We start from the raw sequence: 288,358 nt of genomic DNA, 5'->3' as shown, positions 1-288,358 counted from the left end.
TGTAAAATGACTAAGCTATTTTATGCCCCAAATTGTAGAAATTCTATTTGGTCACAGACAACTGTTGGTGCTTTTTGACATTCTCTAAAATCATGTTTTAACAGATTCCTTTTACTTTTGAAGGAAAATTTGTTTCTAATAATCATTGTTAATTGTGTATTTTGACAAAGTTGCCTGCAAATATTTATCTTTAAAATATTTATGACATAACTTGTCTACTTAAGTAAATATTCTTGATTTTGCCTATCCCAAATTCAGACCTTACAGTCAGAATAATTTTAAAAAAACCTGTTAACGATGTATTTTATGAATAAACTATATTTAGATTTCCTAAAATGGCCATTAGGTAACACAGGCAGATTTTGATGATTAAATGAGAAAATTATGCTGAAAAAGCTACTGAACACTGAACAGTTAGATGAATTTACTTTCTTGTGGTCAGTACATTTCATAGTGACTACATCTGAGACTCCATAATATTTTCTTTGAACTGTGATATTAGTTAACTTAAAGCCTACAGAACATTCTAGCTTAGTCTTTAAGAATTATATAGCTGGTTAATATTCATGTAATATAGTAGTTAATATCCATTTAACTACTCCGTGGGTATTTAGTGGTTGTTTATTTACTTACATATGCCTAGCTTCTGATTTTACCTTTAAAAATGAAATAGCCACCCACAAATATAATTAAGATGAGGCTCAAGACCTTTGCATACGTGGAGATATCCTGCACCATAGGGCCCCACTTCACAGTCATGCAGTAACAAATATTAAGGTTTCTGTAGAGAAAATTAATATAGTGACTGAAATACAGCATTATCCTAATTGCCTCACAGGAAGAAGTTCTTGCAAGAATCGGTGTTCAGGAAGAACTCTCAATAAGATAAAAGTCCATTGCTTAAAAAACAAAAATCCTTTACTTAAGAAAGTGAAGCTACTTTCTACTGATAAAGAAATAGATGTTACATAGTAGTTTATACACTATTTTTATTTTTTCTACTCTTCCTTACCCTATGATTTGAGAGACTTGTTGAGTTCTGAAAATGATCCTAAAGTATGTATAGAGTTAGGTCCCAATGTCTGATCTGGATCTACCAGTCTTCTTTTCTACTTATGTGGAAAAAATGAAGTCCACCCTGTTGCACAACTCCAGGCACACCATTCACGTGGAATACATCTCTCATTTTCCTATCCTTGTACTTTTGCTTATAATGTTTTCTGCACATGAAATACTCTATTGTATATGCTCTTATATTTCTGTTTGTCAAAATCCAAACTTGCAAAGTATGTCTTGATAGTCACCTTCTCTAAGAAACTTTTTCTGATCCCTATTCAAGTGTGAGCTCTCTCATCTTTGAAATATTATAGCACTTGTTTATACTTTTCTGATGGAATATCATTTTTGATTATGATTTTATATGTATTTTATACTCTCAGTAGAATATAAGCTAATTGAGCAAGATTTTATTTCTATGTCCCCACAGTTTTTAACATACAGAAGATTCATAACTGAATGGAACAGAACAGAATCAACTATAATTATATAGTTATAATTTAACTATAAACTGTCAGTAGGTGATGAACCTGAAGTTACCAGTTATTTTTGATATAATTTATATGTAAAATTGATATGAAATAAATGAATGCAACTTTCAGGGAGATAAAAACCTTAAGTTAAAATTTTTAATATTGGTTATACAGCAGAAGCTAACACACACTGTAAAGCAATTATACTCCAATAAAGGTGTTAAAAAATTTTAATATCATCAGATAAACAAATGGCCACTTTCCACAAATAGACTGGCCCTCGGCTAAATTTGAAACATTAGGGACTTCCCTGGTGGTCCAATGGTTAAGAATCTGCCTTCCAATGCAGGTGACATGGATTTGATCCCTGATCAGGGAATTAAGATCCCATGTGCCGCTGGGCAAATAAGCCCGCATGCCACAACTAGAGAGAAGCCCCCGTGCCACAATGAAGAGCCCGCGCACCACAACAAAAGATTACCAAAGTCAGATAAGACAGTAAATCCGTGAAATGTTTCCAAGATATATGCATAGCTTGCCCTGACTTCTGGATGGAGGATCCCAACTATGCATAACATAAAACCCCAAACAGTGAAAAAAAAAAGGTCCAACAATGACCCAAATAATCAGAGAAAGCTCAGCAGAGGCACTATACATAAGAACCCTCTTGTGGGAATACAAATATGCCTGAACCAACCATATGCTCCACAATGAGACAGATGCCATTCTGTACAATAAAGTTCTGTTTCATTTGGACTTTTTCTTCTTGGTGAGACATGTTTACCACAGCATATAGAAAAATGACCAGCCATTTTGTGCTGGAATCACACCTGTGGGTTGAAGAGGGGGAGAAAAATATGCTATTCATAAGATGGTACAAGAAGATGGCAAAAAGAGTTCTTGGCAACTGTTTTATCTCCAAAATATATCTTGACTCTGCCACTTCTCTCCATGTTCACTGCCAAGACCTTTGTCCACGTCACACAGCCCCCCACCTGAACTATTGTACTGTAATAGCCTTCTAACTAGTCTCCCTTCCTTCATTCTTAATTCCTTAAAAATCTGTATCTGCATGTAGTAGCCTGTGTGACTTTTAAAAATTCAAATCATTACATGACTACTCTTCTAAAAACTCTCCATAAAGTTCCCTTTGCATTTGAGATTATATGCACACACTCCTTCCCATGGCCTATACTGGGGCCCAGAGTAGGCCACCCCAAAATATGTCTCAATGGCCTGTTGGTTATTTTGAATTAAAGTTATTTAGAAAATGGCTGATGCAGGAGGAGCACTTTGACCCTCTTCTCTGTCTCCCTGAAAGCAGGAAATAAATCTCTCATGGGAAAGGTTTTCTCCCTGCATCTGAAGGTGGAATCCCTTATCACCAGAGATCAAGGAATTCAGGGCAGAGAAGCCTGTATAAACAAATCTTTTTACTTCTTTACTAATTTGCTACCCAAGCACAAACTTTGCTTAAATTCCTTACTAATTAAGCACTTAAAGCCTAAGTTTCTTTGTTCTCATAAATTCATTGTTTCTTTTTCTAAAACATATAAATGCTGCCTGCTTTGGCCACTTCTTTTGTCCCATTTCTATGAGACCTCTGTGCACTTGATTAAAATTTGTTTCTTGGGCCTCCCTGGTGGCGCAAGTGGTTGAGAGTCCGCCTGCCGATGCAGGGGATACGGGTTCGTGCCCCGGTCTGGGAGGATCCCATATGCCGCGGAGCAGCTGGGCCCGTGAGCCATGGCCGCTGAGCCTGCGCGTCCGGAGCCTGCGCGTCCGGAGCCTGTGCTCCGCAACGGGGGAGGCCACAACAGTGAGAGGCCCGCATACCGCAAAAAAAAAAAAAAAAAAAAAAATTTGTTTCTTTTCTTATTCTTTCTTGTGTCAATTTTATTATCAGTCCTGCCACAAGAACTCAGGAGGGGTAGAGGGGGAAATTTCCACCTCCTTGACACTTGTAAAGCCCTGTATGACCTTATTCCCCACTACCCCATCTTGTATACTGTTTCAGTCACACAGACCTCCTTCCCATTGCTCAGAAAAAGCCATGCTCTGTCCATCTCAGAGATTTTGCATTTCTTGTTCTCTTAGACTAAATGGTCATATCCTAGCAAGGCTAGTTCTTGCTTCTCATTTAGGATTCAATTTTGATGACACCTCTTTATTAATTACTCTATTTAAGGTAAGTCTCCCCTGCTAACTCACTATTACTACTTCCTCTTGGTCATTAAAGCTCTTATAACAATCTGTAATTATTTAATATATTTATTTTGTTGGTTGTCTTTTTACCCCACTGAAAAGTAAGCACCCTAAGGACAGATATTACACCTCTCCTTATTACCATTGATACTACAGGACCTAGTAATAAATAACTGAATAAATATCTCTTGATAAATAATACTAATACCCTCACTTCACATCAAATCTTGTGTTATTTGGCTTGATTTTTCAGCACAGTAAATTTAATCTGAATTTTCCAATATCTGCACATTTTCACCATGCTGTGCTTATATAGACAATGCATATTCATCTCTTTTGATAATGGACTAAAATATTTGTAAAATTGTCCAGAAAACTGATGATACCTGAATACATGAACATTTTAATTTGTACTGAGGCAGGAGGTAGATGGGCCCCTGGGTGAGCAGCTGGAGTCTGTTCCTTATGGACTGATACTCCAAGATGAAGATAGGAGAGGCTGAGACCTGCCCAGATAAGAGATGAGAGAACACATATTCCTCATTCTCGAAGTCAAGGAGACCTTCCCAACTAAAAAGCTCCTTGGGGCCTCCCTGGTGGCGCAGTGGTTGAGAGTCCGCCTGCCGATGCAGGGGATACGGGTTCGTGCCCCGGTCTGGGAGGATCCCATATGCCGCGGAGCGGCTGGGCCCGTGAGCCATGGCCGCTGGGCCTGCGCATCCGGAGCCTGTGCTCCGCAACGGGAGAGGCCACAACAGTGAGAGGCCCGCATACCGCAAAAAAAAAAAAAAAAAAAGCTCCTTGTAGGTCAAAAGGGGAGTGATGTCAACCTACCCATAGGCCTCTTCGCCGGAATCCATCTTGGCTAAGAGATGTGGGCACTCACGGGAGTGTTACCGAGTCCAAGCTCACTCTGCTCACCACACGACAGGCCAGTAAATCAGAGATGAGTTGTTAAGGCAAGGAATACGACTTTATTCGGAAAGACCGAGAAGATGGCAGACTAGTGTCTCAAAGTAACCATCTTACCGGGGTTTGGATGCCAGTTCCATTTATAGCACAGAGAAGGGGAGGAGATGAGGAAGTAAAGTAAAAATATCTGCAAATATCACTTGGAATGGCCAACCTAGGGGATGGGATGTGTTAATTTCTTCTTTCTTGCATCCATCCACAGGTGGACAGAGTCCTGATGTTTCCCTGAAGAAAGCCACTTTGGTTTAACATTCAGGCAGAGGGGCAGGGTCCCCCAAGGAAGGCCATTATGTATAGACAGTATCATTTTAGTGAACAAAAGCAGCAGAAAGCAAAGGTTAAAGTAAAAGAAACAGATCCAATATATAGTCAGATTTGGCTCTTCCCTGTAACAGGAGGGTCCTGAGAGGTACCAAATACGAACTCAGAACCAGGAAAATCAAAATGATTGGCCAAAGGAAACCCGGAAGAAATGCCCCATATAAGTGATTTAAACTACCACGAGGGTGCGACTCTCTCTCTGAGTCTGCCCATGTGTCTATCCACACATACTGTACTCTTTTTACTCCTAATAAACACTTTACTTGTTTCACTAATTTTATATTTGTGGGAATTCTTTTCTGCAAAGCCAAAGGGCCAGGGCCTTGTCACTGACCACTTGTCTAGTGCCTAGGATTTGGAGCTCACATTGCCAGTGTCCGACCTCAATCTCTGGCTAGGAACCAAAACCCTGCTTTAAGCCACTGCAGGCCAAGGCACCTGAGATCAGTACTATTGTCTGATGAGTAATATTATTTTCAGTTTGAACATACAATATGCTTTTAATTTCATGTCCTGTGAAAGTTTACATTTTTAATAATAATACTATGCTATTTACTCATGGTCAGCTTAAATAGTGTTAGAAATCTTTCTTCTTAAACACCATAGTTTTCTATTACAAAGAAAATATCTGTTCATTGTAGAAGCAAATTTAAATACAGATAATTTAGAAGCTTAAACAAAATAACCATAATCTCAACACATAGAGATTATTATTATTAATCTTTATGAATGTTCTAAGTACATATGTAATTTATAAATTTTGAATTGCAGTGTATAAATTTTAGGAAACACAATTTTCACTAACTGTATTATCACATTGTAATGACATTAAATATTTTTCTATAATTCCATGTTAATGATATATACATATTCTATTATGAAGAAATGCCATAATTTATTTAACAGTATTCAAGAAATAGCAATTTGAGCAGGTTTGTGGCAGGCATTCTGATAGGCTCATTGAAAGCCACTGTGAATAAGACGTAATTCTTGTCCTCAAAAAGTTAAAAGTCTAGTGGAGAACACAGACCAAGAGCTAGGTAATTGCTAGACAAGGAGCTAAAACTGTGAAAGAGGTGGGTTTCTTTGTTCCCTATTGATGTTATAACAATAAAAATTTATTCTTTTTCAGTTCTGGAGGCCAGAAGTCCAAAATCAGTTTCACTGGGCTACAGTCAAGTTATCAGCAGAACTGGTTCCTTCTGGAGGTGCTGAGGTGAGAATCAGTTTCCTTTCCGTTTCCAATTCTAGAGCTGTATTCTTTGCATTTCTTGTCATTCTTTGAATTTCCTTCATTCTCCTTCCTCCATTTTAGAGCTAGCAGCATAGCATCTTCAAATCTGTCTCTGCTTCCTTGGTCACATATTCTCTTTCTTCTGTAGTAAAATCTCCCTCTTCTTCCCTATTTAAGGACACTTGTGATTACATTTAAGACCATCTCCAAAATCCAAGATAATCTCCCTACCTCAAGGTCCTCAATGTAATCACGTTTGCAAAGTCCTTTTTGTCATTTGAGGTAACATTCACAGGTTCTAGGTATTACGATCTGGATATCTTTGGCAGTTATTATTCAACAGTGGGTAAAGAGAGCTAGGGGAGCACATGAGAAGAGACTTACACCTAGGGTCAGGGAAAGCTGGGTGCAGTGGTAGATGTCAAAGGTGAGACTTTTCAAAAAAGTCTAGATTAGCCAGTAAAGGGGAACAGAAGAATGTTTTTTTTTTTTAACTCCTTTATTGGAGTATAATTGCTTTAAAATGGTGTGTTAGTTTCCGCTGTATAACAAAGTGAATCAGCTATACATATACATATATCCCCATATCTCCTACCTGCTGCGTCTCCCTCACACCCTCCCTATCCCACCCCTCTAGGTGGTCACAAAGCACTGAGCCTGATATCCCTGTGCCATGTGACTGCTTCCCACTAGCTATCTATTTCACATTTGGTAGTGTAAATATGTCTTATGCCTCCACCATCTTGAAGGACCCCCCAGAATGGTCTTATTAAAGTAAAAAAAATAAGAGAAAGTTGAGGACCAGAGGACAGCTGGCATTTATGGAACTGTTGATAATTTGGGTGGATCAAGTTGAACAAGAAGAATTTGGAGGGATGAGAGGAAGGAAAGGAAAGCAGAAGCCAGAATTTGAAGAGCTTGTATCCTGGGGTAATGGAAAGCCAACAAAGTGTTTTCAAAAGTGGAGGGACAGACCTAACTTGTGCTCTAGAAAGATACCTCTGGTTTCAGCTTGGAAAATGTATTGGGGAAGAAGCAATCATTCATGCATTCAATATTCAACAAATATTTTTTCAAACTACTAGGAGATGGTAGGCCCTAAAATACTTATAAGTCAGACATGGTTCCCACCTAAGCATATGAAATCTATTTAGTGGAGGCAAAGCAAAAGATAATAAATAGTTAAACCAAATGTTTACAGTTTGAGAAATGGTTCAAAAGGAATACATGCGGTGATGTAAGAGAGCCTAACTGGGAACCATATTTTATATATGGTGCTTAGGGAAGGCCTTTCTGAGGAGATGAGAGATGAGCTAAGATTGAAAGAGTGAGAAGATGCCAGAAGATTGCTGTCAAGAAAGGCACTATTTGTGAAAGAAAGAGAAAGGATGCCAGTGAACCCCAGTAGAGCCAGCAAGAAGGCTGTGTTAAATGAGCGCAGAGAGATCAGCAGACTCAGACCTTGTAGATTTTTTTTCTAAGCATAATGAAAAGTCATTGTGTGTTTTAAGTCAGAGGGTGACTTGGATGGGTTTACTTTTTAAATATCAGATGAGTATATAAAGAGATGCATTTGATCTGAAGTATGATAATTAAACGGGGATGGAAAAAGTTGTCAGATTGAAAATATATCTTTGGAAATAGAGTAGACAAGACATGATTAGTTGGATATGAATGATAGGGAATTCAAGAGTAGAGGGAGGAGAAGGCAAGGGAGAGAAGAATAAAGCTTAAGGTGATAGATGGTGGTATTATTTGCTGAGATATGAAACATAAGAAGGAAAGCAAGCTTGGGGTATGTGTTGCAGTGAGGAATGAAAAGATCAGTTTTGGAATGTGGAGTTTTCTGAGGAACATTCAAGTGGGCAGGCCTAGTATGAAGAAAATCTGGAGTTTAGGAGAAAGGGCTGACTTTGGGAGTCATTGAGGTCTAGATGACAATTAAGACCATAGAAGGGGATGAGGTAGAACAGAGAAAGGGTATAGAATAAGAAGATAATAAGGCCCAGACTGAATTGAGTAAGAACTTGACAAGGAGAGGACCAAATGTAGCAGAAAAACTAGGGACATGTGGTGTCACAAAAGGGAAGAGAACCATTCATAAAGGAGAGAATGGTCAGCCACAGCAAATAGGAGAAGGACTGAAAAACTTGCCCTGGATTTAGAAACTCAGAGGATGTGTTAGTGTTTTTTGGCAACAGAAATTTCAGGGGAGTGGTTCAGACAGAAACCAGATTAACTGGGCTGAGGAGTGAATAGAGAATGGCTAGGGAGGTGCAAAAATGAGAATTGCTATAGACAGTTCTTTTAAGAATTCTGGCCATAATTAACTTAAGCTATTGGTGGGAGTGTTAATTGATACAAACTCTTAGGAGCGAATTTGCCAATATTTACTAACACTTAAAATGTTCATATTCTTTGATCCAAATAGTTCAATTTCTGGACATAATATTTACTTATGAAAGTACAAAAGTAAATAAACCTTTTCACATTGTTTCCAAGAGCAGAAAGTTGGAAAAATTAAAATGTCCTTCAATAGGGAATAGAATAAATATTGGTACATTATATAATGGAATATCATATAGTGGTTTAAAATAATGATGTAAATTTATAAGTACTGATATAAAAATGTTTAAGAAGTAAGTTTCAGAACAGGATATGTAGGTTTATGGAAAAACAAAATCTGGAAACCTAATACTAGACTGTGAATTGTGGTTATTTTGGTGGGGGTTAGTGATCATGTGTACTTTCACTTTGTATACTGTATATAACTGTAATTTTTAATTTTTACATTATTACTTTAGAAAACAGAGGGAAAAAAAGGAAATCTGGCTGTAATGGAAAGAGGAAGGAGAAAGAGAGAGGTAGAGGGAAAGAGGTAGATTAAAAAAAATATGAGAAAGTCCTGAGCCGGTTTAGTTACTACTGGAAGGAGCCTGAAGAGGTGAGTGGTTGGAGCGGCATGAGAGGAAAAAAAGCATTCCAACAAGCTGGAGGAGAAATAGAGAAACAAAAAAATTATTCTTAGAAGGAGGAAGTGTCTCTGTTAGCATACTAAGAGAGTAAGAAGACAAAAAAAAAAAGAGAAAAAAAATTGTGGTTTCCATTCAGTAAAGAATTGTGTGAGTTCTTACCTAGTAGCATGGAGGATCATTTAATGATATCCTCTATTATTTGATATTTTTATGTTTCACACTTTTTGTTGTTTTAGGCCAGCATTTCTCAAAGTATGACAATGAGACTCCCTGTGACACTTTCAGGGGATCAGACATATTTTCATTATAATTCTAAGATGTTATTGCATTTCTTACTCTCACAGAGGAGATTTCCAGAAGCTACATGATATGTGATTTTGCAACTGATTGAATACATATATGGGAACCCAACACGTTTCTATTTATCTTCTTTAAACATTAAAACATTTGCAAAAATGTAAAACAATGTCACTCTTCTCATCAATTATTTTTCATTTTGGAAAATATAATTATTTTTCATCAAGAAGTAATGGGCATATTATTGTTATTTTAAAATGATTTTTTCCTCAGTTTTAATTTCCACTATAACAAATACTATGGATAGATATAATGCCATATAAGCAAAAGGTCTTTGACTCCTCAATAATTTTTAGACAAAGCCTCATTGAACATCATTGTGGCTTAATCTTCACACACACCTATGATTATTACCTTAGAGTGATTCTTGGATATTGAATTACTGGATCAAAAAATGCACAAAAGCCTAAGGAGACAGGACTAAGTGTAATGTGTTATTCTGGATGAGATAATGGAGCAGAAAAAAGACATTAGGTAAAAACTAAAGGAATCCGAATCAACTGTAGACTTTAGTTAATATTAATATATCAATGTTGGTTCATTAATTGTAACAAATGTATCATACTAATATCACATGTTAATAATAGGGAAAACTGAGTACATGGTATTTGGGATTCTATATACTATTTTCTCATATTTTCTAGGAATCATAAACTATAGTAAAAAGTAAAGTCTATTTTTTAAAATGGAGTATATTAGGCCCCTAGGGCTGCCACTAACACATTGCCAAAAACTTGGTGGTTTAGGAACAAAACAGAAATTTATTCTTTCATAGGTCTGGAGTCCAGAAGTCCAAAATTATGTTGTCCACAAGACCACATTTCCTCCAAAGGCTATCGGGGAGAATCCTTCTTTGCTTCTCCCACGTTTTGGTGGCTCCTGGCATCCTTGGCTTATGCATACATCACTCCAGTTTCTGCTTCTATCTTCATATAGCCTTCTCCTCTTCCATCTGTGTCTTACCTCATCTTTTATAAGGACACCTTGTCATTGGATTTAGGGTCCATCGAGTCAATCTAGGATGGCCTCATCTCAACTTTCGTAATTTAATGACATCTTCAAAGATCTTTTTTCCAAAAAATGTCACTTGCACAGATTCCAAGGGTTAGGTCTTCAACATATCTTTTTTTTTAAGTCCACCATTTGGCAAAATTCATGAAGCAATAATAATAATAAAAAAGAGCATTCTAGTCAAAAGCTGGGGAATAATACAAAAATAATAATTTTGGTTTTAAAAGGTACAGTCTGGGTCCTTCTTTCTGAATGTACTTTGCCAGCTGGGCTCTTTGCCTCTGAAGACCACTCTGAAATCGAGATCACGCAGTGTGTGATATGCATGTAAAAGATCTGGGAAGGGTGAGTGGGCTGTCAGGGATTAAAAAGACTAAAGAGACTTGTGCGTGTGTCTGTCTTGTTTCCTGATGTACCTATATGCTAAGTCCTTGAACAGTGACTGGCACACAGAGGATTTCAGCAAATTTTGTTTAATGACTCAATGATGTGTCTGCCACCCTTTGGCATATATATCCCTACATTTATCTATCTGTCTATCTATCATCATCATTTTTTACTGTTCTGTATATGTGTATTTTCCTCTACAACTAGAATATAGGTAACTTGAGAACACAGGTCCACATTGTAATTCTTTCTAGGCTGCATAGTCCCAACATATAAATTTCTACACAAGGGGTCCAATAAAGATGGATTAATTCTGATACCACCAATGACTGATTTATCTGTGGGTCTTGCTCATAGTTGGTATTCCCCCTTTTGGTTGGGATGACATTTATTTTAGTGTAAAGTAATACAATGTTGGGTTTCTTTATAGCAGCTGCTCAAATGTGTCATCAAGGATTTTGCAAATAAAAGAAGAAGAATCTATTTAGTAATAGAAAGGGTTCAAGAGCTGATTAAGGAGGTCAGGTGGTTCTGCTGTTTGATTCAGCAGAATTCTTCCTAGAATCTGCAAATTAATATCTGGGTGACCTAGGGAAAATCACTTACACCTCCATAACCTGTCCTAATCTCAGTTTCCTCATCTATATTGTAGGGATAATCGTAGTACTACCTTCCTGGTGTTTTCAGAATTGATGATATTTGCTAAAACATTTGATAATGTAAGCTTTGTACAGAGTAAGCAGTCAAAAAAATTAGCTGCTATGTTATTCTTTTTTTTTTTTTTCTTTTTTTGCGTTACGCGGGCCGCTCACTGCTGTGACCTCTCCCATTGTGGAGCACAGGCTCTGGACACGCAGGCTCAGTGGCCATGGCTCACGGGCCCAGCCGCTCCGTGGCATGTGGGATCTTCCCGGACTGGGGCATGAACCCGTGTCCCCTGCATCGGCGGGTGGACTCTCAACCACTGCGCCACCAGAGAAGCCCTGCTATGTTATTCTTAACCATTCCACTTGAAAAGACCATCTCTCTGCTAATCATCTCTCTCACATTTAAATCTCTGGTCTGGTGCTCTTTCATGATTTCCAGACAACTGCCTACTTGATATCTTCAAATGGCTGTCCAAAGTCTTCTCAAATTTATTATATCTGAAACAGATCTCTTTATTCCATTCCCCCAAACCAAGCATTAACCAAAACCAAATCAAATCAAAACAAAATTTCTTCCTATTCTCTTTCCTATCTACTAAACTACTCAAGTTCAAAACCTAGTAGTAATCCTTTTTTTTTTTTTTTTTTTTTTTGCTGTACGCGGGCCTCTCACTGCTGTGGCCTCTCCCGTTGCGGAGCACAGGCTCCGGACACACAGGCCCCGCGGCCATGGCTCGCGGGCCCAGCCGCTCCGCGGCACGTGGGATCCTCCGGGATCGGGGCACGAACCCGTGTCCCCTGCATCGGCAGGCGGACTCTCAACCACTGCGCCACCAGGGAGGCCCTAGTAGTAATCCTTAATTCTTCCCTTCCCTCATATATAATCCATCACTAAATTGTATTGGTTCTAACTCTAAAATGCATATTGAATCTATTCGTCTCTCTGTCTAAACTGTCCCACTCTAGTCAAGGCCTTCTGAGGGGAGTCTCATTCTTGCCTCTCCCTTCCTCCACAATCTACTCTTCACCGGACCATCAGTGGGCATAAATTTCTCCTTAAAACTCTTCAGCCGTTTTCCATCATGTTTAGAATAAAATTAAACTCCTAAATACACTTCAGGTTCTGGACTGTATTTATCCTCTGACTATCTCATACCACCCTTCTCCATATTGCCCCCAGCTCTTCTTTTTGCCTGCAAAGCTCTTCCTCCACTCATCAGCATGGCTGGCTCATTCTCCTCCATAGTATTGCATTGTGAAGTGCCACTTGCTAAGAGATGTGTTTCCTACCACCCCAAGCAAATTAATTTTTTCCACCTCACACTCAAATTCTTTCTCACGAGACCTTGTTCATTTAATTTTTAACTCTGTTTGTAATCTGTAATTGTCTTTTGTTTGTTTGCTAGATCACTGTTTCACTCAGCCAGGAAAAAGTAATTTTTTTTGAGGTAAAGTCTTCCTCAAAATAACATTATTTGTACATCGTGAAATAAGTAGCCCAGTTTCCTTGCTTTCAAAAATGCCTAATTTTGTTTAATTAGTGTCAGGACAAATACAGATATTTTAAAAAGGCTTAATTCTCCCTGTTGAAGATATTTTCCTCCCCTCATTTTTTTTTTTGACTCAGAACATTTACTTTAGAAAACAGTATTGTAAACATTTTCTCATCTCTTTCGAATGTACATAAATCCTTTTGGAGACTAAATAGGCCTTTGGTAACTATATAACCCAGAAATGTTTTTCTGAAGACCGGGGGACCATCTCTTAGAAATGTAATCATCAAAGAAGACTGTGCCCCATTTCTTAGTTTCTGTGAAAGGGTCAGGGCCTAACTTGGGGGAGGGGAGACACATGGCTCCAAGTTGCAAAACTATCTTGTATCATAAGATATGAAAAGTTTATTCTTCCTCTGGAAATTAGCTAACACAGTTAACAGAGAATTAGCTAACACAGAAGTTCATCCCAATTTGACCAGGTGAGTCTAGGATGAAATATGTATGACAAACAGTGCTGTCAAGTCTTCTTACTTGAGAACTAGTTATTGTTTATCTTGAGGAGGTGCATGAATAGGTTGTATCTGCTTGGCTACATAGAAGGGTAACATTTATTTTTATCTTTTAGTGAGTTGACTGTGATGCCTATCACATTGTAATTTAATGCTTATTCAATAAATAAACTTTTATTTCTCTATTTCTTTTGTGGAAGAGAACTTCTGGGCTGGGAAAATATTTTGTTTTTAATTATATTTCCCCAACATCAGTAGTAAATATACTTCAAGTTTAAAGAAAAATTTAATTGTTAAGTGCTTAACAAAGTAATATCACGATTGGCAAATAAAATTTCTAGTTAACTGATTTTTAAAAATTCTAATTGTCTTTAGTGGTCATACAATACACTCAGGGCAATTTTCAGTGTTCCAACCAATTATCTTTTCTTTTTGCATTCTTTGATGGAAAATGCCTGTGCAGGTCTAGCTCCTTGATTTCATTTGTGAATCATTAAAATAAACAAAAATGATTCATAATATCATTAGCAAAAGTTGCTTTTGAATTAGTGACAAAATAAGCCTTCTAAGGTAGTTCTCTTTAAAGAGCATATTTACTAGTAAATAGATTAATACAGATATAGCTGACACTCTCCACATTTGCTTTCATCACAGAAATATGTTAGACAGTTGGTTTTCTTCATTTAACCCAGTGTAATTCTCTTTACACAATGACTGTGGCAAGAATGATAATATGACTTCTAATGGAGAAAAGGGAAGTAATCTAAAAGAAGTTTTATGTTGATCAATGCTCAGGAAAGAGCATATTTCAGATAGACATTACTTTAGGAATAAAGTAACTGGGTTATCTCACAGTACTTTGAAATACCTTGTAGGGGAGGAAGAACTTTTCCTCGATCTTCTTAGGGTCCCTGGTTGGGCCTGAACATTAAACTGACAAGACAGTTTAACAGGAGAAAAGTATATAAATTCTACTAATTTTTTACATATACACGAGAACCTTCACAAGAGAATGAATAAGTGAGCAAAACAGGGAGGTTTCATACCTTTTAGACAAAAAATAAATTTGTGAAGAAGTGACAACACAAAGGGGTTTGGGCTAGGGGTAGTAAATGATGAAGAGAGATAAGGATTAGTTTAACAATATGTGTTTGTACAGATTTCTTGGCCCCAAATTCCCTGTCTCTGGTGAGAAGCTCTTCCTTCCTCCTGATACAGGGAGGATACATTTAACACGGGAGTTTTATGACCTGTTTTAGCAAAGAAGGGTGAGGAGGCCTTCAGAGTGACCTTCTGCTGTTTTCTCAAACTCCTTCAGCTTAAGATATTTTATATGCCAAGATGCTGTATTTTAGAGTAGTGTGGCCTGTAACCCCATCAGCCTAAATACAGAAGGCTTTGAAGTCTGCATCTCCTGCAGGTTCAGAATCACAAAACTGGTTTTTTCCTCTAAGTACAATACTTCTGGAGCAGAAAATACTCCCTGGAATTATGCTGTCAAAGACTGAGAAGAACCTGTAATAGAGGACATTTCTTCCCCAGCAATTCTGTTTACTCCCCAAACTGTTACCAATATGAAAGATGAAACATTTTTTTCTTCAAGAAGCCTTTTCCCCAATAAACCTGTGTATCAGGAGTGACTTTGTCTATTATGCTTAGGAACAAGATACATCGATTTATGTTTCTAAATTACTTAAACCGACTCAGGCCCCTACCTGATAGGGTTGGTGGGAATTCTGAATCTTACTCTTTCTTCAGGATCCTAAAATTTATGTCCAACCTGGCAGGCAGAATAAGGAGAATGCACATGCTCCAAAGACCATACCTTTAACCTATGGTACTCACTGTCCTTCCACTTGCTCTTTCTGCTATATGCTGGTGCTATTGGGTACTGGTCCTGCCTGACCTGGACAAGCCCAACTATCCATTGCTATCCTCTCTCCTGCCCCAAACCCCCATCCTGGTTCCTCTTGAGTGCTGCACTTGCAAGGGTCCAGTCTTTTCATCCCAAGAAAACTTCTCAAACCACCATCTACCCTCAGAGCATCAGGAAAGCTGCTGCTCAATTAGAGCTGCTTTAGGACTTTCATAGGCTTCTCCATACATAAAAACTATTTTAAAATGTATATTTTACAACTGCTTGCATTAGTTGTTGTTGTATTCATTTTTTTCTCCTAATTTTAAAAGAAATTAAATTTAAAACATTTTCATGGACCTTAGGCTCTGAGCCTTTTTCGCTTAACACATAAGTGGGCCAGGTTCCCAGGACTAGTTTCCACCTTCCTCCCTTAGGGTAGATTCAGCTCCATTGCTCATAATGAGCCTAAAATTCTAAACTGTTAACTCACTTCTGGGAATAGAAGAAATTTAGAATTTTGAGTCATTTAACCTTTGTAGAGGGCCTGGGTGAAATATCTCTCCTTTGTTTGTGATAAGGCTACCTCTCAATAATAGAGACAATTTTTCAACCTTTTATCCCCCTTACCCCTTTAAACTTTGTGCCATTCTACTAAGGGGCAGAGGTGGAAACAAGGGTGGTGGTCATCCTGCCAGTTAGAGCCTTTCTTAGTGAGTGCATCCTTTTTTTCAACACTTTGAGTGTTGTAAACTACTTGGAGAATGCTTCAGAAACAAATATGAGAGAGGGAAGGTAAGGTGAAAGAGCTCAGTGATCTTAGTGAGGGGAAGAGACTTCAAACAGGAAATGAAAAGTACTTGCAGCTATTCTGTTGATAAGTTCCCTCAGGGTTTCTGAATATCTGCAAAATAGAATCAACCAAAGGTGATGGAAGTTGGAACTTTGGACTGGTTATCGACCATAACAAACTACCTAAGTCAGTAGTTGAATAAGAAGTGGTACAGTTTTCAAGAATGAACAGTTTCTGGATTATTATTTTGAGGATCCTAGTTTAAAAATTTTTTAGTTTTTCTATTTCATAGTAAATTCTAGTTTTAAAGATATATCCACTCAAATCTAAGAGTATTATTTATACTTATTTTAAAATTGTCTTCTGTTTAGTCTTTAATTTTCTTAATTTTTTTTAAGATAAATTAAATTAAACTTGGGGATTCTTTATACAATTTGTATCCTTAAACTGTGAGATTTTGGTGGCCATAATGTCTTGCACCTAGATTTTATAAGCAGGGCCTGAGCAATACCATATTGTTTTTATGAAAGGAGAGGAGACATGTCTCTTTTAATATTTTAATGTACTCCTTGCAAAAAAAAAAGTTTGCTTACATTGAAATACACATTTATTTATTTAGTTTTGGCTGCTTTGGGTCTTCATTGTTGTGCACGGGCTTTCTCTAGTTGCGGCGAGCGGGGGTTACTCTTCGTTGCAGTGCGCAGGTTTCTCACTGCGGTGGCTTCTCTTGTTGCAGAGCACAGGCTCTAGGTGTGTGGGCTTCAGTAGTTGTGGTGATCTTGGAGATGCAGCAATAAGTGGTCGCATGAAGTGACATCTTAATTCCCTGCCCTGGAACTGAAACTGGTTAGCCTGGATGAAAACCAGGAGTCCTAGCCACCACACCCCCTGGCTTTTGTCCACAGTGAAAAATGCATTACTCACAGAGGCAAAGCTGTAGAAACAGGTACAAAGTTTATTATTAGAGACATAGCACAACAACAAGTGGGAGAGCACACAAAGAAACTGTTTGTTTAGTTAAGATAGAAGCGAGGCAGAGATGCACACCCAGAGAGAAAGGTTGTGGGCATCCTCCCTAATGAGGAGGCATGCAGTAAACAGGTGGTTAAGTCATTTATATAGGGCAGTTTTTCCCGGTCTTTGTTTACCTTTGGCCAATTATCTGGTTTCTTTTTCCACACCTGACCTACCTTAGGACCCTCCCCAACATGTGTGTACAACTTTTTTCCAAGATGGATTACAACCCAGAGGCGTATGGGACAGCCTTAGCATCACATATTATGGGGTGGTGCCCCCTCCTTTTTGGCCCCCAAGGAAAATTTCTGCACATGTGCAATGTTTCCCTTGCCCCAAGGATGGGAAATGTATGACCTCTTGATCTTTTAACAGCGTTTACCCCCTCTCTGTCCCTGCCATAAAAGTGTCCAATGTCCAGTTATCTACCCTATTTCTGTTGTTGTTTCTTATATCGAAGTGCAGATCTCGAAATATAGACAGGAGTCTGGTCATAAATATGTAGTCTGGAGCCCATTTGTCTCTTTCTTCAGGACATGTAAACAGGGAGCTGGTAATGAATGTCCAGCCTGGAGCTCATCTTCTTCTCACCCCAGGAGGTGTGAACAGGAGGAGGCCAGATGTAAATACCTAGCTTGGAGCCCATCTATCTCTTGCCTCAGTGACATGTGGTCTCAGTAGTTGTGGCTTGCGGGCTCTAGAGTGCAGGCTCAGTAGTTGTGGTGCATGGGCTTAGTTGATCCGTGGCATGTGGGATCTTCCTGGACCAGGGCTTGAACCCGTGTCCCCTCCATTGGCAGGTGGATTCTTAACCACTGCACCACCAGGGAAGTCCCTAAATACACATTTTAGATTGAAAAAACAAGCCAATACTTTAAAACTGACCTGGACATAGAAATTATTTTGATTAAACTTGTAGATTTCATATTCTTTATGATAAATAATATGTAAACACTAAATATATTTCAATTAGGTTCATTAGTGACTAGATGAATGGGTGTACCTAAATAGTGATGATTAATTGAGCTTTGTCAAGTTAATGGGAGGAAGCCTGTGGCATTTTCCAGACTTTGGCCCAGAATCACTCAACATTTTATTTAGTAAAATGAAAAGTTGATGGATAAAATTACCAAGAGCAACTTTGTGAAATTTGTGGATGAAAAGCTGGGAGATTCCAGATTTAGGAATCAAAACTATATTGAATGACTGGAACTAGGGATGAAGTTAGAAAAATTAATTTAAGAGAGATAAAGGCAAATTGTTATATATGGGCCTAAAAACCCAAGCAGAAATAAGGCAAAATAGCATAGATATAAAAAGACAAAGGATTTTTATGTAATATTTAAATATCAATTCAGCAATGAAATGTGACTGCTAAAAATAGGTTTTTAACTATAAGGGAAGAGATATCCTAACCGTGCCGGTAAAACCTAACTAGATTAGGAGCATTGTGTGCAGTTATGGGTACCACACTTTAAGAGGAATAGAGATCATGCCTCTTCTTAAATAGCCATTGAAGGAAAGAGGGATTATGTTGAAGCAGGAAAAAAAAAGTCTTCAGGAACAGGAGTTGCTTGGAAACATATAAAGGGCTGTCATACGGAAGAGAGATTAGATTTATTCCATAATCTTTTTTTTTTTTTTTTTTTTTTTGCGGAACGCGGGCCTCTCACTATTGCGGCCTCTCCCGTTGCAGAGCACAGGCTCCGGACACGCAGGCTCAGCTGCCATGGCTCACGGGCCCCGCCGCTCTGCGGCATGTGGGATCTTCCCGGACCGGGGCACGAACCCGTGTCCCCTACATTGGCAGGCGGACTCTCAACCACTGCGCCACCAGGGAAGCCCCTCCATAATCTTCAATAACAAAATTCAACTGAGTAAATTTTAAAGATCTAATTGGTTTTATTAAATGATTCATAAGTCAGGCAGCATCTCATCTAGTGACTAGAGAGGGGCTCCGAAGGGCTACAGAAAGGGAAAGGTTTTTAAAGGTAGGACAAGGAAGTCATAAACAAACAAACAAAACGATTGTTTTGGGTGAGGTCATTTTCCTTTTGGGAACAAAAAGGGTCTACGTAGCAGATTACCTCACTGGTGCTGAACAGATAATTCCATACTGACCAGTTAAGATTACATTCCTAGAGAAGGCTGAAACTGCAGTTAGTTTAGGTATTAAGCCCCAGTTTGCTGATGTGAGCCTGGGTCAAGTGACTCCATTTTGGGCCTGTGGTTTTCCTTTTAACAATACTGTTCCAAGGTTTGGACCAATAGATACATACAACAGGCAAATAGATTTTTAAAATCAGTGTAGGTGTTGGTGTCATCGAAAAAACAATTAATCAATAGTCAATCTAAGAAAGGAATGGATAACTTTATTCTAGTCAAGCTGAAGATTATAACCTGGGAGACAGTCTTTCAGAAAGCTCTGAGGATTGTTCTGTCCATTAGAGGTGAAAGCACAGTTATATAAGCTTTTGAGACAACAAAGCAACATACTGACAGTTTACATAGTCCAACAAGGCAAAAAGTGGATCATCATGACCCCTTACAGGATTGAGAAAGGAATGTTATCTTCTAAGGATAACATTCCTATCCTTCTAAGGATATCTTCTTTGCTGGCCCCAGGAAGATATTGCTTGTTTTTGGCAAGCAGGCATCCCTGTGTCTTCTAAGGGGATCTAATAAATGTATAATGCAGATGTACAATGCACACTGCAGAGGAGAGAGTAGTGGCTTAAAAAAAGGCAGAGAGAGAATTTTATGTCAAAATTTTCTTGTCCTGCCTTAACAACAATTTTATTTCATATAGGAAAGAACTATCTGATAGAATGGTCTGGAGATGAAATACATTGCCTTGATAGGTAATAAGATCCCCCATCATTAATGAAAGTTTTTATTCATGATACATGTGTACTTAACATCTTCACTGTAGAGGAATTTGAGGCATATCTGAGGCATAATTTTTCCTTTCAACCTTAGAAAATCGTTAATTCTGAAACCAAATTTAAAATGATTAAGGACAAAATTGGTAACAAGAGTAGAGGCACTGTAGAATAATTTTTCAGGAAAAGGATTAGAAAGGAAGAACAGATCAAGTAAAGGAATTTTATTTTTAAAGAAAATCCGGGTTTTGGGAAAAAAAAAAAAAAAAGGTCCAGTGGAGAGTGAGAGAAATGGCAGGAGGTAGTTTGGGAAGTAGGCTCTATGAAAGATGGGAAGTGCAATTTTAGAGAAGAAACACATTTCTGAAACTAATGAGTTGCTTGTGAGAATGGATAAACATGGAAGTTTTCTGATTCTCCTGTTCTCCCAATTGGTCCTAATTTTTCTTCATAAATTAGGAAATTAAGTATTTGACTGAGGGGGCTGAGGGTGGGCAGAGGATTAATGACAAAGGAGGGAAATATAAACCACCCCCTACTGCTTGGTACTGTTGATTCAACAACCTAGTCTTTCATAATTATACCAATTTCTTTAGTATAACTTTCAGCATAATTTAGTCTTGCATTTTGTCTTGTCCCACATCAGCTCTGCTTTTCTGCTGTCATAATTCATTTGTCCTTTCTGAAGTTCTTCCTTAAAGGGCTGAGTTGTAGATTCTAATCCACTGATCTGATTATTATGTTTAACGTGAAGTGATCTTTCCAAAATGCAAAATATAACTAAAATTGTTTTAGGAAGTCAAGTTGGGTGAAAAAGAAAGTAAAAATTTTAAATTAAACCTCAGTTCTGAGATTACATTCTGAAGACAAGTGTGGCAATCAGACATAAGGAAAACAGATCTGTGATCTAAAGAGAAATTATTTTATGCACAATTCTATCCTGTTTCTTCTAAAAATTCCTTTTTATTGAAGTATAGTTGATCTACAATATTGTGTTACTTTCAGGTTTACAGCAAAGTGATTCAGTTATATATATATATATTTATTTGTATTTATATATAAATATAAATATATTTATATATAAATACAAATAAATATATATATATGTTTTTGATTATTTTCCATTATAGTTTATTACAAGATATTGTATATAGTTCCCTGTGTTATACAGTAAATCCTTGTTGTTTATTTTATGTATGGTATTGTGTATCTGTTAATCCCATACTCCTAATTTATCTCTCCTCCGCTTCCCCTTTGGTAACCATAAATTTGTTTTCTATGCCTGTGAGTCTGTTTCTGTTTTGTAAATAAGTTCATTTGCACTATTTTTTAGATTCCACTTATAAGTGATATCATATACTATTATTTACGTTTTTCTGTCTGATTTACTTCACTTAGTATGATAACCTCTAGGTCCATCCATGTTGCTGCAAATGACATTATTTCATTCTTTTTTATGAGTAATATTTCACCATATATATACCACATCTTCTTTATCCACTCATCTGTTGATGGACACTTAAGTTGTTTCCATGTCTTGGCTATTGTAAATAGTGCTGCTATGAACATTGGGGTGCATGTATCTTTTTGATTTAGAGTTCTTGTCTTTTCCAGATATATGACAAGGAGTGGGATCGCTGGATCATATGTACTCTATTTTTAGTTTTTTAAAGAATCTCCATACTGTTTTCCATAGTGGCTACACCAATTTACATTCCCACCAACAGTGTAGGAGGTTTCTCTTTTTTTCCACACCCCCTCCAGCATTTATTATTTGTAGACTTTTTGATGATGGCCATTCTGACCTGTGTGAGGTGGTACCTCATTGTAGTCTTGATTTGCATTTCTTTACTACTTAGTGATATGGTGCTTCTTTTCATGTGCCTGATGGACATCTGTACATCTTCTTTGGTGAAATGTCTATTTAGGTCTTCTGCTCATTTTTTGATTGGGTTGTTTGTTTTTTTTATTGAGTCGTATGAGCTGTTTGCATATATTGGAAATTAAGCCCTTGTCAGTCACAAAATTTACAAATATTTTCTCCCAACCCATAGGCTTTCTCTTCATTTTGTTTATGGTTCCCTTTGCTGTGCAAAAGCTTGTAAGTTTGATTAGGTTCCATTTGTTTGTTTTTGCTTTTATTTCTTTTGCTTTGGGAGACTGACCTAAGAAAATATTGCTAAATTTATGTCAGAGAATGTTTTGCCTATGTTCTCTTCTAGTAGTTTTACAGTGTCATATCTTATATTTAAGTCTTTATACCACTTAGAGTTTATTTTTGTATATGGTTTGAGGGAGTGCTCTTACTTCATTGATTTACATGTGGCTGTCCAGCATTCCCAACACCACTTGCTGCAGAAACTGTCTTTTCTTCATTGTGTATTCTTGCCTCCTTTGTCAAATATTAACTGACTGTAGGTGTGTGTGTTTATTTCTGGGCTCTCTATTCTGCTCCATTGACCCATATGTCTGTTTTTGTGCCAATACCATGCTGTTTTGATTACTGTAGTTTTGTAGTATTGTTTGAAGTCTGGAAAGGTTATGCTTTCAGGTTTGTTCTGTTTTTTTTTTAATTTAAAATCTTATCTTTCATTTTTTAATTTATTTTATTTTATTTATTTTTATTTTTTTTTATTAGTTTCTGCTTTATAACAAAGTGAATCAGTTATACATATACATCGGTTCCCATATCCCTTCCCTTTGGCTTCTTCCTCCCTCCCACCCTCCCTATCGCACCCATCCAGGCGGTCACAAAGCACCGAGCTGATCTCCCTGTACTATGCGGCTGCTTCCCACTAGCTATCTACCTTACATTTGGTAGTGTATATATGTCCATGCCTCTCTCTCGCTTTGTCACAGCTTACCCTTCCCCCTCCCCATATCCTCAAGTCCATTCTCTACTGGGTCTGTGTCTTTATTCCTGTTTTACCCCTAAGTTCTTCATGACATTTTTTTTCTTAAATTCCATATATATGTGTTGGCATATGGTATTTGACTTTCTCTTTCTGACTTACTTCACTCTGTATGACAGACTCTAGGTCTATCCACCTCATTACAAGTAGCTCAATTTCGTTTCTTTTTATGGCTGAGTAATATTCCATTGTATATATGTACCATATCTTCTTTATCGATTCGTCCGATGATGGACACTTAGGTTGTTTCCATCTCCAGGCTATTGTGATTAGAGCTGCAATGAACATTTTGGTACACGTCTCTTTTTGAATTATGGTTTTCTCAGGGTATATGCCTAGTAGTGGGATTGCTAGGTCATAAGGTAGTTCTATTTGTAGTTTTTTAAGGAACCTCCATACTGTTCTCCATAGTGGCTGTACCAATTCACATTCCCACCAGCAGTGCAAGAGTGTTCCCTTTTCTCCACACCCTCTTCAGCATTTACTGTTTCTAGATGTTTTGATGATGGCCATTCTGACTGGTGTGAGATGATATCTCATTGTAGTTTTGACTTGCATTTCTCTAATGATTAATGATGTTGAGTATTTTTTCATGTGTTTGTTGGCAGTCTGTATATCTTCTTTGGAGAAATGTCTAATTAGGGCTTCTGCCCATTTTTGGATTGGGTTGTTTGTTTTTTTGCTATTGAGCTGCATGAGCCGCTTATAAATTTTGGAGATTAATCCTTTGTCAGTTGCTTCATTTGCAAATATGTTCTCCCATTCTGAGGGTTGTCTTTTGGTCTTGTTTATGGTTTCCTTTGCTGTGCAAAAGCTTTGAAGTCTCATTAGGTCCCATTTGTTTATCTTTGTTTTTATTTCCATTTCTCTAGGAGGTGGGTCAAATAGGATCTTGCTGTGATTTATGTCATAGAGTGTTCTGCCTATGCTTTCCTCTAAGAGTTTGATAGTTTCTGGCCTTACATTTAGGTCTTTAATCCATTTTGAGCTTATTTTTGTGTATGGTGTTAGGGAGTGATCTAATCTCATACTTTTACATGTCCCTGTCCAGTTTTCCCAGCACCACTTATTGAAGAGACTGTCCTTTCTCCACTCTACATTCCTGCCTCCTTTATCAAAGATAAGTTGACCATATGTGCGTTGGTTTATCTCTGGGCTTTCTATCCTGTTCCATTGATCTATCTTTCTGTTTTTGTGCCAGTACCACACTGTCTTGATTAATGTAGCTTTGTAGTATAGTCTGAAGTCAGGGAGCCTGATTCCTCTAGCTCCGTTTTTCATTCTCAAGATTGCTTTGGCTATTCGGGGTCTTTTGTTTTTCCAAACAAATTTTGAAATTTTTTGTTCTAGTTCTGTGAAAAATGCCAGTGGTAGTTTGATAGGGATTGCATTGAATCTGTAGATTGCTTTGGGTAGTAGAGTCATTTTCACAATATTGAGTCTTCCAATCCAGGAATATCGTATATCTCGCCATCTATTTGTATCATCTTTAATTTCTTTCATCAGTGTCTTATAATTTTCTGCATACAGGTCTTTTGTCTCCTTAGGTAGGTTTATTCCTAGATATTTTATTCTTTTTGTTGCAATGGTAAATGGGAGTGTTTTCTTGATTTCACTTTCAGATTTTTCATCATTAGTATATAGGAATGTCAGAGATTTCTGTGCATTAGTTTTGTATCCTGCTACTTCACCAAATTCATTGATTAGCTCTAGTAGTTTTCTGGTAGCATCTTTAGGATTCTCTATGTATAGTATCATGTCATCTGCAAACAGTGAAGCTTTACTTCTTCTTTTCCAATTTAGATTCCTTTTATTTCCTTTTCTTCTCTGATTGCTGTGGCTAAAACTTCCAAAACTATGTTGAATAGGAGTGGTGAGAGTGGGCAGCCTTGTCTTCTTCCTGATCTTAGTGGAAAAGGTTTCAGTTTTTCACCATTGAGGATGATGCTGGCTGTGGGTTTCTCATATATGGCCTTTATTATGTTGAGGAAAGTTCCCTCTATGCCTACTTTCTGCAGGGTTTTTATCATAAATGGGTGTTGAATTTTGTTGAAAGCTTTCTCTGCATCTATTGAGATGATCTTATGGTTTTTCCCCTTCAATTTGTTAATATGGTGTATCACGTTGATTGATTTGCTTATATTGAAGAATCCTTATATTTCTGAAATAAACCCCACTTGTTCATGGTGTATGATCCTTTTAATGTGCTGTTGGATTCTGTTTGCTAGTATTTTGTTGAGGATTTTTGCATCTATGTTCATCAGCGATATTGGCCTCTAGATTTCTTTCTTTGTGACATCCTCGTCTGGTTTTGGTATCAAGGTGATGGTGGCCTCGTGGAATGAGTTTGGGAGTGTTCCTCCCTCTGCTATATGTTAGAAGAGCTTGAGAAGGATAGGTGTTAGCTCTTCTCTAAATGTTTGACAGAATTCGCCTGTGAAGCCATCTGGTCCTGGGCTTTTGTTTGTTGGAAGATTTTTAATCACAGTTTCAATTTCAGTGCTTGTGATTGGTCTATTCATATTTTCTATTTCTTCCTGAGTCAGTCTTGGCAGGTTGTGCATTTCTAAGAATTTGTCCATTTCTTCCAGGTTGTCCATTTTCTTGGCATGGAGTTTCTTGTAGTAATCTCTCATAATCTTTTGTATTTCTGCAGTGTCATTTGTTACTTCTCCTTTTTCATTTCTAATTCTGTTGATTTGAGTCTTCTCCCTTTTTTTCTTGATGAGTCTGGCTAATGGTTTATCAATTGTGTTTATCTTCTCAAAGAACCAGCTTTTAGTTTTATTGATCTTTGCTATCGTTTCCTTCATTTCTTTTTCATTTATTTCTGATCTGATCTTTATAATTTCTTCCTTCTTCTAACTTTGGGGGATTTTTGTTCTTCTTTCTCTAATTGCTTTAGGTGCAGGGTCAGGTTGTTTACTTGAGATGTTTCCTGTTTCTTAAGGTGGGATTGTATTGCTATAAACTTCCCCCTTAGAACTGCTCTTGCTGCATCCCATAGGTTTTGGGTCGTCGTGTCTCAATTGTCATTTGTTTCTAGGTATTTTTTGATTTCCTCTTTGATTTCTTCAGTGATCACTTCATTATTAAGTAGTGTATTGTTTAGCCTCCATGTGTTTGTATTTTTTACAGATCTTTTCCTGTAATTGATGTCTAGTCTCATAGCATTGTGGTCAGAAAAGATACTTGATACAATTTCAATTTTCTTAAATTTATGAAGGCTTGATTTGTGACCTAAGATATGATCTATCCTGGAGAATGTTCCATGAACACTTGAGAAAAATGTGTATTCTGTTGTTTTTGGATGGAATGTCCTATAAATATCAATTAAGTCCATATTGCTTAATGTGTCATCTAAAGCTTGTGCTTCCTTATTTATTTTCATTTTGGATGATCTGTCCATTGGTGAAAGTTGGGTGTTAACATCCCCTACTGTGAGTGTGTTACTGTTCATTTCCCCCTTTATGGCTGTTAGTATTTGCCTTATGTATTGGGGTGCTCCTATGTTGGGTGCATAAATATTTACAATAGTTATATCTTTTTCTTGGATTGATCCCTTGATCATTATGTAGTGTCCTTCTTTGTCTCTTGTGATACTCTTTATTTTAAAGTCTATTTTGTCTGATATAAGAATTACTACTCCAGCTTTCTTTTGATTTCCATTTGCATGGAATATCTTTTTCCATTCCCTTACTTCCAATCTGTATGTGTCTCTAGGTCTGAAGTGGGTCTCTTGTAGACAACATATATATGGGTCTTGTTTTTGTATCCATTCAGCCAATCTGTGTCTTTTGGTTGGAGCATTTAGTCCATTTACATTTAAGGTAATTATCGATATGTATGTTCCTATTCCCATTTCCTTAATCGTTTTGGGTTCGTTATTGTAGGTATCTTCCTTCTGTTGTGTTTCTTGCCTAGAGAAGTTCCATTAGTATTTGTTGCAAAGCTGGTTTTGTGATGCTGAACTCTCTCAGCTTTTGCTTGTCTGTAAACATTTTAATTTCTCCATCAAATCTGAATGAGATCCTTGCTGGGTAGAGTAATCTTGGTTGCAGGCTTTTCTCCTTTTCATTTTAAATATGTCCTGCTAGGCCCTTCTGGATTGTAGAGTTTCTGCTGAGAGATCAGCTGTTAACCTGATGGGGATTCCCTTGTGTGTTATTTGTTTTTTTTCCCTTGCTGCTTTTAATATATTTTCTTTGTATTTAATTTTTGACAGTTTAATTAATATGTGTCTTGGCATATTTCTCCTTGGATTTATTCTGTATGGGACTCTCTGTGCCTCCTGGACTTGATTAACTATTTCCTTTCCCATATTAGGGACGTTTTCAACTATAATCCCTTCAAATATTTTCTCAGTACCTTTCTTTTTCTCTTCTTCTTCTGGAACTCCTATAATTCGAATGTTGGTGCAATTTAATGTTGTCCCAGAGGTCTCTGAGACTGTCCTCAGTTCTTTTCATTCTTTTTTCTTTATTCTGCTCTGCAGCAGTTATTTCCACTATTTTATCTTCCACGTCACTTATCCATACTTCTGCCTCAGTTATTCTGCTATTGATCCCACCTAGAGTATTTTTAATTTTATTTATTGTGTTGTTCATCCTTGCTTGTTTCATCTTTAGTTCTTCTAGGTCCTTGTTAACTGTTTCTTTCATTTTGTCTATTCTATTTCCAAGATTTTGGATCATCTTTACTATCATTATTCTGAATTCTTTTTCAGGTAGACTGCCTATTTCCTCTTCATTTTTTACGTCTGGTGGGGTCTTATCTTGCTCCTTTACCTGCTGTGTGTTTTTCTGTCTTCTCATTTTGCTTACCTTACTGTGTTTGGGGTCTCCTTTTTGCATGCTGCAGGTTCGTAGTTCCCATTGTTTTGGGTGTCTGTCCCCAGTGGCTAAGGTTGGTTCAGTGGGTTGTGTAGGCTTCCTGGTGGAGGGGACTAGTGCCTGTGTTCTGGTGGATGAGGCTGGATCTTGTCTTTCTGGTGGACAAGTCCACGTCTGGTGGTGTGTTTTCGGGTGTCTGTGGCCTTATTATGTTTTTAGGCAGCCTCTCTGCTAATGGGTGGGGTTGTGTTCCTGTGTTGCTAGTTGCTTGGCATAGGGTGGCAAGTACTGTAGCTTGCTGGTCGTTGGGTGAAGCTGGGTGCTGCTTTTGAGATGGAGATCTCTGGGAGATTTTCGCCGTTTGATATTAAGTGGAGCTGGGAGGTCTCTTGTGGACCAGTGTTCTGAAGTTGGCTCTCCCTCCTCAGAGGCACAGCACTGACTCTTGGCTGCAGCACCAGAAGCCTTTCATCCACCCGGCTCAGAATAAAAGGGAGACAAAGTAGAAAGGAAGAATTAGTAGAAGAAAGAAAGAAAAGAGGGAGGGAAGGAGAGAGGGAGGGAGGAAAGAAAGAAAGAAAGGAGGGAGGGAGGGGGGTGGGAGGGAGGGAGGAAGGAGGGAAGGTAGGAAAAAGAGAAAGAGAGAAGATAAAGTAAAATAGAATAAAGTATGATAAAATATAATAACATTATTAAAATAAAAAATAATTATTAAAAAAATTAAAAACTAAAAAAAAACCAACGGGCGGATAGAACCCCTAGACAAATGGTGGAAGCAAAGCTATATAGACGAAATCTCACACAGAAGCATACACATACACTTTCACAAAAAGAGAACAAGGGGAAAAATATCGTAAATCTTGCTCTCAAAGTCCACCTCCTCAATTTGGGATAATTCATTGTAAAAAGAGGAAAAGAGGAAAAAATCTTAAATCTTGTTCTCAAAGTCCACCTCCTCAATTTGGGATGATTCGTTGTCTATTCATGTATTCCACAGATGCAGGGTACATCAAGTTGATTGTGGAGCGTTAATCCGCTGCTTCTGAGGCTGCACGGAGAGTTTTCCCTGTCTCTTCTTTGTTCTCACAGCTCCCGGGTCTCAGCTTTGGATTTGGCCCCGCCTCTCCATGTAGGTCGCCGGAGGGCATCTGTTCTTCACTCAGACAGGACGGGGTTAAAGGAGCAGCTGCTTCGGGGGCTCTGGCTTACTCAGGCCATGGGGAGGGAGGGGTACGGATTGCGGGGCGAGCCTGCGGCGGCAGAGGCCGGCGTGACGTTGCACCAGCCCGAGGCGCGCCGTGCGTTCTCTCGGGGAAGTTGTCCCTGGATCCCGGGACCCCGGCAGTGGCCGGCTGCATAGGCTCCCCGGAAAGGGGGCGTGGACAGTGACCTTCGCTCGCACACAGGCCTCTTGGCGGCGGCAACAGCAGCCCCAGCGTCCCACACCCGTCTCTGGGGTCCGCGCTTTTAGCCGCGGCTCACGCCCGTCTCCGCAGCTCCTTTAAGCAGCGCTCTGAATCCCCTCTCCTCGCGCACCAGGAAACAAAGAGGGAAGAAAAAGTCTCCTGCCTCTTCGGCAGCTCCAGACTTCTTCCCAGTCTCCCTCCCGGCTAGCCGTGGTGCACTAACCCCTTCAGGCTCTCTTCCCGCCGCCAACCCCAGTCCTCTCCTTGCGCTCCGACTGAAACCAGAGACTCAGCTCCCAGCCCCGCCTGCCCCGGCGGCCGAGCAGACAAGCCTCTCGGGCTGGTGAGTGCTGGTCGGCACCGATCCTCTGTGCGGGAATCTCTCCGCTTTGCCCTCCACACCCCTGTTGCTGTGCTCTCCTCCGCGGCACCGAAGCTCCGCCCCTCCACCACCCACAGTCTCTGCCCGCGAAGGGGCTTCCTAGTGTGTGGAAACCTTTCCTCCTTCACGGCTCCCTCCCACTGGTGCGGGTCCCATCCCTATCCTTTTGTCTCTGTTTATTCTTGTTTCTTTTGCCCTACCCAGGTACGTGGGGAGTTTCTTGCCTTTTGTGAGGTCTGAGGTCTTCTGCCAGCGTTCAGTAGGTGTTCTGTAGGAGTTGTTCCACGTGTAGATGAATTTCTTGTGTATCTGTGGGGAGGAAGGTGATCTCCGTGTCTTACTCTTATGCCGTCTTCCCCCAGCTCCCAGCTTTGTTCTTTTTCCTCAAAATTACTTTTGCAATTCTGGGTCTTTTGTGGTTCCATATAAATTCTAGTATAATTTGTTCTAGTTCTGTGAAAAATGTCAGGGGTAATTTGATAGGGATCACATTAAATCTGTATATTGCTTTGGGCAGTATAGCCATTTAAACTATATTAATTCTTCCAATCCAAGAACATAGTGTATCTTTCCATTTGCTTGAATCATTTTTAATTTCCTTTATCAATGTTTTATAGTTCTCAGTGTATAAGCCTTTCACCTCCTTGGTTAGGTTTATTCTTAGGTATTTTATTTTTTGATGAATTGCTGAGATTTTCCCCTTTCCTGTAGATTCTTGCTTTTTTCTATTTAGAGAAGACCATTCAATATTTCCTTTAGGATAGGTTTAGTATTGCTTTATTCTTTTAGTTTTTGTCTCTCTGAGAAAGTCTTTATGTCTCCTTCTATCCTAAATGATAATCTTGCTGGATAGAGTACAGTATTTTAGGTTGCAGATTTTTCCCTTTCAAGACTTTGAATATATTTTGCCACTCCCTTCTGGCCCACCAAGTTTCTGTAGAGAAATCAGCTGATAGCCTTATGGGGGCTCCCTTGTAACTGACTCTTTGTTTTTCCATTGCTGCCTTCAGAATCCTCTTTTTCATCTTTAACTTTTGCCATTTTAATTATGATATGTCTTAGAGTACGTCTGTTTGGGTTCATCTTGTTTGGGACCCTCTGTGTTTTCTTTACCTGAATATCTGTTTCCTTTTTTAGGTTTGAGAAGTTTTCAGCCATAATTTCTTCAAATACAGTTTTGACCCCCTTTTCTCTCTGTTCTCCTTCTGGGATTCCTATTATGTGTAGATTGACATGCTTTACTTATCCCATAGATCTCATATGTTGCTTTCATTTTTAAAATGTCTTTCTGTCTGCTGTTCTGATTGGGTGGTTTCCCTTATCCTATCTTCCAGATCACTTACTCATTCTTCTGCATTATTTAGTTTGCTATTTATTGCCTTCAGCTCAGTTTTCATCTCAGCAATTGAGTTGTTTAATTTTGATTAGCTCCTCTTTCATGTTTCTAATTCCTTGTTACAGTGATCTGCATTTCTATTGATAGTCTTTCTTAATTCCTTCAGGATTTTTATTACCTCCTATTTGAACTTGGGGTCTGGTAGACTGGAGAGGTCTGTTTCACTGTTCTTTCAGAGGATTTCTCTTGTTCTTTTAATTGGGAGTAGTTCCTCTGCTTTTTCATTTTACTTATATTGCTCTGACTCTATGAATTTCAGAGATGTTGAAGGGCTGTTTTTATGTGGGAGCAACCTCTGTAGACTGTATGAGTCCAATATTTTGGTGTGAGGGCTGTTTTTAGTGTGGATGCTTGCCACATCTTTCCTCAGGGTGTGCTGGCCCTTGTCCCCTTGATAGAGGGTGTGACTGGTGTCATGGTGACCAGTGCCTGCAATGGATGTTGCGCAGGGCCTCCTCTTTGCTTTGTGGCTGTCACAAACCTGTTGGGGGCAGTGTCTGCTCCCCAGTTGTTGGAGTAGAAGCCTCCAGGTAGAGTTCTAAGCTGTGGTGATGTAGACAGGACTGGAGGGCTCCCTCTGGGAAAGGAGCTGCTGTGTGTTCTCTCCAGGAGCTGTTTGCTAGTAAGTGTGACTCTGTGATGCTGCCTGCCACCTGGTGTGCACACCAACAAAGATCACCATTGCTGGTGCTGCTGTCCGTGGCCACCTCCACTGGGGGAGGGCCAGTAATTGGCTTGGAGGTTCTTTAGGCAGGCGTGTGCACTCACAGAGCCACTGGCATGAAAACCTGCAGAAGCTGGTCCCTGTGTCCACTGTGGGAGTGCCAGTAATCAGCTCAGATTTCAACCTGCCTCCATGTGTTCACACCCACAAAGTTGGCAAAACCTGCTGTGACTGGCACCCCGCTTCACTGTGAGCAAGCTAATGAGGTTGCTATGGTGAACCCATGCCCCACCCCTCCCTTCCTGTGTTGACAATGGGGCTTCTATAGCAGACCTATGCTCTGTCCTGTGCACAACCCAGGTTGCAGCTGGGCCACACTCCAGGCCCTTAGGCTGTTTCTGTGCAGCCAAACTGAGTCCCCTCCCTGGGTCTGTCTGCTGAAGCCTGAATATCAGCACTGAGTAGCTGTGCATGCCAGCAGGTGTGCCTCTGGGGCAGGGAAGTGTGGCGATGTGTCACGGACTGTCTGTGCTGGTCTCTCTTTATCTTGCAGCGCTGTAAGCCAACTTCTACACTCTCCTCCTGAGCTTCTGAAGCTCCCTGTCTGTCCTACCAGACTTCCCAGCCAGTGAAGGAGGTTCCCAGGGTGAGGGAATCTTTCTTCTTTCACAGTTCCCTCCCAGGTCTCATCCTGATTCCTCTTCCTCTCCCTTTTCCCTTCATTCTGCCTGGTTATGTGGCAGTCTTACTTGTAGCTTAGGTTGTATGAGATTTTCTGCAAGCTTTCAGTAGGTATTCTGTGAGAATTGTTCCACATGTAGATGTATTTTTGAGGTATTTGTGGGAGGAGGCAAGTTCCATATCACTCTACTCTGCCATCTTGATCCCCTCCTCTATGTGTTTCTTAAAACAAACTATAGCATGCATAATGGCCTGGAGAGTTTGTTAAAACAGATTCCTGGACTCACTACCAGAGATTGATTCAAAAGGTCTGTTAGGGGCCATGAGTTTGCATTTCTAACAAGCTCCAGGTGATGCTAACGCAGCTGCTCTGTGTACTACTCCTCTGGGTAGCACTGCCTTAACATACAGTGCAAAGAATGCATTAGCATTACCTATTACTATCTAGTTAAAAAGTAGATTATTATAAAATTTTAGGCCCCTTCTTAGAGTGATTGAATCTTAGTCATTTTCTTATTAATTCTATTGTTCGCATTCATGTATACCACCTATAATTTAGTACTTCATATTGTCTTTTTATTTGAATATTATAAAATGAAAATTTTATATAAGTAGAAAACCAGTACCACTTGTTATATGTAATTTTCAAATGAAATATTTTAAAAATTATAAAAATTCCTACTATTTTTCCTGAAGCCTAGTCTCTTTTTCTTAACAATAAAGGATGGTAGCACAACTGTAACATTCTGTTTACTTAACTAGATGACTCGATAAAGAATTACAAAGAACTTCCTTTGTGACTCAAATGTTAATTTAGTGCTGTTTGTCTGGATACTACCTAAAACAATCCCATCTATTACCAGTTGTATTCACATTACATCCTGGGAAATGTGATTTCAAGGAAACATCTTCCTCCTCCCTTCTCCAGCTTTCATTCCACTGAACCATTCATTAAAGAGATATTTAGAAACTGTCTACGCCAGGCCCTGTTCTATACAGACAGGTCATACTCAGAATACCTTGTTGCACCTTCCCCTAAACATCACTGTGTTATCAATTACTGGTATAATGAACATTGGTTGCTGAGACTGTAACAATTCTACTAATGGCTGAGAGCTCATTGTAGATTCATCTTGATCCTTGTCATCATCTTCTTCATTGTACATTGTTGTTATTTGTGCAGAAAAATTTTGCAGAGCTGCAATGACGGATGACTGCACCTGTGCCTCCCTAAGTTATGGAAGAAAGTGGCTGGTATGCATGGAGCCATAAGCATACAGACTGATTGGTAATCTTGAGTTTTTAGATCTATGCAGAAAATGAAAAAAAAAGGGCAAAGTTCACTTTATCAATCTAGATACCACATCATCAAATGATAAAAGTCAATTTCAAACCATCAAGATTCAAAACATTTAAAAAATTGTATAGAGAAATGGGTAAAGCCTTCAAAAGATTTTTCCTCCCATTTCCCAAATTAAATCTTTATCCAAACACTTTAAAAAATAAGACATAATAAAAGATAACTCACAAGCTTAGTTTCCAACTTTCCCTAGAAATTTCCATATTTCTCAGAGACACAGTAATGAGGCACCACAAGTCCAGCTCCAAAATGGAGATTAAAATACTTATTTTAATAAAATATTTAATTGCCTGAATGCCATCTAGTAATTTTACTAATTTTTTCTTTTTTCAAACTGTGGGTCATACTGTATATCCCAACTTGAAAACTTGTACTTTCAAATTTATCTTGTATCACACTTTTTGCTGACACTGCTAATAAACATTTTCAGAAAAGGGCTATTATTATTTATAAGTTTTCACATTAGTGACATAACACACTAAACAAATAAAGAACTCACACTGTATATTATTGGTGTGAAAGAGTTAAGAAAATGAAAAAAAAGCATCTCTGATAATATTATGTGGCAATTAAAATGAATGAGTTAAGCTTATATGTGATCTAGAAGGCTGCACATGATGTACTATTAAGCGCAAAAATCAGGTTGCAGTATGATGTGTTATAAGGATGATAATATTAAGAAAAGATCCATCCCCAAATGGGCATATATTTATTTATTTATTTTTAACCTTAATTTTTTTTAATTGAACTATAGTTGATTTACAATGTTGTGTTCATTTCTGCTGCACAGCAAAGTGACTCAGTCATACATATATATACATTCTCTTTTTTAAATATTCTTTTCCATTATGGTTTATCATAGGATACGTTTTTTTTTCTTTTTAACATCTTTATTGGAGTATAATTGTACAATGGTGTGTTATTTTCTGCTGTATAACAAAGTGAATCATCTATATATACAATTATCCGGATTTCTCCTCCCACTTGTGTCTCCTTCCCACTCTCCCTATCTCACCCCTCTAGGTGGTCACAAAACACCGAGCTGATCTCCCTGTGCCATGTGGCTGCTTCCCACTACCTATTTATTTTACATTTGTGAGTATATATAAGTCCATGCCACTCTCACTTTGTCCTAGCTTACCCTTCACCCTCCTGTGTCCTCAAGTCCATTCTCTACATCTGTCTCTTTATTCCTGTCTTCCCCTAGATGTTTTAGAACCCCTGATTTTTTTTTTTTTTAGAATTCATATATATGTGTTGGCATATGGTATTTGTTTTTCTCTTTCTGACTTACTTCACTCTGTATGTCAGTCTCTAGGTCCACCCACCACACTGCAAATAACTCAATTTCGTTTCTTTTTATGGGTGAGTAATATTCCATTGTATATATGTGCCACATCTTTTTTATCCATTCATCTGTCGATGGACACTTAGGTTGCTTCCATGTCCTGGCTACTGTATATAGTGATGCAATAAACATTGTGGTACATGACTCTTTTTGAATGATGGTTTTCTCAGGGCTTATACCCAGTAGTGGGATTGCTGGGTCATATGGTAGTTCTATTTTTAGTTTTTAAAGGAACCTCCATACTGCTCTCCATCATGGCTGTATGAATTTACATTCCCACCAACAGTACAAGAGGGTTCCCATTTCTCCACACCCTCTCCAGCATTTACTGTTTGTAGATTTTTTGATGATGGCCATTCTGATTGGTGTGAGGTGATACCTCATTATAGTTTTGATTTGCATGTCTCTAATGATTAGTGATGTTCAGCATCCTTTCATGTGTTTGTTGGCAATCTGTATATCTTCTTTGGAGAAATGTCTATTTAGGTCTTCTGCCCATTTTTGGACTGGGTTATTTGTTTTTTTGATATTGAACTGCAGGAGCTGCGTGTATATTTTGGAGATTAACCCTTTGTCAGTTGCTTCGCTTGCAAATATTTTTTCCCATTCTGAGAGTTTTCTTTTTGTCTTGTTTATGGTTTTATTTGCTGTGCTAAATCTTTCAAGTTTCATTAGGTTCCATTTATTTTTGTTTTTATTTCCATTTCTCTAAGACGTGGGTCAAAAAGGATCTTGCTGTGCTTTATGTCATAGAGTGTTCTGCCTATGTTTTCCTCTAAGAGTTTTTTAGTGTCTGGCCTTACATTTACATCTTTAATCCATTTTGAGTTTATATTTATGTATGGTGTTAGGAAGTGTTCTAATTTCATTCTTTTACATGTAGCTGTTCAGTTTTCCCAGCACCACTTACTGAAGAGGCTGTCTTTTCTCCATTGTATATTCTTGCCTCCTTAATCAAAGATAAGGTGACCATATGTGTGTGGGTTTATTTCTGGGCTTTCTATCATGTTCCATTGATCTATCTTTCTGTTTTTGTGCCAGCAGTACCATATTGCCTTGATTAGTGTAGCTTTGTAATATAGTCTGAAGTCAGGGAGCCTGATTCCTCCAGCTCCGTTTTTTTTTCTCAAGATTGCTTTGGCTGTTCGGGGTCTTTAGTGTTTCCATACAAATTGTGATTTTTTTTGTTCTATTTCTGTGAAAAATGCCAGTGTTAGTTTGATAAGGATTGCACTGAATCTGTAGATTGCTTTGGGTAGTATAGTCATTTTCACAATGTTGGTTCTTCCAGTCCAAGAACATGGTATATCTCTGCATCTGTTTGTATCTTTAATTTCTTTCATCAGTGTATTATAGTTTTCTGCATGCAGGTCTTTTGCCTCCCTAGGTACGTTTATTCATAAGTATTTTAATTCTTTTCTTGCAATGGTAAAAGGGAGTGTTTCCTTAATTCCTCTTTGAGATTTTTCATCATTAGTGAATAGGAATGTAAGAGATTTCTGTGCATTAATTTTGTATCCTGCAACTTTATCAAATTCATTGATTAGCTCTAGTAGTTTTCTGGTAGCATCTTTAGGATTCTCTATATATAGTATCATGTCATCTGCAAACAGTGACAGTTTTACTACTTCTTTTCCCATTTGGATTCCTTTTATCTCTTTTTCTTCTCTGATTGCTGTGGCTAAAACCTCCAAAACTATGTGGAATAATAGTGTTGAGAGTGGGCCACCCGCCTTGCTCCTGATCTTAGAGGAAACGGTTTCAGTTTTTCACCATTGAGAACGATGCTGGCTGTGGGTTTGTCATATATGGCCTTTATTATATTAAGGTGAATTCCCTCTATGCGTACATTCTGGAGGGTTTTTATCATAAATGGGTGTCGAATTTTGTTGAAAGCTTTTTCTGCGATTGATATCATCATATGGTTTTTATCCTTCAGTTTGTTAACATGCTGTATAACATTGATTGATTTGCATATATTGAAGAATCCTTGCATTTCTGGGATAAACCCCATTGATCATGGTGTATGATCCCTGTAATGTGCTGTTGGATTCTGTTTGCTAGTATTAGGTTGAGGATTTTTGTATCTATGTTCATCAGTGATATTGGCCTGTAGTTTTCTTCTGATTTGACATGTTTGTCTGGTTTTGGTATCAGGCTGATGCTGGCCTTGTAGAATGAGTTTGGGACTGTTCCTCCCTCTGCTATATTTTGGAAGAGTTTGAGAAGGATACGTGCTAGCTCTTCTGTAAATCTTTGATAGAATTTGCCTGTGAATCCATCTGGTCCTGGGCTTTTGTATGTTGGAAGATTTCTTCTTTTTTTTCTTTTGCAGTACGCAGGCCTCTCAACTGCTGTGGCCTCTCCCATTGTGGAGCACAAGCTCCGGACGCACAGGCTCAGCGGCCATGGCTCACAGGCCCAGACGCTCCATGGCATGTGGGATCTTCCCAGACCGGGGCACGAACCTGTGTCCCCTGCATCGGCAGGCGGACTCTCAACCACTGCGCCACCAGGGAAGCCGTGTTCGAAGATTTTTAATCACAGTCTCAATTTCAGTGCTTGTGATTGTTCTCTTTATATTTTCTATTTCTTCCTGGCTTAGTCTCGGAAGGTTGTGCTTTTCTAAGAATTTGTCCATTTCTTCCAGGCTGCCCATTTTATTGGCAGGTAGTTGCTTGTAGTAATCTCTCACGATTCTTTGTATTTCTGCAGTGTCAATTGTCACTTCTCCTTTTTCATTTCTAATTCTGTTGATTTGAGTCTTCTCCCTTTTCCTCTTGATGAGTCTGGCTAATGGTTTATCAATTTTGTTTTTCTTCTCAAAGAACCAGCTTTAAGATTTAATGATCTTTGCTATCGCTTCCTTCATTTTGTATTCATTTCTTTTTTTTTCATTCTTCTTTGTCTACTTGCTTTAGGTGTAAGGTTAGGTTGTTAATTTTAGATTTTTCTTGTTTCTTGAGGTACGATTATATTGCTATAAACTCCCCTCTTAGAACTGCTTTGGCTGCATCCCATAGGTTTTGGGTCACCATGTTTTCATTATTTGTTTCTAGGTATCTTTTGATTTCCTCATTGATTTCTTCAGTGACCTCTTGGTTATTTAGTAGTGTATTGTTTTGCCTCCATGTGTTTGTATTTTGTACAGATTTTCTTCCTGTAGTTCATATCTAGCCTCATAGCATTGTGGTCGGAAAAGATACTTGATATGATTTCAATTTTCTTAAATTTACCAAGGCTTGATTTGTGACCCAAGATATGATCTATCCCGGAGAATGAGCACTTGAGAAGAAAGTGTATTCTGTTGTTTATGGATAGAATGTCCTATAAAAGTCAATTCAGTCCATGTTGTTTAATGTATCATTTAAAGCTTGTGTTTCCTTATTTAGTTTCATTTTGGATGATCTGTACATTGGTGAAAGTGGGGTGTTAAAGTCCCCTACTATGACTGTGTTACTGTCTATTTCCCCTTTTATGGTTAGCATTTGCCTTATGTATTGAGGTGCTCCTATGTTGGGTACATAAATATTCACAATTGTTATATCTTCTTCTTGGATTGATCCCTTGGTCATTATGTAGGGTCCTTCGTTGTCTCTTGTGATACTCTTTATTTTAAAGTCTATTATGTCTGATGTGAGAATTGCTACTCCAGCTTTCTTTTGATTTCCACTTGCATGGAATACCTTTTTCCATCCCCTCACTTTCACTCTGTATGTGTCCCTAGATCTGAAGTGGGTCTCTTGTAGATAGCCTATATATGGGTCTTCTTTTTGTATACATTCAGCCAGTCTATGTCTTTTGGTGGGAGCATTTAATTCATTTACATTTAAGGTAGATATTGATATGTATGTTCCTATAACCATTTTCTTAATTGCTTTGGGTTTGTTATTGTAGGTCTTTTCCTTCTCTTGTGTTTCCTGCCTAGAGAAGTTCCTTTAGCATTTGTTGTAAAGCTGGTTCCGTGGTGCTGAATTCTCTTAGCTTTTACCTCTCTGTAAAGGTGTTAATTTCTCTGTTGAATCAGAATGAGATCCTTGCTCGGTAATCTTGGTTGTAGGTTTTTCCCTTTCATCACTTTAATTATGTCCTGCCACTCCCTTCTGGCTTGCAGAGATTCTGCTGAAAGATAAGCTGTTAACCTTATGGGGATTCTCTTGTATGTTATTTGTTGCTTTTCCCTTGCTGCTTTTAATATTTGTCCTTTATATTTAGTTTTTGATAGTTTGATTATTATGTGTCTTGGAGTGTTTCTCCTTGGATTTATCCTGTATGGGACTCACTGTGCATTCTGGACTTGATTGACTATTTCATTTCCCACATTAGGGAAGTTTTCAACTATAATCTCTTCAAATATTTTCTAAATCCCTTTTTAAAATCTTTTTCTTCTTCTGGGATCCCTATAATTCGAATGTTAGTGCGTCTAATGTTGTCCGAGACGTCTCTGAGACTGTCCTCAATTCTTTTTATTCTTTATTCTTTATTCTGCTCTGTGGTACTTATTTCCACTATTTTATCTTCCAGGTCACTTATCTGTTCTTCTGCCTCAGTTATTCTGCTATTAATTCCTTCTAGAGAATTGTTAATTTTATTTATTTTTGTTCATCAGTGTTTGTTTGCTCTTTAGTTCTTCTAAGTCCTTGTTAAGTGTTTCTTGTATTTTCTCCATTCTATTTCCAAGATTTTGGATCACCTTTACTATCATTACTCTGAATTGTTTTTCGAGTAGGCTGCCTGTTTCCTCTTCAGTTATTTGGTCTGGTGCGTTTTTACCTTGCTCCTTCATCTGCTGTGTATTTCTCTGTCTTCTCATTTTGCTTAACTTACTGTGTTTGGGGTCTCCTTTTCGCAGGCTGAAGGTTTGTAGTTCCCGTTGCTTTTGTTTCTTCTCCCAGTGGCTAAGGTTGGTTCAGTGGGTTGTGTAGGCTTCCTGCTGGAGGCGACTAGTGCCTGTGTTCTGGTGGATGAGACTGGATCTTGTCTTTGGTGGGCAGGACCGCGTCCAGTGGTGTGTTTTGGAATGTCTGTGAACTATGATTTTAGGCAGCCTCTCTGCTAATGGGTGGGCTTGTGTTCTTGTCTTGCTAGTTGTTTGGCATAGGGTGTGCAGCACTGTAGCTTGCTGGTTGTTGAGTGGAGCTGGGTCTTAGCATTGCGATGGAGATCTCTGTGAGAGCTTTTGCCGTTTGGTATGACGTGGGGCTGGGAGGCCTCTGGTGGGCCAATGTCCTGAACTCGGCTCTCCCACCTCAGAGGTTCAGGCCTGACACCCGGCCAGAGGACCAAGACCCTGTCAGCCACTTGACTCAGGAGAAAAGGGAGAATAAAAAATAAAGAAAGAAAGAAAAAAATAAAATAAAGTAAAATTAAAAAATTAGAAAAAATTTAAAAAAATTCAAATAAAAAAGTAATTTAAAAAAACAGACAACCAAACCAAAAAACAAATCCACCAATGATAAAAGCTGTAAAAACTATTCAAAAACAAAACAAAACAAAAAAACCAAAAAAATGGACAGACAGAACCCTAGGACAAATGGTAAAAGTAAAGGTATACAGACAAAATCACACAAAGAAGCATACACATACACACTCACAAAAAGAGAAAAAGGAAAAAATATATATATATATATATAAAGGAAGAGAACCAAATCAATAAACAAATCTACCAATGATAATAAGCTCTAACTACTAAACTAAAATAAACATAAAACCAGAAACAAATTAGAGGCAGAAAGCAAACACCATGTCTACAGTTGCTCCCAAAGTCCACTGCCTCAATTTTGGGATGATTTGTTGTCTGTTGAGGTATTCCACAGATGCAGGGTACATCAAGTTGATTGTGGAGATTTAATCCACTGCTCCTGAGGCTGCTGGGACAGAGTTCCCTTTCTCTTCTTTGTTTGCATGGCTCCTGAGGTTCAGCTTTGGATTTGGCCCCGCCTCTGCATGTAGGTCACCTGAGGGCATCTGTTCCCCGCCCAGACAGGGAGGGGTTAAAGGAGCAGCTGATCAGGGGGCTCTGGCTCACTCAGGCTGGGAGGGAGGGATAGGTATAGAATGCGGGGCGAGCCTGACTGGCACAGGCTGGTGTGACATTGCAACAGCCTGAGGTGCGCCGTGTGTTCTCCCAGGGAAGTTGTCCCTGGATCACAGGACCCTGTCAGTGGCGGGCTGCACAGGCTCCAGGAGGGGAGGTATGTATAGTGACCTGTGCTTGCACACAGGCTTCTTGGTGGCTGCAGCAGCAACCTTAGTGTCTCATGCCCGCCTTTGGTGTACACACTGATAGCCGTGGCTTGCGCCTGTCTCTGGAGCTCGTTTAGATGGTGCTCTGAATACCCTCTCCTTGTGCACCCTGAAACAATGGTCTCTTGCCTCTTAGGCAGGTCCATACTTTTTCCTGGACTCCCTCCCAGATAGTTGTGGATCACTAGCCCCCCTCAGGCTGTGTTCACATAAGCAACCCCAGTCCTCTCCCTGGGATCTGACCTCTGAAGCCTAAGCCTCAGTTCCCAGCCCCCACCCACCCCGGCAGGTGAGCAGACAAGCCTCTCTGGCTGGTGAGTGCTGGTAGGCAACAATCCTCTGTGTGGGAATATCTCCACTTTGCCCTCTACACTCCTGCTGCTGTGCTCTCTTCCATGGCCCTGAAGCTTCCCCACTGCCCACCCCATCTCCACCAGTGAAGGGGCTTCCTAGTATGTGGAAACTTTTCCTCCTTCACAGCTCCCTCCCAGAGGGGCAGGTCCTGTCCCTATTCTTTTGTCTCTGTTTTTCCTTTTTCCCTACCCACGTACGTGGGGAGTTTCTTGCCTTTTGGGAAGTGCGAGGTCTTCCGCCAGTGTTCAGTAGGTGTTCTGCAGGAGTTGTTCCACGTGTAGATGTATTTTTGATGTATTTGTGGGGAGGAAGGTGATCTCCACATCTTACTCCTCTGCCATCTTGAAGGTCCCCCCCGGGCATATACTTTAAATATGAGCAGGAAGAAAGGGATAGAATGATACACATCATGCTGTTAACTTTGACTGTTACCTTGGTTGTTACTTGAGGCTAGAAATAGAAGTAGAAACACATGCTGAAGGATTAATTTTTTCTTTATACACTTTGTATTGCTTATCTTTGAAACAATTTTCTAAAGAACTCAATAAATAACATTTAAAAGTTTCTTTAAGTCTTCAGAAAGTCAAGCATCTTAAACAAGTAATAAATAATCCACAAAGAAAGTATATGTGAAAATAGTTCCCATGAGAAACACATGAAACCTGAAGACACTGTTTTGTACAATAAAAATATAATTATTACATTGAAAAAATAGTTTCAATTAACCAAAGAGACAAAAAGAACTATGCAGCAAAAATCAAACTTTCTACTGTATTAATTTTAAAAATACTGTAATGTCATGGAAGGAGACTTTTATCTGAAGAAGAAACTTCATTAAAGTTTCTAATATTCATATGAATCTCATAAAAACAACATTATCAAGGCAAAAGAAATATAAAATACCCTTTTATGAACTGACTTTTCTTCTTGCAAAATAGTTACTTATAGGTTTTTATTGTGAAATAAATTTAAAGATGGAGATTGAGAAACCACAAGTATTTCTGGGTAAGGTTGAAGACCCATTTGCTTGTTATCTTTCAATTTTTGTACTATAACTTTGGCAAATTCTTCTCCTTGGATGTCACTAGTATCCAATAATTGTCTGACTTTTGAGGTCCTTGTAGGTTTGGTACTAATGAGTTCATAGTCCTCCTTCATGATCAAATCCCTGGATAGGAGGGCATCTAGAGATTGGTTAAGGCAGGCTTCAGTCATTTGGTTCACAATATCTTCCCTTTTACTCTGGATCCACTGTTGGGTTATACCAGGCTGAAATTGCTCTGTAGAAAAGCAAGGGATGACAAGTAAGAAGGTGGGGACAGATTTATAGCTATGAGTAAAATTAGATGAAAAACAAAATAATAAGGCATAAAGCCTAATTTTACTATGATTGTGCTCATATGGAACACCTGTATTTTGAGGGATGCTATTTATTTTCAGGAAACATTCAGATATTTGGGTTATCTCTTCCCTTTCCCTGCAAGAAAAAGCAGTGCATTTTTTTTTGCGGTACACGGGCCTCTCACTGTTGTGGCCTCTCCCGTTGCGGTGCACAGGCTCCGGACGCGCAGGCTCAGCGGCCACGGCTCACGGGCCCAGCCGCTCCGCGGCATATGGGATCTTCCCGGACTGGGGCACGAAAATGTGTCCCCTGCATCGGCAGGTGGACGCTCAACCACTGCGCCACCAGGGAAGCCCAAAGCACTGCATTTTTATACACTATAAATCATGGGGGCAAATGTCACTTTTTCTCAGGTTTTTTTTTAAACATAAAGAATACCTGCATATTTGATAAACAAAAATATATTTACCTTTAGTAACATATTAAGTCACACTTCCTCTTAGCAATCCCTCCCTAGATAGATGTTCATGGAATACCATTTTGGCCTATTATTACATATCAACACTCATGTCTTCAGGGATTGGAAGTGCTTTCCTACTTATGGTATGTATATATCATACTGAAGAAATAAAGACAAATAAAACATCATATAGCAAATCTACTGAACATATGGTTGTGAGATAAATGGCATCATTTACAAAGTGTCTCATAGTACATATTTACCTGAATTTCCCTCCACTGAGAGTGGATTTATTATTGCTAAAGAGCATGGAGCAGCCCTGTGATCACAGGATATTGCTCTTTGAGCCACAGAAATGTTACTGTCACAACTCTGATTTACTGGACATTGACGCATCACAGAAAAGTCTTGAGTTTTTCCTATAAAACACAACATCTTCATTAGGGGTAGAATATTCCTTAGCTATTCCTATTAGCTAAAATATGAACATTCGGTGTCTCTTAATTTTTCACTGCATAAGCTGGTTCATAAGCCTAATTCCACAAGTAAATATTTTTTAGAAAAAAAAGGTTTATGCTTAATGTTTTTACCATATTTCTGTCTGTCCTATGTAAATTATAAATCATAGAATTTTACTTCTTCATGTGGTACCATATTTTTTCTTCTGTGTCATCTTCCTCCTTCTGCACTTCAAATGTGTCCTCTAAATTTACATATGATGTTCTACACTCTCCTTTGGTAAACTTATTCAACCTCAGGGCCTCAGTTGTCACCTCCCTTCCCAAATCCATGTAATTAAATTTTCTGTCTTCAGTGAACCTCACATTTTCAACAGCTCAAATTAAAAAGAAATTAAAAACTTAATTATTAATCTTAACTTTAAAACCTGTTTCAACTCCTATTTCTGTTAATAGCACCAATGTTCTTCCAGCTAAACTTGTTCAGCTTTAGCTTTTTTTCTCTCTTCCTTCCTGCAAGTGAAAAGTGTGTCCTCTGTAACATCTCTCACACTATTCTCTCCTTCACACTCTGGAGCAGGTCTCATAATCTCCCACCTGTAGTACAATAATAGACCAATAGTCTCCTAACTGGTCTCCCCACCTTGAATCTCCTTTTCCCTTCCAAAATATCCTACATATTCCAGCCAGGATAAATATTCCTAAAGCAAAAAATTTTATCATGTCACACTCTTGTTCAAAAATTTGCAGTAATTGTTCCCTACCCAAGCAAAAGAACCTGAATGGCTTAGCCTAGTATTAGAATTCATCATGATATGAGCCTGAATGGCTTAGCCTAGTATTAGAATTCATCATGATATGACTCCACCCTCCTGATCTTTTATTACCTTTCATTCACCCTCTTCACCAGCTAAACCCAACTACTCACTGTTCTCTGTTTTCTTGCTTCTTTGCCTCTATGCTGTTCCTTTTGCCTGGAATTCCCATCCTTTTTAACTATAGGTCCAACCTTCAGCCAGAAATAATTTCTTCATGATGATAACATGGTGTAGTTGTGACATGAAAATATTTATCAAAAAGACCTGGCTTCGAATCTTGATTTGCCATCTACTAACTATGTGATCCAGAAGTCTTGATCTTAAGAATCTGTAAAATGAGGAATATCTCCCTCACAAGGTTGTTGTGACAGTGTTTTGTAAAAAATGTTACTCTTCCACTATACTACCATAGTTCTACATCCCTATATCTTTTACAATGCATTGCTCTTTGTCTAATATTATGGTGACTTAGAAACATTTCTCCTCCTTACAAGAGATTTTTAAAAATATCTTTCTGTAGTGTCTAACATAATGCTTTTAATACTTAAATATATTTGTTTAACATCCCACTACTATTTTCACATCTTTAGACTGTCACTTTTAAAAAATGAGTTATAAATGCAAATGAAAGACATGTTCCATACAAACCATGACTGCTTGCAAGAATATGATCTTGAAAGAAAATTGAAAACTTGCAAGTAATACTGACTGAAAAATTTACATACTAGATAAAAAATTGTCTTGAGGAGCTGACAGGGACCTTGAGGTTCCAGGAGAAACACTAGTTTTATAGAGCTGAGAGGATCCACACGATTCCTAAAATAAATAGAAGATAAATGATTTAGGTTAATGAAAAATCATTTTAAAAGTTATACAGCTTTAATTTCTAAACAGTTCCTGCTTTTGGCTTATTATAAACAAAGAATCAAAACTAATACAAATTACACTTTACAAAATTAAACACATATGTGAAGTAACAAAAAAGTGAACTTGATTTCTTTATCAGGTCAATTGGATGGGTGGGGCAATAGTTAAATATATTAGAAATCTTTTTTTTTTTTTTTTTTTTTTTTGCGGTATGCGGGCCTCTCACTGTTGTGGCCTCTCCTGTTGTGGAGCACAGGCTCCGGACGCACAGCCTCAGCGGCCATGGCTCACAGGCCATGGCTCCGCGGCATGTGGGATCCTCCCGGACCGGGGCATGAACCCATGTCCCCTGCATCGGCAGGCGGACTCTCAACCACTGCGCCACCAGGGAAGCCCCAGAAATCATTATTTTTGCAATATTTTGTACAAAATCTCAGAGACTCTGTCCAGCTCATGAGAAATTTGAGATCTGCAGCTCTGATTACCTACTGATTTAGAGCACATGCCTATTCTCAATGCCTCAGGTTCCTTCAACATGGAGGAGTGGGAATACATGGAAAAAGTAATATAGAAGTTGGATCCAATCCTAGCTCTGTCACAGAATTATTACCTGAACTTCAACAAGGCATTTAAATAATTTGGCTCTCAGGTTCTTTTTCTGTGTATTTATCTAAAAATGAGCATGTATGGGCTCAAAGATCCAATGATGAGATAGTGAATATAAAGGTGATTCAAAGACTACATACTGTGTTTTAAGATTCATTTTGAAGGTATTATTACTTTTCTGAATCTGTAAAGAGAACATATCTTATATATTCTTAAAAGAAATCATTAATATGAAATAATTCTGAATGAATGCTACTAAAGAAATCCTTCTTTTTGGATAGTCACACAAATGGCATTTTTTAAAATTAATCATTGTAAGAGGTTAAGAACAAGGCAGGTATTATAGCTTTTTTACATTTGAATAAGAAGGTATAAATATAGTGGCAGAAGTGTACCAATGATTTGTCTATGTACTACCCTGGAACACCATCCATTACATAAAACAAGGACAGGGACAGAAGTCAATGCCCAAGAAAGAAAGGACTGTTGATTTGATGAGATGAACAATGAACTAAGAATCAGAAGAGCTGGATTTCAAATTAGAGATTCCCATTCTAAAATCCTAAAACCTCCCTGGACTTTAGCTTCCCATCTATAAAAGAGTGAGATAGACTAAATGATTTCTCATATTCTTCTCACATTTTGAGTTTAATCAATGTAGTTATTTTTACCTCCTGTGGACAATAATTTACAGGTATGTTCGGAGATAACTCCATTTTCTTCTTGTCACATAAGTGAACGGCACTTAAAGCACTCTGTAATAAGAATGAATATATGTACTTGAATTAGAGATAAGTAGAAAATTATATGAGTAAAATATAATCTACTTAACATATTTTATATGTTTATACAAAATCAATAGAAAGAAAATCTCAATCAGTTGAGAATATAATATCTAACTTAAAGGTAGAGATAGTGTAGAATAGGGGAAATAACTTTAGAGACACAGGCTTTGAATCCTGCCTCATATTAACTGGTTACCTTGAGCAAATTCATCCTTTAAAATGGAATAATATCTACATGCAGGATCATTCTAGAGATTGAGATAATGAATATAAAGTATCTGGTTCAAACTAGGTACTTAATATATTTCAATTTGTGTGTGTATCTATCTATCCATAATTATTAAGCATTTACTATAATTTAGGCACCATGATTCTAAATACTATTATTATTTTTATTTTATAGATAAGAAATTGAGGGCTGGACTAAGTAAAGGAGGCAGAGTGCCCTAATGGAATGATGGGGGCCAATGAGATCTGGTTTAGATCCCAGGATACCTGTTTGACTTTAGGCATGAGACTTAAACTTAGTTTACTTATCTGTAAAGTGGAGATGAGAATACCTATTTTGCAGGATTACTGTAAGAAGGATTAGAAGTAATATATGCAGAGGCCCTAAGATTACTTTGTAAGCATTCAATAAATGGTAGCTATTAAACAGATGATTTATTTAAACACTATGCCTTTGTACTAAAATTGTTTAGTGATCCACTCCTGTCTCTTTAAGCCAGACTTGGATTAGCTGCCATCACTATTGAGTGATTTAAAAGCAAAACCATTAGTCTGCTTTTCTTCCCCAAACCAACATAACATCAAATGCTATACAGAACTTTAGAAATTGGTGGGATCCACACCCAGCCCTTCATTATTCATACTTAACAACTTCTGCTCCATAACATGTCTAAGAAGTTTTAGGAGAAAAAAACTACTATTCATCTATGTATATAATCTATGGGGCATAGTACTTTACACACAGCAGTCCAGTGAACATTTGTTAAATACATTTTTATATGAACCTTTAAAATTCATCTTTGGATCCATTTCTGTTATGTAAATTGCTTTTGTTCTTTTAAATTTATTAAAATATTTCTTGTTATACAGTATCATTAATTACTAACATCACTTTTCATAACCGATCAGTTAATGATAATTCAAATTATTTATGAACTAGTGAGTCAGTCCCTAGAAAGAAATAAAACGACATATCAAAGAAAACTTTTTTTGATTCAGTTTTTACTGCTCAAGACATAAGCGATACTATCTGTGAAAACAGGAATTATAGGAGCCAGTTCAAAGAACTGAAAAAAATGTAGGAAACTCAAACAAAACAAGTCACCCTAAATTGTGATCTTTGTTTTCAGAAATTTATGAAAAATCTTATTATCTTAATAAATTTGTATTCTACCCTTGGCCCTGCCATTAGTTAGCTGTGTAGAGTGTTATGTGACTTACCCTATACCTCAGTTATCTCATCTATAAAATGGAGATGATATTCTTTCCCTAACAGTTTTACAGAATTAATACAAGGATTTAAAAAAAAAGAAAAAAATAATGACAACTCTGAGTGAAAACAATACAGCAACTTAAAACAGTGACCAAAGAAAGTAATGCTATTAAATGATACTCAAGTATTTAAAAATATACACTAAATTACTTTATTTAAGAAGCAAAAATTTCTCCCCCAAATTAACAGTTTTAAATATAGATCCTAGTATTTAAGTTGGTTGGGGACAAAAAAGGAACTGAATTGGTTCTCTTCCAGTTCAGTTTCTTATAACCAAGAAAACAGACCCTTCTATCCACCTCTGCTTGGCAGAAGAGGAGAAAGTTGTGAAGAGAGAAAAGGGAACTGAAAAGACAAAGCAAAAATAAATGTTAACAGAAGTTTGTATCTACTAAGAAGCAGAGAGATTGGAATGTTCTGAAAAAGACTACCTACTCAGAAGCAGAGAAGTCAATGAAAACTTATCAAAAGATTAAAGCACAGTTCCTCCTTAGTTCCTTAAAAAAACTCAGGTACTAATACTGCCACCATCAATTTTAAGTTTGGTTAAGGGCAGTTGTTTCCTTTATGCACTTCCCTTTTAAACCAAAGATTATGTTAACAGATCCAGCAAACTGCAAGAGGCAAGCAATGTCATTTAGTGATAAATCAATTGTAGATTATGCCTGTTCACAGCCTAAGACATTGGCTAATAAATGATGGTTTTTATTATCATATCTCAAATGCAACTTAATGAAACCCAGAAAGTGTTAAACTAGGCTAACTTTGTCCCTAAAGGACTGTAGTTGCTTTCTAAACAATTTTTCATAGCAGCAAGAAAACCTTGCAGTAATGGGTCCCTTCAATTGTTTTTCTGAGCTACAAGAGCAGAATGAGTAAATAAGACAATTGTTCTAGGTAATTCATATCAACTGCTACTTTGGTCTATGCAACATGGAGTGTTTGAGTGGGAAAACAAAAAGATATAAACAAGCCATAGAAAATACACATTTGGGCCTCAATTATTAATAAAAATTCTACAGCTTAACTTGGCAATAAAGTGCCAATAACCCAGACATCTTTTACTCTCTATATATCAAAACTTTAGAGAAATAAACATAGATTTAAAACAACAACAACAACTGTAGTAATTTAGGGCATTAACTGTATACAACTGGCACGCATTACACGTTTTAAATTTACATTTGCTATATGAGAGGTCTGAAAATCCCTTTGAAATCTGGAGGCAGCTGTTTGAAAGAAATGGAAAAGTTCTTTGGTGGCAGATTCAAGACAGCACTCATACTCTCTGATAACTACTGCCCCAGTACTGTAGCTAGTATCTGTGGAAGGTATGTAGAAAAAAACTAAATTAAACTAAACTAAAACTCTCCATGATTTAACATTCTAATTTCCAGTATTACATTTAATAATTTACCTTTGTTTTCTTTAGTTGAAGAACAGCTTCAAGAAAAGTTATTTCTTCAAATGTTCGCAGAACTGGTTCAAGTTCTATTAAACATTCTAAATAAGAAAAATAAAATGAGTTCAGGTTGCTTATAACCATTAAAATGAAAAACATAAACGCTAATATTTAACTGATAAGACCCTAAGTAAATTTTTCCCCAAACCGATGACATTCAACTGTCTTAAGAGCATTTAGTACAGGCATAAAGATAGACATATCTAAAGATAGATCAATGGAACATAATTCAGAGTCTAAAGCCCTTACAAGTATTGGCAATTGTTTTTTGACAACTTGCTAAGGCAATTCAATGAGGAAAGGATAGTCTTTTCGACAAATGGTACTAGGACAGTTGGATATCCACACAAAAACAGAAAAATTTAGATTCTTACCTCACAACATACATAGAATTAACTTGAAATGGACTATGCACCTAAACGTAAATATAGGTGAAAATCTTCATGACCTTGAGTTGGGCAAATAATTCCTAGATATGGCATCAGAAACAGGATCCATAAAAAATTTTTGATAATGGGACTTCAAAAAAATTGAAACCTTTGGCATTTAAAGAGATGCTATTAAGAAAAACAAAAAGACAAGTACCAGAATAGAACACTTTTACCTATCATGTATCTGCTAAAGAACTTATATCTAGAATATAAAAAGAACTCTAACAACTTAAGACAAACAACCCAATTTAAAAATGGGTAAAAGATTGAATTTCACCAAAGGAGACACACAAATAGCTAAAAAGCACATGAAAATATGCTTAAACGCCTTTAGTCATTAGGAAATGCAAATTAACACTACAATGATGCATCACTCCATACCCACTAAAATAGGTATAATTAAAAAGACAGAAAATAACAAGTATTGACAATGATGTAGAGAAACAGAAAACCTCACACATTGCTGGTGGGAATGTATCATGATGCAGCCACTCTGGAAAACAGCTTCGCAGTTTCTTAAAAATGAAAGATAGGGGCTTCCCTGGTGGCGCAGTGGTTGAGAGTCCGCCTGCCGATGCAGGGGACACGGGTTCGTGCCTCGGTCTGGGAGGATCCCACATGCCGCGGAGCGGCTAGGCCCGTGAGCCATGGCTGCTGGGCCTGCATGTCCAGAGCCTGTGCTCCGCAACGGGAGAGGCCACAGCAGTGAGAAGCCCACGTAATGCAAAAAAAAAAAAAAAAAAAAAAAAAAAAAAGAAAGATAAATTTACCATACGACCAAGCAATTCCACTCAGGTAGTTACCTGAGAGAAATGAAAACATATACGTTCACACACAGACTTGCACATGAACAGTCATAGCATCATGATTCATAATAGTCAACGAGTACAAACAATCATAATTACCACTATTACTACAATAATATATGGACCTGTTGCTTAAGGGAGAGGCCAGGGCTCTAGATATAAAACCGAGCACCACTAACATATAGATGGTATAAAAGCCATGGTCTGGTCTGGATCATCTAGGGGGAAAGTACAGATGGCAAACAGTAAAGGACCCATATTAGAGCTCTGAGGCATTCCAACAGTTAGAAATTGAGCAGAGGAAGAAAAAAAGAGATAGAGGAAGAAAGGATAATAGGGAGTATGGTCTCTTGTGTCTTGGAAGCTATCAGAGGGAAAGTTTCAAGGAGGGAAGAGTCAGCCATATCTAATCTGCTGAGAGGCCAAGTAAGATAAGCAGTATTTTCCAAAATTGCCATCCTTGGTAACTTGAACAAATGCAGCTTTAGTGGAGATATGAAAACAGAAGACTGATGTAAGTTTGTTAAAAACTGAATTAGAGATGAAGAAGTAGAGACAATAAGTATGGGCAATTCCTACAAGGTGTTTAGATCTAAATGGGAGTAGAAAAATGAGGTGGTAGCTGAAGGATGATATGGGGTCAAGAATTTTTTCCTATATAAAGATAGGATATAATAATAGCATAGATCTGTATGACAGATGAACGATCCAGTAGACAGGCAGAGATTGGCAATGCAAGAGCAGAGAGAGAATATAAGGAACAGAATGCTGGAGAGAGTAAGGGAATGGCATCCAGAGCACAAGTAATACTGTTTACAATTGTATAAGAACACTTTTTTCCCTCTGTAAAAGAGATAAAGCAGGAAAGACACGTCAAGTACAACTAAACTTATAGATCTGGTAGTGGAACAATGAGGGAGTTCTCTCTCATGGTTTCTACTTTCTCAATGCTCAAAAGAAATACAGAACATAGGGTGTAGGAGGTTTAAGAAGGGAACATAAGGTACAATATGCATTACCCCTGTCTTCTCTTCCTAAGTTCAGAATCTATTAAGAAAAGCCACACAATAATGATAGATGATGATCAAAACATCACCTTTATTACTGATAAAGCTAATTGGAATATGTCCCTTTTTAGATCTGTAGCATATGGGCTTAGTAATACTTTGTCCCTTCAGTTGACAGTTTTACTCACTCAGCTACAGGCCTCACCTGCTTCCATATGGGGAAGCACAAAATGTGTGCATCCTTTAGACAAGCTTACTGCTAAAAGGAGGAGAAAACTGAGAAGGGACTAGATAAGTACGCTTGCTTTTTCTCTAAAACTAACAAATGAGGAGGAGGAGTGCTTAGGGGCAGATAAGACCTAGAAATGTTCCTCCCATGCTTTCCTTCTTGGGGATTGAAATGGAATTTCATCTTCACTTTGGAAACATGCAGTATGGGACTTACGCATCTCCTACAGTAGTACAAGATGATCATCTAAGTCTGTAATTCTCAAACTTTTGGGTCTCAGAACTCTTCAAAATTATTAAGAGCTTTTGTATATGTTGGTCATATCTATTGATATTTACTACATTAGATTAAAACAGAAAATTTTAACACATCAGAGTATATGAAAACACATTCCATTATCCGTCGGAGCAATGATATCATCATACTTAATTTAGTCTCTGGAAAGATTTTTCCAGAGGATGAGAGTAAAAAGGGAAAATAATACCTTAATATTTATTATTTTGAAAAGTTTTGATTTTGTGAACCCCTTATAAAAGTCTCAGGAACCAACCCCACCTCCAGAGGTCCCTGCACCACAACTTAAGAACAGGTGATCTATGAGGATGGAATAGTAGATGTATTTGAGAAACATAACAAAATTGCTAAGTAGTGTTTAGTGCCTAGTTTTAGCCATTAATTTAAAGAGAAACCAATGAATTCCATTCCTGGCCAAGATGAAGCAACAAGGACCAATTCACCCTCCTGCCTTAAACAACTATTAGCCAGATAAAATGCATGAAACAGTGGTTTTCAAGACACTAGATATCAGGCAACAAAGGACAGTGATCTCTAAGTGATAGGAAACAGCTGAGGTCAGCCTGACTACCCAAGCTTACTGCCTTGGGAGAGTTTCCAGCTATACTACAGGGTAGGGAAGTAAGGCGGGGCCCAGGGGAAGCTCAGAGTTGAATAGACAGGGCTGGGAGTTAGGATAGACAGAGGCACATAGAGTTTATAGGACAGAGCACCAAAGAGGAGAGGTACACAGACAGAGAACTCCAGAGATCCGCAGAGCGCTCCTCTCAAATATTCAGCAGCACTGATCAATGCAGGATGTAGAAGTCAGTAAGCCAAAAGGCATTGCTCTGCAATGAACAATAGGGAAAAACCAGGAAGTTTGTAGAGAAGTACTGCCTAATGGCATGATTTTCAGAAGAGCTAGAGTCTTTAGGGAATGGAGAAGAAATTACAGTTTGGAAGTGGCACTGGGGACAAAGGAGATATATATTGGGTTGGCCAAAAAGGTCGTACAGGTTTTTGTAAGATCTTATAGAAGAAGCCAAACAAACTTTTTGGCCAAGCCAATACATACATACATATATATACATATTTATACACATACACACACACACACACACACACACACACACCCTATTACATGGCTCTGGGAGATAAGAGATAAAATGTTAATCTATTATTATAGCAACTTTTGATTTTTTTAAAATACAATGTTGATGAGCATTAGATATAAGTTTTGAATGGAAAATATATTTGTGTTTTTTTTAGTTGGAAAGAAGGTTCCCAGTCTACAGCTTGTCTTTTCATTTTCTATAGCATCTTTTGAAGTGTAAAATTTTTCAATTTTTTTGAAGTTCAATTATCAAAGAATTTTTTAATAGGTCTTGTTTCTGATGTCATATATAAGAGCTCTTTGCTTAACCCAAGATCATGAAGATTTTCTTCTATGTTTACATTTAGGTGATGATTCATTCTACTTCTGAAATAAATCTTAATTCTATCTGATTTTTCGATCTCCAGGATTGCTCTGGAAATTCTACTCTTGCCCTTCTCCAATGAATTTTATACATAGCAGCGAGTGATATCTCCTAAACTTAAATTTAATCATGTTATTTCCCTGAAAAACTCACTTTAATGGCTTTCCATTGTACTTGGAATACATTTCTAACCTTTTTATGATAGTCAACAGCCTCTCCTTACCACTTCAATCTCACCTCATAAAATAAAAACAACTTTGAATTAGAAAAAAAAACTTTGAGCTTGTCATCTAACTTGTGTAGCTGTTCAAGGAATATTTTATTTACAGAGTATTTGTTATTTTTGTAATTCAAAAGGTCCAGATTAAAACTGTACACTAACTTAAGAAAGACGGTCTTTCATCTGGATTTTGCGCCCATCCACTTTCTATTAGAGAGATCATAAGTGCTCGATGAGGTATATCAAATGGCAAACTTTCTTCATTAGTGTCAGGTCGATGTCCTTGTGACACACTATACATAATCTGCAAAGGATTGGTGACTTCTGTCAAAACAAATATATTTCATTCATTAGAAATATATTATGATTTAATATATTAAATACATTCTAAAGCCAACCAAATGAACATGAGGGAATCTTAAAATCTTAGGAATAATTCATGACTTCCCTTTCTGTCAAAGGAATATTTATATCCCAGCTATTGCCAGACTTGCTGCCTCTCGTGGGAGGAGTTTATATCTTCACCTCTTTTTTTTTTTTTTTTTTTACGCGGGCCTCTCACTGTTGTGGCCTCTCCCGCTGAGGAGCACAGGGTCCGGACGCGCAGGCCCTGCGGCCATGGCTCATGTGCCCAGCCGTTCCGTGGCATGTGGGATCTTCCCGGACCGGGGCACGAACCCGTGTACCCTGCATCGGCAGGCGGACTCTCAACCACTGCGCCACCAGGGAAGCCCTATCTTCACCTCTTTAATTCTGGGCTTGGCCATGCGATTTTATTTGGCCAATGGAGTATGAAGAGAGCAGAGTAAAACAGAGCTCAGCAGAGCCGAGCAGAACCTAGCAGAGTCAAGAAGGGCCACAGCAACTAATAACCCAACGTGAATGAAAAATAAATGTTTAGTTTGTAAACTACTGAGATTTTGAGGTTGTTACATAGCAAACTGACCTAAATGAACCTCAAAATAAAGAGACAATATTATCAGAAAATTTGAAAAGTATTCTTCAGTGTTTTCTGGTCTTTAGAAGAAGCACTAGTTAAATTTTTATACAAACGATTTTATAGCTGGAATGAATCTTAGAAATAAGAATTCAAAATTCTTATTTTGCAGATAAAAAAATGAGGACTGAAGAGATTTAGTGGCTTATAATAGAGTTAATTACTATCAGAACAAGAAGAAGCTACGTTTTTCTGATCCTTAATCCAGTAGTTTCCAACATACAGTGGATTCACATTTATAAATTGTTGTTTTTCTAGTGTGTTTTCCACAAAATGACTGTTAGGCAGATTTAAAATAAGTGATCTTTATTCAGATAGTTCTGAGTATGACTTACCAATATGATGTCACCTAGAATAAGGAAGTCAAAGTACACTTACCTTCAAAAGGCTGTTTTCTAGATAAGACTTCCCATGTGATAACTGCATAGCTGTTTAAGATAAAAATATACATATAGTACTTTATAAACTAACTATTCATAATAAACTAAAATGGTACTGATTTTAAATGCTGACTGTGGAGATACCATTTTTTAAAGTAATAATGTAGTAAAATGCTGCTTAAAGAGTCACTATATAGAACCAAGATGATGAATATTCATATACAGTTTTGTTTTGAAAGGGAATTAATTCAATTTGAAAAATTAGGAAATTACTGTAATAAAAAATTGAAGTTATAGGCAAGGATAACTTGTGGATGATTCTTTAACACCTAGATAAGCTATGCCCTTTAATTACATGATTCTATTATTCACACAAAATAAAAAGCAATAAAAAAGGCTGTCTCATGTAGCCCTATTCTATTGACTCTTTTTCTGGTGTAAGTACTGTCTCTTTTGGTAGTGTTAAATGTTAGTTGCACTGTTTCCCTCCCCCTATCAAGGTCACATATGATAAAAACCCTTGAATATTATAAATTGATAGGACAATAAGGTATGCTTTAATAATTTTTAAGGATGTAAAAGTAGCTTAAGGCAAGGCATCAGGACTTCCCTGGTGGCGCAGTGGTTAAGACTCCATGCTCGCAATGCAGGGGGGTCCGAGTTTGATCCCTGGTCAGAGAACCAGATCCCACATGCATTCTGCAACTAAGGAGCCTTCATGCCGCAACTAAGGAGCCCACCGCCGCAAACAAATAAATAAGTAAATAAATATTAAAAAAAAAAAGCAAGGCATCTTTATTTTCGTATTTTTAACTTTTAGTTTCTTTTTTGGCTGCACCACACAGCTTGTGGGATCTCAGTTCCCTGACCAGGGATTGAACCTGGGCCACGGCAGTGAAAACCAGAATCCTACCCACTAGGCTACCAGGGAACTCCCAAAGCAAGGCATCTTTTATATGAAAAACATTAACCACTGTCTCTAATTTATTTTCACCACACTTATGAGAGAAGCATAAAAATCATACTTTTAAAATGTAGCTTCAAAATTCTGATTGATTAATCTTGTTTTTTAGACAAGGTTAACTCTGAGCAAAAGTAACATGCTGTACCTATATATGTCATGCTTGATAGTAGCCCTTGATTTTTGTCCAGGTTCATAGTTTTCAGGTGGCATATAGATAATTGTCCCTCCTTCCGGTGCAGATTTACTACTTCGTGATTGTGAGAGGGACATCATGCGCCATTTTGATAAACCAAAATCTGCAATCTGGAAGGGAAAAGAGTAATTGAATTTTTTAATTTTCCCTTTAAAAAATTCAAGAATTGATTGGTTTTGTTTATATTTATTATATTTAGACATGAGACCAGAGTAAATGCTATATATATTAATGTTTTATTTCTATAATAGTCTATTAGTTTCTTAACAAATTGGATTCCATAGTGCTGAACCCAACAACTCTAAAAGCAATATAAACTGACTTGAAGCTCAGCATAATATTACAAATTTTAAAAGAGACTAAGTTTTGAAAAATTAAACAGGAGTATTTTTGCCTTTTATTCTGAATGAGTATATACACTTCACTTTTTGTGACTAGTAGCTTTATATCACGTGCTTTCAAAATTTACCTATACCTCACAGAACTGCTAAACTACTCATATCTAATACAATTGTCACTGGGTATTGTTTACAACTCAGGTTTATATGCTCTTATTTATAATGTGCTAAAAATAGTATCCTTAAATTTTGAAATAAGTAAAATTCCAATATAGTATAACTCATTATTATATGATTTATGCCTACCAACCACTAAAAGAATATCTGTTGACAATAGTATAGTTAGCATATAAAACATATTTATGTCCATGACAAGGAGTGCCTAAAGCATTATCAGTGACAAACATTCTGTATTTTTGATATGTCCTTTACAGTTTTACTTCACTTGTAAATTTTGTGCAGATACTATCAATACACAATATCTTATAACTAAGTATCTAAAACGTTCCAATGTTTTTTTTTTTAAAGGGAGACAAAAATGTAAGAACAGAAACAATATTTAGTGAACAAAAGAGTATAGGAAAACTTTGAAGACATTTAATTTAAATCACTTAGACCTTCACATGGCACAATTTAGGAGTCAACAGAGTGGAATGAGCTCTATCCAGCACACCACTTGTGGTTCAATTATTTAACTCTTAAAATGTTTACTAGTTTTAAGAGAAGAAATAATTTATTTAGTTTTAGATGAATTTGAGATTAAAACAAAATTATGGCCCCACTCCAAAAAGGGAGGGGGTAGCCTATATGACTCTTTCATACATTATCATAATAAAAGGGTAAGTCTAAGAAAAAAAATTAGAAAAGACCAAGAGGAAACATGGTGCCACTACATGAAGATAAGTTGGATTGATTTCTAAAAGCAATATAATATGTGTTCTGGAACATGGGTTCTAGAGCCTTGATTACTTAGATTTACATTCCATTTCTACCCCTTAATTAGCTGTGCAACCTTGTACAAGTTTTCTAATTTCTCTGTGCCTCAGGTTACCCATCTTTAAACTGGGGATAATAACATAACACAGGGTTGTACTGAGAAAATTAAACTAGTTATTCTAAGTGAAGCACTCAGAACAGTATCTGACACATAGCAGATGACCCCTGTGTGTTAGTATTATTAATGTTTTGTACATGGGAATAAACCTCTAAAGATTGCTCTTATTCATACAATACTAACAAGCACAGTACATAGTTTCAGGGCCTTTAATACACTTTGAGGTGGTATTAAGACTCTGGGGAACCGTATATCCTACTTACTTCTACTTGCCACTACAAACTCTTATTCCTCCCACTCATTCTCTAAAAGCAAAAACAGTACTCCAGCTGCACATCTGCTAGGATAATAAGCATTACTATGAGAAGCAAAGTTTATTTCTGTGCCACAGTGAGAAATGTTAAAAAAAAAACTGGGATGTGGTCCATCTTATACCTGACCCACAAATTGCAAACTACTGGGCTAAATACTGGTTTGAATACAGTGCTGGAGAAAATGTATTTTGAGCTTGCTTCCTTATGTGCTCCTTTTACTTCACCTAAGGTCTTCATCTATGTTTTCAAATCTCACCTAGAAAACCTAATCAGAATTCCCTTTATCAGCTAATTTAGTTTGGCTTTCACATGGAACCATATTTCTCCCCCTTCTCTATTACAAACACCATATACCAAAGACACAATTCATTAAATCTGGATCTTCCAGAGAAGAAACAAAAGTGAAGAATATGATGAGAGGAATACAAGTTCCATGATTTTTTGAGGGTCCTGATATCATTCAGCAATGAAGACAGAGAACAGGAACTTTTCTATTCTATACAAGATCTTAACATGCATTTCAAAGGTAAAGGTCCTTTTTAGCTAAAAAAGATGATAAAAGCAACAAGAATTTACTGTATTAGCACAGGAAACTATATTTAGTACCTCAAAATAACCTATAAAGGAAAATAATCTGAAAAATATATAAAACGGAATCACTTTGTTGTACACCTGAAACTAACATAATATTGTAAATCAACTATACTTCAATTTAAAAAAAGATTAAAAAACTAGAGGAAATTAAAACACACTATTCATAAAAATCATCCATAATCTTATTACCCTACCGGAATAACTATTTTCATTTATATAATACTATCCATGTCTGTAAAATTATAAAGTTATCAGTAAGAAGCTATGAGGAATAACTTCTAAGTATTCTGGTTTCCACACATAATGGACAGAATAGTTGAGAAATCAAACATGGTGCATATAAATATTTATTTCAAATAAGCCTACCACAGGTTCATTTGTATTTAAGGTGCACTAATTGATACTGACTAGCAGATAAACAAATTGAATGTATTCTTTTTAAAGTAGAAAAGTCCTGGTTGATCTTAATTGGTAGTAAATGTTTTTCTTTTAGATACTATGTTTCTGGTTAGCATTTCAGTATAAAAATTTACTTCAAAAAGCTGTAGCAAGGTGTGTTTCCATTTAATTTCATTAAGTATTTTAAAAGATTTTTTGCACTTCATTTAAAGGCCCTTCCAAGAAGATAGGTAGATCAGGTAACTGTTACTTTTTCATGAGTCACTGATAAACTTTGACTTTTAAGGGACATTTATAAAATAAAAAGTAGAGACACACAGGATGCATATAAAAGAGTGTCATAATTTATAAGAATAGTATTAGAAAGTTCACAGTTTTGTATGTGCTAAAGCTAATAAAAGTTAAAAAACACACACACAAAGCCAAACTATTTTAAATTCTATTTATTTCAAAGAAAGACCATGGGTACCCTACTGATCAATGAAAAAGAGAAAGTAGGGATCATCATCACCTATTACTTTGCTTCTGTTTTCTCTATCAAGAATAGTTTCTGGACTGAGATGAAGAAAATAAAGTCCAAGGAGGTTGAAAAGTACAAGTCTCAGGTCATTTTACATATATTTCAGGTTTAGTTAGAATACTTGCAAATACCTCCCTGGTGATGGAGAGGTATTACAGGATATGAGAAAAGCAAATGTCATTCTGACTTTTAAAAAGGGAAAATAATATTGATTTTGCAAATCTATATATTGGCAGAGACTATCCTTAATCCCAGGTTTAAAAATTTAATGAAAGGGTTACTTTATGAGTAATTGATAAAAGAGCCAGAAAGAACTAATGAAAAATTATATCAGCCCAGTGATCAATTTCAGACCTCATGTGACATATCCCAAGTACTTGGGATGTCTAGCACAACACTGTTGCTCCACAAATACTTAATAAAGGAATGACAGACTTCACTTCCTTTTTTGTCAGTAGTACTACTGTCAAAGAGTAAACGTTAAAACAGTTTGTATATTATAAAACATTCTGAGGTACTTTAATAATATCCTTGACTATTAAATTATCAGGCCTATTGGGTATATATAGAAGATCTGGAATTCATTCATTTGTTCATTCAACAACTACTTATTGAATGCTTCTATACGGCATATGCTAAGCAGGTGGCAGTGAATAAAACAGACTAAATTTTAGTCTTTGTGAAGCTTATTATATTATAATTGGGGGAGACGGTCAATAAACACATTAATAAAAAATGTTTTGTAAGGTGGTGAAAAATACTGTGGAGAAGCATTAGCATTAATCAAGGTATGAGGATACAGAGGAACTAGGTGGGTTGTCAGGGAAAGCCACTCTGATAATGAGGAAGGAAAGGGAGTAAGTCATGAGCATGTAACAAGGAAGAATAAATCTGACTCCATACTGGATCTGTTTCTTTTACTTTAACCTTTGTATTCTATTGCTTTTGCTACAAGTTAAGAATGTTGCCTATAGCCTGAAATCTACAAGACAGCCCATTCTCAAGGCTCTGACCTTTAAGGGTATAACACTTTTCTATTTATACAGAGATAAAAAGTTACAGAACAAACAATTACATTTGTCTTGTTGGAGGTTTACAGGAACATCAATACCTGACCTACATGGACTGCTGCAAGAACAAAGGATTCCAAGAAATTTGCAACAACCAACCACACTCTCTCCCCTTTTAGTCTGAATTCTAGCTTGGGTAAGGTGGTTCTTTGGGACACTAGTCACCATCTTCTTGGTCTACTGGCTTTCTGAATAAAGTTGCTATTCCTTGCCCCAACACCTCGTCTGTTGATTTACTGGCCCTGTCCTGCAGTGAGCAGTATAAACTCGGACTCGGTAACAAGGAAATCAGTCAAGCAAGGACTTTTGTAATATTCTAATGGAAAAAAATGGAGAAATATGGGCTGTATAACAGCTCTTTTAGGAGTATCCCAAACAAAATGAATGCTTATTCTCCAAAAGTCTTAATTATTAAAAGGATTGATATTGACCTGAAGGGAGGTTTTCAGACCATGTTGTGTAGCTCTGATTTGAGCTCTGTACTGCTTAATAGTTAATCATGACTTGAAGATACAAAAAATCAGCTAATTAAATTTGAAGGTGACACAAAGCTGGAGGACAAAGTTAAAAATCCTTGGACTACAGAAAAAACATTCAAAAAGGTCTTAAGAGCTGAAGTTATCACCCAAATCTAACAAGATAAACTTTGATGATGTCCAGAAAATATTCTGTAAAGTACATGACAAGGTGACATGACTTAAGTACCAATACATTAAAAAAAAAAGAAAGAAAACCTCTCAGTGCTTTTTGCTGACACTGAGCCCAATTTGAATGTTGTTATAGGACTGCCCCCCAAAAGACGAATTAGTAAGGAACTATGAATACGAAGTAAAGTATTTAAGATGATTCTACATTTATCACACCACATCAAGGGTGTAACTGAGCAGGACCCTATGAGGCCTTCCTGGGATAGACCTGCCCCCACCCGTATCTTCTGCTTTAGCTCCTCTCTAAAGTACCTAGATAATAGTATCTGATGCATATTTCCTGAGTTTTTCAGATGCTAAAACCACCACCAAATGGAAGAAATTATCTACTTGATGATCATGGGCATGTAACCCCCAGACCTTCTAGCACCTAAGGATTGACCACCATCAACCAATCAGAGAATTTGTGCAAGAGCTGACCACATACCCAAGGTGTGCCCCTTCCTCACCTTGCCTTTAAAAATGCTTTGCTGAAACCATTTGGGTAGTTAGGGTTTTTTCAGCACGAGCTACCTCTTCTCCTTGCTTGGCCCTGCAATAAACCTTTCTCTGCTCCAAACTCTGACATTTTGGTTTGTTTGACCTCACTATGTGTTGGCCACACAAACTTGTGTTAGGTAATATGGGTATTTTGTTTAGTTCTGAGGATCAAAATTTAAGAGAGATTTAAACACAGATGCATCTAGATAGCACCTGGGATTAAAACCTATGTAATAAGGAAATTGGTTGAATAAACTAAAGATGTGTATAAGGGAGAAGTATATGTGAGAAGTAGGGGGATTATAGCTAACTTCAAATCTCAGAAGTGCTGTCAGGTGGAAATAAAATTGGACTTTGAACTCACTTTTTCACTAGGACCGATGAGTGGAAGCAACAGAGAAGGAGTTTTGACTGATCATATAAAAAAAAGTCACAGTCATTCACTTATGGATCTTAAAGACTCTCCTGTCACAGGGTAACTGCCTTGGGAGATGAGGGATTGTTGTAGTGAGGATTCAGGGGACCAGCTGATTAGGGGACTAGAATAAGTCACTTCTACCTGTATGGTTCTATAACTGATGTAATAGATTTGTCTCTCTTTTTTAAGCAGTATTGAGGCAGCAGCTTGCTTCTCTCTTCCTTTTCCTTCCATTTTATTCTAGGGAGAGGAAGTGCCTTCAATAAAGGTTTATTTTTTCACTTAACTTTTCTCATACTTTTTATATTTATTTTTCTATTGTTCCAACTTCCTTATTACTTATTTGAACATTTTTGGATACTTATAATATTCTTCAATTATGTATACTATTTGAAGAAGTGTAGCAAAATACTATGCAAAAATAAAGTGAGTTACATTTAGTATTAATTTCTCAGCAACTACTTTTTATTTGCTGTCATCAGTTACATATAGGGTAACTGAAATCACTACTCCTCTGGTGCCTTTAGGTATCTAAATCTTATGCTTTATGCAAAAAATCAATTCAAAATAGATCACAGATCACAGATTTAAATGTAAAACATAAAGCTATGGAACTTTTAGAAGATAACATAAAAGTAAATCTGCAATACCTGTGGCTTCGTGAAGAGTGCTTAGATATGACAGCAAAAGCATGATCATAAAAGAAAAAAAATTACAACTTTTGCTCTGTGAAAGACCCTGTTAAAAGGATGAAAAGAACAAACTTTGGATTGGCAGAAAATTTTTGCAAACTACATATCTGATGAAGGACTTATATCTAAAAAATATACAAAACCCTTAAAACCCATTAGTATAAAAGCAAAGAATCCAAGTAGAAAATGGTCTTAAGATATGAAGAGATGTTTCACTGAAAAGGATATAGAGATGGCAAATAAATAAATAACAATATTCCACATTATAGGAAAATGAAAATTAAGACCATGGTATATATCACTATACATCTATTAGAATGCTAGAATAAAAAAACTATGATAATACCAAATGGTGGTGAGGGTGCAGAAAAGCTGGGTCTTTCATACATTGCTGGTGGAATAAACAACGGTACAGCCACTGTGGAAAGTAGCTAGGTAGTTTCTTAAAAAGCTAAACATATGCTTACCTTATGACCAAGCAGTTACACTCTTGGGCATTCATCTAGGAGGGATAAAAACTTATGTTTGTTCAAAAAGTTGCACAGGACTGTTCATAGGATCTTTATTTTAATTGCCAAAGACTAAAATTAACCAAAATATCTCTCAATAGGTGAATGGTTAAACAACTTTTGTACACCCATACCATGGAATACTATTCACCAATGAAAAAGAAACCAACTATTGACACAAGGAACAACTTAAATGGATCTCAAAGGCATTATGCTAATTGAACAAAGCAATCTCACAATATCACACACTGTATGATTCCATTCATATAGTATTCTCAAAATGACAAAATTATAGAGATGGAAGACAGGTTAGTGGTTGACAGTAGTTAGGTATGATGGAGGGGAGAAGGTATGACTATAAAGGGGTAGCATAAGTGATATCTTTCTTGTGATAGAGTAGTGCTATATTTTGATTGCTGTGGTGGTTACGCAAATTTATACATGACAAAGTGATACAGAACTATATACATGTATTGTACCAATGCCAAATTCCTGGTCTTGAAATAGTACTATAATTATATGTGATGTAACCACTGGCAGAAACTGGGTGAAGGGTACATAGGACTTCTTTGTATTATCTTTGCAACCATCTATGAATCTATAATAATTTCAAAATAAAAAGTTAACAAAGGTATACTTGACAATTTAAATTAAGAACACAATGGCTGTATTTTGAACCATAATTTTACCAATGTCTGTAGTCTAGGAATAACTAACGCACTGCAGCAGGAAGAAGTGGCACTGAATTAGGGGTTATGGAAAAGGCAGAGATTAAATTGGCAAGATAGAAGAAATAACTAAAAAGTCTTTAAAACTATTAAACACAAGGAGGCAGATAAGCATTTTTTTTTTTAAAAAAGTAACTACCTTAACATGAAATTCATTATCCAATAAGATATTCTGAGTCTTCAGGTCATGATGAAGTAGAGGAGGATTCATATTGTGCAGGTAATTTACACCTAGTGCAATTTCATGCAGAATACGAAATCTTAATGGCCAAGGAACATCAGGATATTCATTTTTCTTCATATATATGGAAAGAAACAAAACTAAAATTAGTGGCCAAATTTATTTCCACTTAGAAAATGAAATATTCCATGAGGAAATATAGTATTAAACTAAATATCTGGTATAACTAAATTCAGGGCAAAAGATACTCATTTTGTTATATAGTATCAATTTGACGTTATTTAACATCCTTGTATCTTACTTTCCTCAATTTTTAGAGAAAATAATGACTTTACAGTACTGATATTTCCTTTTAGTTTATACTGGTAATGCAACTACATGGTATGGGGCCTTTCTTCAGTTGAGACAGTTTTAAATTATTTTTTATCTGTATAATACCCAGACATATATTTATACTCATACCCATCTTCCCATTCTACAGCTTCTATCAAATAACTTGTGCCCATGAATGTGTACACACACACACACAATTTGTTTCTATTCAAAATTTATATTTTAAATTTCCTATTAATATAAAACCATACTTGATTATGGTGATAACCGCTGCATCAATTAAAATTATGACCATAATATATTTACTTACTAAGCATTAATACTTCATATTTTTAAATCATATATTTACTTGCATTTCAGCTTGAAAAATTAGCATTTGGGAGTTTTGCTTTTGTGAAGGAGACAAAAATCATCTTCATTTCTAAGTACATATAACATAGAAACATTAAAAATGTAATGTTTTCTATTTCCTGGTACTTACAAGTGATAGTCATCTGAACTTTCTTAAATGTTTTCTGAACATAAAAGTTAATACAGCTTCCCAGGAGAATGAACATACTCAGAAAAATTAGATAATTTGGGAAAATCCAACAATGAATCATCAGGGACCATGCCACTGGGTACATTTTACTAAATAATATGAAAAAGTATGCTTCCACTGAGCTCAAAACTGTTCTTAAGATTTTTTTTTTTTCTGCAAATGGGTCAGCTTATAGTTCACTGATTAACTTGGCAGGGGAATGGCTCAAAATACTTGTCTTTACATAGTATATTGATTTTTTTCAACAATCTTTTGTGAGGTTGGGGGAAGGTGCTTCAAGGTAAATCCTGACCTAATAATACAGGACACCAAAAGAAACACAAAAGACAAATGTTCACCATTACTTCCTCTTGTATATACAGATTCCCATCCCCGTGAGTAACTGAATCTTTTAATATTTAAAAAGGTAACTTTTTCTGAAAATTATATCGTTTAAAGAAGTAACGAGGCCTCTCTGCAGTATAGTGCTATATGGAAGCTTTTGATCATGGAGAGGAAGGTAGATGAGTGCTCACTATGTATTTTATGATTCCTTCCAGGAGTTAGCAATCCCCCTGTAGCAGGCTCTAGAATTTCTAATGGGCTCCAAATTTGGGTACCAGAGCATCTACTGGGGTGCTGGGGTATGGGAAGACAACACTAGAACTTATGTTTATACTCATTTAACAGAAGGAAACTGTGTTTAATTAGTATTTGTATCTTACTTGCTGTGTTGGTTACACAAATCTTATACACTGACACTAGTTACTTTACTCTGCCCTTGTTTCAGATGGTCCTGTCACAAACAGAATGTGTTGTATCCTGAAATAAAGAGGAAGCCACTCCATGAGTGGTGACAGTGGCACCTATTCTCTCTTGTTTGCTTATAGAACACTGTGATGTGTCAGAATTTAGGAGTGTTCAGTAACTAGATTTTACAGATTATGTTACTACTCAGTTTTAACTAAAGCACCCCTCACAAAATAGACCGAGTTCTTTAAAAATATTTCTTGACAGAAACTGCAGGCTAGAGATAATTTTAGTAATATGAGATCAAGCAAACAACAATAGATGAATACACATATTTTGATAATGAGGACACCCCCGCAGCCGGGCCATGTTTGTTTACCGATGGGATTCACAATTAAAGCCAGATAACTGATACCTTGAGAAAAGGGTACATGGCTCATGCCATTGTCTATTATTGGAAAAGCTCATGTATTTGAAACTCAGATTTATTTGGCCTATTAATTCAGAACTTTATGAACTGGTATTATTAACATTTAATTTGAACCCTAAATTGTCTTTAACATAAAATGAAATCTGGCTTAAACTAACAATAAATTGTATGGTGTGCAGAGTTTATCTTTTCTCTCTCCTGTTCCTCTCCTACATATATATACGTGTGGATATTAGAATTCAGTGTAAACCTCAGGAACAGTAACCTAAGCAAAACAATCTAGGTCACTTAGAATGCAGGGTCTGACTCCAAAGTATTTTTAACAACACAAAAGAAGCCATAAATGGTGAAGTTTTTCATTATTCTTATTTTGATTCATCTATATATCCCCAAATAATCTGATCATTTGTAAAACCAAAGCACTATATAGGTTGAATAACAGAATTATAACCACTGAAAATGTATAATACTTACCCTATGTAGGAGTTCATTTAATGATCCATTTGGCATGTATTCAGTAACTATTCCCAAAAATTCAGGCTCATTGCAAATTCCCAAAATTGGAAGAATGTAACTAAATCTAGCTTTGTGTAAAATTTCAGCTTCTCTTAAGACATCATTTCTTTCACTAAAGAAAGAAAATGTATAATTATTTCAAAGTAATGAAAAATATACAATTATCATGCCCATAAATATTAATTAATCCTGGATTTTTTCATTCATTAGCTTTTGACCTCATGTAAATTATGCAGCGTCTCTTAGTTTCTTCATGTTTAAAGTAGGGATAACATCTACCCTATATATTCCATAGGTCTGTTTAGAGACCAAAATACCTGTATAAGCCACTGACAGAAAAAAAGTGCTACATACAGATTATTATTGTACTCTTCCCAGAAAAGGGAAAGAATACAATGTTTAGGTTTATAAAGTCTATCTATATTAGAATGATAGGTGCTTGAACTAATTACATTAAGTTTATGTTGTATTTAAATGATCAAATTTGATTAGACTGTTATATTAAATTTTATGGTTGCATACCATGTAAAAATTTTCTAAATATCCTGAATATTAAAACACTTAACTGTTGTCAACAGTACTTTAAGGATGGATAGAATTTCAACCATTGGAAAAAGGGCATCCAAGATATGTGGTCCCTCTCCAAGATGGGAGAGATTTTGCCTTTCTTTTTCATCTGTGTATCCCCAGGATCTGGAACAGTACCTGGCACACAGAATTTGTCTAATAGATGTATATCAAATGAATTCAAGGAAGTTAAAGTACAGGATATATCTGGAAAATGTTTAATATGAATCAGGATGTGTAACAGCGTGTGTAAAGGGAGTGAAGGTGAATACAGTAGGGTAGGGCCTCATCTCAGAGCCTTAAAGCCAGGTGAGAGCGTTTACACTTTATTTGGTAGTCACTGAGTTGTGACTACAGGTCATTGAGCACAGGAGTGACATAAGTGGAACAAACTTTTAGGATGATTAACTTGGCAGCAAGGTGTAGGATCAGCAGAAGGAGGTAGAGTTTGAAAGCCAGGTGTTAGAAGATTATAATACTAGTTAAGATGTGAAGCAATGAGAGTCTGAAACTATAAAGGTTGCAGTGGAAATAGAAAGAAAAACACTAACTGAATAGAATAACCAGGCTCTGGTGGCTGACTGATTGACCTGATTCACTAAGGGAGGTATATACATATATATATATATATATGTATATATGTGTGTGTATGTATGTGTGTGTGTACATATATATGAAGGGAACTGGATTTGTCATCAATTTTTACCATGGATGATTTGGTATTGGTAGCAGCAGTAATAGAAAGAGAATTGTCTCTAGGAGAAGCTTATTAGGTAAGCGATGATGATTAGTTAGTGCTTAAACCACCCAAGCTCTTGATGAATGGCTGCTGAAATAAGAAAAGCAACAGACATTCCAGACCAGACTATGAAGCCTCCTTTAAAAACAAACAATAAGCAAAATAAAGCAAAAAAATCTTAGTCATCTATGTTTTGAATAGGTAATATACTTACATGTTTCAAAATTCAAGAATTACAAGAATGCATAAAGAGTTTCTCTCCTTCTCACTGCTCTTCAGCCACTTAATATCCCAACTGTGAGGCAACCAATTATACCAGTTTGTGAGACCTGCTTTAATTAAATTTATATTTCCTAAGCTGAAACAGGTCTGTATTCGCCTCATGAAATGTAGGTCAACAAGACAGTTATTGAGTAGCACCTTTGCCGGGAAGGTTCCTGGATACTCTGAGAAAGAATTATTGGGAGGGCATGCTGGGGAAATCTTAGTGATACTTAATATACTAATTCCTCCTCCCATTAAGAGTATGATGTATTCTTCCTTCTCTTGTGATCCTATTATGTGTTGGCCACTTTACTACAGTTGGTTTCATCATCCCTACTTTATATATGAGAGCACTAAGGCTCACATAAATTAACAATTTCTAATGGTCATGCCAACACTAAGTGGCAGATTTGGAGTCAGATTTGAATTGCACTTGTGGGACTCTAAAGCCTTTGTTTTTTCCACTCACTGCTTAATCAGAGAAGGAAAATTCTTGAAGTCAGATTTCAGGAAGAATGAGTGGGAAAACAGAAAAAGCCAAAACGGTTTAAAAATAGGTTTTTATATTTTAAAAAATAAAAATGTAAAACAGCTTTTATAGACATACTACCAAAATTACCCATAGCAAATTTCAGTTACAAAACAGTTACACTGTTTACACAAGGTATTTGAACAACCTATCAGACTCAACTACTCATAAGGAGTTGGGAGATTGTTGGGGAAGGTCCACTCATTGGGCAGAAGTCAGGTTACAGAGAATAATTCACCAATCACTAAAATAAGAACATGTTACAGCACATAAACTTATTTTTCTTTTGTGATCTCAAAGAACAATGCAAACATTATCCGCACCAGAGCCCAAGAAGTCCATGTATCTGTTATTCCCACGTTATAAGTGAGGACATAAGACACCCTGTGAGTCAACTGCAAAGCCCAGTCCTATGCTCAGACTACATAAACACTGCTAATGTTAACATTCTAGGTAACAAGTGGAAGAAAAAATGTGATGCAGTAAAGCCAGAGTGTTGCACTGGTCCTTATGGCTTCTTTGACGGCAGAGTTAATTTCCTACCCAATTTAGTGAAGAATTTTAGATTATGAAATTGTTAATGAGCACAAAAGGGAACTGTCTTCATTTCTTGGCCCCAAATGGCACAAAACTTAGATAAATTAAAATCTTGAGAAGCAGCATCCAAAATGGGAGGATCCATCTCCTTTAAAATACCTAATGAGTCCATCAGTGCTAGATTTCCATATATTTTAATAGTTGATTCTAAAATACATCTACCCTCTCTAATAAACCATCACCCTTCAAAGTGGACTACATACACATACACATAATTTCTCAGTAATTGCTCCACAGAATTCAACACCCATGGTAAATATACCCTGTATATCACTAAATCAGGATTATGGTACACAAAAAGCGGGAACAATTTCTAGAGGTGTCTCAAACTTACTGTGAGATCTAGCCCATCCAAGCCTGATAGCAAGACAGCAAATAAAAGCCACAGGCAGATGAAAGTCAATAACATTAGCAGGGCTGAAGCTGAGGAATTTATCTGCTGTTGGATACTGACAGCCTCTGGCTAATCAGGCATCTAGCATGATGTATTTTCACTTTAGATATAGGGGGAGGAGAGGAGAATGTTGCAATCATGGATGTCAACACACTAAGAATTGAATGCAGGGCCTAGTTTAATTCCTATTGGAAGGAAAATACACAAGATTAGTGACTAGACTCACTGATTAATATATATGGTTGAAAGGTTTTTCTGGAAACAGGAACTAATCTAGCCTTCCCTTGAAATCTAGACATTGCACTAAAATTGTTCCAGGATGGGAGAGACATTCAAAATTTTTGGTCATTTAACAGCTTTCTGATTTCAGTTTATTCTTAGCAAAAATAATACAAGTTTCCTCTAGAGACAGGCTTCCTTCCCTGTGACGGTAAGAGGAGAAACTAAATTGAGTTTGATATCTAAACTTTCATGCCTACATGTGTAAACCAAAAACAACAAAAAGCCCAAACCAAAACGTCCCAGACTCTAGGGCAGTGCTGTTCAATAAAAATATAATGTGAACCACATATACAATTTGAAATTTTCTAATAGCCACTTTAAAAAAAAAGTAATAGCCACATGTGGCTAAGAGCTACCTATTGGGAAGTGCAGCCCTAGAATTCGACTTCAAAAAAAAAGGGGGGGGGGGGGAACAAAGCAAACAAAACCCAATTTCAATAAAGAGGACGTTTAGAGTTGGGCTGTGATTGCTGATTTGTGGTGTCTGGAGAAAGGAGGCCCAGGAGTAAGAAAAAAAGGAGAGGGCAGTGAAAAGAAGCGTGATTGCTGCATCTCCAGAGAAGCCTGCTCTCCCCACCATGTTAGCCCAAGCGTTGAACGGCTGCCTAGAGGTGACGAGGTGTGCGGCCGATCCCAAGTGGTCACCGTCGCTTGGGCTTCAGAGCCCGCTTGCCCGGGGTTAGAGCCAGTGGGGTGGGGAACGCAGATTTCGGGGCTCCGCGGTGGAGCCGCCGGGGCGCCCTACCTGTCCAGCAGCGGGGTGTGAATGTGCAGGTGTTTCACGGCCACCTGAACGCGCCAGTCTGCGTGGCGGGCAGAAGACACGGTGCCGGACGCGCCGCGGCTCAGGCAGCGCAAGTCGGCGAGCTTGTGGTACGGGATGGTGGGCAGGGCGCTGCAGATGGCCTCCTCGTTCATGGTAGCGGGTGGCGCGGGCACTCAGGCAGCCGGTCGATTCCGGAAGTGCCCGACGCTCCCGCGGCTCCACCCCCTGCGCGAGCCCGGTCGGCAGGCCCTACAGCCTGCAGGACATTAGGTCACGAGGCCGTCCATTCTCCGCGCAACCCACGCCAAGCCGCTGCTTATCCGGAGCCGGAGCGGACTCTTCTCTTCTACAGACTGGTCAACTCTGCGGCGGCGGGGCGCACAAGGGAGGAGCTTCCCCTCTCCGACCTGGCCCTCCCAGGCGCTGCCAGCCACCCAAGCCCGCCTGTCGGAGCTCCTCCCTCCCCAGACTTCTCAGGCGACGTCAGCGGCGGATGCCGAGGCGGGGATGAGGGCCGCTGGCCCGCGATCCTCCCAGCAAAGCTCCGGCCTTGGCCTGAGGCCGAGATCTCCGCCTTCTGGCGCCCAGATGACGTGTGCCACACCGGCGGGGCTCGGGCGGGGGCTTGGGAGTGGGGACGTGAGCCAGGGGCGCTCAATTTGTCTTCTCTCCCCCCAACCCACTAGGTTGGAAAGGTTTTCTTTTGGGGAAATTTCCTCTCCGCAGCCTCACACCCAGTCAGCGGACCCTCCCACCCAGGAGGAATCTCCTCTGGTCCCATAGGCGCGTCTTCCGGGAGTCGCCAAACACCAGAGGTAGCGCGGTGGGTGCGGTAGCTGCCTTTTCCTGACTCCGCGCGGAAAGCCCTTTGAGGGTGTGCGGTGGTGACTTACTAGAGCTCCGCACTTCTCAGCCCGGTGAGTCAGGTAGGGGAGTAGATTCACTTGCTTATCTGGACTCCAATCTAGCCTCACTTCCAACTACTTCAGTCGTGTGGGGGTGGCTGATAAGCCCTGTCAGAGTTTAATCCTGTCTAAAAGTTCAGATGTTTAGTTCCTGTTGAGTGCTTCTCTACTAGGGACGTATTTTTCTGACTTTTTTTTTTTTTTCCTCTCCTGACGTCCATAATTACAGACAGAGATTGAAAAGTAACCTTGAGAGAGTCCCTCCCTTCATTCCAGGTAAGACTGCAAACATTTCTTTCTTATAGATCTGGGAAGAATGCGGTGTTTAATGCCAACCAAAAAAGACTGCAAAGATCTTTTTACCTTAAACAAACACTTTTCTACACCTGAAATGACTCTTTTGCAAAGTGTGGTGCAAATATTATACACAATACCAAGTCCATGCTAGGCATTTAATGAATTCTAAAGCAAAAGTAATAGGGAATGCCTGACTTCAATCAGGGATTTCTGCCTACAGAAAATCAGTGCTTCCTGTATTTTTGTATTGCCTGAAATGAGAGTAGCAGTGTTACATTTTACAATAAATGGAAGCTGTAATGAAAGAGTGTGTTTTAAAATTTGATAATTTAAAATAAAATACTTAGCTTTAAAGATATGGTCTGATAATCTGTGGTTCATTCCTTAATAAGCTTTCTGCTACAAAAAGTGCTCAGAAAACATTTCCCGTTCATTCATTCATCCAGTTAGTTTACAAACTAAGAATTCTAGAGAAAGAGAACAAACATTAAGAAGGGAGGAAATGATCAAAATAATAATTCAAGAATTTTTGCCAGGACCAAAAGACAAAGATCTTCATATTTAAAGGGCCCACCAGCTACCCACAGTGAATGAAAAAGGACCTATGTTACAGTACACCATTAAAAAGATCAGAACACTAAGAATAAAGAGAAGATTCTATAAGTTTTCAGAGGGAAGAAGCAGGAATAAACGGATGGGAATTAGAATGGCCTTGGGTTTCTCAACAATAACACTTTTATGCTAAAACACTACAGTGAAATTTCAAGTTTTGTAAGACAATAACTTCCAACCTAGAATCCTATAGTCAAACTATCCATCAAGTGTAAGAGTAGAATAAAATCATTTTCACATATACAAGGATGAAAACATTTCTTTTCCATCCATCCACTTTTTTTTTTTTTTTTTTTTTTTTTTTAGGGAATCTTACTAGAGGATGTGCTCCAACAAAACATGAGAGCAAGACAAGAAAAAGAAAGACATGGGATCCAGAAAAAAGGACCAGGAGAATGTGAAGGGAAATGCCAGGGTGAAAGATATGTGGCAGAATTAGAGAGCAGTCGTTTTCACTGGAGAAGGAAGATGGCAGACTCCAAGAAGAAAGACTGGTTAGTGTAACTGAATTTATTTAGATTACTAATTTTGAGTATTTGGGTAGTTATATTGATAGAGGTTTGATAGATCTAATGAAATATGTGATAAAATTCGAGAGAGAACTTAAAAAATATAAGCAAGTAAAAAGGGAAGCAATTATTAATTCCATGAAAACTAAAAATTAGACAAGAATGGAAACAGCGTTTCTACAACTGCTCTGTGGTGGTGAAAATTTTAAAACTTTTTAGAGCTTCTGAAATACTAGTATATTATAAATCTCGAAGGAGAGAACATGCAGCATAGAGCACTATAAAATTTATTTATATTTTTAATTACATTACTTTAAAATTTTTAAAAATTAGTATTCACATGGTTCAAAATTTAAAAGTGTAACAGACAGATAATTCAATACAAAATTAGGCAAAAGACCTAGATACTTCACACAACAGTATATCTAAATAGCAAATAGCAAATGAATGTGAAAAGGTTCTCGACATCATCAGTCATTAGAGAACTACAAGTTAAAACCACAGTGCAATATCACTACACAAATATAAGAAAAACTAAAATTAAAAAGACAGAATATAGCAAGTGTGCATGAGGTTTTGTAACATTGTACATTGTAACGTACATTGTAACATTTTGTAACATCTTGTACATTGCTGGTGGGAGTGTCAATTGGTACAATCAATTTTGCAAACTGTATGGCAGTACTATTAAAATTGCAGATTTGCAGATCCTCAGCAATTCCTTGCCTAGGTATATGGACATGCATATGCATATACTAGAAGGTTCATAGTAGTGCTATTTATAATAGCTTCAAACTGGAAATTACCCAAATATCCATAAACAGTAGAATGGGTAAATGATTTGTGGCCCATTTACACAGTGGAATACTAAACAGCAATGATACTGAGCAGTGTACAATATTGATGAATTGCACAAATACAATACTGGATGAAAAAGCTGGACACAGAAGAGTATGCATTTTATGAGTCAATTCCTATTAAGTACAAAAATAAGCAAAACTAGCCTATGCTTTTAGAAATCAGGATAATGTCTACTCTTCTAGAGTGGTCATAGTGACTAGAAGGGACATGATGAGGCCTCTGGGGTGATAGAAATGTTCTGTTTCTTGATCTAGGACCTAGACTCTTGGTGCCAGTTACATTAGTATGTTCAGTTATGAAAATTCTTTGAGGTTACACAGTTTGCACTTTTCTGTATATATATATGTTATACTTCAATAAAAGGTTAATAGGTTGAAATACAAAATAAATAATATATGTGGGTGTATATTATGTCTCTTACTTTTATTTAATTAGTATTACAGTATATACCTGTTCACCTTGCTTGTCTTTCACTTAGTAGTCTATTTCAGATATCTTTCCATACAAATGCATAAAAAGCTTTCTCATCATTTTTTTTAAATGATGGATATGCCATAATTTACCCCTCATTGGTGGACACTTAGCTGGTTTCCACATATTTACTATTACAAATTATGCTGCAATAAGTAATCATTACATATGTCATTTCATACATGTGCAAGTGTATCCATATATATGTCCTAGAAGCTGAACTGCTGGACAACAGAGTTCTGTTCATTTGTAATTTTGGTTTGTATTGTTGAATTGACCTTCACTGAGGTTGTTCCAGTTTTCTTTTTCTGCAGACAAATGAGAGTGCTGTTTCTCCACACACCTTCTTTCATTTCTTTTCGAGATAGATAGTATAATGTTGATCTGCTGATTCCTGTATTTCAGGGCTTCTAAACTCATTTAAATGCTAAGATTCTTTTGATTGCAGACCTTCTAAATATCTGGCTTCAATTTGTTTATCACAACCTCAAAGCTTTAGCTTTCATGATAGTTTCACCATTATACAGCTTAAAATATATGTATTCTTAGTGATATGTACATTGTTTAATTAATGCCCATAATGAATGGCTAATGACAGAAAACCTAAAGAATACTGATGCTAAACTACATCAACTAAATGAGAAACAAAAGAAATGAGAATAATTATGCAAATTAGGCTAAAAAACAAGCCTCACACCTATATGTTGAATTCATCTATTCAAAACTCTGTAGAATCATATTAAGTCATATTTTCTATTTACTGAGAATAAAGGTTATTTATATCTCATGTGCTATTTTAGGGACATGGTAGCTTGAAATGGCATGCTTGAAATCTCTCATAGTCTGTTTTTTGTTTTGTTTTTTTAAGCTTCAATGCCTTTTATTCCTGTAAGTTCTTTTTATTTATTTATTTTTCTAATTTTATTTTTTAAATTAATTTTTATTGGAGTATAGTTGCTTTACAATGTGTGTTATTTTCTACTGTACAGCAAAGTGAATCAGCTATATGTATATATATAATGTCCACCGACAGAGGAATGGATAAAGAAGTTGTAGTATATATATACAATGGAATATTATTCAGCCATAAAAAGGAATGAAATGGGGTCATTTGTAGAGATGTGGATGGAGCCACAGACTGTCATAAAGAGAGAAGTAAGTCAGAAAGAGAAAAACAAATATCATATATTAACGTTTATATGTGGAATCTAGAAAAATGGTATAGATGATCTTATTTGCAAAGCACAAATAGAGACACAGATGTAGAGAACAAACGTATGGACACCAAGGGAGGAAATGGGGGGGTGGGATGAATTGGGAGATTGGGATTGACATATATACACTATTGATACTATGTATAAAATAGATAACTAATGAGGACCTACTGTATATAGCTCAAGGAACTCTACTCAATGCTCTGTGGTGACCTAAATGGGAAGGAAATCCAAAAAAAGGGGATATATCTCATAGTCTTTTAAATTAGAAACAAGACAGAAAAGTTGAAAAATAAACCACTTAAAAAGCACAAATGCAAGAATTAAAAACATCTCATATTCTAACTTTTTCTATTTATTGGTCTAAAAGCATCTGGTAACCATTGGGGGTAAATGGGTAAAGGATATGTGGGACGCTCTGTATTATTTTTACAACTTCCTGTGAGTCTATTATTATCTGCAAATAAAAAGTTTTAAAAAGTTGTACCTGGGTATATTAGTTTCCAGGGACTGCCATAACAAAGAACCACAAGAATTATAAAAAGGTATGTAAATGAGAGGTAAGGCTTCCTGATTCTTCAGATCTCCAGTTCACCTCCCTTAAGACAACAAGTAAATTTAACAAATATTATGTGCCATAATACTAGGTGCTGAAAATACAGGGATAACAAAAGACACATGGTCTCTGTCCTTAAAATGCTTTTAGTGTTCTAAGGGAGATAGAACCTAAGCATACAATTACAGTAGAGTGTGGTAAGTGTTCTGATAGGGAAGTCCAGGGCACACTCAGAAATTAGGGGAAAGAAGCATGCATGGTAATTTAATGAAGAGAGGTAAGGCAAACTGCCCAAAGTCATAGAGTTTTTAAATTACAGAGACATGATTCCTGCACACATCTATTTGACTTAAAGGTCATATTCTTTCCGGGAACTGCTTGCTGTATCACTGGGGTATTACATTTTCAGTTTCACTTTATATGATGTCTCAGGAGAGGAATTTAGTAGCAAGGGGGAATTCCCAGCTACAAAAAGACAACGATGGACAAAAATTTATTAATGGAAATTTCATGGGAAATTCCATTTTCTTTTGACATTTTACTTGGCAGGTTTCCAAGAGTGTGGAAAGATATGTTACCAGTAGTTCAGTCTGCATTTAAAAATTTTAGCTCCTGAATTAAGCAGGATATTTTGCTTTTTCAAATGTCTTCAGAACTCAAAATCATTTTCTCCAGCTGTCACTCCTAGCTTGTAAGCAAAATATACTAAGATATATTTTTTAGGCAATACACACACACACAGAGAAACAAACACACTTTTTTTTTTTCTGCTTTAGGCAGTGACTATATGAAAGAGATTATAAGTTCAGTACCCTTTTTAGTATCCTTTTTTGGGCAAGCATAGACAAAGTTGTGGAAGAAGGCAGAGCTTTTCTTATTGTAGTAGCCAATATAGTCTAGGTCAGGAGTCCCCAACCCCCGGGCCGCAGACTGGTACCGGTCCGCGGCCTGTTAGGAACTGGGCCGCACAGCAGGAGGTGAACGGCGGGCAAGTGAGCGGAGCTTCATCTGCTGCCCATCGCTCCACATCGCTCGCCATCCCCCCCACCGAGTCCGTGGAAAAACTGTCTTTCACAAAACCGGTCCCTGGTGCCAAAAAGGTTGGGGACCACTGGTCTAGGTCATAACAGCGCCGGCTGGTGCAATTTGGAATCGGAAACATGACTGAAGCAGGGATCCAAAGTCAGCAGCTGAACAGGTTGCCAGAGAGAACTCTAAGGTTTATTGGGAACTAAGGAACACTCAGGAAGCTTCTTTGACTTAATTTTTATAATTGTAAAAAGGAATAGAAATGTCTGCCCTGCCAGGGAAACCTTGTTGCACAACTCCTGCCAAGGATGCTATTCACACTGGGGAGGTGCCATTCACGTGGAATACGTTATGAATGGGCCCCCTAGAGTTGTGCGATGTGGAGGCTCTATAGCCTGCCTTTCTCCCAGGATTGTTCTGAGAGACTCAAGTTATACGATGAATATAAGAGAACTTTATAAGTTATAAACCTGTCAGTCTATGTAAATAATAATAATAATAGTTATTTTCCTGGCCAGCTCTGCCCTTCAAGCAAAACATTCTTACCTCGTTTAAGAAAGAGAAAAGCAGCCCTTATTATCTGGGAGATGGCCTGCACTCCCAATGACTCTGTGGCATTCTCCTGTTCAATATAAACACTTTCATAGAACACCAACCTCAGACAGGACTATTTTGTCACTGTAGTGGAGCAAGAAAAAATGAGACCACTTCATTATCATGTTTGAACAGAGAGAGGTAAAACATTGCTCAAACCACAAAAATGAGCAAACACTGCCCTTTCCTGGCTAATAATGAGTGCCTGCTTTTTCTTTACCAATTATAGCTTTATCTGAATTTCATTATGCTCACTGTCTAGATATAAATTATTAAGATACATGATCAGAGAATCACTCCTGCTTCCAGACAGCATCCAATGTAAGGAAGATACTCGTTTCCTTGAATGCTCCTCAGAATCACCTACAAGAAGTCCAAATCCTATAATAAATTATTTCTAACATCCTGTTACTGAGTTGTCCTGATTCCTCATGGTACACATAACTCCTGCTTGCAATGAGTCAGTAAACCCAGATTTATAGAACTGCAGATGTGTTCCTGGTGGTCTTTGGATAGAGGACATTGGCAGATTCATAGAGCAGTTATTACCCAGCTTGGAGCCCTCACTGTCTGCATTTCAGTTAAAGAACTGGCTCCTCTAACTTCTCTAGGGACTTATCTATGGTGTAGCTTGTTTTTCGTAGCCCAGAACTCCTGAGGAAGAGATTCTGGTTGGCCATAATATCACCCTTCAGGTCCTTTGTTGATTATGGGGATATGGACATGAGGTACTGAATTTCTAAAACAGCAACAACAACAACAATATCAACAACAGCAATAATAACTAAGACTTATAGGTTAAGAATCTGCCTGCGAATGCAGGGGGCACGGGTTCAAGCCCTGGTGCGGAAGATCCCGTATGCTGCAGAGCAACTAAGCTCGTGCACTACAACTACTGAGCCAGCTCTCTAGAGCCTGCAGGCCACAACTACTGAGCCTGCATCCCACAACTACTGCAGCCCACGTGCCTAGACCCTCTGCTCCACAGCAAAGAGAAGCCACAGCAATGAGAAGCCCACACACCTCAACAAAGAGTAGCCCCCGCTCGCTGCAACTAGAGAAAGACCGCGCACAGCAACGAAGACACAATGCAGCCAATAAATAAATAAAATAATTAATTTAAAAAAAACCCTAACACTTATATAATGCTTGCTACGTGTCAGGGACTCTTCTAAGCAATTTCCATAGAGTAACTCACTTAGTACACCAACACCATGCAATAGATGCTATTATCACTCTAACTTTGCAGATGTAGAAACTGAGGCACAGAGATGTTAATTACTTGTGTAAGGTCCCACAGCGATTAAGAAGCATAGGCAGCAATTGAACACAGGAAATTATATTGCTGTATTCTGAATCAGTTCAACTGTTCTCATGAAGTAATAGAGTACTGAGAGATGGAGTGTGAATGATTTGGCACCACTCAACACACTTTTATATGAAGAGTTATTTTATATGTGAGCAAGGATATCTTTTAAAGAAGTTCAGTCTAGCAATCTTAAAGTGTTGATGTGTCTCTTTAATAATAGTGTCTGTTACGAATAATTTAAACTTTAAGGAACTAATTCCATTGGCTATAATTTTCTTTTTCTTTTACATATGAACATTTAAATTTGGCATTTATTGACTGTCTATGATGTGAATGGCTCTTTGGGTAGTATGGGACACAAGCTCTACATTGCTACCTACAGAATAAATAAGCTCTACACTGCTATCTACAAAAGTGATGACTAAAGTCTTTATATACATCATAATGATTTAAGTCTTTATATACATCAATTTTATCGTTTAGAAATCTTCCTTATTGTAATAACAACTTGGAATTGGAATATAATTGGCATTAACTGATCTGATTCTAGCAGAAAAATATGGGGCTTTGGCACCCAATGGAGTTAAAAGTCTCCTTCTTCATTAATCTATGTGCATGACCTCTTCGGTATTTTGTAATCTCAGTGAGTCTCATTTCCTTCATCTATTAAATAGTGAAAATAATACTTTTCTTAAGGGTGTTAGGAGAATTAAATAGGATAATGTGCATAAGATTATACCTAATAAGTATTAGTTTTCTTTCTCAAAGTAAAATATTTGGGCCTTGCCAATTTTAGTCTAAGTGAGAATTATCAACTTTATGATTGTCAAGACTGGCTTATGAATTAGTGAAAAATGACTTTAAAACTGTGTAGCCATGCTGTTGTTTCAAATGTGCTCTCTATGCAGACGTGGGCCATATCTGTTTTGTTCAACAGTGCCTAGGACAATGAAAGTGATAATAATCCACCTACTATCACCTTAGGCTGTGGAAGGATGTTATGGCCAGTAGAAGACTGCAATTCTTGGGTGAAAAGCATGCAGAATTTTCTAGTGTGCTCACTTCAAGTTTTTGTTTTTTCAAAGTTACAAGTTCATTATAGTTCACAAAGGTAAAATTATGACAAAAGTACCAGATTTTAAAAAATCTTTGCAGCCAATATTCTGATAACTCTCTGAATCTAAACTGTATCTCTAAACTCTTAGACTGTAGTCTAAGTAGCAGTAGTATTTTCTTTCACCTATTTAGAAGATTAAAATGTTATTAAAGAAACCATGTATAACTGAATATGTTGGATGGAAGATATTTTATTTCAAGCATAATTAGGTATTAACTTAAGTTTATTCCTTTTAGTAGATTTAGTGAAAACTTAGTCATCTGATTGAATGAATATATCAATCTTCTTTAAAAACTTATTATGAAATAAGTAGATGAAAGAAGTATTAAAATTGAAATACTAACTTCTCACACATAAAAATGTTTAACATTCTACCAAATACAATATCATTAAGACAAGCTTGTGTTGTAACTATTATCCCTATTGAGATATCATGGGGCTAATAAATGATATTATAAAGGCAGGACGATTCCAAAGAGAAAGGGAAGAAAAAAAGATGAGCTACTATGTTACCAAACCTACAAGTCAGGTAAGATACTCCTCTTCCCCTAGGAAGGAGTACTGGCCTGATGAGGGAAGGGGAATGGATGGTACAGCGAGAGCCTGGGTATGTTATTCCAGTGAAAGAACTCCTCCTGGAAGAAAATACCTGGAATGAGGGGATGGTGGTAAGTGTTCTCCCCAACAATTCCCATTTTAAAGATAGGAAAACTAAGTCTAAGGGTAGATTGACTAGCTTCAAGTTTTACAAGTAAAAGGTGATAGAACTGGGAGTAAACCAGATGGTTCATTTCAGGTTTATCAGAGGGCCCTTATTAATGAGGTACACAATATAGTATCCTAGAATCACAGTAAAACCAGGACCTATACACGTAAAAGTCAGAGCCGAATATCATAAATTTGCAGCTTTCTTTATATTTGCTTTGTGATGAGGTAATGAACTTATTAGAATAAAAGCATTGTATATATTTTTATTTGGTGAGTACTCAAATGGTGCATACATCTGAATTAAATGCCTGAAATACCTCAGGTATTAAGAAGCTATCATTGGAGACGTAGCAGAGTGTACATATGTTTATGCACACAAATATTTAACAGAAACACTGTAAAGAGGTTCAATTATATTCATGCTGAATTATGGAGGTTACCAGAGAGTTAGTGAATGAGGAATTGAATCACTATTATTTTGTAGAGTGTAAATGATTGAGAAAAACTTACAGAAAGAGGTGATCTGAAGGTCAGTTCAAAGGACAGAATCATTTTTAGCTGTTTCCAGAGAGTTTTTGGTACATTTTAGAGAGGGCTACAAAATCCAAGAATGAGAACCATGTCCCACCAGGACAACTGGTGGGTCTGCATGTTGCAAAGAAGCAATAGCATGGTGAATGAAGTCTGTACCTCACTACACTCTGGGGCAATAAAATGTTTTAAGAGTCAGGTTCCATAATATGAGTTTGTAACATCTTATCTATAATTTGTGGGTATATGGGCAAAGGCTTGGCCTTAATCGCACATATAAAAACACATTAACAAGATCATGTTTGGTTTTAACCCCAGTCTCTATTTTAGTACCTGCATTGCTTATCCTTACTGAAACTTGCTTTCCTCATCCGTAAGGGAAGTACTTTATGAACTGTGACATATTAATTAATTTTAGTTTTGAATCATGGCTCTTCTTTAAGGTTTTCTTTGTTCTAGTTTAGTGTCATTTGAGGGTGAACACTGGACAAGGCACATATAGAAAAACACAGGGTATTTCCTGCTTTCCAGGGGTTTTAGGAAAAGAGAGAACAGTTTTTAGAGGCTTAGCACTTATTCCACCCTTGGATGTTTCCCTACTAACATGGTTTCTAAAGTTACTCATCTGTGTGGAGCTCAATAAATATTTCTCCACTGACTAACATAAGACAGGCAGATCAAATAATTAGATGTAACACTTTCATTCATACAATATAGCATGTTATCTTACACATGAAAATTGGCAAAATGTTCAAAGAGTAACCAGACTGGCTTTTAGGATCTAGCTGTGTCAGTCAGTTTTGGTTTATTATCTCTCTCCTCTGCCTGCTGTAACTTGTATTTATTTATGTAATCTTCATATATAACTTCTAAACTGTAAGAGCTAGACACTATGGCTTTGAATGGAATGAAGTCACAGTATGATTAAGGAATTGTTTTCTAATGCAACTCTCCCTAAACCTCAAAACATTTGAATAATTCTATAGTCCTCCATTTGTCTCAGTTACTGCTCAGAGCACTCATGCTGCAGGTTGTGTGCCTAGGCATTATGGGGCACTTGCTTTCACTGTTGAGCTTTCTGACACTACCAATAAAACATAGATTATTCAGAAAGTACAAAGGTTCAGAATCTTCCCAGAAAAACGTTGATGAAGTTATTTCATTAATTAGCTCTTAATAACAAAACAACTGATAACAACAGGATACCTACTGATTTATGAGATAAAAAATTTCCTTTGAAAAGATAAATATTGATGCCAATACAGTGGTGATGAAGTGGAGCCTAGGGTGTGGGGATGAGGCCAGCTAGCAGGCATTGTCTGAGTCAGGACCTTGAGCTGGGTCAGGAGGTATAGACCTTTTAACTCTATTATTGATCATTGATCCTGGGGGTGAATGACAGCATCCTGTGAGATTTCTGAGTCAGTTCTGAAGTAGGTTCTCATTCAAGTTGGGCAAACATGTAAGAGCAATATATAATTGCTTGGGCACCAGCCCAACCTGGAGTTGATGCTTAGGATGAGGTAGGTAGACAGAGACTAAAGGATCAATTTTTTAAACCAATGAGAAAATTGCTGAAGTTGCTCTACTCGGGGCAGGCGTTGCGGGGTGCAGAGTACAACTGAGGAGTGGTTTATCCTTAATTCTTAAGTGTGCTAAAAGTAGATGTGTAGTTTTATTATATGGTATTTTGGGTCAGTAATGATAGTCTTACATACATGTATGCTTCTATATGTTACTTATACATTATATATATATTACATATATGTATCTATATATTACATTAGTTCATACATGTACATTGTATAAAATTTAGAAGAATCAAAAGGGGTATAGTGAAAAGTTAGTCTCTACCCCTTTCTATGCTTCCCAGCCACCAATTTCCCTCCTGGAAGGTGAATTACAATTGCCAGTCCCTCACTTCCTCCTTTCATGCTCTTCGTTCTAGCCGATTAATCTCCCCAAGCCCAAGGGCTCCTGCTCAGAAAATTTCCAGCTTCTGCATTTTCCTGTCTGGTTAAACTTAACTTTATTTACCTATTTTTCAAAGCCTCAATGCTTTGTTTTTTCTCCTTTAATTTCTTTTTTCCAGATCTCCTAACAAGCTCCCTATGTCTCATTCCTACATGTACTTGTTCTCACTTCTCATTCATGATCTTCTCTCTTCTCTAGTCTATCTGAAATTTCTGCTTCTTTGAGACTGAAGTCAGACCCTATTTCTTCTGACTGCTCCACCCACCCTCATTGATTTCCTTCTTCTCTGAACTCCTAGGCATCTACAAAGTGGGTTATGCTTCAGTATCCCAAAATGATGCCAAAATATGTTAAATAAAATATTAAGTTACATTATTTGGCTGGAACTATATAAATCCAAAGAGGCAAAGAGGTTAGCTCAAAGCTATCAACTGTTACAATTATCTTTGATTAATGAAAAAAATTAACATACAGAAGTTTTCAAAATATGGTTCTTGGGGGGAAAGAGAAAAAGGAGTACTTGCTGGGGAGAAGCTGCAAACCACTAAATGTACACACATCTAGTACTTAACTATGTAGGCAAGTGGTTGAGCGCATGATCTTTGAAGTCAGGCACACCTAGGTTTGACACTCTCTGATCTTTTGGAGCCTTGGTTTCTCAACAAGGAAATGAGTTAGCAAGTAAAGCACTCAGCACAATGCCTACTGTACAGTAAATGTTCAATAAATGTTCTGTGTTATTGCTGTTGTTGTTAAATCTTATTTGCTATTCTTTAAGGTTTGTCTCCTGTGTTGGGCAGAATAGTTGACCCTCTTCCCCCTCCAAATGTCCACATCCTAATCACCAGAGCCTCTGAATGTTACCTTACATGGCAAAAGGGACTTTGCAGATGTGATTAAATCAAAGATATTAAAATAGGGAACTTATTCTGGATTATCAGGTAGATCCAGTATAATCACAAGGATCCTTTATAGATGGAAGATGAAGGCAGAAGATTCAGGGAAGAAGAATCAGTGTCAGAGTCACAGTGATTTGATGTGAGAAGGAGTCAACCTGCTGTTGTAGGCTTTGAAGATGGAAGAAGAGCCAAGGAATACTGGCATCTAAAAAGAAGCTGGAAAACATAAAGAAAGGGATTGTCTCCCAGAGCCACCAGAAAGGCTTTTAGCCCAGTAAGATCTGGTTCAGATTTGTGACCTCTAGAATTGTAAGATAATAAGTTTGTGTTGTTTTACGCCACTAAGTTAGTGGTAATTAATAAAGCATCCGTAGGAAATGAGTGTACTTCCCCAGCTGAAGACCAATTTCGTAAAGCTCATAGTGTCCAGAGAGTAGTGTGGGATGGGAACATAAATGAATAAATTGTGTTTACTGAGGGTTCCAGCAGAGAGGCATAGCAACTTGTAAATTGCCCTTTATAGTGAAGAAGAGGAAATCAGAGTTAGCTACAAGCCAGGTCTCTTTCTTTCTTTCTTTCTTTCTTTTTTTCCCCTGGAAGGACAGTTTATTATCTATGACAGATTTCTTATTTAAACTTTTCAAAACATTCTGAACCTCAGCTTCAATCATCACAATTTGGTATATGTTGGAATGGCAGCAGAGGATAGTACTTACAAGGCAAGAGAGAGCATTATCATCACACTGGGAGGGGGCAGATAGTGTTAATTGGAGGGGTGTGGTCAAAAAAAAGCCACATTCCCAAAGACTCCTGGTAGCCTGGGTGAAAAGAATCTACTGGTTTTGTCAGTTAGGAGATGACTCATGGCATACATTAATGAAAGCAGCTTCATTCCTGTGATTGGACAGAACTCTATGGTGGACAGAGGAAGTGAGGAAGTCCTTTTCCTTTCTTTTCTTTCTTTTTTTTTTTGAAAGTATTTTGTCTAATGGAGTGATAGCTAGATGAGGTATTTTATAGGAGGGCTGCTTTTCTATTATAGAATAAAACAGTGTTATTGACCAACTCGGAAGAAGTTCGAGTAGGAGATACTGCAAATAGCGTGAAGAGACAGAAACAATAGATGGAGCCTGATTCTAGCCAGCTGTGAATGACTGAGCAAAAAACAATATTTGTACCCACATAAACCTCTTAATGCGTTCATTTTAAATGTTTTGGGGGGACATTTGAGTTTCCCCCTGAAGAAATGAAAAAGTGTTGGGTCTCACCCCCGCAGCCACTTCCGCCAGCCAATAAGTACCTGCTGTGAGGGCATTTCTGTTGCTCTGAAATCTTGAAATAGATAAGGAAAGAAATTGTATCAAGTGTTCACATGGAGAGGTGACACGCAGTGGGCGCCAGAACCCTGTCAGGCGGGGCATCAGGGCTCCAGAGAGTCTCGCGAGACGTCGCCAGGACGACGCGAGGGCTCGTGGCTGCGGTCGATCGCCAGCGGGACGCAGTTGCTGCGCCGAGTCCCGCCTGGGCAGAGGGGCTGCGAGGCCGCCTCTAATCTGTCCTGTAAGTTGTCTGGGGCTGGGACGCCTTCCTTCAGGCCTTTGTGCTTATGTATCTCTGCGTGACCTGGCCGGGGCTGCCGGTGTGGTGGAAGGGGTCCGCGGGCAGGGTCAGCGGGGGTCAGACACGCACAGGGCCTGGCGGCCGGTGTGGACCTCAGGTTGAAGGTGAAGCCAAAGGCTTCGCGGTTGGGACTTCATGACAAATATGAGGGTGCCGGCCACCGGAGCCTCCTCTAAGACATGGCCCCGCTACCTGTTCAGGACCTGGTAGATGCCACCCGGCCCGCAGTGCAGACACAGACCTCCACAAGGAGATGGGCGCTCGGGGCAGGGCTGGTGGCTGGCGTGGCGTAGAGATAGCGCCCTGGCGTGGGGACGCTCAGGATGGATCCGTGCGGAGTCAGGTCTCTTTGTAAGTGTGGATTTCCATTACAATATAAATTTAAAATACTGGGGAAATTCCCTATCTCACTGCCCGGGAAAGATCCCAACAGGCAATAACTTCATCTGTACTCCAGTCAGGTTTTCCCCCTAAGTGTCCTTGCCTCCCTTACTTCCTGCCAATTTACAAGATCAGTAATAATCACTATCATGCACTGGGTGCACAGTCTGTGTCAGGCATTGTGCTAAATGTTTGTAGACATTATCATATTTAATCCTCACAAAATTCTCATGGTGGTAAAAAGAAATGTAGTACCTTGTTTTTCAAAGTTCAGGTCATGAGTCTCAGTGGAAATTGAAATCAGTTTGGTGAGGATTGACAAGCAATTTTAAACAATAAAATACGGTAGAAAAATACCAGTGTACTGCATGAAATGAATAAGTATATTTTCATAAAATTTGGTTTCAATTATACATATAAGAAAGACTCAAGTTATAGGTGAGTCTTACTTGATAAAATATATATGTATTGGGTTGTGTTGTAGAACATACTTTTTTTTTTTGTGGTACGCGGGCGTCTCATTGTTGTGGCCTCTCCCGTTGCGGAGCACAGGCTCCGAACGTGCAGGCTCAGCGGCCCTGGCGCACGGGCCCAGCCGCTTCGCGGCATGTGGGATCTTCCCGGACCGGGGCACGAACCCGAGTCCCCTGCATCAGCAGGCGGACTCTCAACCACTGCGCCACCAGGGAAGCCCTGTAGAACATATTTCTTACTATCGTTCATAGTAAAAATATTTCTTATAGTGGGTTACATTTAAACATTTTTAAACGCACGAGTAAAGTGGTTATGAGTACAGGCTCTGGCAAAAAGGTTACCTGGGTTTAATCCTAGTTCTTTGTCTTACCAGCTCTGTGATCTTGAGTGGGTTACTTGTTCTCTCACTCTGTTACCTTGTCTCCTTGGGTCTCACCTCAAAGGGTCTTTTTGAGGATTAAATGGATGAATGTAAGTAAAGCAGTTTGAACGGTGCTTTAGTAGCAAACACTCAGTTATTGTTACTTTCCCAATGTTACCTGGTTAGCAAGTGGCAGAACTGGGCAGTTTCCTGTTCTGTCTGATAAAGTTTAGTCTTGAGTTTGAAATCAAAGGTAATTTCAAGCTAACTTAGGTGTCTCCTCAAAACAAAGAACAAAATAAGTCTCCCTTTACAAGAAGTTACCAGCAAATTAAAAATATGGGAACCCTCATCTTCTCAGAAAGTTGGCCTATGTTGGCAGAGTCTTGTCTCTGAGAGTACAGGTTTCCTGTCTTGTTCTGCTCTGAGTTACAGGAGAAGAATATGTGGAAGGCACTAGGTTGTTTGACATATAGAACAAACAGGTGACTCACATAAAACTTTACCATAGGATCACCGTATAAATTATTACATCTAAAAGGAATCAAGTAAAGGAGGAAATCCTGCAAGAATCTGGAGGGAGGCCTTCAGTCTAAAAGTTTGTGAGATGACTGGTTTTGTTATTGGTTGTATTTGTCTTTTGGTTTTTTCTGCTCTGTTTCCTCCCTCTGCTCCAGCAGGCAGCTGAGGCATTTTATCAATTTCTTAAAAAGTTTTCTGATGCTACCTGGTGTTACGTGCCTTGAGTGTTGGTTGAAATATAGAGCCAGGCTATACTGCTTTTATAGGCTCAGAAAACTTAAGAATTTAAGAAGGTTATGAGTTTCTTAAGTTATGTGTAAGCCTTAGTTGCTGAAAATTATTCTGGGCCTTTAAACTGCTGATTTTTATATTCAGCCAACAGCCAATTTAAAAATGAATTCCATACTACTTCCAATTTGCTTGATTGTAGAGTAATTTTAAGGTTTTGTTGGAATATGTCTTTCTAGATTTTACGATTTGGGAAGTGTGTGAATCCAACCTCTCTACCAGGATCTGGCAGGGAATTAGCAGTGTTTTGAACCATCAGGGAAAGGAAGTAGATACATTCAGCACCCTGCCCCATCTCAACACATTCATTTTCTCATCTTAGTAGTGGTAATCTTTCATTTGTTATTTTGGTTTGAACGTTGTTTGTAGCATATGGCCCTAATGCCTTAGAGCTCTAAGTAGAAGGGAAAGTAGTGCTAATAATTCCCTGACGGAGACGTACCCCTTCTTTCTCCACTTCTTTGTTCTTGAAGGATATGATTTCTCTTTTATTATTTATTTATACTTTTTAAAAGAGCAGTTTGAGGTTCACAGCAAAATTGTGGGGAAGGTACAGGAATTTCCCTTACACTCACTGCCCATGCACATGTATACCCTCCACTATTATCAGCATCCCCCGACCAGAGTGGTTCATTTCTTACAACTGTTTAACCTACATTGACACGTCATAATCACTCAGAGTCCATAGTTTACAATAGTTTACATTACATAGTTTACATTACCGTTCATTCTTGGTATTGCACATCTCACACCAGTCAGAATGGCCATCATCAAGAAATCTAGAAACAGTAAACGCTGGAGAGGGTGTGGAGAAAAGGGAACGCTCTTGCACTTCTGGTGAGAATGTGAATTAGTACAGCCACTATGGAGAACAGTATGGAGGTTCCTTAAAAAATTACAAATAGAACTACCATATGACCCAGCAATCCCACTCCTGGGCATATACCCTGAGAAAACCATTATTCAAAAGGAGTCATGTACCAAAATGTTCATTGCAGCTCTATTTACAGTAGCCAGGAGATGGAAACAACCTAAGTGTCCATCATTGGATGAATGGATAAAGAAGATGTGGCACATATATACCATGGAATATTACTCAGCCATAAAAAGAAATGAAAGTGAGCTCTTTGTAATGAGGTGGATGGACCTAGAGTCTGTCATATAGAGTGAAGTAAGTCAGAAAGAGAAAGACAAATACCGTATGCTAACACATATATATGGAATTTAAGAAAAAAAAATGTCATGAAGAACCTTGGGGTAAGACAGAAATAAAGACACAGACCTACTAGAGAATGGACTTGAGGGTATGGGGAGGGGGAAGGGTAAGCCATGACAAAGTGAGAGAGTGGCATGGACATATATACACTACCAAACGTAAAATAGATAGCTAGTGGGAAGCAGCCACATAGCACAGGGAGATAAGCTGTGTGCTTTGTGACCACCTAGAGGGGTGGGATAGGGAGGGTGGGAGGGAGGGAGACGCAAGAGTGAAGAGATATGGGAACATATGTATATGTATAACTGATTCACTTTGGTATAAAGCAGAAACTAACACCCCATTGTGAAGCAATTATGCTCCCATAAAGATGTAAAAAAAAACACTTGAACACTTGTGGGGGTTTTTTTATGTTTTAGTTTAAATTTTATTTCCTGCCCCCAAACATCCATTAAGCCCCCAGGAGAAGGAAAAGGGGATGTGACTAGCAATGGAGAGAAACTTTCTTCACAGCAATAGCCATGGCAAGCTTAGGCACTTTTGGTGAAATCTCTCTGGGAAGTACTGGCAGAGGAATAAAAGGCAAACTGACACAGAAGTATTGCTTGGTGTGCATATACAGGCTCTGCCTTCTTTCTCATCTCTTGGTGGCAGGTGGAGGAAGAGGAGAAAAGGTTAAACTTTTTTATAAACCGGCCAAATAAGCTTATAAAATCCTCTCACTATCTCTGCATAGGTTCTAGTCTCTGCAGCACTACATAAGCTTTGCCCAAAGTAATGAACAGTTGAAAGTCAAATGTAATACTTCAGCAAACAACTTAAAAATGCTTGCACACTGGAAAGGATTCCGTTGTAGAGAACACAAATGGACCCAGAGCAACTTTTGCCAAAAGAGAATATTGTGCTAAATGTACAGCCATAGCTCTTTTCCACATGAAGAAACAGTCAGAAGGATAAAAGAACTTGGTCAAAATCACACAAGTAAGTAGGACAGAATCTGGTCTGTCTGTCGTAAGGGTTGTGTTCTTTAACGACCAGGCTAGCTTTTCTCAAATCTGATTCATGCATAGAATAACTATACACCTCTGTTTGCCTTGAATATTCCCTGTTTATACGTATGCCTGCTGCAATTTTCAATATTGCCCACTTTGACTCCCAAAACCAACCGAGAATACACAATAATTTGGTCACTCTATCCATGGACCACTGTGGTGGGACTGCCCAGGAAGCTTAAAAGTGCAGCCTCCTGAGCCCTACTCCAGATCTAGATAAGTTTTCTTAGGGTTGGCTCAAGAATCCAGGTACAAGTCTTTTTAATGCTTTTGTCAGTCTCTTGCTCTCGTAAGTTAATAAACCATTTATTCTGCCTTCCCCAGATGCCCAGCCAGGTCCTGTTAAGGTAGGAGTCCCCCCACTACATCAGAGGGATGCTCCCAGCCAAGTAATCTCTGGAGCCTTGGAGAATCTGAATGGTCTCATGCTGGCCCACCTGCCATGACAAACCTCCTCCAGAGCATTCCGCTTCACATTTTACATTCTACCACTCCCAAAGGCAGTCTGCTCCAATGAGGCCTGACTTCCTATGTCCTAAGGAGCACCCGCTGATTCAAGCAGTTTAGGAATAGAAGGTGCTGTGGTTCTCAACCAGGGTGGTCCAACTTCTAAAACGCTAGTCTAAGGAGTCTCTATCTCCTGGGCACATCGCCTCTGCAACAGTCCCATTAAACGAATCTCCCATCTTTGCGTTCTCAAGTTCGGCAACAGGGAGTCCCCTCCTAAAGAAGGTTCTCTCTCATTGGCACAGTATCAAAGGCTGCCCCAGGTGTGGTTCCTTCCTGTGGGCCTGATCAGGCTAAGGGCAGAGTTGTCTCTTTCCTTCTCTGAGTCGGACCAACTCGTCTTCGGAACACCTCTTCACCCTGTTGACCATGTTTCTCACGGGGGCTGCTGCTGAGCCTTTATCTCATCCTTTCATGGTGGAGAGCGAGAGCATTGTAATGATTTTTACTTCTCGGGGAGAGGGGAGTGTAGTGATTAGGTTGTCCTTTTGTATTATGTCCTGTTGTCATGAATTGGTTTTCAATTTCATGTTCAAATGGGCCCACCATTCCCACTTGGTGAGGTCAGTCAGCACCCTCGTTTTGCACCTTTAACTTCTCTCTCAGTATCACTTGGAAATGTTTGAAATGGCGTGAGCTTGTCCTCACATTCCTATCAGCTGTAAATCCGGAGCCCCGACATGAACCTAACCATTGAGCAGAACACCTCTCCACCACCTGTGTAACACTGGGTAGGCCCCCTAACGTCTTGTATTTTTAAGTCCTCAATTGTAAAAGTGTGAGGGGGTTATGAATTTATATTTGGGACGGGGCAAGGTCGAGACGATGGTGTCTTTTCTCTTATTCGTCCAAACTGGAATGTCTTCCCTGTCTTCCCCGTGGGTCCAAATCTCACTTGTCCTTCAGGCCCACCGCCAAGAAGCCTTCCCTGATTCCCCCGTCCACACAAATCTCTGCCTCTTAGGATCAGTGCCCTACAACCTAGCTGCCTCTTCTGTTAATCTTGCCTGTCAAGAAAATCTCAGAATGTGTGTCCCTCTTGCCCACCTGGTGCCCCTGGGGCTGGGCCAGCACACCGGCCCGCCACACGTGCGGTGTCTATTAGACTAGGGCATGGGCTGGAAGGCCCATGTGTGAGGGGCCGTGCAGAGTACCTCCGCCCCTACACTGTACTCCTCCACAAAACTGCCCCTCCTCCTGAAGCCTGCCCCTCAAGTCCCAGGTTCTTTACATGACCTCACTGTGTAGTGATGCCCTTACAGGCCTTCTCACAGTTCCATGGCAGGGTGACTATTGAAATGCGCTGCTCTCAGAGAAACTTCCCTACCAGTTCTCCACCAGATACCAATCTGTTTGGTTTTCTGAGAGAGAATTTCTCAGCGGATAGTGGATATGTACTCTAATCTGTGTTCTGTTCCCTGGGTGGACAGTGCAGCACGTGCACCCAGACCGGGCATCTCTACAGGAGGTATGGTGTACACACAACCTCAGCGGGCTGGCACATGTTCCTGTGGGGCTTGCCCACCACATACACCTGAGCACTTTCCCAGCTCTAAGTAATGCCAGTGACCTGGGACACCTTCAGTGACCCCCAGTGCTCACTGCTGAGGACAAGTCAAAGGTCATCCCTGGACAAATGTGCAGGAGAGTTCTGAGCTTTATAAATGTAGCCTTCCCCTTTGGGCTACAGGATGCTTCCATTCAGACCCTTTCGTGATTGGCCTCTTAGCTAAAGACGAGTACATTTTTATTGGCAAATGGTAAACGGAGCAGTTTGAGGTAGAGGGCCACTCTTGAACCGCTCCTGCAAACCCAGGCACCTGTGTGTTGTTACGTAGACGTCTATATCGGTCCCTTCAGACACATCCCGTACTGAGTTGCTGAGTACTAGGGGAGAGGGTGGTGCCATGTTGATGGAAAGACGGGAAGAACGGAGGGGGAGTGATGAAGTGCTAATGAGACTGGAGGGCTGAGGAGATGGTGTCCCAGGAGGCTGGGTTGATGTGAGCCTAGACTTGGTACCCAGAACCCGGTTCTGAGTCTCCTGATCACTCTGCCTCCGTATGTGGCCTTGTTCTAATCTACATAAAAGTATCAGAAGGCTAGAGTTCGTTGTGGTAGCGTCAGGCAGTATAAATGGGGCCAAAGAGGGGATGCCAAGGTGGGCAGGGTTCTTATCCAATTTATATTGGATTATGTTTTTCCAAAACTTGAAAGACATTTCTATTAAAGGGTCAGAAGTGACAGACTGCAAGAAATGTTTTGTCTGTTGTGGAAGGGAGAGATGGAGAGGATCATGAATGCAATTACGTTCGGGTTCTACTGTTTTCCCTGGAAACGGTGAAGAGACTTCCTCCTCTGCTGCAGCCATAGGCTCTAGGGATTGCTTTTGCAGCCAGTGTCCCTTCTCTAGGGACTCACAGAGGTGATGGGCCAAGGCTGTGTTCTGCATGTCAGGTAGATTAAAGGTTTTCTTCAGCCAGAAACTGGGAGAGACATGAGAGAGGGAAATTCTGGCAGGAGAGTGTGCACAGCAGAAGTGACGGACCATTTCTGATTTTCTTTGCAGCAGCCGTGGCTACCGTTTCGCCTCCTATACCTGGTCACTACCATGTCCTCTACCGAGTGTGTGGAGAAAGGCAGTTGGGCCGGCATGGGGAGACATACTGCTCCGTTGGTGGCTACTGGGCCTACGGGGCTGTTCCTTTGGCCACGCCAGCAAAGGTGGAAGCAGAGAAGCCAGTCCGCAGACGTACTCCCAAGACAAAGCGGACTCCGGAATGGGCGGAGAAAGACCTGGGTTGCTCCAGACTCCAAATCCAGTGATTGCAGCATTCAAGCAGCTCAGGAATACAAGGTGCTTTGATTCCCAAGCAGGGTGGCCCAACCTCTGGGCACATCCCCTCTGCAGCAGCCCCAGTAAAAACGAATGTCCCATCTTTGGTGTTTCAAGGTCGGCAACAGGGAGTCCCCTCCTAAAGAAGGTTCTCTCTCATTGGCACAGTATCAAAGGCTGCCCCAGGTGTGGTTCCTTCCTGTGGGCCTGATCAGGCTAAGGGCAGAGTTGTCTCTTTCCTTCTCTGAGTCGGACCAACTCGTCTTAGGAACACCTCTTCACCCTGTTGACCATGTTTCTCACGGGGGCTGCTGCTGAGCCTTTATCTCATCCTTTCATGGTGGAGAGCGAGAGCATTGTAATGATTTTTACTTCTCGGGGAGAGGGGAGTGTAGTGATTAGGTTGTCCTTTTGTATTATATCCTTTTGTCATGAATTTGTTTTCAATTTCATGTTCAAATGGGCCCACCATTCCCACTTGGTGAGGTCAGTCAGCACCCTCGTTTTGCACCTTTAACTTCTCTCTCAGTATCACTTGGAAATGTTTGAAATGGCGTGAGCTTGTCCTCACATTCCTATCAGCTGTAAATCCGGAGCCCCGACATGAACCTAACCATTGAGCAGAACACCTCTCCACCACCTGTGTAACACTGGGTAGGCCCCCTAACGTCTTGTATTTTTAAGTCCTCAATTGTAAAAGTGTGAGGGGGTTATGAATTTATATTTGGGACGGGGCAAGATCGAGACGATGGTGTCTTTTCTCTTATTCGTCCAAACTGGAATGTCTTCCCTGTCTTCCCCGTGGGTCCAAATCTCACTTGTCCTTCAGGCCCACCGCCAAGAAGCCTTCCCTGATTCCCCCGTCCACACAAATCTCTGCCTCTTAGGATCAGTGCCCTACAACCTAGCTGCCTCTTCTGTTAATCTTGCCTGTCAAGAAAATCTCAGAATGTGTGTCCCTCTTGCCCACCTGGTGCCCCTGGGGCTGGGCCAGCACACCGGCCCGCCACACGTGCGGTGTCTATTAGACTAGGGCATGGGCTGGAAGGCCCATGTGTGAGGGGCCGTGCAGAGTACCTCCGCCCCTACACTGTACTCCTCCACAAAACTGCCCCTCCTCCTGAAGCCTGCCCCTCAAGTCCCAGGTTCTTTACATGACCTCACTGTGTAGTGATGCCCTTACAGGCCTTCTCACAGTTCCATGGCAGGGTGACTATTGAAATGCGCTGCTCTCAGAGAAACTTCCCTACCAGTTCTCCACCAGATACCAATCTGTTTGGTTTTCTGAGAGAGAATTTCTCAGCGGATAGTGGATATGTACTCTAATCTGTGTTCTGTTCCCTGGGTGGACAGTGCAGCACGTGCACCCAGACCGGGCATCTCTACAGGAGGTATGGTGTACACACAACCTCAGCGGGCTGGCACATGTTCCTGTGGGGCTTGCCCACCACATACACCTGAGCACTTTCCCAGCTCTAAGTAATGCCAGTGACCTGGGACACCTTCAGTGACCCCCAGTGCTCACTGCTGAGGACAAGTCAAAGGTCATCCCTGGACAAATGTGCAGGAGAGTTCTGAGCTTTATAAATGTAGCCTTCCCCTTTGGGCTACAGGATGCTTCCATTCAGACCCTTTCGTGATTGGCCTCTTAGCTAAAGACGAGTACATTTTTATTGGCAAATGGTAAACGGAGCAGTTTGAGGTAGAGGGCCACTCTTGAACCGCTCCTGCAAACCCAGGCACCTGTGTGTTGTTACGTAGACGTCTATATCGGTCCCTTCAGACACATCCCGTACTGAGTTGCTGAGTACTAGGGGAGAGGGTGGTGCCATGTTGATGGAAAGACGGGAAGAACGGAGGGGGAGTGATGAAGTGCTAATGAGACTGGAGGGCTGAGGAGATGGTGTCCCAGGAGGCTGGGTTGATGTGAGCCTAGACTTGGTACCCAGAACCCGGTTCTGAGTCTCCTGATCACTCTGCCTCCGTATGTGGCCTTGTTCTAATCTACATAAAAGTATCAGAAGGCTAGAGTTCGTTGTGGTAGCGTCAGGCAGTATAAATGGGGCCAAAGAGGGGATGCCAAGGTGGGCAGGGTTCTTATCCAATTTATATTGGATTATGTTTTTCCAAAACTTGAAAGACATTTCTATTAAAGGGTCAGAAGTGACAGACTGCAAGAAATGTTTTGTCTGTTGTGGAAGGGAGAGATGGAGAGGATCATGAATGCAATTACGTTCGGGTTCTACTGTTTTCCCTGGAAACGGTGAAGAGACTTCCTCCTCTGCTGCAGCCATAGGCTCTAGGGATTGCTTTTGCAGCCAGTGTCCCTTCTCTAGGGACTCATAGAGGTGATGGGCCAAGGCTGTGTTCTGCATGTCAGGTAGATTAAAGGTTTTCTTCAGCCAGAAACTGGGAGAGACATGAGAGAGGGAAATTCTGGCAGGAGAGTGTGCACAGCAGAAGTGACGGACCATTTCTGATTTTCTTTGCAGCAGCAGTGGCTACCGTTTCGCCTCCTATACCTGGTCACTACCATGTCCTCTACCGAGTGTGTGGAGAAAGGCAGTTGGGCCGGCATGGGGAGACATACTGCTCCGTTGGTGGCTACTGGGCCTACGGGGCTGTTCCTTTGGCCACGCCAGCAAAGGTGGAAGCAGAGAAGCCAGTCCGCAGACGTACTCCCAAGACAAAGCGGACTCCGGAATGGGCGGAGAAAGACCTGGGTTGCTCCAGACTCCAAATCCGGCGATTGCAGCATTCAAGCAGCTCAGGAATACAAGGTGCTTTGATTCCCAAGCAGGGTGGCCCAACCTCTGGGCACATCCCCTCTGCAGCAGCCCCAGTAAAAACGAATGTCCCATCTTTGGTGTTTCAAGGTCGGCAACAGGGAGTCCCCTCCTAAAGAAGGTTCTCTCTCATTGGCACAGTATCAAAGGCTGCCCCAGGTGTGGTTCCTTCCTGTGGGCCTGATCAGGCTAAGGGCAGAGTTGTCTCTTTCCTTCTCTGAGTCGGACCAACTCGTCTTCGGAACACCTCTTCACCCTGTTGACCATGTTTCTCACGGGGGCTCCTGCTGAGCCTTTATCTCATCCTTTCATGGTGGAGAGTGAGAAGATTCTAATGATTTTTACTTCTAAGGGGAAGTGTAGTGTAGTGATTAGGTTGTCATTTTGTATTATGACCTTTTGTCATGCATTTGTTTTCAATTTCATGTTCAAAGTGGCCCACGATTCCCACATTGTTAGGTCAATCAGCACCCTCATTTTGCACCTTTAACATGCTCTCAGTATCACTTGGAAATGTTTGAAATGGCATGAGCTTATCCTCATACACCTATCAGCTGTAAATCAGGAGCTCTGACATGAACCTAACCATTGAGCCGGACACCTCTCCACTACCTGTGTAACACTGGGTAGGCCCCCTAATGTCTTGTATTTTTAAGTCCTCAGTTGTAACAATGGGAAGGTGCTATGAATTTATATTTGGGGCAGGACAAGGTCAAGACGAGGGTGTCTTTTCTCTTATTCTTCCAACTGGAATGTCTTCCCTGTCTTCCCCGTGGGTCCAAATCTCACTTGTCCTTCAGTCCCACTGCCACGGAGCCTTCTCTGATTCCCCAGTCCACACAAATCTCTGCCTCTTAGGGTCAGTGCCCTAAAACATAGCTGTGTTTTACATTAATCTTGCCTCTCAAGCCAATCTCAGAATGTGGGTCTCTCTTGCCCATCTCATGCACCTGGGGCTGGGCCAGCACACTGGCACCGACATGTGGGGTGTCTAGTAGATGAAGGCATGGGCTGGAAGGCCCATGTGTGAGGGGCCAGGCAGAGTACCTCTGCCTGTACCCTGTACTCCTCCACAAAACTTCCCCTTCTCCTGAAACCTGCCCCTCACGTCACAGGTTCCTTATATGACCTCACAGGGTAGTGATGCCCTCACAGGCCTTCTCACAGTTTCCATTGCAGGGTGACTATGGAAACGTGCTCCTCTCAGAGAAACTTCCCGCCCCTGCAGGGTAGTTCTTTCCTTGGTTAAAATTCTCCACCAGATACCAATTTCTTTGGTTGTCTGAGAGAGAATGTCTGAGCAGATCTCCTATATTTACTGTAACCTGTCCTCTGTTCTGTGGGAGGGCATTGCAACACGTACACCAATACGAGGCATTTTACAAGATTCATGGTGTACACACAACCTCACGTGGCTGACACATGTTCCTGTGGTTTTTGCCCACCACATACACCTGAGCACTTTCCCAGCTCTAAGTAATACCAGTGACCTGGGACACCTTCAGTGATGCACAGTGCTCACTGCTGAGGACAAGTGAAAGGTCATCCCTGGACAAGTGTGCAGGACGGTTCTGAGCTTTATAAATGTAGACTTCCCCTTTGAGCTACAGGATGCTTCAATTCAGACCCTTTCCTGATTGGCCTCTTAGCAAAAGACAAGTGCATTTTTGTTGGCAAATGGTAAATGGAGCAGTTTGAGGGAGAGGGCCACTCTTGAACTGCACTTTCAAACCCAGGCACCTGTGTGTTGTTATGTAGACGTCTATATCGGTCCCTTCAGGCACATCCCATAGTGAGTTGCTGAGTACTAGGGGAGAGGGTGGTGCCATATTGATGGAAAGATGGGAAGAATGAAGGGGGAGTGATGAAGTGCTAATGAGACTGGAGGGCTGAGGAGATGGTGTCCCAGGAGGCTGGGTTGATGTGAGCCTAGACTTGGTACCCACAGCCCCGTTCTGCGTCTCCTGATCACTCTGCCTCTGTATTTACCCTTGTTCTAATCTACATAAATGTATTTGTGGCTAGAGTTCAGTGTGGTTGCAACAGGCAATATAAGTGGGGCCCAAGAGTGGTTGCCAAGGTGGGTGGGGTTCTTTACCAATTTATATTAGATTATTTTTTTCCAAAACTTGAAAGACATTTCCATTAAAGCATCAGAAGTGACAGACTGCCAGAAATGTTTTCTCTGTTGTGGAAGGGAGAGATGGAGAGGATCATGAATGCAATTACTTTCGGGTTCTCCTGTTTTCCCTGGAAACGGTGAAGACACTTCCTCATCTGCTGCAGCCGTACGCTCTAGGGATTGCTTTTGCTGACAGTGTCCCTTCTCTAGGGACTCATAGAGGTGATGGGCCAAGGCTGTGTTTTGCATGTCAAGTAGATTAAAGTTCTTCAGCCAGAAACTGGGAGAGACATGAGAGAGGGAAATTCTGGCAGGAGAGTGTGCACAGCAGAAGTGACGGACCATTTCTGATTTTCTTTGCAGCAGCAGTGGCTCCCATTTGTCCTCCTACAACTGGTCACTACCATGTCCTCTACCAAGGGTGTGGAGGAACGCAGTTGGGCCGGCATGGGGAGACATACTGCTCCGTTGGTGGCTACTGGGCCTACGGGGCTGTTCCTTTGGTCCCGCCAGCAATGGTGGAAGCCGAGAAGCCAGTCCCCAGATGTGCTCCCAAGAGAAAGCACTCTTCGAAATGTCCAGCAAAGACCTGGTTAGCCCCAGATCCAAAATACGGCGATTGTAGCATGGTGCCAGGTGGTGGACCACACAGTGTCTTGCAGGTGGTCCATCCTGAAGAGAGGACAACGGTTTAACTGCCTAAGGCAACGAATGCCTCTTCCTGCAATGACCCCGCCCCCCAACTGCCAACTGCCACAGATTAGAACTTGAGTCGTTCTCTGTGGGCGTTTCCCAGCCAGGAACCTCTTTCTACACTAAGTGGCCATAAGCCAGGAGCTTCAGAAAGTGAGGTTTTAATGTGCGTATGTCCTGAACATCCCAGGGCTGAAGCTGGCCTGGAAGAAAACCTGACGTTCCTCTGCTCAATCCTCAGGTGCCCCTTTGTGAGCTGAAGAAAGAAAAGTCTACGCTCTGTGAGCCAAGGAGGATGCAGCAGCAGAGACAGGGTGCAGAGAAGCCATAGCAAACTACACATGGGCTCCTGCTCTGAGCCATTGTCAGCGGCCACCACCACAAACCAGGGGGAAGCTGGGCTTTTTGAAATGGAAAGCAGCAATCTGTGGCTTCCCAAAGAGCCTCCTGCCTGCGGTCTCAGGAGGCAGGATAGAGAGACCCAGGTAGACCTGCTCCCTGAAGCAAGAACAGGATAGAGAGTCAAGCAGCTCGCACCCTGCCCCGCGGTTCACATGCTCCTTTATTGCCAGCCCTTTCTGTCCCCAGTGGGGTCCCTTACTGCTCAATAAAATGTTTTTGTGTAACAGACTTCTAGGGTCGCCAGTGTTCAGACTTAGGTCAGTACCCCTGTGCTAGGCACTCCTGCCACCCGGGAAATGTTCCAAAGGTGGAACAGCTCCAGGGGGTGCCAGGGATCAGAGCAAAAACTTGAGAGGCTGGGGATGAAGGAGTTTGGGCACAGTCCCTAAAGCATCTCAGTGGTTGAGCTTCTGTGAGAAGGCACTTCCCCAGTGTGTGTGTGTGTGTGTGTGTGTGTGTGTGTTGCGGGGAGGTGGTCCCTAGAGTTGGCAGCTAGCGGGAGGGCCTGAGGCTGGCAATGGGGAATGGCGTGCGGCCTCTGAGCAAGCACAGGCACTTAGCCCTTGAGGTGTCTGGGAAAGCTAGAGCCACAAGGGCCACGAGATAAGGCACGTGTAGCAGCAGAACCCAGGTGCCAGGTCTTTCCTCAGAACTTATCCTTCTCCACGAGGCCGGGCCTTCCACACTGAGGTAGGAGGGATCCTGGCCAGAAGGTCAGCCAGCAGCTCTGGGAGGAAGGTTGCTGCGGTGGGGGCTCTGCTGCCATGGAAATGACTTCATTTCCTTCCACTCAAACAGCCTGCTGACTGGGTTCCTGCTCTGTTGAGTAAAAGGGTCGTTGACTCTCCCCAGAAGGTTGTTCAGTTCACATCCCAAGGGTCCCTCTATTCAGGCCCTGGGGAGGTGTAGCGATCCTGAGGGCGCTCTTTCCTGAGGCTGCTGCCAGAAGTGGGGGAGGTTCCTCATAGTTCCCAGGCGCTGGTTGAAGTCCCCAGAGAATGGTCCTGTAGGCTGGGGAGTCAAGTAGGTGGAGAGAGCAGGTCGGGGGCAGAGGGCCCCTTCCTGAATCCAGAGCTCACAAGGTTACCCCCCCATTTCCAGAAACTCTCTCTTCCCCCACACCAGCCCCCATGGCCCAGTCCCGGGAAACCGGGAGCCCAGAGCACTTGTGGCCACAGAGGCGCTGGCAGGCAGCCCTCGGGGTGGGCGGGGCCGGCTGCAGGCAGATGGGGAGGAGGTGCGCTCCCGGGAGGCCTCGGGCTGAAGGTGGCCCTCTGAGAGAAGCACCCCAGCTTGGACAGGAAGGTTAGAGGCGGGGGAGAGCAACCTAGGGCGCCCCCTCGGAGCAGTGGGAGCGGGAAGAGGGGCAGGGGCGGCGGGAACCCGCGACGGGAGGCGAGTGGGCTCTCCGCAGAGGCCAGCTTAGCCCGCGGGAGCTGCCTCCGAGCAGGGGGCGGGAGGGCAGTGCCGCCCTGTGGCTGCCTGGCTTCGCGGAACGCGGCTTTCCGCACACGGGTCGCAGGGTTCTGTGACTCTGTATCCCCTCCGTCAACCCGTACCCCTCACGAGGCCGCGCTGCTGTGTGTCCTGTGTCGACGGACGGAACCCCATCGCCCGCCCCTCTCAGACCCGCCTCTGCCCGCCTGCCTGGCCCTGCGCAGCTTGCGGCCAGGGGGCCTCGAAGGTCCCCGCGCACTCAGCCAGTGGCCTCTGCTGTGTCTGCTGCTCCTGCTGGGTCTGCTGCTGTGAACCGTAACCCATGCAGACCACGCCGGGCACCTCCAGCACCCCAAGTCCGCGGGAGCACACTAGGGCCTCGATGCAGGACTTCCCACTTGTGGACGGGTGGCTGCAGTGTGTGCGGGCTGCTGGGGACCTGTGGGGTCCTAGCCTGGCCCTGGGCAGGGGAGGAGGTTCGGAGCATGCAGCGCTAGTGGGGAGGCTCCCTCACACCACCCCTGGGTGTCCTCTCCATCATCTAGGGATGACCTTTCCCTTCTCTGTCATCCCTTCCCTGGTGGGAACCCCTCAGCCCAGGCCTCAGCTGCTCCTAGTATAGTCTGTGTGACAGTGTGAGGTGGGGAACCCCCAGGCGGGCCCAGGCCAGGCAATGTGTCCTGCCTGATCCCAAGACCTAAGGAGCCCACCCAGTTGCCTTGACCTCCCTCCAGCCACAACGACATGCCCCTGGTCCCGAGGCAGTTTTACCACCACGGGCTACAGGATGTTAATCTGCGCAATTTCAGCCATGGCCAGACCAGCTTGGACAGGCTGAAAGCTGGTCTCGTGGTTGCCCAGGTACCAAAGTGCCACCATGGCTGCTGGGGAATGTGGGGTAGTTTGGGGGTCTCAGAGACCACAGGTTAGTCACATTGGAACTAAGTTACCATAGTGACCTAGAAAGTGCCATGCCATGGATGCTGGGGCCTACAGGGGTCACAGTGAGCCAACCTGACAGGCATCCAAGCACCACAGAAAAAGCAACGCATTACATGTGACTTCTGGGCACAGTGAGTGCTGTGCCAGCTGAGGAGGCTATGAGAAGCCCAAGGAGCTCCAAAGCCCAAACTAAGCCCTGGTCTTCTCTCAGTTCTGGTCAGCCTACATCCCATGCCAGACCCACGAACGGGATGCTGTGCGCCTCACCCTGGAGCAAGTTCACTTCATCTGCCTCATGTGGGCCTCCTATTCTGAGCTGGAGCTTGTGACCTCAGTTAAAGGTAGACGGGGGACTTCCCTGGCAGTCCAGAGGTTAAGACTCCACGCTTCCCCTGCAGGGGGCTCGGGTTTGATCCCCGGTTGGGGGACTAAGACCCTCATATTGCGCGGCACGGCCAAGAAAACAAAAATGGTAAACAGACTGGTGGTGGTATGTGTTAGGGACTTCAGTAAGCTACCCCTGCCTCTGAAAATGGTCATCTGACCTACCTGCCCCCAGCTCTCAACAATACCCGGATGTTGGCTTGTCTCACTGGTGTGGAGGGCGGCCACTCACTCGACAGTAGCCTCTTTATCTTGCGTACCTTCTATGCGCTGGGTGTGTGCTACGTGTCACTCACCCACACCTGCAACACGCCCTGGTGAGCACAGTGCAGATGGTAAGGGCCCAGTGAGGCAGGGATCTGCCCAAGATCACGCTGGGGCCCAGAGCAAGTTTACGCCTGGGATCTGGCCCTGAACCTGGGGTGGGGAGGGGAATGGAGGATTGCAGAACAAGACTGAATCCCCAGAAGGGCCCTCCTACTGCCAGGCACAACCCAGTTTGGGTCCCTCCTCTTGCACCAGGGAGTTGCAGTTGTAGACGGTTCGACAGAACCTCTTTCTAGGCTCTTGTAGCCAAGTCACGGCCACCAGTCAGAATGCCTCCTGGCCATCCTGCAGTGCGCAGAGCTCAGCAAAGGGTATCCACCCCTTCTACAGCAATGTCAGTCGGCTGACCAGCTTTGGCGAGGTAAGGACCCGGCTTCCATACCCCGCCCCACATGAATGTACAGCCCCACCTGTTCCCTACAGATAAATGCACACAAGATAAATGCAGCCCTCATGCCCTCTCCCCATCCTGTCCCTGCAGAAGGTGGTTGCAGAAATGAACCGCCTCGGCATGATGGTGGACTTGTCCCATGTCTCGGATGCTGTGGCACGGTGAGCCCTAGAATTCTCACAGGCACCTGTCATCTTCTCCCATTCAGCTTCCCGGGGTATGTGCAAGAACACTCGGAATGTTCCTGATGATATCCTGCAGTATCTGGTGAGAGACTGCCCTGGCCATCAAACCTAAAGCAAGAGGTTCAAACCAGGAGCCCTTGAACCTGAGCCTCTTCTCTCTCAATTTCCTCAAATGCCAGGTTAAATATTTTCTGCTCCCAAAACCCACAGTCCACAGCCCCTGAACATTTGAGCACTAGGTGAGGGTCTAGTGGTAAGATACTCCTCCAAACCCGGAAATCCAGGGCCAAGACACCACCCAGACCAGGGCTGCGGCTCCTCCATTCACACAAACCCAGAGAAGAGATGACTCTGATCTCAAAGCCAGGGCTGAATACCTTCCTCACAGGGACCGAGAGAGTGAACAGGCCGGAGGCTGTGCTGGGGGCCAAGCTGACTGTCCACCGGTCCGCCCCTGCAGAAGAAGAATGGTGGCACCGTGATGGTGTCCTTGTCCGTGCGGGTGCTGCAGCGCAACCCGTTAGCCAACGTGTCTACTGTGGCAGGTGAGCCTCACCCTGTGCTCTCTGAAAACTCTGATTTGGAGCTAAAGCTGGGTCCAAACTTGGGGAGGACTTCAGAAGAGCCCCAGTGGTTTGACCCACCTGTTGACAATAGGTACAGCTCCCCAAAACCAAAGAATGGACAGTACACATCACATTGGTGCCAGGTGGAACTGGAGCCACAGGATCAAACTGCAATACTGATGGGTATCAGGGAGGTTGTCAGACATTGCTTTATGTCAAAAACATAAAGAAAATGTCCACTATGAGAACTGGTGTTTGACTGACTTTTTTTCACATCTTTCTGACAAAATTCGTGAAGTTGTGAGTACCACAAGCGTCATTACACTTCTGTTCAAGACGTAATCTCTGGCTCACAATCATTATTTAGCTTCTGTATATTGCAGTGTACATGAAGGTCTGTATTAGTCTGGTTGGGCTGTTATAGTGAAATACTCTAGACTGAATGACTTAAACAGCAGAAATTTATTTTCTCACAGTTCTGGAGGGTGGAAGTCCAAGATTAAGATATTGAATACCATAAGAATTGGTTTCTGTTGAGAACAATCTTCCTGGTTTGCTGATGCCTGTCTTCTTGCGGTGTCCTCACCGGGCCTTTCCTCTATGAGCATAGGGAGAAAGATCTCTGTAATCTATTCCTCTTCTTATAAGGACACCATCAGTCCCTGTCAGATTATTTCCCCACCCTTATGACTTCAGTTAACTTCAGTTACCTCCCTAAAGGACTTAACTCCATCTTCTACAGTAAAATTGAGAGGGGTTTCAACATATAATTTTTGGGGGGACAAAATTCAGTCCATAACAACAACTTAAGATAACTTTCTCTGATTTTCAGTCTCTCACTAATACCTTCCTCTTTGTCTACGACTTATTCAAGTTTCCTTAATTAAATTTTGTTTTTAATTTTCTTACATTATCCCTTTCCTTTAAATGCTCTCTTCATATCTTAGTTGGTAATTCTTGGAAATGAAGGCACCTTTCCTCACAACATATTGATTACTCTCCCCACTGTAACACAGCGTCTTCTCCCATGACTTTCCTGAAATGGTTCCATTTTTGTTCATAAAAGTTTAGTCATCAAATCAGATGGTTTATTTTCAGTTCCCATAGGATTTTACCTTTGGGAAACAACTGACTCCATTAAATGGTGCTTCTTTTAAATCTACCTTCCTTTGTGTTTTATAGCTATCTTATGATTTCTGTTGGCATACCACCTAGCTTCTTTCTGATCATTTTTTAAATTTTATTTTTTTCAGTTGTTTCTCTCCTCACTCCTTAGCACTAGATACTACATACATTTGGTCTTCTTCTCATTTCTTATATACTCTCTCTTACTCCAGCAGCTTTGTTTACCATTTAATATATTATCTGCCAGGCACCTTCCATCTGTTACCAACATCTCTCCCTCTGTCTTTGTCATTTCAGCCTTCGCTATGTTCTCTGTGCTCTCACAGGGAGATCTATTTAACACAGGAATCTCAGTGGAAAATACGAGTAACTTATTTCTCTACTAAGTAAAGCCCTTACAGATCATATGCTCCAGATCCATCTTGCAGCCACGTCATCTGGACTATGTGACCTCCAATGTCACAACAGCAGAGGACCAGACAAGAGGGACGTTGTCTCCTAATGACCTCAGCTCAGAAGTGATACACTTTATTCTGCTTCTTTGCCACTGGCCACAACTAATCAAAGGAAAACAGTCTAACTACAAAGGGGGATAAAAACTGTAGATAAGCACATAGGATATTTGATGAGCGCTATCTCGAGGGGACATCACCTACCATCAAACTTTTATTTCACAGAGAAAACACAGACTATAAAGCAAAAACACCACTAACTAACTTTTTCTCTTTACGTACAAGGATGGCTTTTCTACATAGTTTATAAATACTTATTCTCACTTCCTCAGTATCTTCCATTCATTTTCCCATCTCATTGGTATTGTTAAGGTTTTCCTCTTTAGCGACTTTATTTTGGCCCCCTCCCATTAAAAAGCTGCCCCCTTCCCATTAACAATTATTCTTGCTTGATGGCAAGTAATTCTCTAGCTACCTTTTCTCTCTTCCTAATTTCACAGTACACTTTATCAAAAATTGTATTTATTCTCATTGTCTGTATTTTCTTATCTTTATGTACCTCGTGACTCACACAATTTTGCTATTTTCTTTTTACTTATCTGCACTGGAATTGCATCCACCAACATTTAATTTGTGATTAAATTGAATGAATATTGTTTGGTCATTATGTCACGTTTCAGCAATATTTGATTTTGTTGATCAAACTTGTCATCTCAGAAAAATCTTTCACCTTATCAACAGTAGCATCTTAACCTGCTACTTCTTCCTCCTGCCTCTGGACATCCTTATCTTTTTCATTGGGCACTCTCACTTTGCCCTCTGCCAAGAGATGTGTATTTCTCAGAAGCTCTCTTCTGCCCTTGATAGATGGTCTCATCTACTCTTGTGATTCCAGCCACCATATATATCACAGATCTTGACCTAAAACTTACATATCTCCCTCCTGAGTCTCTTACAAACCTAAATAATTGCCAACTGAAAAACTCTGCCCAAATGTAACATGGACACTTAAAATTAATTATGTGATTTTACTGAACGATTAATTTTACCTTCAATACTTACTTCCACTATTCATCTCTCTACATCATTTATACCACCACTATTTGTACAGTTGTCCAAGTTGGATACTGGGGAAACACTGAAGACTCTGGACTCTGACAACCCTCAGAATGGGAGAAAATATTTGCAAACGAGGGCAACTGACAAGGGATTAATCTCCAAAATATGTAAACATAAATAAAATTGTAAAATACATAAGCAACTCATGCAGATCAATATCAAAAAAAAACCCAATGAAAAAGTGGACGGAAGACCTAAATAGACGTTTCTCCAAAGATGGCCAACAAACACATGAAAAGATGCTCAACCTCACTAATTATGAGAGAAATGAAAATCAAAACTACAAGGAGGTATCACCTCACACCGGTCAGAATGTCCATCATCAAAAACTCTACAAACAATAAATGCTGGAGAGCATGTGGAGAAAACGGAACCCTCCTACACTGCTGGTGGGTATGTAAATTGGTACAGCCACTATGGAGAACAGTATGGAGGTTCCTTAAAAAACTAAACATAGAACTACCATGTAACCCAGCAATCTCACTCCTGGGCATATACCTGGAGAAAAGCAGAATTCAAAAAGATGCATGCATCCTAATATTCATTGCAGTACTATTTACAATAGCCAGGACATTGAAGCAACCTAAATGTTCGTCAACAGAGAAATGAATAAAGAAAATGTGGTACATATATACAGTGGAATATTACTCAGCCATAATAAGGAATGAAATAGTGCAATTTGCAGAGACATGGTTGGACCTAGAGACTGTCATACAGAGTGAAGTAAGTCAGAAAGAGAAAAACAAATATCGTATAATATCACTTATATTTGGAATCTAGAAAACTGGTACAGATGAACTTATTTGCAAAGCAGAAATAGAGACAGATGTAGAGAACAAACACATGGATACCAAGGGGGGGAGGGGGGTGGGATGAATTGGGAGATTTGGATTGACATATATACACCACTGTGTATAAAATAGATAACTAATGAGAAACTATGGTATAGCACAGGGAACTCTACTCAATACTCTCTGGTGACCTAAATGGGTAGAAATATAGAAAAGAGGGAATATGTGTATAGGTATAACTGATTCACTTTGCTGTACAGCAGAAACTAACACAACATTGTAAAGCAACTATACTCTAATAAAAATTAATTTAAAAAAATAATAAAACCCTGGACTCTGTATAATCATCCCTCACCTTCACAATTAATTCAGTAACCAAGTACTGTCTAACCTAAATTCCATCTATCTCTCAATATTGTCTGCTTTTATTCAAGCCTCTTGCCACTACTTGGTTCTGAGCTACATTTTCTCTTATTTATGGAACATATACAGTCTCTTAACTTTTAACAGAATAAATCTTTTAACAGTATAAATATTCATTGAGTACCTACAACACTGGTAAGTAAGGACATCGTTTACATGGAGTTTACAATGTAGTAGGGGAAATGAACTATAAAATGTAACTATACCTCTCATAGGTAACTTGACAGCCAAGTTTTATAAGAACACATAGGGAATTTAATCTCTAATGGAAGTCATGAAAAGCCAGATATTCGATGTTTATTTGGAAACTTATATGATGAGAGTGCATTCACCAAGGATTGAATGAGTAAAGAATGATGCAAATTGATGACATAACCTGGAGAAAGTTCAGCATTAAGAGAAGTCTAACCCTGAAGTCTATTGAGTATTGCTGAAAATTTATGGAAGAAGGAGATGCTAAGTAAGGAGAGAGAAACCAGATAAGGGTAGACAAGTAGGCAAGAGCACAGTGCTTGAAGCCTTTTCCCCAAAATTAAAGAGAAGCTATCAAAGAGCTCTAAGCCGTTGAGTGAAATTTAGGTTGCAATGCAGAGAATAAACAAGACAGAAATAATACTGGAGTCAGGGAAAAAGTGAACTGGGATGTTACATCCGAGTAAAAAATGTAAAATATATGACAATGGACATAGAGAAGAATGGACATATATGTGTGTGTGTGTGTGTGTGTGTGTGTGTATACAGTATAATTATGACAACTCTTAGGGATTGTTCCAGAGTTTAAGGGAGGGGAGAAGAGTAAAGAATGACTCTCAGTTTCTTGCTTGGTTAATTGGGGTTAAAAGAGTTTGCAATAAAAAAGAATTAGCTTAAGTCATTTCATCATTTTAAGTGCATTCTGAATCCTATACAAATAAGTTTGAGAAATTTAAGAAAATTGTGTTTCCTTAAGTTTTGCATATCTTTTGTTATGCCATGTAAATTCCCTTCTTTTTCATATGATTAAAGAAAAGTTATGAAAAAAATAAGAGAGATGAGAGAAAATAAAATCATATGAAAAATTATGAATGATCTTTATCTGTTTTTGTGCTTACTGTAATTTCTTATTGTTTACCTCTCTATATACATATTCTGAGGTATCTTCTCAGACCTGCTGAATCAATCTGTGAGGATTAAGTTTAACTAATCGCTCAGATGAACCTAAAATTTGTTCATCTACAGGAATAACCAACATAAGAGAGCAGTTATGGTTGTCTCAAAATTAGGGAAGACTTCCCAATTATTCCCATTATGTCAAAGAGAGAACATGAGCAGGTACTTCAAGTTTCCGAACTTCATATGATTAGATTCTGTCAACGCATTTTAAATAGAAAAAATACATAGAAGAAAGGTTAAGACAAAATATCCCCTGGATAAAATGGATCCCATATTTTCACCAGATGCCTTTACTTAGGAAAAAGAAATGTTAAAGAATTGTAACAGTATTCAACCTGGAAAACAAAATACAGAAATTTTAACGGCTAAGCCTGAGCTCAGTACAACTCTGATTTAGTGTTTTTTCAAGCCTTACACAGCAGTCTCTATTTTAAAAATATTTATAAGTAACCCATTTTGTAGGAAATCACCTATCTTTCATCATAAGAATTATTACACTTTATACTTTTATTCCAGCCTAACTTTTATACTCCATTTTCTACCATTTGGCAACTTATAACCTACACTCTAGTCCAAAAAAAATCTCATTTACAATCACCTAAATATACTGTGTTGGTTCTCAAGTCCAGGATGTTCCTTCTGCCTGGTATGCCCCTGACCTCCTCTCCACGTGGAAAATTCCTACTGACAATCAAAACCTAATTCCAAGACCCCCTCATTGTTGGCATCCTCTTCAATATCCCCTAACAGGGTTATTGACTCCAAGTTCTGTTTTACAAAGTTACATTTTTATGATCTATTTATTTAATAGCCTATCCCTATTCGATTGTAATGAGTTGTTTATGCATCTCTCACACTCTCTTTTGAGTTCCTCTGGCCTTTATTTTTTCTTTTATCCCTTACCCATAAGCACAGTGCTTGCCCCATAGTACGTGCTCAACGTGTTGGCTGAGTGAAAAAAGACACCTTTCAGCTCTAATCATTTGTGAAATTTCATTTAAAATGACATCAGATTACCCTTTGTTTCCTAACTTAATTTCTAGTACTATAGAATGTACACTCAGAACACCATCAGTGGCCTACAGAAACAGTGTTCTCATTGGACTTCATGCATATAGTCAACCCCTTATAACTTTCTCTGGCATACAACTGCCAGACATGTTCTTAAAAAAAAAAAAAAAGTACCAACCCCTCACCTATTGGAAAACTTCCAGAAGCTCTCCATTCCTTATTGTATCTTTTCTACTTGATTTTTCAAATACCTCTGTCTTACTTCATCTATTCAGAACTGCCTTTTCTACCTTTGGCTTTTATTTTCAATTTCATTCATATCATTATCTGCACTTACCCATAGAACCTAAGCATATTTCAGTTTCTTATGCAAATTTCCTCACTAGAGGTCAAAGGGGCAAGGACTATTGTGATAAAATATTAAATAAATAGACGATAGGACTTTGTTCTATTGGTCTGGGAAAATTACTACCTGAAACATATAATTCTGGAAACTGAAGGGATCAGACCAGTCAACTTTGTTTACTTCAGACTCAAATCAATGTATTGTCTTTACCTGAGCTCTGGTTACATTTAGAAAAAAGTACTGTAAATACAGTGAATGAGCAAGACCACTATCTGAGATGTGTCTGGGTCCCTAGTATAGTAATTGGGGGAATGGTAAGTGTTGGTCAATGTTTGCTGATTGATGACTCAATAGATCTGGTTAAGCCTCACCATCAGAATTCCAGATTTTTTAACAAGCTTCTCAGTCTTTTCATTCCAAGGAAGAAACTAAAGAAAACCGGATGACAAGAATTTCAAATTGTAAAATATCCTGGTTGTCAAATTTAAATAGGGGTATCCTGTGCAATGGAGAGGCTGGCTGGTGCCAATTTCACATTTTGTTCTCTAGTGTCTGTGTGAAGCCTGCTCTTCCAGTGAACTGACAGGTCGAGAGTACTCCAGCTTCCACAGACACCCGAGAACTTTCTATTTTTCATGGTGTTCCTCCCTTATCTAAGAGAAGGACTATATTCACAATGAAAAGAGTTATGATTAATCGCCAGTAGAGAGATTCTTCCACTTTCTGGGTGCCCACGTTAAGAGTCTGGTATAGTCAACACTCCCTCTAACATAGATCATGCATTGAAATGAGAACACTCTCACCTAATATGGCCAGAGAGATTAAGGGAGTTGGCCCAGCTGAGCCCAGGAGACACCTCTAATTCAAAACCTCAACCATTAACATAGTGATTGTGATCAAGGAGACTTGCAGCACATAAGAGATTCAAAAAGCATATTAATCCACCTCCGGCAACACTGCCAGTTTAAAAGAGTGATTAAACTTCTCTCCCACTTGATTCAACCTAGCTATGTATTATACCACTCTAAATGCCAGCAGACTCTATGCTTATGACTTCCATGAGGTAGCACTTAGTATACACGAAAATTTTTGTCAAGAAGAAATTACTTTTGAAACCATAAACATTTCAGTTGGGAAAAGAGAAAAAGAAAGGAGGTGCAAGTAAAGGGAACTAGGAAAAAATAAGAAAATACCCTCAGATATAAACATGTTGATTCAAAAAATAACTTAAAGGGGATTTAAATGATACTAGGTGAGCATTTATTCTGTTTCTGCTTTAAATAAAGCATTCTGTTCTATTTCTTAGGTGTTGTACTTGTTTATTATCTAATGATATCTGTTAAAAACCTCTTGAAAGATATGCATTCATTCTGGTATCCTAAGCACCTATCTGGATGAACAGCACAAGTAGTGGGAAGTCATGGGGCATAAAGGACCTTGCAAAGGCTCTGGAATCCATCTCTTACTTATGGTCTTTGAGACTCAGGCTCCTCCTCTATGTAGTGTTCATAAAACTTAGTGGAGATAGGACACTAGGGACACAGAAGGTCAAAGTAGGTATTTACTACTACTTTTCAAATATCTTCCTTTAGGAAAACAAATATATTTTATTTGCAATGAGGCTTTCTTGTGAATTTTATTCTTCTAAAGAAGAATATTTTTAGTGAACAATTGATTCGTTTGCCTCCCTGTGCTACTTTATTGACAATACTCAGGTAGGGGTGGTTTTCTCTCAAGCAGTTACCTCCATGTGATTTGTATCTCAGACCTTCCTAAAAGCATGTTTTCCTGCTCTTTCTTTCCACCCCATCCCAACTCTACATAAAATATGAAAATGCACAGTACCCTGGGAAAATAAGGAGAAGCAAAATGTTTGTCACTGCCAGCTCTAGTATGCATATATCAGAGGCTAAATTATAACTGATGAAGACAGAAATGGGACCCATATCTGTCTGACATCAGAAATCAGAAGTGTAGCTACTACAAGCTGATGAATTGGAACTCAGATCAAGGCCTAGAGTGGAGAGGAGTCTTCTGATCAGAAGGGGAAAGTAAACAAAGGGCAGCGTTTAATTATTTAATAATAAATAAGAGAATGACTATGGTGTTTTTACAGAACAGGATATAATATTGAAATAAAACCCCCCAAAGTGACACAGAAATATAATGCAATCCTCTTAAGCTACAACCCTTCCTAAACCAAACCGTACCATTCTCTTCACACAGCCTGGAAAGTCAAAAGAAACGGGATACTGATCTGCATCACACTGGCATTAGAAGCAGATCTAGTTTTAATGACGTTTTATTTCATGGACTGAAGCTTCCCCACAAAAAAGGGTAAGCTTTCTTCTCAAGAAACATCACTGTGTAATAATCAAGGAGCCAGGGATGGTGGTATTAATTGCTCTAAGTACAGGGATTTGTTTTGAAGAAAGAAGTACCAATCAGAAAGAGAATTGACCAATAATTACTTAACAAAACTGCTTCAGAAGTAGATTTCTAAATCTACTTTTAGATTAATTGATAGAAAAATCTTACTAAGTTTATTCATTTAGAGGAAATCTGTGCAAGCCTCTGAAACCAAGAGGTATTGTATCAAAAGAGATAAGGTCACTAGACACTTATGTAAGAGCCACTTCTCCTCAAATGGCCACTATATAGTCATTTCTGACTATTACATTACCAAGAAGTAACAGTGCATCTTTAGGAAACTAGTATGAAAGAAAAACATAATAAAATTTTTTGCAGGTGACTCTTTGATCTCATAGGTGTGTGTTAATTTTCCAAAGTTGGGACTGGATCTTGCCTTTAGAAAATGCTCCTTGAAATATATTGAAAATCTTCTCTTTTACTCCTTATTGTAAACACTGTATATGTTTTTAAGAAGACCAAAAAAAGTATGGACTATGGGGTTTCCTGGTGGCGCAGTGGTTGAGAGTCCGCCTGCTGATGCAGGGGACACGGGTTCGTGCCCCGGTCCGGGAAGATCCCACATGCCGCGGAGTGGCTGGGCCCGTGAGCCATGGCCGCTGAGCCTGCACGTGCAGAGCCTGTGTCCGCAACGGGAGAGGCCACAGCAGTGAGAGGCCCACGTGCCGCAGAAAAAAAAAAAAAAAATATATATATATATATATATAGAGAGAGAGAGAGAGAGAGAGAGAGAGACTATGAAATTATTTTTCCAGTAGTGAAATTGTGGAGAATACAACTTGCATTTCTACTGTATTCCCGCAAAAAGAGGAAGTTCTTTTCCACAAAGACTCTCATCAATGTTAACTCTGGGAGAGGAGTATTTGTAGTTGTCTCATGCTTTGTGGTGAGACACTCGCACTTTTTCCCCTGTCTTTATTGTGGGAAACAGGGCACACTTTGGGCTGAGAATTCATGCTGTGGTTGGAAAAGAAAGAAACGAAAAATACCCTCATTCACACTGCTCTTTAACAAGTTCAGCGAATGGGCTTCAGGCATTCTAAACAGCAGCGATTAAAAAATAACTTTAGATTTCCTACATTTCTTCCAGTAGGATGAAAAACTGAGGTATGTTAACTTTAATCTTATGGTTTGGGTGAATACAGAGTTCGATTACTCCCTGTCAAAGCAGAAATCAGCCTCTTACAGGGAATAAGTGCTAATTAAGAAAAACAGAGTAAGCATGTTATATGAAGTATATTTGTTTCTTTCCTGTGCACTTTGGCTGCACAAGCTCTAACCACAGTTTTCGGAGCAACCATCAGTGCTCCCTAAGAATGCCGATGCAGTGTTCCGTCCAGTTAGTGGGGTGCAGAGACCAGTCAGAATGCTAATGCTTTCCACAAAGGAGATGGGGCTAGGGAGGCAAATGCAATCATGGAATATTATATCTGTCTTGTGTGCCTGCTACAAAACAGTGTCCTCTCAAGACTACTCTATCCCTTCTTTGCTTTAAACGTGTAAGTTTGTATATGTAAGCTTTACAAGTGTCTAATAAGAGAAAACTGAAAATGCCCAGGAAAAAGACAAAATTGCTTCAACAGAGAAAGGTCTCTCTGTTCCCGTTGAAGAGGATATAGAGTTAATAACAGGAAATATCCATCCCCTGAAATTGTATGAAACATGGATGCTTCGAAAATTTACTCAAGGTCTCACTGACCAGGCTATAAGTAATTTTAATTATTATTTCTTATGATTATGGTAGATAAAAAGTCTCAGTAGTATGCTAAAAATCTTTAACGCTCGTTGACCTTTTTTGTTGATAGCTTTCCTCCTCCCAGGCTCCAACCAACAATAGCAGTAACAGATATCCAGATCTTAAGAGGATAGAAGTATAATGGTGCACTGAATATGGAAAGGAAGAACCAGTAAATGTTCCTATATATTCATAACGCGAATCAGCATCAAACTAAGGAATAAGCTTCCCCAAGAAGAAGTTGACAGCAAATAGTTTCTCCTCTTAATGAATTGAGGAACCAACTTTGAAGTTATCCATAGCCACCGCTTCTGAAGCAACCAATAGCTTTGTAACTATTAGTTTACTTGTATTAGATTAATTTATATTAGAGTTTATTTAATGCAATTGCTCACAAATTTTAAACCATTTTGTAGAGTAGTGTTCTGTATCTGTTTAAATGAAATGCTTTCCTAAGCTCAAGATCAGTCTTTTTATGTTGTGTAAATTATGAAATTACTGTGGAATATCTGGTAAACTTGATAGGAAACCCCAGATGTCAGCACTTTGCTGGGCAAGATTTAAAGTGGCCCACACCATTACCCTTCACCAGGAGAAGTAGCAGTGCACTAAGTCATAAGGGCATGCCCATCCATTACATTCACCCAGGATAATGTGAGAGAGAATCAAAGGGCAGTCAGACAGGGACCTCTACGCTCAGATTCCACTGCCAAGAAATGGCTTAAGTCAGCTCTTGTTGTTGAAGAAAATAACCCTTTAGGAATCAGACTGAATCCTATTTTAAGTTTTAGAGGAGGAAGGATACTATTTAAACATTGATGAAATGTGCCTCTTTTTTTGTAAATCAGCATAGAAATTTATTTGAATTCAAAATAATATGGTTATATTTAGCATAGTGTAATAATTATCTAAAGCACATATCATCGTTGGCTCTGGAGCAGTTCTAAAGATGTCATTCTTTTGAAGTCAAAAAAATATGCAGTAAAAAATGTACAAGGAAGCAAAAATATAAATAAAACAAGTTTGCTGAGTATGGGAAGTTGTTACAAGAGGGGCACACCAAGATAATGTAACAGAGTCCAAATTACATAACATGCAGCAAGGAGTTAGTTCTCTTGCTTTAACAACTCCTAGAAAAGAAACCAGTAATCTCAATGCAAGAATATCACCACTGGATTAACAGGACAAATTTTCTGAGGGACACAGGTTGTAATTCACTATACTTCCCCTTTCTCTCATACCTTTTCTCACACCAATTTCTTTTCTTTCCTTGAGGATAGATTTTATCCTGTTGAAAAAAGTTTTAGTTTTATTTGTAAAGTGGAGTAAATAATATCCTGAGTGAAGTAGGCAGCATTTTAGCTGAAGATACTCAGGAATGAAACTTTTGAAAAAGGTCAATCAGCTAGCTAGCTAGCAGTTACCATCAGTGGCTTGCAGAAAAAAAAAATTACAGATGATATGTTTGCTAAATCGATAAAAAGAATAAGCAGTTTAAAATGGGTGAAAAATCCCAGGATTTATTGTGACCTAGACCAGAGGTCCCTAAACATTTTGGAACCAGGGACCGTTTTCCTGGAAGCAAATTTTTCCAGGGATGGGGGGTGGGGTGTGTGAGGTTCAGGTGATAATGTGAGCCATAGGGAGCTGCAGATGAAGCTTAGCTGGCTTGCTTGGGACTCACCTCCTGCTGTGCAGCCCGGTTCCTAAGAGGTTGCGGACTGGTACCCGTCCAAGGTCAAGGGGTTGGGGACCCCTGACCTAGAAACTCAAAAGTAGACAGTTGACCTTTGATTAAGCCCATTTTCCTGTGGAGTGAGCCATAAGGGGCTCCAAGACACAGTTTGGTTTCAACAGTGTTCACAACCAGAGGGCAAACTCAGAATGTCTCCTCCTCTTGCAGAAACTGGGCCACGGATGAGAAGTCTTTTTTTGAGTAGCCCTTCCCGCACATCATCCCTGCAGATCTGATGGGCTTGACTGTCCAGAAGGACTGGGCTCTTCGTGCTGGTAGCAGAGCCTCATGCTAATCCCAGATCCTTAGCCATGAGTGTTGCTCCGAATCCGCCCTGATAGTAATTAGCCGAGGGAACTCCATCCATCACCCCAGGTACAGGATTATAAGTGTCACTTGACCAACATCGTCCTGAGCTCGTATTTAGGATTTTAGCCAAGAGTTTTGGGTCAAGACCTAACCTGAGTCCCAGATTCATAGCTTCAGCAGTTCCAATCCTACTAATTTCTAACAGCAAGTTTTGCAGATCTTTGAAGGCAGACCAGTCCCAACAGCTCCATGATGCACTACATGGGAGCCCATGCACCACAGCAGCTCAACCCCTCCCATCCTAAATGTGAGGTTGCCAGACAGAGCCGTTCCCACACCACCAGAAACAGGGGCATCCGTGAAAACTGCTCCCATTTTCTCAACTTCTTTGGCCAATTCTCTCAAAACCATAGGATCAACAGTACTGGAATCTATTAATAGTGAGTCTTTCTTCACTTTTTTTTGAATTCCATTTGCTACAGAAGAGGCTTCTAGCGCATTGATGCATTGTAATAATTCTGCCAACTTTTTCGGCTACATCTGCTGCGGAAGACACTACCGGGTTCACCTGCATCTAGAAGCTCTTTGCATGCATCAGGGAACACATCATCAATAATGAGTGGCTAGCCATGTTTCATGAGCTATTTTGCCATTGGATTCCCCACGTTGCCTACTCCAATGAATCCAACTGGAGTCTTAGAAGCTATTGACCTAGAACACAGCGCTGCAAGGCGGGCCACCGCCGGCTGCTGCGGACGACTCCTGTACCATAGGCCAGAGGTGGCTCCACGGAGGCGGAAGGAGGCTGCCACGCTGCCCGCACCCCTCTTTCCCACGGTGACCTCCTCGACTCCTGGCTCACCCACTGGCTGCTATACGGTGTGTGGTGCGGAGGGCCGGCTCGGCTGTGGCGATTCTTAATACCTCTTTGTTACTAGGCTGCACATACAATTTCACCTAGTGAGCGATTTAACAGAAGGAATTTTTTTCTACGGCATTTTTGTGGCACAGCAGATAGAAGCGAGGTCACTATTTCTTTGAAAAACTAAATTAAAAATTTATAGAAAGTCATGATTCATTCTAAAAATATGCTGAGTCAAAGAAACGTGAAAATTGATGTGATGGAGGAAGAGCGTTAGACTTCCCTGATGCTCAAATGGGACCTTTCTTCTGGTGACAGAATATGGTTGTGTAACTCCTTTAATCCCAGTGGATTTTCCAAAAATTCCAGAATCTTCAGATTTTGGTAGCCTCTGTTTACTGCCTTTGCCCCCCCCACACACATGTCAAACCCCACTCCCACTCCACACACATTTATTTTTTACCAGTTGTCTTCCAGGGTGTTTTTCTTTATATAGCTATTGCAACAGTTTGTTAGACTATTGACCCCCAGTGCAAATGCCCCTCTCCCCCCGTTTTCTCACCCTGTGTAAATTTGTTCCACCTTGACCTGGGCTTGGTCACGTGACTTGCTTTGGTCCAATGGCATATCAAGAGCTGAAGCTTGGAGGGTACTCGTGCTTTAGGCCTTGTCCTCATGGAAACCTGACAAGTTAGGAAGCCTGGCTAACCTAGTGGAGACTAGGCACAGGCCACAGCCACACCAATGGCCAGACATGTGAAAGCAACCAGTCCCGGTCCAGCAACCAGATGATGGCAGCCTCAGTAGTCACCTCAGGTGAAAGCAAGATAGTTCTACCCAGGAGATCGTAGCCCATTCTGCTGATTCACAAATTGTGAGGAGATAAAGTGCCTGCTGTTTTAAACCACCAAGCTTAGGAGTAGTTCATCACACAGGAAGAGATATAACTATCTTCACTGTTAGATTATTTTTCCATTTTATACCATGTTTCCCCTCAAACAATTGTTCCTTTATCCAAGATTCTAGAAAAGAAATAACAACTGATGAGGCTGATAGAGCCTTAACATATTTTAAAAGTTTTATAAACTTTTAAAATAACTATGTTAATAAAATCAATATTTATTTTATCACAAAATTATTTTCTTCAGTTACCTTAAGAAGTAATGCAGAATTGTACTAAGTTTATAAATTTGGGGGCTCTAAAAATGTGTTATTCCTTGGATTCAAGTCCTAGTGTACTTTATGTGGGCATTCACGTTTGCAAAATGATTCCAGGAAATTTGCAATTTCATTTTACAACTTTGGCCTCAGGAGTCTTATGATATTTTACCTGAGAAAAATAATACATTAATTCCACTTTCAGCTATTAAACCCATGGCTTCCTGTATTTTCTAAATTCCCTATCAGTAAAGAAGACTATGTATAGCGTACAAGACTGTCATGATTAGGAGGAAGGTAATACAGAAAGAGCCCGTCAAATTAGGCATTGCCCAGTCACGTCAGTATACTAACGTAGGGAGCCACAGGCAGCTTGAAGCCTGGAAAAGAGACAGATACAATGTAATGATTATCCTAAGGATCCGGATAATGATTCCTATGATTTTGTTTTAAATATTAATGGCAGAGGATTCTGGGGAAATGATGGTGGCTACAGAGAAGATTTTTATCCCTGAATATGCCACCCCTCCCCTAAATACACAACCCCCCAACCCCCCAAAAAAGAAAGAAAAGCATCTAGGATAGCAAGATCAAAAACCTACAGGCAACATGTACAACAAGGTGTCCACATGAAATGCAACATACAGCCAGGTAGGAACAAATCAACAACAGGAAAAAGACCTACATATGTGTATCCCAAGGTGTGTGGGAGGAAGATGAGGGAAGGACTCTCTCTCTCTTTCAGGAGAGCCAAAGGTTACTATGGTTCAAGAACTCCCTGAGATTGAAAAACTCACTGAGAACAGTGGCAGAAACCGGGAGTGAACGTTGCAGGCTCCACTTTGCAGCTGAGTGCAAGAATTTTGAAATGTTCTGAGGATGCCAAGTGTTCTGGGGTCTGTGAAACCTTGACACCTATCAAACCAAAGCACCATTCCAGAACAAATCCCCATACTCGACAAGGACAGCAAAGAGGAGGCCTGGGTTCATGGGAATAGGAGGGCCGAGGAGGAAGATTTTAGAAATTTTAAGGTCATTTTTAAAATTATGTTGTGAAAATAATAGAAGATAGTGAGCCCTGGAGTTCTGAAGCTAGAAATTATATTCTGATCTATGTTTCCCTCCTAAAGTGGAAACTTAGTTCATTTAAAAATGAGTGACAGAAGAGTATTCCATTCACATCCTGTAGAAAATCAGTGAGGAAAAAAAGGAAAAAATAAGGGTGAAAAGAAAGTTCCAGCAAATCCTGAAATAGTGACAGAAGATTATTCCATTCACATCCTGTAGAAAATCAGTGAGGAAAAAAAAGAAAAAATAAGGGTGAAAAGAAAGTTCCAGCAAATCCTGAAATTGTGACAGAAAGACACGTCCACAGAACAAATCAGAACAACTGAAATTTATTGCCTGACATTGCAGAAAAGTAAAAGAAATTTTAAAAGGAGTAGAAACTGTTTTTAAGAAAAACATAAAAGAAATTAGAAAAATTCAGAAATGAAGTGATTGGAGAATAGCAAGATTTGAAAAGGTGAAAGAATTCAGTAAGTAATTTGTTTAAAAAAAATCATGTCTCGAGAGAAGGTTAAACTAGAAGGAACACAAGTTTGAATAAACACAGTGGATAATGTCTCCTTGGAGAAATAGCTGATTTCAAATCCAGCATGAGAAACGAACAAGATGTTCCTGTTACATCTTGTGATACAAGAGAGCTGGGAAGACTTCAAGGACTACTGTGGTTGTGTGGAAAGACTCAGGAGCTAACTTGAACAGGTTCCGTGAACCTAAGAGTGGACAATCTCTGCATCGATATTTATAATAACCTCACTGAAAACACCAACAAAGAAAGAAAATACCTCATTAGTCATCTTCGGAAGCTACTTTGGAGTCAACCTCTCTCTCTCTCTCTTTTTTTTTTTTTTTTTTTTTGTAAAACTGGTAAATAAACTAAAAGAAGGATTTATTCTTCCTTTCCTAAGTAAACTGTAACTCAGGGCAACCAAATAGTTGATGAAATAATATTCTAGCTAGTAAATGAATAATAATCTAATTAGTAGAATATCACCATTTGGTACCCTTAATAAATTAGAGGATCTAGACATTGATCATTAACGGCTGCAACGTCACAGTAAGACAGACACTTTATAGTTCCTTTTGGAATTAATCAATATTATCTATGAAGTTAACTTGCCAAAAAATCACACCTGAATTATGTCAGTGCTCTAGATCTATCTACCAACTGACAGTAAATACATGGGCCAAAGGAGCATAATAAATATATAAGCATAAAGGGGATGCAATCAGCATAATCCAGACAGTTGGGAACCCTACTGGATGAAGGCATTGAATTCAATGACAAATACTTGCAAGAAAAATGAGCAAATTGAGTTCTTGTAAACCTATACTTTAAAAGAAATTATGTTTGGATCAGCAATCAAATAAATAATGGTTATTAACATAAAAATACATTTATAGGACAATCAAAGAAACATGAACTGACTGGCTATTTGTTGATATTAAGGAATTATTATTATTTGGGGATGTGTGATAATGACATACTTGAGCTTAAAAAGGACAGTTCTTGCATTTTAGAAATATGTATACTGACATTTTCACTGAGAAAAAGAAATCTGGAATTTGCTTTAAAATTGCTGGGGATTATGGTGGTAGTATTAAGAGAGGGTATAGAGAAAATATATTGGCCTGAAATTGATATTTGATGAGAATAATTGATGAAAGTTTCTACTTCTTTCTTTTTACTTCTGTAGATGTTTGAAATTTTCCATACTAAAACATGTTTTATAAATGTAGATGGCTTGCAATTTGCTCTTCTGAGCTCTCAGGAGGCAAAAAGCCATTCTTAAATTAGGAGCTTTCTTCTCTAGCCAAGAATTCTAATGATAATTTTGTCCCAACTGGCCAGAGCACTCAGATTGCTCTGAGATCTGTTGGTGGAAAAAAAACAGCACAAACAGTAAAGAGGCTCTTTAGTCTTAGAAGAAAACAACAAAGAGTAAAGGCTGGTGCTAGGTCTAGGGCAATACTGTAATATCAGTATAAGACAAAATACTAGTTTCTTCCAAAATCCACTTGTTACTACTGTGTATACTTTTGCAGCAAAATATCTTTTCTGCATTGTCAGCATTAAAGTAAATTTACTATTTAGGTAGCATTTAAATTATCATATACTCAAAGCCTAGAAATAATCCCCTAGGCTGAAATGACATTAACTCTTATTTTGGCCATTGTAGTGTATTCTCCAGTCCTACTTGCTTTGTCTATAACTGTCCTAAAAAGGTGTGAGGAGATCTGCCAATATTAATGCCAGGATTCAAAATGAGTTCTTTGTAGCTTGCTTCCTTCAGGATCTTCTGCCCTCAGACCCATGTATTTACTTAATGCCTCAGATTATTGTATATGTCACATCTTTCCAACTAGAAGACAAGCTCCTTTAAGGGCAGTGACTAGTCCCATCAACATCAAATTTACCCCAACACCAGTGCTTTCAAAATGTGTGTTGCTTAGTATATGTTTGACCGTAAGAAGTTATAGAAACAATTCTATTCTAACTAAATAATAATGATACTACTACTACTATTTCTACTACTACTGCTAATAAAATGTATGAAATAGAGTATAAATAGGAAAATAAAGATAACGCTGGAAATCCCAGACTATAAAATGAATTTTCCCAAAGCCACTGGCCAATTCATCGACTGTAAACAGTTACTTGTGAATTGGTCAACATTTAAATGCATAATTGAGAGAAGGGTTCAAACATTTTATTACCAAAAAACAAAATTTTTATAGCTCCAATTTTTGAGCTCAACTAACCTGTAGTTTTAACAGAAATAGGTGAGATTCAAAGTATTCATTCAGGTTCCTAAATGACCCATTCCTGATCTTTCCTTATGAAACAATCAATTATAACTCTAATAATTTGTCAAGGACTCACCAATCTCTACTTCTTTTATTTTCCAAGGTTTGGTATCATTACAAAATCAAGTCCTTTGGTGGAATTTAATAGTTTCAAAGTCCCTCATCAATATTATTCACTGGGATAAAATAATATGAAAATTTAAAAAACACTGGCTATGTGCTGAGAAATGATCCTTCAGTGATTCACTCAAGGTGGACTAGCACTCAGGCTACACCTGAGGTAGAACTTGAATTCCAAACACAGCTCATCTTCTCTTTTTAAAACCATTAGAAATAAGCCTGTTGCTTGACCTTTGAGATTCTGCAAAGAGACTATATTTAGATCTTTTGTCTCTTTTAACTTCCCTAGTCCCCTTCTCTACTTTCAGAATAGTGATTCCCAGATAAGTACAACGAGTTCAAACAGTGTGGCTAAAGGGGTAGTTAGTCTGCTCTGCAGCCAAGTTACTCACAGAATAAATAAGTTGGCTTTCACAGTTGTTAGTTTCTTCATGGGCTTTGCTTAGAGGGGTCTCAGCTCAAGCAAGCAGCCTGTCAGCAGCCTGAAATAACTCTGTGGAAATCTAATGGCATATATGTAAAATATGTCTATGAAACCTTTTATTCAATCTTAGATGCATAATTTTACTACTTCTTTAGGCCTGGAAAAGTATATTCAGCTACAAAAGGACGGAAAAGAAAATGTGTATAATACCTCATGCCTTCCTCACACCCTAGAACCTTATTTTACCCCTGTTTCATCAGAAAATGATGTATACTGTAAGAAACATTTTTTAACTTATTTGATCAAATATTTAAGTGCACTAAGTCTCTGTATTTATTAAAGCAAATATAGTTACCTTTCTGTCCCTTTCTAAAAGAAAGCAAAAGATACAGTTCTTTTTTCTTAAGACTCAGGGTTTATGGATATTAATTATTACACTATATTGACACCCAGACATGTTTATAGGAGGCTTTTGAGACATACAGAGCTATTTATTCCCATACCAAATGGCACTTCTTTTTCCTCTGCCTTCTGCTTGTATTTTTTCTGTTGCGATTATATCCTACTGAGGCTGCTACATGTCTTTGTTTGATTTGAGGTTCTAAAGGTAAGACTGTATATTCTCCTTTTTACAGAATAATAATGGGTTTTATGACTGTTTGCCTTCAGAAGCCTCCTTTTCCACTCATTCTCATTTCATATCTATGGTGAGGTGTCTAAAACAGATGAGTTAGTTCTGAACTGGTGATATATAAATCAATTATTATTTGATTCATATTCAAAGCAGCTCCTCCTAAAATAGTCGCCTTCCTGCCTGTGGGATGTATGGATGTATATCCATGCCACTCTCTCACTTTGTCACAACTTACCCTTCCCCCTCCCCATATCGTCAAGTACATTCTCTAGTAGGTCTGTGTCTTTATTCCCATCTTACCCCTAGGTTCTTCATGGCCCTTTTTTTTTTTTCTTAGATTCCATATATATGTGTCAGCATATGGTATTTGTTTTTCTCTTTCTGACTTACTTCACTCTGTATGACCAACTCTAGGTCCATCCACCTACTACAAATAACTCAATTTCGTTTCTTTTTAATGGCTGTGTAATATTCCATTGTATATATGTGCCACATCTTCTTTATCCATTCATCCAAAGATGGACATTTAGGTTGTATCTTGAGGCTTTTTCAGATTCCTATTTGTCCTCTCTGATAGGCACATAACACTTCTCCTAGCACAGAGAATTCGTAATGCTTAGCATTTGCACAAAGCTGTTGCTTGAATGAATGTCTTGAAATTCAACAATGTAGTGATAATATTTGAATCTGCATTAGTTTCTCACTGTCTACCTACATTTAATATTTCTGTTACTGGGAATATCAATACCTATTTTAACAGGGGTATTAGAACCTCAAAATTGCTGGCTATTTAAAACAGGCTTTTTCATAATTTTTTTGATAATGATGGTGATTATGATGATGTTGATGAAAATGATGATCATTATCAACAATTTCATCATCACCACCACCATCTAATAAGGTACTACTGATTCAAACTGAGGGGTAAAAAAACACCACAAGAAGAAAAGAGTGGATCATAATTACAAGGACTAATAAAAGAGAATCATACATATATTATATACTGAGGTGAAAGAACATGAGATTTACCTTCTGAAGATCAGGATGCCTATTTCTGCTACTTAATGGATAAGTGATCTTGGCTCTGTAATTTAGTCTCTTTAAGTTTGTTTCATTATCTTTAAAATGGGGAAAATAATAATTTCCACCTCTATTCTAAGGATCAAACCAGACACTCTTTTTGAAAGAGTTTTGTAATCTGCATTCAATATACAAATGTCAGCTAATTCTATTACTGAAATTCCTGAAATTCCTTGTCTAAATGCATCCGTAAATATAATTTAATTGCTAGTTCTCTGGAAGCCCCATCTCTTTCGCTAATCGAGGTCAATTTTCTTTTAATATCTCATTAAACCGATTGAGAGTTAATTCCTAGTATGATGTGGACCACTTAGTACCACATGTTCTCCAAGAGATTATATTTATTCTTGGCATGTCTCACTCTGATTTCCTGCTTCTGATGAATTCACAGTCTTTGACGTTGACTAGTTTCCTATATCTCTATGCATCGTGTAAACATCTTTACCCTCCAGGACCCCTCACCTTGCTTCATCTCATAAAGCAACAGTAGCATAAGGCTCTTCTGTTAAACAGATTTCTGACGATGATTTGGAGTGGAATTTTAGAACACACGTTAGGTCGAAACTTTAAAATTGAATATCGATCATTACTATTCTTAAAGAAAGAACAGTCGTTAACCTTTCCTTACCCTGATGGATTTTTGGCTGTTCCCGTCTTCTTTAGCGCCCTCTGCTGTCTTCTCCCATCCTTCTCTCCACAGAGATTTTTTTCCTTCAGTTCTGACTCCTCTGCCAGTCCTCTTCTCCTGACCCTCCTGGGGAAGAAGCGCTGTACTTGTTAAACTGCTCTGTAAAGTGAATGAACTCTTTTGTCAGAACCTATTTAACCAGACTCCACACAGAAGACATTTGCTTTTCAAAACCATGTGAGCCAATTCATGTTTTTGCTTTCAGCTTTTGTCTAAAAGGTAAAAAACTTCTGTCTCGAAATAGATTGTGGCTTTTCTCTTATGTGAACTTGTACAACCTGAAGACAGCTTTTAAACTAATATTTTCATACTTCTTTGCCTGTTTATGTGTTAAATATTTAAGACAAAAAGTACAAATGAGCCTTTCCTTCCTATTCCATAGAGCTTAATTTTGCCTTACTTTTGAAAACATAATACGAGTCAAGATTTATAATAATGTTTTAATTTATTTACTCTTTATTAAGCACTTACTCTGTTCTCTGCTGGCACTGTCGAATAGAATTCTAATGAGGAAGAGCTATGTAATTTTTCAGTGTGTAGTATCCATGTTAAAAGAATCATAAAAGTAATTTTAATAATATTTTAATTCAATATATCCAAGATTTTATCATTTAAACATGTAATCACTATAAAACAATAATGAAACATTTGACATCCTGTTTTTTGTATTACATCTTTATAATCTCTTGTGTATTTATCACCAAATGTCTCAGTTACTTTTATAGCCAGCAATAGCTGTGTGTTGCTGGTGTCTACGCTGTAGCCCAACACTATTTCTAGCACAGGTGACCGCTGCATGTCGTATCTTGTATGATTCTCACAACGGTCTGATTATTGAGGCCATTGACAGATAAGGGAAAGGAAACCCAGAGAAGTTAATTAAGATGTTAAGATGTTAAGAAGTTAATTAAGATTTCTCTGCCTCTGCTGTGAGCAATATTTGAAACCTTAACCACAGCATTTCTTTTCTGGCTTTCATTTTGGTTTCTCCCATCCACCTTATGGTCAGTTTTCAGTTTTTTGTTCATAGTAATTACACTTTCATTTCTCCGTTTTTAATCTTCATATTTAGAAGAATCACTTGCACTACTACCTTTTCTAATTTCTTTTTTTTTCAGCAACAACACTGTTTTTACACTTGTCACACAAGACTTTCCTGGGTCGTAGTTTAATAGCATTCATTATTGAAGTAGGTTCTTCCCTGTACATTTTTCGTTTGGGTCGCTTAATTTTCCGAGGAGGTGGCTGAGGTATTGATTGGTTATATGTGTCCCTGATAAACAAAGGGGGAGGATAAGGTGCTCCTTCATGGAAGAGAGGTGGTGGTTTGGAAGTCCACAGGCTTTCGGCCAAGCTCAGCTCAGGAGGCGGGACAGGAGAAGGGTCTCGGGCACAGCACCATTCACTTCACGCTTGACATCGGTCCCTTCTTGGAATGTACTATTTTGGAGCTGCATGGCTTCAGGTTTATCCTTATATTCCCTTCTGGGAAATACTGTCACAGGGATCCCATGGGGCCCAAACTATATGTTAGTCTTTAAATTCTTTACCAATTCAATCATCCAGCACTTAATGCTGATCTCGTGCTCAACAAGATTCAAATCTGACGTTTTGTGATTCCTCCCACGATGAAGTGGACTCCCCTGTTGCCAGGCCAGGCCAACCAAGGCAAAACATTTAAGACCACTACTCACTGCTTCACCAGAATGGCTGTATATTTTTCCCACCAAAAGTAGGGCTATTGCACCATACGTTTCATGATCTCTTTTGGACAGATCCATGAGGACCCCGGAGAAGAGCTTCTCCCCGAGGCGGAACGACAGGACGAGCGCGTCCTCAATGATGTGGTCCAGCGTGACCCGCACCTCCGAGCCGGGGATCAGTTGCAACACCGCGGAGTCCCCGCCCGCCGGCGGCACGAGCGCCGGGGCTGAGGGCTGGGGCAGCGGCGGTTCCTGGCGCTCCTCGGGAGCCGCGGGCTCCGCGGGCGGCGATGCAGGGGAAGGTGAAAGGCCAGGCCCTTCCGATGGCGCGGCTGCCGCCGGCTCCACCACCCGGGCGGGCAGCTTCTCCTCAGGCTGCAGCTCCGGCCCTGACGGCTCCGGGCTGCGGGCTAGCTCCCGCGGCGGCGGCGGCGGCAACAGTGGCTCGTCGACTGCTGCCCGTCGGCCTCGCCGTCCGGCACAGATGCTTCAGTGGCCGTGACTGGGAGGGGGTCAGTGCCGGCCTCGCTGCCGGGAATGGGCTCCATCTCCGTCTCAGCCTCGCCGGCGCCCCCCTCCCTGGGGGACGCTGCCGTCGCTGCCGCCTCTGCAGCCACGGCCGCCACTTTCTTCCTGGCTTCTCCCTCCTCCGACTCAGTCTGCGGCGTTGGCGGCGGCGGCGGCGTTGGCGTTGGCGGCGGCGTTGGCGTTGGCGGCGTTGGCGTTGGCGTTGGCGGCGGCGGCGGCGTTGGCGGCGGCGGCGGCGGCGCTGGCGCTGCCTGGTTCTCTCAGATCACGTAGCTTTATTTGCAGTCACTTTTTTGCATATAAGGTGTCAAGAATATTTCAAACAGAAACCTCATACATTTTTACTAGCATTCTATTGAAGTGACTATCATGGAGAACCTTCTCCCCAGGCTACAAATGAGAAGTGGAGGCTGTGTGATGTTCCCCATGTTGGAGGCTCTTGATGGTGGAACTGATGGAGAACTTCAACTGGGTTCGATCAGTGGTCATTGCCTAAGCAGCCCTTTTCTAGTAAACTGTTCTCTCTGGATTTCCTGGAGTTCATTTAGTTGCATCATGCCCATGGATATGTTGTGCACCTTTGTATATTTTCAGCGTAACACTGGGAGAGATGCTGAAAGTCAGGGTGACAGTCATACATCTCTTGCACTGACTGCCCGCATGAGGGATGTAGCAGAAAGAAAGTCCTGTGTAGTTTACAGAAGATGGAGTAAGTTCCATATGTTCCTTACGCAGGCAGTCTTTGTGTACACAGTCAGAGCTTTCCCAGTGCCTATATTTAATTTCCACACAAAGTATGGGCTTTTCTAAAACCCTCACCACATTTTACTGTGTGCATAATTCAGAATATTTTCCTTTATGAATCACACATTGAGAAAAAGTGTTCTACCCACATGAACTATTAATTTTTTTATTTACTGAGGACCAATTGTTTTTTCTTTTTTCATTCTTCTTTACTTTCTTTTTTTCTTTTTTCTTTTTTTTTAACAAATTCACATTCAAGTTTCAGCTTAAACCAATCAATAAAAAGAGTAGATTGATTCTGCCACTGCCTTCCCTCTGTCACTAGCCTCCCAACCTTGACATTCTTCTTTTGTCTGGGACTGCCACTCAACTAGTGGTAGGGGGATCCTATGTTATCTGTAGGTAACAAATATCTCTCAGGTCTCAGTGGCCCAACTCTAGAAACCCAAGAAAGTAAGATTGCCCAAATCTTCTTCTTTGGCCAGGCTTACCAGTCTAGAAATTGGTTGCATACAAATCGAGTACCCAGTACACACCCCGATCTGATGAGCTTTGGCTAAGGGGCAATTTTGTACAAGGAGTCAGGGTGAAGATGCAGACAGTTGACCTCAGACAGTGGCAGCTGGTGGACAGATACGGTTCCTGGTCTCTCTCTTTCAAACCTATAATTTGATTTATCTTCTCTCTCTGTCTCTTCCCACACAGTGAACGTAACTTGTAATTTGTTCAGCAATGGCATTGCTTTAGACCTTTTCCACTGCTTGTTTTGCAAACCCTCTAAATCCCTGTGTTAAATTTAAGTAATAATAACAGTTATGAAGAAAAGTCTGAACATGCCCACTGTCCTGGTGACCTTCACATTGTAGATATGTGAAAAGTAAGATAATTAAGTCATAATGAATTAGTTCTTTTACAGAGAAAGGAATTACACTTATTGAGAATAATATCTATCCCAAGTATTTGCATGTAATCTCCCTTAATCCTCACCTGAAGCCACTAAGGAAGGTATTATTCATCTTTGTCTTACATTTGATTAAACAGGCTCGGAAACAAGTTACTCTGATTACAATCAAGCTGCTAGTAACAGGCAACAGGATAATTTGAGGTCAGGTCTTTCTGTTACTGCAACTCCTGCTTTTTCTGCTACATTCCTCTGTGATGTAAGCAGAAACTCAATCTACTTGAGAAACTAAGCAGACTCTCCTTTTTGCTCAATTTAAATTTATTTGCGAACATTATTCATAACCAGAGAGTCACTGGAGAGAATATACCTCTCCTTGCACCTCAATTCCCTAAAGAGAGAGAAAAAAAATCTGGATTAAAGTGGAGGGGGCGTGGTTTAACAGAATAATTGCACAGCCCTTCTCTACTAACAATTTCCTAAAGAGTTCATTAATGTGCTGCTAAGAAAAGAGAGTGACCTTCTCTAAAAATGATCTTCCATAATAATAATGATAACATTCTTTTTTTTTATCATGATGTGTCTATAATGGAAGTGGTGGAACTATTCTTTCCCTTAAAAATATGGTAAATAAATAGTCACAGGAAAGGCAATAAATTCATTATTGGTGTTAGCAACCCTTTCGAATTTTCAAATATTTCTATAATAGAGATCTTTTGCTTATAATTCTTTTTTTAAATTTTTTGAATTTTATTTTATTATTTTTTATGCAGCAGGTTCTTATTAGTTATCTATTTTATACATATTAGTGTGTGTACGTCAATCCCAATCTCCCAATTCATCCCACCCCGCTTACTCCCCTTGGTGTCCATACGTTTGTTCTCTACATCTGTGTCTCTATTTCTGCCTTGCAAACCGGTTCAATGAAAAAATTCTTTATGGAAGGTTTTCTTGCCCACACAATGGATATTTTTGCCTTTTGATATTATTTTCCTTATCTATAATGCATACAAATATAAATCAGTTATCAATATTAACATAACTTTATTTCCTAAAATACGAATGTAGTTATGTCAAATTGTCCGTTTGTATCCCAGTGTGATTTCTCCTTTTTCTCCTTTTTCTTTGCTTATCACTACTGAAAAAAAAAAAAGCATTATCAAGATCCTCTTATCAGTTTCATTGATATCACTGTTTATCATTATCCTATGACTTTAAGTTTACAAAGATTTTTTAACCTTTTTTTTTTTTTGCATTTAGCATTATATTATACAAAGCCTGTTTTGCTTTCACTTTCCATATCTTCCCCTATAAACATTTCTCCTATTTCTGTAATCACCTTAAGGGAATTTGGCAAGAAATAGTATAAAAGATATATGAATCACTTCCTAACCTCCAATTAACACATGAAGAGAGAATTTAGTGAAAACAGTAATTCCTCAGGCATATGTGGTTTTGTTTTTAAGCCAACATAGTTTCCCTCTGAGTTCATCAGCTGCCATTTTGTAAATGAATCTTTTGCCTGCAAGAATCTACTTTAAGTGTTTTAGCAAATTAAAAGTCATGCTACTCTTATCATTTAATTTAAAGGTACACTCTGCACCTGATCTGCAGGATTTTTAAAGAATCACCCTCACTGGGAAAAGTCCCAGGAAATCACTATGAAACCAGTCCTCTGCAAAAAGCAATCTTTTAATGCTTGCTATATGAATATATATATATTAATATATGTATATAAATATATATATATATAATATATATAGTTATCAGTATTTTATAACCATACCAAAAATGAGTTCTAAATTCCACTAAGTCTGCGATTTTCAGAATTATAGGTAGGCCACTATTTAATGGGTTAGGATATCAGTTTATTAATAGTTGGTAGTGGTGACCATTGAGAAAACAATATCAGTGTGCATTGTATATAATATAGGTAAGCATTGTAAGTTGGTCACAGTAAGCATCAAATTTAAAAATATTAGTATTGATTGCTCAAAGTAAAATTAAGCACCCCATTGTGAAACTTTTTTTTCAACTGTATATACATATGTCAGTTTATATATGGATGTGTGTGTGTATTAGGTCATTGTGTAAAATACATTTCACTGTAAAAACATTTAAAGGTCACAGAAATACATCAGCATACATTTTAAGTATAAGTAGCTTTTTCATTTTTTCTCTGTTGTTTCAGAGATTGGGGTAGTAAATGAAGACTCTGGCCAAATGTAATCAAAGGTTAGAGACTGGCAATCTTAGACGTCATATACTTGCTTAGATCTTTGATAACTGTGTTTTTAAACCATTAGTGAAAAAAAGTTTTCTTTCTGATTTTGTGTTACTGAAAAATTCCTCCTGCAACACTTTTAATATTCTTTTGAAAAAATAAGTACAACAGTTTATAGAAAACCAAAGGATACAAATAAATCAAAATTGTACTACAGTGAGTCTGGTATGTATGGTAGATATATGTAAATGTGTGCGTGTGCATATACATATATGTATAAATGTGTGAACACATACATACACGCACATGCACACATGCTGTCAAAGAAAAATTGCACTGATGGAGTTAAACACTTGGATGAGCTACTAGAAAAGTAGCAGAGAACGTTAGAGGAGAGATTGCTCAACGTGATTAGGGTTTGCTCATGGCTCCTATCTAAGTTAGGCTTCTACCCTCCCACTGAAAGTAGGAGACAGGGGCTCTCTCTTTCCTGATGTGTCCCTGTTGCCCAGGTCCGTGAGAAATATAGTCCTGGAATAAAACTGGCCAGAGTTTTTTAAGGAACCTCCATACTGTTCTCCATAGTGGCTGTATCAATTTACATTCCCACCAACAGTGCAAGAGGGTTCCCTTTTCTCCACACCCTCTCCAGCATTTATTGTTTCTAGGTTTTTTGATGATGGCCATTCTGACCGGTGTGAGATGATATCTCATTGTAGTTTTGATTTGCATTTCTCTGATGATTAATGATGTTGAGTCTTCTTTCATGTGTTTGTTGGCAATCTGTATATCTACTTTGGATAAATGTCTATTTATGTCTTCTGCCCATTTTTGGACTGGGTTGTTTTTTTTGTTTGTTTGTTTTTGAGCTGCATGAGCTGCTTGTAAAATTTGGAGATGAATCATTTGTCAGTTGCTTCATTTGCAAATATTTTCTCCCATTCTGAGGTTTGTCTTTTGGTCTTGTTTATGGTTTCCTTTGCTGTGCAAAAGCGTTGAAGTTTCATTAGGTAACATTTGTTTACTTTTGTTTTTATTTCCATTACGACCCAGCAATCCCACTATTGGACCTATACCCTGAGAAAACCGTAATTCAAAAAGAGTCATGTACCAAAATGTTCATTGCAGCTCTATTTACAATAGCCAGGACATGGAAGCAACCTAAGTGTCCATCATCGGATGAATTGATAAAGAAGATGTGGCACATACTTACAATGGAATATCACTCAGCCATAAGAAGAAATGAAATTGAGTTATTTGTAGTGAGGTGATAGACCTAGAGTCTGTCATACAGAGTGAAGTAAGTCAGAAAGAGAAAGACAAATACCGTATGCTAACACATATATATGGAATCTAAGAAAAAAAAAGTCATGAAGAACCTAGGGGTAAGATGGGAATAAAGACACAGACCTACTAGAGCATGGACTTGAGAATATGGGGAGGGGGAAGGGTAAGCTATGACAAAGTGAGAGAGTGGCATGGACATATATACACTATGAAACATAAAATAGATAGCTAGTGGGAAGCAGCCACATAGAACAGGGAGATCAGCTGGGTGCTTTGTGACCACCTAGAGGGGTGGGATAGGGAGGGTGGGAGGGAGGGAGATGCAAGAGGGAAGAGATATGGGAACAGATGTATAACTGATTCACTTTGTTATAAAGCAGAAACTAACACACCACTGTAAACCTATTATACTCCAATAAAGATGTTAAAAAAAAAAAAAAGCCGGCCAGAGGCTGGGATAAAATTTACATCTGAAAGGGACAAAGAATTAACAATTGCAAGTTTTCTAAAGGAAATGTTCTAAGAAAAGGGAGGTTAGGGGGTATACAGTCAGGAAAAAACCTGTCTAAATTTAATCAAGCTGAGGGGAATATTGAGGCCTTCTTGGTCAATACACACCCACACACAAACACACACGCATACAGGATATGGGATTAAATTTTTCAACAGGCAAGAATTTATTTAAATAATAATGAATTATCATTTTAAGGTATGTATATGATCATATAAGGTATATATATATATATGATAATATAATAATATATATATTGATATATATTGATCCATATAATATTGCAATGATAATATAATGTATATGTAATATTGATACATATAATAGTACAATGATAATATCAGGCATATATATATATATATATCCGGCATTTTATCTTGATGTAACTTAAGTATTTCTATATATTATTCCCACATTTGGGAACAGAAATGTTGACGTTATATCAAGATAAGAAGTTATTTATTAACAGCAATGCTTTTTCAAGAATCTATCAGGCAGCATTTGGAGGAAGAATAACCTTACACTGTTACAGTCTCCACAAATATTGCACACAATGATTTAAACGTTAAAGCCCTCATATAAGAAGAGTGGTATTCGTATTTCCATTTACAGCTTGCAAACAATATAAAAGTTGCTTTTTCTGGAAAAATGTGTGGGCCATCAAAATTCTATTCTCCCAGAAGATCTCAGGGATGATCATAGTGAAAATATAAGCACCTGGAAAGAATATTAATAAAGAGTGGTTAGCAAGATTTCAATGAGACGTAGAAAAAGGTTAAGTTAAAAAAAAAAAAAACCTAAGGGGCTTCCCTGGTGGCGCAGGGGTTGAGAGTCCGCCTGCTGATGCAGGGGACACGGGTTCGTGAATCGGTCTGGGAAGATCCCACATGCCGCGGAGCGGCTGGGCCCGTGGGCCATGGCCGCTGAGCCTGCTCGTCCGGAGCCTGTGCTCAGCAACGGGAGAGGCCACAACAGTGAGAGGCCCGCGTACCGCAAAAAACAAACAAACAACAACAACAAAAAAAACTAGGTAAATGGGGAAATATTAGTAGACATTGTGAAGTTATTGGAGAAAATACCAACTCTCTAGAAATCAGTTTATGGGAACTCTCATTTATGATCTTAACTTTTTTTTAACATATAAAGTAGAAACATCTCTCTTTTCCATTGAAACAAACAATAAACCTAAAAAAGGATCTGGGAGGAGAATAAAGAAGAGAAAATTAAGGAGGTGACTGTTAGAGAGATGATGAATATGGCAAGGATGCAGCTCTAGTTCTTGTACATGAATTATTAGCAATCATTATCAAATGCTCCATATATTGTATATAGCCTGTCACATAGAAAAAGCTGTTATGATAATATAGAATATAGTGTGATTTTTTATGATATTGATTAAGTTATTCTTAATGGATATTTTTATATTTTTCCATCAAGTCCTGTGTTTTAAAAATTCCTTTCAAATATAAGGATTTCCAACTGACAATTCTAGTCAACATTCTGGTTTTCATAATGAGCAAGACTTAGTAAGAAGCATACACAAAATATTTTCCTTCTTTACAGTTACTATTCAAAATGAAACTACAGGAAGGTGTATAAGCCACTCTACTGTAAGAATCATTGCAATGATTGATTCCTAAAAATTATTAATAAAATATTTTACATTTTTACATTTCTTTTTTTATACCAAATCTTTGAAATTAAGAGAAAACAAAGTCTAACCACAGTAAACTGAGATTCACTTACTTATGGGATAATATCAAGAGGTAAATCATGCAGGTATTTGAAAAAATGTCAAACTTTTAAAATAATAAACTTTATTTTTTTAGAGAAGTTTTATATTCATGGCAAAATTGAGTAAAAAGAATGAGAGTTCCCGTATACTCCCAGTTTCCACAACCTCCTCCACTATTAATATCCCAGACTAGATGGTACATTTGTTACAATCCATGAACCTACACTGATACATCATCATCACCCAAAGTTCACAGTTTACATTTATGCTTACTGTTGTACATTCTATGGATTTTGACAAATGTATAATGATATGTATCCTCCATTGTAGTATCTTACAGAATAGTTTTACTGTCCTAAAATCCTCTGTGCTCTGCCTACTCATCCATTTCTTTCTCCTCCTTGGCAACCACTAATCTTTTTTACTATCTCCACAGTTCTGCTTTTTCCAGAATGTCATTTAGTTGGAATCATACAGTTTGTAGCCTTTTAGATTGGTTTCTTTCTCTTAGTAAGATGCACTTAAAGTTCGTCCATGTGTCTTCATGGCTTGAAAGTTCATTTCTTATTAGCATTGAATAATATTCCACAGTCTGGATGTACCACAGTTTATTTATCCACTCACCTATCAAAGGGCCTCTTGATTGTTTCCAAGTTTTGCTAATTATCAATAAAGCTGTTGTAAACAGTGTGCAGGCTTTTGTGTGGACATATGTTCTCAATTCATTTGGGTAAACACCAAAGACATGATTGCTGGATCATTTGGAAATAACATGTTTAGTTTTGTAAGAAACTCTCAAACTGATTTCCAAAGTGACTGTACCATACTGTATTGCCACTAGCAAGGAATAAGAATTCCCTTATATGTGGAATCTAAAAAATACAACACACTAGAGAATATAACAAAAAAGAAGAAGACTCACAGATATAGAGAAAAAACTAGTGATTGTCAGTGGGGAGAGGGAAAAGTTGAGGCAGTATAGTAGGGGATTAAGAGATACAAAGTATTATGTATAAAATAAGCTACAGTGATATATTGTACTGCACAGGGAATAGAGACAATATTTTATAACTATAAATGGAGTATAACCTTTAAAAATTATGAATCTCTATATTGTACATCAATTATACTTCAGTAAAAAAAAAAAAGAGTTCCCGTTGCTTCACATTCTCATCAGCATCTGGTGTTGTAAGTGTTCTAGATTCTGGTCATTCTGATAGATGTGAAGTGGTATCTCATTGTTATTTTAATTTGCAATTCCTTAATGACATATAATGTTGAATATCTTTTCATATGCTTACTTGTCACCTGTAGATCTTCTATGGTGAGAAAAAAGGTCAAATTTGATGAAAACTATTTAACAATAGATAAATGCCAATGAATCTCATGAAACACCACTACCATCATAATTAAATTGTTGAAAACAGCCATAAAGAGAATATCTTAGGAGCAACCAGAGAAAAAATGACATGTTATGTATATGGAAATACAGGTATGAGTTATGCAGACTTGTCAGAAGATTTGTACGCCAAAATAATATAAAATGGCATTTTTAAAGTACCGGAAAGAAACTCCCAACCTTGGATGCCACAATCTGATCCTGTCCATTAAGGATTAGAGACTTCTGCCCTTCTTTAGCAACTAGAAAACTGAAAAATGCATTCATCACATGTTTGTAGAAATTAACAACAGGCATCTAAGGACTGTGATCCCTAAGAGAAGGGAAGCAGAATTTGCACACATCTTTGCAACGTATGAAGCCCGACAGCAAAGACATCATTCTAGGTGCTGTCTAATCCTGTGTAGATTGCCACCTCCCTTGTTCTGGTCGATATGCTCCTATTCATAAAGTTTATCACTGTATTTTATACTATTTTATTTTTCTTTTTCTAAAATCATTGTTATCCTCCAGTGGTTTAGATGCCACATCTCATACGTAACTTTGCCTTTTTGCTTCTCTCTTAGTTGCTCCCTCTCAGATTTAACAGACAATTTACACTTTTACTTTGTGGTATACCTTTTATAACCACTATAGTTTGTTTTTCATTGAACTTTATTCTTCATTTCACTAATATTTTTATATTGAATATGTATTGAAATAATATTATTTTGTAATATGAGGTAATATAAATTATATATTAAAATTATTTTTATGCCTTTATTCTTACAGTTTCAATGTGGCTACTATGAGATAAAAAATTACATGTGCTTCATATTATATTTCTGTTGGATAGCACTGCTTTTGAGGAATAAGAGAACAATTGGATATCTATACAGACAAAAATAACCATGACCTTTATATGAAATAATCAAAAAAATAACTCTAATTAAATCATAGATCTAAGCATGATACCCAAATTATAACACATCTAGAAGAAAACAAAGGGAAACACATGGCCTAAAGACAAGAAAACAATTTTTAGATAATACAAAAAATTATGAAATATAAAATAAAATATTGACAATTTAGTATGTATCAAAATTTTAAAATTTTTCTGCTGTATAAAAATTAAGAAAATCAACAGGAAAGATCAAACTTGGAAAATGTTTGCAATATCAATATCTGGCAAAGAGCTTATATACAGATTAAAGAATTTTTACACTTCAAAAATAAAAAGACAATCCAATGGGAGAAAATGGCAAAAATATATTTATGGATATGTTATATATATAAATGTAAAGTATATGTATCTATGAATATATACTTACTGGCTATTTGCATATCTTCCTTTTATTTTTAAGTGCCTAATTATATTTTATATATATATACACACTATTACATATAAAATAGATAACTAATAAGAACCTACTGTATAGCGCAGGGAACTCTATTCAGTACTCTGTAATGACCTATATGGGAATAGAATCTAAAAAGCAGTGGATATATGTATCTGTATAACAGACTCACATTGCTGTACAGCAGAAACTAACACAATACTGTAAATCAACTATACTCCAAAAAAAATTAATTAAAATACTTACATATATTGTATATAACATATATATTAAGTGTATATAATTTATATATATTTAGAGATTGCTCCATCAAAGATGTAGAAATTACAATTATAATGCGATACCACTATATACCACTATAGTGTCTAAAATATTAAAAACTGTTAATATCAAGTTTTGGTGTGGACTTGGAGAAACATGAATACATTGTTAATGGGCTTGTAGCATGAAAGCTTTAAAGTTAAATATACATTTACATATGACCAAGCAATTACCTAATAGTTCATACTTATCCAAGAGATATGAAGTCTTATGTCACACAAATTAGCTCACAAAAATTTCTAACACCATTATTCATAATAGGTAAAACTGGATATGACTGAAATATCCAACAAGATTTTTTTTTAACATCTTTATTGGAGTATAATTGCTTTACAGTGGTGTGTTAGTTTCTGCTTTATACCAAAGTGAATCAGTTATACATATACATATGTTCCCATATCTCTTCCCTCTTGCATCTCCCTCCCTCCCACCCTCCCTATCCCACCCCTCTAGGTGGTCACAAAGCACCCAGCTGATCTCCCTGTGCTATGCGGCTGCTTCCCACTAGCTATCTATTTTAAGTTTGGTAGTGTATATATGTCCATGTCACTCTCTCACTTTGTCACAGCTTACCCTTCCCCCTCCGCATATCTTCAAGTCCATTCTCTAGTAGGTCTGTGTCTTTATTCCCATCTTACCCCTAGGTTCTTCATGACCTTTTTTTTCTTTCTTAGATTCCATATATATGTGTTAGCATACGGTATTTGTCTTTCTCTTTCTGACTTACTTCACTTTGTATGACGGACTCTAGGTCGATCCACCTCACTACAAATATCTCAATTTCATTTCTTTTTATGGCTGAGTAATATTCCATTGTATATATGTGCCACATCTTCCTTATCCATTCATCTGATGAAGGACACTTAGGTTGCTTCCATGTCCTGGCTATTGTAAATAGAGCTGCAATGAATATTTTGGTACATGACTCTTTTTGAATTATGATTTTCTCAGGGTATAGGCCCAGTAGTGGGATTGCTGGGTCGTATGGTAGTTCTATTTTTAGTTTTTTAAGGAACCTCCATACTGTTGTCCATAGTGGCTGTATCAATCTACATTCCCACCGACAGTGCAAGAGGGTTCCATTTTCTCCACGCCCTCTCCAGCATTTCTTGTATGGTACTGGCACAAAAAGGGAAATATAGATCAATGGAAAAGGATAGAAAGCCCAGAGATAAACCCACGCACATATGGTCACCTTATCTTTGATAAAGGAGGCAAGAACATACAGTGGAGAAAAGACAGCCTCTTCAATAAGTGGTGCTGGGAATACTGGACAGCTACATGTAAAAGTATGAAAATAGAACACTCCCTAACACCATATACAAAAATAAACTCAAAATGGCTTAAAGACCTAAATGTAAAGCCAGACACTATCAAACTCTTAGAGGAAAACATAGGCAGAACACTCTATGACATAAATCACAGCAAGATCCTTTTTGACACACCTCCTAGAGAAATGGAAATAAAAACAAAAATAAACAAATGGCACCTAATGAAACTTAAAAGCTTTTGCACAGCAAACGAAACCATAAACAAGACCAAAAGACAAACCTCAGAATGGGACAATATATTTGCAAATGAAGCAACTGACAAAGGATTAATCTCCAAAATTTACAAGCAGTTCATGCAGCTCAATATCAAAGAAACAAACAACCCAATCCAAAAATGGGCAGAAGACCTAAATAGACATTTCTCCAAAGAAGATATACAGATTGCCAACAAACACATGAAAGAATGCTCAACATCACTAATCATTAGAGAAATGCAAATCAAAACTACACTGAGATATCACCTCACACTGGTCAGAATGGCCATCATCAGAAAATCTCCAACAAGATTTATATGGGTGAACCAGTTGTGGTATATCCATACAATGTCATATCATACAGCAGTAGAAGGATAGAAATATTAGGAATGTAACAAAGATGAATCTCAGAAACATTATGCTGAGAAAAAAGCTAGACACACAAGAGTATGTACTTTATGTTTCTGTTTATATGACTTTCTAGAAAAGGAAAAATGAATCTATGGTGACAGAAAACATATTAGCAGTTGCCTGTATCAAATATGGAGTAGAGAGTGACTGCAAAGAGGAAAGGGAAAATTGCAAAGGGGGGTAATAGGAAAACTGCCTACCTTGATGTAAACAGAAGTTACAAAATATTCACATTTGTCAAAATTCATTAAAGTGTACATTCAAGTTAGTATATTTTTATATTATACCACAATATATTTCTTTTAATAAAAATAATTATGAAGAGTAGGTAAGGGGGCAAAAGACCTGAAAGCCAACTTTAGCTATGTTAAAGCTGTAAAATCAAAAAAAGATCAAGTTGCCCCTAATTTAAAAAACAAGGGCTTCCCTGGTGGCGCAGTGGTTGAGAGTCCACCTGCCGATGCAGGAGACACGGGTTCGTGTCCTGGTCTGGGAAGATCCCACATGCCGCGGAGCGGCTGGGCCCGTGAGCCATGGCCACTGAGCCTGCGCGTCCGGAGCCTGTGCTCCTCAATGGGAGAGGCCACAGCAGTGAGAGGCCTGCATACTGCAAAATAAATAAATAAATAAATAAAAATAAAAATAAATAAAAAATAAAAAACAAGAAAATGCATACAAGTTGAGGAATAGAGATTTTAACTTATTTTAAGAGTGAGCTTCCTAAAAATGAAATAAACTTATCTTGAGCTGGCAATTTCTTTCAGTGAGGACATTCAAGTACAAAATGACGATCATTTTTCAGGTATGTTGTAGAAGTGCCTTAGAGATTGAAATTTGCATTAAGCAATATTTAAGATGATTCAATAACATCAGAAAATATGCTATATTTATATACGCTCTTTTATGGTAGAGTTCTGTCTATAATGTTTTCTAAAATATCCTTTGAATTCGTATTTCAATAGTAGTCTCCAGTACTGCAATTGTAGGCCAGAAAGTTAGATCTGTGCACAGTCTATTTTTTAAGAAGCTTGTAATCTGGACGAGAAGATAGACAAAAGTGCTGTAGCAAAATGCAGTAAGTTTCATAATAGAGATATCCTCATGCTCTTATATGACATGGAAGCAGTGTCACATTCTTAATATGTCATCTTTTTCTGAAATACTTCAGTATTAATTTCTAACAATTATAATAATTAATTAAGGCATGAATTATTTACAGAGAGATTCTAGTTATTCCCAAAATATTTGGAGATTGTTTTAACATGAAGGTATTTCTTAGAATACCTCCAGTAAAGTTCTAAAACATGTCTTTCAAAGCCTAAATGTGTTTGTACAATCCTGGAAAACCTCAAGGAAATATGTGAATGTTGCTGATTATCCACCATTTAAAGTTTTCTAGGCTCTGGCATTTTTCTGTAAGTATAAATAATTGACTATGAACTATGCAAAGAGTTGTTTTACCTGAATTTCTTTGAGATCCATCAGATGTGGCCATTAAAATGAGCCAATCTCCTCCATTACAACTACTCACTGTGCAGCCTTCTAGTCAAGCATTGGTGGAGATAGCGCAACTCAATTTAAATTTAAAATTCAAGGTAATGTAAATAAACAAGTTAGTCCTATCCTTTTCCCCTTACTTTCCCTTAGAGAGTTTTTGAAGTTAGGGATTCGTAAAATGAAAATATTAAACCAAATTTAATAGCAAAATGTCATTGATATCATTAGTGAAACCAAGCCCAGTTTCCATTTACCCCAAAGTATAAATTGCCTACCTGAGAAGCAGTTCAACTTTAAGTCATGTCAGATTGGTGGTCTTTCTGAGTTTCAGTTTGGAACTCTTATTTGAAGTCATTGTTTCATTCAAGGGCATCTCAATATCAATAGCCGGTTTTCTACTTCAGCAAAAGCCTTGATGTACATCAGTGCCATTGGGTCCAGAGGATAACCTCTTTGTACGTTTTTTCTCCCAGTCTCACTGCAATGTTAAAGTCACATATCACAGAGCACATTTCTAATCCTAACTATATGCCCTAATTTTGGCAGAAATCCACTCCTCCACTTTTATGCTATGTATTAACAACCAGAAATTTAATTGTATTTGTTGAGACTGTAATATCAATGTGAAGCATTCCTTTTTTGAAGCTCAAATTCTTAATATTTGCTTTCCCCTTTGCAAGAAATATTTACTCCTTTACTCCCTTGTCCCCTTAGGCTACCTACCTCATACATCAGTTAAGAAGACATTTCACAAGGGATGCCTTTCCTCATCCTTCTAGATGAGAAAAGCTCCCTGTTCCATGGCTCATAGTACCCTGTCTGTATTTACTACTACTATAATTACTACAGTTAGTAATTATTCTTTAGACCGCAGGCTCTAAGAAATATGGACAATGCTTGCTTTCCCCCACCTTGTATTACCAGCACCTAATGCAGTGCCTGGGACATAGTAGAAGTTCTATAAATATGTAATGATTGATGAATGAATGAATGAATGAATGTGTTAGCAACAAGATAAATGCATAAATCGTATTTGTGAAGCACGATACAAAGTAACTTCATTAGTATTCACCCACTTATTTGTACCTTTATACCCTTCTCTTCATTTATATATCTTAGAATTACTTTTAATTTTATCAGCAGGGATACAGGATTTAATGACTAAATTTTGATGAAATGTATTAGAAATATTTGTGAGTGAGTAAGCACTATGCCATGGTGAGAGAGAGAAAAGAGTAAAAGCTATTGCTATATTCTTGACTCAAGTCATACTCAATATTATTTGTTACATATTATATTACACACACAAATGCATTCTCACTAGCATGGTATCACCTACATTATTATAATTTCCATTTCCTTTCCAATCCCTTTAAAGCCCATATGTGACCCTTAGACTTACTAAATTGCATTGTTTTAAACCACTTCTCCAATTTGTCAAGGTCATATTATGGTCATGTTGAATTTTGATCTTGACAAAGTATTAATCAGTCTTATCAACTAAAGAGAACTGTAAATTACTAAATCCACATGCTTTTCTATCATCCTAGTCTTGATGAAAATATTAAATAGCCTCTGGCCCAGGACCTCTACATATAAAACTTCTGTCCACTTTGGTTGCGAAGGAACTATAAATGAGTTTAATTGTTCTACCTACTTTGTTTCCAATAAATAGGTCTCTGGTGCTGATCTAGTTTTATAAATTTGTGAATGAATTCAATTAGTAATATTTTTATAATATTAATACTTAATGTCTGATTTCAAGTCTTGAATGAAAAAATGCGAACATCAATGAAAACTACTACTTGCCCAAATAGATTAATAATAGTAAGAACAATTAAAGTAGATTTTAAATCTATTGTCATGTTTATTTACTTTCCTGAATTGTTCCCACTGTGCCACTTCCTTACTTTCTGAATATGACAGGTTCATGCATGATGTCCTCCTCTAGATGCTGTGCCATTAAGAAATCTCTCTGATTATAATAGGTGATCATCTATGATGGATAATAAGATAAAGATGCTTGTGCATTTTCAATCACAAATCCATGTCTTGCACAATGAAATGATTTTACTTGTTGCTTGATCATGGGGACTTCTTCCTCTGAATAAATAAGACTTGACTTTGCCTCTTTATGCAGTCATCTGTTCACAGTTCTGCCTCTCTCCAGTAGACTGTGTCTCCTTAAAGACAAATGAATATTCATTCATCTTTGATCCCCATTGCTTAGCATGCATAGTAATTGTTCAACAAATATTTGTTTAATAAGTTAAACACCAATATGCCATGAAGGAGGAAAATCTGGAGATGTGAGTGGTCAAGTTGGGGGCTGTGATTAAAGGACCTCTCTGAATTCTAAGAACAACATACTTAGGATGGAATGCATTAGTAATCAAAGGGGCTGACTACTTGACAACTAGTAAGTATTCAATTTTCAAATTCTATATTATAAGCATCACTGAGTGTAATTTGAAATGGATAGACAGGAATTTTTATTTTATTTTTTCTAGTGAGGTAGCAGTGTACTTCTCTATTCTCATGGCCTCTGTTGCTTCCTATGAATACTTCTCCAATATCTTGACATAATCATTTTCAGGAAGCCAAGAGAGTCCAAAAGAAAATGACAAACAACAGAACTTCCTTTCATTTTCTAGTGTTTGGAAAAACATAAAAATATGTTTAAGTTTTACAACCGTACTTAGATTTCATGAGATTTTATTTGGTTTATAATCACTATGATAAGATGCATATATATATATATATATATATATATATATATATATATATATACATAGAATCATCATTCATTTTAAGTTGGAAATAATGTGTATTCCCATGGCTGATTTGCAAACTGTCAATAAGAACCAAGCTTATGTCTCCTAAGTCTTTTGTAGCCCCATTTTAACACATTTTCTGAAAGTTATTTCACTTCAACCACTCTAGATACTTTCTAAAAAAACAATAGATGACTTTTTAAATTTTTCATTTCAAAATGAAAATATTAAAATATGCTAAAAATTGGTGCAATAATGGAAGCTACCACTTACCATGTAAGTTTGTTTGTAATTGAGCAAAATATGTTCCAATAATTTTTGCATTGTATTCGCCTTTCTCTCTGTAATTACTATCCCTTTTTCTTTCACTATGGAATTTGAATTTTGATTTCTCATCTCCAAATTTGCCTTAAATACATTTCTACCCTTATTTTTCTTCCATCTGGAAGCTAAGTTTTCAAGAGAAAATTTGTTTCCACAAATATTGAATGTCTTCATATTAGGAATAATTCTAATGCAACTACTTTGTATTTGGAAATGTGCCACTGTGTTTAAGAAGGCTAAACACATACTTTTGGGTAAGTTCAAAAAAGATTACTCCAATGATTCAACCAAATATATTCCAAGCATATTGATAAGAATTTTCAAACTAATTGTGTGTGATAGCCATCAATTAAAGATGTAAAATGAATGCCTGCTATTTTAAAACATAATTAAGCCAAGGAAAAGCTGTGCATAACTAGCATTTCTGTAAAGATAATTGGCTCATTAACTAAATTCTAACAGCCCATACACATTTCTAGATTTTAATTGAAGAATGGATGGAAATAGTAAGGTGAGCTCATTGTCCAATACACATAAGCATGTGACAATTTTAGTTTCTGCAGAGATGCCCATATTGTATGAAATCTTATTAATATTGTGATGGAATACCGTGAATCATGCTGTGAAAGAAGCACATATTTGACTGTTGTACATGTGTTCACACACACACAAACACACAGATACACACACACTTTTTCTCTCCTCTCTATTCTCATTTCAGTCCCATTTTTCCTTTTCTTAGATAACTGGTATCATGAATTTAATATAAATACTTTGAATCCATGCTTGAATTTTTTACTATATTCAAATGAATCCATGAAAAATACATGATTGCTTTGAGTTTTAAAAATTTTTATACATGTCATCATGCCAAAGATGTAATCTTGAAAATCATTTATCACGTATATAATTAATTATTTCGAGTGAAGTATGGCACTGAATCTTAAAAATAGTTTATATATGTCTTTTGTACGCAGCATACACTGGAATTTTAAATTTTATTTTTATTGTCTCTGTGATCAAATGTATTGTGATTATTGATCTGTTTCTCCTTTATTTTTCCATGTTTTATCACTTCCTGTACTAACCTCGTTTAAACACATTTTTCATTCTCTTTTTATGGTTTGCCTTTTTATGAATCATATATGAAGTATTCATTTTTAGTGGTTTATGAAAAATTCAACATATATTTCTAACTTTAAAAAGTCTAAAACTAATTATCTCATCTTCCTCCTAAGCGGTTCATGGACCCCTCAAATTTTAAATCTGATCTCCAGTATTTCAGTATATTATCTAGTGTTTTAGTTTTACTTTGTACATACCCCCATTGGCTATTATTTTTTACACTCAACAGTTATTCAGATTCATTCCAACATTACAAATTTCTTTGCTGGTCACTGTTCAGTGCACCCTCCTACTTCTTTTTATGCTTATTTTCTCTCTTACTGAAGAACATTCTTTGTACAATGGTCTCCAATCTTGCCTAAAACACATGAGAATTATGTGAGAAGTTTTTAAAGCTCTCATTATTGAAACACCAGCTAGATTACTTTGGTTAAAAAAAAAATTGGAACTGAGATTTTATATCTCTGATCTCAACTGTATAAATATTTGTTTAGACTGACTATCAACATAGAACACAGACATTCTCTTCTGATGTATGGATGATAGAATAGTTCTTAACTGGGCCCCTATGGATGGGGCAGGCACAAACTAACAGAGGGCAATGAGGTAAATTTTCAATGAACTCAGATTTTATATTTTCCTTTAGGTAAAAGAGTGGTTGCTTCTATACCAAAAAACTATTTCTTATAATTTGGGTTACATTAAAAATATCTCATATATACAGCCATTTATCTGAATCTATAATAATGACTTGGTTTTCTCAAATATATTATACATGGAGTCCTTTAGACTGGAATTAAATTAATCATGGTTGTTTTTTTTTTTTTTTTTTCTATTGACTCCCCAGCTATTTTCCCCTAGGAAAACTCTCTTAAATAATCAAGAGAAATATTTTAGGCAACATTATGTAAATCATCACCCTTATTAGATGAATTAATATTCTTGAAGTTATAGCTCATTTCATGGAAATCAGATTAACCTGATGTTATGGGCATTGTCATTTATCAGTAAGTTATTTGTTAATATGCTCAGTATGTGACACAAAATATGTAACTTTAATAAGAGAATGGATCACCTCAAATAATTTAGCAAATCTTGAAAATGATAACGATTAAAATTGTGGATGGATAAAGGACACAGAAGCTTGGAGAACTTTAAAACCATCTACTTCTATCCTGTTTCCCTCAGACAAGGAAGTGAAGACTGACACTTTAGCATGGTTTGGAAATCCTTCTAAAAATTATCTGACTTTCTGTTAGAATTAACAAGTAACTTAAAGTTTTGAGAACTGCAGAAGTGATCACATTAATTACCATAATTTAGTCAACAATTTTTTTGAATACCCACCTTTTGACAAACATTGTACATATATGTACCAGGCTGTAGAGATGAATAAAATCATCCTTAGTCTCAAATAACTGAAAGAAAAATCCCCCAATATTAGTGAATACTGAGGAATTAAGGAAGATGTTATGAGAAAATTTTTATAATGTGAAATTTATTAAGTGAAATAAAATATTTTGCTTTTGAGATTAGAATGCCTTGTTTTTGTTCTAATGATACTGATGATAGATGGTGGTTGTATTTTGCAGAAGTTTTATGGGAGCAAAATAAAAATTTGCTAATGTGATATAAATTTGGTCCCCCAAGGTGATTTTTATTGTTATTTCTATTGGTGTTGTTAATGAGAGAAATTTCTGTGAGCTATTAGAAAAAAAATGCGGATATCAGTATGCAATCAAAAAGAAGGACAAAATAATGGATAATTAGAGAATATATATAACCAGTAAATTAAAAATATACTCACATGCTAAGGAAGCACAGTGGTGGAAGTTTTGCTCATCATAAAGCTTTAACAGTGAGTAGAAGTTATCTTGCTGTCTTGGGAGTGGGAAGATATGCTAACAACCAGTGATAGATCCGTTGTAAAATTTGGAACTGTTTCTTTGGTATTAAATTTCACTTAAGACCTCTGCTTCTGGACAGGATGGAGTAATAGGAACTGGATTTACTCTCCTGGCTTAAACAGCTAAAAGTAAAAATATATATATATTAAACAATAATTTTAGACATTGAACAACAAACAGCACAAGACAACGGTTGTATAAAGCTGTTCATTATAATGATAACCCATAAAAACCAATGGCATAATGTTTTGTGTAATACAGTTAAATGTTGGTGTTTGAACAAGTCCCTGGTCACCTGTAAAAAATAAAGGTGGATTCTCTTTTCATATTTAGTCACAAAATGAATTTCAAAGGGATGCAGTATTTAAATATGTTAAAATACTACAATTACTAGAAGAAAATATTTTTGTTTTATTTAATAAAAGTTAATTTTTAAATTATTTTATATTTTTCTGTGTTGCATTTATTGCTTTAAGATTATACAAAAAAGTTTTGTTATAATTTAATACATGCAGCATCAACTAGAGTATTCAATACACAGAGTATTCAATGGGTATAGTCTTAGCAGTGGGACCAAATTAGCCCTAGACTAAATTGTTTCAGTTGCAGCCTAATAAGAGTTACAAGGAAGCCTCAAAATGATCAAACTATTTCTTAACTACCTCTTTGAGCAAAGTTACAAATATTAAAAAAAAATACAAAAACGCCCTGCAACCAGTAAAGTAAAATTCACAATATCTGACATGCAATCTAGAATTACCAGGGATGCAAAGACAAAGGAAAATATAACCCATAACAAGGAGAAAAATTAATTAATGAAAACAGACTGAAAAATGGTACAATCAGTAAACAAAGACATTCAAACAGTTATTATAACTAATTTTCATAGGTTCAAAAAGGTTAAAGGAAAGCATCAACATCTTAAATAGACATATAGAGGATATAAAAATAACCCAAATTGAGTTCCTAGAGATGAAAAATATAGTTTCTGAGATGAAAAATAAACTGGATGGGATTAAAAGAGATGAGGCAATGCAGAAGCAAAGACTGACCTCCCTGCAAAAGCAAAATTTTGTTATTATAATATAATCTGTCCCATTGAGTAGTCCAAATATAAAGTCTGAAATGAAAAATGCCAGCTTGGTCATTTTTTTCATTTCAAATTTGCTTTACCCTTTCTGGTTTGTGCTTCCAAAAATAATTAAAGTATAAAATTATGAAAATTGTATTCAATGGTATTCAAATTAAGCATCTATCCATTTTATGGATTGTCCTGCATAAGGCAAATATCTAAAATCTAAATATTATGTGTATATATACATATATGTATATATGTATCTCACTAGCAGAATTTAAAGAAAATATGAAAGTACAACACAGGTTGTGGAGGAATATAGTAAAGGAAAGTAAATTTATAGTATTTATTTTTTAGATATAGTTGCTCTACGCAGTAGAAAAATGATATACAGATTAGCATATTTTATTTTCTGAGAAGCATGAATCAATTTAAAAGGCGAATGGGCAGATGAATTTAAAGAATGATTAATTTAAATACATTATCAGTCTTCAATTTTTTTGTTACTGACAACATCCCCTTTAAGATTTTCAAAATGCTGAAAGGTGGGATTCCAAGATCTTTAGTTGCTATAGAAGCAATCATTAGCAAATACTTTCTTCTAATCTCATTACAGAAAATAATGCCCTTTGTGCCCAGAGAACTCCCATTAGAACAGATAGCTAGTGGGAAGCAGCTGCATAGCACAGGGAGATCAGCTAGGTGCTTTGTGACCACCTAGAGGGGTGGGATAGGGAGGGTGGGAGGGAGGGAGACGCAAGAGGGAACTGATATGGGAACATGTGTATATGTATAACTGATTCACTTTGTTATAAAGCAGAAACTAACACACCACTCTAAAGCAATTATACTCCAATAAAGATGTTAAAAAAAAAAAAAAGGAACTGCATTTCGGAGCAGCTCAGAACATAGGGTGTACCACTCTGGAGCTATCCCACATTTCCTGTGTCTTATTAAATATTGTGTATATATGCTATGTATTTATATCTCCATATAAATATACATCTATATCTCCTAAAATACTGTCTTACATATAATGAAGTCACAGTTCCCAGATAGTTGTTCTTATAGTCATTAGACAAAATATAGTCTCATTTACTTAAAAAATGTGAAATGAGAGAAGTGTACGAAAAACTTGATCCATCTTCTGACTGAATTTGTGGTATTAGTACCTTCAGAAGAGGAAATAATTAATTTATTGTAAATTATTTTATTCCTCATTTATTAGAGAGGAAATTTATAAATTGAATCTGTTAGGGCTTAAAGGGTTTTCTCCAGAAGATAATATCTGTGGTTCTGACCTTACACTGAGCAGTATATCACTAGTGAACAATCAGACAAATATGTACATTATTAAAATAAGTTATTTTATTTTAACCTGGCTTTTTAATACTATCATCTGATATACATCATATTAATTGACACTGCAATTTCTTCCTTGATTTGTATACTTTTTTCTACAAACACTTTGCATTCCAACTTCCACGTATCTGATTTACTCATCCATGTGATGGTCTTCACCTTCAGACATCTTGCTGTCTGGGCTGTTCAACCCTATGGCAGTAAAAGCACACTCACTAGGGACTAAGAGTTTGAGAAGGACTTAGAAAATTGACACCTGAATAAAATGGCTCCAGAGTATGAAAAAAAAATCTGCAAAATTGACATAAAAACTTGTGTAATTAATATTTTCAACCAATATTACTACAACAGCAATGTTACTAAGCTTTCATATATAGTTATCTATAAATTATATTGGATATGTGACTTGGGCACATTTTAATGCATTTGATAACATTTAGGGTAAAGCTTCTAAAAGGGCAATTGCCTAGGACTGAGGAAGGTTTAAAAATGGCCCTGCACAGAATGAACTAGAAGTGACTTCAATGGGAGGCTGAGGCAGAGATGCTGGACCCGGAGAGTGACAGAGCAGGCGTACACTGGAGAGAGCTTTCCTATACAGGAGAGCCAAGAATTTGTTACTTATTGAGTGGGGAGCATGAAGGTAGTGGACCCTATAATGAGAATCCTAGGATTGCTTTTAGATTTCTAACTTGGATAAATGACAGGATGGTACTCTTTGGTGAATACTAAAGGAACAGCAACAGCAGCAGAGGTCTAAGAATGGAACTTTAACATATCACAATGCCACCTTTAAAGTAAATTTGGCATTCTTCTCCTTTTTGAATGAATGAAAATGCAGTAATTAAAGACATACACATTCACACACCTGCTAATATCTGCTCTTCTGCCATCATGTGTTTTCTGTATAGTGTCTAAATATCTATTCCAGTTGAAGTAGTGCTTAAACACTTCAATATGCCTCTTTTCAGCCAAAAAGAAAAACTGTCTAGGACTGTTTCAACATATTTTAAATATATGTATAATCATTGCCAACTTATCTGCTTTGCAGATACTAGTTTCCTATACAATATTTAATATCTCCCTTTATTGAAAATGTCATTGCTCAGTATTATGATTAATGTTTTTCATTTTTATGATATGTCTGAATGTTAGAATTATTGATTAATCTCTTTATTAATGGAATGATCTTCAGCACAATGTTAAATACTCTTCTTCTCTACCATTATTATATGTTATTTTAAAGATTTTCCATACAGTTACTTTAAATGGGATTTTCAGATTTTTCAGGCTTTTTGAAGTCAGTAGGATAGGCTCCAGTGAGTAAAAGAAATGCTGAAGAACAACAATATGAATTAAACAAATTTAAGTAGTTAAGAAAGCACTAATCTAGCCATTGAGAAATATATACTAATATTTACATAGTATGTATATATAAATCAATAGTTTCAAAATGAGATAATCTACTGAACAAATTATCTTAAAATGTGAATTAAAAGATGTTGTAAAATCTCTATATGATTAAAATACAAAAATTTTTATAAGCTTGGAATATAAATAATAAGTGCATTTTTGTCTGGGTAACAAGTTGTTATCTGGGAAACCTCAAAACATTTTGTAGATTATCGAAATCACTTTACTATCAATATTGGGCATTTCTCCTATCAACTCTATAATTAGTATTGGAAATTAGCATTATGACTCTATTTCACTATCAGGAACATTGAAGAAATTATTTAAAGTGCTAAACATTGGTTTTAACAAATAAAAAACAATTCATCTGAAGAAGATGTTACAATGAACTGAGGAATTAAAAGATCTCAAAGTAGAGAAATTTCACTGACTACAGTATAAACAACTTGAGGGTAGAGAGTTTCTGTTTTTCCTGTTTGCCCTCCAAATTTTGGAACAGTGTTATATGCACGGTGCAGGGTAATAAGCAAATATTTAACAAATGAAAAGTACTGAATTCATTACCTTGTGGTACAAATTAGGATTTCTTTTGTACTGTAACTAGAAGATTTTAATTTCAGCATTATGAATTATTAATGTCTTTATCTGGTTCCCAGTTCTGTGTCAACCAAACTTATTTGAGTGATAATTAGAGGACTTCATGTTTATCCTATCTTCTAGTATTTCACTTTTGCATATCTGTTAATTCATAATTTTGATATTTTTAGAGCACAACCAAAGACTATAAAAACACATAGAGCAAGCACTTGACAAAGAACTCTAAATAAAACAGGTCTCAGATATGAAATTAGAGCCATGCTTGGTTATACTTCTAAGTGCTTCATCTAAAGAGAGACCTGCAACACTGCTGCATGAATTAATCACCTAGGGTGACTTTTAAACCTACCAACAACTGGCCCCTCTATCATATTTGATTTTATTCAATAGTCTAAATGATAATAATTTTTTGATCAAGAACTTTATTTTACTGGTTGTAAAGGTGCACGCGCACACAATCCCCAGTGCTTTTAAAAACTGTGGGACAGAATTAATCATAACTATTGAGTTTAAATGTCATTTATCAACTCATTAAAGTGTAAGCATGCAGGGAAAATAAGCTAAAGACAAGACTTTCGTTTTTCAATTTATTTTTAAGAAGTCTTGTAGAAATCTTTATGAAATTAACACAAAATGGTGGTACCAAAAATCTTTTTGCTTTGTTCATTCCCTAGTCTGTGGCAATGTAAACAGTGGAAGTTAACCCGGAATTTAAGTTAAGGAAAGCTATATTGTATTAAGTTTAGCCAAACATTGTCTAACTTGCCATCATGTTTTTTCAAATAAATAAAATTTCTATCCTCTTCCCTCTCTCCTCATCTCCCTTAAGGTATGTCAACTCTAACCCCGCCCCCCCCATACACACACCTTGTTGCCTCTGACATTATCTCCTCTACTAGACGCACTTTTGTACTTATTGCTACACAATAGTTCAACAATAAAATGTGATAAATGCCGGCAAAGGTGTTTCAAGAAAGAAGGTAAATGTCCTTACACATTTTCAACATAGAAACAGAATTTTTCAAAAATGAGTTAAAAAACAGCAAAATTTAAAAAAAAAAATTAGTTTTAGATAAAGTTTGCAGATAATGTTGTCATCCCTCTTAAAAGAAGAGTGATAAGGCACAGAAGAAAATAAGCAGTTATTGCAATCTATTTATGCTGCATTCAATGGATTTAGAAGACAGAGGCTTGAGTGCTGTCATTATTACTTGTTTGCCATTTGATGGTGGGCAAAACATTTAATTTCATTGGGTTTCTCTTTCTATGCCTCTAAAATGTGGATTCCAAGGCTAAGAAAATATTTCAAATCTTTTCTAGGTCTAAAAGTCACAGACCTTAGTGTCTGTGTACCTTTTATAAAGGCCACATTTTTACAAAAGATAGCATTCTTGTAAAACACCTTTATAGAAAGAAAAAGCTATATTTAGAAAGTCCACTCAGTGTCCAGGGTTTTCTGAAGTCGTACTGCTGTTTATAACCAGGTGTAGGCCAGTAGGACAACACATTTGCTTTAACTAGTAACTGTCCATATTTCTTGGAGTTAAGATAAGTTTTTCATTATTCTAAGTGTTGACCTAAGAAATTATTGAAAATAAGAATTGTTCTAATTTACATCTTGAATTGCCCAGTTCTTACATGGCCTGACATGAAAGGTGATTTAAAATATTGCATTTAAGTTTGGACATATAGCCTTCATCCTGCTGTTTCATCACAGACCTCTTACGGGATAAACACGTGCAACCATTTTGAGTTTCTGAATGGGGAGTGCTCCTTATAGTATTTTCCCCTGATAAATTTCTTGCCAACTTACTCCAATTTGAATGCAGGTAGAAATTTATAAATTTCTCCAAGAACTTATTTTTATTTTTATGAATCTTACTGATTTTGTTTTAATACCGAGGACTTTATCAAATTCATAGACATTTGATAGAATAAAAAGCAAAAGCATAATTAGGAAAAATCCAAAAACCTCAAATAGAAAATAAGATGCTATGTTGTTAGTAACAGAAGTTAGCACAAATAGACTGAAAAACTGACCACCATTGTAAACTGAGCTTTTAACTATGGGAGTCGCCGGGAAAAGGAGGATTACCTGACTCAGAGGTCTTCTCTTCTTTCTTTGCCTTCTTTTAACAATCTCGAAAATTAAAGAAAGGTTGAAATGACAGTAAAAATAATTTATTTCCCAAACCATTTGAGAGTAGTTGCCAACACAATGCAATGTCTCCCCCAAATCCTCTAGTATTTCCTACAAACACATATCCAAATATAATCATGAAAATCAGGAAATTAACACTGACACATGACTACAGAGCTACTAATCCTCAGACCCCTTTCAAGTTTTGTCAATTATCCCAATCATGTCCTTCAAAATAAAAGGATCAGCCCAGCGTCACATGTTGCATTTAGTTGTCCTGTCTCTTTAGTTTTTTAATCTGGAAAATTTTCTCAGGCTTCCCTTGAATTTCATGAACTAGAAAATTTTAAAGAATATGGATCAGTTACTTTGTAGGATTTAGCTGTTTGTATGTGTCTCATGATTATTCAGGATACGTGTAGTTGGCAGGAATAACGCAGTGGGGAAGCTCTGTTCTTCTCACTGCTTCCTATCAAACAATTTCGGCAAACTTTTAAGTTGTAACCTTACTGGAATATTATTTTACTCATTTGATTAAGGTGTATCACCCAGTCTTCTCCATTGTAAAGTTATTTTTTTTCTCTTTCATTATTAATAATATTTGTGGTAAGGCACTTGTAATTATGTAAATATCCTGTTCCTCATCAAACATAATTTATTCAATTTAATTATTTAAATCAGTATGAACTCATAGATTCCTATTTTATTCAATTGACTATAATATGTTTCTACCATTAATTATTTTGAGGCTTAGATTGTTCAAGATTTGTCCAGTGGAAACCCCTTCAGTTTGGCTTCTATATCCTTTGATGTTTCCCAATTATTCTTTGATATCTCCCTTCTTTTTTTTTTTTAACATCTTTATTGGAGTATAATTGCTTTACAATGGTGCGTTAGTTTCTGCTTTATAACAAAGTGAATCAGCTATACATATACATACATCCCCAGATCTCCTCCCTCTTGTGTCTCCCTCCTTCCCACCCCCCCACCTCACCCCTCTAGGTGTTCACAAAGCACCAAGCTGATCTCTCTGTGCTATGCGGCTGCTTCCCACTAGCTATCGGTTTTATATTTGGTAGTGTATATATGTCCATGCCACTCTCTCACAGCGTCCAGTTTACCATTCCCCCTCCCCGTGTCCTCAAGTCCATTCTCTACATCTCTGTCTTTATTCCTGTCTTGCCCCTAGGTTCTTCAGAACCATTTTTTTTCTTTAGATTCCATATATATGTGTTAGCATACGGTATTTGTTTTTCTCTTTCTGACTTACTTCACTCTGTATGACAGACTCTAGGTCCATCCACCTCACTACAAATAACTCAATTTCATTTCTTTTTATGGCTGATCCCTTACTTCTTGAAACAATAATATGTTCTAGGGTCATCTTATATTTTCCCTGTAGTAACTCTAGAATCAGCCATTTCTCCAAAGAGCTTTAGTTCCTTCAGTTGGAGAGCTGTATTTAGAAACCAAGATCTGGACACTAGGTGTATTCATTGCTCTTGGGAAGTAGTGGTCCCAGGTACTCTCAATAGGCAGAGCTAGAGGATTTATGTACATATATACATACACACATATGAAAACACATATTCATAACCATTTACACATATTCATAAACACATATTCACAAACATAAGCATACATATTGTCTATGTTTATTTCTATAATGTCTCTATATTGAAAATCATGTGTTCACATTAACATCCTCCATTCTCTTTCAACACCCTTTCATTCTAGTTTTGGCCCTTTTCATATTTTAACTCCCTCCACAAATATTAAAATAACACTGATTACCATATCCTTAATATCCTTACTTATTTGATCAATCTTCCTGTATTTAAGTAAATTCTTGTAGCTGTCACTTTCCCATCCACACATTTTCTCCACCTGGCACGGGTTATGACTATCTATACAGAGTGGTTGCCAAGGCCCCTTCCTCATGTGGATGCCCTTTCACACGAATCAGACTTCAGCAGTCAACTCCAGGTTCTCTTATGCAGACATCTTCTCCCCTTTCTCAGACTCTGAGACCCAATGTCAAGTCATGTGGTTCCTTGAATGCCCACCTCCCCCATGCTGACAAAGGGTTATTTTACCTCATTTAATGGACTAACTTGTTCAAGAAGGGAAGGGATCACAACACTGTAAAGCAATTATACTCCAATAAAGATATAAGAAAAAGAAAAAGAAGAGAAGGGACAAGGAAGGGGATGAAGAAAGGGAGGTGGACAGGGATGAACAGGTATCTTTTTTTTTCTAAACAATATTTGAAGAGGTCCTTCATTTAGAAGTTACAAAGACATTATGAAATATCAGCTGAAGAACTGAAACAATGACATACATTTACCCATCTATATCCCTATATCTATGACACACAATGTACACCTAATTTTATAGCAACCAAAATATAACTTAACAAAACTTATGATGCTTAGCCATACACTTTAATATTCAGCAACTTAAAAAAATATGCAGTGCCATTTGGCTGTTAACTATCAGTCCATTTATATGAATGGATTTGTAAAACTCCTAGCCAAGAGTGCTTGGGATGGCATCTCTACTGGTCCTTACTGGATCCTCTTCTTCTTTTGTCACTCTTTTCAGTCATTTGTTGATTCTCGATTGTATCTCATTGGTGACTTGCATGACCATTGGTAATCATATCTGTGCAAACACCACAGCTTGGTGTCTCTCAAAGGGCTGACTGAAAACCATTTGCAACAGAATCAACTGAGGTACTTGATAAAATTCAGGTCCACAGGCCCTGTTCTGATTTCCTGCTCAGAAGCTCTTTAGAGAGTAATGAGTATTTGGAAAATATCTTAGCTAATTCTCACACATTAACACTGAAACCATGGTGTAGTCTGCATGTCTACAATTCCTCAAAGTTCACGGTTTAAAACACATAGGTCTCATCAACTGCAGTTCTTTTATTTTAGCTTCATCAATTCACATTTGTTATTTAACCAACTTGGAAATTGATAGATGTGTGAATAGCCGCCATAGTAAAATGTATCTATCTTTTGCAAAAATGTCTTCTACCAAATGTCTCTACAAAATGAAATGTAAATACCTTCTAATATCTTGCTTGGAGGAATCTTACAGATTTTTAAAATCTTCCAGGTTTTAGGGAATAGCAAGTGCAAAGGCCCTGATGTTGGGAAAGCCACTGCAGAAAGAAAATCTGGATGTGTGTGTGAGAGAATTGTAGTAGTAAACGAGTTTAGAGAGTAGGGCAGAAGAAATATTGAATAAAACATGTAGGACAGGTAAAAAGTTTAATTTTATTCTAAAGTGATGGGAACGGGTTTTGAGAAATAATGTGACATGATTTATGGTTTTTTTTAAAGATTATTCTGGCTATTGTATTGGTTATAGACTAAGGATTGGGGCAAGAAGGGAAGAAGCAAGGAGGTTGTAGAAGAGGCTGCCTATTGCATTAGATGAGGCAAGCAATGATGGCTTAGAGTAAGTAAAGATGGCAAGAGTAAGGTGAGAGGTAGGTGGATTCAGAATGTATTTTCAAGTTAGAGCTGGCAAGATTTTCTGATGGACTGGACATAGGAATTGTGAGAAAGTGAGAGTTTAAGGATGAATCTAACATTTTTGGCCTGAGCAACTGGATGAGTTATGGAGCCAGGAAAAACTGGAGTGCAATGGATAGATCAAAGCAAAATATTTAGTTTTATTTGCTAAGTTTGAAATGTTTATTATGCATAGATTGGAGATATTTAGTGGGAAATTGGAATCTGGAGGTTAGGTGAGTGGTTAGGGCTAGAAGTATGAATTGGGGAGTCATAAGTCATCTCTCCATTAAAGTAATGGGACTAGATTAAAACTCATGAGTAGTTAAGGTAGGTGGAGAGTGAAGGGGGCCAGGAATGAGCCTTAGGGCATTCTAACAGACGTTGAGGGATGGGAGGCATCACCAAGGGAGACTGCCAAGGAATGGTGAGTGAGGAGGGAAGAAATCTAGGAGAGGATGGTGTCCTGGTAGCCAGTGGAACAAAATATTCATTCTGGAAACTATGAAGTTCATTTTCCAAAGTTTCTTGAATTGATGATAATTTGAAACTTGGTATTTTAAAAAGAGCTTTAGCAAACAGAAAAGAGAATAATTTTCTATCATGAGTGATTGGCTGCAGTAGCATGGGGAATGGAAAAGTTGTGAAAAGGGAATAAAGAATTTATGTAAAAGACAATTTTAAACAAAAGTATTCATTTAAAAAACAAGTACACAATATTTAGACATTATATTTTGTCTTTGTGTCAACAGCAGCTACAGCATGCTGTAAGTGAAAGATGAAGGATTACAGTTTAATATCAAATCAGGGAAAAAGGTGAAATACTTGAATTCTTTGTAGATTTTTAATAGATTTCAAACCTTTATTGGTTTTGAATAATGTCATATTTCAAACAATTTTCTAAATAATCATAACAATTTTAGAATCGGAATAAACCTTATATAACCTTATATAAACCTTATTTAAATGCACATATAGTTCATTTTTATGGATAAAACTAGGACTCTGGTCTTCTGATTACCAGTACTATTTCTTATTGCAACACACTGTTTAAATGTATAGATGCTTGAAAAAAAAGAGCATACCAGTGATCTCTTAAATGTTTTACAAAATATTAAGTAATTAAAATTAGGGGAAATAAAGCTCATGAGGATTAAATTACAGAAAGAGTTTATAAGAGGGCGAAGAAGTAGGAGATGTATTTCCACACGGATAAATATGAGATTTTAGGAGAAAATGACCAAAACTGCATTTATAAGGTCATGATACTAGCTAAATGAAATAAAGACAACCATCATGTGAATAACATATAATTTCGAAGGTGAATTTTGAATATGGAGACTGATACAGATTAACATCTGATTATAATAAAAATCAGATAGGCAGGGTAACAAGGTCTTCATCTAATCACAGCTTATCAGGAATAAGGGAACCTCTTGATACTTTGGTATGTGCCATTTTAGGACAATGAACTTGCTACAAAGTGAACACTTGATGCAAGAAATAGTTTAGAAACATAAATATGATTCAAGAAATCATGGATGGTGAAAGCTATGTTGGATTGTTTCAAAAAGTTAGGGATGACTAGGTTAAGTAACTTCTCTTTTTAATAATAGAATAACTGTCACATGAAAGATCTCACTATGCCATTGACAAAGATAAAATCCCGGGATGCCATGGCTTCACGGTCTAATAGTCTAGAGATACAATGTCCAGTATAGTGTCCATTAGTCACAAGTGGCTATTAAATACTTGAAATGTGGGCAAGTTTGACTTAGGAACTGAAATTTTCATTTTATTGAATTTTACTGAACTTACATTTAAAAATTTAAAAACACATGTGACTAATGGCTATAGTTTTTGACAGCACTAAGAACATTTCCATTATCATGGAAAGTTCTATTGGCCAGAGATGACCCATAACATTTTTATTTAATTTTACATTTATTCCTCTTTGCTAAGAAAATCCTCTCTCTTACTAAAAAACAATATTAGCAAGATGGCTAGATATAAGCTCAAGATGCAAAAATCTATTGGATTTCTATAATCCAGGAAAAAAGAGAGCACTTAAAAATTATTTAAAATGGAAGAATAACTACCTAGGAATAAATCTAAATAAAAATGTGCAAGACATTTATGGAGAAAATAAAACCTTATTGAAAGATATTAAAGAAGTCTTAAATAAATGCAGAGATACCTCTTGTTTATGGATAGAAAAGACTCATCAAAATGATGTAAATTTTCCCCAACTTAATTTATATAGTCAATACAATTACAATAAAAATACTTAATAGAGGTTTTACAGGATTGCCAATTCTGAAATTTATGTGAATGGTCAAGAACAGCTCAGGAGAACACCTACTGAACGCTGGCAGAAGACCCCAGACCTCCCAAAAGGCAAGACACTCCCCACATACCTGGGTAGGGCAAAGCAGAGAGATTCCCGCACAGAGGAGCGGTGCCGAGCGGCACTCACCAGCCCGAGAGGCTTGTCTGCTCCCCCGCCGGGGCGGGCGGCGCTGGAGCTGAGGCTCGGGCTTCGGTCAGAGCGCAGGGAGAGGACTGGGGCTGGCGGTGAGAACTCAGCCTGAAGGGGGCTAATGTGCCACAGCTAGCCGGGAGGGAGTCCGGGAAAACTCTGGAGCTGCCGAAGAGGCAGGAGACTTTTTCTTCCCTCTTGGTTTCCTGGTGCGCGAGGAGAGGGGATTAAGAGCGCCGCGTAAAGGAGCTCCAGAGACGGGCGCGAGTCGCGGCTGAAAGCGCGGAGCCCAGAGACGGGCGTGGGACGCTGGGGCTGCTGCTGCCGCCGCCAAGAAGCCTGTGTGCGAGCGCAGGTCACTGTCCACACCGCCCTTCCGGGAGCCTGTGCAGCCTGCCACTGCCGGGGTCCCGGGATCCAGGGGCGGCTTCCCTGGGAGAACGCACGGCGCGCCTCAGGCTGGTGCAACGTCACGCCGACCTCTGCCGCTGCAGGCTCGCCCCGCACTCCGTGCCCCTCCCTCCCGCCCGGCCTGAGTGAGCCAGAGTCCCCGAAGAGGCTGCTCCTTTAACCCTGTCCTGTCTGAGCGAAGAACAGACGCCCTCCGGCGACCTACACGCAGAGGCGGGGCCAAATCCAAAGCTGAGACCCAGGAGCTGTGAGAACAAAGAAGAGAAAGGGAAACCTCTCCCAGCAGCCTCAGAAGCAGCGGATTTAAGCTCCACAATCAACTTGATGTACCCTGCATCTGTGGAATACATGAATAGACAACAAATCATCCCAAATTGAGGAGCCAGGAGTCAGTGCTGTGCCTCTGAGGTGGGAGAGCGAACTTCAGGACACTGGTCCACAAGAGACCTCCCAGCTCCACATAATATCAAACGGCGAAAATCTTCCAGAGATCTCCATCTCAACACCAGCACCCAGCTTCACTCAACGACCAGCAAGCTACAGTGCTGGACACCCTATGCCAAACAACTAGCAAGACAGGAACACAACGCCACCCATTAGCAGAGAGGCTGCCTCAAATCATAAAAAGTCCGCAAACACCCCAAAACACACCACCAGACGTGGACCTGCCCACCAGAAAGACAAGATCCAGCCTCATCCACCAGAACACAGGCAGTAGTCCCCTCCACCAAGAAGCCTACACAACCCACTAAACCAACCTTAGCCACTGGGGACAGACACCAAAAACAACGGGAACTACAAACCTGCAGCCTGCAAAAAGGAGACCCCAAACACAGTAACATAAGCAAAATGAGAAGACAGAAAAACACACAGCAGGAGAAGGAGCAAGATAAAAACCCACCAGACCTAACAAACGAAGAGGTAATAGGCAGTCTATCTGAAAAAGAATTCAGAATAATGATGGTAAAGATGATCCAAAATCTTGGAAATAGAATAGACAAAATGCAAGAAACAATTAACAAGGACCTAGAAGAACTAAAGACGAATCAAGCATCGATTAAAAACACAATAAATGAAATAAAAAATACTCTAGATGGGATCAATAGCAGAATAACTGAGGCAGAAGAACGGATAAGTGAGGTGGAAGATAAAATAGTGGAAATAACAGCTGCACAGCAAAATAAAGAAAAAAGAATGAAAAGAACAGAGGACAGTCTCAGAGACCTCTGGGACAACATTAAATGCACCAACATTCGAATTATAGGGGTTCCAGAAGAAGAAGAGAAAAAGAAAGGGACTGAGAAAATATTTGAAGAGATTATAGTTGAAAACTTCCCTAATATGGGAAAGGAAATAGTTAATCAAGTCCAGGAGGCACAGAGAGTCCCATACAGAATAAATCCAAGGAGAAATACACCAAGACACATATTAATCAAACTGTCAAAAATTAAACACAAAGAAATCATATTAAAAGCAGCAAGGCAAAAACAACAAATAACACACAAGGGAATCCCCATCAGGATAACAGCTGATCTCTCAGCAGAAACTCTACAAGCCAGAAGGGAGTGGCAGGACATACTTAAAGTGATGAAGGAGAAAAACCTGCAACCCAGATTACTCTACCCAGCAAGGATCTCATTCAGATTTGATGGAGAAATTAAAACCTTTACAGACAAGCAAAAGCTGAGAGAGTTCAGCACCACCAAACCAGCTTTACAACAAATGCTAAAGGAACTTCTCTAGGCAAGAAACACAACAGAAGGAAAAGAACTACAATAACGAACCCAAAACAATTAAGAAAATGGGAATAGGAACATACATATCAATAATTACCTTAAATGTAAATGGACTAAATGCTCCCACCAAAAGACACAGACTGGCTGAATGGATACAAAAACAAGACCCATATATATGCTGTCTACAAGAGACCCACTTCAGACCTAGAGACACATACAGACTGAAAGTAAGGGGATGGAAAAAGATATTCCATGCAAATGGAAACCAAAAGAAAGCTGGAGTAGCAATTCTCATATCAGACAAAATAGACTTTAAAATAAAGACTACTAGAAGAGACAAAGAAGGACACTACATAATGATCAAGGGATCAATCCAAGAAGAAGATATAACAATTGTAAATATTTATGCACCAAACATAGGAGCACCTCAATACATAAGGGAAATATTAACAGCCATAAAAGGAGAAATCGACAGTAACACAATCATAGTAGGGGACTTTAACACCCCACTTTCACCAATGGACAGGTCATCCAAAATGAAAATAAATAAGGAAACACAAGCTTTAAACGATACATTAAACAAGATGGACTTAATTGATATTTATAGGACATTCCATCCAAAAACAACAGAATACACATTTTTCTCAAGTGCTCATGGAACATTCTCCAGGATAGATCATATCTTGGGTCACAAATCAAGCCTTGGTAAATTTAAGAAAATTGAAATTGTATCAAGTATCTTTTCCGACCACAATGCTATGAGACTAGATATCAATTACAGGAAAAGAGCTGTAAAACATACAAACACATGGAGGCTAAACAATACACTACTTAATAACGAAGTGATCACTGAAGAAATCAAAGAGGAAATTAAAAAATACCTAGAAACAAATGACAATGGAGACACGACGACCCAAAACCTATGGGATGCAGCAAAAGCAGTTCTAAGAGGGAAGTTTATGGCAATACAATCCCACCTTAAGAAACAGGAAATATCTCGAATAAACAACCTAACCTTGCACCTAAAGCAATTAGAGAAAGAAGAACAAAAACATCCCAAAGTTAACAGAAGGAAAGAAATCATAAAAATCAGATCAGAAATAAATGAAAAAGAAATGAAGGAAACGATAGCAAAGATCAATAAAACTAAAAGCTGGTTCTTTGAGAAGATAAACAAAATTGATAAACCATTAGCCAGACTCATCAAGAAAAAAAGGGAGAAGACTCAAATCAATAGAATTAGAAATGAAAAAGGAGAAGTAACAACTGACACTGCAGAAATACAAAAGATCATGAGAGATTACTATAAGCAACTCTATGCCAATAAAATGGACAACCTGGAAGAAATGGACAAATTCTTAGAAATGCACAACCTGCCAAGACTGAATCAGGAAGAAATAGAAAATATGAACAGACCAATCACAAGCACTGAAATTGAAACTGTGATTAAAAATCTTCCAACAAACAAAAGCCCAGGACCAGATGGCTTCACAGGTGAATTCTATCAAGCATTTAGAGAAGAGCTAACACCTATCCTTCTCAAACTCTTCCAAAATATAGCAGAGGGGGGAACACTCCCAAACTCATTCTACGAGACCACCATCACCTTGATACCAAAACCAGACAAGGATGTCACAAAGAAAGAAAACTACAGGCCAATATCACTGATGAACATAGATGCAAAAATCCTCAACAAAATACTAGCAAGCAGAATCCAACAGCACATTAAAAGGATCATACACCATGATCAAGTGGGGTTTATTCCAGGAATGCAAGGATTCTTCAATATACGCAAATCAATCAATGTGATACACCATATTAACAAACTGAAGGAGAAAAACCATATGATCATCTCAATAGATGCAGAGAAAGCTTTTGACAAAATTCAACACCCATTTATGATAAAAACCCTGCAGAAAGTAGGCATAGAGGGAACTTTCCTCAACATAATAAAGGCCATATATGACAAACCCACAGCCAGCATCGTCCTCAATGGTGAAAAACTGAAACCATTTCCACTAAGATCAGGAACAAGACAAGGTTGCCCACTCTCACCACTCTTATTCAACATAGTTTTGGAAGTTTTAGCCACAGCAATCAGAGAAGAAAAGGAAATAAAAGGAATCCAAATGGGAAAAGAAGAAGTAAAGCTGTCACTGTTTGCAGATGACATGATACTATACATAGAGAATCCTAAAGATGCTACCAGAAAACTACTAGAGCTAATCAATGAATTTGGTAAAGTTGCAGGATACAAAATTAATGCACAGAAATCTCTGGCATTCCTATATACTAATGATGAAAAATCTGAAAGTGAAATCAAGGAAACACTCCCATTTACCATTGCAACAAAAAGAATAAAATATCTAGGAATAAACCTACCTAAGGAGACAAAAGACCTGTATGCAGAAAATTATAAGACACTGATGAAAGAAATTAAAGATGATACAAATAGATGGAGAGATGTACCATGTTCTTGGATTGGAAGAATCAACATTGTGAAAATGACTCTACTACCCAAAGCAATCTACAGATTCAATGCAATACCTATCAAACTACCAATGGCATTTTTCACAGAACTAGAACAAAAAATTTCACAATTTGTATGGAAACACAAAAGACCCCGAATAGCCAAAGCAATCTTGAGAACCAAAAACGGAGCTGGAGGAATCAGGCTCCCTGACTTCAGACTATACTACAAAGCTACAGTAATCAAGACAGTATGGTACTGGCACAAAAACAGAAAGATAGATCAATGGAACAGGATAGAAAGCCCAGAGATAAACCCACGGACATATGGTCACCTTATCTTTGATAAAGGAGGCAGGAATGTACAGTGGAGAAAGGACAGTCTCTTCAATAAGTGGTGCTGGGAAAACTGGACAAGGACATGTAAAAGTATGAGATTAGATCACTCCCTAACACCATACACAAAAATTAGCTCAAAATGGATTAAAGACCTAAATGTAAGGCCAGACACTATCAAACTCCTAGAGGAAAACATAGGCAGAACACTCTATGACATAAATCACAGCAAGATCCTTTTTGACCCACCTCCTAGAGAAATGGAAATAAAGACAAAAATAAACACATGGGACCTAATGAAACTTCAAAGCTTTTGCACAGCAAAGGAAACCATAAACAAGACCAAAAGACAACCCTCAGAATGGGAGAAAATATTTGCAAATGAAGCAACTGACAAAGGATTAATCTCCAAAATTTATAAGCAGCTCATGCAGCTCAATAGCAAAAAAACAAACAACCCAATCCAAAAATGGGCAGAAGACCTAAATAGACATTTCTCCACAGAAGATATACAGACAGCCAACAAACACATGAAAGGATGCTCAACATCTTTACTCATTAGAGAAATGCAAATCAAAACTACAATGAGATATCATCTCACACCAGTCAGAATGGCCATCATCAAAAAATCTAGAAATAATAAATGCTGGAGAGGGTGTGGAAAAAAGGGAACACTCTTGCACTGCTGGTGGGAATGTGAATTGGTACAGCCACTATGGAGAATGGTATGGAGGTTCCTTAAAAAACTACAAATAGAACTACCATATGACCCAGCAATCCCACTACTGGGCATATACCCTGAGAAAACCATAATTCAAAAAGAGACATGTACCAAAATGTTCATAGCAGCCCTATTTACAATAGCCCGGAGTTGGAAACAACCTCAGTGTCCATCATCGGATGAATGGATAAAGAAGATGTGGCACATATATACAATGGAATATTACTCAGCCATAAAAAGAAATGAAATTGAGCTATTTGTAATGAGGTGGATGGACCTAGAGTCTGTCATACAGAGTGAAGTAAGTCAGAAAGAGAAAGACAAATACTGTATGCTGACACATATATATGGAATTTAAGAAAAAAATGTCATCAAGAACATAGGGGTAAGACAGGAATAAAGACACAGACCTACTAGAGCATGGACTTGAGGATATGGGGAGGGGGAAGGGTAAGCTGTGACAAAGTGAAAGAGCGGCATGGACATATATACACTACCAAACGTAAGGTAGATAGCTAGTGGGAAGCAGCCGCATAGCACAGGGAGATCAGCTCGGTTCTTTGTGACTGCCTGGAGGGGTGGGATAGGGAGGGTGGGAGGGAGACGCAAAAGGGAGGGGATATGGGAACATATGTATATGTATAACTGATTAAATTTGTAAAATAAAATTAAAAAAAAAAAAAAGAACAGCTCAGACACACCTAAAAAAATCCATTCATTCCAAAATGGTCCTGGAAAACTTAATTATTCATAAGAAATCAAAGAAATTGGATAATACAGACAAGTCGATTGTAAGTGCATTAATGGCTTGAATATAAAACAAAGATACACTAGAACTTTCAGAAGAAAATATACTATATCTGGGTGGCATTAAACTAGGGAAGGACATTTTAAGTAGAACAAAAAGACACTAAGCTAAAAGATAAATTTGATTTCATTAAAATTGAGAGCTGCTATTTATCACAAGACAACATTAAAAAAGTGAGAAGGCATGAAATAACTTACTTGTGTTATATATAGCTGACCAAGGATTATTTGCTTGTATTTAAAGAACAATAGAAATAAGTAAGAAAAAGATAAACAGTAGAAAAATGGACAAAAGATATTCTCTGGACTTTCACAGAATAGGAAACATAGGCAACTATTAAACAAATGAAAGGATTCTCAACCTATCGGTAATTAGGGAAATACAAATTAAAATTGTTATGGACTGAATTGTGTTCCCTAAAATTCGTTATGTTGATGCCCCATCTCCCAATGTGGCTGTTTGGAGACAGGGACTTTAAAAACATAATTATGGTTAAATGAGGTCATAATGGTGGGGCCCTAACTGATATGACTGGTGTCCTTGTAGAAGAGGAGGAGATACGAGGCATGTATACACACAGAGAAAAGGCCACGTGAGGACATAGCAAGAAAGCAGTGGTCATCTGCAAGTCAAGGAAAGAGGCCTCAGGAGGACCCAAAACTGCCAACATCTTGATCCTGGACTTCCAGCCTCCAGAACTGGGAGAAGATAAATCTCCTGTTTTTTAAGCCACTGAATCTGAGGTAGTTTGTTAGGACAACCTGAGCAGACCAATACAAGGAACAAAAGACTAGACTGGCCATTCTAACTGGTGAAGCTATAGAGCAAAAGGACTGAAAATTGATTCCATAACTTTGGAAAACATTTTGACATGAATTTTTAAAGTTGAATATTTGAATTCCCTACAACTCAGCAATTCTACTCTTAGTATGTCTACTCTTTTACTTATGTTAAATCTTGCACATGTGTACCAGGAAACATTAAAATAAATGTTCATGGAAGTACTGTCCGTAATAGGCCCAAAACAATCCAAATATCATTAATAGAATAATAAACACATTTTCTTGTATTTATACAATAAAATATTATACAGTAGTCAAAATGAATGAACACTAGTTAAAGCAAAGTGGATGAACCTTAGAAACATAATGTTGAGTAAAAAAAGCAAGCACAGAGACTAAAGTATGATATCAATTTTATAAATCTCAATAATAAGCAAAATCAGATAAAAATTATGAGGATGTTGAACATAAAGCCAAGATCAGAGTGATTTCTTTGGTGAAAGCAGGAAGGTGGGATCAGGGTAGAGAACAGAGAGAAGACTCAGCAGTTTTGATTCTAGTTCTTAGTTTTAGTGGTGTGTTTGCAGGAGTTTTTATTATTTATCATAACACATACAATTAAATATATTCTTTTGTATATTATCTAAAATATTTAAAAAATCAAAATCCACTGTATACCAAAGATAATCCGTAGACATTAATTATAGAGAGTCCACTTTGAACAACATACATAGTTACTCATAAATCTTCTGTAGTTGAAAGCTTTTAGCTATGAAATTCTTCCCCCTTCATATGAGGACTTTATGTTGCATAATGAAGGAAAATTGTTCCTACTTTGGGACAATTTGCCTTCTTTATTTAAGTGATACTAGTCCTTTGGCTGCCTAGAAATTTTAAAAACAACTGATAACTGCATCTACAGCCTGCAAGAGAATAAAGGAAAAGGAGCATAGGAGGCAATCTCATACATTATTGATAAGCACATACAAAGACAATATTGGTACAAAGCTATTTCTCCATATAGCAACTCTGAATTTTATTAATAAATACATATATATGTATATATATCAAACATTAATAAGAGAATAAAATTATCCAATATGAGTACATTTGCTCTTTTTTTGCAATTAGTTCCAGGATTCTATTTTATATTATTACTTCATACCTGCGAGAGTTGGGTGTGTGTTTGTGTGTTTGGTTTTGTGGAAGCTGCATTGTGCTAAATTTTACATTTCTTTCTTGAATTAAATGGCTTTTGTTATCCCTTGGGAATACTGAAGACAGCAACAGCAGATTACTACCTACTGGTGGAAAAGTATAAATAACAATTTTAGCTGCTAGTGATTCTGAAATTGCCCTTAACTTTGTCCTTCTAAAAATGCTCCAAGAATTACGTTTTGCAAATCCACAGATTTACTATCCATATTCAAGTCATTTACGTGGACAAAGAATGTAGCCTGCCCTATCAGTAACAAAGGATGTTACAGCCATCAAGCCATCAGCCACTGAAGCCACCCCCAAAGCTGCACCCTGAGGGGATTCAGGATGGAGAAAACAGGATACTGGCCCTAGATAATTAAAGTGCATATCAAGGGAATGATTTCCATGAGACCAGATCCTTGCATCTCACCATATATAGAAAAGTGCTAAATTTATTAACTTAAGATGTGTAGGTTCTTTAATTAACAGTAATCTTTGTTCCAACTACCTGTTTTTTTCTTTGCAAGAACCCCTAAATATCCTGTGCCCTCCCTTACCTCTTCAGAGCAGTCCCTCAGAGCTATCTGAGAGGCTGTCTCCTGACTTAAGTCCTCAGTATGTCCTCCAAATAAAACATAATTCTCAACTTTTAGCTTGTGCAATTTTTTCAGTCAACATTTAATTGTATGGCTCATGTAGGCACTACGCCTAAATGTAATGGGATGAGCTGTAACTTATTAAAACTAGATAACTTCTGTCAGCGCTACCACTAGCTGAGATCAGGCTTTCATCTCTGGATACTTCTGTCATAGACCTTGGCAGATATGGGGTCTGTGTTGGTCTTAAAATTATTCTTAGAATTGTGGGGACTCCTTTCAACAAATTTTATTGCTTATATTCTATGTGGCAGTTACACTGCTGGGTCTTGAAATACAGAAGTCAACACAGGAAAATACAAGGATAAAACACATTTTCTACCATATTAACTTTTTTCATTCATTAATTCATCCCTAAGTCATTCAACACGCATCTTCTAATTGAATACTGATGAGGTGTCAAATGCTATGCTAAACACTGAGTATATAACTGCAAATGAGATGGATAGGCCCTGATTCTGATGTCACTACTATCTTTTGTCCTGCCATACAATGGGACAGCTTCATTATTCCCTTTACCCTAAGTTTTTTTTTTTTTTTTTTTTTTTTTGCAGTACGCGGGCCTCTCACTGTTTGGCCTCTCCCGCTGCGGAGCACAGGCTCCTGACGCGCAGGCTCAGCGGCCATGGCTCACGGGCCCAGCTGCTCCGTGGCATGTGGGATCTTCCAGGACCGGGGCACGAACCCGTGTCCCCTGCATCGGCAGGCGGACTCTCAACCACTGCACCACCAGGGAAGCCCTACCCTAAGTTTTTATCACAAACAGCTAATGAAAATAAAACTGTTAGTGGAGTTTCAACATGCATAGGTAAATGAGAACACAGAACTCCCCTTTTGCATGCCCCATTCTCCTCCTTGTAACTCCCTATGTGAACTCACTTTGTCCCAAGACCAAAAAGATGTGTCCCAAGAAGAACCAACCTGATTTCCTCACACTGACTGGGGCTATTGCTCACTTAGAAGACTTGATGCTTAATTTTGATAAGCAACTAGAAGACTATGGAGACAACCTATAAAAATGATTTGTCTTCAGAGAAAATACTAAAAAGGGTTAATGTGCTGTTCCACATGTCTAACCTCCTGGGATTAAACCACAGGCACCAAGATCACCAAGTGTACTTGGCAACAATGAGCTAAAAATGAAAAAAAAAAAAAGCATCATACTGTTATTGTATTCATTTTCACCCAAGGCACTCTCTGGTAAACACCACAACCTCTAAGGGAATTGAGAACAGCTTCCTTGTGGGGTAGGTTATATATGCATCTTTTCCCAAGCAGTTAAATCATATCCAGCTATCAGCACACTTTACTTAAGGTAATTGTAATGTATGAGATTAAATGTTCCTACCTGATTGGAAACCTTCTTGTCCTCAGTTCATTGGCTATACTGGATTTTTTTTCTTGGGTCAGACCTTCAGACTTCTACCGGAAATCATTCCTTTGGGGAAACCAGGCCTTCCCAGAAACTCAGGAAACTGAAATGGAGGTAGCAAGAGAGAAGGAAATTATTTGGACATATAGACCTCAGTTGTTTAGTTTTAAGTAAACGTCCAAGCAAACATCTTCTAAATGGTATAATAACTTTAGGGAAATTCACGGTTTATAAGTTTGTGTACTCATAAACTGAACATATTATGATAAGAGTACAGGTTGCATTTTGTGTCTTCAACTCAAGCAAAGACTTCAAAAAAGGCCCAGTTATCCTTTGTTCATTAAGACAGAAAGAGAGGGCAAAAAGGGCAAGTTTCTGAGTCTTTTTCTTTAAAATTTACTGCCTTTCTTCAGTCTTCATCAAGTAAATTAACTTTACTAAAGTTAATTATTCATAAAATAAACATAGGAACCTGCAGAAGACTATTTCACAGAGACCTGTAATGTACAATATCCATTGCATACATGCACCATGAGCTTGTCTTTTCTAGCGCTGGCATACACAAAACTCTGTGTGTGTGTGTGTGTGTGTGTGTGCACATGTGTGTCTTTTTTTGTGATGGAGCCATAGGGAGAAAATAAATCTATTGGCTGCAATTCAGTGATGTAGAAAGATTTAAGGGTAAAGGAAAAGGTTACATCAAGTGAAGCAATAAAGTCATGAGGTTGTGGTTCCATAATAATAACAATAGCAGTCTTCTGTAACCAAGGGAGCAGGCTCTTCAAATTATAGTCACACCTGTTAGACCATCTGCTCATAAATTTCACACTATCATTAATGGAAAACAAATGGCAATGTCTCTCCTTCCCTTTATCCATTGGCCATTCTCATATAAACTATTTTTCTCTTCAAGGTCATGCTCTTTCCTATCTGTTTAAAAATATTAGGATTTAGGAGGAGTGATACATAATGTGCCATGCCTTGGTACTTGTACCAGTGATGGCTCTGTAAGGAGCACTGGATTGTTAGGAGGCTATAAATTGAATTCCCCTAGAAGCAGAACCTGAGGCAATAATTTGAATGCAAACTGTTCATCTGGGAGGTGCTTCCAGAAAACTCAGAAGTGGAGTGGGAATTGAGAATGGAGGCATGGAAGGAAGCCAACAGAGGTGCATTACTGAATAAATTACTCCTGCAGGGAACTGCTGCCAGTACTTCAGGGGAGTTCTGTGAAACTCTATAGAACATGTCTCAGAGTTATCCCAAGAATCGCTGAGAAACTTGAAGTACTTATCTTCCAGTTCCCTCTGTCCTTGGTTGAAAGCTACACCCAGATACATTAACTCCTGTACACTTCTGACCTGCCCTAAGGTGTATAATTGCAGGTGGTAGCATGATTCTATCAGCATATACTGGAATGATGAGTGCTGGGGAGATATGAGTGGAGCATTGAAACCATCTAATACAGTCAGGGCAGGAGACATTAATTATTGGCTTGCAAGTCCAAATGGATAACCTTAAATTCCTGGGTTAATGGTTTTACTTTGAGGTATTTAAGCATGATGTATGAGTAAAAATTTCCTCTATTAAATCAAGTTGAAGATCCTAAGTCCCTAATCTTCTGGAAAACTGTGGGTATCTTGTTAACAGATTTTTGAAAAGTAACATGATTAAGATTTCAAATTGACCATTCATTCATTCACTCATTCAACAAACATTTATTGAACACCTAAAGTATGTCATGGGTTAAACTAGGCACCAGTGTTACTGTTACTAAAATCATTATCGTGCCACCTAGAAGTCAATGTATTGTGACACTCAAATAAGAAAATCCATAGTTACTGTAAAAATTATTACAGAGTGTTACAGGAAGACACAGTAAGACCTTAATTCATGCTGTGGACAGAGTATATGGGGGATATCAGTAGGGCTTCCTGTAGAAAGCAATTGAAATGGATATGTAACATGAAGGAAGGGTGAATTTTTGAGGAAAAGAGAAGATAAATTCATGGTTGCCAGAAAATGAATGGTTAAGGATCAGTCCAGAAAGGAGTTCCATTCATAATCAGTATAAGAAATGCTCACTAGGGCTTCCCTGGTGGCGGAGTGGTTGAGAGTCCGCCTGCGGATGCAGGAGACACAGGTTCGTGCCCCGGTCTTGGAAGATCCCACATGCCGCGGAGCGGCTGGGCCCGTGAGCCATGGCCGCTGAGCCTGCGCGTCTGGAGCCTGTGCTCTGCAACGTGAGAGGTCACAACAGTGAGAGGCCTGCATACCGCAAAAAAAAAAAAAAAAAAAAAAAAAAAAGAATGCTCACTGGAGTGTAAGAAAAGAAGACAATGGAGAGGGTGGTAGAAGCCAGATCATGAATTGTCCATGTATGTATAGTAAGTGCTATGGTCTAGTCTTTGTGGTCCCCTCCAAATTCATACGTTGAAATCTTAATTTCCGGATGTGATAGTATTAGCAGGTGGGGCCTTTGGGAAATGACTATGGTATTAGTGCTCTTATAAAAGAGACCCCACAGAGCTCCCTAAGCTCTTCTGCCGTGTGAGGATACAATGAGAAGTCTGTGACTCAGAAGGGGGCCCTCATCTGACCATACTGGCACCCTATTCTTGAACTTGCAGGCTCCAGAACTGTGAGAAAAAAATTCCTGTTGTTTATGAGCCACCCAACCTGCAGTATAATCTTACAGCAGCCCAAAAGGACAAAGAGAGTTTGGATGTGAGATTTTACTCCAAGAAAGATGGGAATCCATTGAAGGATTTTAACTGGTAACTTAGAAGAGAGAAAAGTTTCATAACACAATCAGGTATTTTTATAAGAAAAATTTGTTTCATTTTCAGAAAGATTCCTCTGGAAATACTGTGACTAGATTTTTGGAGAAGGGTGACGGCAGTCCCGGATATAGAAAGATGAGTTAGTAGTCCATTAATATAAGTCAAACAAGAAAGTGGATATAAAAAGGTGTGAATTTGTGGCTGAGAGTTCTTTTCTTCTAGTACTTGAAAAATGTTATGTCAATGCTTCTGACTCCATAGTTTTAGACAAGAAATATGCTGTCTTTGGAATTGGTGTTTCTCAATAAGTGATGCATTGTTTCTGCCTGTCCACCTTCGAGATTTTTTTTTGTCTCTACTTTTCAGAAGTTTAATTATGACGTGTCTTGGCAAGGATATCTTTGTGTTTTTCCTCTTTGGGTTTGCTCAGATTCTTGAATTTGTGTTTATGTCTTCTAAAAAATTGGGAACGTTTTAGTCATTATTTCTTTGAATACTTTGTCAGTCCTACTTGCTCTCTTTTTTCATTCTGGAACTTTGATGATATGAATGTTAGTGCTTTTGTTACTGTTTACGGGTTCTTGAGATCCTGTTCTTTCTCCCATCTCTACCCCTCAGTCTGTTTTTCTCTGTACGTTTGGTACATTGTATTGATCTCTTCTAAGTTCATGATTCTATGCTTTGTAATCTCCACTCTACTCTTGAGCAAAGTTTTTTGATTGTTGTATTTTTCAGTTCTACTGTTCTCATTTGTTTTTATTGTCATAACTTCTAGTTCTTTGTTTACATTTTCTATTTTTTCCCATTTCTGTCAAGGAACACATAATTGCTAATTGAAGCATTTATGTGACAGCTTATTTAAAATCCTTGTCTGATAATTTCAATAGATGTTTTATCTCAGTGTTGGTGTATGTTTATTGTCTTTTCTCATTTATTCTGTGATTTCCTGGTTCTTGGTGTAATGAGTATTTTTCAATTGTATTCTAAACATTGTGAGTTATTATATGACTCTGTATCCCATTTAATTTTATTATTACTGTTTAGAAGGAAGTCATCCTATTTGAGGTTTAGTATGAGGACTGGGGGGTTACGTACAGATTTCCATTGGGCCCTACTGACAATACCCCAGCAAAAGTGGGCACTTACATTGTCTCACTGCAGACAGATCAAGTAGAAGTTCAGCTATCCTACTGGCCCTTCTGACACCTTCCCCCCAAAAATGGGAACATTAATATAATTGTGTTGCCTTTTAGTAGGAGTGGAAGTTCATCTCCCCAGTAGATTTCTTGACACCAGGGGAGGGGAGAAGTGAAGTGTTTGCTGTCCTTCCTCCCACTTCATTCCTTCTTGTTGATGCCGGGTGTGGGTAGAGGGTCAGCTACCTGCTGGCCCCACTGACACCAGGGTAAGAGGAAGAGAACTGCCAACTAGCCCTGCTTGTGCCATCTCATTCTGTCTTACTGCCTCAGGATGGTTATGGGGATTCAGCACCCCACTGGGTCTCACTGACACCATGTGTTGGGGGTTAGTGGGGTGCCTACTCCCTCCAACCTGTACCATCCTATTCTTATTGATGTCAGGGAGAGACGGAGGCTAAGTCCCACCATTGGACCCTACGACTGTGTGAGGGCAGCCTGGTGTTAACTAGCCTGTCAGGCACCACCTTTTAAAGTCTCTTTGCTAATGGAAAGGGGTGGAGTCTCAGCTCACCACTGGACCACACTGAAACAACCCTGGTGGGGAATCAGAGTGCTGCCTCTTCTGAAGGGCAGGAGTGGCATGGTGTGGAAGATCAAATCCTAGCTTGGCCCAACTGAAACCACAGGACATAGGGGATGGGTGCAATATTCCACTGGCACTTGGCTCGAGTAGTGTGTATATTATTGCCCAAAAGGTTTTCTGTCTTTAGCAACCCCTTTCCTCATACTTTGGCTAGGGGGAACAGGGTTTTGTTTTTTTTTTTTTGGTTTTTTTTTTTTTGAAGCTTTTTTGTCTGTTGTTCTGTTGGTGGTTATTGATTGGGGGTTCCTGTAATACCCTCTCCAGGATGTATGGGAAGCAACAGGAAACACAGGGAACTCATCACCATGTTATTCCTCAAGCCCCAAAGTCCCTAGTTAAGTCTGCCTTCTCATTTCCACCTTTCAGTGTCTTCCTATGTTTGTTGTTATGTTCAGGGTTTTGGTTTTAAATGGGAGAATCTGGGAGAAATGGGCTACTTCATCTCTTGGAAGCAGAGGTCTGGAGGCCTGTTGATGTTAAAAAGTACTGCTGACTGTAAATTAAAATTTGATGATATACACCTTGCCCTTTAAGAATTATCCTGCTAGATGATGTGGCTTCCCAAAGTTGCTACAATTTGATTCTCATACTTCTAAAAGTCAAGTGTTTTGCTGGAGTTGAAATTTAAAGATAAGCAAGAGATGAGGCTAAGATGATCTATTTGGTAACAGATTAAAGTTGGAAACATCAATATACATTCATGTTTAGCTTAATATTGCTTCATATTACCTTAATACATATGATTAGGTAGAGAGATACTTATAGATATGTGCACATACGTGGGTAATGTACACACATATTATCTCTTTGCTGTGTCAGCTGAGAAGATCTAGAAGCAATGACATCCGAGCAGCAATTAGCACACCCCACACCCAGATCCTGCTGTCTAATACCGTTCTCCACTCAAAAGACCTAGTTATCCTTGAAGAAATCGCTGATTCTAGGACTGGGGCAGTAAATATACAAGATTTATATACAAGACCATCTTATAGTGTCAGAAAGTAAGGAAGTTCCAAAAAATATATAGGATGGGGATACATCAGAGTGGCACAAGAGCGAACTGAAAAGAGTTCACAAGGGTCAGGACTAGAGCAATTTGAGGAACAAAGTAACTAAAGTAGAATTAGATTATAACCCAAAGTATAAAATAAAAATCCATGAGTTCTTCTGATATAAATAAATAATTGGATACATAAATAAATGCAGGAGAATAGATAAATCTCCAGTGCAAAAGAATTCCAAATAGTTTATGTAGTACTCCATCTTAAGCATAACTCCCTATTCCTTAGTTGTGGGCTGAGCATATTGACTTCCTTCCAAAAAGTACAGTATGAAAAAGGGAAAACAGTAATTTTACGATGGAGAAACCTGAAAAGCACTACCTCAGCCTGGTGATCAAGGTCGACCTCAGCATTCATAATGCATATTGATACTTTGTACACTTGATGTGATCTGACAAAATAACCCTTCTAATCTGTGGTCTTCCTCCCCAAAACACATAATCCCAATATTATCATGAAAAATGCATCAAACAAATTCTAGTAGTGGGCATCCTACAAAAACCTAACTACTCAAAATTGTGAAGGTCATCCAAGGAAAATCTGAGAAGCTATCAAACCCAGAGGAGCCTAAGGAAACATGGCAACTAAATGTAATGTGATGTTTTGGATGAAGTCCTGGAATAGAAAAAGGACATTAGGTAAAAACTAAGGAACTGGACTAATGTATGGACTATAGTAAATGATAATGTATCAATATTTGTTAATTGATTGTAACAATGTAACATACTAATATAAATTGGTCATCAGAGAGGGAAATGGGTATAGTGTATATGGAAACACTTTATACTATCTTCTCAATTTTTCTGTAAAATTAAAACAGTTCTAAAAAATAAAATCTATAAAAACGTTGTTTTCTTGTTTTATGTGCCTGTATTTCCTAATAAATATGTAAATTTGCTTTACCTTCCTTGATACTGATATTAAAGAAAATACTGAGTAACTCTGAAAGAATTTGTAACTCCAATTCAACAAACAATAATTCTTGGTATTAACTTTTTGGAAGAACCCACTGAATAACTCAAAGCAAATTGGCTTTAAAGGCTGAATTTCTTTTCAGTGTTTAATCTTTTATAAGATTAATGCATACCACAAGCATGATTCTGTTTCAAAGGGCAGAAAACATTGATTGTAGGCAATGTCTAAAGTACAGTGAAATATTAATGCCTGATGCTATAACAACTTTAATGTATTTTATGTTTTCAAAATGATGAATTGTTAATTCAGTCAATAAAGTATTCACTTTTATACATTTCCTACCCACCTTTTCCCAAACCACCCACAAGGAAATGATACTATCATCTGATATTAGGTTCATCAATTTAAATTGGAGTTTTTGGTAGCTGTGGTTGCCAATGGTACCGGAATGTGTGATACTTTTACAAATCCTCTCCATGGCAAAATCTGATCTTCACAAGGTAAATCACAGTAGGTGCCTAAAGCCAAATGACATATAGCTTTGTAGCTAGATTACCAAGCATTTTACTTAGAGGCACAAAAGAATGTAGAAAAGACCATTTCTCTTTCCGTCTTTTTCTGCTCAAAGGTCACTCACCATCTTACTTTTTATCAGCCATCTCAGAAGTTTTCCATGAATTTAGACTATATAATGTCACTTAATGTGAATGTAGCTCAACATTCTGTTTTAGTACAGCTAATCTCACATTATTTTATTGGTGCTAAATATGTAAATCATCAGCAAATTTTTGTACTTAACTTTTTTTTTTTTTGATGTGGACCACTTTTTAAAGTCTTTATTGAATTTGTTACAATACTGCTTCTGTTTTATGTTTTGGTTTCTTGGCTGCAAGGCATGTAGGACCATAGCTCCCCGACTAGGGATTGAACCCACACTCCCTGCATTGGAAGGCGAAGTCTTAACCACTGGACCGCCAGGGAAGTCCTTGTACTTAACTTTTAAAAATAATTAAAATAAGCTATTCAACACATTTTTCCTTAAAAAAAAAAAAGCAATTCTTCTTAGGCTGGCCCTGGGCACATACATGGCTTTGCCATTTTTTCCATGGACTATTTTCTTATCTGTTCTACTGCATCACATTTGTTCTACCTTCTCAAAAAGAAGCATCTAAAAATTCATCTACGTGTTCATTCATTCATACATTTATTAAATAAATCTATTGAACACCTACATACGGCACAGAAAAAAAGGCAGAAAACTAATCTGGGTTGCACAGAAAGTACTGAACTCAGCTAAAATTTTGGTGAAAACAGGTGTTACTCAATCTACTGGAAATTACATTTCATTATGGGGACTCACAGACTCAAGGAAAACCAAGACCTAAATAATAATAAAATAATAAAAGCACTAGCCATTTACTGAGTGCCTCCTTGTACCTGACTCTGAAACTCTAAAATCATTACGGATGTTTTGAGGATTGTCTGATATAATTGTAATCTCCATTTTACAGATGAAAATCACAAGGTTCAGAGACATTAGGTTACTTGCCTAAAGTGAAGTGGCCCGGAAACTACAGAACTGGAAATTGAACCTTAGACTTCATAATGCCAAAGTCTGTACTTTTAATCACAATGTGTGTGTGTGTGTGTGTGTGTGAGAGAGAGAGAGAGAGAGAGAGAGAGAAAGAGAGAGAATGTGTGTGTTCAATAGAGAACTTCTGAGAAATGTCAAGAAAACTGCCAGGTATCCATAAAACAATAATTTAGGAGCTTCTTACTGTACAAGTAATTGTTAATCATATGGCTGAACTAAGGATCTCTCACTTTTGAACTAAGAAATCAAAAGCTTCCAGAAGTTGAGTCTAAATTTTACAATTACATAAGATACTTCATACAGAATGCTAAAGTATAATAACTAAAGAGCTCTGAAAATACTGGAAGCATTCATATTAGTATGATTTCATAATTTAGATAATAGAGGATTTAAGAAATTGGCAGATGCAACTGCAGACTCATTTGTTATCATTTCTGTGAAGGGCAAGATAAATGAATAAAATGAGAAAAATGAAAAAAGAATGGCTAGCAATTTTAGGTAGTTTGCTTAATCTCCATACTAGGAAAGACTAAGCAAAAAAAAAAAAAATTCTCGAAATTTTATTTTGAAATCATCTACAAGTGTATATGGTCTTCTTAGCCAAATAACTTGGAATTATGAACTGTCAGATAAGTCTAATCTTCTCTGATGATAAAATTGCTGACTTCATTTGAAACTATGAAATGAAAAATGAGGTAATAATCAGAAATTCTTAAGAAAAGGAGTAGAAAAAACAAAATTATAAGAGTTATGTTAAAAAATATTTTGAAACAAACATAAAATCCCTATTACTGGTACAGAGCTTTTAAAACTTTATTTTGGTTTTAAGTTTTAATAAATATTTATATGTTTACATAATTACTGTCATAAGGAAGACACAATTTTAGGTCAGCTTTCTTCATTCTTTCTTTATTAAGCATTATTCTATTTTGCTCCATCATCTTGTAATTATAATATAGTAACTGTGTAATTTTCTACTAAGTGCATATAATTTCCTAAACTGTTTTCCTATCGTTAACAATTAAAGGTGTTTCCAGTTTTTTGCTGTTACAAATGACATGACAATGAGCATCTTTATATAATAATTTTCTGGATTATAAATTATTTACTGGCATAAGCTTCCAGAATTAGAATTAATGTGTAAAAAGCTATTAACATTTTTATCTTGCTAGACATTGCCAAATTACTTGTCAAAAGATGGAACCAAATTATATTGCAAAAATCTTTGCCAACAGAAGACATTATATATAATTTTTGATTTTGCTAAATTAATAAGTTGGAAACCTATGTTCCATTTCTTTGAATTCTTTGATAACAGAGTGCTGCTGGGGGCCGGGAGGGCAGCCATGTCCGTGAAGGCTTCCCAGAGTTGGAGCGGGGAAGTGGAAAAAGGTAAAAAAAATACTAATTGTATTTTCCCTCGATTGTTATCTCTCACTCTTTTCTGCCTCTGTGTAACATATATCCAGGTAGCTGGAGAAAAATCATGTGGCAGGGCAAATTGGTATTCCAATAAATTAATAATCACCAACTTCAAATGGATTTTCAAGACTGGAAATATTGTTCTGACTTACAGTAAGTTCTTTCTAATTCTCCTTAAGGACTATTTTCTTAGAGGCTTTACCTGCCCTCCTCAAATTTTCCTCCATCCTCTCTACTTCCTTCACTCTGAGCTGGTGAGGTGCTTCATAACTCATTAAGAACACAGAAGTCAGTAAATAGTCCACTGCCAAATCCATTAATTCATTAGCATTTACATTGATCTTTGTATTCCCTTTTACTACAGGAGTTAAAGTTAAAAGGCCATGTGCACTACAGATAGCATTTCATTTTCTCTCATCTTCTCAAGTACGTCACAGCACTGCATTTTCTACAACCCGTCTACTCCTTATGAACGATTCTTGCCAAAATTCAACCTCATTCTAGACTAGTGACTCCAACTTAAAATGTTAAAAACTATACGTGTAACATGAAAGCCTCCCTCCTCTCCTAATCCCTGCATATCTTCTTTAGCCAATTCATGTCTGAACTTTTCAAAATTGTTATCTTCATATATTGTTTCCATTTCCTCACGTCCCATTTACTCTATAATTTACATCCATCTGACTTCTCTCACCGTAATCTCTTTGCCCACTGTCCTGAAATTTTACTTATGAAGGTCACCAGCAATCTCCATGTCAGTATAGCCAATGAATAGTTTTTGTCCTATTTCTAGGCTATTTCCTTCTTTAAAAAAGAAAAAGAAAAACCGTTTTTTTTCTTCTATGCTTTCACACTCTCATCATCTTCTGTCTTGGTATATTTTACTGGCTTTCTGTGTTTAATCTGATTTCTAATATTCTATTAGTTTCCTTTATCTTCGGTGGAATAAACCACTATATGAAGGATTATTCTCAACAGTTAGTTCTCATAATAACAGTACTAGTAGGAGCAGTCAATACTCTATAATGCTTATCATGTGCCAGACACTATTCTAAGACACTGTTTAAATACATATATATATAGACACACACACACACACACACACACACACACACACACACATATATATATATATATATATATATGAGGTTTTCCTCCTCATAGGCCTATGAAATAAGCCTATTATTATACCCATGTTCCAAATGAGAAAACTGAGGCAATGAGAGGCCAAGGTCACATGATCAGTACTTGGTGAAGCCCCGCCTGAGTTAATGCTGGAAATTTAGAGTAGACAAGTTAAATAATGTCTCACAGATTGGCCTTAAAAGTGAGCAACATTTAATTAATGACTTGTGAAGTATCAGAAAAAAAGGGAACATTTTAAATTGAATGGGAACTACTAAGTCATGTATCAGTAACTAAGAATGACTCTTATTGAATGAAATTATTTTTCATTATTCTTTTGAAAGAAGAATATTCTTGTGTTAGTGTTTCAGTTTTTTTTTTCATTCACATATTCATTTATTAGACACACGTTTCCTACACACCTTCTATGTGCCAGTGTCTGCTGCAAGCCTTGGAAGATTCAGTGGTGAGCAAAAAATTACAAAGTCCTTGCTCTTAAGCAAATGTCCAGTGGTGGAGGAAGCCAGAGTAAACATGTAAGTAAATTTTGTACAGTGACAGAAATACAACTGGACAATGGGATGGAGAGACACTGAGGAGGCAGGTCTCTTTGGTCAAGATAGTAGTGGTGGCGTTTGAACCAAGACCTTAATGATCAGAGGGAAATTGGTCTGGGTAGAAGGATTAGCTAATCTAAAGCTGGGAGAGCAAGAAGTAGAGCTTGTTGCATCTGACGGACTGAAAAAGACAACTGTGCCTCGAACCCCATGAAGGTCAGGGAAAGATGTAGTAAGTGACCAGAGCACATGGTCCCTGTGAGCCTGGCTAAGGAGTTGAAAATTTAATCTCTTTACAATAGATAGCCTTTAGAGGTTAGAAGCAGTGCAATAATAGCATCTGATTTGTGCTTTTTAAAAGACTACTTTGACGAGTGTCCTACAAAAGCAAATTACTTGTGTCTCTATGAAGTGCAGATAGTAAATTATAAAAAGCCCAATGAGCTCATAAGCAGTTGGTTTACTAACTGTAATCATTTATCTTAACTAGACTTCATTAATATAAGCTTGGTGACCTTGGGGTTCTGGGACATATTAGATTAGGGAAACCCAACTATTTTCAAATAGTGTGATTTGAAAAATTCTCGAAATTGTTGGGGTTCAGGAAGATTATTTTATTGCTGGGGCTGGATGGGAAGATTAGAATAAGAAAAGAAAGTATGATGGCTGGCTTCCATCTATTCTCCCTTTCTGTGGGAGAAATGATGGTGGGGTGACTACTTTGCTGTTGGCCCAATGATTAAATTTCAGAGCTAGTTCAATCCAGTAAATATTCGCTGAACAACTACTATATGTTAGGCACCTAGCTGAAACTGGGAATATAAAAAGAATAATTAATAATAAAAGCAGGTATTACTAACAAGAGACAGGCACTGTGCTAATGCTTAACATGCACCATCTCAAGTTACATAATTTACACACTAACCATATGGGGTAGATGCATTTATTATACCATTTTCCCGGTGAGAAATCTAATCCCTGTAAGGGGCTTAAGTTACTTCTCCAAGGTTACACAGCTAGTTAGGGGCATAGGCAGTATTTGGACTCAGGTCTGGTATCAGCACCAAATCTCTTAGCCATTATGCTCTATAAGGACCTTACTTGAGAAGTTCAGGATTATACATATATGGGTACAACCAACCCTAAGATCATCTGGCAAAACTGGCTGCTTGAGAAGTCCTGGATTTAGGTAAGATGCTCTTGGAATGCAGAAGATCGTGAAGGAGGGTCCCCAAAACACACTCTCTATACTAAGGGGCAAGAGAAGAGAGAAAGAATTAGCCTACAGCAGTATGATATTGAGGACCCAGAAACAGTGTTTCTCTCTTTTGTGAATAGTTATTAAATTATTTCTACTTCAAAATATCAGAAAGAAATCACAGTACTATGGACAGTTTGCGGAGCCACCCTATCTTAGCGTGAATCCTGGCAGGTGTAGAGTTCATAGTATGACCCTGGCACCTAAGTGTAGTTAAGTAAGCTTTCATTTTTCTTTAGCCTTAAAGCAAAGTAGCTTTCTGATAGTTATAATTTAGGAAAGTCTTCAAAGAAAATATTTAAAGTCCACTATCTCAGAGAAAAGCAATTTTGTAAAAGATCTATCAGCAAAAGCAAGGCCAAACACACCAATTATTTAGTGAGACTTGTATTGTTATATCATTGCTCATGTTGTTTCTTTATGCATTTACCTGGAAGAAGGCTTTTAATGTTCAACAATTCTCAAAGAGATAAAGACCCACACTGAGGTGTCACAAAGAGCTTTGCCCTGGAATTAGATCAGTTTAGGTTTGGCTACTTACTAGAATTAGGTAACATCCTGACTCTTTCTGAGCCTGTTTCCTATCTGCAAATAGGGATAACACCATCTATTACAGAGGGATGTGGTTAAATTAAATGACACGTAAATGAAATATATCCTTCCAGACTGAGAACACACCTAGTAAATGTTAAGTGATCTGCAAATATTCTGCTTTCTTGAAATGGATGAAACCTGTTATCATGTTCTTAACCAATGGTCTAAATATCAAGACAATATTTAGTTAAAAGTTATATTTGTTCTTTCACTGTCCATCTGCATTTTAACATATTCTAACATATTCTCCTTGATCAATTGTGTCAATATTAGTAACATTTGTCATTTAAGCTATTACTGTTCATTTGTTTAAAATATTTCAATGTGTTATAAGTCATTACTCAAAGGGATGCCTAGCTGGCTTTGTCAAAGATTTATTTTAAGTAAAAATAAAAGACACATTTTTCATTTTCACCAAGTTTTATTGAACAGTGTATTCATTAACTGGATGAACTTTCTGGCCAACCCAATACAGTAGCCAAGACATGGAAACAACCTCAGTGTTTTTTTGTGGATGAATGAAGAAAAAGGGGTGCATACAACCTACTATTATTCAGCCATGATAAAGAAGGAAATCTGGCTATTTGTGACCACATGGGTGGATCTGGGGGGCATTATGCTAAATGAAGTGTCAGACGGAGAAAGATAAATACTTTATGATCTCATATGTGAAATCTAAAATACTGAACTCATGATAGAAAGAATGGAATGATGGTTGCCAGAGCTGGGGGTTGGAGGTGAGGAAAATTAGTGAAGATGATCAAAAGATAAAAACTTCTAGTTATAAGATAAGTGAGTAATGGTGATGTAATGTACAGCTCAGTCACTACAGTTAACAATACCGTATTTTATGTTTGAAAGTTGCTAAGAGAGTCGATCTTGAAAGTTCTCATCACAAAAAGAAAATCTGTAATTATGTGAATTAAGGTTAACTAAACTTATTGTGGTAATCATTTCACACTCTCTCTATATATATCAATCATCACATTGTACACATTGGACAGATACAATATTATATATCAATTAAATCTCAATAAAACTGGAAAAAATTTCATTTATATTTTAGCATAAATATATCAAATTGGGCTTCTTGACAAGATTAATAATAACTATAGATAAAAGGAAATAAGATATTGTTGTTGCTGTTGTTTGCTTTTCAAGAGTGCAAAACACTAAAAAGCGGGGAGGTGAGTATGGGCTTGCAAATGCTGCTCCATGGGCCCTAATGCTGGGATACAGGCATTTAGTCCAGATCTGAAAGAGAACTTGAGTCATTTCAACAAATCTGCAAAACAGTCATGTTCAAACGTGAAGAGATGAATAGATATCAGTAAATTATTTTTCACACTGCAAGAAATCTGCCTTCAGCTTTCAGCAAAACGTCAGTTTTCGGGTTATGAGGGTAACAGTTCTTAAGCAAGCAGTACAATGCTTCCACCAGTGCTTTCTCCCTACGATGAATAAGTTTTCAGTCTCCCCACCAGTGCTCATCCCTTCTCCCCTTAATGTCTTGGCCAAAATTCAGCCATCAGCCCAGAAAACTCTTTCCCAGTTTCATTGCCTGTACATGACCACGTTATTTCAATCACCTTGGCACACTTATATTACCTACTTCCTAAGGTAGGTATTATATATATATGAGATTTTAAATAAAAGAATGCCTGTAAAGTACTTAATGCTCAACTCCTAGCACAATATGAATATTCCGTAACTGCTGACTAGCATTATTATTATATCATTTACATTAAAACTAATCTGTACTTTCTTTTCTTTTTTTTTCTTCTTTCGGTACGCGGGCCTCTCATTGTTGTGGCCTCTCCCGTTGCGGAGCACAGGCTCCGGACGCGCAGGCTCAGCGGCCATGGCTCACGGGCCCAGCTGCTCCGTGGCATGTGGGATCTTCCCGGGCCGGGGCACGAACCCGTGTCCCCTGCATCAGCAGGTGGGCTCTCAACCACTGCGCCACCAGGGAAGCCCTGCACTTTCTTTCACACACCCATGTTCTTTGTCCCCAACTGGGGTAAAGGAAATAAATGAACATTTATTGATTATCTACAGTGGGAGTACAGAATGCAGTGTAGGCTATAGAATTAGTGGTGTTCAAGACTGAAACTGACCTGGATTTGAATTCCAGACCTCTCACTTACTTAGACTTTACTACGCCTCAGTTCCCTTACTGATAATTAGAGATAATAGACATTTCAGGGACCACGGTAAGGATTAAAAATATTATAATGTTTGGATTCAGAAAGGGCATTCATTACCTCATTTAATGTAAACTGTTAGATAATCTGATTGAGTTTTGAGAATCTGATAACGGCTCTGCATCCTTTTGCTAAAAATAATTAGATAGGTAGATAACTATTCATAGCATTTTGCATAGAATTCCAGGGCTTTGCTAATATGAAAATCAATCAAAGGCTTTAGTTGTCACAAAGAGCTCAGAGAAATTGTTATGGGGCAAGAATTATAATTCTCCTTGAAATATAGACTATCATCCTGGCGAAGAAAGAACAACATTTTCATGTGGTCAAATCTGGGTCAAAACTATGCACTTCCATAATGGTGTTTCTACCAGGTCTTGATTTGACTGGGATTGAAATTTCTGACATTACTGTCCCCATCACAGACTTGAAAACCTGGCAGACAATCAAGTGCAACCTATAGCTAAAGGTCGCTCATCTCAAAAAATGGGTATGTTACTACCATTCTGACAAGAGCATTATGAAGATTAAGAAAAAGCACAAATAAACTCTCCTAACACCTGACAGCCAAGTAATACACCTTTCAGCTCTTTCAATTCTTTTTCCTTCTTACCTTACTTATTTCCTTCCCTGCTCTGAGTTCTCACTGTGTTTCATGTCCCACAATGCTGAAGTCATTGTAATGCTTTTACTCAGAAATCTCATTTAACATTTAGCATAGTAAATAAGAAAGCCTAAGAAGTGATTGAGGTAAACTGCCATTATTACAACATTCTGATAACCTGATTTGTCCAGAAATGTAACTATGTGATTCTCCTTTACTTCTAGTTGCTCACCATTCATGGGCACAAATTGAGTGTATATCAGATATATTCACTTCCTGGAAAAATATCTGTGGTGTGATTTGGGGTTCTATTTGTGTACTACAGCTTTCCTAAAACTAAACTATTATCATTTCTACCCCTCTTCTGTCTGAAAATCCTCAAAACATAATTTCTAATTAACAGTTATACTAATTGGCATTATAGTCATTCTTTTTTGCTTTTTCTCTGATTATAAGTATCTTCTGACTCTTAAGTCAATCAAATGTGTTCTCTACATGTGAGGAAGTTCAAAGAGGAAAATAGGATTAGTAGGGTAAGAAGACATTCACACATAGAATTAGTGGAAGCCTTAGCAGTAACAAAGCTAGTGAAATTAGAGCTAATTAATTAGCAGTCAGGAAAATTTTGTGATGTGTTGTCATTAATGGGTCAACTAGGGTAATTAGGCTTACGAACAATAGAAAGCAAAGAGTGGAAAATCTATTGTTTCTGCCAGCTTCTCCTGCTTGTTATCAGCCCAATTTTCTCCTAGTTTATGAAACAATAACAGTTTGGTATTAGAATTTAAATGCCATCAATATAAGATATGGAGATATGTGAAGCCTACTACATTTTCTTCGTAAACTTGTACTATAGCAACATAAATTCCACAATAGAATGATTTAGTTGAAAGATAAAATTCATGCAGAGTACACTATTTGTTTAAACTTCAAAAAAATCAAAAAGGATTGCTATATTTTGGCATACACTTCTTTGTAGAATATGTTAAAGCTGGCCTTTTTTTGATTAAGAGCTACTGTTCTGTAGAGAACACTTTTTTCATATTCATAATCATCAGGCAAATCAAGGATCTGACTTCCTTAGAATCAGTAAGTGTTTTTTTCCTCATTTCTTAACAAAGAACAGAACAGCTGATAAGAAAACTAAAATACCTCTTTTTTATTGATGTATAGATGATTTACGATATTATATTAGTTTCAGGTGTACAACATAGTGATTCAATATTTTTATAGATTATACTACATTTAATTATTAAAAATGATGGCTATATTTCCCTGTGCTGAACAATAAAATCCCTCTTCTGTTAAAAAAAATAGCAAATGATGGAATGTTAGAAAATTAATTTATTTCCCATGTATAATGATCAATAACTATAGGACACTGGCCCATGTAAGTTAAGAAGCTTCTTTTTCCATGTGATTCTGAATTCAAAATGTATCCATATTCAGGAATTGTTTTCAAAGTGAATTTTTTTTGGTACCTTAATAATCATAATAGGTAGTAAGATCAATTTGTTTTAACAATTATGTAGGTAAGTGTTGAATATAAAATGATAAAACGTAGGGTCTTTTCACTTTTTAATTTTAACTCTGTATATGAGACAAAGAAAACTAACTGCTTTCTATCATACTGTAGGTTTTGCTCAACTTACTACGACCAAAATTCTTGAAAGAGAGTATTACCTGTTTGTGTCCTTTCAGAACAACCCCCTTGCATACCAGGGCCATAAAAAAATCAATAGCCTTGAGAGACCTTTCAAGGAAATCATTGTTATTGATTCATCCCTCAAATAGGACCCAATTTAGGAACAAAATGATGCTGAAGTTCATTGTTTCTTCTCAGTGAATTAATAACTCTGGAAGATTTAAATGTCTTTTCCTTGATGACAGAGGTGGCTTCTATACACATACACACAAATAACATCCTGATATCCATTTTACATCTGTAACTGCACTCTGCATTCTCCCTGCCATTAAGCAACTCAAATGCCACATTATTCAACTCCTTTCCCTTGCTGGATGGATTGGGTTCAGGAAACAGGGAGCAATTTTAATGTCCTCTTTAGTAAACCTACACCCTATTTATGAACTAAGAAGAAATAGTTTTGATTTCTATTTTCTGGTATCTTGAGCCTTTCATATGATTGCATCTCTCCAACTGTATAGCTTGCAGAATTAGTATTATGATTAGAGATGCAGAAAAGTTTTGCTGCCTAAAACTGTCTTCCCATCTACTAACTGATGGTTGGCACTCAACTCTCATCCCTTTATCTCTGAATCTCATTCCTTTACCTTAAATCTTTTCTTCCCATTAAAATTCAAATACTGGTTGTGCTTTAAGATCGTAGTCATTTTTACCTCAGCCTGAATGATCCAAAAGCAAGTTTGATGATGTGTGAGAGGGAAGAGAACTTGAGGGCATAAGTGTTCTGCAGAGGGTATTAGGGAATAGAGAAGACAGAGCAATAAATAGACTCACAGGGGAAACTCAGAAAGTGGAGCTTGATGAAACAAGCAAACATCACGGTTTTGCTAAGGTCTATTCTAATTAGTTGTTATTCGTGTGTAAAAGTTTGCCTAAAAAGCATAACCTATGAGTGATTTGTGCCCCTGCATATTACGGATGTATAATATAATTCAAACAGTGCAAGGAACACACAGATTACCACATGGCCTCAGCCATGCACCATTTTGTAGTGTGCCCACTTTGAGCATCAGAAAATGGATTGTAGAAATCTGGTTCATCTTAATTTAAATTTCTCATTCCCCAAATTTGAAACAGTATTTATTTAAAAACTAGCCTCTTTAAAAAGATCGCAAAAACACTATAAAGGGGCTTCCCTGGTGGCGCAGGGGTTGAGAGTCCGCCTGCCGATGCAGGGGACACGGGTTCTCTAAAGTATTCATTGAAAAGAACCTAACATTTACTACTGTAGTACATTATGTACAATTTATTGACTATTTCTCCTGAATATACATTTATGCATTTCATAATCTAACATTTATATTAAGTATAACTATAATATGATTCTGGTGCCAACCTTGAAAAAGCTGGTGAAATCCTTTGCTACAAAAATATGTCTCTGCCTTATATTTTTGTTTCAGTATTAGTTTCCACATTTGCCAGCAAGATACTTTTCATCCTACTAAACTAATAGGCCACTTAGTTGAATATTGGATAAAATACAAATTGCAGAGAACTCTCCATTTCTGTTTATAATTTTAAAAATTTCAACTAAAAGTGCAAAGCTTTTATCAATTTCTGTAGCTTGCTCTCTTCCTAAACCTACTTGCTTCTTACATCAATATTTAAGTTTCTGGTTTTAAATAACTGTGACTCTCCTTTAATGTGTTCTCTGTTAAAGGCTTTCTCTCCCTTTAGAATTGTTAGTAGGAGAAGTGGTATTTTTGGGGGAAGAAAACAGCATCTTCTCTACTACTCAGCTGTCAGGACTATACAGCTACATCCTCAGTTGTATAATCAAAGTAGGATTAAAAACCACTTCTTCAATTCCTTGCAATTAAAATATTTATATCAAGTTCTCTTTGTTTTAACAATAGCATATAGAACCCAGTGTGGGTGTGGCTCATGATTCTGCTTCTCTGACTCCTGATCTTAGACTTCTTGCTTCTAACTTCCTGATGAATGTGCCCTTTAGCAATTGCTGGGGGCCAGGTTTGTTTACTGCTACTGGTTTCCAACAGTTCAATGCCATGAGGCATCTCTTGAAAGTATTTCTTTGCTACAAAGTATTTCTCTCCCCTGCCCTCACCCCACTCTCAGGTTCTGTTGCTTATTTAAGGTGTGCATCTGTAAATAGTCCTTTGGGTTTGTTTCCTTGGTGGACTGGCTGTCTTCCAAGATTTTGTTGTTAATCTTGTCTGACATTTTAAAGATGACCTTTTGGTGTTGTTATAAAACTTCTCAAGAAAAGGAAAACAGAAGTGCTCATCTAACCCTCTTCTAAAGACTACGCAAAGAAGCCAGTTGTTTTAAAACATTATGGCTGGTGATATAAATACCTGCAGCATATTATATCTGCACGTACATGTTTTTAACTTCCAGAAACTAAAAATCAGCTCTGCGACATGCAATCAGACATGAAGAAAAAAACAAACAAAAAGCCAGTATTGAAATTTTTCTGCCTGATACGTGAATGCATTGGTGAACAAGCCTGCTACTTCTAATATTTACATAAAGACAGTAGTCAAATAACCAATGCAGTAAAACAAACAATTCTTCTATGAGTAAAAAGAGTGATGCTACTTAGAGTTGATGGACATGAACTTTAGGAATTTTAGAGCTGAAAATAATCTTGGAGGCCTCCGTTTATAGATGAGGAATATGAGATCTATGGTGGTTAAGTGAATTGTCCAAGCCAGAGATGGGACTAGTGTCAAAGCTGAGGTCTTCTGACAGGATGTTGAGCTTATTACTCTCTGAACTTGCTGGGTGTTTACATATTGCATCAAGAGAGCCCGTATGTACTGGATTTTCTTCCATTTACTAATAGAAGCAAGTTAGTGCTTTTACAGGTATTGTAGTATAAAATCAGCCCATTCATTAGTCAACCTAGGAGTCCCAAAGAGACAATGCTTTGTAGGCTTTTTCTTTTCTTTTTTTTTCCCACTGGAAATGGGAATTAGATAGATAATGCATGTTTGTGTATATGTATGTATATATATATATATATATATATATATATATATATACTTATATCTTGTTCAAATTTAAAAGAATACCATTTTTATAGTCTAATTATGTATGACATAAAAATAGAACGTCATTAATCAAATATACTTGTAGTATTTGTTTTTGTAAGTAACTTCCTTTCCTTATATATCTATACAGTTTTAAAGATAATGGGACGACACAGAAATATTATTCATTTTCAAGCTAACACTGATAAATAATGTTTTGTAAGTGCCCTAAATTATGTAAAGACTAAAAGTTCCATTGTTCTATCTATTCTATGGAAAGTGGTTCATGTTTAGCTACGAAACAATGTATCAATCTCAGGAAACAATTCTTAGGTTAAAAAACTCATTATCCACATGATGTCTTTTCACAAAGATTTAATTCAAAGAATTTGCCTTTGTAAGATCTCGATCACTTTTCACCATTGTTCCCATGCATGTTCCTGTTAAGGGTGCCTGATTCTGTTGCTAAGCAACCTTGCTTGCAGTCTTGTTGGGGCATGATGATGAACTAATAATTATTTTAAATATGTCTGTTTGGATAGGGTCTTTTTAAGAATATCGTGATACTTTTGTCTAAGAGGCTGTGTAAGAGGGTTCCTTCATTTCAACGTACAGTTCTACAGGAATATAAGTGATAGAATGATGTTTTCCAGAAGAGTTGGAAGAATGCCAAGAGTACACTAGAAAAGCACTAGGTCTTACTTCCTCCCGGTATGCTTTTTTTCTAGAAAAGGGTAAAAAATCAGTCAGATGACAAGTCAAGAAATTTACCAAAGGATTTCAAAGAAATATGAGGAACATCAATATTCCTTTTATTGACTAAATTATTTTTTCCTTCTCATCCCAAATTCTTAAGAAAAATTGTCAAGCCATATTATGTTGAAAAATAAGTCCCATGTAAGCGAGACATAGGTATTTGAATTTTATCAGGCTTCCAGATAAAACTAAATTGATTAAATCCTCTCCATCCTGCTTGCTCTTGTCCCAGACATCCCTCTCCAGTTCAGGTATATCCTCCTTTAAATAGCTTATTTTACTGTATGGGACTGATGCCAGTAACCTTAATATTTTCTGTACGGTATACTGGGATATATAAGGGGACTACCATCATATCTCTAGCATGTAGTGAGAGTTAGTAAATAGCATTCCCAGTGTGTATCTGGAAAAACAAAAAGGTTGTTCCTTTAAACAATCTTTTTCAGTGATAAAGCAAAGAATCAAAGGTATTTCATTACTAAAGAATCAGAGAATGTCCTAACTCTAAGAGAAGAGCACTTCTAATGTCATCTCAATACCCATCCAATCCAGAAGCAGAGCTGATGGTGCTACCAAGAGACAGAGTCTCCTTGTGGTGACACCACCTTCAAAAGTTTTGGAAGGTACCCCCAAACATCACCAGTTTTCTTTACAACCTTGCTTGTCTCTAGTATTTAAAGATACATCTGATACTTATTGATTCTATTTCTATTTTGAGGGTGATCCCTTCTTAGGGATATCATCTCATATGCAAAGTTAAAAGTATTGATCATTTTTCTCTCCTAAACTTAAAACTATTATAATTTATGTTTAAGGCAGACAAGTTTAATAGCTTTAGGACTTGGGGCCATAAAGGTGAGTGTTGAAATCTTGGTTCACTGTTTTGTAGGTGGTATATGGCCACTCCAGGTATCAGTTTTCTTACTTATAAAACAGGGTTTGCAGTGCTTTCTTCACAGATAAATGATTAAATTTGATATGCTAACATAATGTCTACCATATAGTGTACGTTAAATGTGAGCCCTCTTTCCTATCTCCACTGGGTGTGGCCAACTTCTAGTTTTCTAGGATTTACTAGAAAATTTCATACCTTCTAGGAATATGTGGCTTCTGATCATATTCCCTTACCATCTTCATTTTACCAAACTAAAGGTTCTTAATTTTTTTTGTAATTTCCACATTCTTATTTCCTATCTCAGCTACTTTTCTGTTAATTTTTTAGAATTCAGTTTATTTTAGCAGGCATTAATTGAGGTAAGGGGAATTACAGTAGGTCCTGTGGTTACAAATGTAAACAGGTCCCTGTTCTCAGGTACCTTATAGTCTAGTGTCAAGAGTAGTAAACAGGGCCTCCCTGGTGGCGCAAGTGGTTAAGAGTCCGCCTGCCGATGCAGGGGATACGGGTTCGTGCCCCGGTCTGGGAGGATCCCATATGCCGTGGAGCGGCTGGGCCCGTGAGCCATGGCCGCTGGGCCTGCGCATCCGGAGCCTGTGCTCCGCAACGGGAGAGGCCACAACAGTGAGAGGCCCACATACCGCAAAAAGAAAAAAAAAAAAAAAAAAAGAGTAGTAAACAGACAAAAAATTGAAATTTGACTTGATAAATTCTGTGATATTGGTAAGCCTGTGACAACACAAGTGAAATATCTAAATCAGATTAGGGAGGATGGGAGATTAAAGGTAAAGGAGCTGGTCGTACTTGTAGGCTTTTCTCTAGAGTTGGCAAACATCTGTACCTGTGTTCAAGGTTTAGATTGACCAAGACAGCCTTAACATTCCTTTCAGCCTAATAAAACTTTAGACAGGTTTCTTCCTGGCTTATAGGCCCTTGACCTCCCCTTATTTAGAACATTTACTCTAAAAAACATGCAAATTCTTTTTTCACCCCTTTGACACATAAATCTTCTTCTAGTAATCTTGCTAGATTTACAACCCAGGAATGTCTTTCTCAAGGACATGGGAGCCATGTAATCATGTAAGCCATGTAACCATCAAGAAAGATAGCACCACATTCTCTGTGGGAGGGCAAGAGTCTAACTTCAATAAGCGCTGATTAGCAAACACAGATGGCCTAATCACATTAACCAGCCTCCTCCTAATGTCATCCAGTACCAGTCCACTAGCTCACTCCAGAATTGATAAACTCTCCCACCTTTTGTTTCAGCAGAGTTTAGTCCAATCTCTCTCTCCAATTGCAATAGTTTTGAATAAACTTTCTCTTGCCTGTTTAAGTCTGTCCTTGGATGGGATGCATCCAGGTTTTGTACAAGGGGAAACAACTGATTTTTGCCCAATAATCTACTCACTGATGCCTGGCACTTGGTCAACTTTTGTAATTGCTGATTAAAATAAGTCCATCATGTCAATGTCTAGGGGGAAATGTTTTCAATGGCTCTAAACACTTTGAGCAGTGATACATGAAATCTCTGAGTTCACCATCTTCTAACTGGAAGTAGAATTATTTTTCCAAAAATATATTTTTTACACTTATGCACAAAATGAGCCTCTGCCTCAAAGAGACTGTGAGTATGCTCAAGTATCCACTCGTCCTAATAGCTTTATACTCATTCTTTTGGTATTTCAATTATCTCAAGTGTTCAGAATCATGAATAAAGTTGGGAGCAATTCACGATGATGTTAATCAACTATAAATTACTCAACAAGGGCTCCCCTTATTATACTGTCCATGAAGCTCTCTAGAGGATCAGCTCAGGTACTGGCCTCACGTACAGTCTAGATTGAGAGAGGATTTCAAATAATTGATGGTTTTAGCCAAAATTTTGAATTCTAAAAATGGATGGAAATTTGGAAATTCTACATCAATCATAGCAAATTACAAATTATCATCAAGAAAGACTGCATAATAAAAATTTCTAAAGGTTACTGTAGCAATTAAGCTTAAATTCAAATTTAATTCTAAGGTAAATAAAAATATGTATTCCATCTTCATTTTTTTATTATAAAATTTATAAAACCAGAATTTTCCTTCTAATGTGTGCATTTGGTGTACTTGCTTTTTCTCTCCAAAAAAAGTTTCACTAACTTAAGGACATATACAACATATGGCACCTTAGAATTAAGGAAATATGGGAGAATGATTTTGATTACCTCCTCATGCTACATGAAAATTCATTACTTCAAACTTTCTTGGACAGTTTTTAAAAAGATGCAGTTATCTAACTCATACAAACACCCATATACATATGTACATCTTTCTTGTTGGGGAACAGACTTATATTAGTGTAAATAAGTGGTCATTAAAGTTAATGTGTTCATTTTATATAGTTATAATTTAAGATATAGTAGAAATTGGTTTGAACATGATATATACCTTTTTAAAATATATTAGAGACTTATATAACCACCTCACAGTGCCTATATTTGTCCATTATGAGGTTTAGAATATATTTTACTACTTAAATGAGTATGATATTTTATAATTATACCTTTGCTTTTATCATATATTGTGGATGTAGAGTCTGTGGTCAGAAACATACCCTCTATATTATAAAAACATCATTATAGAAAAATGCAGTATTCTTTTAATATATAATTTAACATGAAACTAGGACAGATTTTCAGCAAAAGAAGGGAGCTGCATATATTTGGCTTTTCCTGGCAGGCCTGTTTCTGCCCAGTAATTACCCAGTCTTTACATACATGTTACAGTTCGGTGCTTTTAAGGAAATCCAGCTTTCTTTGCTCTCTGATCTTTTCTTCTCACAAAATACTTAGCAAACACATAGCTATTAGCTCCATATGAAGTGGTTGTATACATCAGGTATTTTTCACAAGCCCACTTAACCAAGGTACCAAGTAATTTGACTAGAATCCAAACCAAATCAGCTGAAGAGCTAAGTGTGCAAAAAATCCTGTAACACACGAGATTCCAATGAGCCACAGTTTTATTAACACTGCATCACTTAGCAAACTCAGATGGGGTCTTTGGGTCTTTATGTTGAGTTTCTTTAATTGGCAAATGCTTAAGAGCACACTTTATTTATTTATTTATTAAAGAATCATCTTTTTTAAAAAAATTTTATTTATTTTTGGCTGCGTTGGGTCTTTGTTGCTGCACACAGACTTTCTCTAGTTGCGGGGAGTGGGGGCTACTCTTCGTTGTGGTGCGCAGGCTTCTCATTGTGGTGTCTTCTCTTCTTGCAGAGCACCGTCTCTAGGCACGTGGGCTTCAGTAGTTGTGGCACATGGGCTCAGTAGCTGTGGCTCGCGGGCTCTAGAGTGCAGGCTCAGTAGTTGTGGCACACAGGCTTAGTTGCTCCGCGGCATGTGGGATCCTCCCGGACCAGGGCTCGAACCCGTGTCCCCCACGTTGGCAGGCGGATTCTTAACCACTGCACCACCAGGGAAGTTCCTAAGAGCACACTTTAAATGCAGTTACACAATGAGATCATGATAAGAAATGCTATAGGAATATAGGCATAGAAAAAAAAATCAATCATCACCACATATGCCCTGAGCATTTTCTGCTGAAGAGAGAATCTGAACTCCAAAATGAGGGTACTAATATATTACATGCTTCTGATAGTAAGTTCTTTCATTTGAGAATTATCATTAAACGTTATATCTGTGCAGCTTAATCCTTCTTGAAATATACCTTTAGAAATAATACTTTAACAGTTTGAGAAAATTCAGTTATTACATAGCTATTTATCTAAATATTTATGTGAGATAATTATGAAAGCATTCTATTAATAATTTTATGAAGACATTGTAAAAACAATTTAGTCTTAGAATTTTAGGAAAAAAATAGACCAATAAACGTACTTCTTCTGGTTCAAACTGTACAAATGAAAATTCTGAAGCTAAGTAAATTGGGCAAAGTATGTTGCTGTTTCATAAGTTAATGAAAGGAAATGTATTTATTAAGTTTTTATTTATTTATATTTTCATGGGTTTATAACACATAAGTTCATGTGTATAATATTATATTTTGACATTTATATACACTACAGTGTGCTCACCACCAAAAGGTTAGTTGTCATCTGTCATCATATTGTTGACCCCCTTTACCCATCTTGCCCTCCCTCCACCCCCTTCTCCTCTGGTAACCACTACTCTGTTCTCTGTATCTATTTGTTTCAGTTTGGTTTGTTCATTTGTTTTGTTTTGCTTGTTCTTATATGCCACATATGAGTTAAATCATGTGGTATTGGTCTTTCTCCATCTGATTTATTTCACTTAACATAATACACACAAGGTCCATCCATGTTGTCCCAAATGCCAAGATTTCATCTTTTTGTGGCTATTATTCCATTGTAAGTGTGTGTGTATCTTCCTTATCCATTCATCCATCAGTGGACACTTAGGTTGTCGCCATATCTTGTCTATTCTAAATAATGTTGTGATGAATACAGGGGTGCATATATCTTTTCAGATTAGTGTTTTTGTATTCCTTGGATAAATATCCACAAGTGGAATAGCCAGATCATATGATAGTTCTATTCTTAATTTTTTGAGGAACCTCCATGTCATTTACCATGCACTAAGTTACATTCCCACCAAAAGTGCACAAGGGTTTCCTTTTCTTCACTTCTTCTCCAACACTTGTTATTTCTTGTCTTTTTGATAATAGCCATTCTAATGGGTGTCAAGTGATATCTCCCTGTGGTTTTGATTTACATTTCCCTGATAATTAGTGATGCTGAACATTTTCCACGTGCTTGTTGGCCATCTATATACCTTCTTTGGAAAAATATCTATTCAGTTTCTCTGCTCATTTTTAATTGGATTGTTAGCTTTTTTGTTGTTGAGTTGCATGAATTCTTTATATATTTTGGATATTAGATACATGATTTGCCAATATCTTCTCCCATTTGGTAGGTTTTCATTTTGTTGATGTTTCCTTTGTTGTACAGAAGCTTTTTAGTTTGATAATAGTCCCATTTGTTTAGTTACGCTTTTGTCTCCTTGCCTGAGGAAACATATGCAGAAAGATATTGCTAAAACCAAAGTCAAAGTGAATACTGCCTATGTTTTCTTCTAGGAGTTTTATTGTTTCAGGTCTTACATTGGAATAACGTTCTTACAATAAATCCATAAAAATGAGTTTGAGATCAAAGCAAATGAACATTTTTAAGGTTCTGAGGTACCTATCTCCAAACTTCTTTCCAAAAGATTTCTGAGATTTTACACTGCCATCAGCGATGTATCACTTGGTATTGAACCTCTACTATAACTGTTGGCTTACTTCCTCACTTAGAGTGCAAGTTATTTGAAGATAGGCAGTGTATTTTATTAAGTGTTTATCCCCAGCACCTGTGCCTAACACAACGTAGATGGTCAATAAGTAATTGCTTAATAAGGAAAATCCCTGCCAATACAAGATGTACGTATGTGAAAGACAGACTGTGTGTTTTTCTGTAACTGGATAGATGAAAACTTGCCATATTCTTTAATGTGCAATTTTTTTTGCTTATAATTAGTAATTAAATTTCTCTTTTAGGTTATATTGTAAAAATTCAGATTCTCTGAGGCAAATGGGCCTGGCACTACCCATTAGCTATATAACCTTGGACAAGTTCTATAACTCTAGGCCTCAACTTCCTCATCTATAAAATGGAGATAAGCTCCCATATCACAGAGCTCTTGTGAGGATTACATGAGTTAAAACACATATAAAATTAGAAGAGTGGAGTATGCACCGCGCAAGCAGTGGTAACGGTCGCGTGGTGGTTGTGGAGCGCAGGCGCTTTGGCCTGTAGGCATCTCCAGCAGGCACCTCCAGTACACACAGAAGAGTTCTGGGACTTTGAGGAGGAGTCCACGGCAAGCAGAGGCTGTGCAAACCCGGAACGATTCTGCCTTCATACTTGGCATTGACTCGGAATTCCTTGAGTCCTGGTCAAACTCTGTGAGCTGATTACTGCCCCTTATACTAGATCAGTCCAAAGACAGAGGGAGCAATGGCTGTGAATCTGCTGGAGGATTGGTGCAAAGGGATGTGGGCCTGCTCATCGTGGGCATACCTGTGGAGTGTAGTGAAGAGGAAATTAAAGAGACCCTGAAGGCAGGCTTACAGCCCCTGGGTGCCTACAGTGTGCTGGGCAGAATGTTCAGAAGGGAAGACAACTCTAAGGCAGTTTTCACTGAATTGGCCGACACGGTCAATTATGCTTCGACGTCCAGTCAGATCCCAGGAAAGGGAGGTACCTGGGAAGTGGTGATGAAACCCCGTATGTCAGATGATGAATTTATCAACAGACTGAAGTACTTCTTGAAACATGAGGGCCGGAGAATGGTAGATGTGGTCAGAACCCTGGGGACGTACCTTGAGGACGTAGAGCCAAAAGGCTTGGCTCAAGTCAAGCCACCAGACCTGCAGCCTCTGAAAGGAAGCGTGTGGTACCAAAAACTGAAGGTGTTTTCGGGAAACACTTTCCCAGGCCCAGGCGAAGAGAACTTTGAAGCCTGGCTAGAGCAGGTGACTGAGATGATGCAGATGTGGCAGGTGTCTGAGGTAGAGAAGCAGCGGCGTTTGCTGGAAAGCTTACACGGCCCCGCCCTGTCCATCATGCGGGCGCTCCGGGCCAACAGCGACTCCATGAGTGTAGAGCAGTGCCTGGACGCCCTGAAGCAGATCTTCGGGAATAAAGAGGACTATAGAACCTCACAGTTAAAATTCCTCCAGACCCTCCAGAAGTCCGGAGAGAAAGTCTCTGCCTTTCTGGTACGGTTAGAGCCCGTGCTGCAGAACGCTGTGAAGCACAGCCCCGAGTCAGTGGGAAGGGCAGACGTGATTCGCCTGAAATACATCCTGGCTCAGGCCTCCATGAGCACCTCCCTCCAGGGCAAGCTCAAGCTCATGGAGCAGCGAGGGAGTGCGCCCACTTTCCTGGAGTTACTGAAGCTCATTCGAGATGAGGAGGAGTTAGAGGCCGCCATGGCCCTGACCAGGGAGAAGCAGAGGCAAGTAGGAGGGGCCGCACGGCCTCTGGCGCCCAGGTGCTGGCAGAAACCAGTGTCCCCGTCTCTCCGGTCAGGGAGCAGGCAAGGCTGTTTCGTGAGAGCAGCACGCAGACCGTCCAGGAAGGGGCCACCCTGTCACTGAAGCGCACGCAGGTGCCATGCTGCTGCGGGACTGGGGAGGAAGGCCACAGCCAGGCAGCGTGTCCTAGGGATGAGGGCCAACCCCCGGCAAAGCTGAAGCCTCAGCCTGCAGCAGAAGAGTTGGGAAACGAGATGGGGCCTGGGGCCATGAGCCACCCCAAGCCCTAGGGAGCATAGGCTCAAGATACCCAGGCACCCCCTCCCCTAGCAGGCAACACAAATATTTTAACGAGGGGAAGGGGCAGTCCACAGAAACAGGGGGGGCCTTGCCTGGGGCAGAGGGGCAGGGCAGCCAGGCCCAGGCCCAGCCCCCTCGGCATCCACCAGCTGGAAGGGACTCCACCAACCCAGCCCAAATCAGCTCAGGGAGGCACCGGCGACACAAGCGGGGAGCCACCATACGCAGCACGACGGGTACCCGAGCCTCAGAGAGAGACCCCAACACAGCAGAGGCTGAAAAAGGTATAGTCGGGGGCTCTGGCATCAGCCCTGTCGTCTGGCCACCCTCAAACGCCCACCCTGTGGGCTCTGAGCTAATGATGCTGATGGGCCCCCAGGCCACGCAGGGCCTAGAGGCGCTTCTCCTGGCGCTGGCGAGGAAGGGCTGTGGGGCAGAGACAGGGTCCAACTTCAGGATCATCTACACCGCTCGAGGGGAGCCCCAGGAAGGTAGCACCCTGGAGCCTCTGCGCAAGTGAGGGCAGGGGCAATTCTCCTCCCCCTGCAGCCTGAAAGGGCAGTAGGGACAAGGACAGCAAACACTGAGGAGACGATCCCAGGAGAGAGCGTCAGCTCAGCTTGGCGGCAGGGCGCTGAGTAGCTGGTTGCCCAGTACCCCACAACTGGCTTTGGTGTGAGTGGGGGTGCAGGGAAGCGTGTTCCAAAGGAGGAGGAGGAGGAGAGGGAGAAGACGGAGGAGGGAGACGTGGAGAAGAGGAGGGGGAGGGGCAGGAGGAGGAGGGGGTCCGGGCGGGGTCCAAGAGAATTTGTTGGAGGGAGGGAGGAGTGTTTTGTTCTCTCTAGGTTTGTGCATGGCCACTGGAGACCTGGGACTGGCCTGGAGAACCACAACTCACCAGCTGCCAATGCCAGCACCAGCCCCAAAGCCTGCCACCCGGGAGCAGCCCTCAGTGGCCAGTCCCGGCCTAGGTGAGGGGCACCTGCAGATGGCTGCCACCCACACTGGCCTGGGAGGCGTTAGGGGCCGCTCAAGGTTCCTGGGCCTTCCTCCCGAGAGGGGACCCCTATTCAGTGTCCCCCCTCTGGGACAGGCTGTTCCCTGTACTGGCAAGCCCAAATGTGTCCCTGTAGGCCCCAGAGGGACCCAGGGAGCGTCCCCGCTCCCCTCGCCCCAACACACACACCCTAGCCATCATCCCCCCGCAGAGCCCTGAGGTGCGCCACGTGCCAGCCAAGGCTCTGGTCTCTGTGGGCCAGTGTCGTGAGCTCAACGTGTGCTTTCTGGGCATACACTCAGGCCCAGCGCTGCTTGTTGTGGAAATGTGCGTGTGTTCTCCTCCGAGCAGTTCCCCCCACCCCTGCCTGGCGTGGAGACCCCGAGGCCAGTCTCAGGAGCCGGCGGGGAGGACGGCATGGACGTGGTCACAGCCAGCGCCCACCCCAGGACCTGGGAGCCCACCTGGGACCTTGGGAAGGAAGACCTGGACCGCGGCTGCAGGAGGTCTGCGGGAGGCCCCCCAGGGCTTGTGTTCTGCTGTGCCAACCCGTTGTTCCTCGGGACTCCACGTCCTCGGCTCGGTGGCGCACGCCCTGCTGTGGGACTGTCCTGTGCCCGCCATTGGGCAGGGCCAGGCCCCGGGCATGTGGGCCAGAAATAGAGGGTCTGCCCTGGGGGGAGCGGGCATTGCCGGCGCCCATCTTCCTGGGGAGAGGCCACCCGTGGGGCCCTGAAGAAGGGAGACTGTGGGGGGATGCAGGGCCGCCGGGTGGGGTGTATTGGGGGCACCTTGTTGGGGACGCTGGGGTGGGGGTGCCGGGACCCGTTGGCTCCGGTGGCCGTTAGAAGTTCCTCTGTGTGTTGTTATGCCCTTTGTTCAATGGTTTCAGTCAATGTTTCTGTTTAATAAATTTCCCTGAAAGTTAAAAAAAAAAAAAAATTACAAGAGTGCTCGGTACATAGTATATGTGCAATTAATGCTGAATGAATGGACATGCGAATGCAAACAGTAGTGAAGGGCTTAAAATGAAATGGTCTCATCCCACTCCCACATCCAGCACTCAAGAAGCGACCGATTCTTTATGCAGGTTTTTAATTGTAAAATATGATATGCGAACTGAGAAGTGCACAGAACAAAACTGTCAATGTAACAAAAAGAGAGAACACTTACATAAACACTACTCGAATCTGAAAGTATGGATACTTGTCAGCATCTCAAAACCCCCCCCATATCCTTTTCTCATCACAAGCTCCTTCCCTCTTCCCAGTTAAACACCATCCTCCTTTTTTTTTTTTTTTTTTTTTTTTTTTGCAGTACGCGGGCCTCTCACTGCTGTGGCCTCTCCAGTTGCGGAGCACAGGCTCCGGACACGCAGGCTCAGCGGCCATGGCTCACGGGCCCAGCCGCTCCACGGCACGTGGGATCTTCCCGGACCGGGGCACGAACCCGTGTCCCCTGCATCAGCAGGCGGACTCTCAACCACTGCGCCACCAGGGAAGCCCCCATCCTCAATTCTTGACAATCATGTCTTTTAACGTGCATGCATCCCTAACAAAAGAGTTTAGTTGGGTCAACAGCTAACTTTATGTAGAGGATCATAGTATATGAAGTCTTTTCTATCTTATTTCTTACTCTCAACATTGGTTTAAAAAATTCATCCACATTGCTGCCTGTAGGAAAATGTTCAGCTCTTCATTAAAGTTGAACTAAAATAAATGTATTATTTTTTAGGTGCAAAAATGTATGAAAATCAATTTTTCTATTCTGTCCATACAAACAAAAGTATGGAATGACATTAGAGGTCAGGTTTATTTGGTAATAGAATGTGGCTTCTTGATATGTTTTATTTTAGGAAAGGAGAATATCAACACGAAAACTTTTTCAACTTTACTTTTATTTAAAATAAGGCCTTATTTTCCTCTTGTAAAAAGAGAGTTCAACTAGAACTGTCAATTTTCTCATCTGTAAAACAAGAGCACTGAATCAGCTGACTATATTCATTCAGAACTCAATTTCTTTATCGTATGATCACTAAGGTTCTCCCTAAATCTAATATACTAAAGTTCTAAGGAAAGGAAAATATACTACTAACGACATGTTTTGGTTTTTATTTCTTAGAGTTCAAATGTCCACCATTCATCTTGGTCTAAGCTTAAGGAACCATTCGAGGGGATACAATGCAGATGGGAGGAGAAAACAGAATCCTCACACAAGCTGTGCCGTGTTGCAATCGGGTTTCCAATTGAAAAATAATCTTCTCTATAGCTTTAAAGTGATAACTTTGTACCTGCAATGCTTCTTGTTTCAAACAGATTTTCTCTGGCTCTTCCTGAACACTTTCTGAGGAATCATCGACCTCTTTGATTTCTGAGGAGGAAGGACTCTCTACTGTCACAGTCACAGGAAATTCTGATGAACCTGAGTGTCTGAAGAAGAAGATAAGAAATCACAGAGTTTTTACACTAAAGTGCAAAGAAAGAAGACAAGATTGTAAAAGAGATAACACAAGCCAGATCCAAATATCCAAATATTAGAGGACATTTAACAAAAGTGATCTGAGGTATCATTATTTATAAATGTCTCTCACTGCTCCTTAGTCTAAAACAGGAAATGACTAAGTAAAATTACAGGAACTTATTTTTGCTATGTTACTGTACAGACCTCTGTTGTACATGGTTAGGATTAGTAATGGGAATTGCCCATATTATTTTATTAAGTTTCTTTCACAGAAGCCAAGTGAAGATCCAAGGTAAACATTTTTTCTCAGATCAACTTTATACTGCAAATGAAAAATTTATTCTTCACCATCAGACAAAAACAGTCTGGAAGAAAATGCAGTTTTTCAGAGGAAAATACATCAGAAAAGGGATTGATGAATAACCAGAAAGTCAACATATCTAAGCTGTGAATAATAGACATTAGAATTAAAAAAAAATAAATCACATACACATACACAACTAAAACTGACCCATCAAACATTTCATGTTCCCACCACCCTTAAGCCAAAACTAGGGTAACAGTAATACAATTCTCCCATCAAGCTTCACTGCCACTGCAATGTTGTTCAATAGGACATTTCCAAACATTTAAAAACTGACCTGGCCACAACCCCATAAAAGTCTACAGATCATAAAGAAGTGTGCTGGGATTATTAACCACGCAGAAGACAAGTCACTAGGACATCATTCTGACAACAAGCAGCAAACCCTGCAGCACAGGAAAATCCCAACAGGAGAACGAGGTGCACACCCCTCTCTCTGGGCATGCAAGGGCAGGACTGACACCCAAGATGCTCTTCTCTCAACCTCAGCAGTGGTGCCTTTCACAGAGCAACTATGCAGTCTCCCAGAACCACTGGGAAGGAGAATCTGACACTGACAGTATTAGCTTGTCATGAGGCCATAAACGAGGGAATGAAGAAGATAGGAAACCACAGAGCTGTTAAACTCAAGTGCGAAGACTGGGGATTCAACACTATAGTTTATGCAACAGCAATTCACATTACCATTTGCAAAAAAGTAGTCGGTAGTCCAATGGGGATTATAAACAACCATTTAACATGAGCAACTGAACAGATATATTTTACACAGTAACTACTTCAAGTACTATTTCAAATCAATTCTCTTTCTTTTCTTAAGCAATTGTTAATCCCCAATTTCGTGAATACTACCAAATAAGTCACTTGAAGATCATCTAGAGCAATCTATTTCACTTAGCAAGCCTAAAGCTTTAGTTCAACCATTTTATTTACTGGTCTGTGACAAAAATTACTATGAACAGCTATAACCTGGATAAGAAATCCAGGTAAGATAAGATAAGGTAAGGTATAAGATAAGGTAAATAAGATAAGGTAAAGCTAGTTTGACTCACTAAATCTGATTTACTGAGTTAATAAGCCAGTTGATTTAGAATAGGTCTAATGCATATTTCTCATCCATTCTGCATTAAACTATTTCCCATGCCTAAAATGTCTTTTTTCCCATTCGTACGTATCCGAATTCCTACTTCTGTGCTGTAGGGCTTCGCTCAACTACACCTGTCTTTGATGAAACTTTTCTCACATGCGCAATTGGTGATAATTTTAGTCTCCTCACAACTCCCACGGGGTTACCTCTGTTGTGACACTTGAGAAACAACTTGAAACTCCCCATTACTTTTTGTTTTTCTTCCTTAGAGGGCTCATTAGGCAGAAGCCATGTGTGAGATATCTTTTTTCCTCTATAGAAAGCACCAGAGACCACCCACATAATAGAAGTTCCAAAAGAAAGAACTCCGAATGACTGAAAAAGACAGGGAATGCAAACACGTTACCTGTTGCTTTTTGCACGTTCTGCAGTATGCCACGGCCGGAAACCAGACACACCAGGTGGTAGAGGTTCAGGACCATAACATTCTTTACCAGCAGAGTGTTTCCTTCCATTACTTACAGGTTGCTTTGCGGCCAAGCCCATGCTTGACAAAGCATGAAAAGAAGGAATCAAGATGCGCCAAAGTCTATAGAGCAACTGTCACACGTGTACACGTTGAAAGGAATCAAACAGGCACTTGACAATGATGCCAAGCCCATTAAAAAGAGGATCGTTTCGTACAAAGGTTTTACATAAGCCAGCATTTTTTAAAAAATATAAGTTCTCTACAGTAACAAGTTATTTTAACTAAAATAAAGTATTGAGATGTGCAGAAATGCAAAAATAAATTTAAAAAAAAATCCCAAAGTATGATACATTTTACGTATCATGCAGAAACGCTCAAGTTTACTGAATCTTAGAACACCTTTGGCATTTATGAATCTCAAGAACACAGAAACACAGATACACCCATGACTTCTGCCAAACAGAATCTTCAGAAGTAGACCAAAATTTAAATTTAAGATGAATTCTTCTATGTAAAAACAACACAAGTTATAAGGCTGCAAGTTGCTGGGGGTAGGTGAGTTAATGTTACCCTCCCATAAGCCTGTGAACCTTCACTGCTCCTTTGATTTCATATAGAAAACACACAAAAAAACAAATGAAACCCACTGGATGAAAGAGTGAAATGTGGAGACTTATCCTATATTTCAGTAGTAAAGAGGCAAGTCTCTTTATATGAAACATTTGGTTGCAAAAACTAGACCTACGTGTTAATATTTTACTTAGAACAAGCCATATATTAAAATTCACATTTAAATATTTAATTTGAATTTACTGAAAACAAACATCATAGGTTAAAATGGTTATATTTATCCTTCAAAGCTACTATATTTTATGGTATTTTTTTTTTTTTTTTTTTTTTTTGCAGTACGCGGGCCTCTCACTGTTGTGGCCTCTCCCGTTGCGGAGCGCAGGCTCCGGATGCGCAGGCTCAGCGGCCATGGCTCACGGGCCCAGCCGCTCCGCTGCATGTGGGATCTTCCCAGACCGGGGCACGAACCCGTGTCCCCTGCATCGGCAGGCGGACTCTCAACCACTGCGCCACCAGGGAAGCCCATTTTATGGTATTTTATTTATTTCTTTTAATAGATCTTGATTGGAGTATAATTGCTTCACAATTCTGTGTTAGTTTCTGTTACACAACAAAGCGAATCAGCCATATACATACACATGTCCCCATATCCCCTCCCTCTTGAGCCTCCCTCCCACCCTCCCTATCCCACCCCTCTAGGTCATAGCAAAGCACCGAGCTGATCTCCTTGTGCTATGCTGCTGCTTTCTACTATATTTTAGCTGCATTAGGATGCAGGGTAAAATGGAGTGTATGTGGTAATATAGGACAAATATTTCATAGAGTGTAGCTTATTGATAATCACCACACGATCCTGTGTGATTTACAGGCCTCTTAAAAATATATAGGAGCTCAGTTCATTTTGTGCTATTTTATTGTGTTTTTTAACTTAATTACCGTCAAAAAAAATGTTTGTATGCATGTGGCTTGTATGTGTATACCCTCCCTTTACTTTCAGAAACTAATGCAAATACATTTGTATTAAAATTTTTTTAAATTACACTTTTCTTGTTAGGAGATAAAAAAAAATTTCTAATAAAATTTCCCATCTTTTTTTAGGCATATATAATTACAATATAAATGTGACACAATTCACACCATTATTTCACCCCTATACTCACCTGGATCTAGGTATATACCCAGATACTGATTTGGCTTACCTCTATGTCTCCAAATAACTGAGGCAAATACAAAAAAAAAAGCCCAAGAAATAAAATTACTCTTAAAAAATAGCTCAGTGAGCTTGTATACTTCAGTTACATTTCCACTTTGTTTAAACATGCTAAATAAAAAAAAAGTTTAACTTTCTTCTCATTCCATGATGCCCTATTATATACCACCAGGTACTAATTTTACAGAATTCCTAATATGTTTTACATATACATGTTTTATTTATATATATTTCCATTTCTAATGTCATAGCAAAAGTCAACTTAGCTATTTTAAGAATGCTTTACATATGATATAAATTTTTAATAATAACATCAAATTAGGGTAATATCACAAACCTTAACTTCTTTGTATGTACTATTTGATTATTAAAATATCACTCTCTTGAAATAACAATTAGCAGACAATCATAAGCTTTTTTTTGACTTCATAAACACTCTTAACTTATTTAATACACTATTGTCATAAACAGTCTTAACTTATTTAATACACCATTGTCCAAGCAAGTTGATTAATAGAGAATCAAAAACATACATATTGGGGCTTTCCCTGGTGGCACAGTGGTTGAGAATCTGCCTGCCAATGCAGGGGACACAGGTTCCAGCCCTGGTCTGGGAAGGTCCCACATGCCACAGAGCAACTGGGCCCGTGAGCCACAACTACTGAGCCTGCGCGTCTGGAGCCTGTGCTCCGCAACAAGAGAGGCCGTGACAGTGACAGGCCCGCGCACCACGATGAAGAGTGGCCCCTGCTCGCCGCAACTAGAGAAAGCCCTCGCACAGAAATGAAGACCCAACACAGCCAAAAATAAAATAAATAAATAAATAAATAAATAAATTTTAAAAAAATACATCTTTAAGTAGGAAAAAAAAGCTGTATTTATAAAGATGTTTACAATAATTTTAGGTTATTTCCAATTTTTCACCAATTTAAAAAATTGACCAACTCAATGAAAACTTGTGAATACAATGTTAGAACGTATAACTATGAATCATAGAATTTAAATCTAGTATGAAAAGATAAGAATGGCAAATTATATTGAAGCTATGTGGAATTATGTTTATAGACAGCAGGAAGAGAAAATAAAAATGTAAATATTGCTTGATAGGATAATGGGATTAGAGGTGGTCTTTTAAATTTTTCATTTTTATGCTAATACAATACCTTTATAAAACCCAAAAATGTTCAAACACATTTTTAAAAAATTGTGGTAAACTACACAAAACAGAAAATTTATCATTTTAAACATTTTAAAGTGGACCGTTTAGTGATATGAAGTCAACAAATTCTTAAAACTTTCAGAGGGCACCTGAATAAAAGATGTGTTGTCCATTAGTGATTTTAATGTATCTGGTATATAACTAAAGTCACCACAAAACTCTTTCTGGGAAATTGGCAGATCATAAACATAAAAAATTTATTTTGCTTTATATTAAACCTTATTGTTTTGCTGTTTCAAAATTCAAATTTACTCACAAGAAAGAGTCAGTTTCATATTAGATTTGGTTTCACAAATGCTGCTCCTGCTATTCATTCTTATCACCAAAAAAAAAAAGACTATTTGTGACAAATGATAATATGTTCCAGAAAATTAAAAGTTAAAAGGTTTTCAATCTGCATTTCTGGAAACCTAAATTAAAGCATCACACAACATTTTCAAAAACAGAAAAGCCATTTGATTTGACTAAAAACTTAGTTTTAAGATGGCAGAAAGTACCTTGATAATTTTCTTTTAAGAAAGAAAGAAAAACAAGCCATGAAAGAGAAATTCTTCCGAGAGAACTGAAACATGTTATATACCTCTGACTTGGCACTCCTTCCATCTGGAGAACTTTTTTGATAACTGCTTTCATCACACAATGATCTAAAGTAAAATGAATTGAAATTAGAGTAATTATTTCCCAACGAGTGGCTATTTCCATTTAAAACCAAAAGTCAACTGATTATTGCTCTTCCCGTAAATTTAAATATGAAATCTATATTATGTAATTATACACTTATTTCCCCCTTTGTGTATTCTAATTTCTTCCTCAGAAACCTAAGATGCCATCTTGCAGACTGCCTCCAGTGGCTACTATTTTGGCAGCAGCAAAGGTCAACTTTAAACATTTTGCATCTAAAGTGGCTTTGGATACCTTTGGATAGAAAGTACAGTCTGAGCACTCTCCAGACACTTAGATACCTAAAGGGCATCTAAGATAACAAACCAAAGTCCTGATATTCCCTCAAAAGCTACTCCTCCCATCAGCCCCCTTTTTCTAAGTGATACCACACCCAGTTGCACACATAATCATCAACGACTTGTCTCCTTGTTACTATTCCCTTCATACCCCACATCTAATCTATCGGCAAGCCTTGTTAGCTACACCCTCAAAACACATCCTGAATTCAGCCACTTTTCACTTGCTCCAAACTTCCAGCCTAAGCTAAGCCATAAACATCTCTTATTTGGACCACTGTGATAGTCTCCTAACTGGTCTCCCTGTTCCTCTTCTTTATCCTCCCAAGTCCTTTCTCTATACCAGGTCACCTTATTCAGATACTATTTGGATCATGACTTTTTCCAGTTCAAAACCCTCTACTCATTTAGAATAATCCAAATCTTTACTCTGGCCTTCAAGACTTTATACGATCAGACCCCTGGCTAGCTCCTTGACCTCATGTCATACCACATCTTCTTCACTCAGTACTCTGGCCGTGTTGGCCTCCTTGCTTTTCGTTAAATGCTCCACCCACCTACATGCCCGCATACTCATGGCCTCCTTGTCCTGGAATGTGCTTACCCCAGATCTTCCATGGCTTGCTCCTCTCTTCATTCAGGTCTCCGTTCAAATGCCCCTTCTCCAGTGAAGCTGTCCCCTAAGCAACCTGTCCAATGGAGCCCTACCTGCCCCCGCTCACTCTCTTTACATTAAGATATTTTTGCACTTCCTACTCTCTAAAATTATATTACTTACCTGTTTACTCATTTCTATCTGAACTCCTTCACTAGAATGTAAGCTCCATGAGGGCAAGACTTTTGTGTGTCTGCTTCACTGCTTTATCCTTAGTGCCTAAACCCGTATCTGGCACACAATAGGTATTAAAAAAATTCCTTGTGAAACTGACAAATGAATAAAGTACTCCTTGCAAGAATTCAGAGGCTGCACAAGAAGGAAACAATGCTCTTGGTGGAAGAAGGCTTAGTATCTAGGTTCACCTCTATTCTGAATAGAGATAAGAACAATTTACAAGTATAACTCACTTTAATTAGTAAATTATCTGCTAAAAACATAAGAGATGCACAACATTAGAAAAGTACCATTTTTTTCGTTTTTTTTTTTTTTCAGTACGTGGGCCTCTCACTGTTGTGGCCTCTCCCATTGCGGAGCACAGGCTCCGGACGTGTAGGCTCAGTGGCCATGGCTCAAGGGCCCAGCACCTCTGGGACATGTCAGATCTTCCTGGACCAGGGCACGAACCCATGTCCCCTGCATCAGCAGGCGGACTCTCAACCACTGCGCCACCAGGGAAGCCCAAAAGTACCGTTTTCCAGGATACAAATAATAACAAATTCAAACAATGTGTGAATAGAGAGTACATACTAAAAACCTATCATGAAAGTATGATGGTCAAGAACTCTCACAGTAAAACGTCAGACAAAAGCCAGAACAAATGATCATGAATTCTAGTAGTTCTGGGGCTGAACAACCTACTCATTTAAACAAAAGGGATCATCGCAAAAGCACAGGTATTAAAAAACATTACATGAAAGGAAACTATCATGAGTCATTTATTTAAGTGTTGAGTGGACCATCACATCAAAATAACTAGAGTCTTTCAACACCCCATGACATACATAAATAGCAAGTCAGACGTATGGATCTGACAGGATATGATACAACCCTGACAAGCTCTCACTACAGAAGAATGGACACATGGTGTAATTAACCAACTAGCCAAATTAATACAAACAGTCAGTAAACCTCACCAGTAAATCAAATGAATACAAAATAAAACAAAATGTGGTTATTCTCCTATCAGATTAAGCCAAGATTCCGTAAGAAAAGTCTTTAAACTGTCTATACCCTTTTGTTCCAACACCTCTCTTTCTAAGAATTTAACCAAAAGAAATAGTCAGAGATATAGGTAAGGATATATATCAGAGTACTATTTGTAACTGAAAAACTGGACGTACCTTTTATACAAGATTGGGTAAGCTATGTGTACTGTGGCATATTCATATAATGGAACACTGAAGGGTCACAAAAAACATGATGCAGTAAGGCTTCCCTGGTGGCGCAGTGGTTGAGAGCCCGCCTGCTGATGCAGGGGACACGGGTTTGTGCCCCTGTCCGGGAAGATCTCACGTGCCGCGGAGTGGCTGGGCCCGTGAGCCATGGCCGCTGAGCCTGTGCTCCGCAACGGGAGAGGCCACAACAGTGAGAGGCCAGCGTACTGCAAAAAAAAAGGAAAAAAAAAATGATGCAGTAAATGCAAATTTACTGACTTGCTAAGATGGTCATGCTGAATTAACTGAAAAAAGTTATAAAATTTGGAGTAATCCCACTTGCATAAAAAAGGGAGAGGTACAGGTACTCATTTTTGTAGTCTTACAGTTTTTTAAAAGTGCTACCAGCCAGTGTTTGTGAGAGGCAGGCTTCACATCCACTCTTGGGGTGGACTATAAATTGGCATAGCCTTTCTGGGTGGTAATTTGGCAATGTGTATCAAAGTTCTTAAAAATATGTCACACTTAGTCATTCCACTTATAGTACCTTATTCTAGAGAAGTAATCCTGATGGACACAGAGATGTATATACAACGTATTCACATTGTTTGTGACAGGGAAAAGCAAACTGTCTAAACCTAATTGCAAGGAATTGATTACCCTGTGGGACATCAATATGGTGGAATACTACATGATACCTCATAAGTGAAAAAAGCAGGAATATGAAATAGCAAGTATACTACAATTCTATTTTTGTAATCCCTAAGTGTACAAATATATTTATAGAAAACAAGAAAAAGACTGAGAATATATACACCAAAATGAACAGTGATTATGTCTGGGTATTAAATGTAAAGGTAATTGTTCTCTTGTTACTCTGTATTTTCTGTAAAGAATATATGTAACTCTTAGAGAAAGTTTAAAAGCAACATAAAAGCTATCAGAAAAATGAGGCCTTAAAAAAATCCTATCACAACAGTACCATGCCAAAAGCTAAGCATATATTATATTAAAAATTCAATATTTTCAATTTTAGAATTTACCTCCAAGCCATAAATCCTCACTAAGAGATTCTGCAAAAGCACGAGCACCCAGGTCACCAATGAGCGTGGTGCAGTTCAGAGTGATGCGCCTCAAACCAGCCATACAGTCAAGATCACGTCTCCTGGAATGAAGACTCTCAGCCCAGGTTGCTTCATGCCTTCTGGTAGTCTGATACTTCAAAGATTTAATGGGACGAAATTAAGATGTTTCAATAAGGAAACAGGGTGTGCCTGAGTATGGCTTATTATGTCAGAGATTTACACACACACATATCAAGCATATATGCCAGGAGAGTCAAGCTGAGAAATTAAACAGTCAGTTCTGCTTTACAAGTCCAGTGACCCACATTCTAGTCGGTCAGTGATTAGATTCCAGCCACTGGATGACCTGTTTTTGAACAGTTATGTAAAGTTGGACAACTCAATTACAGTCTAAGAATTATTTTCCTTAGCTTCTAAGTCAGGGAATTGGTTCTAAATTCTCTCATTGCTGAGGCTCTAAATTTCATCATTCTGTCCTCCAGTGGTCTCCAAACACCTGACTGGGCAACCCCTAAGAAAACTTTTTAATATGCATCTTATTTTTTAACAAATTATATACACAAAGTTCTATACATATAATTTATGTACACTACACAGATATTTTTTAAATGATACAAAGCTAAATAGGTTCTAATATTTTCCTTTCCTAACTCCTAAGGCATTACTTTATTTTATTTATTTTTTAAAAATATTTATTTATTTATTTGTTTGTTTGTTTGGCTGTGCCGGGTCTTTAGTTGCGGCCTGCCGGATCTTTTAGTTATTGCATGTGGGATCTAGTTCCTTGAGCAGGGATCGAACCCAGTCCCCCTGCATTGGGAGCACAGAGTGTTAACTGCTGGACCACCAGGGAAGGCCCAGGCATTATTTTTAAAACTATATTTACAAAATGGATCTCACATGCTACCTAGGGTATGCACACAAACTTTAGAGGCCTGGACTATGCACAGCCAGTTTGATGTGCCTTGGGAAGATAATGGTTTGACATTTAACCACAAGTCTTGTCTTAAAGACATTCAATTCTTTATATTCAGAAAATCAATTTTGGTAACAGGGAACACTGACTTTAAATGAAAAGTCTTGTTACATTCTTGAAAACATAAAAGACTCAAAGTGCCTTTGACACTCTAAAAGGCAAATCATTAGTGTCATTTTCCTATTAACAATAGCTTATAAAAGCTCCAAGCAGAAATAACAGCAATCACTTACACAGTGCTTAGTATGTACCAAGCACTATTTATACAAATGAGTTCAATTAAACCTCACAATGAGGCATAGACCTTAAGTGATTTGTCCATGGCCACTAGCTATGAAAAGGGAGAAAGGGAATTTGAACCTAGGCCATTTGGCTTCGGCACCCAAGTTCTTGACTGTTCTCTACCCCAGGGGTCCATGGACTTGCCCTGTATAGGCTCAAAGAATTTTTCAATTTCTAAAATCTAAGTTTAAACATTTCCAGCTTTGTGGGCTATACAGTTTCTGCTGCAACTACTCAACCCCACTGGCGTAGGCTGAAAGTAGCCATAGCTACCATGTAAACAATGGGTGCCACTATGTTCCAAAAAACCTCTCTTTACAAAATCAGGCGACGGGCTGGATCTGGCCCACCAGCCATAGTGTACCTATCCCTGATCTGCACCATCAAACTATTAAAAAGGCTTCATGTCAAATTATTACATAATTTAGGCCCTAAATACAGTAATTATAACCACTGTAAAGTTGTTAAGGCATTAGTTTCAAAACTGTAATTACAAGTTGCTGATGTAGTGATTTCTATTAGTTTATAAACTACAGTAGCTAATAGACACTTGATTCATTTAAATCTTGAAGACTATAACGGCATAGTTTCTTCACAGCATCACAATCAATGTTTTCAGTAAGTAAAAATACAGAGAAGTATTATTATGTATTATATATTAAATCTCTTATTTCTAAAATTAAGTGGACTATCTTTACTAAATGGTAGAATCCCAAACTGAAAACTGGTCTTATTCTTTCAACAAAATGAAAGATGCACTCACAGATATCAAAGGACAAAAAATTAACTGCTATCTGTGTCAATGTATTGATGTGCTTCAATCACATATGTTTTCATGAAAGTTTAAACATAAAATCACCTTTAAGATCTTGGCCATGGAATCTGCTCCCTGCCATGTCAGATTATACCCCATGAAATTTACTGTTTTAAGAGCGATACAGTTCTTTACACCTTGCCAAGTAACTAAAAGGAAACAAAAAAACACATACACGCAGTAAGATGAAGAGCCTATACATTTGTCAATCTTGACTCATTTGCTTTTCTCGAGTCAATTGGAGGTTTACAGCCACATTCTTAAATTCATTAACTACAATCTTCCCAAACAGGTAATTGATGAATTGATGCATTCTAAAACTTGTCAGTAACAAAGTGTTATTCCAGTTTACAGCACCAGTTTAATTCTATTTAGGTACTAAAACTGAATACACTGGATACTGCAAACTTTCTTCCCAACCACTCAGGAAAGTACTACATACTTTTGAGACAAAGGAAAAAAAAGAAAAACCTAAAAAGCATAAGACTCTTCCGATGTTCATTTCCAATGATACATGCCAATTTTGATGATCAATCAGCGATTTAAATGTCAACTATAAACCCAGTATTTTATTAGCTGCTATGCAGTATACTAGAGCAATAGAACAGGGAGGACCTCAAACCCTCTGTTCCCTCAAATTGAAAGGCAGGCTTCCTTACCCCTTCAGACCACTAATGGACACAGGCAACGCACACTAATGTTTCAGGACACCAATCAAGAATCACCTGCTTTGTGATTACTTCCATCAGACACCCTCACCAACACCACTGAGTTTGCTGCTCTGACGGGACGTTACATGTATTTCCTATTTTAACACATACCACAGTGCATTATAATTATGACTGCAGATAGATGTTGTAACAATTTAAAGAGAATGATGACTTCTTTGCTTTTTACATCTTGCTATTTCCCTTGCCATAATATTTCTTGAAGAGAAACCATAAAAATATAAACACAAAGAACAGAAAATATACAAAACGTGTGGTTTGTGGCTTAACACAAACTTAAGTAAGATTAATTCTGACAGTATCCAGCATGACAAACTTCCATGGTACAAATGAGAATGGACCAAGGTTTGAGCAGGTACAGGAGACAATCCACGCATGAACAACACCAAGAAAAGGTAGACAGGAAAAGGTAGACAGACATGGTGTGTAGGAAATCATGAGGCCAGTCTGATGGGAAGAGACTTAAACAAGACTGAAACTCACTTTCTAAACCTCCATCTCCAACTGGACAATTCGCAAGACACAGGTGCCCCAAAGTGGCCAAATATTCAATCCCTTTAACGGGGAGGAACACTCTAAAATTTTATTGGTTTAGTTTCCCCCAAAAGCAACTATCAAATGTTGGCAGGACACAATGAAGGCTTACTTTTGTTAACATAGTTAAGTCTCTCTCTCTCAGAACTAGCCCACTTAGCTCCAGGTTCCTTAGCACACCCGACGCACTTACACAGCATTTAACAGCTTTACACAACCGCAAGGTCACATCTTTATTTCTTATCACAGGAACACGACTTCTGTAAACTTTATTTCTGTCACAACCTAAACCAAAATTATTGTAAAATGAGTGATTTAAACCATACATTTCATCATCATTAAAAAGCATCTAAATAAAAACAAAAGCATCTGCTCTGTGCTAAGGATAAGAAACGACTCCTGCCCTTAAAGCCTTCATTAAGGAGGAAGATGTATAAACTCAAAATTTCAATCACATGAGATAAATAAACATAACCTTTATGCACAGAGGTGCCTATGGAGGCAAAAAGTTATATCTAAGTGATGGCTTCATGATAACCCTGAAGTAGAATCTAGAAACATGAGGGTATGCAGGGTTGGAGTAGGAGGTGCATTAACTGCAGAAGGAACATCTGTGAAAAGACACTCAAGCCTGCCTCCTGCTGGGCACTGTAAATACTGCAGGTGGGGATGATTAAAGGCCAGGGGTCAAAGTGCGAGAAGAGACAGAAATGAAAATAGAGATGTTGGCCGAAGGAAGCCTGGGAGAGAGCATGGCTTGTATCCCACAGGTGATGAGGCCTGGGGCTACCACTGGCTGAGTAAGGGTGCCTCCGCTGACTAGAAAAAGGCGCCCCGCTGCTGAAGGACCCATTAGATAAAGGGAGTGATCACAGAAAGCTCCCCTTCCTCAGGGCCAAAGAGCCCCAGGAGGCTTGGCCGAGCACAGTTCAGATTGCACGCCTCTGGGCAGGGCACACGCTCGGCGGCTAGTATGCACTAACTCTGTGTGGGCAAGCATTAGCAGCATTATTTTAAGCATATCTCTTTATGTTAGAAGATCCCTCAACCCGAGTAGGCAGATGAACTCAGAGGAACTGAGCCCAGGAGCCGCGAAACCACCCAGGAGTTTCTGCCATAGGCCGGGCAAAATGTAATATGGTTGAAGAAGCAAATTTAGGAGGAGGCCAGAATTTACAAGCTAGCCCCACTGGATGGAAGACATAAAGAAAGTTCACTGAAGGAACTCTGAAGAGAATGGGCTCTACAATAAACTTTTCTTACATTCAATGTAAACTATTAGGCAAAATTAAGTACCGTGCCCTTTAAGGTCCCTTCCAGCTATAATTTCTTTTGATTTCTAACTTATTACTCTGGTTAAGTAAAGTCCCTTCAGAGGTACAGAACAGTTCCTACACCTGAATGGGATGCAAAGAATAATCTGACTTCACTTCACCAGGGGATGAGTTGAACTGTCCTTGCAGAGGAGATAACAGATGGTGCAAGCCCCAGATCCTAGAAAAGGGCCAGGCACGTGTTAAGTTTTCAGCTTTTTGAAACAAATGAATAATCATTTCCTCTCCTAGATCTTCACACCCTTCCTCTGCTGGCTACTTTCTCACAGCTTATAAACATCCTCAAATATACCCACTTAAAAAACTCTCAGACCTATGATTCTTTGTATCGTCTTGTGGGTAACCTAAGTCTCTCCCATGCCTTCAAACACCTGTCCTCCCAAAAAGCCCAGATTTGTACCTTGGGCCCAGACCCGTCTACCAGGCCCCTCTAAAGCACTGAAGATCAAGTAAGATCCTCTCCCCACCCCCATTCCCTTCCTACTGTGCTCTGTATCTCACAAAAAGATGCAGCTGTAAACTGTCACCCACGCTTGCTGCCCTCCCTTTTCTAACTGCTCACCAGGCCCCACCCATTCTCTCTCGAATCTGCAAAATCCAGTCCAACCTTTTATAACTTAAGTGGGACCCTTAGATTACAATTCACCCTGCATCCCATCAACTGCCTTCCACCTGGAGGTCTGAGTCAGTCTCTAAACCAGAAGTCCATCTCAGTGTTCTTTAGGGTTTCCCACAGCCTTCAGGATAAACATCTAAACTTCTGACAGGACAAACAAAGCCCCTTTCTGATGGGCCCCACTAGGTTTCCAGTATCAACTCTCATTTCTTTCCCAAACCCTGAGTTCCAGTCCTGTACCTTAGTTTTGCCATATTTTCTTGTACTTCTCCAACTTTGACACACACTGCTCCCTCCTGCCGCCCCAGGAGCTTCTACATATCCTTAGAAAGGATGGCACCTCCTCCAAGAAGCCTACCCTGAACTTTCCCTTCCAAGATTCTGTGCTCTGCAAAGGGGAAAGGTGGTGGGGAGGGATACATAAGCAGTTTGGGATTAACATAGACACACGACTCTATATAAAATAAATAATCAACAAGGACCTACTGCATAGCACAGGGAACTCTACTCCATAGCCTGTAACAACCTGTACGGGAAAAGAATCTGAAAAAGAATGGATATATGTATAACGGAATCACTTTGCTGTACACCTGAAACTAACACAATATTGTAAATCAACTATGCTCCAATATAAAATAAAAATTAAATTAAAAAAAAAGATTCTGTGCTCTGTAGCACCAGAACTCACTTCTTCCAGAGCACTGACTACTGTGCTTGTGTTTACTTGCTGCCCAGCAGAAGGGGAGCTTACCTAGGGCAGAAGCATCCTCTCTAGCAGCCCTTGGTTCTGGCAACTCATTCAAGTGCCAGGATACTTTACACACATAACCTGCTTAATTAATTCTAAGAACCCACAGAAAGGGTGGTTTTTAATGTCATCTTACAATGTGGGGATTGTAGTGCAAAACAAACCTGCCAAGGCCACAGAGAGCATAAGCCCTGGAATTCAAACCCTAAGCTGTCTTCACACCGGTGCTCTTTCCACTATATGATACGACTATTTAAAATTTTTTTTTTCTTTCCAGAGCCCTGTTTTAATGAAAAGGAAATGAAGCTGGGATATATCAATTTCCTAATCACTTCGGCGTGTACCAGGCAAAGTCATTCAACAGACCAGGTAACATCTGTGGAACAATTAACGATGCTCCAAACTGTGCTTAGTGTTCTACATTGTAGCGTCTACAAGCATTAACAGAGTGCGACCTTGGAACCGCCACAGAGAGTGAGTCCTGTTCAGCCCATGCTACAGATGAGAACACTGAGACCTGGAAGCCTTAAGGCACTTGTCCGGGGTCACCGAGCTGGCAGGAGTCCTAGGCCGCACGCCCCATCTAGTGCACGCACACCCGGGCACTGGGCACCAGTTCTAGTGCCCACCCTCCACCTTGTACCATCTAAAACTCTGCTTCCCAGCGCCCACATGAGGGCCCCTGGAAGCATAAAGTACAAACCCGTCTCGCCAAGCCGTGGCTGGAAGAAACTCTGGATACAGATCGGGGGCAGAGGCTGCTCAGGGGCTGCGCCGAGTCCATCCCGCGGAGGCGGTTGGCGTTGAAGTCCAGCAGGCCCTTTCGCAGGGAGGCGCGCATGGCGGGCAGAGGCACCAAATCCTGCAGTGCGCACAGGTCCTCACAGCGCCAGAAAAAGCTGTCGCGGCGCAGCTTCACTCAGTGATTATGGGTCGAGCGCGGCCTCGGGGACGCTGGCTGCAGACGCGATGCCCACACATTCCTGGAGGCCCCGGCTGGCCTCCCGGCCCCTCGGGCGGCCACCACAGTCCCGGGAGTGGTAATAAGGATCAAAGTGGTAAAGGTCCTGCATTCTTCTTCTTGCATTATTTCAAAACCCTCATCACTGGCGTCAGGCAGTCCGGTAACTGGGTCCGGCGGACCCGTAATTGTGTTCATTTGCCTCTGCGTTATCTGCCTGCCTTCTGCTTCCTGAAATGCAAACAACCACACAGGGTGATTTGCTACAAGACAGTGCAGGGAGCTTAATTAAGCACCAGTTGCAGGATGTAATTTACATTGACACCTAGGGAGTGATAGGAACAGAATGTAATTTACCTTTGTGAAACAAATCTAGTTAGACACTACAGATTAGTAACAGTTTAAATAAAACTAGGATCGATTAACCCTTTCAGGCCAGTTTATGTGTCTTCTCTAGCCTGTTCACTGTTCCCTTTACTTTCCTTATTTTCAGGAGAGGAAAAACTTCATTTCTATTTTTGCTGCAACACTATTATGCTTAGTGAAATAAGTCAAACAGAGAAAGACAAATACGGTATGTTATCACTTGCATGTGGAATCTAAAAAATAATGTAACAGAAAGGAAATGAACGCACAGATGTAGACATCAAAGCAGTGGTTACCAGTGGGTAGAGGGAAGGGGGAGGGGCAAGATAGGGGTAGGGGAGGGGATGAAGAGGCACAAACTACTATGCATAAAATAAATAAGCTATAAGGATAGCCAATGTTTTATAATAACTTTAAATGGAGTATAATCTATAAAAATATTGAGTCACTGTGTTCTAATATATTGTTATTACTATATAATACTGTAAATCTACTTCAATTTAAAAAATGATCACCACAGTATGTCTAGTTAACATCCCTTACCATACATGGTAGAAATCTTTTTTTCTTGTGATGAGGACTTTTAAGATCTACTCTCTTAGCAACTTTTAAATATGCAATATGGTATTATTAACTATAGTCACATCCCCAGGACTTCTTTATAACTGGCAGTTTGTACATATTGACCACCTTTACCCATTTCACCCACCCTCCACCCCCTGCCTCTGATAACCACCAGTCTATGTATCTATGAGCTTTTTTTAAAATTCCATATAAAGTGAGATCATACAGGATTTTTCTTTCTCTGTCTGACATATTTTACCTAGCATAACACCCTCACGGTCCATTCATGTTGTCACAAATGGCAGGATATGCTTCTTTCTCATGGCTGAATTTTATATATATATATATATATATAAATAAATAACCTGGCATATTATGCCAAATGTCCTTTATCCATTTATCCATCGATGAACACAGGGGTTTCCAAGTGTTGGCTATTGTAAATAATGCTGCAATGAATATGGGGGTACAGATTTCATTTTGAATTAAGAGTTTCTGTTTCCTTCATACAAATACCATATGGATCATATGATAGTTCTATTTTTTAATTTTTTGAGGACCTCCATACTGTTTTCCATACTGGCTGCAACAATTTACATTCCTACCAAGAGTGTCCAAGGCTTCCCTTTTCTCCACACCCTTGCCAACACTTGTTCCTTTTTTTTTTTTTAACATCTTTATTGGAGTATAATTGCTTTACAATGGTGTGTTAGTTTCTGCTTTATAACAAAGTGAATCAGTTATACATATACATATATTCCCATATCTCTTCCCTCTTGCGGTCTCCCTCCCTCCCACCCTCCCTATCCCACCCCTCTAGGTGGTCACAAAGCACCCAGCTGATCTGCCTGTGCTATGCGGCTGCGCGAATTTGCGTGTCATCCTTGCGCAGGGGCCATGCTAATCTTCTCTGTATCATTCCAATTTTAGTATATGTGCTGCCGAAGCGAGCACGTTCCTGTCTTTTTGATATGAGCCATTCCAACAGGAATGAGGTGACATCTCTTTGTGGTTTGATTTCTCTGCTGATTAGTGATTTTAGGTGCCTTTTTAACTATCTGCTGGCCATCTCTGTATCTTCTTTGTAAAAATGTCTATTCAGACCCTCTGCCCATTTTTTTTTTTTTTTTTTTTTTTTTGCAGTCCGCGGGCCTCTCACTGTTGTGGCCTCTCCCGTTGCGGAGCACAGGCTCCGGACGCGCAGGCCCAGCCGCTCCGCGGCATGTGGGATCCTCCCGGACTGAGGCACGAACCCGTGTCCCCTGCACCGGCAGGCGGACTCTCAACCACCGCGCCACCAGGGAAGCCCACTCTGCCCATTTTTTAGTTGGATATTTTTTCTTTTTTTTTTGCATGAGTTCTTCATATAATTTGAATACTAACCCCTTATAGGATATATGATTTGTAAAAATTTTCTCCCATTCGGTAGGTTGCCTTTTCATTTTGTTGTTGGTTTCCTTTGTTGTGATTTTTAGTTGGATGTAGCCCCGCTTGTCTATTTTTGCTCTTGTTGCCTTTACTTGGATCAACGTCTTTGTATAAGTTCTGGAAACAACTCTTTCATAGTTTCCATGGATCGTTTTTAGGGGAGAGGGTGAGTTGAGATGAACTACTAGTGAAAGGAGGGTCAATGGGTCGAACTATAGCCTCTGTTACTGTAGGAGGCCTCAAGGCCACAACTGATAGTCATTGTCTCCCTCCTGTGCTATCCATTCTCAATTCCTCTCATCCTTGGATAATATCTCTGCTAAAATGGATGGCTTACTTGGTGGGGTGACCCTCACCCTCGTCCCTGAGTGTTCTCAGCCCTGGTCATCATTTCTTTCTCAAACCATGGCTGCTGTACTTGACCATTTACTGTGTACTTGACCATTTACTGTCAAAATTGGGAAAGGCAGTACCAAGAAATACCCCACAGAATTCTGTTTTTAATCAATCATTTTCCAATTAGAAATTTTATTTTCCCCCAGGCATTTTTATCACCCCAAAAGGAAACTCTGTACCCATTGAGAAGATAATACTTCGCTCTGTCTACCAGGCCCTGGAGACCACCAATCTGCTTTCTTTCTCTATGGGTTTACTTATTCTGGATATTTCAGATAAATGGAATCATACAATGTATGACCTTTGTGTCTGGCATCTTCAACTTAGCATGATGTTCGTGAGAGTCATCCACACTGTAATACGTATTACTATTGCATTCCTTAAAAAAATGTTTTTGGCCGTGTAACTGATATTTAATTGCTCCATTCCTTTTTATGACTGAATTACTATTCCACTGTATGTATATACAATTTGTTTATTCATTCATTCAATGATGGGCATTCGAGTTATTTCCATGATTTTTCTATTGTGAATAGTGCTGCTATAAACGTGTGTACGTAGATTTGAGTGTTTGTTTTCAATGATTTAGGAGTGGAATTGCTGAGTCATACGGTAATTCTATGTTTATCGCAAAAAACACACCCCAAGAAACTTCCTGAAAGTCTGTCCTTGTCTCAGACGCAGCTTTTCAGGAAACATGACGTCCAACAGTATGGACAGTGTCCCATGAGAGCTTATTTGTGATGCCTGGGGGTCTGGAGTTGGAAAGGGCTTCCCTTAGGAAGTGGCAGCTGAACTGAGGGCAAATTCAATGTGTTTTCCTTCCTTCCTTTCTTCCCTCCTCCTTTCCCTCAGAGGGATGACACAGATGTTTTACACAGTATATCCTTTTAAAACTTTTGCATTTGAACCCTGAACTTATTCATAAGACAAATGAATGATTATTTTAAGCAGGGTGTTAGGGCTCAAATTATTAATTTCATAGAACCATTACAGTGACAACTTGGATTGGAAACAATTTATTAGCAAAACATATGGAAGCGTTTTTTATAACAATTTTGATAAATAAAAAAGTTGACAAATCAGAGTGTATAGAGAGAATATTGGTTATTTGGGAAATTGTATCATAAAACGGATGGGCTCCACAAATTCTTCCATTTACCTGAAGAAAAGAGTGCTGAGTCAGTTTCGGCTGCTGTCACAAAGTACCATAAATGGGGTGGGGTGGGGGCTTGTAAACAACAAAAATGTATTTCTCAGTCCTGGAGGCTGGAAGTCTGAGATCTAGGTGCCGGGATCAACGCCTTCTGGTGAAGACTCTCTTCCGGGTTGCAGACTGTCCACTTCTCATCGTGTCCTCACAGGGCAGAGAGCAGAGAGAAAAAGCCAGCTCTCTCATGAGTCTCACAAGGGTAAGAATCTCACCATGAGGGCGCCATCCCGATGACCTCATCAAATCCCAAAAGACATACCTTCTAATACCATCACATTGGAGGTAGGGTGTCAACATGTGAATGCTGGGGGACCCAAATATTCAGTCTATAACAAGTACTAATGGGGAAATCAGAGTTTCTCTTGAGGATGCTAAGGGCTGCTACAAAGATCAACGGTACATGTGTTTCCGGAGAGAACTACAATATAGAATAAGTTCTATAAGGCGTTCACAGAATAGATTCATCTTTCTTCCCCAGAACAGTCCTTGGTGTCAAGGGACCCATTCCTGGAACTTCACTCTTGCTCAAGGAAATCCATCCTCTCATTAAAAAAAAATCTTAGGAAGCTGCATGAATGACACAAAAGACTTTTTCCAGCTCTAAGATTCTGTGTGTAAAACCCGTTAGTCTAAATTTATTTCCAAAAGATAGACCCTCCGCGGGGTCTGCTCCTGCGAGGAAGATGGGACCCCCGCTTGTGCCCCAGCCCCCAGGTGTGGCTTCCTCAAGTTTGGGGTGAAGCCCCCAGCCCCCTTGGGCTCTGCAGCGGGGCGGTGGGCTTGGGGGAAGGAGCATGGTCTCCGGGGTTTCTCAGCAGGAGATGCCCGGGCTGCTGCGCAGGAACCCAGCGGCCCTGGGTGGGGCGCAGGCTCGCCAGGCCTGGGTGTCCCTGCTGCGCAGGGCTGCTGAGAACAAGGTCCGCAGTGAAGCTCTGCCTGGCAAACGGGGACTGTGGGCGGCTCCATCCTCCCCTTCCGTTGGCACAGTCCCATGGCAGCCCTCCCTTCCAACACTGCGGCCGGACAGCTCCACACCCTCACGCCCCGGTGCTCGCCCCACGCCGGGAACAGGCACAACCCCTGGGCCGGCCTCTCCGGACGGCTCCAGCGGGACGGCTTCTTCGGCGCGCCCGTCACCCACCCCGAGCCCAGGGGCCGGCAGGGAGGTCTGAGGGCCCCTCGGGCCCGGGCGGGGCTGAGGCACGGGCTTCGCGGCTGGGCCGGCCCTCCTCGCTGCCTCCTGCCTCTGCGCCCCGGCCCGGGGTGGGCTTCCCGTGGCCCCGTCTCCTTCCCACCCCCGTCGCGCCTCTTGCCCCCCCGGGCCGCGGGCTCCACCCGGAGCTGCACCGCATCGTGAGGGTGCGGGAGGGCGCCCGCCCTCGGGGCTTCCCGGACACCTACTCTCTGTTTGGCCACGTCCTGGAAGGGCAGCGGCAGGTCAGTAGAGCGGAGTCGGCCCGGGTCTCCTCCCCGCTGAGGAGGGGCGACCGGCGCTGCGCACGAAGCGGCCCTGGCGGGAGGGAGACCGGGGGGAGGGGTTGGGGGGAGCTTGACTTGCAGTCACTTCCCAGGGGACGCTGAGCCCCCAGGGCTGGGGGCTGACCGACCTCAGCACTCCCACGAGGGGGTGGTCAGGAAGGAGGGACCCTGTCCCTGGGGCCCAGGGCGCTCCCGGGTCAGGCGGAGTCGCCACGTGTGTCCGGTGCCCTGGAGAGCTGAGGCACGTTTTGCCCAAAGGAAAGTTCAGTGCATTGCAGAGAGCAGAGGAAATACCAGGTGGCGAAAACTCCCTGTTGCTAAGGGTTGAAAGGAACCAATAATTCCTCCTGTTTCTCAGGGTGTTCCCTTTGGCTGTTAATGAAATGTATTTCCAAGGAATGCAAGCATGTGGCTGAAAAGGCCAGCAGTGCCTGGGGGTCACAGCGAGACCCTCCCATCTCGCCCCCCATGGGCCACCCTGTGTTCTGGAAGCAGAGCTATCAGCTACAAGTGAAACACAGTAGCTTCCATATCCGGATTCTAAGATTTTCTAAAGCCCTTTAAAGGCCCCCTTCTCTGTGTGGTGCTTGACCTGCTGGTGTTTGGGGCGGGAGGGTGGGCTGGGTGGAGGGTCTGAGCGCCATCCCAAGGGAAGGGCTTTGGAGACCTGTGTGAGCCTGAGACCAGGGGCCCAGTGCCCGTGTCCGAGGGGAGGCCAGAGCTGACTCCAGCCTTGCCGAACCAGACATCGCCCTCCTTCTCGACAACCCAGCAAAGCCTGTCGCTCACATTCCTGGCTGTGCTGCTTACACTTGCCCTCTGGGAAGGCCAGCCTGGCAGAGCTCTGTTCCTGCCCTCTGGGCTGCCGGTAACTGAGTACCTAGCCTGGGTGCTGGAGGGGAGGATCCATAGATGGTGGAGGCCCAGTGCCTGCCCAGGGTGCTGCCCCTCTGCTGAGCTGAAACTTCTCATCAACGTCTTAATAAAACCAAAAGGGACGTGATATTGTTCTACTACCTGTGCCCGACCAATGTCAGCCCTTTGTCATATGGGGCAGTGCTGTTTAATGGTAAAGCTTCCAGTATCAGATCCCCAATCCCTTCTCCTACCCCCTCCCATGGGGGTTCAGTGGGTACATCTGTATTACATAGAACCTCAAACTCTGATTTGACAAAGGAGCTGGAGGTCTGGGGAAAGAACTGGTCTGATCGCAGTTTAGAATGCAACTTTAGGGCTTCCCTGGTGGCGCAGTGGTTAAGAATCTGCCTGCCAATGCAGGGGACGCGGGTTCGAGCCCTGGTCCAGGAAGATCCCACATGCCGCAGAGCAACTGGGCCTGTGCACCACAACTACTGAGCCTGAGCTCTAGGGCCCACGAGCCACAACTACTGAGCCTGCGTGCTGCAACTACTGAAGCCCGTGTGCCTAGAGCCTGTGCTCTACAACAAGAGAAGCCACTGCAATGAGAAGCCCGCGCACCACAAGGAAGAGTAACCCTCACTCTCCACAGCTAGAGAAAGCCTGTGCACAGCAATGAAGACCCAATGCAGCCAAAAATAAAATAAATGAATAAATAAATAAATTAATTAATTAATTTAAAAAAAAAGAATGCAACTTTATGCCTGGACGATACTAGAGCACTTTAGCACCTCACGTGTTTGAAAATGAGACCTTCACAAAGACCTCATGGGCAGGAGACGCAGGCAGGAGAGGGGACAGACTGAAGCTCAGTGACTGACTGATCAAGTAGCAGAGGTCCAGCTGACTTCCAGGCATACCGCTGATTTACTATCACCACAGCCACGTAACACACCTTCCACATAGAGAACCAGCAGAAAAATGAGTTTGAAGAGCATTTTAGCTAAATCCAAGGTCATTTTGCTCATTAGTGAAAGTCATTCTGTTCCTACACGCTCCCCACACCCTGACCCCCTTCCTAAAACCAAATGGGTTCTGAGATTAAGGTGGAAGTGACAAACCTGGAGGTGACCAGGCTTTACTTTATCATCTCTTTCTTCTTCTTCCACGTGTGTTCCTGGTCTTACTCTTCCCGGTTCTTCTGCAGGGAGCAGTCCAGCAACTCTGTCAAGCAAAATCACACACCCTAAGGATGGCTTTCACAGACTCCTCCCGTGGAGGCAGTTTTCAAAAGGTCTTCCTTCCTACCCACCCACCCCCCCAAAAAAGTCAATCTTCATCTCAGGAGCCCTGAAAGGCACATATTACCTCAACATTTAATATTTAATACAACTTTTAGATCTAGATCTGATAACTGCCAGTTGCCTCCAATTCACTCTTTGTAAGACAATTCTATCTGAATCATAAGGTTAATAACCTGACTGCAAACCCACCATCCTTAAGCTATTTATGGTCACCCTGGCAACTCACTATAAAGTTCTTCTTTTTAAAAGATCTCAGAAAAGTAATTTCAGTCACCAAGATTACATATTGCACAGAACAAAAAGGTTTATCATTCTTACCATTCTCTGGATGTAACTCTACGTCTCTTTTCCTCCTATGTGGAGAGAAGGGAAAAAGAGAAAAACAATCTTTTCAAAGAAGATCAAAACCAAAAGCATGAGTCAAAGCATTAAATAAATACATTTGATGTGGTTAAAAACAGGGGTGGGGTGTAATCTGGGTTTGGGGGAGATCTGGACAACCTTCAGTCTGGTGTTGATATCCCACCACCCTCAAAACAAAGAGAGGCCCAGGAGCTGGCCTGGCACATGTCTGCACACTAGAGGTCAAGTAGTGCTGCTACGTAAGTCAAAGATCCACCGCATGTCAGGAATTTGTTAATACTAGAAAGAAACCAAAGGAGTAATTTGGGATTCACATCAGGAAGTGATGATGACAACCTAACCTGGACACCAGATCTTCTCTGATGAAGACCTTAGTCCACTACTTCCCGAAGTTCACAACACTTGCCATCTCCAGGATATCTGTATTTATGTATTTAAGAGGGATAAAAATATTGTGGTGATGAAACCGATCTATGTCTTCTTTGAGGTGGAGGTTACAAGAATGCATGCGTGCATACACGTGACCATACATGCACAGTGAATAAAGTCTGAAGATTATGCCGATGTCCATTTTCTAGTTTTGCTATTGCAGTTATGTGAGACCTCACCGTTGGAGAAAGTTGGGTAAACTACACAGAAGCCCTCTGTACTATATTATACAGAATTAACCTGTATGTGTATACATAAAATTCTGCCTCCAGACTGCCTTCAGACTTTAGCTACAATGTCAACTCTTCCCTGGGTCTGCCTCTCTTGGCCTGTCCTGCATATTTCAGACTCGCCAGCCTGAAGTCCTGTGACTCAGTTGCTTAAATTAATCTCATATACACAGACATCACTGGGTCTGTATCTCTGGAGAACCCTAAGATAGATTTTATACTAATATACTACAGTAATGTATACATACGTATAATCTGAAACAATACAGAAGAAACTGATGAATGCTCGCCTCTCGAAGGAAGGACGGGACGGAGAGGGGGGAGCACCACCCCTGTGCACCGAACAGCCTTTAGTTCTGCTGCCAGTCCGGCCGCCCCAGGTTCAAGAAGATATAATGGCGTGTGGCCCAGGCAGTGGCTACACAGCTAAGGATTTTAAGGCATAATACAGCGAGATGCCAGGGCCACGGTCACACACGTGGAACATTCTAAAGCCAAGAGCGGTCGCAGGATTCCACGCATGGGCCCCCGAGGGCACTCTAGAGGCCGTCGCAGACCCTCAGGTCCCATGTGAGGAGACAGCCCACTAGAACACAGCAGGCGGCCCTCCTCCCAGATCTCGCCCGGGACAGCCTCCCGGGCACCCGGCCTCCTCTGCACAGCACGGGGCAGGCTCACAGAGGGAAGAGCGGCCCAAACCCAAAAGTCACACCAAACCCCACGGAAGAAGAGAAAAGCAAGGTGATGAGGGGAGGGGTCCCTCGGGAAGCTGGCCACTCGGGATTTCCAGCGTCTTCAACAGGAAGCGAGCTCACGAAGCACCAAGACCGGTCCTGGGTCACACTCAGAGGACTTGACCCCTGACCCCACAGCCCGGCTTCCCAAGCCTCCTCGATGCTGACAATGCGGACGCAGATCGGCACGGAGGAATGGGGGAGCGCACAGCTGGGGTGCTGCTGGGAACTCTGGACTGGCCCACCCCGAGGCCCCCTCCAGCAGGCGCCACACTCACCGGATGGTCTTGATGATTTCGTGAGCAGCATTGTGGGGTTTGTCCTAAAAGACAACAAGACAGGGTTCGGACCCGTCCCTCCCCACTCCGGTGATGCGGGCGCCCAGAGGAGATGGGGGCTGTGGCCCCGGGACTCCCCCCTCATTTCCCCACCCATGGGGAGAGCTCCACCCACAGCACTGGGGCCATGTTCTGCCACGTGGGACACGCTGGCTCCGGGAGCGCCTGTTCCTGCAGCGCCCTGCCGCCCAGCGGACTGCGGGGAAGGGACCGGGACGGACTCGAAGCCCCCGACTCTGCTGCCCCAGGACTTCCCCCGGGCACTCCTGCAGCCTGGAAGCCACAGGCCTGCCTCTGAGTCCCTGAACCGCCGCAGGCCTCGGTCTCCATCTGTAAAATGGGGAAACACCACTCGTGCAACCACCGGGAGTGGGCGAGCAGAGGTCCTCCCTCCCGGCCACAGCGGCGCTCTCCTGGCCTCACTGCGCCCGGCGGGCTGGCCTCGCCGCTTTCCCCGAGGAGCACATCAGGAGTCGCTCTGGCCTTTCGCAGGGGTCTTGGCGGCCAGCTAACCCAAGACCCCGCAGAAACCAAGTGAGGACGACGCATCGTGTGGACGGTCTGTAACTCTAGACGCACCTCCGCCCCGGCGGTGAAGATTCCTATCGCGGTGAGGAGGGGCCTCGAAGAGGATGCACAGCAAGAGGAGGGGCCGCGAAGAGCACGGGCTGAAGCCCGAGGTGAGATGGTCAGGCCCAGAGCTGCCAGCCCTGCCCCAGGACAGCGACTGCCCCTCTCAGCCCAGGCCACCATTTCCACGCTTCACAGTGGAGGACGGCAACGCGGGCAGAGCCCCTACGGGCCAGGGTACTGATGCCCGGAAGGTCCCAGGACAGGGCCCCCCACGGCGAAGCGGTCCTAACAGGTCAAACAACTCCGGAAACACCCTTTGTGTCCTAAGCCTCATCTTTGCAACAGCAGCCCTACTGAGCTATAATTCACACAGAATGGGCCCCCGCTTCAAGTATACAGTTCAGTGGCTTTTAATACATTCAGAGCTGGGCAACCATCCCCTCCATCTAGTTCCAGAACATCCCATCCACCCCATTAGCACACGCGCCCCAATCCCCTCCCCAGCCCCTGACAACACTAATCCACTCTGCGTTTCTGTGGATTTGCCCGTTCTGGACGTTTGTAAATAGAATTACGATATGTGACCTTTTGCCCAGAATCTTATTTTTTAAGGCAAAGGAAAAAAACAATCTTCTATCGTTCTTAATAATATCCTCCAACTTACCAAGGACGGAGCAGTAAATATCCATTGAACTCATATTACTTAGACAAGGCCAGGGGCGGGAGATGGAGCATGTGCGGTCCAGCATAGGACAGCCCTGCAGACCAGTGGTTCCCAACGCGGGGGAACAGACCTGCATCACCAGTGCCACTGCTGACCCAGAAACCCTGGGGAAGAACCACTGATGGAACAATCGGCCCCAAGGCCTCCTGGCAAACGGCAGAAAACAGTGAGGACAGCTGGGTTTGGAAAACAGTCTGGCAGCTCCTCAAAGGTTAAACAGTTAGCAAATGACCCAGCAATTCCTCTCCTGGGTGTCTGCCCAAGAGAAATGAGAATATTCGTCCACACAAAACCCTGAACGTTGGGCTTACCAGGTGGCGCAGTGGTTAAGAATCCACCTGCCAATGCAGGGGACACAGGTTCGAGCTCTGGTCCGGGAAGATCCCACATGCCGCAGAGCAACGAAGACCGTGCGCCACAACTACAGAGCCCGCGTGCTGCAACTAATGAAGCCCGCGTGCCTAGAGCCTGTGCTCCACAACAAGAGAAGCCACCGAAATGAGAAACCCGCACACTGCAACGAAGACTAGAGCCCACTCACCATAACTAGAGAAAGCCTGCGCACAGCAACGAAGGCCCAACGCAGCCAAAAAAAATACCACACCCAAAACCTGAACATTAATGTTCACAGAGGCGTGATTCACAACTGCCAAAAGGTGGAAACCACCCAAATGTCCATCAACAGATGAACGAGTAAACAAATGTGTCCTCCACACACTGAAATATTATCCATCCACGAAAAAGACTGAAGCACTGACACTCGCTACAACGTGGATGGACCCTGAGAGCACGATTGCTAAGTGAGAGAAGCCAGACGGAGAAGGACACACAGGGTGTGATTACACTGATGGGAAACGTCCAGAACAGGCAAGTGCACAGAGACAGAGAGTGGGTTCCTGGCTGTCAGGGGCTGGGGAGGGGGATGGGAGGGATGCTAATGGGGATGGGGTTTCCTCTCAGGGTGATGGAATGGTCTAAAATCGGTAGTAGTGATGACTGTGCTCAATGAATACACTACAAAGCAGGGAACGGCCCGCTTTAGGTGGATGAGGTGAAGAGTGTGGGAATTACACCTCAAAACAGCTATCAAAAACAACAGCAAGACCAAGAGGGACCTCCCTGGCCGCCCAGTGGTCAGGACTCTGGCTTTCACTGCCGAGGGCCCAGGTTCAATCCCTGGTTGGGGAACTAAGATCCCACGAGCTGCACAGCACGGCGAAAAACAAACAAAAAACCACAACACAATCTATAGGAGGAAATGCGAGGTATTGTTAAAAGCACCCCCACCTCAGTAGGAAAATACTGAGCATCTAAGACACTCATGTGGCCGACGGACTCTGTTGCTGGTCCACAACATTCAGTGAGTCCAGACAGACAGTCCTGGCAGCCCTGAATTCCCTGGGCTCCTGTACCCACTGAAAGCAGAGAAGACGCCAGGCTGTCCCGCAGGGTCTGCTCAGAGACAAACGCACACAGCACAGTGTACAAGGCGCTGAGGTAGCCACAGGATGAGGAGGAGGGTCTAGAACTTTCCACCAACGCTCTCCCGCGTCACACTCCTCCTGAGGGGAGCCGGCCCCCGTGCACTGAGGAGCCTCAGCAGCCCTGCGGGGCCCACGGGCAGAGGAGCCACGGGAGGGGCCTCCTGGAAGCCAGGCATCCCTCCCGGTCCGGCCTTCGGATGGGACAGCCCTGGCTGAAGCACCTACTGCAGCCTCCTGAGGGACCCTCGGCCGGAGTCCCCTGGCCTGCCTGCTCTGAATCGCTGCCCTCAGAAACCACGGGAGGTCATCAGTGTGCATCGTCTCAGGCTGCTAAATTCATGTCTGCGTTCAGGCCGATACCCTACCCTGCGAGCACAGCCCATAAGAACAAGTCTTAGAGCCACGGAAGGACATGACAGTACCCAGGAGACTCTCATTCCGGTCACCACTGTGGAGTTACACAACAGCGTGGGCGCTCTGAAAGGACCCCGTGAGCACGCGCGTGTGCCTGAGCATGCGCCGCGTGGAAGCCCCCGCCGGCTCGGATTGTGCTCCCTCCCTCGGGCCCCTCAGGAGGCTGGACGTGCCCCCGAGATGCTCCTCCTGCAGGGGCGGCAGGGTCCCTCAGCGCACGCGGGCCGCAGCCCTGGCTGAGCCACCGCGTCTCAGGCCACATCACACAGAAGACAAGGGCCTGGAATGTGGTCTCATCTGTGATGAGATGAACTCAAGCTTTCCAAAGCTTTAAAACCAGAACGAAAGGAAGGAAACAGTTTACGACGTGCCTCCTGCAATCTCAGGATGCTGCTTTAGGGACTGGCCAGCTTCCAGCAACCGTCCTGAGTCGTATGATTTAAGATGGCCTGATCACCATCGATGATTCAGAAGCTCTCACAGCTTCTCGGCTGTGGCCTCTTCTTCTGCTTCACAGGCCTTCAGAACAGAGCGACACCAGAAGCCGACCCAGAAAGGTCCGACTGAGAACAGTCCTGAGGAAGCCCACGCTTAGGAGCACCCACACCTCCTCCCCCGGGGGAGCCCTGGAACTCCGGGGTTTGAGGCCTGCCCTGGTCTCACTGCACAGGACGCCCGGCCTCAGCATCCCAGCCACAGCCCCGGCCCGCTGCTGGCTGCTTGCGGAGTCAGTGACTAACCCAGGCTCTTCTCACTGACAGCCTCAGAGCCTCCGCAGGAAGCTGCGCAGAGGCTTAGCGGAATGCTGCTCACCACAGAGCCGGCGGCCTCACTCTGGGGTCCTGGGAAAACAGCCGCAATAAGCACAACCGTTCCCGCCTGAAAAAGCACCCTGGCCGGAAGTCGGAGGCGGTCATCAGGCCTGAGCCGCCACCAAGCCCGTCCCGTCCACTCCCCTCCCCTGCCCTGTCCAGCTCAGGTGAGGGCGGGGGCCGCCCACGGGGCTGGGGAGTCTGGCTGTCCCACTCGGCAGGCCCCTGCCTCCTCCTTGAACGTGAGGACAGGTGTGGGAACAGGAACTCCACCCGGACGCCCTCAAGTCTAGCTGTGCCCCCGCTCGTCCCTGCAGGCCCTGTGCCAGGCGTGAGGAGCCTGGACAGGAGGCCTCCTGGGTGCTCGCTGCCAGGGCACGGCCCACCCCTGAGCATGCAGGCTGGTTCACGGTGACAGGGGCACAACATCTGGAGACATCGTCCCTGGAGGACCCGGCGAGAGGCAGGGGGCAGAGACTAGGGAGGTGACAAGACGTGGACTCCAGCATCCTCTTCCCACTTGCAGCAGGAAGACACCGGGACCCAGGGGGCCTCCGAGGCAGGGGCATCACACCGGGACGAGCATCAGAATCCCTGGTCAGAGTGGAGTTCTGGGGCCCACCCGCAAAGTTTCAGAGTCAGCAGGTCTGGGCCCCAGGAACCCGCATTCCTAACCAGTTCCAGCTGGTGGGGAAGCTGCTGGCCCGGGGCCCCGCTCAGAGAACCACCGGCCTGAAGCAAGCAGGGACTCTTGCTCTATCACCATCTGCTGAGGGCACAAGTGCCCAGGAGGTGCCGAGGGGGAGCAACCTGGGACTCTGCCCGCAGTCCCCACTCCCCAGCAGGCTGCAGGGGGCACTGCCTGCGGGCTGGGGGTCGCTGCCTTCTTCCCCGAGGCTCTGCACACCTCCGGAGCCCTGGGGTGGGGGCCAAGGCAAGTGGGACAGAGCGGCCAGGGTGGGATGCACGCACTGCTTCCCAAAGTGGAGAAGCACAGCGGGAAGAGTCAAAGGCAGGGGAGATGGAACACGGCGGGAGGTCTGCCGGCTGTCTCTCTGCCTCTCCCAGTGGCAGGGCTTTGAGAGCAGAGATCTGGCTGGAGGAGTGGAAAATCCACAGAAGGCTGTCTGTCTGGGAGGAAAGCCAAGCGGGTGAGCAGAGGGTCCCTAGGCCCAGCGAAGGCGCTCAGCCTCACCTCTCAGCCTGCGGCCCTGCTGGGGAGCACCCACTCTCCAGGGAGAGGAAGCAGGGGGTGAAGGGAGAGGGGGAGGGCCAGCGCCTGGAGTGGGCCTGAGTATTCAAGAAGTGAACAGGTTTTCACATGAAAAAGAGTGCATTTCAGACAGGGGCGGTGGTGGCAGAGAGACTGGCTGTGGAGCATCACAGCGGTCTCATCCACAGTCAGCCCCAGACGTCTGCAGGTCCCCAGCAAGGGGGTGCTGCCTGGTCCCAGGACCGTACCTGAGGACAAGCCAGGCCAAGGATGGGAACCGCCTGGTAAAGCGATGCAAAGGAGAGAGCCAGGAAGGAGGCTCTCCTCCCACCGCCCACCCGGCCCTCTCCCCACAGGGCCAGGCGTCAAACCAGGATTGTCTCGGGACCCAGCCGCGTCGCAAAACCCTGCCCGCGAGACCTGCACTGCAAGAACAGTCAACATGGAAAAACAAGAAGGGGCTGCCGGGACTCCATGAGGCCAAAGTCCAGCTGGAGGAGGAAGAGAGAAGAGGGAGCGGGCCAGTGGCTCCCGGGTCACGGACACGGTGCAGGACATGGTGGGCCCATGGCCCTGACCCGGGCGGGTGGGACCCGCTGTGCACACAGGGGCCCCGATGACCAGGGTCCAAGAAAGGAGCCGCCACGAGGGAGAGGGGTCTAGAGCCTCACTGTGCCCAGAGCGGCCCCTGGCCACCTGGACGAGGGGCAACGGTGCGCGGTGGCCCACTCCAGTGGCGTGTGCTGTGAGCACAAGATGCACGTGGATGTCTAAGAGCGCGCACACACACAAAGTAACACTGCCCTTCTGGAATTCTTTAAATGGCACGTGGAAAATGTCGTGTCTGGGCTATACTCGGTTACGTACAATGCTATGAAAACGTACCTCGCCTCCTCCTTCTGACTCGTCATGTGGCTCCCTCGAGGGCACGCGCGTGGCTCGTGTGCCCCCTCACCTACCACCGCACCTGCGTGAGTGTTTCCAGACCTGACCCTGAGCCTGAGCTCCACGCCTGGGTCCGCAGCTCACAGAAGCCAGTCTGCGCAGAGCCAGGACCGGCCGGGACGTCCTGCTGTCCAGGCAGCCATCCTTCTGCAGGACGGGCATGGGTGTGTCCACAGGAGGACGGGGCGCCACGGGGGCTCCAGGGATGACAAGACCATTTCAGTTGCTTCAAGCCAAACTAGCCCACCTGTAAGAGCCCGGGCCGCCCAGCCACCCAAGGAGCCGCTGCAAGTGCTGAGCGCCTGACGCCGGGGGTGTGCGTGGAGGGGCCGTCGTGGAGTGACCCCGGTGGGATGGGGGAATGCGACAACCAAAAGTTCACCACCAGAATTTTTCTCGCCCTCACCAAAGAAAATGCTTTACTGCCACAGAGCAGTGCGGCCTGACGCCGAGGCCGTGACGGGAAGGGAGAGAAAGCCCAGGGATAGAGGAAGCCCTTCCTAGGGGGCACAGCTGGAGGAGGACTCGCCCGCGCTCCACGCAACAAGCGGCAGCACGGCCTCCAACCAGCGGTCTCAAAGGCCAAGGCGAGCCGCACCCCCAGCCTTCCAACTGTCTCCCACTCCAGCAAGGGGTCCTGTTAGCACCGTATCAGTACAACTGGCATCACCCCACCCCAGGACCAAGCCAAACGAACGCCTCTCCAGGGGCCTCGAGACCCCATGACCTGGGCCACGCACATGGGAGCATCACTCAGCCACGTAAAGGGGTGAAGCCCTGACACTCACAGCAACATGGACGGACCCTGAGAACACGATGCTCAGTGAGAGAAGCCAGACGCAGAAGGACACACACTGTGTGATTCCATTGATGGGAAACGTCCAGAACAGGCAGATCCACAGACACAAAGAGTGGGTTCCTAGTGTCAGGGGCTGGGGCAGGGGACTGCAGGCCCTTTGCGCTGATGGAATGTTCTGGAATTAGAAGAGGTGATGGCTGCACAGCTCTGTGAATATAGTAAAAGCCATTAAATTGTACACTTCAAATGGGTGAGCTCTGTGGTGTGTGAATGCTATCTCGACAAAGCTGTTATTTAAAGAGAGACAAGACCCACAAGACCCAGCGCGGCTCTTCCTCCCCTTGTCCCGCCCCTTCACCTGGTGTCTCTCCCAGACCAGGTGTGGGCCCAGCGAGTCCTGTGGCCCCAGCACCTGCTCCCCGGTGGGAGCCTCACTCAGCCTGCAGGGTGAGCACAGAGCAGACACCAGGGAGCCACCTTCACACCAGGGGAAACGTGAGCCGCCACCACCACCACGTGACGCGCAAATCCTTCCCGAGAGCTCCCTGCCCCGAGCCCCACGACTCCCGCCATCCCCGTGGGCACCACCCCGTGGCGGCCCCCACCCCGCAGCACACAGCCAGCAAAAGCTTCTTCCCCACCTGGGAAAAGACACGTCAGGTTTTTCAAGGACCAGCGTTCTCAGAGGTAACCTCTCTCACACACCGGCTGCCCGGGCACCTGGGGTGAGTCTGACGCGCTTTCCGGACATTGGCCGCGCACCCCATGACTAACTGAGGGGATTCAAACGGAAGCCCCTCAGAGATGAGGAGGCATCGTCATCCAAGGTCAATACTCAGTGAAGCACACAGCCTCTGACCTCCCAACTGCAGCTCACGGGAACCTGTGACTCGGCAGCCCTGCCAGGCGCCCTGGACAGGAAGAGGGTCCGGTCAGACACAGGGGCGCTGAGGAACAGAGTATACAGGCGGCATGTGGATGTTAGGGACCAAAGTACGAAAGCTAACAGCCACGTACTTACGGAACACCAGGCTTTTCCCGGTGATCCCTTCCTCTTTAAAGAGGCTACTTCACCCACGGAAAGTCTTCAAAGGGTTAACCTGCCTTCCACCTGAGCTCAGATTAGGCAGGACTCACACCAGCAGAGGTCAGATCAGAAAATATTTTGAGTCATGGGGAGGGATGGCTCACTCGGTCGCCCACTTCAGCTACTACTCACCGTGCAGTGAAGGGCGTGACTGCTCAGCGGGCCATCATCAGAGACTCGGGGGCTCTCGGGAGGAACCCACAAGCAGGCGGGGGCAGTCACGCTGGGGCCGCTCCACGCCCACAGCCTCAGTGAGTCACGGAGGGGAAGGACCACTGCCTGCACGCCCTCCTGGCTCCTGCCCTGCCTTCAGGCAGCCGAAGATACCACCTGCTTCCTCCTGAATTGAGACCCGGTTTTCCCACCAAAGGAAGTGCCATCCTGCTTTAGAAATGCCACCATGAGCTATAAGTGGATATCTGGGAACTCTCAGTCACAGAAGGAACAACACTCGCCCTGCACCCCGCCCTCCTATTTGTCACTTGCGCAAAAGCCCATCTTGGAGGCTGGACATTTCCGCGTACAGGTGGTTGTGGCTGTTTGCACGTGCTCCTGCGGGTGCCCCCTCCTCAGACAAGCCACCCACACCTCCCCCAGGGCGAATCTGGCAGCCCCACCCTCTGGGACCTCAGTTGATCCCATATTCGGGGCACTACACCTCAGCTGAACTTCTGTGTTTATAGATCACCTACCGTCCTTAGTTCCTAAGTTTTGAGAATAATACTGTCACCCGCAGAATGGGAGAAAACATTTGCAAACGAATCAACGGACAAAGGATTGATCTCCAAAATATATAAACAGCTCAATATTAAAGAAACAAACAACTCAATCCAAAAATGGACAGAAGACCTACATAGACATTTCTCCGAAGAAGACATACAGATGACCAACAAGCACGTGAAAAGCTGCTCAACATCACTAGTTATTAGAGAAATGCAAATCAAAACTACAATGAGGTATCACCTGACACCAGTTAGAATGGGCATCATCAGAAAATCTACAAACAACAAATGCTGGAGAGGGTGTGGAGAAAAGGGAACCCTCTTGCACTGTTGGTGGGAATGTAAATTGATACAGCCACTATGGAGAACAGTATGGAGGTTCCTTAAAAAACTAAAAATAGAATTACCATATGATCCAGCAATCCCATTACTGGGCATTAACCAGAGAAAACCATAATTCAAAAAGACACACGCACCCCAATGTTCACTGCAGCACTATTTACAATAGCCAGGTCATGGAAGCAACCTAAATGCCCATCGACAGACGAATAGATAAAAAAGTTGTGGTACATATATACGATGGAATATTACTCAGCCATAAAAAGGAACAAAACTGAGTCATTTGTTGAGACGTGGATGGATCTAGAGACTGTCATACAGAGAGAAGTAAGTCAGAAAGAGAAAAACAAATATCGTATATTAACGCATGTATGTGGAACTTAGAAAAATGGTACAGATGAACCGGTTTGCAGGGCACAAGTTGAGACACAGATGTAGAGAACAAACGTATGGACACCAAGGGAGGAAAGCTGCGGTGGGGTGGAGATGGTGGTGTGCTGAACTGGGCGAGTCAGATTGACATGTATACACTGATGTGTATAAAACTGATGACTAATAAGAACGTGCTGTATATAAAAATAAATTAAAATTCAAAAATCAAAAAAAAAAAGAATACTGTCTACTGTCCTCCGCGCCCCCTGGAACACTCACTGTAAATATCCAGGAGGTGCTTGCAGAATGAATGAATCAATGAACAAACAAGCTCACTCATTTCAAACGTGAGGTCACATGCGTAAGCTGACCTTCTAAGAAGTTAAGCTTCTGGAAGGAGCCCATTTTCTTAATGTATTCAGCCTCGAGTCATCACAAAATATGAACTCTTATAAAGTACTGCCCCCTCACTTCCCATGAGAAAGCAAAATTCCTCAGCAGGGAAATGGGAGGGTAGCAGACATTACCCGCAAAGCTTTAGGAAGGCTGCGGCTCGCTGAGCACTTCACTAGGGCCCCTGACTGCCTGCCTGGTAGTAGGACAGACACATCAGGAACTGCTGCTGACAGGCAGAAAGAGCGCCAGGCCAGGCAGACAGCACACCCCGCACCCTGAAAAGCGAGGTCCGGCCAGCAAGGGAAAGATGCTCTCCACTTCAGAACCGCCCACCACTAGAAAGCCAGGTCCTGCCAGGGCCTGGACACACGAGGCCTTCCTTACAAGGGTTACAAATCTGTGGCCTCGCTCTGCCTCGAATAAAAGACAGTGACGGGGACAACGTGACCATCTCCAGATGAACTTTCAACTTCGTTTCAAGTGCCTGGGTGCCAGGTCACAGTGGATTTCTAAACTCTTCCAATACTCAAAAATACCAATTTCTAACATGCAGAAGGGTTGTTAAACATACACTTAGCACAGACCCCAGTCCCATTCCTGAGTATCTTCTCAAGTGAGGTAAAAACCCACGTTCTCACGGAAACCTGCCCTGGGATGTTTACAGCAGCTTTATTCCTGACCCCTCAAAACTGGAAACATCCCACAAGTCCTGCCACACGCAGGCGAATGGACAAACGGAAAATGGAATACAACACAGCCAGAAAAAGGAGTGGCTTCTCATACCCGCAGCAACAGAGATGACGGACTTCCCTGGTGGCCCAGTGGCTAAGACTCCGCGCTCCCAATGCAGGGGGCCCGGGGTCCAACCCTGCTCAGGGAACTAGATCCCGCACACCGCAACTAAAACATACTGCACGCGGCAATGAAGATCCCATGTGCCGCAACTAAGACCCGGCACAGCCAAGTAAATAACTACCTAAATAAATATTTAAAACAACAACAACAAAAAACAAACCCGGGAGGAATCTCGCATAGGTTTTGCTGAGCCAAAGCAGCCAGAATCAAAAAGCTACATGCTGTTGTTCCGTTTATCTGACTTTCTGGAAAAGCCAAAACCTTAGGGACAGAGAGATTAGTGGCCAAGAGGCTAGAGGCGCGCTGGTGCCCAAGGGCAGCAAATGGGATGACAGGATCGCTCTGCCGCCTGATGGCGATCATCTGTCAAAACTCCTACAACTGTGCACTACAAGTGAACTATGCTTCACGGCTACTAAGGATACACAAATTATTACATTTTGAAAAATGCGCTGGCCAGCCAACCCGTGCATGACAAGTGCAGTAAGAGGGGCGGGGAGGCGAGGCAAGTGGATCAGCTGGAGTTCTGAAGGTTCTCCCCACTTTGTTTCCCTCCCCTGGGATGTCTCCCGGCCCTGCCCACTGCTCAGGCCGCCCACCCGGGCCACGCGGAGTTACCCGACTAGAAAAGCCAGAGCCCAGGCTCAGCCGCGCCTCCGGGCACAGGAAGGGCAAAATTAGAAAGCGCCAGTGCACACTGGCGGGCTGGAAACCCTCGGACCTCAGATAACTGCGGAGAACCGGGGCTCGGAGTCAACATCCGCTCCCAGGCGGTCCCAGCGTCCCGACCCCGACCACGACACAGTTTCCACAAGTTGACACACACGGAGCCCGCGCGAGGGGCGGGTCGCGCGGGCTTCCCCGCCGGGTCACCTGGAGGCCGGTTCCCCGCAAGCCGAGCGCACGAAAGGGCGCCCCAAAGGCGCCGGCCCAAGGCGCCCGCTGCGCTTTCCCTCCGGAAGATGGGCCGCGGGGCCCAAGCGTAAACCCTGAGACAAGGAACACGCGCACCACGCCGCCACGGGGGACGAGAGGCCAGGCGCCCACCTGGCCGGACACCCTGCATTTCTGGAATCACCAGACGCCTGTGTAAATTTCCGTTTGGCGTGTCATTTTCCAAAGGCCACTCAAGATCAGGGGATAGAACGCCTCCTCTCCAACTGTCCTGCCAGCCCACCCACTCAAGATCAGAGGGACAAAATGCCTAACTAAAACAAAACAAAACAGAAACACAAAAAAACTGGAGAGAGGGAGGAAAGGGTGTCCTCAAAAAAAAAAAAAAAAAAAAAAAAAAACTAAGCACGTTGACAGCGCTAAGAATAAACTACCAGGAAAAAGAAACCCTACACGTCAGATCCTAAAGTACAGAAGGGCAAGCCCGCCGGCAGTCCAGGCCCGGGGGGACGGGGGTCCCCAGCCCTGCAGAGCCAACCGCAGACCGGCTCGGGCGCCCCTCGGAAGCGCGGGGTCCCCGCGGCCGAGTCTGCGCCCCCGGCCGGCGCCGGCTCCGCTCTGCCTATCCTGCGCGCGGGGGCTGGAAATGGCCGCGGAGAACCATGGCGGGGCAGGAAGGGGAGCTGCAAAGAGGGTCTGGCGACTCGAGTCGCTCCGTTTCTCGGTGGGCTCAGCGCGCGCCGTCTGGGAAAAGGGGCGGGGGTCCGGGAGTAGGGGACGGGCGGCACTTACCTAGACCGGCAGCGGTCACGGGTAGACGGCGGGCTCGGCCCCCACGAGCGACTCCAGCCTCAGCTCCAGCTTCTCCCCCATGGCTTCGCGCGCGGCCCCCGCACCGTGCTAGTCTGGCCGTTGGGGGAGGGGCGCGGTGCAGCCGGAGGGGGCGGGGCAGCCGGACGGGCGGGAGGGAGGCTGAGGGGAGGGCGCCTGTCCTGGGCCTGGGCCGCCGCCGCTGGGCTCCTTTCCGGCCCCCGGCTCCCTCTTTGTCATCACAGGCCTGGGGCCTCCAGCGTTGCTGCGAACTAGGGCCAGCATGGGGCGAGCACAATGAGCCGGGGACCAGGCTGACCCCGCCTCGGGACTCGCCGGCTCCCACGCACGCACGCACGCACGCACGCACGTCTTCGGCTGCCCCCGGCCACCCACACCGGCCCGAAGTGGAGACCCGGGAAGACCCTCGGGGCCTGGGGTGGGGGGTTCGACTCCCGCCCTTGACGTACCGTGACACACCTCCTCCCCCAATAATAAGACTATAATTCCTCATTAAATATGACAGCCGGAATCCCGGCTTCTGTTCACAAAAATGCCGTGTATTTAGCCTATGCTAGGCACCAGACCGCGGACGCTCAGTACTGGCAAAAAGGGAAATGCCCTGCCCTCATGGCACTGCCATTTTAATTGGAATAGTAGTGACAATGGTCAAGGGAGAACATAAAGTGTCATCATCGCCACGGGGATGGTTAATCTCATGTGCGCACTGCGTGGGGCCCCGGCAACCACAAACATTATTCCAGATGTGGCCAGGAAGGTATTTTTCACAAGAGATTAACACTGAAATTGGTCCACTTCGCGTGAAGGAGATTGTCAATGCCTCGGCGTGGGTGGGCCTCGTCCATAAGTTGAAGGCCTGGAGAGAAAAATGAGGTTCCCTGGAAAGAGGGAACTGTTCCTCCAATGGCCTTGGGACATCAGCTCTTCCCCGTGTCTCCTGCCCAGAGTCCTGCCCTGACTTGCCTGCCTCACGGTCACATGAGTCAACTCCTTAAAACAAAACTATATATGTAAAAATACTGAATACATACAAGCCTATTAATTTGTATATGTGTGTATACATATTATATATATGTATACACATATGTTTATATGTGCGTGCGTTTGTAGTATATGTGTAAGTACTATATACAGTAAACATACAAGCCTATATATTTGTGGGTATATATTGTATACATGTATGTATGTGTATATATATAGTATACATACTATAAATGTGAACATGCTGTATACCCATATATTGATATATGGGTGTGTATATATACAGTATATGTACACTGTATGTATGTATGTACAGAGTGTATATTTATATATAGGTGTGTATATATGTTGTATACCTGTATGTGTATATGTTGTATAAGTATTATATGTATATATGTATATACTATATATATACACACTTGTATATGTATTTATATGTGTATGTACATGTGCATGTTTACATATAGGTGTGTATGTGTGTGTATACATTGTATATATGTATGTGTATATATCATACATATGATATATGTATGTATATATACGATGAATTTATATATGCAGTACATATATATTTTTATGCTACATGCTTTTATATGTAGGTGTATATGTGTCTATATGTATGTACGTGTATGTATTGCATATATTATATGTGTATGTATGTATACTGTATATATACACACCTAAATATCTTTGTGTGTATATGTGCATGTACCTAGGTGTGTCTATTGCATATGTTATACATATGTGTACATACTGTATATATACAAACTATGCATTTTATATGTATATGTATACTGTATATGTATGCGTGTATTTGTATATGTGTATATGTGTGTATACATACTGCATATATACAAACTATGCATTTTATCTGTGTGTATGTATGTGTGTATTGTCTATACTATATGTGTATATGTCTGTATGCATACTGCATATATACACGGCTGTATATTTTTGTATGTGTGTACTTATGTACGTGTGTGTGTATATACACACATCCCCTATGGATTCGGTTTGTCTGGAGAACCCTCACTGATACGGACACATGACAATGGAGCACCTGCTATTTGCCAGCCAGGAAGCCAAACGCTTGTCCTTTCGGTGTCTCCCTTAAGTGTCACAAGTCCCGGGAGGGAAGGTGATGCCGCTCCTACCAGTTGAGGTGCCTGAGGGTCAGAGAGGTTCACAGGGCGGGGGGCTGGAGCCTGGTGGAGCCCAGGTGGAGTTCTAGCAGCAGTACAGCCTAGCAGTCCCACTTCCCCGGGTGCTTCTCATAAAGACACCGAGGGAGAAACGGGGTCTGAAGGAGGGGATGAGGAAGCTTCCGTGGGTCCGCAAGCCCAGACCAAGGCTGACTCGTCAACGGTGTTAGAGGTCAGGACTGTGGTTACCCTGGGGGTGGGGTTACACAGAGCCATTCCCATTCTGAAAAGGTATCCATTCTGCTCTTGTTTGTAGGTTTACCCCCCTCCCCCAAATCTTTTAAAAATAGATTCTCTTGGTTGCTGGGAGCACACACGGGGAAGTTGTGTGTGAGGGGGTGTGATCCAGGGGACAGGGAGGATAAGCCCCCACACTCGTAGGGCCAGGAGTGGCTCAGCTTTGTGAGTTAAGGATGGCCCGCGAGGTCCCAGAGAGAAGGGTCCCTGCTCTGTCCCTGCTCCGTGCACCCCATTCCCAGCCTCAGAGGCCCAGAGCCACCCCCCTCCACACACACACACACACCAAAGAGGAGAGCCAGTCACCCTGGCTCCCAGGCTCCGGCTCCAAGGCTCTGGGCACTAGGAGCTATTTTCAGATTTCATGCCCTAGGACATGGCCAAAGCTACTGTCTCCGGAAACTCTGTCTGTCTCTCGCCCGCCGGCCCTCCCTCCTCTGCCACTTCCCCTCCCGCTCCAGCTGTCCTGCCCTCCACCATGCATTTCTACACAGGATGGCTCACAGACAGCTGCTCCCCGTGCCCACCCGCCACCATTCGATGGATGTCAAAGCAAGCCTTGGGGACTTCCCTGGAGGTCCAGCGATTAAGACTCCGAGCTTCCACTGCAGGGGGCACGGGTTCAATCCCTGGTCAGGAAAATAAGATCCCACATGCCACAGGGCATGGCCAAAAAAATAAATGAAAAAAGAAATAAAGTTCAGTGATGAAACAGCCCTAGTGGTGCAAGGATGGGACGTATAGCTCTATGGTATAGAATAAGGTCCAGAACAGATATGACAACTTGATATGACAGAAAGTGGGGAAATTAAGGAGTTTTCAATAAATGGCATTAGGACAATTGCATATCCATGTGGGAAAAAGTAAATTAGAAAAAAAAAAAAGCCATCCCTGGTCAGGTGTGACCTTGGGCCCGGGGCCATTGGCACACATTGTCGTGTGGTATGTTCTTCCTTAGACTCCTCCCTCCCTCCTATGTCACGGTCACTTCCTCCAGAACCTTCCTGGACTACCCTACACGAGCCCGGGGTGAGCCCTCACCTGCCCTGGATCACCGGAATTCCAATCCCGGCCCACCCTTCCCCGCCAGGTAAAGAACTGTGCCTGGTCAATAAGACCGTAGAGGTCCTTGGCCATTGCTATTGCAGTTGCGATTGTTACTGTGTTTACATAGGGTGACCAACACCCGCCCCCAGTTTGCCCAGGACCACTCAGGTTTGAGCGCTGGAACTGTGGGGAAACCCTCATTCCCGGGGAACCCCAGAAGGCTGGTCAGCCTATTTAGGACGGATCTTTCACTTGATCTCCCAACCCCTGAGAGCCAGAAAGGGAATCTCCCCCCTCCTTCCATTGTAACCTTCATTCATTCATCCACTCATCCCTTTATTCAACTCCTTTATTCAGCAAGTATTTACGAAGCATCTACTACACATCAGACGAGAAGGTGTGATTTATTACATGGGGATGAAGTCTCGCAGACCACTGTAGGGCAGGGTAAGTGGGAGAGGGAAGTGGCAGTTCTAAATGCAGGCTCCGACGGGATTGGGGCAGAACTTGCCCTGGGCCAGGCTGGTTGCTTCAACACAGCTGTCCTCACCCAGGGCCATCCTGCCCCCGCCTCACCCAGTTCTTCGGTGATGTCTGGGGAAAATCTGTGGTTATCAAAACTGGGGGGGAGGGACCCTGGAATCAAATGAGTGGGGCCAGGGATGCTGCTGAACCCCACACAGTGTCCAGGAGGGGCCCCCAGCAGAGGATGACCCACCCCAAATAAGCCCAGTGCCGTGGGGGAGACCCTGCACTAATATTATTCAGACCCGCTGGTGCCCCTAGATGCCTGCACAGGCAGGGACTCTAACCGGGTCACCTCTGTATCCCAAGGTGACCTAGAGTGGGGTAGCCAGGAGGGTTGAGTAACGGGGGGTGAAATGACAAATCTCTGTGCCCACTCTCCCCGCCACACCCCAGGGTCGATGGCCTCTATCTCCTCCCTGTGCAGGTAGCTTTTCCCTGAGCCTTTTCTTCTTGTCAAGGTCCCTGTCGCAGGTTGGGTTCCCTGAAGATTACGTTGAGAACAAGGATTAGAGTGAGGGGGTTGATGTGAGACGTACAGAGAACAGATACAGCTGCCATAGGGTTCCGCAATTCCACTCCTGGGCATAGATCTGGAGAAAACTCTAATTCAAAAATATAAATACACCCCTGGGATTTCCCTGGTGGTCCAGTGGTTAAGACTCCGTGCTTCCAGTGCAGGGAGCATGGGCTCCATTTCTGCAGGGGGCGCGGGTTCGATCCCTGGACAGGGAACTAAGATCCTACATGCCGTGTGACAAAAAAAAAAAAAAAAAAAGAAAGAAAGAGAGAAAGAAAGAAAGAAAAAGAAAGAAAGAAAGAAAGGAAGAAAAGATGCATGCATCCCAATGTTCAGTTCAGCACTATTTACAATAGCCAAGACGTGGAAGCTACCTAAATGTCCACTGATGGATGAATGGATAAAGAACATGTGGTACATATATATAATGGAATATTATTCAGCCATAAAAAGAATGAAATAATGCTATTTGCAGCAATGTCGTGGATGGACCTAGAGATTATAATACGAAGTGAAGTAAGTCAGAAGAGAAAGACAAATATATGATCTCACGTATATCTGAAATCTAAAATATGACACAAATGAACTTGTCTACGAAACAAAACCAGACTCACAGACATAGAGAACAGATTGATACGGGTTTGGGTCTCTCGGGGCCTTGGCTGTTTTATCAGTTTATCAAACCTCTCATGAACCATGCTCTTAAAGAGCCTGAAGGGTTACTACGATACAATTTGATTTCACAGCACTATCCCCAAAATTTAAAAACAATCTCAAAAGCAAGCCAATCCTGCACTCTTAGAAGAGTGAACCTAGGCACATTTTTGTTCCCAGAATCCAGTACAGAATTTGACCAAAGAACATAGCAGAAACTCAATGGCATCTGAGAGAAAGAGAAAGTCTCTTTGGTTTTAGCTTCACTAGGATGTCCCTTAGTCTATGTTATTTATGTGAAATTTCTGACCTGCGAACTTCGAACCAGGAGGAATCTTTGAGCCTGACGTTGATTTTTCACTATGAATTTGCCATGTGCAGTGCACAGCCCTGAGCATCTATCACATGTGGACTCTTGAGTTATCCTTCCTCTTTGATGACCTTGTGGTTCACACTGCAGTACTGAACTGATTATGGGTTCTGTCTAGTGACATTACACCTCCAGTTCTGATGCATAGATTTGACAGTCCTATGCGGCCATGGCCATTTTCACTGCCTCCTGCTATGGAACTGCACAGACTAAAGGCAGCTGCCTTTAAGAGAACATTTCTTTCTCCAACATAATTGACAAATCCAGTGTCAGCTTGGGTCCACATGTAAAGGGAGTCACTTGAGCCTACGGTAGACCATATGTGTCCATGCCGACAAGTTCTACAAAACATGTGTTCCTTACAATTGAGTCTTTGTCTCAGTCAAGCCTGCTCGGGAAAAACTGTATCTGAAGGGTAAGGCAAGGTGGACAGCTGCCTGAGACTTTTCTGCCCTGTAAACTCCTGCACACTCTCAAGTCAAGTGCCAGGTAAAGGTCTCTGTATACTAAAGACCCTCCAGGTGCCTTCTTCCTTCCGCTCCAGGTATTGCTCAGTCACCTGCAACTCCCTAACGCCCCTCTTCTTTATGTCAGACCTTTACTTAAGTGGCTCTAAAGAAACAGCCACTTTCCCACACCAGAAGCTGCAGCCATCAGCCAAAATCAAAGTATCTTACGGCTGGTATAGTGGGTTGGATGGTCGCCCCCAAAAGGATATATCCATGTCCTCCTCCTTGACGGTTACCTCATTTGAAAAAAATGTTTTTGCAAATGTCATTAAGGATCTTGACATGGGATTTCCATCCTATATTATCTGGATGGTTCATAAATACAATGACAATTGTCCTTATTATACAAGAAGGGCAGAGGGACATTTGAGACAGACAAAAGAGAAGATACAGACACAGAAAGGGGGTGATGTGAAGACAGAGACAAAAACTGAGCGATGTGGCCTCAAGCCAAGGAAACTGGCAACCACCAGAAGCTGAAAAAGGCAAGGGATAGAATCTCCCCTAAAGCATCTGTAGGGAGAGCAGCCTTGCTGACACCTTGATATCAGACTTCTGGCCTCTACAACTGTGAAATTGTAAATTTCTATTGTGTTAAGCCTCCAAGTTTGTGGTAGTCTGTTACAACAAGCACGGGAGAATAATAAAGCATGTCTTAAACCTTTTCTAGGCTTCAGCAGTTTACTGCACAAACTTAAATATTTTCAAACAGTCAAAGGTCCCAAAATTCCACCATACATTAAAGACCAAGGCACTGGACTACCTTCCTTGGCAGTACCAAAATATTTTCCACATGGACATTTTCCTCAAGTGTCTGCTCCTTTCTTTTTATTTCTCGGTGTTCCCAGGTAATGCACTAAATGTTAGGGCCTTTTAATTACCTTACAGCAAGTACAATGCCTTAATTCCATTTGGTTTGGCATAAATTAGGAACTAAGAGAAAAGATGTAGGGCCCAGTATTCCTGTTACTGTTGATAACCCTGGCTTCATAATCCAGTTTGAATGAAATGATCACATAACTGAACCCCAGAATTGGGCAGATTTACTAACTAGTAATACACAGAATGAGACAAACAGAAGACACTCACTTACACTCTCAAGGGAGAGAACAGAATTAGTCAAGGCAAGCATGCTCACTTAATTCTTTTCAAGCTTTCTATATAAGTCACTTGATCGCCCTGGGGCAGAGTCAGTAAAGAAGCAGCGCTGAAATGACCCTAAGAGTTCTCCTGACAGGACTGAAACATCAGGAGCAGGAAAGGAACATTCCCACACACCCCACCACCACCACATCCAGCAGGAAAAAATGATCATCCACAATGACAATGTAAAGGAAATCAGAAACTACCCTAACTATGACTTACTCTTAGTATACCTACAGCTAATCAGGAGCCTTGTGCAAAAACATCTTGATTGGGCCTCCCTGGTGGCGCAGTGGTTGAGAGTCCGCCTGCCAATGCAGGGGACACGGGTTCGTGCCCCGGTCCGGAAAGATCCCACATGCCGCGGAGCGGCTAGGCCCGTGAGCCATGGCCGCTGAGCCTGCGCGTCCGGAGCCTGTGCTCCGCAACGGGAGAGGCCACAACAGTGAGAGGCCTGCGTACCGCCAAAAAAAAAAAAAGCATCTTGATTAGTTGCTAATAAAACTCTTTAGAAGCAGAACCCTTCACATGCCTCAAAGGGAAGATACAGACCTGTATGCTTCAGGATTTTCTCACCAAAACCCCACACAACTTCTTTACTATTCCAACCAAGTATGGCCTAGCCCTACCCTCATCCCTGTTTTTCTTGGTGTAGTAATAAAGAAACATAGATGGAAATAAAGAGATAGGTAGAAAGATATAAAATAGTGGGGAAAATAATATAAGTCAAGTCAAGTACCACCACCATTTACTAGAAGTGAACTTTCAGCACCAACATTAATATTTTTTCCTGTTATATCTGTAAATGATAATAACTAATATGTACATAACAATTTTCCATTTACTCAAATCTCATTTTTGTAACTAACTACTTCACAACAAGTAACATGCTAAGGCAACATCAATAGATGAAAAAAGGTAGTCCCTGGCCCCAAGGAATGTTGCCCAGGAGAAGACAGAGATATGGAAAAAATACAATTACAATACAGGGTAGCGAGTGCAGCAATCAGGCATGCAGAAGTGCAAGGGTAGCAAAAAGGAGCGTGTGATCACAACACTAAAAAGAAGACTGCACAAAGGACAATAATATGTAAACTGAGGTTTGAAAAATGAAGTGGGTTTCCCAGGTGCCCCATAGAGAGAAAGGAATTCTTGGAGGAGGGAAAAGCATAAATGAAGACAGTGAGTTTTTCATATAATCCAGAAGTGAAGTAGGCAATGGCAGGGGAAATGACTGGACACAGGCATCACGAATACTTGCGTGTCTGCATTTTAGCAAGTCCATTCTAAAGGAAACTTTGAGCATCAACTCGGGGGTGGGGGACCGCGGGGGGACAGAACTAGTCATTCCTGACAGAAACACTGGAACCACTTTCCACCAACCCACCAAAAAAACGACTGCAAAGGCAACATGGTATCACAGAAAGGGCTTGTTTTTTTGTTTCTTTGTTTTTAGTTCATTAGGCCTCACTTAAAATTCTGATTCCACAATGCACTTGCTTTGGGATCTTGAGCAACACTCATATAACCTCTGCAAGTTTCAGTATAGTAAGTTTACGTGATTACCTTCATCTGTAATATCCCTGCATTGCAATCTTAATGGAAACTCAAGTTCAGGTCAAAGACAAGTTTCTCTGTGACTTCTCCTCTGAATTGATTCAAAAGCCGTCTCTCCTGTCCTCATTTGGCTTCTCTTATGGAATCTCATAAGAACTTCTGTGACCTCTTTGTTTTGTTTTTGTTGTTGTTGTTGTCTGTTTGTTTTTTAATGGAAGTATAGTTGCTTTACAATGTTGTCTTACTTTCAGGTGTACAGCAGAGTGATTCCTTTTTCACATTCTTTTCCCTTATAAGTTATTACAAAATACTGAGTAGAGTTCCATGTGCCGTAGAGGAGATCCTTGTTGTATCTATTCTATGCCTTCTTTGAATGACCGTAGCACTTGTTGTCTGTATCATTTTTATGTCTGTGGTTGCTTTGTGACTGAAAATGAAAATTTTCTATTTGTTCAAGTCCTAGTCCTTCCTTAAAACTGGGTTCATTTATCTATTTCATATTTATTGACTACATGTTAGACACCGTGTTAACTGCTGGTTCTAGATGTTAGTAAAATATAGACCTTCCTGCTCAAAAGGTCACAGTATTTGTGGGAAAACAAAAAAATGAACCACCTATGTCTCAAAGAGCTTTGCACTTCCCAAAGAGAACACACCTAGTAGGTACGATAAACACATGTATCATATGTAAATGTATAAATAGTTAATGGGATTAAAAACTAGACATAACTGCTTTTCAATTCCGAGGAAATGATGATTATATTTCACCAGGAGCTCGATACCACTCTGAGAATGAGGGCATAACCCCCAACCTGACTCACTGCAGCGCTTTCCCATATAAAAATACACAAGTCTGTACACACACTCTAGAAAAAGGCTTATCTGGCATGAATTTCAGATAGCAGGAAGAAAAATTCAAGAGGTTCAGAGAAGCATCCAGAAGCTCACATAATTATCTGGCACTAATACAACTTGCTTGACAGAAAAATAAAGCTGTAAATCTCACAAAATTAGATGACTTTTGAAGAATTTCAAAACCTCTTGCTATTAATTGGAAATCCTAGAAGAATAGCTTCTTTTAAAGTGGAATGATAATATGCTTTACAGCTTAATAGTCAGCAGCCTAGGTTTTGGCTAAGTGAGCTTCAGGAAAGAAGGAAACTTGTGGTTTAGCTCCATTTTCTTTGCAACCTCTGGTTCCAAACATCTACTTCTGTGCTCAGTCATTTTATCATCTATAAAATGTAGGCAACTCTAAGAAAACAGTTACAGAGATGTTGCACAGTTTCATGTGTCATTGTCTTCATTTGTTTCAGAGTACCAATAACATCTAAGCTACTACTGAAAGAGTGCAATGTTATTTAGGGTCATCTAGTGCAGCTCTGTCAAAGTAAAGGAAAGGAAAGGGGCCTAGAATAACTATAATTTTCCCAAGAGGACACAATTATTTTATGGTAAATCTGGGACAAGAACCCTGATCTCTTTGATCCCATTCCATTGTTCTTTCATTGGGTTCTGAACAACCCAGAGAAATAAAGAGAAATAAAACTCCTCTGTGCTATGCCACTGGTACAGGACATGGCAAGATTGGAATTGGAGCACTACATATTAAGAGGTAACTGGGAAATTCTTCAAACTAATTGAGATATATACACCAGGTACACAGAAAACAGCATGTTTTCTGAAGATGATTCTGTGGCATGAACAGAACTGGTAACTGAAGGTGTGTGTGGACTGCAGTTCCAAACAGGATGGGTGAATTCTTGTTTTCTGGCAGCTTGAAGACTCCACCCCAATATACACATTAAAATAAAATTAACATTTCAACTGGGTCATATTTAATTCAGCAAAATATTCCATGTATCATTTAAGTTGTCACTTACTTTTTAACTTGATTTTTAAGTCCTAAAAGTCTTTCCAAACACAAAACAGAGGTTGCAAAATGGTATATGGGAAGCTGCAGAGATGAAATAAACATATTTCATTCAGCATAAACATGAATATCCAAACAACTTCTTCATAGCTGAAAGTGTCCAAATCCACTGTCTTCATTTTGTAGTCAAGGCTTCGGGAAAAATATGCTAATGGATTCCTAATTACCCAAATGCCCCATATCTGTTTCAGTAAGTATCATTATATATTATGGAAATTTTTCTCAGTGACAGAGAAAGATATCCTGGCTGAACATCCCCTTGCCCGTGACACAGAGATGATGGCTTCCAGCTACCCTGAAGGCGTTGGAGCCCACTTTATCCGTTACTAATATTAATGGAGGACAAAACTTCATATTCCGTTTGCTCTGTATTTGTTACATCACTTCTTCCCTTCATTAAAATGGACGGCCCATAATTCAGTCAGTAGTGTGTGTATCATTGGAAACTGAACAAATTTTTGTTGGTTTTATTAATGTCATAGGTTTCTAGGGAGGGTCTACTCAATAACTAAGTCTAGTTTCACAGTTACAAATAAATTACGATGTAACTTTGAATAAATTAAGCTCATCATAAAGGAAGGATACTGAGAGTTGCTACTACCCCTTCCTTGAGGGGCTCTTCTAAAGCACTAAATAAAGTAACAGAGGTGTATATGCATGCATATATTCGCAATGATATTTGTACACACTTGAAAAGAACTCTACAGAGTGCATTATAAAACTCTTGATGCTGTGTGTCCCTGTTCCCAGCTCTCTCATTAAAACAACTTAAATGGTCCTTCCCTCGTGGCGTAGTGGTTGGGAGTCCGCCTGCCGAGGCAGGGGACACAGGTTCGTGCCCCGGTCCGGGAAGAGCCCAAATGCCACGGAGCGGCTGGGCCCGTGAGCCACGGCCGCTTATCCTGCATGTCTGGGGCCTGTGCTCCGCAACTGGAGAGGCCACAGCAGTGAGAGGCCCGCGTACCGCAAAAAAAAAAAAAAAACTACTTAAATGAACAAAATCATATCTATTAGGATAGCTATCAGAGTACTCCAAATATTACTTCTTGCAGTACCCTGTCCCAAGCCTTTGCCTTCCTCTTCCCATTAGTCCTCAATTCAGAAACCACGGAGATTTGTTTATTAATTTATGAACATATTTCTTCATTCAGCCAAGAAAATTGATTGATCCTTTACCAATTTTTAGGCACCATTCTTCAGTATGTTTCATAGGCATGTTCAGGAAACACAGTAGTGATGAACACAGATGAATATACCCTCTCTCGAGATGAGGGGGGAGGCAAAAGTAAAGAAGCAAATATAAAATCATAAGTATAAATATGTAAATAGAAATGAAATACATGGATAGAATAACTAGTATATCAGGGAAGTGCTGGAGAAAACCAGCAAGCAGGGAAGGGAGATGGAGATTGTTAGCTGCTAGGAGGAGGCTGCGATCTGAAACTAAGTGATCACTGAGGGCTTTCTGGGGAAGATAAAATTTAAGAGGGAGCAAGGAGCATATCTGGGAAGTGAAGAGTACAAGTAGAGGGAACAGTCACATGGAAAGCCAATGAGGCAAGAGTGGGCTTGGAGTATCCAAGGAGCAGAAAGGATGTCAGTGTGTGGGAAACCGAGCGAGCAAAGTGGAGAGGAGAAGGAAACAGTCAGACACGAAACAGAGGCCCACATCTCTAGGGCTGTGGAGGCACTTTGAGGACTTTGCTTTTCCTGTGAAGAAGCCATTGAAGAGATTTGAGTGACATGATCTGACTTATGTTTTAACAGGATCTCTCTGGATGCCATGTTGATTAGAGAGTGGAGGAGAGTAAGGACAAGCCCCAGAAGACCAATAGTTGATTCAAAGAAGTGATTACTCAAACATGGTCCCCCTCCTCAGTGAGGACACAGAGCAGGAATTGGCAAATAATGGTCACAAATCAAATCAGGCTCTCAGTCTGGATCTGTGGGACTGTGAGCTAATAATGGTTCTCACGTTTAGAAAGGTTGTTGAAGAAGAAAGAGGAGGAGAAGCTACAGAAGCTGTATATGGCCCACAGAGCCTAAGATATTTAAAATCCAGAAAATGCTTTCCAACACCTGATGTAAAGCATGTGGCTGGTAGGAGGTGCTCAACAAAATTTGGAAGAGGAATACATGTGTCAGTTAGTTCCTGAAAACACTGTAAAGTAACAGGTGTCAAGAAACATTTATTCCTTCACCCTTAACCTTCACAAATGATGCCATTTCCACTGAGGTATTGAAAAATATATTATGACTTTCAAAACAATAAAACAGAGGGCATTTTCTCACATAAGCAAGGTCATAAACAACTGTCAAGTAAAGTTGAAATAGCAACAAATCAAATAATAACAAAAACATATTTATAGATTTTTAAGCCTTAATAAGCATTTTCATGTTCATTCTCTAATTTAATCCTCAAATCAACTCCATGAGACAGTTATTATTTTCCCATTAGAAATGACCACATATTAAATCCTCAGTGATTGCTCAAGAAAAGCTGAAATCTTGAGTTTTACATCTATTAATGCCAAGGTTGGTTTTTTTCCCATGGGAACATTGGATGCTAAAATCAACAGGGATTTTCAGCTCAAGATGGCACACTAGGAAACATATTTACTCTCTGTTCCTCCTGAAACCATATTTAAATAAAACTGTAGAAATACCAAAATTAATCAACCAATAAAGGCCAAGACATTTTGGAAGCCATCAACCACAGAAAGATTTCAACACATTTCGAGAAGGCAAACAATGAAATGGAGGAGCCATGAATAAAATGATGAAGAAAAGACTAACCCTAAGTAAGGTCTGCACAAAGCCAGTCAGCTTTTGCTGAGCTCTGGTTATAGTAAAGGGCAGAGGAAAGAAGAGGGGCTGAAAACAAGAAGACAAAAGTCATTTTAGGAAAGAAAGGTCATTTAATGAGCTCCAGGGAACACTCAGCCTGCTGCCATACTCACTCATGAATTACAATGGATTGTTGGTAAGCAAGACAAGAAAACAGGGAAGAAACAAAACAAAAATCAAGACATTGTTTCTTACTGAACTCTTCTCAAATGAGATCGAGGAATTATGCTTCAATGCCACAGCTGTAAATCATTTCTGCTCTTGGAGACGTTAGAAAGGGCTGATAATATTTACCCTTTTTTTTTCAGACAGAATTTAGGTCTGAGCAAAAGCTTTTGTGTCCTCCAACCCCAAAGTTTACTGGGGATGGCAGTCCAAATTTGCTGTGACATACCATAAAAAGAATCTCATGAGCAGAGGGTCCAACTAATTTTGGAATATATGAATTATGCCCCGTGTTATTTTCAACAGATTTTGAACAAAAATATAGAAATACATTTTTACTGATCTATATGATTCTGGGTTCTGAAACTTCTACATGTCACATGTGTGATACATAACACACAATGTCAGCCCCAGGAGAGAGAAAACACTCCAATGAAGCAAGCCAAAGAAACAAGTTTTAAACAAGGTCAAGTGATGTGTAGGCCAGGATTGTTCAACTCTTTCCTGTCATGCTGAAGCTTCCAGCTCCTGAATAACAACACATGTTTCCCTTGTCCTAGACACCCAAGAGTATGTCTCCTCTCGTGGGCATAAGAATCTCTAGAGTTACATATGTGTACTAAAGAGTGGACCCAGCTGGCATACTCACAATGACCAAATTGTGTTGATCGTACTTTAAACCAATACATCGCTCCACACTGAAGTTGCAATAAATGATATACTTGCTTTCTAGACATGAATGAGGTGCCTTGCTGGATATACTCCAGGAAGGCCAGAGAATCTGGCTTCTAATCCATATGGAACAATTCACTGGTGAATTTCTTTCAGGATAGCCCATGATTTATCTAGAATATAATCTTTACATATCTGGATCCTTCAAACTAGACAAAGGGAAAATCCGGGCCTCATGCCTCAATTAGAAATGTGGAATGGTGCTATGCTGACAACTGGTGGTCCCTGACCTGTATCTTCTGAGATTAGAACGCAGTGTGGTGGATGACCAATTCATGCGTTGAACAAAAGAAGACCTCCTACAGGGCAGTGCAGCTGTTTGTTACAGCTGTGGCACTTAGGGCTAAGTACCACAAGGACTACAAGAAAAAAAGAAAAACAAGTAACGCATGAAGCATATATGAGAAGGAGGCACCACAGTCCAGAGCACGAGGTTTGCTTCGAATCCCGGCTAAGCCACTACCATCTGTATACCCTGAAGAACAGTCCAAAGTTTATATATTGTTTTAGCAAATTTCAAAAAAGAAGTGAAGAAAGAACCTACCTGCCAGGAAGGGACATTGTGGGGTGTAGCATCCAGTCGGATCAGGGCTCTGCATCTCCTGCTCACAAATCTTCGCCACCTAGCTCATGGTGATGCTGGCAGCTGAGCAGCCCTGGAGAAGGCGATCCTGTCTCCAGGCCTCGCAGAGAAGCTGGGGAGGTCCCCGGAGGACGTGGCCCACACCCTGGCAAGCTCTGGGTGCCTCCTGCCCTCAGCTCTGAGCAGGCTCTGGCCTATGGGCCCAGTGGTGGGGAAGGGCTGGCCGATACATATGCAGGGCTGAGGAGCCTGCAGAGCCGATGCCCAGGCAGGGTGAGCTCTGGAGGAGAAGGCTTCCACAGTCCCCAACAGTCTCCGCATGGTGGTCCATCCGGTGCCAAACACCTGCCACCCACAGCGAGAAGTCCCAGCCGCTATAAAGTCCAGAAGGGGTCAGCCTCTTTGCCCTTGGGCCGGGTATCTCCAGGGGCTGGGCACCTCCAGGGGCTGGGCTTGCGTGCGGCCCCCAGCCCACCCCCTGACCCGCCCGCCCTTTCTCTGTGACACGTACAATGGAATGTCAAGACCCAGGGTGAGCCGTCCAGTGTCCAGTGCGTGCTAGACCTCGAGCAGTGTTAGAAGGTAGGGAGAAGCTCTCCCACTTTCACTCTCTTTTCTCAGATCAGGCAGGCAGCACAGGCGAGGAAGAGAGGAGGTTGCGGTGCGCAGGCGGCTGCGGAGACCTGAGGCCTCAGCCAGATCGCGGGAATTTGGTGCCTGTTTTTTGTTGGTTGGGTTTTCTCGCCTGTGATTGGGCCCCGGCCCCGCGTGGGTGAGCCCGGCTGTTGCTGGTCAGCCGACCTTGGCAGGACCCCGGCGGCGCCATACTCTGCTGACCTCCCGGGGGATAGGGGCCCCCGCTGGCCCGAGTGCGGGCGGGACGTCGGCTTATAGAAAAAGGTTACCTAAAGGGCTCCACTGGCACGAACACGTGGAGAGCCGCGGGAGCACTGACGCCCAGTTGTCCCACAAGAGCACCGCTGCCGTCACCCGTGCAGTAGCAGGCTCCATCGCACGCCCGAGCCGGGCCACGGTGTCTCGCGCGGCTAGGTACCCGAAGCAGCCCTAGCCCGGAGCGGACCATCCCCAGCTGGGGGCCTTAGTGGGGAAACGCGAGGCCCGGAAGTGGAAGGGCGCAGGCCAGGTCACAATCCAGGGTCCCCCTCCTCCGCGTCCCGGGGCCGGACGGAGGGATGAGGCAGGGGGGTCCCGGGCAGCGCCGTTGCTGCTCCCCGCGCCGCCCGCAGCCATGGACACGGGGGAAGAGGACGGCGCCCGCAGAGTTCACAAAGCCCCGAGCGAAAAAGGCGAAGCCCAGTGCCGCGGGAGCTCAGCGCGAAACTGAGGCCGGCGTTGGTGGCCCAAGCCATGGAACCGGTGGCGGCCGAGGCCCCGGGCGAGAGGCCTACCTGGCGCGGCGGCGGCCGGAGGGCGGCGGCGGGTTGGCGCGGCCGCGCTACAGCCTTTTGGCGGAGATCGGGCACGGCAACTACGGCGTGGTGTACGAGGCAGTGGCCGTGAGCACCGGGGCCCGGGTGGCGGTTAAGAAGATCCGTTGCGACGCCCCCGAGAATGTGGAGCTGGCGCTGGCCGAATTCTGGGCCCTGACCAGCCTCAAGCGGGGCCACCAAAACGTCGTGCAGTTTGAGGAGTGCGTCCTGCAGCGCAACGGGCTAGCCCAGCGCATGAGCCACGGCAACAAGAGCTCACAGCTTTACCTGCGCCTGGTGGAAACCTCGCTCAAAGGAGAAAGGATCCTGCGTTATGCTGAGGAGCCCTGCTATCTCTGGTTTGTCATGGAGTTCTGTGAAGGTGGAGACCTGAATCAGTATGTCCTGTCCCGGAGGCCGGACCCAGCCACCAACAAGAGCTTCATGCTACAGCTCACGAGCGCCATTGCCTTCCTGCACAAAAACCACATCGTGCACAGGGACCTAAAGCCAGAAAACATCCTCATCACAGAGCGGTCTGGCACCCCCATCCTCAAGGTGGCAGACTTTGGACTAAGCAAGGTCTGTGCTGGGCTGGCTCCCCGAGGTAAAGAGGGCAATCAAGACAACAAAAATGTGAATGTGAATAAATACTGGCTGTCCTCAGCCTGCGGCTCAGACTTCTACATGGCCCCTGAAGTCTGGGAGGGACACTACACAGCCAAGGCTGACATCTTTGCCCTGGGCATTATCATCTGGGCAATGATAGAAAGAATCACTTTCATTGACCCTGAGACCAATAAGGAGCTCCTGGGGACCTATATCAAACAGGGGACTGAGATCGTCCCTGTTGGTCAGGCGCTGCTACAAAACCCAAAGATGGAGTTGCACATCCCCCAGAAACGCAGGACTTCCATGTCTGAGGGGATCAAGCAGCTCTTGAAAGATATGTTAGCTGCTAACCCACAGGACCGGCCTGATGCCTTTGAACTTGAAACCAGAATGGACCAAGTCACACGGGCTGCTTAAAATTCAGGGAAAAAATAAATCTTGGGTGTTTTTAAACTACGTGAGCGTACTTCTTTTTGTTCTGCATGCACACTTCCTGGACTACTGGATTCTTCAATCTGAGCCCAGGGAGGAGGGGGTATGGACTTGGAGGCAAATGCAGGGTTGAAGAGAACTAAGTGCTGGTTACCAAAGATTCCTCCCAAGTCTCAATGAGGAGATGTGGGATTATCTGAGTACAAATGAGAAAGTCTAGGGAAGTTTTGAGTAGACATTGCATTTGAGCTGGAAAAAAAAAAAAAAAAAAAAAAGCCTTCCTAGGCTTTCATTTTCCATTCTGCCCCTCTTTTCCCCAAGCCCCCCATTTACGGCTTCGGGTGTCATCGGTGCTTCAGCAGGCAGCACCTCTGACACCAAAGCTATGGACACCACACCTCCTTCTCAGGCTGTCATTTTCCAGTCTGCCCCGTCTCCATGTAGAACCACTACCCATTTCACACAGCTAGCTGGTCTAGTTCTGGGAACACACCACTCACTGGTAGCAATGCCTCAGCCCATGCCTCGTCTCATTTACCTGCAACGCTGGCCAACAGATAGACCAACACTTCAAAGTTATGACAGAAGGTTGAGTAAGTTATATGCTTGGAATTGCATTTATTATTATTAACAAGCACAACTGTAGTGCTTAGACTATAACAAGTAATATTCTAAGTGCTTAGCAAATATTAACTCACTTAATCCTTATAATGGCCACCCTATAGGTAGGTAATATTCATAATATTCACCTTTTTGGGGGGAAACTGAGGCCCAGAGGGGCTGAATAGCTTGTCTAATGCCACACAGTAAGTAGAGGGCAGAAACCCAGGATGAAAACCAGACAGTGTAGACTTTCATCACTTTGCTGTGTCACCTTATTAGATGTTGTGGTTAGGGAAGGGATTAAACTGACAAGACTCTGAAATAGAGAAGGGAGAAATGAGAAAATGACTGATCCTAGAAACTAGAGAGGATTTCAGCTCAGAAATTTCTGGTGATGAGACCCGGAAGAACAAGAACTTGGTTGGAATATTAACTTGGGGTAGTACCTGAATCCACTGAGAAATGGTTTTGTTTTGTTTAAAATTTAGAAAGGCCAGTTGGATGAAGATTAATTTTAAAAAAAGGTAGAAAAGAGGAAGGTGCCTTAAGTGAGACATAACCTCTTCCCTCTAGGGGAAGGGGTCCTGTGGGAAAGGATGTGCATATATAAAATTCTGCCTCCAGACTGCCTTCAGACTTGAGCTACAATGTCAACTCTTCCCTGGGTCTGCCTCTCTTGGCCTGTCCTGCATATTTCAGACTCGCCAGCCTGAAGTCCTGTGACTCAGTTGCTTAAATTAATCTCACATACACAGACATCACTGGGTCTGTTTCTCTGGAGAACCCTAAGATAGATTTTATACTAATATACTACAGTAATGTATACATACGTATAATCTGAAACAATACAGAAGAAACTGATGAATGCTCGCCTCTCGAAGGAAGGACAGGACGGAGAGGGGGGAGCACCACCCCTGTGCACCGAACAGCCTTTAGTGCTGCTGCCAGCCCGGCCGCCCCAGGTTCAAGCAGATATAATGGCGTGTGGCCCAGGCAGTGGCTACACAGTCAAGGATTTTAAGGCATAATGCAGCGAGATGCCAGGGCCACGGTCACACACGTGGAACATTCTAAAGCCAAGAGCGGTCGCAGGATTCCGCGCATGGGCCCCCGAGGGCACTCTAGAGGCCGTCGCAGACCCTCAGGTCCCATGTGAGGAGACAGCCCACTAGAACACAGCAGGCGGCCCTCCTCCCAGATCTCGCCCGGGACAGCCTCCCGGGCACCCGGCCTCCTCTGCACAGCACGGGGCAGGCTCACAGAGGGAAGAGCGGCCCAAACCCAAAAGTCACACCAAACCCCACGGGAGAAGAGAAAAGCCAGGTGATGAGGGGAGGGGTCCCTCGGGAAGCTGGCCACTCAGGATTTCCAGCGTCTTCAACAGGAAGCGAGCTCACGAAGCACCAAGACCCGTCCTGGGTCACACTCAGAGGACTTGACCCCTGACCCCACAGCCCGGCTTCCCAAGCCTCCTCGATGCTGACAATGCGGACGCAGATCGGCACGGAGGAATGGGGGAGCGCACAGCTGGGGTGCTGCTGGGAACTCTGGACTGGCCCACCCCGAGGCCCCCTCCAGCAGGCGCCACACTCACCGGATGGTCTTGATGATTTTGTGAGCAGCATTGTGGGGTTCGTCCTAAAAGACAACAAGACAGGGTTCGGACCCGTCCCTCCCCACTGCGGTGATGCGGGCGCCCAGAGGAGACGGGGGCTGTGGCCCCGGGACTCCCCCCTCATTTCCCCACCCATGTGGAGAGCTCCATCCAAAGCGCTGGGGCCATGTCCTGCCACGTGGGACACGCTGGCTCCGGGAGCGCCTGTTCCTGCAGCGCCCTGCCGCCCAGCGGGCTGCGGGGAAGGGACCGGGATGGACTCGAAGCCCCCGACGCTCCTGCTCCAGGACTTCCCCCGGGCACTCCTGCAGCCTGGAAGCCACAGGCCTGCCTCTGAGTCCCTGAACCGCCGCAGGCCTCGGTCTCCATCTGTAAAATGGGGAAACACCACTCGTGCAACCACCGGGAGTGGGCGAGCAGAGGTCCTCCCTCCCGGCCACAGCGGCGCTCTCCTGGCCTCACTGCGCCCGGCGGGCTGGCCTCGCCGCTTTCCCCGAGGAGCACATCAGGAGTCGCTCTGGCCTTTCACAGGGGTCTTGGCGGCCAGCTAACCCAATACCCCGCAGAAACCAAGTGAGGACGACGCATCGTGTGAACGGTTTGTAACTCTAGACGCACCTCCGCCCAGGCGGTGAAGATTCCTATTGCGGTGAGGAGGGGCCTCGAAGAGGATGCACAGCGAGAGGAGGGGCCGCGAAGAGCACGGGCTGAAGCCCGAGGTGAGATGGTCAGGCCCAGAGCTGCCAGCCCTGCCCCAGGACAGCGGCTGCCCCTCTCAGCCCAGGCCACCATTTCCACGCTTCACAGTGGAGGACGGCAACGCGGGCAGAGCCCCTACGGGCCAGGGCACTGATGCCCGGAAGGTCCCAGGACAGGGCCCCCCACGGCGAAGCGGTCCTAACAGGTCAAACAACTCCGGAAACACCCTTTGTGTCCTAAGCCTCATCTTTGCAACAGCAGCCCTACTGAGCTATAATTCACACAGAATGGGCCCCCGCTTCAAGTATACAGTTCAGTGGCTTTTAATACATTCAGAGCTGGGCAACCATCCCCTCCATCTAGTTCCAGAACATCCCATCACCCCATTAGCACACGCGCCCCAATCCCCTCCCCAGCCCCTGACAACACTAACCCACTCTGCGTTTCTGTGGATTTGCCCGTTCTGGACGTTTGTAAATAGAATTACGATATGTGACCTTTTGCCCAGAATCTTATTTTTTAAGGCAAAGGAAAAAAACAATCTTCTATCGTTCTTAATAATATCCTCCAACTTACCAAGGACGGAGCAGTAAATATCCATTGAACTCATATTACTTAGACAAGGCCAGGGGCGGGAGATGGAGCATGTGCGGTCCAGCATAGGACAGCCCTGCAGACCAGGGGTTCCCAACGCGGGGGAACAGACCTGCATCATCAGTGCCACTGCTGACCCAGGAACCCTGGGGAAGAACCACTGATGGAACAATCGGCCCCAAGGCCTCCTGGCAAACGGCAGAAAACAGTGAGGACAGCTGGGTTTGGAAAACAGTCTGGCAGCTCCTCAAAGGTTAAACAGTTAGCAAATGACCCAGCAATTCCTCTCCTGGGTGTCTGCCCAAGAGAAATGAGAATATTCGTCCACACAAAACCCTGAACGTTCGGCTTACCAGGTGGCGCAGTGGTTAAGAATCCACCTGCCAATGCAGGGGACACAGGTTCGAGCTCTGGTCCGGGAAGATCCCACATGCCGCAGAGCAACGAAGACCGTGCGCCACAACTGCAGAGCCCGCGTGCTGCAACTAATGAAGCCCGCGTGCCTAGAGCCTGTGCTCCACAACAAGAGAAGCCACCGAAATGAGAAACCCGCACACTGCAACGAAGACTAGAGCCCACTCACCATAACTAGAGAAAGCCTGCACATAGCAACGAAGGCCCAACGCAGCCAAAAAAAAAACCACACCAAAAACCTGAACCTTAATGTTCACAGAGGCGTGATTCACAACTGCCAAAAGGTGGAAACCACCCAGATGTCCATCAACAGATGAACGAGTAAACAAATGTGTCCTCCACACACTGAAATATTATCCATCCACGAAAAAGAGTGAAGCACTGACACTCGCTACAACGTGGATGGACCCTGAGAACACGATTGCTAAGTGAGAGAAGCCAGACGGAGAAGGACACACAGGGTGTGATTCCATTGATGGGAAACGTCCAGAACAGGCAAGTGCACAGAGACAGAGAGTGGGTTCCTGGTTGTCAGGGGCTGGGGAGGGGGATGGGAGGGATGCTAATGGGGATGGGGTTTCCTCTCGGGGTGATGGAATGGTCTAAAATCGGTAGTAGTGATGACTGCGCTCAATGAATACACTACAAAGCAGGGAACGGCCCGCTTTAGGTGGATGAGGTGAAGAGTGTGGGAATTACACCTCAAAACAGCTATCAAAAACAACAGCAAGACCAAGAGGGACCTCCCTGGCCGCCCAGTGGTCAGGACTCTGGCTTTCACTGCCGAGGGCCCAGGTTCAATCCCTGGTTGGGGAACTAAGATCCCACGAGCTGCACAGCACGGCGAAAAACAAACAAAAAACCACAACACAATCTATAGGAGGAATGCGAGGTCTTGTTAAAAGCACCCCCACCTCAGTAGGAAAATACTCAGCATCTAAGACACTCATGTGGCCGACGGACTCTGTTCCTGATCCACAACATTCAGTGAGTCCAGACAGACAGTCCTGGCAGCCCTGAATTCCCTGGGCTCCTGTACCCACTGAAAGCAGAGAAGACGCCAGGCTGTCCCGCAGGGTCTGCTCAGAGACAAACGCACACAGCACAGTGTACAAGGCGCTGAGGTAGCCACAGGATGAGGAGGAGGGTCTAGAACTTTCCACCAACGCTCTCGCGTCACACTCCTCCTGAGGGGAGCCGGCCCCCGTGCACTGAGGAGCCTCAGCAGCCCTGCGGGGCCCACGGGCAGAGGAGCCACGGGAGGGGCCTCCTGGAAGCCAGGCATCCCTCCCGGTCCGGCCTTCGGATGGGACAGCCCTGGCTGAAGCACCTACTGCAGCCTCCTGAGGGACCCTCGGCCGGAGTCCCCTGGCCTGCCTGCTCTGAATCGCTGCCCTCAGAAACCACGGGAGGTCATCAGTGTGCATCGTCTCAGGCTGCTAAATTCATGTCTGCGTTCAGGCCGATACCCTACCCTGCGAGCACAGCCCATAAGAACAAGTCTTAGAGCCACGGAAGGACATGACAGTACCCAGGAGACTCTCATTCCGGTCACCACTGTGGAGTTACAAAACAGCGTGGGCGCTCTGAAAGGACCCCGTGAGCACGCGCGTGTGCCTGAGCATGCGCCGCGTGGAAGCCCCCGCCGGCTCGGATTGTGCTCCCTCCCTCGGGCCCCTCAGGAGGCTGGACGTGCCCCAGAGATGCTCCTCCTGCAGGGGCGGCAGGGTCCCTCAGCGCATGCGGGCCGCAGCCCTGGTTGAGCCACCGCGTCTCAGGCCGCATCACACAGAAGACAAGGGCCTGGAATGTGGTCTCATCTGTGATGAGATGAACTCAAGCTTTCCAAAGCTTTAAAACCAGAACGAAAGGAAGGAAACAGTTTACGACGTGCCTCCTGCAATCTCAGGATGCTGCTTTAGGGACTGGCCAGCTTCCAGCAACCGTACTGAGTCGTATGATTTAAGATGGCCTGATCACCATCGATGATTCAGAAGCTCTCACAGCTTCTCGGCTGTGGCCTCTTCTTCTGCTTCACAGGCCTTCAGAACAGAGCGACGCCAGAAGCCGACCCAGAAAGGTCCGACTGAGAACAGTCCTGAGGAAGCCCACACTTAGGAGCACCCACACCTCCTCCCCCGGGGGAGCCCTGGAACTCCGGGGTTTGAGGCCTGCCCTGGTCTCACTGCACAGGACGCCTGGCCTCCGCGTCCCAGCCACAGCCCCGGCCCGCTGCTGGCTGCTTGCGGAGTCAGTGACTAACCCAGGCTCTTCTCACTGACAGCCTCAGAGCCTCCGCAGGAAGCTGCGCAGCGGCTTAGCGGAATGCTGCTCACCACAGAGCCGGTGGCCTCACTCCGGGGTCCTGGGAAAACAGCCGCAATAAGCACAGCCGTTCCCGCCTGAAAAAGCACCCTGGCCGGAAGCCGGAGGCGGTCATCAGGCCTGAGCCGCCACCAAGCCCGTCCCGTCCACTCCCCTCCCCTGCCCTGTCCAGCTCAGGTGAGGGCGGGGGCCGCCCACGGGGCTGGGGAGTCTGGCTGTCCCACTCGGCAGGCCCCTGCCTCCTCCTTGAACGTGAGGACAGGTGTGGGAACAGGAACTCCACCCGGACGCCCTCAAGTCTAGCTGTGCCCCCGCTCGTCCCTGCAGGCCCTGCGCCAGGCGTGAGGAGCCTGGACAGGAGGCCTCCTGGGTGCTCGCTGCCAGGGCACGGCCCACCCCTGAGCATGCAGGCTGGTTCACGGTGACAGGGGCACAACATCTGGAGACATCGTCCCTGGAGGGCCCGGCGAGAGGCAGGGGGCAGAGACTAGGGAGGTGACAAGACGTGGACTCCAGCATCCTCTTCCCACTTGCAGCAGGAAGACACCGGGACCCAGGGGGCCTCCGAGGCAGGGGCATCACACCGGGACGAGCATCAGAATCCCTGGTCAGAGTGGAGTTCTGGGGCCCACCCGCAAAGTTTCAGAGTCAGCAGGTCTGGGCCCCAGGAACCCGCATTCCTAACCAGTTCCAGCTGGTGGGGAAGCTGCTGGCCCGGGGCCCCGCTCAGAGAACCACCGGCCTGAAGCAAGCAGGGACTCTTGCTCTATCACCATCTGCTGAGGGCACAAGTGCCCAGGAGGTGCCGAGGGGGAGCAACCTGGGACTCTGCCCGCAGTCCCCACTCCCCAGCAGGCTGCAGGGGGCACTGCCTGCGGGCTGGGGGTCGCTGCCTTCTTCCCCGAGGCTCTGCACACCTCCGGAGCCCTGGGGTGGGGGCCAAGGCAAGTGGGACAGAGCGGCCAGGGTGGGATGCACGCACTGCTTCCCAAAGTGGAGAAGCACAGCGGGAAGAGTCAAAGGCAGGGGAGATGGAACACGGCGGGAGGTCTGCCGGCTGTCTCTCTGCCTCTCCCAGTGGCAGGGCTTTGAGAGCAGAGATCTGGCTGGAGGAGTGGAAAATCCACAGAAGGCTGTCTGTCTGGGAGGAAAGCCAAGCGGGTGAGCAGAGGGTCCCTAGGCCCAGCGAAGGCGCTCAGCCTCACCTCTCAGCCTGCGGCCCTGCTGGGGAGCACCCACTCTCCAGGGAGAGGAAGCAGGGGGTGAAGGGAGAGGGGGAGGGCCAGCGCCTGCAGTGGGCCTGAGTATTCAAGAAGTGAACAGGTTTTCACATGAAAAAGAGTGCATTTCAGACAGGGGCGGTGGTGGCAGAGAGACTGGCTGTGGAGCATCACAGCGGTCTCATCCACACTCAGCCCCAGACGTCTGCAGGTCCCCAGCAAGGGGGTGCTGCCTGGTCCCAGGACCGTACCTGAGGACAAGCCAGGCCAAGGATGGGAACTGCCTGGTAAAGCGATGCAAAGGAGAGAGCCAGGAAGGAGGCTCTCCTCCCACCGCCCACCCGGCCCTCTCCCCACAGGGCCAGGCGTCAAACCAGGCTTGTCTCGGGACCCAGCTGCGTCGCAAAACCCTGCCCGCGAGACCTGCACTGCAAGAACAGTCAACATGGAAAAACAAGAAGGGGCTGCCGGGACTCCATGAGGCCAAAGTCCAGCTGGAGGAGGAAGAGAGAAGAGGGAGCGGGCCAGTGGCTCCCGGGTCACGGACACGGTGCTGGACATGGTGGGCCCGTGGCCCTGACCCGGGCGGGTGGGACCCGCTGTGCACACAGGGGCCCCGATGACCAGGGTCCAAGAAAGGAGCCGCCACGAGGGAGAGGGGTCTAGAGCCTCACTGAGCCCAGAGCGGCCCCTGGCCACCTGGACGAGGGGCAACGGTGCGCGGTGGCCCACTCCAGTGGCGTGTGCTGTGAGCACAAGATGCACGTGGATGTCTAAGAGCACGCACACACACAAACACTGCCCTTCAGGAATTCTTTAAATGGCACGTGGAAAATGTCGTGTCTGGGCTATACTCGGTTACGAACAATGCTATGAAAACGTACCTCGCCTCCTCCTTCTGACTCGTCATGTGGCTCCCTCGAGGGCACGTGTGTGGCTCGTGTGCCCCCTCACCTACCACCGCACCTGCGTGAGTGTTTCCAGACCTGACCATGAGCCTGAGCTCCACGCCTGGGTCCGCAGCTCACAGAAGCCAGTCTGCGCAGAGCCAGGACCGGCCGGGACGTCCTGCTGTCCAGGCAGCCGTCCTTCTGCAGGACGGGCATGGGTGTGTCCACAGGAGGACGGGGCGCCACGGGGGCTCCAGGGATGACAAGACCATTTCAGTTGCTTCAAGCCAAACCAGCCCACCTGTAAGAGCCCGGGCCGCCCAGCCACCCAAGGAGCCGCTGCAAGTGCTGAGCGCCTGACGCCGGGGGTGTGCGTGGAGGGGCCGTCGTGGAGTGACCCCGGTGGGATGGGGGAATGCGACAACCAAAAGTTCACCACCAGAATTTTTCTCGCCCTCACCAAAGAAAATGCTTTACTGCCACAGAGCAGTGCGGCCTGATGCCGAGGCCGTGACGGGAAGGGAGAGAAAGCCCAGGGATAGAGGAAGCCCTTCCTAGGGGGCACAGCTGGAGGAGGACTCGCCCACGCTCCCCACGACAAGCGGCAGCACGGCCTCCACCCAGCGGTCTCAAAGGCCAAGGCGAGCCGCGCCCCCAGCCTTCCAACTGTCTCCCACTCCAGCAAGGGGTCCTGTTAGCACCGTATCAGTACAACTGGCATCACCCCACCCCAGGACCAAGCCAAACGAACGCCTCTCCAGGGGCCTCGAGACCCCATGACCTGGGCCACGCACACGGGAGCATCACTCAGCCACGTAAAGGGGTGAAGCCCTGACACTCACAGCAACATGGACGGACCCTGAGAACACGATGCTCAGTGAGAGAAGCCAGACGCAGAAGGACACACAGTGTGTGATTCCATTGATGGGAAACGTCCAGAACAGGCAGATCCACAGACACAAAGAGTGGGTTCCTAGTGTCAGGGGCTGGGGCAGGGGACTGCAGGCCCTTTGCGCTGATGGAATGTTCTGGAATTAGAAGAGGTGATGGCTGCACAGCTCTGTGAATATAGTAAAAGCCATTAAATTGTACACTTCAAATGGGTGAGCTCTGTGGTGTGTGAATGCTATCTCGACAAAGCTGTTATTTAAAGAGAGACAAAACCCACAAGACCCAGCGCGGCTCTTCCTCCCCTTGTCCCGCCCCTTCACCTGGTGTCTCTCCCAGACCAGGTGTGGGCCCAGCGAGTCCTGCGGCCCCAGCACCTGCTCCCCGGTGGGAGCCTCACTCAGCCTGCAGGGTGAGCACAGAGCAGACACCAGGGAGCCACCTTCACACCAGGGGAAACGTGAGCCGCCACCACCACCACGCAACGCGCAAATCCTTCCCGAGAGCTCCCTGCCCCGAGCCCCACGACTCCCGCCATCCCCGTGGGCACCACCCCGTGGCGGCCCCCACCCCGCAGCACACAGCCAGCAAAAGCCTCTTCCCCACCTGGGAAAAGACGCGTCAGGTTTTTCAAGGACCAGCGTTCTCAGAGGTAACCTCTCTCACACACCGGCTGCCCGGGCACCTGGGGTGAGTCTGACGCGCTTTCCGGACATTGGCCGCGCACCCCATGACTAACTGAGGGGATTCAAACGGAAGCCTCTCAGAGATGAGGAGGCATCGTCATCCAAGGTCAATACTCAGTGAAGCACACAGCCTCTGACCTCCCAACTGCAGCTCACGGGAACCTGTGACTCGGCAGCCCTGCCAGGCGCCCTGGACAGGAAGAGGGTCCGGTCAGACACAGGGGCGCTGAGGAACAGAGTATACAGGCGGCATGTGGATGTTAGGGACCAAAGTACGAAAGCTAACAGCCACGTACTTACGGAACACCAGGCTTTTCCCGGTGATCCCTTCCTCTTTAAAGAGGCTACTTCACCCACGGAAAGTCTTCAAAGGGTTAACCTGCCTTCCACCTGAGCTCAGATTAGGCAGGACTCACACCAGCAGAGGTCAGATCAGAAAATATTTTGAGTCATGGGGAGAGATGGCTCACTCGGTTGCCCACTTCAGCTACTACTCACCGTGCAGTGAAGGGCGTGACTGCTCAGCGGGCCATCATCAGAGACTCGGGGGCTCTCGGGAGGAACCCACAAGCAGGCGGGGGCAGTCACGCTGGGGCCGCTCCACGCCCACAGCCTCAGTGAGTCACGGAGGGGAAGGACCACTGCCCGCACGCCCTCCTGGCTCCTGCCCTGCCTTCAGGCAGCCGAAGATACCACCTGCTTCCTCCTGAATTGAGACCCGGTTTTCCCACCAAAGGAAGTGCCATCCTGCTTTAGAAATGCCACCGTGAGCTATAAGTGGATATCTGGGAACTCTCAGTCACAGAAGGAACAACACTCGCCCTGCACCCCGCCCTCCTATTTGTCACTTGCGCAAAAGCCCATCTTGGAGGCTGGACATTTCCGCGTACAGGTGGTTGTGGCTGTTTGCACTTGCTCCTGCGGGTGCCCCCTCCTCAGACAAGCCACCCACACCTCCCCCAGGGCGAATCTGGCAGCCCCACCCTCTGGGACCTCAGTTGATCCCATATTCGGGGCACTACACCTCAGCTGAACTTCTGTGTTTATAGATCACCTACCGTCCTTAGTTCCTAAGTTTTGAGAATAATACTGTCACCCGCAGAATGGGAGAAAACATTTGCAAACGAATCAACGGACAAAGGATTGATCTCCAAAATATATAAACAGCTCAATATTAAAGAAACAAACAACTCAATCCAAAAATGGACAGAAGACCTACATAGACATTTCTCCGAAGAAGACATACAGATGACCAACAAGCACGTGAAAAGCTGCTCAACATCACTAGTTATTAGAGAAATGCAAATCAAAACTACAATGAGGTATCACCTGACACCAGTTAGAATGGGCATCATCAGAAAATCTACAAACAACAAATGCTGGAGAGGGTGTGGAGAAAAGGGAACCCTCTTGCACTGTTGGTGGGAATGTAAATTGATACAGCCACTATGGAGAACAGTATGGAGGTTCCTTAAAAAACTAAAAATAGAATTACCATATGATCCAGCAATCCCATTACTGGGCATTAACCAGAGAAAACCATAATTCAAAAAGACACACGCACCCCAATGTTCACTGCAGCACTATTTACAATAGCCAGGTCATGGAAGCAACCTAAATGCCCATCGACAGACGAATAGATAAAAAAGTTGTGGTACATATATACGATGGAATATTACTCAGCCATAAAAAGGAACAAAACTGAGTCATTTGTTGAGACGTGGATGGATCTAGAGACTGTCATACAGAGAGAAGTAAGTCAGAAAGAGAAAAACAAATATCGTATATTAACGCATGTATGTGGAACTTAGAAAAATGGTACAGATGAACCGGTTTGCAGGGCACAAGTTGAGACACAGATGTAGAGAACAAACGTATGGACACCAAGGGAGGAAAGCTGCGGTGGGGTGGAGATGGTGGTGTGCTGAACTGGGCGAGTCAGATTGACATGTATACACTGATGTGTATAAAACTGATGACTAATAAGAACGTGCTGTATATAAAAATAAATTAAAATTCAAAAATCAAAAAAAAAAAGAATACTGTCTACTGTCCTCCGCGCCCCCTGGAACACTCACTGTAAATATCCAGGAGGTGCTTGCAGAATGAATGAATCAATGAACAAACAAGCTCACTCATTTCAAACGTGAGGTCACATGCGTAAGCTGACCTTCTAAGAAGTTAAGCTTCTGGAAGGAGCCCATTTTCTTAATGTATTCAGCCTCGAGTCATCACAAAATATGAACTCTTATAAAGTACTGCCCCCTCACTTCCCATGAGAAAGCAAAATTCCTCAGCAGGGAAATGGGAAGGTAGCAGACATTACCCGCAAAGCTTTAGGAAGGCTGCGGCTCGCTGAGCACTTCACTAGGGCCCCTGACCGCCTGCCTGGTAGTAGGACAGACACATCAGGAACTGCTGCTGACAGGCAGAAAGAGCGCCAGGCCAGGCAGACAGCACACCCCGCACCCTGCCAAGCGAGGTCCGGCCAGCAAGGGAAAGATGCTCTCCACTTCAGAACCGCCCACCACTAGAAAGCCAGGTCCTGCCAGGGCCTGGACACACGAGGCCTTCCTTACAAGGGTTACAAATCTGTGGCCTCGCTCTGCCTCGAATAAAAGACAGTGACGGGGACAACGTGACCATCTCCAGATGAACTTTCAACTTCGTTTCAAGTGCCTGGGTGCCAGGTCACAGTGGATTTCTAAACTCTTCCAATACTCAAAAATACCAATTTCTAACATGCAGAAGGGTTGTTAAACATACACTTAGCACAGACCCCAGTCCCACTCCTGAGTATCTTCTCAAGTGAGGTAAAAACCCACGTTCACACGGAAACCTGCCCTGGGATGTTTACAGCAGCTTTATTCCTGACCCCTCAAAACTGGAAACATCCCACAAGTCCTGCCACACGCAGGCGAATGGACAAACGGAAAATGGAATACAACACAGCCAGAAAAAGGAGTGGCTTCTCATACCCGCAGCAACAGAGATGACGGACTTCCCTGGTGGCCCAGTGGCTAAGACTCCGTGCTCCCAATGCAGGGGGCCCGGGGTCCATCCCTGCTCAGGGAACTAGATCCCGCACACCGCAACTAAAACATACTGCACGCGGCAATGAAGATCCCATGTGCCGCAACTAAGACCCGGCACAGCCAAGTAAATAACTACCTAAATAAATATTTAAAACAACAACAACATAAAACAAAACCGGGAGGAATCTCGCATAGGTTTTGCTGAGCCAAAGCAGCCAGAACCAAAAAGCTACATGCTGTTGTTCCGTTTATCTGACTTTCTGGAAAAGCCAAAACCTTAGGGTCAGAGAGGAGATTAGTGGCCAAGAGGCTAGAGGCGCGCTGGTGCCCAAGGGCTCTGCCGCCTGATGGCGATCATCTGTCAAAACTCCTACAACTGTGCACTACAAGTGAACTATGCTTCACGGCTACTAAGGATACACAAATTATTACATTTTGAAAAATGCGCTGGCCAGCCAACCCGTGCATGACAAGGGCAGTAAGAGGGGCGGAGAGGCGAGGCAAGTGGATCAGCTGGAGTTCTGAAGGTTCTCCCCACTTTCAGTTTCCCTCCCGGGGGATGTCTCTCGGCCCTGCCCACTGCTCAGGCCGCCCACCCGGGCCACGCGGAGTTACCCGACTAGAAAAGCCAGAGCCCAGGCTCAGCCGCGCCTCCGGGCACAGGAAGGGCAAAATTAGAAAGCGCCAGTGCACAGTGGCGGGCTGGAAACCCTCGGACCTCAGATAACTGCGGAAAACCGGGGCTCGGAGTCAACATCCGCTCCCAGGCGGTCCCAGCGTCCCGACCCCGACCCCGACCACGGCCTCGACACAGTTTCCACAAGTCGACACACACGAAGCCCGCGCGAGGGGCGGGTCGCGCGGGCTTCCCCGCCGGGTCACCTGGAGGCCGGTCCCCCACAAGTCTAGCGCACGAAAGGGCACCCCAAAGGCGCCGTCCCAAGGTGCCCGCTGCGCTTTCCCTCCGGAAGATGGGCCGCGGGGCCCAAGCGTAAACCCTGAGACAAGGAACACGCGCACCACGCCGCCACGGGGGACGAGAGGCCAGGCGCCCACCTGGCCGGACACCCTGCATTTCTGGAATCACCAGACGCCTGTGTAAATTTCCGTTTGGCGTGTCATTTTCCAAAGGCCACTCAAGATCAGGGGATAGAACGCCTCCTCTCCAACTGTCCTGCCAGCCCACCCACTCAAGATCAGAGGGACAAAATGCCTAACTAAAACAAAACAAAACAGAAACACAAAAAACTGGAGAGAGGGAGGAAAGGGTGCCCTCAAAAAAAAAAAAAAAACAACTAAGCACGTTGACAGCGCTAAGAATAAACTACCAGGAAAAAGAAACCCTACATGTCAGATCCTAAAGTACAGAAGGGCAAGCCCGCCGGCAGTCCAGGCCCGGGGGGACCGGGGTCCCCAGCCCTGCAGAGCCAACCACAGACCGGCTCGGGCGCCCCTGGGAAGCGCGGGGTCCCCGCGGCCGAGTCTGCGCCCCCGGCCGGCGCCGGCTCCGCTCTGCCCCCCCTGCGCGCGGGGGCTGGAAACGGCCGCGGAGAACCACGGCGGGGCAGGAAGGGGGTTTGCAAAGAGGGTCTGGCGACTCGAGTCGCTCCGTTTCTCGGTGGGCTCAGCGCGCGCCGTTAGGGAAAAGGGGCGGAGGTCCAGGAGTAGGGGACGGGCGGCACTTACGTAGACCGGCAGCGGTCACGGGTAGACGGCGGGCTCGGCCCCCACGAGCGACTCCAGCCTCAGCTCCAGCTTCTCCCCCATGGCTTCGCGCGCGGCCCCCGCACCGTGCTAGTCTGGCCGTTGGGGGAGGGGCGCGGTGCAGCCGGAGGGGGCGGGGCAGCCGGACGGGCGGGAGGGAGGCTGAGGGGAGGGCGCCTGTCCTGGGCCTGGGCCGCCGCCGCTGGGCTCCTTTCCGGCCCCCGGCTCCCTCTTTGTCATCACAGGCCTGGGGCCTCCAGCGTTGCTGCGAACTAGGGCCGGCATGGGGCGAGCACAATGAGCCGGGGACCAGGCTGACCCCGCCTCGGGACTTGCCCGCTCTCACGCACGCACGCACGTCTTCGGCTGCCCCCGGCCACCCACACCGGCCCGAAGTGGAGACCCGGGAAGACCCTCGGGGCCTGGGGTGGGGGGTTCGACTCCCGCCCTTGACGTACCGTGACACACCTCCTCCCCCAATAATAAGACTATAATTCCTCATTAAATATGACAGCCGGAATCCCGGCTTCTGTTCACAAAAATGCCGTGTATTTAGCCTATGCTAGGCACCAGACCGCGGACGCTCAGTACTGGCAAAAAGGGAAATGCCCTGCCCTCATGGCACTGCCATTTTAATTGGAATAGTAGTGACAATGGTCAAGGGAGAACATAAAGTGTCATCATCGCCACGGGGATGGTTAATCTCATGTGCGCACTGCGTGGGGCCCCGGCAACCACAAACATTATTCCAGATGTGGCCAGGAAGGTATTTTTCACAAGAGATTAACACTGAAATTGGTCCACTTTGCGTAAAGGAGATTGTCAATGCCTCGGCGTGGGTGGGCCTCGTCCATAAGTTGAAGGCCTGGAGAGAAAAATGAGGTTCCCTGGAAAGAGGGAACTGTTCCTCTAATGGCCTTGGGACATCAGCTCTTCCCCGTGTCTCCAGCCCAGAGTCCTGCCCTGACTTGCCTGCCTCACGGTCACATGAGTCAACTCCTTAAAACAAAACTATATATGTAAAAATACTGAATACATACAAGCCTATTAATTTGTATATGTGTGTATACATATTATATATATGTATACACCTATGTTTATATGTGCGTGCGTTTGTAGTATATGTGTAAGTACTATATACAGTAAACATACAAGCCTATATATTTGTGGGTATATATTGTATACATGTATGTATGTGTATATATATATAGTATACATACTATAAATGTGAACATGCTGTATACCCATATATTGATATATGGGTGTGTATATATACAGTATATGTACACTGTATGTATGCAGTGTATATTTATATATAGGTGTGTATATATGTTGTATACCTGTATGTGTATATGTTGTATAGGTATTATATGTATATATGTATATACTATATATATACACACTTGCATATGTATTTATATGTGTATGTACATGCACATATTTACATATAGGTGTGTATGTGTGTGTATACATTGTATATATGTATGTGTATATATCTTATATTTATGTATGTATATATATGATGAATTTATATATGCAGTACATATATATTTTTATGCTACATGATTTCATATGTAGGTGTATATGTGTGTCTCTATGTACGTACGTGTATGTATTGAATATATTATATGTGTATGTATGTATACTATATATATACACACCTAAATATCTTTGTATGTGTGTATATATGTATGTACTTAGGTGTGTCTCTTGCATATGTTATACGTATGTGTACATACTGTACATATACAAACTATGCATTTTATATGTGTGTATGTATAGTGCATATGTATGTGTGTATTGTATATATTATGTGTATATGTGTGTATACATACTGCATATATACAAACTGTGCATTTTATATATGTGGGTATGTATATGTGTATTGTCTATACTATATGTGTATATGTCTGTACACATACTGCATATATACATGGCTGTATATTTTGTATGCGTGTACTTATGTACGTGTGTGTGTATATACACACATCCCCTATGGATTCGGTTTGTCTGGAGAACCCTCACTGATATGGACACATGACAATTGAGCACCTGCTCTTTGCCAGCCAGGGAGCCAAACGCTTATCCTTTCGGTGTCTCCCTTAAGTGTCACAAGTCCCGGGAGGGAAGGTGATGCCGCTCCTACCAGTTGAGGTGCCTGAGGGTCAGAGAGGTTCACAGGGCGGGGGACTGGAGCCTGGTGGAGCCCAGGTGGAGTTCTAGCAGCAGTACAGCCTAGCAGTCCCACTTCCCCGGGTGCTTCTCATAAAGACACCGAGGGAGAGACGGGGTCTGAAGGAGGGGATGAGGAAGCTTCCGTGGGTCCGCAAGCCCAGACCAAGGCTGACTCGTCAACGGTGTTAGAGGTCAGGACTGTGGTTACCCTGGGGGTGGGGTTACACAGAGCCATTCCCATTCTGAAAAGGTATCCATTCTGCTCTTGTTTGTAGGTTTAACCCCCTCCCCCAAATCTTTTAAAAATAGATTCTCTTGGTTGCTGGGAGCACACACGGGGAAGTTGTGTGTGAGGGGGTGTGATCCAGGGGACAGGGAGGATAAGCCCCCCAACTCGTAGGGCCAGGAGTGGCTCAGCTTTGTGAGTTAAGGATGGCCCGCGAGGTCCCAGAGAGAAGGGTCCCTGCTCTGTCCTTGCTCCGTGCACCCCATTCCCAGCCTCAGAGGCCCAGAGCCACCCCCCCCCCCCCACACACACACCAAAGAGCAGAGCCAGTCACCCTGGCTCCCAGGCTCCGGCTCCAAGGCTCCGGGCACTAGGAGCTATTTTCAGCTTTCATGCCCTAGGACATGGCCAGAGCTACTGTCTCCGGAAACTCTGTCTGTCTCTCGCCCGCCGGCCCTCCCTCCTCTGCCACTTCCCCTCCTGCTCCAGCTGCCCTGCCCGTCACCATGCATTTCTACACAGGATGGCTCACAGACAGCTGCTCCCCGTGCCCACCCGCCACCATTCGATGGATGTCAAAGCAAGCCCTGGGGACTTCCCTGGAGGTCCAGCGATTAAGACTCCGAGCTTCCACTGCAGGGGGCACGGGTTCAATCCCTGGTCAGGAAAATAAGATCCCACATGCCACAGGGCATGGCAAAATAAATAAATGAAAAAAAATAAAGCTTAGTGATGAAACAGCCCTAGTGGTGCAAGGATGGGACATATAGCTCTATGGTACAGAATAAAGGTCCAGAACAGATATATGAGAACTTGATATGACAGAAAGTGGGGAAATTAAGGAGTTTTCAATAAATGGCATTAGGACAATTGCATATCCATGTGGGAAAAAGTAAATTAGAAAAAAAAAAAAAAAAGCAAGCCTTGTCAGGTGTGACCTTGGGCCCGGGGCCATTGGCACACGTTGTCGTGTGGAATGTTCTTCCTTAGACCCCTCCCTCCCTCCTGTGTCACGGTCACTTCCTCCAGAACCTTCCTGGACTCCCCTACACAAGCCCGGGGTGAGCCCTCACCTGCCCTGGATCTCCGGAATTCTAATCCCGGCCGACCCTTCCCCGCCAGGTAAAGAACAGTGCCTGGTCAATAAGACCGTAGAGGTCCTTGGCCATTGCTATTGCAGTTGGAATTGTTACTGTGTTTACATAGGGTGACCAACACCCACCCCCAGTTTGCCCACTACAGCTCAGGTTTGAGCGCTGGAACTGTGAGGAAGCCCTCATTCCCGGGGAAACACAGAAGGCTGGTTAGCCTATTTATGACGGATCTTTCACTTGATCTCCCAACCCCCGAGAGCCAAAAAGGGACTCTTCCCCCTCCCCCATTATAACCTTCATTCATTCATCCACTCATCTCTTTTTTCAACTCCTTTATTCAGCAAGAATTTACGAAGCATCTACTACACATCAGACACTCTTCTAGGTGCTGGGGACAGTAAACTGAGAAGGTGTGATTTATTACATGGGGATGAAGTCTCGCAGACCACTGCAGGGCAGGGGAGGTGGGAGATGGAAGGGGCAGTTCTAAATGCAGGCTCCGACGGGATTGGGGCAGAACTTGCCCTGGGCCAGGCTGGTTGCTTCAACACAGCTGTCCTCACCCAGGGCCATCCTGCCCCCTCCTCACCCAGTTCTTCGGTGATGTCTGGGGAAAATCTGTGGTTATCACAACTGGGGGGGAGGGACCCTGGAATCAAATGGGTGGGTCCAGGGATGCTGCTGAACCCCACACAGTGTCCAGGAGGGGCCCCCAGCAGAGGATGACCCACCCCAAATAACCCCAGTGCCGTGGGGGAGACCCTGTACTAATATTATTCAGACCTCCTGGTGCCCCTAGATGCCTGCACAGGCAGGGACTCTAACCGGGTCACCTCTGTATCCCAAGGTGACCTAGAGTGGGGTAGCCAGGAGGGTTGAGTAACAGGGGGTGAAATGACAAATCTCTGTGCCCACTCTCCCTGCCACAACCCAGGGTCGATGGCCTCTATCTCCTCCCTGTGCAGGTAGCTTTTCCCTGAGCCTTTTCTTCTTGTCAAGGTCCCTGTCGCAGGTTGGGTTCCCCGAAGATGATGTTGAGAACAAGGATTGGAGTGAGGGGGTTGATGTGAGACGTACAGAGAACAGATACAGCTGCCATAGGGTCCCGCAATTCCACTCCTGGGCATAGATCCGGAGAAAACTCTAATTCAAAAATATACATACACCCCTGGGATTTCCCTGGTGGTCCAGTGGTTAAGACTCCATGCTTCCAGTGCAGGGAGCATAGGCTCCATTTCTGAAGGGGGTGCTGGTTCGATCCCTGGACAGGGAACTAAGATCCTACATGCCGTGTGACAAAAAAAAAAAAAAAAAAAAAAAGAAAGAAAGAGAGAAAGAAAGAAAGAAAAAGCAAGAAAGCAAGAAAGAAAGAAAGGAAGGAAGGAAGAAAGAAAGAAAGAAAGAAAGAAAAGATGCATGCGGGCGGCGCGAAGGGCGCGGGGCGAGCGAGCTAGGGCGGCGGCGGGCTGGCGCGAAAATTCTGAGCTGTATAGCTCTAGGAAGTGCAACATTCATTCAGAAGAAGAGTGTAGACTCTTAAGAATACATTTGGCTCTTCACCATGCGGTTAGAAAAACCTAAGGGAGGTATATCTCGGAGCTCAAGCCAAGGAAAAGTCTATGAGAACCAGCGCAAAACAGGCCGACAGCGGCAGAGATGGGGAATGACTGTTCGCTTTGAATCAAGCTTGAGTAGACTGAGAAGAAGCTTGGATGAGAAGCCTTATAAATGGGTCGAATGTGAAAAGAGTTTCAGTCAGAGCTCAACTCTTTTTCAACATCAGAAGATCCATACTGGAAAGAAATCCCATAAATGTGCTGATTGTGGAAAAAGTTTCTTTCAGAGTTCCAATCTCATTCAGCATCGACGGATCCATACTGGGGAAAAGCCCTACAAATGTGATGAGTGTGGAGAAAGGTTTAAACAGAGCTCAAATCTCATTCAGCACCAGAGAATTCATACTGGAGAAAAACCCTATCAGTGTGATGAATGTGGCCGATGTTTCAGCCAGAGTTCCCACCTCATTCAACATCAGAGAACCCACACAGGGGAGAAACCCTACCAGTGCAGTGAATGTGGCAAATGCTTCAGCCAGAGCTCTCACCTTAGGCAGCACATGAAGGTGCACAAAGAAGAGAAGCCTCGTAAAACCCGGGGCAAAAATATTAGGGCAAAAACTCACTTAGTATCATCTTGGAAAGCTGGTAAAGGAAGGAAGTCAGTGGCTGGTCTCCGCTAAGTAAAGAGCACTGCATCAGCCCTCTTTTAAAAATAAAAAGCATTTCTTTTAGAACTGGAGATATTTTTTAATAGTGCACTTAAATACTGTATCCTTTCCTAGCATGGAGACATTGGGAGTTTAATGATATTGGGCTGAGAGAAATTACATTGAGTCCAGCCTTCCTTATTTTTTACGTAACCTGGAGTACAAAAAACTGAAAATGTGTTTTGAGAGAATATAAGCTTGATCTCGTTCGAAATTGCTTCTTGCATCATTTTGACAAAACAGTCATGTTTTGATGACATGTAGAAGTGTAATTCCAATGACTACTCAGTTGTAGGAATTTCTGTGGAAGGAATACTTAAAAGGGAGAAGAAATTAATTCCATTAGTTTTGGAGTTCTGTAGTAGATGAGATTTTATGTTTGTAAAATTTTGTAGTGTATTAGCCATTGGTTTATAAGTATGACTCAAGATGCAACATATTAAAATGAATTCATGTTCACAAATTTTTAATCAACGAGGTGCATCACTCTATGTTAGCTTTCCTTTGTTTCTTTCCTGCTGCTTATGGATAATTAAAGGAGTAGAATTTCCCTGTTTTTCACTAAATTGTTAGTAAGTGATGCTCTAGAACCTGAATTAGACCGCAGGTCTCCTATTCCTGCTAATACTATGCTTTGTGATGGTGTTACACCGTGTCACTTGTTTTCCAGAAATTAGAATGGATTTATGTTAGTCCATCCCCATGGCTTTGACTTCTTTTGGCATTCTCTTGTGCTCTGACAAACTGAGCTAGCCTTTTAGATCTATGAATAAATAAACCAAAATTATTTTTCCAAAACCATCTCAACTTGCAAATTAAAAATCTACAATTTACTTGCCTCCCTGCCTTCCCCTTTGAGAGCTTCATATAACCCTGATTATCTTAAATGTTTGCCTGTTGCAAAGTGAGGTTTTTAAAAAGTCAAGTGTTGGTGCATTGTAGCTCCTTTGAAATCTAAGTTTAACTTTTTCTGAGTTATATGAATTATTTACAAAACCAAACAAATTTCTTATCTTTCATCAGAACAATGCTGAGTACCAAACATTTTGATGAGCCTTCAGCTTAGGTTTTAATTTCTTTTGAATGCTAACATTCTTCTGATTTTTTTTTGTATCTTTCAAATCATAACAGTTCCTGCTGTACTCATAATGACAGTTATCCATAAAAAATTTTTTTAAATGGAGTATTTTTGATACTACTACCTTCTGTTTATTTTTCTCTTGGGAAATTGTTTTGATGTTGTAGGCAACATCTAAAATCACAGCCTTTGGAAGAATCACTTATTTTGCCTGCCTTTGATTGTCTCAAACTTGAACTTTGCCTCCCTCATGGCCTTGTATTTGAGTGCAGAGTCATAGAAGATGGCTTTGTTGACAGCATTTCATCCAATAGGATATCCACAAACTGTTTTGTGAGTACAGGCATGCCTTGGAGTACCACAATAAAGCAAGTATCATGATGAAGTGAGTCACTTGAATTTTCTGATTTCCCAGTACATATAGAAGTTATGTTTGTACTGTACTGTAGTCTATTAACTGCAATAGCATTATGTCTAAAAAACAATGTAATACCTTAATTAAAAATACTTTATTGCTAAAAAAAAAAAAAAAAAAAAAAAAAAAAAAAAAAAAAAAAAGATGCATGCATCCCAATGTTCATTGCAGCACTATTTACAATAGCCAAGACGTGGAAGCTACCTAAATGTCCACTGATGGATGAATGGATAAAGAACATGTGGTACATATATATAATGGAATATTATTCAGCCATAAAAAGAATGAAATAATGCTATTTGCAGCAATGTCGTGGATGGACCTAGAGATTATAATACAAAGTGAAGTAAGTCAGAAGAGAAAGACAAATATATGATCTCACGTATATCTGAAATCTAAAATATGACACAAATGAACTTGTCTACGAAACAAAACCAGACTCACAGACACAGAGAACAGATTGATACGGGTTTGGGTCTCTCGGGGCCTTGGCTGTTTTATCAGTTTATCAAACCTCTCATGAACCATGCTTTTTTTTTTTTTTTTTTTTTTTTTTTGCGGTATGCGGGCCTCTCACTGTTGTGGCCTCCCCCGTTGCGGAGCACAGGCTCCGGACGCGCAGGCTCCGGACGCACAGGCTCAGCGGCCATGGCTCACGGGCCCAGCCGCTCCGCGGCATATGGGATCCTCCCAGACCGGGGCACGAACCCGTATCCCCTGCATCGGCAGGCGGACTCTCAACCACTTGCGCCACCAGGGAGGCCCGAACCATGCTTTTAAAGAGCCTGAAGGGTTACTACGATACAATTTGATTTGACAGCACTATCCCCAAAATTTAAAAACAATCTCAAAAGCAAGCCAATCGGGCCTCCCTGGTGGCGCAAGTGGTTAAGAGTCCGCCTGCCGATGCAGGGGATACGGGTTCGTGCCCCGGTCTGGGAGGATCCCATATGCCGCGGAGCGGCTGGGCCCGTGAGCCATGGCCGCTGGGCCTGCGCATCCGGAGCCTGCGCATCCGGAGCCTGTGCTCCGCAACGGGAGAGGCCACAACAGTGAGAGGCCCACATACCGCAAAAAGAAAAAAAAAAAAAAAAAGCAAGCCAATCCCGCACTCTTAGAAGAGTGAACCTAGGCACATTTTTGTTCCCAGAATCCAGTACAGAATTTGACCAAAGAACATAGCAGAAACTCAATGGCATCTGAGAGAAAGAGAAAGTCTCTTTGGTTTTAGCTTCACTAGGATGTCCATTAGTCTATGTTATTTATGTGAAATTTCTGACCTGCGAACTTCGAACCAGGAGGAATCTTTGAGCCTGACGTTGATTTTTCACTATGAATTTGCCATGTGCAGTGCACAGCCCTGAGCATCTATCACATGTGGACTCTTGAGTTATCCTTCCTCTTTGATGACCTTGTGGTTCACACTGCAGTACTGAACTGATCATGGGTTCTGTCTAGTGACATTACACCTCCAGTCCTGATGCATAGATTTGACAGTCCTATGCGGCCATGGCCATTTTCACTGCCTCCTGCTATGGAACTGCACAGACTAAAGGCAGCTGCCTTTAAGAGAACATTTCTTTCTCCAACATAATTGACAAATCCAGTGTCAGCTTGGGTCCACGTGTAAAGGGAGTCACTTGAGCCTACGGTAGACCATATGTATCCATGCCGACAAGTTCTACAAAACATGTGTTCCTTACAATTGAGTCTTTGTCTCAGTCAAGCCTGCTTGGGAAAAACTGTATCTGAAGGGTAAGGCAAGGTGGACAGCTGCCTGAGACTTTTCTGCCCTGTAAACTCCTGCACACTCTCAAGTCAAGTGCCAGGTAAAGGTCTCTGTATACTAAAGACCCTCCAGGTGCCTTCTTCCTTCCGCTCCAGGTATTGCTCAGTCACCTGCAACTCCCTAACGCCCCTCTTCTTTATGTCAGACCTTTACTTAAGTGGCTCTAAAGAAACAGCCACTTTCCCACACCAGAAGCTGCAGCCATCAGCCAAAATCAAAGTATCTTACGGCTGGTATAGTGGGTTGGATGGTGGCCCCCAAAAGGATATAGCCATGTCCTCCTCCTTGACAGATACCTCATTTGAAAAATCTGTTTTGCAAATGTCATTAAGGATCTTGACGGCGTCTGCCACCGCAGGCTCACCCCGCACTCTGTACCCTTCCTTCTCCCCGGCCTGAGTGAGCTGGAACCCCCGAATCAGCGGCTCCTTTAACCACGTCCTGTCTGAGCGAAGAACACATGTCCTCCGACGACCTACCCGCAGAGGAGAGGCCAAATCCAAAGCCGAGCCCCAGGAGCTGTGAGAACAAAGAAGAAAAAGGGAAATATCTCCCAGCAGCCTCTGGAGCCGCGGATTAAAGCTCCACAATCAACTTGATGTACCCTGCATCTGTGGAATACCTGAATAGACAACGAATCAACCCAAATTGAGGAGGTGGACTTCGAGAGCAAGATTTATGATTTTTTCCCCTTTTCCTCTTTTTGTGAGTGTGTATGTGTATGTTTCTGTGTGACATTTTGTCTGTATAGCTTTGCTTCCACTATTTGTCCTAGGGTTCTATCCGTCCGTCTTTTTGTTTGTTTATTTTTGTTTTTTCTTAATAATTATTCTTTATTTTAATAACTTTATTTTATTTTATCTTACTTTATTTTATTTTACTTTATTGTCTTTCTTTCTTTCCTTCCTTCCCTCCTTCCTTGCATCCTCCCTCCCCCCTCTGTTCCTAATTCCTTCCTTCCTTTCTTTCTTTCTTCTTTTACTAATTCTTTCTTTCTACTTTTTCTCCCTTTTATTCTGAGCTGTGTAGATGAAAGGCTCTTGGTTCTACAGCCAGGAGTCAGTGCTGAGCCTCTGAGGTGGGAGAGCCAACTTCAGGACACTGGTCCACAAGAGACGTCCCAGCTCCACATAATATCAAATGGCGAAAATCTCCCAGAGATCTCCATCTCAACACCAGCACCCAGCTTCACTCAACGAGCAGCAAGCTACAGTGCTGGACACCTTACGCCAAACAACTAGCAACACAGGAACACAACCCCACCCATTAGCAGAGAGATTTTATGCCTAAAATCATAATAAGTCCACAGACACCCCAAAACACACCACCAGACGTGGACCTGCACACCAGAAAGACAAGATCCAGCCTCATCCACCAGAACACCGGCACTAGTCCCCTCCACCAGGAAGCCTCCACAACCCACTGAACCAACCTTAACCACTGGGGACAGACACCAAAAACAACGGGATCTATGAACCTGCAGCCTGCAAAAAGGAGACCCCAAACACAGTAAGATAAGCAAAATGAGAAGACAGAAAAACACACAGCAGATGAAGGAGAAAGATAAAAACCCACCAGACCTAACAAATGAAGAGGAAACAGGCAGTCTACCTGAAAAAGAATTCAGAATAATGATAGTAATGATGATCCAAAATCTTGGAAATACAATGGACAAAATGCAGGAAACATTTAACAAGGACTTAGAAGAACTAAACATGAAACAAGCAAGGATGAACAACACAATAAATAAAATGAAAAATACTCTAGATGGGATCAATAGCAGAATAACTGATGCAGAAGAATGGGTAAGTGACCTGGAAGATAAAATAGTGGAAATAACTGCTGCAGAGCAGAATAAAGAAAAAAGAATGAAAAGAACAGAGGACAGTCTCAGAGACCTCTGTGACAACATTAAACGCACCAACATTCGAATTATAGGGAATCCAGAAAAAGAAGAGAAAAAGAAAGCGACTTAGAAAATATTTGAAGAGATTATAGTTGAAAACTTCCCTAATATGGGAAAGGAAATAGTTAATCTAGTCCAGGAAGCACAGAGAGTCCCATACAGGATAAATCCAAGGAGAAATACGCCAAGACACATATTAATCAAACTGTCAAAAATTAAATACAAAGAAAACATATTAAAAGCAGCAAGGGAAAAACAACAAATAACACACAAGGAAATCCCCATAAGGTTAATAGTTGATCTTTCAGCAGAAACTCTGCAAGCCAGAAGGGACTGGCAGGACATATTTAAAGTGAGGAAGGAGAAAAACCTGCAACCAAGATTACTCTGTCCAGCAAGGATCTCATTCAGATTTGATGGAGAAATTAAAACGTTTACAGACAAGCAAAAGCTGAGAGAGATCAGCACCACCAAACCAGCTTTACAACAAAGGCTAAAGGAACTTCTCTAGGCAAGAAACACAACAGAAGGAAAAGACCTACCATAACGAACCCAAAACAATTAAGAAAATGGCAATAGGAACATACATATCGATAATTACCTTAAATGTAAATGGACTAAATGATCCCACTAAAAGACACAGATTGGCTGAATGGATACAAAAACAAGACACATATATATGCTTTCCACAAGAGACCCACTTCAGACCTAGAGACACATACAGAGTGAAAGTAAGGGGATGGAAAAAGATATTCCATGCAAATGGAAATCAAAAGAAAGCTGGAGTAGTGATTCTCATATCAGACAATATAGACTTTAAAATAAAGACTATTAGAAGAGACAAAGAAGGACACTACATAATGTTCAAGGGATCGATCCAAGAAGAAGATATAACAATTGTAAATAGTTATGCACTCAACATAGGAGCACCTCAATACATAAGGCAAATACTAACAGCCATAAAAGGGGAAATCGACAGTAACACATTCATAGTAGGGGACTTTAACACCCCACTTTCACCAATGGACAGATCATCCAAAATGAAAATAAATAAGGAAACACAAGCTTTAAATGATACATTAAACAAGATGGACTTAACTGATATCTATAGGACATTCCATCCAAAAACAACAGAATACACATTTTTTTTCAAGTGCTCATGGAACATTCTCCAGGATAGATCATATCTTGGGTCACAAATCAAGCCTTGGTAAATTTAAGGAAATTGAAATTGTATCAAGTATCTTTTCTGACCACAACGCTATGAGACTAAATATCAATTACAGGAAAAGAGCTGTAAAAAATACAAACACATGGAGGCTAAACAATACACTACTTAATAACGAAGTAATCACTGAAGAAATCAAAAAGGAAATCAAAAAATACCTAGAAACAAATGACAATGGAGACACGACAACCCAAAACCTATGGGATGCAGCAAAAGCAGTTCTAAGAGGGAAGTTTATAGCAATACAATCCTACCTTAAGAAACAGGAAACATCTCGAATAAACAACCTAACTTGCACCTAAAGCAATTAGAGAAAGAAGAACAAAAAACCCCAAAGTTAGCAGAAGGAAAGAAATCATAAAGATTAGATCAGAAATAAATGAAAAAGAAATGAAAGAAACGATAGCAAAGATCAATAAAACTAAAAGCTGGTTCTTTGAGACGATAAACACAATTGATAAACCATTAGCCAGACTCATCAAGAAAAAACGGGAGAACACTCAATTCAATAGAATTAGAAATGAAAAAGAAGAAGTAACAACTGACACTGCAGAAATACAAAAGATCATGAGAGATTATTACAGGCAACTCTATGCCAATAAAATGAACACCTGGAAGAAATGGACAAATTCTTAGAAATGCACAACCTGCCAAGACGGAATCAGGAAGAAATGGAAAATATGAACAGACCAATCACAGCACTGAAATTAAAACTGTGATTAAAAATCTTCCAACAAACTAAAGCACAGGACCAGATGGCTTCACAGGCGAATTCAATCAAACATTTAGAGAAGAGCCAACACCTATCCTTCTCAAACTGTTCCAAAATATAGCAGAGGGAGGAACACTCCCAAACTCATTCTACGAGACCAACATCACCATGATACCAAAACCAGACAAGGATGTCACAGAGAAAGAAAACTACAGGCCAATATCACTGATGAACATAGATGCAAAAATCCTCAACAAAATAGTAGCAAACAGAATCCAACAGCACATTAAAAGGATCATACACCATGATCAAGTGGGGTTTATTCCAGGAATTCAAGGATTCTTCAATATATACAAATCAATCAATGTGATACACCATATTAACAAATTGAAGGAGAAAAACCATATGATCATCTCAATAGATGCAGAGAAAGCTTTCAACAAAATTCAACACCTGTTTATGATAAAAACCCTGCAGAAAGTAGGCATAGAGGGA

The 288,358-nt window shown here is 41.2% G+C and overlaps 3 protein-coding genes, 1 long non-coding RNA gene and 6 pseudogenes across 13 annotated transcripts; 4 read left to right on the top strand and 6 right to left on the bottom strand.

Annotated features, from left to right (window-relative positions):
- Window positions 1-42,584: 42,584 nt before the first annotated feature.
- Window positions 42,585-72,220, bottom strand: RIPK2 (receptor interacting serine/threonine kinase 2). Of its 2 annotated transcripts, XM_060116106.1 has the most exons (11): window positions 71,719-72,219; window positions 67,560-67,713; window positions 65,011-65,166; window positions 57,001-57,158; window positions 55,890-55,939; window positions 54,677-54,838; window positions 50,023-50,108; window positions 46,991-47,074; window positions 45,572-45,662; window positions 43,834-43,989; window positions 42,587-43,048 (listed from the first exon to the last, which is right to left on the bottom strand). In XM_060116106.1, exons 1-11 carry the CDS (start codon window positions 71,889-71,891, stop codon window positions 42,711-42,713), a joined length of 1,608 nt encoding a protein of 535 aa, XP_059972089.1. In that variant the 5' UTR covers window positions 71,892-72,219; the 3' UTR covers window positions 42,587-42,710. The 2 variants fall into 2 exon arrangements, with proteins under 2 accessions (XP_059972090.1, XP_059972089.1); XM_060116107.1 differs by lacking the exon at window positions 54,677-54,838 and having other exon boundaries at window positions 42,585-43,048; window positions 71,719-72,220.
- A 133-nt stretch (window positions 72,221-72,353) lies between these two features.
- LOC132500819 (uncharacterized) lies at window positions 72,354-75,297 on the top strand. Its single transcript, XR_009534081.1, has 3 exons — window positions 72,354-72,656; window positions 72,874-72,920; window positions 73,860-75,297. It is a non-coding gene; the product is annotated as an uncharacterized LOC132500819 (long non-coding RNA).
- Window positions 75,298-101,715: 26,418 nt separating this feature from the next.
- Window positions 101,716-105,044, top strand: LOC132500613 (dipeptidase 2-like; annotated as a pseudogene).
- Window positions 105,045-117,205: 12,161 nt separating this feature from the next.
- LOC132500612 (3-hydroxyisobutyrate dehydrogenase, mitochondrial-like) lies at window positions 117,206-118,984 on the bottom strand (annotated as a pseudogene).
- A 7,866-nt stretch (window positions 118,985-126,850) lies between these two features.
- On the bottom strand, window positions 126,851-127,741 carry LOC132500786 (PWWP domain-containing protein 2A-like; annotated as a pseudogene).
- LOC132500611 (basic proline-rich protein-like) lies at window positions 126,851-199,811 on the bottom strand. Its single transcript, XM_060115723.1, is given in 4 exon segments — window positions 126,851-128,439; window positions 128,442-128,766; window positions 129,751-129,815; window positions 199,637-199,811. Coding segments are annotated over 4 exon segments (1,197 nt in total). The 3' UTR covers window positions 126,851-127,807.
- LOC132501100 (centrosomal protein of 78 kDa-like) lies at window positions 197,868-275,248 on the bottom strand. Of its 9 annotated transcripts, none has more exons than XR_009534140.1 (10): window positions 242,784-243,099; window positions 230,303-230,346; window positions 228,587-228,621; window positions 228,086-228,188; window positions 220,403-220,891; window positions 213,626-213,800; window positions 210,173-210,236; window positions 204,507-204,645; window positions 203,008-203,134; window positions 197,868-199,960 (listed from the first exon to the last, which is right to left on the bottom strand). XR_009534140.1 is itself a non-coding variant. In XM_060116590.1 (10 exons), exons 5-9 carry the CDS (start codon window positions 220,538-220,540, stop codon window positions 206,370-206,372), a joined length of 648 nt encoding a protein of 215 aa, XP_059972573.1. In that variant the 5' UTR covers window positions 220,541-220,891; window positions 228,086-228,188; window positions 228,587-228,621; window positions 230,303-230,346; window positions 274,957-275,248; the 3' UTR covers window positions 204,561-204,645; window positions 206,331-206,369. The 9 variants fall into 9 exon arrangements, 7 of the variants coding, with proteins under 7 accessions (XP_059972576.1, XP_059972573.1, XP_059972570.1 ...); XR_009534139.1 differs by having other exon boundaries at window positions 197,869-199,960; window positions 202,681-203,134; XM_060116590.1 differs by lacking the exons at window positions 197,868-199,960; window positions 203,008-203,134; window positions 242,784-243,099 and adding exons at window positions 206,331-206,499; window positions 206,531-206,671; window positions 274,957-275,248 and having other exon boundaries at window positions 204,561-204,645.
- On the top strand, window positions 199,898-201,209 carry LOC132501099 (paraneoplastic antigen-like protein 5; annotated as a pseudogene).
- On the bottom strand, window positions 222,455-222,544 carry LOC132501115 (U6 spliceosomal RNA; annotated as a pseudogene).
- Window positions 242,863-260,286, top strand: LOC132500610 (serine/threonine-protein kinase 35-like; annotated as a pseudogene).
- Window positions 275,249-288,358: the final 13,110 nt, after the last annotated feature.

This window comes from Mesoplodon densirostris, chromosome 13 (genome assembly GCF_025265405.1).
Source record: "Mesoplodon densirostris isolate mMesDen1 chromosome 13, mMesDen1 primary haplotype, whole genome shotgun sequence".
In the NCBI taxonomy this organism is placed as follows: domain Eukaryota; kingdom Metazoa; phylum Chordata; class Mammalia; order Artiodactyla; family Ziphiidae; genus Mesoplodon; species Mesoplodon densirostris.
This window is presented reverse-complemented; position numbering and strand designations above follow the sequence as displayed.

Coding starts and splice junctions, on each gene's coding strand:
- LOC132501100 (XM_060116590.1), bottom strand. CDS start 220,540: ATGCGCGCCTCCCTGCGAAAGGGCCTGCTGGACTTCAACGCCAACCGC. Junction 210,237..213,625: donor TGAGGATTTATGGCTTGGAG/GTAAATTCTAAA, acceptor ATTTTACTTTAG/ATCATTGTGTGATGAAAGCA. Junction 206,672..210,172: donor GAAGGAGTGCCAAGTCAGAG/GTATATAACATG, acceptor TGCTTTGTCAAG/CATGGGCTTGGCCGCAAAGC.
- RIPK2 (XM_060116106.1), bottom strand. CDS start 71,891: ATGAACGAGGAGGCCATCTGCAGCGCCCTGCCCACCATCCCGTACCAC. Junction 57,159..65,010: donor ATAATGAATTTCATGTTAAG/GTAGTTACTTTT, acceptor TTTCCCTTCCAG/ATTGCAGATTTTGGTTTATC. Junction 50,109..54,676: donor TGAAAGACCGTCTTTCTTAA/GTTAGTGTACAG, acceptor TTTCTTATTTAG/AATGTTTAATAGAACTTGAA.